Below are 257151 nucleotides of genomic sequence, written 5' to 3'. Positions count from 1 at the left end.
AGACACACACACACAGAGAAAGAGACACACACACAGAGAAACAGACACACACAGAGAGAGGAGAGAGAGACAGAGATTGAAAGACACAGAGAGAGAGATACACAGAGAAAGAGACAAACACACACAGAGACAAGGAGAGAGACAGACACACACAGAGAGAGAGAGAGACAGACACACACAGAGAGAGAGAGAGAGACAGACACACAGAGAGAGACACGCAGGAGAAAGCGCGCGAGAGAGAGACACACAGAGAGAGAGAGAGACACACAGAGAGAGAGCGAGAGAGAGACACACACACAAACAGGCAGAGAGAGAGAGACAAACACAGAGAGAAAGACACACGCACACACAGAGAAAGAGACACACGCACACACACACACAGAGAAAGAGACACACACACTCATACACACAGAGAAAGAGACACACACACACAGAGAAAGAGACACACACACAGAGAAAGAGACACACACACACACACACAGAGAGAAAGAGACACACACACAGAGAAAGAGACACACACACACAGAGAAAGAGACACACACACCCACACACAGAGAAAGAGACACACACAGAGAAAGAGACACACACACAGAGAAAGAGACACACACACACACACACAGAGAAAGAGACACACATACACACACACAGAGAAAGAGGCACACACACACACACACACACACACAGAGAGAGAAAGAGACACACACACACACACACACACACACACAGAGAAAGAGACACACACACACACAGAGAGAAAGAGACACACACACACAGAGAAAGAGACACACACACACACACAGAGAAAGAGACACACACACACACACACACAGAGAAAGAGACACACACACACACAGAAAGAGACACACACACACAGAGAAAGAGACACACACACACACACACAGAGAAAGACACACACACACACACACACAGAGAAAGAGACACACACACACACACACACAGAGAAAGAGACACACACACACAGAGAGAAGAGACACACACACACACACACACACAGAGAAAGAGACACACACACACACACACAGAGAAAGAGACACACACACACACACAGAGAAAGAGACACACACACACACACACACACACAGAGAAAGAGACACACACACACAGAGAAAGACACACACACACACACACACACACACACACAGAAAGAGACACACACACACACACACAGAGAAAGAGACACACACACACACAGAGAAAGAGACACACACACACACACACAGAGAAAGAGACACACACACACACAGAGAAAGAGACACACACACAGAGAGAAAGAGGCACACACACACACAGAGAAAGAGACACACACACACAGAGAAAGAGACACACACACAAAGAGAAAGAGAGACACACACACAGAGAGAAAGAGACACACACACACAGAGAGAAAGAGACACACACACACAGAGAAAGAGACACACACACACACAGAGAAAGAGACACACACACACACACAGAGAAAGAGACACACACACACACACAGAGAAAGAGACACACACACACACACACACAGAGAAAGACACACACACACACACACAGAGAAAGAGACACACACACACACACACACAGAGAAAGAGACACACACACACACACACAGAGAAAGAGACACACACACACACACACAGAGAAAGAGACACACACACACACACACAGAGAAAGAGACACACACACACACACACAGAGAAAGAGACACACACACACACACACACACACAGAGAAAGAGACACACACACACACACACACACAGAGAAAGAGACACACACACACACACACACACAGAGAAAGAGACACACACACACACACACACAGAGAAAGAGACACACACACACACACACACACAGAGAAAGAGACACACACACACAGAGAAAGAGACACACACACACAGAGAAAGAGACACACACACACAGAGAAAGAGACACACACACACACACACAGAAAGAGACACACACACACACACAAAGAGACACACACAGAGAAAGAGACACACACACACACACACACAAAGAGACACACACAGAGAAAGAGACACACACACACACACACACACACACACACACACACACAGAGAGAAAGAGACACACACACACACAGAAAGAGACACACACACAGACAGAGAAAGAGACACGCACACACAGAGAAAGAGACACACACACACACACACACACACAGAGAAAGAGACACACACACAGAGAAAGAGACACACACACACACACAGAAAGAGACACACACACACACACACACACACACAGAAAGAGACACACACACACACACAGAAAGAGACACACACACACACACACACACACACACAGGGAAAGAGACACACACACACACACACACACAGGGAAAGAGGCACACACACACACAGAGAGAGAAAGAGGCACACACACACACACAGAGAGAAAGAGGCACACACACACACACAGAGAAAGAGACACACACACACACAGAGAAAGAGACACACACACACACACACACAGAGAAAGAGACACACACACACACACAGAGAAAGAGGCACACACACACACAGAGAAAGAGACACACACACACAGAGAGAAAGAGACACACACACACACACACAGAGAGAAAGAGACACACACACACACACAGAGAAAGAGACACACACACACACAGAGAAAGAGACACACACACACACAGAGAAAGAGACACACACACACAGAGAGAAAGAATAGCTAGGAATTCGGTATCATTGAACGCGAAGACCGACAACCGCCGAAAACATCTATTCTATAACGACATGAATGAATGTCACTCTGAACTATCCATTCTAACCACGACAGAGAGCGAGAGAGAGCAGACAAACTCTCCAACAGAAACAAACTTTTCAACAGAGATCCCGACGACACACTGAGCGAAAATATATATATATTGATTGCAATTATTCCCAAATGAGTGAGCGTTCATGTGCAAAGGATTAGCATTTCAATTGTGCTTCTACACCTGCATTGCTTGCTGTTTGGGGTTTTAGGCTGGGTTTCTGTACAGCACTTTGAGATATCAGCTGATGTAAGAAGGGCTTTATAAATACATTTGATTTGATTTGTTATAATTATCAACTCTGTAGTGCCTTCTCAGCTTACCCCCACTCCCCTTTTGTCTAACAAGCCGCCATGCTGGTTTAGCCCACTAGGGCACATTCTCAAATCATTTCCTTGTAACCATATCTACTGTTTGTTATGCATTTCTGTGAATTACCTAGTTAGTAAATAAATGATTTTAAGACAATTGATGTATGGATGACTCATAGTGAAGACTGGGTTCGTGCAGATAACCAACAATTTACGACGTTTGGAATGAGACTAACGTGAGGTAAATTATAATTCATTGAATTGAAGACTAATTGATCAGATATTAAAATATCTGAAAGTTATATTAGAAAAATTATAACTTTGTAATCTGAAAAAGTACAATCTTTATCCCCATGTGCAGTTGCAAACCATAGTCCGCATTTTTGGGGTGGTTTTGGAGCAGTGGCTTCTTCCTTGCTGAGCAGCCTTTCAGGTTATGTCGATATAGGACTCATTTTACTGTGGATATAGATCCTTTTGTACCTGTTTCCTCCAGCATCTTCACAAGATCATTTGCTGTTGATCTGGGACTGATTTGCACTTTTCACACCAAAGTACGTTCATCTCTAGGAGACAGAACGAGTCTCCTCCCTGAGCGATATGATGGCTGCGTGGTCCCATGGTGTTTATACTTGCGTACTATTGTTTGTACAGATGAACGTGGTACCTTCAGGCGTTGGCAAATTGCTCCCAAGGACGAACCAGACTTGTGGAGGTCTACAATTTTTCTTCTGAGGTCTTGGCTGATTTCTTTTGATTTTCCCATGATGTCAAGCAAAGAGGCATTGAGTTTGAAGGTAGGCCTTGAAGTACATCCACAGCTACATCTCCAATTGACTCAAATTATGTTAATTGGCCTATCAGAAGCTTCTAAAGGCATGTTATCATTTTCTAGGATTTGGAAAGATTACTCTCTCTCCTACACAAAGTAGATGTCCTAACCGACTTTGCAAAACTATAGTTTGTTAACAAGAAATTTGAGGAGTAGTTGAAAAACGAGTTTTAACGACTCCAACCTAAGTGTATGTAAACTTATATATCCACAGTAAACGAGTCCTATATCGACAAGGAAGAAGCCCCTGCTCAGCAAGGAAGAAGCCCCTGCTCCAAAACCGCCATAAAAAAGCCAGACTACGGTTTGCAACTGAACATGGGGACAAAGATTGTACTTTTTGGAGAAATGTCCTCTGGTCTGATGAAACGAAAATAGAATTGTTTGGCCATAATGTCCATCGTTATGTTTGGAGGAAAAAGGGGGAGGCTTGCAAGCCGAATAACACCATCCCAACCGTGAAGCACGGGGTGGCAGTATCATGTTGTGGGGATGCTTTGCTGCATGAGGGACTGGTGGACTTCACAAAATAGATGGCATCATGAGAAAGGAAAATTATGTGGATATATTGAAGCAACATCTCAAGACAGTCAGGAAGTTAAAGTTTGGTCGCAAATGGGTCTTCCAAATGGACAATGACCACAAGCATACTTTCAAAGTTGTGACAAAATGGCTTAAGGACAACAAAGTCAAGGTATTGGAGTGGCCATCACAAAGCCCTGACCTCAATCCTATAGAACATTTGTGGGCAAAACTGAAAAAGTGTGTGCGAGCAAGGAGTCCTACAAACCTGACTCAGTTACACCAGCTGTGTCAGGAGGAATGCGACAAAATTCACCCAACTTTTTGTGGGAAGCTTGTGGAAGGCTACCCAAAACGTTTGACCCAAGTTAAACAATTTAAAGGCAAATACTAATTGAGTGTATGTAAACTTCTGACCCACCGGGAATGTGATGAAAGAAATAAAAGCTGAAATAAATCATTCTCTCTACTATTATTCTGCACATTTCACATTCTTAAAATAATGTGGTGATCCTAACTGACCAAAGACAGGGAATTTTTACTAGGATTAAATGTCAGGAATTGAGAAAAACTGAGTTTAAATGTATTTGGCTAAGGTATATGTAAACGTCCGAATTCAACTGTACATCAAATCAAATTTTATTGGTCACATACACATGGTTAGCAGATGTTAACGCGAGTGTAGCGAAATGCTTGTGCTTCTAGTTCTGACCGTGCAGTTATATCTAACAAGTAATCTAACAATTTCACAACAACTACCTTATACACACAAGTGTAAAGGAACGTATGAGAATAATGTACATATAAATATATGAATGAGCGATGGCCGTGCGGTATAGGCAAGATGCAGTAGATGGTATAGAGTACAGTATATACATATGAGATGAGTAATGTAGGGTATGTAAACATTATATAAAATGGCATTGTTTAACTTCTCTAGGGTAGGGGCAGTATTTTGACGTCTGGATGAAAGGCGTGCCCATAGTAAACTGCCTGCTACTCAGGCTCAGAAGGTAGGATATGCATATTATTAGTACTATTTGGATAGAAAACACTCTGAAGTTTCTAAAACTGTTTGAATGATGTCTGTGTATAACAGAACTCATATGGCAGGCAAAAAGCTGAGAAAAATCCAACCAGGAAGTGCGGAAATCTGAGGTTGTTGTTTTTCAAGTGATTGCCTATACAGTATACAGTGACTTAGGGTTCATATTGCACTTCCTAAGGCTTCCACTAGATGTCCACAGTCTTTAGAACGTTGTTTCATGCTTCTACTGTGAATAGGGAGAAATTAAGAGCTCCTGGAAGTAGATGAGTGAGAAAATGACATGAGCTCAGTGGCGCACACTCACGTGAGACATGTTTCTACGAACTGTAATATAACTTTTTGGACTTTCGTCTGAACTTAATGCGTGAGCACAGCGCATTTGGAGTACTCGACCGAACGCGCAAACAAAATGGAGGTATTTGGACATATACACTACTCAAAAAAATAAAGGGAACACTTAAACAACACAATGTAACTCCAAGTCAATCACACTTCTGTGAAATCAAACTGTCCACTTAGGAAGCAATAAATTGGCAATAAATTTCACATGCTGATTGTGCAAATGGAATAGACAACAGGTGGAAATTATAGGCAATTAGCAAGACACCCCCAATAAAGGAGTGGTTCTGCAGGTGGGGACCACAGATCACTTCTCAGTTCCTACGCTTCCTGGCTGATGTTTTGGTCACTTTTGAATGCTGGCGGTGCTTTCACTCTAGTGGTAGCATAAGACGGAGTCTACAACCCACACAAGTGGCTCAGGTAGTGCAGCTCATCCAGGATGGCACATCAATGCGAGCTGTGGCAAGAAGGTTTGCGCTGTCTGTCAGCGTAGTGTCCAGAGCATGGAGGCGCTACCAGGAGACAGGCCAGTACATCAGGAGACGTGGAGGAGGCCGTAGGAGGGCAACAACCCAGCAGCAGGACCGCTACCTCCGCCTTTGTGCAAGGAGGAGCAGGAGAAGCACTGCCAGAGCCCTGCAAAATGACCTCCAGCAGGCCACAAATGTGCATGTGTCTGCTCAAACGGTCAGAAACAGACTCCATGAGGGTGGTATGAGGGCCCGACATCCACAGGTGGGGGTTGTGCTTACAGCCCAACACCGTGCAGGACGTTTGGCATTTGCCAGAGAACACCAAGATTGGAAAATTCGCCACTGGCGCCCTGTGCGATTCACAGATGAAAGCAGGTTCACACTGAGCACGTGACAGACGCGACAGAGTCTGGAGACGCCGTGGAGAACGTTCTGCTGCCTGCAACATCCTCCAGCATGACCGGTTTGGCGATGGGTCAGTCATGGTGTGGGGTGGCATTTCTTTGAGGGGCCGCACAGCCCTCCATGTGCTCGCCATAGGTAGCCTGACTGCCATTAGGTACCGAGATGAGATCCTCAGACCCCTTGTGAGACCATATGCTGGTGCGGTTGGCCCTGGGTTCCTCCTAATGCAAGACAATGCTAGACCTCATGTGGCTGGAGTGTCAGCAGTTCCTGCAAGAGGAAGGCATTGATGCTATGGACTGGCCCGCCCGTTCCCCAGACCTGAATCCAATTGAGCACATCTGGGACATCATGTCTCGCTCCATCCACCAACGCCACGTTGCACCACAGACTGTCCAGGAGTTGGCGGATGCTTTAGTCCAGGTCTAGGAGGAGATCCCTCAGGAGACCATCCGTCACCTCATCAGGAGCATGCCCAGGCGTTGTAGGGAGGTCATACAGGCACGTGGAGGCCACACACACTACTGAGCCTCATTTTGACTTGTTTTAAGGACATTACATCAAAGTTGGATCAGCCTGTAGTGTGGTTTTCCACTTTAATTTTGAGTGTGACTCCAAATCCAGACCTCCATGGGTTGATAAATTGGATTTCCATTGATTATTTTTGTGTGATTTTGTTGTCAGCACATTCAACTATGTAAAGAAAAAAGTATTTAATAAGATTATTTCTTTCATTCAGATCTAGGATGTGTTGTTTAAGTGTTCTCTTTATTTTTTTGAGCAGTATATATTGACTTTATCGAAACAAATGAAAATGTATTGGGGAACTGGGATTCCTGGAAGTGCATTCCGACGAAGATCAAAGGTAAGTGAATATTTAATTTAATATTTAATATTATTTCTGAGTTTTGTTGACTCCACAAAATGGCGGGTTTGGTTTCGTGTCTGAACGCTGTAATCAGATTATTGCAAAGTGTGCTTTCGCTGTAAAGTTTTTTTGAAATATGACACAGCGGTTGCATTAAGGAGAAGTGTATCTATAATTCTTTGAATAACAGTTTAATATTTTATCAACGTTTATGATGAGTATTTCTGTAAATTGATGTGCTCATTCACCGGAAGTTTTGGGAGGCAAAACATTTATGAACATTACACGCCAATGTAAAATGGGGTTTTTGGATATAAATATGAACTTTATTGAGCAAAACATACATGTATTGTGTAACATGAAGTCCTATGAGTGCCATCTGATGAAGATCATCAAAGGTTAGTGATTAATTTTAGCTGTCTTTCTGGTTTTTGTGACGCCTCTCCTTGCTTGGAAAATGGCTGTGTGGTTTTTCTTGTCTAGGTGCTGTCCTAACATAATCTAATGCTATGCTTTCGCCGTAAAGCCTTTTTGAAAATCGGACAATGTGGTTGGATTAACGAGAAGTTAATCTTTAAAATGGTGTAATATAGTTGTATGTTTGAGAAATTTGAATTATGAGATTTTTGTTGTTTTGAATTTGGCGCCCTGCTATTTCACTGGCTGTTGGCAGTGTGTCCCGCCGGTGGGACGCTAGCGTCCCACATACCCCTGACAGGTTAAGTGACTAGTGATACATTTATTACATCCAACATTTATTACATCCAACTTTTAATTATTAACCTCTATGGGCTAGGTGGCACGTCACCGTCCCACTCTATTCAACAGCCAGTGGAACAGCGTGGCGCGAAATACAAAACCTAAAAAATGCAAAAATGTCAATTTTTCAAACATACGACTATTTTACACCATTTTAAAGACAAGACTCTCGTTAATCTAACCACATTGTCCGATTTCAAAAAGGCTTTACAGCGAAAGCAAAACATTAGATTATGTTAGGAGAGTACATAGCCACAAATAATCACACAGCCATTTTCCAAGCAAGCATATATGTCACATAAACCCAAAACGCAGCTAAATGAAGCACTAACCTTTGATGATCTTCATCAGATGACACTCCTAGGATATTATGTTATACAATACATGCATGTTTTGTTCAATCAAGTTCATATTTATATCCAAAAACAGCTTTTTACATTGGCATGTGATGTTCAGAACATGCATTCCCACCCAAACCCTCCGGTGAATTTACTAAATTACTCACCATAAACATTGACAAAATACATAATTATTTTAAGAATTATAGATACAGAACTCCTTTATGCAACCGCTATGTCAGATTTTAAAATAGCTTTTTGGCGAAAGCACATTTTGCAATATTCTGAGTACATACACTTAGAAGCATGTCAAACGCTGTTTAAAATCTATTTTTATGGTATTTTTCTCATAAAATAGCGATAATATTCCAACCGGACAATAGTGTATTCATTCAAAGAGGAAAAGAAAAAACAGCATGGTCGCTGGACCGCGCATCTCCAATCTCTTTGTCACTAGGCAGACCACTGACAAACTGTGCTAGTATACTCTGCCCAGAGACAGGAGACGCCTCAATCCGCTTTCTGAAGGCTTTAGACAGCCAATGGAAGCCTTAGAAAGTGCAACGTAACCCCAGAGATACTGTAGTTTCGAAAGGGACTAGAAAGAAGAACTACAATTGCTCAGACAGGCCACTTCCTGCTTGGAATTTTCTCTGGTTTTTGCCTGCCATATGAGTTCTGTTATACTCACAGACACCATTCAAACAGTTTTAGAAACTTCAGAGTGTTTTCTATCCAAATCTACTAATAATATGCATATTCTCATTTCTGGGAAAGAGTAGTAACCAGTTTAAATCGGGTACGTTTTTTATCCGGCCGTGAAAATACTGCCCCCTAGCCCAGACAGGTTAAAGTGGCTAGAGATTTGAGTCAGTATGTTGGCAGCAGCCACTCAATGTTAGTGATGGCTGTTTAACAGTCTGATGGTAATGAGATAGAAGCTGTTTTTCCTGGAGGGCAGGTAGTTTGCCCTCGGTGTAGAGTTGTGCATACCTCACTACCCTCTGGAGAGCCATATTGTTGTGGGCGGAGTAGTTGCCTACCTACCAGGCAGTGATAGAGTTCAACAGGATGCTCTCGATTGTGCATCTGTAAAGGTTTGTGAGTGTTTTCGGTGACAGGACAAATTTCTTCAGCCTCCTGAGGTTTGAGAGGCGCTGTTGCGCCTTCTTCACCATGCTGTCTGTCTGGGTGGACCATTTCAGTTTGTCCGTGATGTGTACGCCGAGAAACTTAAAACTTTCCACCTTCTCCATTACTGTCCCGTCGATGTGGAGAGGGGGGTGCTCCCTCTGCTGTTTCTTGAAGTCCACGATCATCTCCTTTGTTTTGTTGACATTGAGTGTGAGGTTATTGTCCTGGCACCACACTCCGAGGGCCCTCACCTCCTCCCTGTAGGCCGTCTCGTCATTGTTGGTAATCAAGCCTACCACTGTAGTGTTGTCTGCAAACTTGATGATTGATTTGGAGGCGTGCATGGCCACGTAGTCATGGGCAAACAGGGAGTACAGGAGAGAGCTGAGAACGCACCCTTGTGGGACCCCAGTGTTGAGGATCAGTGGGGTGGAGATGTTTCCTACCCTCACCACCTGGGGGCGGCCCATCAGAAAGTCCATGAGCACAGGGCGAGGTCGAGACCCAGGGTCGAGCTTAATGACGAGTTTGGAGGGTACTATGGTGTTAAATGCTGAGCTGTAATCGATGAACAGCATTCTTACATAGGTATTCCTCTTGTCCAGATGGGTTAGGGCAGTGTGATTGCGTCATCTGTGCACCTATTTGGGCGGTAAGCAAATTGGAGTGGGTCTGGGATGTCAGGTAGGGTGGAGGTGATATGATCCTTGACTAGTCTCTCAAAGCACTTCATGATGACGGAAGTGAGTGCTACGGGGCGATAGTCGTTTAGCTCAGTTACCTTAGCTTTCTTGGGAACAGGAACAATGGTGGCCCTCTTGAAACATGTGGGAACAGCAGACAGATAGGGATTGATTGAATATGTCTGTAAACACACCAGCCTGCTCTGAGGACACGGCTAGGGATACCGTCTGGGCCGGCAGCCTTGCGAGGGTTAACACGTTTAAAATGTCTTACTCACATTGGCCGTGGTGAAGGAGAGCCCGCAGGTTTTGGTAGGGCGTTTGCTGTTTTAGTTTCTGTCTATTGGCTGGGGGCAACAAAATGGAGTCGTTGTCAGATTTGCCGAAAGGAGGGCGAGGGAGGGCTTTGTATGCATCGCAGAAGTTAGAATAACAATGATCCAGAACGTTGTCAGCCCGGGTCACGCATTCGATATGCTGATAAAATATTGGGAGCCTTGTTTTCAGATTATCTTTGTTAAAATCCCCACCTACAGTAAATGCAGCCTCAGGATATATGGTTTCCAGTTTACATAGAGTTCAATGAAGTTCTTTCAGGGCGGTCGATGTGTCTGCTTGGGGGGGATATACACAGCTGTGATTATAATCGAAGAGAATTCTCTTGGTAGATAAGGCGGTCGGCATTTGATTGTAAGGAATTCTAGGTCAGATGAAGAAAAGGACTAGAGTTCCTGTATGTTGTTATGATCACACCACGACTCGTTAATCATAAGGCATACCCCCCCGCCCTTCTTCTTACCAGAGAGATGTTTGTTTCTGTCAGCGCACTTTGTCTGTATCTCTGTCTCTCTATCATCTCTGTCTCTATCACACTCTCTCCGTTATGAAAAAAGTGATCATGTTGAGTCATTCAGACAGTCTTTCTGCAGGGGAGAAATATTGTCTATTTTTTCACTTTGTCATTACTTCCTGGCCAAACGTCTCTAAACATTTAGAGTGGGATAGTGGATGTTTTAAACAAGGGGGTTCCACTTAGCCCGGCTTGTTTAGAGGAAAAGATAAAGATTTACAGGGATCAAAAAGGGGAGAGTTCCATAATAACAATCTCAGAAGACTTATTTATATATATATATATATATTTTAAATACCATAAAGGATTATGTACAGGGTGTGATTTAAGGACCAAGAGCCATTTGAAAGCATTGTAAAATGATTTGTTATGGCTACATGACAGCGTATTTGGTGAATTGCTCCTTCACTAACTACGGCCTCCATACGGTTTCCATATGGTACACTGTGCCAACTGGAAAAGTATTCACACTAGGCTTGGGCAGCATGCCATATATACTGTATACCGGGGTATTTGGAAATAGCCACGGGATAGTTTTTCAATACCGTCGAAACAATTTTGACGTTTTTCAATAAATTGTAATATTTGTAGCTACTTTTTAAGTAAATACCTGCAGTCAACTTGTGCAGTACGTTAGGAGATAAACAACGTGATCTGCTTATTTCCCATCACATCCTTTTACATTATGAAGCTTACCGTAGTTCCCCAGATCAGTTGAGCCAGTCATGTGTTTGTTTGTAAATAGCACAATGGGAGAAAGCGGGAGAGGGTCCAGCTGTTTATTGAATGTCAAGTGTTTTTTTGCTTCAATAGACTGATCAGGGACATGCAACGATTGTTTTCCTTCACAGAAAATACATTAGTGCAACACATTCGGTTCATTTTCATTAGATGACAAGAGAAGTGCAACGGTTACACTGAGAAAAGTACCAGAGAAAAAGTAACCATCTGCTGATAGAATGCCTATTTGTGAACAGCAACTTAAACACAAAAGTGCAACTGAAGCACAAACTTAGTCTGATGCCGAGCAGAAATTACAAAAAGCATCTTAGATCTGCGTTTACAAAATGCAGCAGGAGATTTCTTACGCATTTTATATATTTTTCCTGTGTGAAAAATCTAGAATTCTGTGTTAACGCGACAGCTAAGTTTAACTTGCTAGTTATCTACGTAAGTAATAAGTTGGCGGGGCTTCATATTGTGTAAGCTTTCTACCATGTTTGAAAAGTCAAAGCACTTTGGATGAGTTCTGTACAGCTGTCACTGCTATCTTTTGATTTCCTTGCGTTTTTTTATTTTGTTTATTTTATTTCACCTTTATTTAACCAGGTAGGCTAGTTGAGAACAAGTTCTCATTTACAACTGCAACCTGGCCAAGATAAAGCAAAGCAGTGCGACAAAAAACAACAGAGTTACACATGGAATAAACAAACATACAGTCAGTAATACAATAGAGAAAGTCTATATACATTGTGTGCAAATGAGGTAGGATAAGGGAGGTAAGGCAATAAATAGGCCATAGTGGCGAAATTATTACAGTATGGCAAATTAAACACTGGGTGATAGATGTGCAGAAGATGAATGTGCAAGTAGAGATACTGTGTGCAAAGGAGCAAAATAAAAATAAATAAAAAATAAATAAAAAATAAAAATAAAAATAAATAAATAACAATATGGTGATGAGGTAGTTGGATGGGCTATTTACAGATTGGCTATGTACAGGTACAGTGATCTGTGAGCTGCTCTGACAGCTGGTGCTTAAAGTTAGTGAGGGAGATATGAGTCACCAGCTTCAGTGATTTTTGCAGTTCGTTCCAGTCATTGGCAGCAGAGAACTGGAAGGAAAGGCGGCCAAAGGAGGAGTTGGCTTTGGGGATGACCAGTGAAATAAACCTGCTGGAGCGCGTGCTACGGGTGGGTGTTGCAATGGTGACCAGTGAGATGAGATAAGGTGGGGCTTTACCTAGTAACGACTTATAGATAACCTGGAGCCAGTGGGTTTCGCGACAGATATGAAGCGAGGGCCAGCCAACGAGAGCATACAGGTCTCTGGGGTGGGTAGTATATGGGGCTTTGGTGACAAAACGGATGGCACTGTGATAGACTGCATCCAATTTGTTGAGTAGAGTGTTGGAGGCTATATTGTAAATGACATCGTCGAAGTCAAGGATCGGTAGGATAGTCAGTTTTACAAGGGTATGTTTGGCAGCATGAGTGAAGGATGCTTTGTTGCGAAATAGGAAGCCAATTATAGATTTAGTTTTGGATTAGAGATGCTTAATGTGAGTCTGGAAGGAGAGTTTAGAGTCTAACCAGACACCCAGGTATTTGTAGTTGTCCACGTATTCTAAGTCAGAACAGTCCAGAGTAGTGATGCTGGACAGGTGGGTAGGTGTGGGCAGTGATCGGTTGAAGAGAATGCATTTAGTTTTACTTGCATTTAAGAGCAATTGGAGGCCACGGAAGGAGAGTGGTATGGCATTGAAGCTCGTCTGGAGGTTAGTTAGCAGAGTGTCCTAAGAAGGGCCAGAAGTATACAGAATGGTGTCGTCTGCGTAGAGGTGGATCAGAGAATCACCAGCAGCAAGAGCACATCATTGATGTATACAGAGAAAAGAGTCGGCCCGAGGATTGAACCCTGTGGCACCCTCATAGAGACTGCCAGAGGTCCGGACAACAGGCCCTCCGATTTGACACACTGAACTCTGTCAGAGAAGCAGTTGGTGAACCAGGCTAGGCAGTCATTTGAGAAACCAAGGCTGTTGAGTCTGCCAATAAGGATGTGGTGATTGACAGAGTCGAAAGCCTTGGCCAGGTCGATGAATACGGCTGCACAGTATTGTCTCTTATCGATGGAGGTTATGATATTGTTTAGGACCTTGAGCGTGGCTGAGGTGCACCCATGACCAGTTCGGAAACCAGATTGCATAGCGGAGAAAGTACAGTGGGATTCGAAATGGTCGGAGATCTGTTTGTTAACTTGGCTTTCGAAGAACTTAGAAAGGCAGGGTAGGATAGATATAAGTCCGTAGCAGTTTGGGTCTAGAGTGTCTCCCCCTTTGAAGAGGGGAATGACAGCTTTCCAATCTTTGGAGATCTCAGAAGATACGAAAGAGAGGATGAACAATCTAGTAATAGGGGTTGCAACAATTTCACCTGATCATTTTAGGAAGAGAGGGTCCAGATTGTCTAGCCCTGCTGATTTGTAGGGGTCCACATTTTGCAGCTCTTTCAGCCAGTCTGCTCCTCCTCCATCTTCTCTGAGCAGAGCAGGCAGGCCGGTTGCTCTAACGACTCCAGACAGACACATGTACACATGCTTCTTCAAAGGAGACATGCATGCGTCAAAACTTTTGACGGCATTTGGTGGACTTCTAGTCAGACTCAGGAGGCGTACACACCATCCACCGCTTCTGAGTATATTTTTGCTAATGTTCAGTCCCCGGACAATAAAGTAGACGTGCTCAGGGCGAAGATCTCCTTCCAGAGAGACATCAGGGATTGTAACATTCTCTGTTTCACGGGATCAGGGTTCTCTCCAGATATACTGTCCCTGTCCATACAGCCAGCTGGGTTCTCAGTACATCGTGCAGACAGGAATAAAGACCTCTTCGGGAAGAAGAAAGGTGAAGGTGTGTACACTACCGGTCAAAAGTTTTAGAACACCTACTCATTCAAGGATTTTTCTTTATTTGTACTATTTTCTACATTGTAGAAAAATACTGAAGGACATCAAAACTATGAAATAACACATGGAATCATGGAGTACCCCAAAAAAGTGTTAAATAAAATGTGTATATTTCAGATTTTTCTAAGTAGCCACCCTTTGCCTTGATGACAGCTTTGCACACTCTTGGCATTCTCTCAACCAGCTTCATGAGGTAGTCACCTGCCTTTCAATTAACAGGTGTGCCTTGTTAAAAGTTAATTTGTGGAATTTCTTTGCTTCTTCATGCGTTCGCCGCTCTGGCACCCCAATGGTGGAACAATCTCCCTCACGATGCCAGGACAGCGGAGTCAATCACCACCTTCCGGAGACACCTGAAACCCCACCTCTTTAAGGAATACCTGGGATAGGATAAAGTAATCCTTCTAACCCCCCCCCCTTTAAAGGATTTAGATGCACTATTGTAAAGTGTTTGTTCTACTGGATATTATAGGTGAATGCACCAATTTGTAAGTCGCTCTGGATAAGAGCGTCTGCTAAATGACTTAAATGTAAATGTTTGAGCCAATCTGTTGTGTTGTGACAAGGTAGGGGTGGTATACAGAAGATAGCCCTATTTGGTAAAATACCAAGTCCATATTATGGCAAGAACAGCTCAAATAAGCCAAGAGAAACAACAGTCCATTACTTTAAGACATGAAGGCCAGTCAATACAGAAAATGTCAAGATCTTTGGAAGTTTCTTCTAGTGCAAAAACCATCAAGTGCTATCATGAAACTGTCTCTCATGAGAAACGCCACAGGAAAGAAAGACCTAGAGTTACATCTACTGCAAAGGATAAGTTCATTAGATTTAACCGCACCTCAGATTTCTGCCCAAATAAATGCTTCACAGAGTTCAAGTAATAGGCACATCGCAACATCAACTATTCAGAGGAGACTGCGTGAATCAGGCCTTCATGGTCGAATTGCTGCAAAGAAACCACTACTAAATGGACACCATTAAGAAGAAGAGACTTGCTTGGGCCAAGAAACATGAGCAATGGACATTAGACCTGTGGAAGTCTGCCCTTTGGTCTGATGAGTCCAAATTTGAGATTTTTGGTTCCAACCAAAAATGTCTTTGTGAGACGCAGAGTGGGTGCTCGGATGATCTCTGCATGTGTAGATCCCATCATGAAGCATGGAGGAGGAGGTGTGATGGTGCTTTGCTGGTGACACTGTCAGTGATTTATTTAGAATTCAAGCCACAGCATTCTGCAGTGACACGCCATCCCATCTGGTTTGAGCTTAGAGGGACAATCATTTGTTATCAACATGATAATAACCCAACACACCTCCAGGCTGTGTAAGGGCTATTTGACCAATAAGGAGAGTGATGGAGTGGTGCATCAGATGACCTGGCCTCCACAATCACCTGACCTCAACCCAATTGAGATGGTTTGGGATGAGTTGGAACGCAGCGTGAAGGTAAAGCAGCCAACAAGAGCTAAGCATATGTGGGAACTCCTTCATGACTCTTAGAAAAGCATTCCAGGTGAAGCTGGTTGAGAAAATGCCAAGAGTGTGCAAAGCTGTCATCTCGGCAAAGGGAGGCTACTTTGAAGAATATATAATATATTTTGATTTGTTGAACACTTTTTCGGTTACTACATGATTCGATATGTGTTATTTCATAGTTTTGATGTCTTCACTATTATTCTACAATGTAGAAATTAGTAAAAATAAAGAAAACCCCTTGAATGAGTAGGTGTGTCCAAACTTTTGACTGGTACTGTATATTCCCCCTCAAGCCAATACCACGACGGCCCTCAAGGAACTATACTGGACTTTGCGCAAACTGGAAACCACATATCCCGAGGACGCATTTATTGTAGCTGGGGACCGTAAAGAAAATTGAGAAGAAAAAAACGCTACCGAAGTTTTATCAACACATTGCCTGTAGTACACACACTTCAAAAACTCTCGAGCACTGCTACTTTCCCTTCCGGGATTGTTACAAGGCCCTCCCCCACCCTCCCTTCAGCAAATCAGATCACGATTCCATTCTGCTCCTCCCTTCCTATAGGCAGAAACTCAAGCAGGAAGTACCCATGCTAAGGTCTATTCAATGCTGGTCTGACCAATCGGAATCCATGTTTCAAGATTGTTTCGATCACGCGGACTGGGATATGTTCCGGGTTGCCTCTGAGAGTAACATTGACATATACACGGACACGGTGACTGAGTTCATCAGGAAGTGTATAAGGGATGTTGTTCCCACTGTGACTATTAAAAATTATCCAAACCAAAAAACGTGGATAGATCACAGCATTCGCGCAAAACTGAAAGTGTGAACCACTGCATTTAACCACGGCAAGGTGACTGGGAATATGGTTGAATACAAACAGTGCAGTTATGCCATCCGTAAGGCAATCAAACAGGAAAAACATCAGTACCAAGACAAAGTGGGGTCACAATTCAATGGCTTAGACACAAGACATGGGGCAGTGGCTCCAGATAATCATGGATTACAAAGGGAAAACCCGCTACGTGCGGACACCGACGTCTTGCTCCCGGACTAGCTAAACACCTTCTTCTCCTGCTTTGAGGCTAACACAGTGCCACCAACGCGGCCCGTTCCTGACGACTGTGGATTCTGGTTCTCCATGGCCGATGTGAGTAAGACATTTAAGCATGTTAACCGTTGCCGGCCCAGACGGCTTTCTCAGAGCATGCGCAGACCAGCTGGCTGGTGTGTTTACTGACATATTCAATCTCTCCATATCCCAGTCTGCTATCCCCACTTGCTTAAACATGTCCACCATTGTTCCTGTAACCAAGAAAGCAAAAGGTAACTGAACTAAATGACTATCGCCCCATAGCACTCACTTCTGTCATCATGAAGTGCTTAGAGAGGCTAGTTAAAGATTATATCACCTCCACCTTACCTGATATCCTAGACCCACTTTAATTTGTATACCGCCCGAATAGATCCACAGACGATGCAATCGCCATTGCACTGCACACTGCCCCTTCTCATCTGGACAAATGGAACATCAACAGTATGTAAGAATGCTGGTCGTTGACTACAGCTCAGCCTTCATCACCATAGTACCCTCCAAACTCATCATTAAGCTCGGGGCCCTAGGTCTTTGCAACTGGGTCCTGGACGTTCTGACGGCTGCTCCTAGGTGGTGAAGGTAGGAAACGACACATCCACTATGCTGATTCTCAACATAGGGCCCCCACAAGGGTGCATGCTCAGCCCCCTCCACTACTCCCTGTTCACACATGAATGCGTGGCCACGCACGCATCCAACTCAATCATCAAGTTTGCAGATGACAAAATAGTAGTAGGCCTGATTACCAACAATGACCAGACAGCCTACAGGGAAGAGGTGAGCTTCAAAGGACATTAACAACCCGAGCCACGGCCTGTTCACCCTGCTATCATCCAGAAGGCGAGGTCAGTACAGGTGCATCAAAGCAGGGACCGAGAGACTGAAATACAGCTTCTATCTCAAGGCCATCAGACTGTTAAATAGCCATCACTAGCCGGCCTCCACGCAGGACCCTGTCCTGAACTTAGTCACTGTCACTACCACCCAGTTACTCAACCCTACACCTTAGAGGCTGCTGCCCTATGTACATAGACATGGAATCACTGGTCACTTGAATAATGTTTGCATACTGTTTTACTGATTTCCAGAGGGTGGTGCTGTCTGCCCAATGCATCACCGGGGGCACAGTGCATGCCCTCCAGGACACCTACATCACCTGATGTCACAGGAAGGCCAAAAAGATCATTAAGGACATTAACCACTCGAGATTGTCAGTGATGTGTATGCTGAGGAACTTGAAGCTCTGAAGCTCACCTCCTCCCTGTAGGGAGCTCCCGAGTGGCGCAGCACTCTAAGGCACTGCATCTCAGTGCTAGAGGAGAGACTACAGACCCTGGTTCAATTCCATAGGGCAGTGCACAATAGGTCCAGGTTTGGGCGTTATTGTAAATACAAATTTGTTCTTAACTGACTTGCCTAGTTAAATATAAATCAAATATCATATGTAAAGTTGAAGTTGGAAGTTTACAAACACTTAGGTTGGAGTCTTAAAACTCGTTCCACAAATTTCTTGTTAAACTATAGTTTTGGCAAGTTGGTTAGTATCAAGGCACAAGGAGAGACCCAGGAGGCAGATGGTTGGAGTCTTACAACGTTTATTAATCCAAAGGGTTATTAGGTCAAAACCAGATCAGAGTCCAATAGGCACAGAAGGGCAGGCAGAATTAAGGTCAGGGAAAGTAGTCCAGAGCCAAGCAGGGGTCATAACCGCGAGGACTATAAAAAGAGAATAGAAAAGGAGTATGGGAAAAACACACTGGTTGACTTGACTAAACATACAAGATGAACTGGCACAGAGAGACAGGAAACACAGGGATAAATAGACTGGGGAAAATAAGCGACACCTGGAGGGGGTGTAGACAATCACAGGAAAAGGTGAAACAAATCAGGGCGTGACAGTTAGGACATCTACTTTGTGCATGACACAAGTAATTTTTCCAACAATTGTTTACAGACAGATTATTTCACTTATAATTCACTGTATCACAATTCCAGTGGGTTAGAAGTTTACATACACTAAGTTAACTATTCCTTTAAACAGCTTGGAAAATTCCAGAAAATTATGTCATGGCTTTAGAAGCTTCTGATAGGCTAATTGACATCATATGAGTCAAATTGGAGGTGTACCTGTGGATGTACTTCAAGGCCTACCTTCAAACTCAGTGCCTCTTTGCTTGACCTCAGGAAAAGACCTCAGGAAAAGAAATTGTAGACCTCCACAAGTCTGGTTCAAACTTGGGAGCAATTTCCAAATGCCTGAAGGTACCACGTTCATCTGTACAAACAATAGTACGCAAGTATAAACACTATGGGACAACGCAGCCGTCATACCGCTCAGGAAGGAGACGCGTTCTGTGTCCTAGAGATGAACGTACTTTGGTGCAAAAAGTGCAAATCAGTCCCAGAACAGCAGCAAAGGACCTTGTGAAGATGCTGGAGGAAACAGGTACAAAAGTATCTATATCCACAGTAAAATGAGTCCTATATCGACATAACCTGAAAGGCCGCTCAGCAAGGAAGAAACCACTGCTTCAAAACCACCATAAAAAAAGGCCAGACTACGGTTTGCAACTGCACAAGGGAACAAAGATTGTCCTCTTTGGAGAAATGTCCTCTGGTCTGATGAAACAAAAATAGAACTGTTTGGCCATGAAGACCATCATTATGTTTGGAGGAAAAAGGGGGAGGCTTGCAAGCCGAATAACACCATCCCAAACATGAAGCACGGGGGTGGCAGCATCATGTTGTGGGGGTGCTTTACTGCAGGAGGGACTGGTGCATTTCACAAAATAGATGGCATCACGAGGCAGGAAAATTATGTGGATATATTGAAGCAACATCTCAAGACATCAGTCAGGAAGTTAAAGCTTGGTTGCAAATGGGTCTTCCAAATGGACAGTGACCCCAAGCATACTTCCAAAGTTGTGGCAAAATGGCTTAAGGACAACAAAGTCAAGGTATTGGAGTGGCCATCACAAAGCCCTGACCTCAATCCTATAGAAAATCTGTGGGCAGAACTGAAAAAGTTTGTGCGAGCAAGGAGGCCTACAAACCTGACTCAGTTACACCAGGTCTGTCAGGAGGAATGGGCCAAAATTCACCCAACTTATTGTGGGAAGCTTGTGGAATTCTACCCAAAACATTTGACCCAAGTTAAACAATTTAAAGGCAATGCTACTAATTGAGTGTATGTAAACTTCTGACCCACTGGGAATGTGACGAAAGAAAAAAAAAGCTGAAATAAATCACTCTACTATTATTCTGCACATTTCACATTCTTAAAATAAAGTGGTGATCCTAACTGACCTAAGGCAGGGAATTTTTACTAGGATTAAATGTCATTACTTTGTGAAAAACTGAGTTTAAATGTATTTGGCTAATGCGTATGTAAACTTCCGACTTCAACTGCATATACTGTATTTTAGTCAATGCCACTCCGACCTTGCTCGTCCTAATATTTATATAATTTTCTTAATTCCATTCTTTTAATTTGAGACGTGTGTATTGTTGTGAATTGTTAGATACTACTGCACTGTTGGAGCTAGGAACACAAGAACATCTGATAAATGTGTGTGACCAAGACATTTTTATTTAATTAAATCATAATTGTTTTGGAAAAGGTTGGGATCATGCTTGTTAGGGGGCACAGAGGGCAGTTACACAATCATCCTAATTGTTTACACGGTCCCATTCATTGACGTCATTATCGCAATACGAGGAGAGCATTGAACATGATTGTCTCAGTAGTCTAGCTCAGGAGATCCAATCTGTGTGTGTGTGTGCGCGCCCAGAAATGCAGGACAGGGCAAGATGCCAGAGCTTACATTCCATCCTGAAGAGTCAATCGGAACCATCTCTCTCCTAGAGGATCGCACTACTATACAGAAGCCCCTGTGATTATTCACAAAGCAACAAGGCTTAGATAGCTGTGTGCTTAGCTTTCAACACCTAAGTAAGTTAGTGAGGATGGAAGAAAAAACATAATTGACATTTCATGAAATTACAAATAATTGCCTCTATAAAAAGCAGTGGACAAGACACTGTGTCCCAATTCTAACGGAACATGACAGAGATAAAAAGTTGATCAGGCTTTCCTACTCCACAGAAGAGATGCTTTCGGCAACTGTGGCAAATCGTTTTAACTAGATTTCCACATGCATAAAGGATTCGTTCTGATGATGGAGGCTGGTTGGGCTGTTTTGACATGGGCTCGTCTAGACATGGACCTAATCTAAAATCGGCCACATGGAGCCTGATCAACATTCTCCAAAAAAGGGGACAACAGAAATAGAGGAGCAACTAAACCACATCTCAGCTGGATGGGTGCACTCTTTGCCAATGTTGTATCTAGATTTTCCCGAATATGTGAGCGGGAGGGTGGGTGGGTCTGTGAGCAGTAGTATAGGGACTCCTGTCTGCTGCCTGCTTTCATGTTATTTCTAATGAGCTGATTGAATTTTGTTAGATGAAGGAGAAAGGAGGCCATAAAATACTCTCATGTCTTTACTGCTAGAGAAGCACCTGATCATAGGATAAATAGAGACAGCTAAAACAATGATGCAGGGATGATCATAGAAATGCTCTCAAAGAAATAACAGCTATAGAAGATTTGAAAAATGCTCTCACTAAGAGCAATTAATGATTCGTTCTCTCCGTTGTGTTACTGTAAGGCGCAGTGACAATTTAAAGACAGAGTAAAACACTTCAGTTTGTGCGTGTACATATGACTACAGCACTCCCATTAAGTTCCCGGCCTCACACTGAACATGCGGACACCAGAGGATGCACAGCCGGACAGCCTCATCCGAGTAGAGTGACTGATCTACATCAGAGAAACCCCTTTTCTTCTTGTGCCCTGACAGTAGACACATGGACCGACCAACAGACAAGAGAGGATTAGGGCTGTGACGGTCATGGAATTTTGAATGACGGTTATTGGTCAGTCAAATGTTATAGTCGTTTGAATAGCAACAATAACACCACCACCTGGCTTGTTTTAGCAAGGACTAAGTTTCATCAAGTTGAAAATAGTCCATGTTAACACAGAAACAGACTCAACCACACAAATACCTGGCCGCCCCCTCTTCAGTAAGCTGTTCGTTCCACAAACAAATATAAAGAAGGGTTATGACGGTTATTTTATCTTCATGAAGTTCTTCACCCATAAATCAAATTTTATTGGTGACACACAAATTTAGCAGATGTTATTGCGGGTGTAGCGAAATGCTTGTGTTTCTAGCTCCAACAGTGCAGTAGTATCTAACAATTCACAACAATACACACAAATCTTGAAGTAAAAGAATGGAATAAAGAAATATATAAAATATTAGATTGAGCAAAACAGAGATGCTTGTTCTAGGTCCCAAGAAACAAAGAAATCTTCTGTTGAATCTGACAATTAATCTTGATGGTTGTACAGTCGTTACTCTGGACCCTGATCTCTCTTTTGAAGAACATATCAAGACTGTTTCAAGGACAGCTTTTTTCCATCTACGTAACATTGCAAAAATCAGAGACTTTCTGTCCAAAAATGATGCAGAAAAATTAATCCATGCTTTTGTTACTTCTAGGTTGGACTAGTGCAATGCTTTACTTTCCAGCTACCCAAATAAAGCACTAAATTAACTTCAGTTAGTGCTTAATACGGCTGCTAGAATTCTGACTAGAACCAAAAAACAATTGATCCTATTACTCCAGTGCTAGCCTCCCTACACTGGCTTCCTGTTAAGGCAAGGGCTGATTTCAAGGTTTTACTGCTAACGTACAAAGCATTACATGGGCTTGCCCCTACCTATCTTCCCGATTTGGTCCTGCCGTACATACCTACACGTAGGCTACGGTCACAAGACGCAGGCCTCCTAATTGTCCCTAGAATTTCTAAGCAAACAGCTGGAGGCAGGGCTTTCTCCTATAGAGCTCCATTTTTATGGAATGGTCTGCCTACCCATGTGAGAGACGCAGACTCGGTCTCAACCTTTAAGTCTTTACTGAAGACTCATCTCTTCTGTAGGTCCTATGATTGAGTGTAGTCTGGCCCAGGAGTGTGAAGGTGAACGGAAAGGCTCTGGAGCAACGAACCGCCCTTGCTGTCTCTGCCTGGCCGGTTCCCCTCTCTCCACTGGGATTCTCTGCCTTTAACCCTATTACAGGGGCTGAGTCACTGGCTTACTGGTGCTCTTCCATGCCGTCCCTAGGAGGGATGCGTCACTTGAGTGGGTTGAGTCACTGACGTGGTCTTACTGTCTGGGTTGGCATCCCCCCTTGGGTTGTGCCGTGGCGGAGATCTCTGTGGGCTATACTCGGCCTTGTCTCAGGATGGTAAGTTGGTGGTTGAAGATATCCCTCTAGTGGTGTGGGGGCTGTGCCTCGGCAAATTGGGTGGGGTTATATCCTGCCTGTTTGGCCCTGTCCGGGGGTATCATTGGATGGGGCCACAGTGTCTCCTGACCCCTTTTGTCTCAGCCTCCAGTATTTATGCTGCAGTAGTTTATGTGTCAGGGGGCTAGGGTCAGTCTGTTATATCTGGAGTATTTCTCCTGTCTTATCCGGTGTCCTGTGTGAATTTAAGTATGCTCTCTCTAATTCTCTCTCTCTCGGAGGACCTGAGCCCTAGGACCATGCCTCAGGACTACCTGGCATGATGACTCCTTGCTGTCCCCAGTCCACCTGCCCGTGCTGCTGCTCCAGTTTCAACTGTTCTGCCTGCGGCTATGGAACCCTGACCTGTTCACCGGACGTGCTACCTGTCCCAGACCTGCTGTTTTCAACACTCTAGAGACAGCAGGAGCGGTAGAGATACTCTCAATGATCGGCTATGAAAAGCCAACTGACATTTACTCTTGAGGTGCTGACTTGTTGCACCCTCGACAACTACTGTGATTAATATTATTTGACCCTGCTGGTCATTTATGAACATTTGAACATCTTGGCTGTGTTCTGTTATAATCTCTACCCGGCACAGCCAGCAGAGGACTGGCCACCCCTCATAGCCTGGTTCCTCTCTATGTTTCTTCCTAGGTTCCGTGTGGCTCAGTTGGTAGAGCATGGTGTTTGCAACGCCAGTGTTGTGGGTTCGATTCCCACGGGGGACCAGTACGGGGGGGGAAAAAAAAAATGTACGAAATGTATGCATTCACTACTGTAAGTCGCCCTGGATAAGAGCGTCTGCTAAATGACTAAAATGTAAAAAGTAGGGAGTTTTTCCTAGCCACCGTGCTTCTACACCTGCGCTGTTTGATTTTGATTTGAAAGTCGGAGTGGCATTGGCTTAAATACAGTAGCATAGAATACAATATATACATATGAGTAAAGCAGTATGTAAACATTATTAAAGTGACTAGTGTTCCATTAAGTGGCCAGTGATTCCAAGTCTATGTATATAGGGAAGCAGCCTCTAAGGTGCAGGGTTGTGTAACCGGGTGGAAGCCAGTTAGTGATGGCTATTTAACAGTCTGATGGCCTTGAGATAGAAGTTGTTTTTCAGTCTCTCGGTCCCAGCTTTGATGCACCTGTACTGACCTCGCCTTCTGAATGATAGCGGGGTGAACAGGCCGTGTCTCGGGTGGCTAATGTCCTTGATGATCTTTTTGGCTTTCCTGTGACATCGGGTGCTGTAGGTGTCCTGGAGGGTGGGTAGTTTGCCCCCGGTGATGCATTGGGCAGACCGCACCACTCTCTGGAGAGCCCTGCGGTTGCGGGCGGTGCAGTTGCCGTACATACCAGACAGTGATACAGCCCAACAGGATGCTCTCAATGGTGCATCTCTAAAAGTTTGTGAGGGTCTCCTAGGTTGAGCACACACCCTTGTGGGGGCCCTGTGTTGAGGATCAGCGACGTGGATGTGTTGTTTCCTACCTTCACCACCTGGGGGCGGTCCGTCAGGAAGTCCAGGACCCAGACGGACCGCGCCCAGGTTGCACGATTATACAGTAACTGTGCCAACCCTAGATATCACATCTTTACAACATGCTGCTTGCTCATCCAAGCTCTGGGCCATCCTCCACTCTCTGCCCTCCTCTGTAACCATATTTCTCTGTATTGAGTGATCCTTTCCAGTCTTCATGCAATATCCTTCTTTATGAGCTACTATCAATCTTTTATGTTTTTTTTACAAGTCATAAAGCTCAAGGATTCTTCTATTGGAACATCGCTGCAGAAAAAGTCCTCCCACATGTTTCATTGTCAAAGGGTTATCACATAAAGATGACAGTATTATAAACCACTAGCCTGAAGGAGCTCAGCTCAGGGTATCACATTGGCACAGAGCTCTATAGAAGATGACAGTACTATAAACTAGTAGCCTGAAGGTGCTCAAAAGTAGAGGTCCCGTGTGGCTCAGCACGGCCCTTGCAACGCCAAGGTTGTGGGTTCGATTCCCACAGGGGACCAGTGAGAAAGAGTAAGAAAATGTGCACACTAACTTCTGTAAGTCACTCTGGATCAGAGTGTCTGCTAAATGACAAAAAAAAGTAAAATGTAGTAGGGACCACAAAACCACTCAGCAGGGGTTAGACTACATACTAATTGCTTTTCACCTGCATTAATATACTCTGTCCCTTGACCATCCATCAAGGTTAGAGTGAGTGCAATTACCAACTCATTAACAATCACCCAGTATTTCCATGGTGGCCCGGGGGACCAACGTCTGTAGCTATTTTGAGTGATACGCTAATTGAAAATGTAGGGGCTCAGGGATGGGGGAAGACTTAGAGACAAGCAGGGGAGGGATATGGATAACTCTTTAGAAAGGCATTGCCCTTGACTGGTCCTGATCCACTTCACAAGGTGCAGACAACCAGCTTTTTGTCTCTGATAGTCTTTTATTTTCAGGTTTGACTTATCAGTAACCTGAGATGTCATTCGCCAAAGCTTTTTGAGGTTCCACTGATGGCCTACTTTTGAGTGGCATCGTTCATCACCAATAGATTTCTGTCACCGAGGATGAAAGTTCAGTTTCAACAGGCATGACATGTCTATAAGTAACCTCCTTAGATATGGGGCTACAACAGATTGAGTTGTACCCGGACTAGGCTCTGGACCCCTGATGGAAGCATTAGCACTGTTCACCACCAGCTGTGGCCAGCTTCCACCCTCCACTAAAAAGACTCCCAGTCAATCAGCAGAAATGGGTATCATGGTGGCATATAGAGCCGGATATTTTACTCATTTTGTTCTAGTAAAGTAGTGGTTCTATGAATATGGTGCCAACATTGAAATGCCAGCAGGCTAATCAGGCACAATCAGAGGTCTCTGATCTCCTCCATGGGTGGTGGTGTGTAAATAATGATCATGGTTCTGAGCACACCTGGCTTTCACCAGACCCACATGAACTAACTTGATTCGCTGCGGTTCGCAAACATTTTGAGCGGCTACTTTTAATTGGGAGTCCAAAGACAAAGATCTGGTATAATAAAAGTGATTTTGTTAAACATTTTTTATTTTATTTTTTTTGGTTAGTGTGGGTAAGTGTTATAATGGGGTTTCAATTCTTGCTTTTCAATATCACATCAGGGACTCCCTCAAACCCTGGTTGCCGCTGGTATAATACCAAACCTCTGTGTCTTGGTATGTGTCTCTGTGCCGTGGGTCTTCTTCTAAACAATGCAAGGAACCAGTTTGACTAAAAGCTATATACCTTGGGGTAAACAGCTGCTGACTTCAAGGACTTGACAATAAAAGGTCATACTGACAAACAAGTCCTAAAACACGCACCTTAGGTTAAACTACAGGAGAAGAGCCGCTCTAGGATCAGGTTTCCTTCTCCAAATCTTCAACTCAAAGTGTTTACAAAGAAATACTGTCAAACATTTGACCAACGTGGCTGGAGTGAAATATTCCCCTGTACAGCCTTTGGCTCAGCACTGCCAAAATATTCTTAAGTTGGTCAAAGTCCCAGTTATTTGCATTACTCCACAGGCATGTCATACTACCCACCTTTTTAAATTGTTCACATTATGACTTCTGTCATAACTGCATACTGCCCAGTCTGCATTCTACACCAGGTTAAACGTTGTTGCAAAACAATTTGTCACCATCCTGTTAAAATCTTATTCCTGTAAGCACTTACATTTCATTTATACCTTACTGGTATTTTATGTTAATTAAAAGAGCATGGGTCTTTTGGGGAGTGTTATGTGCAGTCATATTAGTCCCAACACATCTACTTATTCCATTATGCGTGTCACATTGAGAATTAGAACTAAAAGTAAGATACAAAATAAGGGGCGGGGGGATCACCCCCTAGCACTTTAACCAACAGTGTTGCTCACACAAGCTTGCTGGCCTTTATCTTAGTCCCTTTGGGATTTGTATTCAGCATCAAAAGACAAGAGCCATCGATATACAAGACAGTTAAGAGACCACACACTAACAGGCAGCTGAAGAGAAGAAGGGGGGGAGAAATCAATGGATCTCTATGAGATTCTTCCTGTTCTCCCCAATGATCCCGGTGTGAGCAGCCCCCTTTCAGTTGCAAGACGGGCCACCCGGATCTGCCCTGTCCTCCATTAAGCGGCCAGTGGTAGGCACCAAGGAACCGGCTGGCAGAACACCAGTGGGAAAACAGCAGAGCTTGACTGTCACGCCAGACAAGATGGTTGGCCAAACCAAAGAGTCCACAGGGACAGAGAGACAAATGAGGAGAAGAATAAATTGAGGGAAGAGATGGTGGGAGAGAGACAAGAGGACGAAAGGAGGGAGAGATTGGGGGAGTGAGAGGAGAATGAGACAGGGAGGTTAAAATGATGAAGAGAAATGAGAAGAGAAAGATGAGAGATGGAGGATGATGAGGGAGGGAGAGAAAAAGTTGAACATAGATGGGACAAAAAGGAGACGAGAATAATGCATGTGAAAGTGTGAGATAAAGAGAGAGCATGAAAAGGGGGGAAAGTCTGGAACAAGACTAATGAAAGTACAAGTGCTGTTGAAACCTCAACTGCATCGCACTCCTAGCTTGGGGGGGCAACACTGAGGTGTCAAGGAGGGGGGCTTGGGAGCCAGAGCATCGGAGTGTTGCCGTGACGCTCCTGTGACGGTTGTAACATGCTGCACTCCAGTCTCGCAACATGAGAGCCTCCTGCGCCAACGCCGCCACTGCCTCTGGGACAAATCGGCGATCCATCGAGCGTCACAGTTACAATGGTCTCCCTCGCTGTGCGCCCCTGAACACCGTCCCCCTCTGCCAGCTTCTCACCCACCCATACAAAACCAACCACTCTTCTGACAGCATAATTCGGGGAGGCCTTGGGAAGATTGGGGATATGGAGGAGAGTCCTGGGCACCACTAGGGAGGCTTGGCTGGGCTGTACCCCCACATAACCCCAGTCCTATTCAGTCATGGCCGGGGAGAGAGAGAGGGGTGACTCTGAGGATTCAGTGTGGCCCCTGTGCATTCTTGAGCGAATGTTGTTGAGCCTAACACCGACTAATCTGGTCATCAAATAGCACTGCTGCTGCCGATTGGAAATCTGCCTGGCTTTTTACCAACAACCAGGAGATGGCTAAGAGGACCAGTGTGCCAAACTGCTCTGGGAACGGTATCCCGCAGCTCCCTCGGAGAAAGAGGGAGAGAAGGAGAAATATAAAAGAATGGGAGGAGAAGGTAGGAAAATGAGAAGAAAGAGTAGAGAGGGCAGAAAGATAGAGGGCAATGTGCCATGGAGAAAAAGCTATTCATCTGTGTCAAAGGAGGAGAGAAGCAGCGTTGCAATTTCTGTTGGTAATAAGTAATGATTGGAGCTGTTAACAACAGTCGTAATCAGACTGTAGCAGACAATGTTTGACCCATATACAATAATTGTTTTCCAGATTATGCAAATACACTCTATGCAAATAAACTCTTGAGTTGTGTACTCTGCAAGTGTAGTTTATTGTGCTCCTCAGTGTGATAACAACTACATGGGCAACCTGAAGGTATGAACTGGCAGTGGCACACTTCCCTCATGTACCAGTAAGCTACATCTGAAACTGGGTTAAGCATTGGACCACCAGCCTGACACACGGCTCTCAGGTGGTCATCCAAGAGGCACGAGGAAGGGGTGTGGCCTCTGGATCCCCACCAAACGACCAACCATCCGCCTGAATGACAGACTGACTAACTATGACTGCCATCTGTCACGAGTCAGGACCACCCTGCTCCAAAACAACAGGCATAGAGACTTCCTCATCCGAGAGAGAGAGAGGGGCACTGTGGGTGATGCCCAGTGTAAATGTCCTATCTATAGCCCACCACGTTGGGAATACAGATGGCACAGGGTCTGCATTGCATTCAGTTCACTTGTGTGTCTTTTTTCTTCCATCAATTCCTCTGCTGCCTTCCCAACAGCCACTTTTTTTGTGCCCCATGTTTTATCAAAGAGTCATTTAAACCACTCAACTGAAAGAGGCAAAAAAAGGAGGGGAGTGGTGGCAGAGGGGTGCATGTGGTAAAGCATTCAGCAGGTACCAAAACATTTGCTATCCCAGTTCACAAGGCCAGTCATAAAAGGCTCCAAAAATGAAATCTTAAGCAAACTGGCTTTAGCCAGCTTTTTTCAAATATTTGTTTAATGACTCAACCAAAGGATTAAACCAAGCATATCAGTCTCCTCCTTGGCACTGTACGTGTGTGCCATATTGAAACGGAACAGCTGAGACCAATTCGGCGAATTAAGAAAACACTCCTTCCACTCAGTTCTGAGGAGACACGTAAACAATCTGTTTATTGAAATATTTACTAATAATATTGGTAACACCAAATATTTATAAGCACACGACTGTCCTATAATAAAGCTAACAATACATTATGTATTTATTCAGGATCATTATGAGATATAAGATACAGCGGCATAGCGCAGTTTTGCGGGCCCCCGCAAGGTCTGAGCAGGGACCTTGGCATTTTACACATTTTGCCATGAAGCGGAGAGAAAATGTTGCTGTTTTAGAACTCAGGGATTCTTGAAAGACAGGACAATCACAACTTTTTCCCCACAAATATTTGTCTTAATATTAACAACATTTTAAATATATATATATATTTTATAGACTAAAGTATCAACTATCATGCCATGTAAAGGAACAAACTAATTTCAAAAAATATATAATAAATAATAAAAAGCACCTAACTCTTTTTCTGTCAGACATTTCATTTTTACAATTGTTGGAGAATAATTTTTACAATTATTGTCCAACAAGTGTTTAAAAGCCTTGATTGTTTAATTCTAACATTATTATTATATATTTTAGATTTAGAACATAAAAACAACATTTATAATGCAACCATTATCCCTTACAGGGCCTTCAGAAAGTATTCACATCCCTTGACTTTTCCCACATTTTGTTGTGCTACAGCCTGAATTGAAAATTGATTAAACTTATATTTTTTGTCACTGGCCTACACACAATATACCCCATAATGTCAAAGTGGAATTATATTTTTCAAAATTTTTACAAATTAATTAAACATGAAAAGCTGAAATCACTTCAGTCAATAAGTATTCAACTCCTTTGCTATGACACGCCTAATTAAGTTCAGGAGTAAAAATGTGCTTAACAAGTCACATAATAAGTTGCTTGGATTCACTCTGTGTGCAATAATAGTGTTCACAATGATTTTTGAATGACTACCTCATCGCTGTACCCCACACACATAATTATCTGTAAGGTCTCTCAGTCGAGCATGTTAAATTCCAACACAGATTCAATCACAAAGACCATGGAGGTTTTCCAATGCCTCAAAAAGAAGGGCACCTATTGGTAGATTGGTAAAAAAAAAAAAAGCTGACATTGAATATCCCTTTGAGCATGGTGAAGTTATTAATTACACTTCGGATGGTGCATCAATACACCCAGTCACATGGGTAATCAAATGGCTACCTGGACTATTTGCATTGTGTGCCCCCCCCCCCCCAACCCTCTTTTTACGCTGCTGCTACTCTCTGTTTATCATATATGCATGATGATACATGCATGTACATACTACCTCAATTGGGCCGACCAGCCAGTGCTCCCGCACATTGGCTAACCGGGCTATCTGCATTGTGTCCCACCACCCGCCAACCCCTCTTTTTACACTACTGCTACTCTCTGTTCATCATATATGCATAGTCACTTTAACCATATCTACATGTACATACTACCTCAATCAGCCTGACTAACCGGTGTCTGTATGTAGCCTCGCTACTGTTTTTCACTGTCTTTTTACTGTTGTTTATTTCTTTACTTACCCCATTGTTCACCTAACACCTTTTTTGCACTATTGGTTAGAGCCTGTAAGTAAGCATTTCACTGTTGTATTCGGCGCACGTGACAAATAAAATTTGATTTGATACAGGCGTCCTTCCTAACTCAGTTACTGGAGAGGAAGGAAATCGCTCAGGGATTTCACCATGAGGCCAAATGATAGAGTGAAAAGAAGGAAGCCTGTACAGAATAAAAATATTCCAAAACATGCATCCTGTTTGCAACAAGGCACTAAAGTAATACTGCAAAAAATGAGGCAAAGCAATTCCCCTTTTGTCCTGAATACAAAGTGTTATTGGATTTGACCCAAACATACAACACATTACTGAGTACCACTCCCCATATTTTCAAGCATAGTGGTGGCTGCATATGTTATGGGTATGCTTGTAATTGTTAAGGACTGGGGAGTTTTTCAGGATAAAATTTTTTTACTAAATGGAGCTAAGCACAGGTAAAATCCTAAAGGAAAACCTGGTTCAGTCTAACTCTAACCCACCAGACACTGGGAGACGAATTCACCATTCAGCAGGACAATAACCTAAAACATAAGGTGAAATCTACACTGGCGTTGCTTACCAAGAAGACAGTGAATGTTCCTGAGTGGCAGAGTTACAGCTTTGTCTTAAATCTGGTCCCGTGTGGCTCAGTTGGTAGAGCATGGTGTTTGCAACACCAGGGTTGTGGGTTCGATTCCCACGGGGGACCAGTAGCGGATAAAAAAAAATACTAAAAAAATGTATGCATTCACAACTGTAAGTCGCTCTGGATAAGAGCGTCTGCTAAATGACTAAAATTTATTTTTATTTTTATTTATTTTTATTTTAAAATCTCCCTAAAAATCGATGGCAAGACCTGAAAATGGTTGTCTAGCAATGAACAACAACAAATTTGACAGAGCTTGAACAATTTTGAAAATAATAAATGGGCAAATGTTGCACAATCCTGGTGGAGAAAGCTTAGAGAAGGACTCAGCTGTAACTGCTGCCAAAGGTGCTTTTACAAAGCATAACCATTCTATCATCTCTTTCAGCTCTCTTTTCCCTTGTAAAATTCCGCTAAATGTAAATTAAGATCAAATATGCTGCAGAACAAGGACCCCCGGGTGTGTACTGCGCCAGTGATGAGATAATAATAAGACATTACAATGGGGGCATGTTACCACTTATTTTCTGGACAACAACCTGATTCTACTGTAGGCTACCCCAAAGACGCACAACGCTTGTGCATCATCATTGTCGAGTGTATTTAATACAGGCTGAAAAACAATGATTACGTTTAGGTTTAAAATCAAATCAGTAAAAATAATCCATGATGCATACAATGGAGGTTGTAAAAGGTAGGCTTGTAAAAAGAACCGAAGTTGATTTGAACCTGAACTTCACGCGCACTGCATTCTTGTGGAGAGAAAAACACATAGCCAACAGAATCAACAATCATCAAGTAAAAAAACAAAAAGCTTTTTAAATGTACTAATAATGAGAAAACACAAGATTAAATATCAAGTTCTTACCTAATTGACAGACGAGCAAGAGCTGAGTGAGCAATGGGAAGCATCTTGAAGCAGCCGTTTCCATATTTCAACCTCACCAACCTCGGTGGAGACAATAAAAAGGTAATGTATGGTTCTGGGAAAGAAACTCCCGGCAAGCGTGACGGTTTCACTATTGTTTCATGGTGGGAGTTGTGTGGTCCCCGTTTCTCTTCTTTTCGGTATCTCCGGGGCGACTGTTCTACACGGAGATGTACGGTGAGTGAAAGGGGGGATGTGTGTGAGAGCGTGCGCCTCCCACAGACCATAACAACGCACGAGCTCTATCTTGTTCAAGGGAGTTGAAGATAGTTTTTTTTAAGCCTCCATTCATTTATTTATTGATTCAATTAATTCATTATGAATTGTGATGATTCCATGGAGCTCAGTTGCAACAGTTGTTGTGGTTACTTTTTATATGTATGCAACATATTTTCAACCACAAACTGTAGGCTAAGGATAGGATGGTTGACCAAATTCCACGTCTATACATGAAATGGCAACGTTTATTGAAAACTTTTTGTTCACACATTTAATTTCACATGGATAGATTTTTTTCAGAGGACCTCTCTAGACATCTGTGTTGCCTTCAACACTCTGCGGTCCCGTTCTGTGAGCTTGTGTGGCCTACCACTTTGCGACTGAGCCATTGTTGCTCCTAGAAGTTTATACTTCACAATAAGAGCTCTTACAGTTGACCATGGCAGCTATAGCAAGAAAGAACTTTAATGAACTGACTTATTGGAAAGGTGGCATTCTATGATGGTGCCAAGTTGAAAGTCACTGAGCTCTTCAGTAAGGCCATTCTACTGCCAATGTTTGTCTATGGAGATTGCGTTACACCTGTCAGCAAAGGGAGTGGCTGAAATAGCCGAATCCACTAATTTGAAGGGGTGTCCATGTAACAGTGTAGGTTCCGTCCCTCTCTTCGCCCCAACCCGGGCTCGAACCAGGGACCCTTGCACACATCAACAACTGACACCCACGAAGCATCGTTACCCATCGCGCCACAGCCCTTGCAACGCAAGGGGAACAACCATTTCAGGTCTCAGAGCAAGTGACGTCACCGATTGAAACGCTATTAGCGCGCACCACCGTTAACTAACTAGCCATTTCACATCGGTTACACTCACCCCCCTTTTGACCTCCTCCTTTTCCGCAGCAACCAATGATCCGGGTCAACAGCATCAATGTAACAGTGTAGGTTCCGTCCCTCTCTTCACCCCAACCCGGGCTCGAACCAGGGACCCTTGCACACATCAACAACTGACATCCACGAAGCATCGTTACCCATCACGCCACAAAAGCCGCAGCCCTTGCAACGCAAGGGGAACAACTACTTAAGGTCGCAGAGCGAGTGACGTCACCGATTGAACCGCTATTAGTGCGCACCACCGCTAACTAACTAGCCATTTCACATCGGTTACACTCACCCCCTTTTGACCTCCTTTTTTGCAGCAACCCCGGTTCGAATCCGGGTCACGGCACCAATGTAACAGTGTAGGTTCCGTCCCTCTCTTCGCCCCAACCTGGGCTCGAACCAAGGACCCACTGCATCCATCACTGGGCAAAAGTTACTTTCTCAGTGCCAATGTATTACCACATGAGAAGCTTGTGTTATGTGCAAACATTTTCAACAGTCGTCATTGACTTTTTAAAATGATCTATAACTTCTCCTCCAATGTCATTTTAGAACCTTGTCAAACCAGAAGATAATGCATTCCTAAAAAAATCATACTGTCCAGAAAGGTAAGGACACTATTTCCCCAAATGTTCCCCTTTAAAATTGGAATTGTAGCAGTAAAAACTGCCATGTTACTTCAAACAACGAACACAGTTTTTTTTCCTTCTGACATCATTGCACATTATTCCACGCTCGATAGAACAGCAGAGTATGTACTACTTTTTGTTTAGGTCCATGCTGGAGCTCCTCTTTGCCGTTTAATAAACAAAACAAAAACAATAACAAATGCGCCTTGGGCAGCCAGTGGCGCTGTTTTGCCTAATGCGGATCTCAAATTCAAAACAACTGGGCATGATTGATATTGGGCCTAGCAGGTCAGCGGAGAGGAACCACCATTGAGTGACCATCTCTACTGATCAATGCAGGAAGTGGAGTGGATGACGCAAACTCATTAGGGCTTATGGAAATATCCATGTGTACAGCAATATTGGAGAGGATGGTTCATAGATGAATCGTAGGCCTATTGTTAGGACAGCACTAAGCAAACCATAACATGTAGAAATAGAGAAATTATTTAAAAAATATGCAGTACCAATCAAAAGTTTGGACACATCTACTCATTCAAGGGTTTATTTTTATTTTTACTATTTTCTACATTGTAGAATAATAATGAAGACAACAAAATTATGAAATAACACATATGGAATCATGTAGTACCCAAAAAAGTGAGATTCTTCAAAGTAGCCACTCTTTGCCTTGATGATAGCTTTGCACACTCTTGGCATTCTCTCAACCAGCTTCATGCGGTAGTCATCTGGAATGCATTTCAATTAACAGGTGTGCTTTGTTAAAAGTTCATTTTTGGAATTTCTTACCTTCCTAATGCGTTTGAGTTAATCAGTTGTGTTGTGACACGGTAGGAGTAGTATACAGAAGATGGTCTTTTACCAAATAGGGCTAAGTCCATATCATGGCAAGAACAGCTCAAATAAGCAAAGAGAAACAACAGTCCATCATTACTTTAAGACAATAAGGTCAGTCAATACGAAAAATGTCAAGAACTTTTAAAGTTTCTTCAAGTGCAGTCGCAAAAACCATCAAGCACTATCATGAAACTGGCTCTCATGAGGACCGCCACAGGAAAGGAAGACCTAGAGTTACATCTGCTGCAGAGGATAAGTTCATTAGAGTTAACTGCACTTCAGATTGCAACCCAAATAAATGCTTCAGAGTTCAAGTAACAGACACATCTCAACATCAACTGTTCAGAGGAGACTGCATGAATCAGGCCTTCATGGTCGAATTGCTGCAAAGAAACCACTACTAAAGGACACCAATAAGAAGAAGAGACTTGTTTGGGCCAAGAAACACGAGCAATGGACATTAGACCTTTGGAAATCTGTCCTTTGGTCTGATGAGTCCAAATCTGAGATTTTTGGTTCTAACCACCTTGTCTTTGTGAGACGCAGATTAGGTGGACGGATAAACTCTGCATGTGTAGTTCCCACCATGAAGCATGGAGGAGGTGTGATGGTGCTTTTGCTGGTGACACTGTCAGTGATTTATTTAGAATTCAAGGCACACTTAACCAGCATGGCTACCACAGCATTCTGCAGCGATACGCCATCCCATCTGGTTTGCGCTTAGTGGGACTATCATTTGCTTTTCAACATGACAATGACCCAACACACCTCCAACAAACCTGTAAGGGATTTTTTACCAATAAGGAGAGTGATGGAGTGGTGCATCAGATGACCTGGACTCCACAATCACCGGACCTCAACCCAATTGAGATGGTTTGGGATGAGTTGGAACGCAGAACAAAGGAAAATCAGCCAACAAGTGCTCAGCATATGTGGGAACTCCTTCAAGACTCTTGGAAAAGCATTCCTCATGAATCTGGTTGAGAGAATGCCAAGAGTGTGCAAAGCTGTCATCAAGGCAAAGGGTAGCTACTTTGAAGAATATAAAATATAAAATATATTTTGATTTGTTTAACACTTTTTGTTTTTTGGTTACATGATTCCATATGTGTTATTTCATTGTGTTGATGTCTTCATTATTATTCTACAATGTAGAAAAGTGAAAATAAAGAAAAACCCTTGAATGAGTAGTTGTGTCCAAACTTTTGACTGGTACTGTGTATATTGTTCAGTTTACAGGTCAATACTGCTACCAAACATCCTGTTCAGATGCCTAAGTTCCACCCATGGATAATGTTACATGGGAAAATGCAACAGGCATAGAAACATATCAACAGCAACAATTCCCCAAGGTGTTTGACTGAGAGTTTTTCAGGACATCAGATAAGCCTCCATTATTGGCAAAATATAATTGTCTAACGCTCATGCTGTATCATTGAATTTTCACGCGATGGAGAGCTGGCCGTCCATATAACATTGCTAAAAAACACTGACAGAAATCAATGATTATTTTACTCCAATGAGTACTTTGAGTTTCTGTTTGTAAAAATGTTGTTCAGTCCAGCTAAAGTAGTCATCCTTAGGATGAGGAAATACATGTCTACCTTCAAAGGGAGGAGGAGAAGAGAGGGGTGGACGAGGGTTGATATTGGGGATGGACCAGTTCCTGAGTCCTCCTGTCCCAGATTCAACTGTCCCACAAACTAAGGGAAATTGGACAAGCTCTGAGGCTGCCAGGAAAGGCCGGTCAACAGAAGATGAACTATCTGAGTCCAATCTGCTCGCAGGGAGCTTCAACAGCAGTCAATCAACTGACTTTTGGCCAAAAGGGAATTTGAAGCCCCGGAATGACTACTTTGAGATGATTCTTCAAAAGAGGTCAGACCAGAGGTGGAAAATTGATTATCTCTAGTCATTCTTCCATTCTTTTCCCTTAGCACTGAACATAATTATAAGAAATATAGAAGTGGTGCCTAATTTCAAATCCCATTTGACAGCAAGAGAACTAAGGACATGGAATAGAAGGTTGTGGCATATCTGCCAAGTAACCCTATTAGTGCCGTTATTTAATTTTATCCTCGTGTTTTGACAAGGCCTACCTTTGTGTGTGTGGCAGATTGGAAGTCATAGTTGTTATTTCTACTCTATAAATACTTTGAACTGTAGGTGAGTTTAAAGAATAGCATAAACCCTATTCCTTTTTCTCACTACATGACAGTTCTACACATTTTTCAATTCTCCTCTGGTGTTGCTTTAACACCGTACTCCCCATAGGGATTAAAGTAATGAGGTCACATTACAAATCACAGAAAGGGTTTAAAGATACCATCCTCCCTCGTTTATTTGGTTCACTGCCTTGGCACGTGGTTTCCATGACACTAGAGGTTTGTGGCATGACACCAGCTATGTTATCGTCAACCAACTGCCAATAATGTGGGCAGGCAAACTGCACTGATACATTGAGGATCGATGACTGTCACTGTTGATCATGGTAGGAGATGTCAGTGCAGCACTAGTCTTGGTCCTACCCCATTACCATTCTTCATCACCATTCAATTCTATGGTTAGGGTTCCAGTGATGTAACCGTTAAGCATTAAGTTGTTCATGTGAGCACCCCAATAAAACATATTTTTTACATTTATTATCAAGTTGTGATTTTAGTTGTTCACTATTTTCCCTCATACATCATGGCCTCAGAAATTACTTAAAAAATATTTTTGCGTGCCTCACAAGTGGTGCAGTGGTCTAAGACACTGCGTCGCAGTGTTTGAGGTGTCTGTCTACATTCAAGATGGCATAGCAGTCAGACGTCTTCGTCTTGTCGTGTCCCGTGTATATATCTTTTTTCTTAGCATATTTTAAAAATATTTTCTTAACCTCAACATACTCTCCTGCAACATGCCCCACCCAATGTGGTATGGATGTGCTATTTTCTTTACTTCAGAACCGGAACCCCCAACAGAAGCCAGCCAGCTAACTAGCTACTAGCAAGTAGTCAGCTAGCCACTGCTAACGGCCATCAGCTAACCTTTAGCCCGGGCAACTCTTGCCAGTCTGCTCAGCGCGATTCAAACCAGAGCATATCGGACTTATTTTTCTCCATATCTCCGGATTCCTATCGCAAGCTCTGAACCTTTTCACCTGGATCATCGCAGCTAGCTAGTTGCTATCCGAGTGGCCATTCCTGGCTAACGTCTCTGTCCCAAAGCAAGCACCAATTAGCCTATGCTAGGCCCATCTCCCGGCTAGCTGAAGAGGTCCATCAGCCACTCCTCGGGCTACAAAACCTATTTTGCCAATTGGCCTGGACCCCTTTTACTGCCGATATGGAGCCCCGCCGATCCATCACGACTGGACTACCGACGTAATCTGCCCGAGGGGGGTTTTCAACAGGCTCCTCTGTCACGACGTCCCCTGAATGCCCATCTGCTAGCCTGTTAGCAGCAGCCCGCTAGCTATCTAGAGCATATCGGACTGTTAGCTGAAGAGGCCCATCGGCCAATTTCTTGGGCCACTATACCTATTTTGCCAATTGGCCTGGACCCTTTTACTACACAGAGCCCTGCTCATCCATCACGACTGGTCTGCCGACGTAACTGCACCAGGGGGCTACGACAGACTTCCCTCTAAGGCCCCTCTGCTAGCTTGCTAGCCCCGGCCCGCTAGCTGTCTGAATCGCCGTGTCTCCAGCCCGCCTAGCTACTCACTGGACCCCTATGATCACTCGGCTACGCATGCCTCTCCCTAATGTCAATATGCCTTGTCCTTTGCTGTTTTGGTTAGTGATTATTGTCTTATTTCACTGTAGAGCCTCTAGCCCTGCTCAATATGCCTTAGCTAACCCTTTAGTTCAACCTCCCACACATGCAGTGACCTCACCTCGTTTAAATGATGTTTCTAGAGACAATATCGCTCTCATCGTCACTCAATGCCTAGGTTTACCTCCACTGTACTCACATCCTACCATACCTTTGTCTGTATATTATGCCTTGAATCTATTCTACCGTGCCCAGAAACCTGCTCCTTTTACTCACTGTTCTGAACGTACTAGACGACCAGTTCTTATAGCCTCTAGCCGTACCCTTATCCTACTCCTCCTCTGTTCCTCTGGGGATGTAGAGGTTAACCCAGGCCCTGCAGTGCCTAGCTCCACTCCCATTCCCCAGGCGCTCTCATTTGTTGACTTCTGTAACTGTAAAAGCCTTGGTTTCATGCATGTTAACATCAGAAGCCTCCTCCCTAAGTTTGTTTTATTCACTGCTTTAGCACACTCTGCCAACCCGGATGCCCTAGCCGTGTCTGAATCCTGGCTTAGGAAGACCACCAAAACCCTGAAATTTCCATCCCTAACTATAACATTTTCCAACAAGATAGAACTGCCAAAGGGGGCGGAGTTGCAATCTACTGCAGAGATAGCCTATAGAGTTCTGTCTTACTATCAAGGTCTGTGCCCAAACAATTTGAGCTTCTACTTTTAAAAATCCACCTTTCCAGAAACAGGTCTCTCACCATTGACGCTTGCTATAGACCACCTTCTGCCCCCAGCTGTGCCCTGGACACCATATGTGAATTGATTGCCCCCCATCTATCTTCAGAGCTCGTGCTGTTAGGTGACCTAAACTTGGACATGCTTAACACCCCGGCCATCCTACAATCTAAGCTTGATGCCCTCAATCTCACACAAATGATCAATGAACCTACCAGGTACAACCCCAAATCCATAAACGCAGGCACTCTCATAGATATCATCCTAACCAACCTGCCCTAAAAACCAGGATCTCAGCGATCACTGCTTCATTGCCTGCGTGCGTAATGAGTCTGCGGTCAAACGACCACCCCTCATCACTGTCAAACGTTCCCTAAAACACGTCAGCAAGCAGGCCTTTCTAATTGACCTGGCCCGGGTATCCTGGAAGGATATTGACCTCATCCCATCAGTAGAGGATGCCTGGTTATTCTTTAAAAGTGCTTTCCTCACCATTTTAAATAAGCATGTCCCATTCAAAAAATTTAGAACCAGGAACAGATATAGCCCTTGGTTCAATCCAGACCTGACTGCCCTTGACCAGCACTAAAACACCCTGTGGCGTACTGCATTAGCATCAAATAGCCCCCGTGATATGCAACTTTTCAGGGAAGTTAGGAACCAATATACACAGGCAGTTAGGAAAGCAAAGGCTAGCTTTTTCAAACAGAAAATTGTATCCTGTAGCACAAACTCCAAAAAGTTCTGGGACATTGTAAAGTCCATGGAGAATAAGAGCACCTTTCTCCCAGCTGCCCACTGCACTGAGACTAGGAAACACTGTCACCACTGATAAATCCACGATAATTGAGCATTTCAATAAGCATTTCTCTATAGCTGGCCATGCTATCCACCTGGCTACCCCTACCCCGGGCAACTGCCCTGCACCCCCCACAGCAACTTTCCCAAGCCTCCCCCATTACTCCTTCACCCAAATCCAGATAGCTGATGTTCTGAAAGAGCTGCAAAATCTGGACCCCTACAAATCAACCGGGCTAGACAATCTGGACCCTCTCTTTCTAAAATGATCTGCCCAAATTGTTGCAACCCCTATTACTAGCTTGTTCAACCTTTCTTTTGTATCATCTGAGATCCCCAAAGATTGGAAAGCTGCCGCAGTCATCCCCCACTTCAAAGTGGGAGACACTCTAGACCCAAACTGCTAAAAACCTATATCTTACCCTGCCTTTCTAAGGTCTTCGAAAGCCAAGTTAACAAACAGATCACCGACCATTTTGAATCCCACCGTACCTTCTCCGCTATGCAATCTGGTTTCCGAGCTGGTCATGGTTGCACCTCAGCCACGCTCAAGGTCCTAAACGATATCATAACCGCCATCGATAAGAGATAATACTGTGCAGCTGTATTCATCAACCTGGCCAAGGCTTTCGACTCTGTCAATCATCACATTCTTATCGGCAGACTCAACAGCCTTGGATTTTCAAATGACTGCCTCACCTGATTCACCAACAACTTCTCAGATAAATTTCAGTTTGTCAAATTGGAGGGCCTGTTGTCCGGAACTCTGGCAGTCTCTATGGGGGAGCCATAGGGTTCAATTCCCGGGCCGACTCTCTTCTCTGTATACATCAATGATGTCGCTCTTGCTGCTGGTGATTCTCTGATCCACCTCTATGCAGACGACACCATTCTGTATACTTCTGGCCCTTCTTTGGACACTGTGTTAACTAACCTCCAGACGAGCTTCAATGCCATACAACTCTCCTTCCGTGGCCTCCAACTGCTCTTAAATGCACGAAAAACTAAATGCATTCTCTTCAACCGATCGCTGCCCGCAACTTCCCGCCCGTCCAGCATCACTACTCTGGATTACATTTACATTTACGTCATTTAGCAGACGCTCTTATCCAGAGCGACTTACAAATTGGTGCATTCACCTTATGATATCCTGTGGAACAACCACTTTACAATAGTGCATCTAAATCTTTTAGGGGGGGGGGTTAGAAGGATTACTTTATCCTATCCCAGGTATTCCTTAAAGAGGTGGGGTTTCAGGTGTCTCCGGAAGGTGGTGATTGACTCCGCTGTCCTGGCGTCGTGAGGGAGCTTGTTCCACCATTGGGGTGCCAGAGCAGCGAACAGTTTTGACTGGGCTGAGCGGGAACTGTGCTTCCTCAGAGGTAGGGAGGCGAGCAGGCCAGAGGATGGTGCTGACTTAGAATATGTGGACAACTACAAATACCTAGGTGTCTGGTTAGACTGTAAACTCTCCTTCCAGACTCACATTAAGCATCTCCAATCCAAAATGAATCTAGAATTGGCTTCCTATTTCACAACAAAGCATCCTTCACTCATGCTGCCAAACATACCCTTGTAAAATTGACTATCCTACCGATCCTTGACTTCGGCGATGTCATTTACAAAATAGCCTCCAACACTCTACTAAGCAAATTGGATGCAGTCTATCACAGTGCATCCATTTTGTCATCAAAGCCACATATACTACCAACCACTGTGACCTGTACACTCTCATTGGCTGGCCCTCATTTCATATTCGTTGCCAAACCCACTGGCTCCAGGTCATCTATAAGTCTTTGCTAGGTAAAGCCCTGCCTTATCTCAACTCACTGGTCACCAAAGCAGCACCCACCCGTAGCACGCGCTCCAGCAGGTATTTTTCACTGGTCACCCACAAAGCCAATTTTTCCTTTGGCAGCCTTTCCTTCCAGTTCTCTGCTGCCAATGACTGGAACGAACTGCAAAAATCACTGAAGCTGGAGACTCATACCTCCTTCACTAACTTTAAGCACCAGCTGTCAGAGGAGCTCGCATATCACTGCACCTGTGCATAGCCCATCTGCAAATAGCCCATCCAACTACCTCATCTCCATACTGTTATTTATTATGCTCCTTTGCACCCCAGTATCTCTACTTGCACACTCATCTTCTGTACATCTATCACACCAGTGTTTAATTGCTATATTGTAATTATTTTGCAACTATGGCCTATTTATTGCCTTACCTCCCTTATCCTACCTCATTTGCACACACTGTATGTAGACTTTCTCTATTGTATTATTGACTGTATGTTTGTTTATTCCATGTATAACTCTGTGTTGTTGTTTCTGTCGCACTACTTTGCTTTATCTTGGCCAGGTCGCAGTTGTAAATGAGAACTTGTTCTCAACTAGCCTACCTGGTTAAATAAAGGTGAAATAAAAAATATTATAAAATATATACAGACCCTGGTTCGATCCCAGGCTGTGTCACAACTAACCATGACCAGGAGTCCCATAGGGAGGCGCACAATTGGCCCAGCGTTGTCTGGTTTAGGGGAGGGTTCATCGCACTCTAGCAACTCCTTGTGGCGGGCCAGATACCTGCAGGCTGACGTCAGTTGAGCGGTTTCCTCTGACACATTGGTGCCGCTGGCTTCCAGGTTAAGGTCATGGGCAGGTCATGTTTCAGAGGACGCATGACTTGACCTTCACCTCTCCCGAGCCCGTTGGGGAGTTGCAGTGATGAGACAAGATCATAATTAGATATCACAAAATTAAAATACAAAAACAAAAAAGCTTTTAGCAGTTCAATATGAACAAGCTGAATGTTAACTATGCACATCCCAACATTTTTGCAAATGTTTGTTATGGTAACCTATCCTATCATATTTCCTTTCCAACTTATGTTGACATATTTTATTTAGTTACAAAATTGTTAATGTGAACTTGGAATTAATGTTATTTCTTTCAAGAAACAAACTAATTGTAGGCCATGGTAACCATTCAGGTTTTTATGAAGATTAACTGTTATTATGGAGCTTTGTGTGATTGCGAGTGCCTCCTTTCTCCAGGTTAGGTTCAAGGCCTGGGAGCTGTGGCTACTGCAACGAGGAGCTTTCTGCATACCACAACAGAACAAAATGCTCCTTCAGTCACTCAAATGGAGAGCTTTAAATCAAAATGGGTTCAGGTCCACTCTCTCACGCACACACACACACACACACACACACACACACACACACACACACACACACACACACACACAACTGGGTTACCTGAATATTATCCCAAGAGAAAAGAGTAGGATGGTACTAAGAGTGCTCTCAACTGAACCTCCCAACCCTGTACTGGGAGAGATGAGGTGTGACACACACACACACACACACACACACACACACACACACACACACATACACACATACACACACACACGTATACAATGTGCAAACATACTTTTTTTAGGGCAGACAAGGTCAAGCCACAGATCATCTTAATAAAGAGGAATGTGCTGAGGCTCTCAAATGAGCTGGCATTCAAGTTATTTCTTGCTGTAATGTACACACACACACATACATACATACATACATACATACATACATACATACATACATACATACATACATACATACATACATACATACATACATACACACACACACACACACACACACACACACACACACACACACACACACACACACACACACACACACACACACACACACACACACACACACACACACACACACACACACATTGTTCTCTTTCACAAAGTCGCAGAACACTCACTTTTTCTGCTAATGAGCTGGCATTCAAGTACCCAATTGCAATACACAACGTGTTCAATTACACATCTATACAGCATGTCCATGGTCCACAGAACAGTCACATCAACAAAATATATCCTGAAATACAAACAATGTAAAATAGTGAAGAAGAGTATACAGGACTGTACTCTGTTTCACATAAAAAAATAGGGCACAGAAGTGTGTAAAAGATAATGGCGTTCCATTTTCCTGGTTATGAAACAGATTGAAGCTCTAATGATCTGTATGGATCCGCAGTAGGCAAAGTCTGTACACTCCAGCTAATTAGGGAATATTGATTGTTGATCTTTCTCTATACAGCTACACAGAGGCCGAGTTAATTACATTGGCATGTGGGCCCTATTCAAATATAAGTGTAACCTTAATTTCTGGATTGTCGATATTATATTCAATCTCCTCCGGAGGACTAGTGGGTCTTATAACTCACGGTTACAATTGGTAAAGTACTTTATCTTGTATTAGTTCTCTGATAACAAGAACACAGCCAAATAAAGTAGCAATTCTATCAACATCCAAAACGCTTCTTTCCCTCAACATGAGCATGTGATTCTGTGAATAATTAAGTGCTTCACAATAAAAGTCTTAAAGGGGTACTGTCAGTAATAATGACAATATAGTTTCAGAATAACAGTATGATACAAAAACCTAGGCTACATAAGATAAATATCTCATTCTTCCTCCTCATGGATACAAGGTTTATGAGGCAGAGGTTGCTCCTGCAAAATGAATTGTCAAATCAAATAAAACATTTATTTATGCGGCGAATGCAGGGCTTACTTATGAGCCCTTTCCCAACAATGCAGAGTTAAGATGTATGAAAAGATTAGGAAATAAGAAAATAAAGGAAATATCAAATAACAATAACGAGGCTATATACAAGGAGTACCGAGTCTATGTGCAGTGGTACAAGGTTGTTGAGGTAATATGTATGTGACATAGGCGTCGTAAGGGACAGACCAAGGCGCAGCGGGTATAGTGCTCATCTTCTTACTTTATTTAGAGAGAACACTCAAACAAAATAAACAAACGACTAAACAGTTCCGTAAGGCACACGGCTATACAGAAAACAGCCACCCACAAACCCAAAGGAAAAAAAGGCTGCCTAAGTATGGCTTCCAATAAGAGACAACGAAGCAAAGTATAGAGAAATCCTTGATGAAAACCTGCTCCAGAGCGAAGGTTCACCTTCCAACAGGACAATGACCCTAAGCACATAGCCAAGACAACGCAGGAGTGGCTTCGGGACAAGTGTCTGAATGTCCTTGAATGGTCCAGCCAGAGCTGTGCAGCAACATCCTCTCAAGCTGTGCAGAGCTTGAGAGGATCTGAAGAGAAAAATGTGAGAAACTCCAAGCGTCATAACCAAGAAGACTCAAGGCTGTAATCGCTGCCAAAGGTGCTTTAACAAAGTACTGAATAAAGGGTCTGAATACTTATGTAAATGTGATATTTTTTTGGTACTTTTACCCCTTTTTCTCCCAAATTGGAACTTACAGTCTTGTCCCATCACTGTAACTCCCCTACGGACTCAGGAGCGGCGAAGGTTGAGAGCCATGTGTCCTCCGAAATACAACCCTGCCAAGCCGCACTATTTCTTGACACACTGCTCGCTTAACCCAGAAGCCAGCCGCACCAATGTGTCGGAGGAACACCGTCCAGCTGGGAACCGAAGTCAGTTTGCACGCGCCTGGCCCGCCACAAGGAGTCCCTAGAGCGCGATGGGACAAGGAAATCCCGGCCTTCCAAACCCTCCCCTAACCCCGATGATGCTGGGCCAATTGTGCGCCGCCTCATGGGTCTCCCGGTCACGGCCGGCTGTGACACAGCCTGGGATCAAACCCTGGTCTGTAGTGACTCCTCAAGCACTTAGACCACTGCACCACGTGGGAGGCCTCAGTTTTTTATATTTAATACATTTGCTAAAATTTATAAAAACCTGTTTTTGCTTTCTAATTATGGGGTATTGTGTGTAGATTGATGAGGGGAAAAAAACATATTTGGGGGCGTGGTTAAATATATGTGTATTTGTGACAACCGTCAGTGGAAGTGTTGGAGCAGTTTAAGTGTTTGATAGTTATGCCAGTACAAGTTGAGCAATACATTTGACACTGTTCTGCAAAATTAGCAAGAGATTGCGGTAGTAATGAGCTGCACTGTAAAGTGGTTATTGTGCATTTCCCAGTAACATAATGGCAACTTGTTGCTGTGAATTTGTAATTAATAAACTGGAAAATACTTGTCAGGAAGTTATTATAAAAGTCACAATTTCGTACTGCCAATATGTTCCCAGTAACCTACTGTGCCTTCACTGATATTTGTGTTGACATGTACATCACTTGCTGATTGGCAGCACACTGTAGCAGCCTATCAGAATATTGCAGGAGAGGCTTATTCGAGGCATTGCTTTCAGCTAGTTCTTCTGGTCTCCCATGAGAGGTAACGTCATCCCAGTTAATGTGTTCTGTTATATTCTGTTCATAAATATTTAGCTTGTATACTGTCACATCTGCAGCCGTGTTATAGGCTGACATAAGTGCATGTGATACCAAACAGCCATATGATATTTTATTCTGTCACGTCCTGACCAGCAGAGGGAGTAGTTGTGTAGTATTTTGGTCAGGACGTGGCAGAAGAAGTCTGTGTATGTGTGTTCTGGGATGTCTGTTTCTATGTTGGTCTGTGTGGCTCCCGATCAGGGACAGCTGGTTATCGTTGTTCCTGATAGGGAGTCATATATTAGGAGTGTGTTTGTCACTGTCTGGGTTTGTGGGTTGTTTTCGTTAGCACTGCTATTGTTGTAAGTATAGCCTGTTAACCTGTCTTTAGTCGTGCTTGTTTATTGTTTTTCGTGTTTGCTTTATTCATTTTCATAAAAAGATGAGTATTCACATCCCGGCTGCGTTTTGGTCTATTCAACACGGCTACACTTGTGACACATTCGTAGCTAGTCAGTTGTGAAAGAAGTACCTAATTGTCATACTTGAGTAAAAGTGAAGATAACTTAATAGAATATTACTGAAGTAAAAGTTAAAAAGTCACCCAGTAAATACTACTTGAGTAAAAATCAAAAGTAAATGTAATTGCTAAAATATACTTAAGTATCGGAAGTAAAATTATAAATTATTTCAAATTCCTTATATAAAGAACCAGAAGCCACCATTTTCTTTTTTATTTATGGATAGCCAGGGGCACTTTTACAACACTCAGACAAACAAACAAACAAACAAACAAAGCATTTGTGTTTAGTGAGTCCGCCAGATCAGAGGCAGTAGGGATGACCAGGGATGTTCTCTTGATAAGTACATGAATTGGACCATTTTCCTGTCCTGCTAAGCATTTAAAAATGTACTTTTGGGTGTCAGGGAAAATGTATGGCGTAAAAAGTAAAATTTTTTCTTCAGGTATTGTCACGATTTCCGCCGAAGTCGGCTCCTCTCCTTGTTCAGGCGACGTTCGGCGGTCGACGTCACCGGTCTTCTAGCCATCGCCGCTCCACTTTTCATTGTTCCATTTGTTTTGTCTTGTTTCCCCGCACACCTGGTTTACATTCCCTAATCATACTACATATATATTCCCTCTGTTCCCCCCATGTCTTTGTGTGGAATTGTTTTGTTACATATTTTGTGTGACGAGCCAGGCTGTTTTTTTCCCCGGGTACCGTGTTTAACCCGAAGTATGTTTAATTGTTAAACATTTGCATTATGGTGACTGTTGTCACGCTTTTCACTTTTGCCATTGGCTGGAGGTTTTTGACGCAGTTTCGTCCGTCTGTTGTTGCTTCTGCCAAATAAAGTGTGCGCCTGATCACCTGACTTCTATACCAGTAGCGCACAACCTAACAGGTATTATATAAAAGTTGACAACAATATAAATAGTAAAGTACAGATACTGAAAAAATAAACTTAAGTAGTACTTTAAAGTATTTTTACTTAAGTACTATACAATACTGTAGCTAGTCCCCATGTTATTGTAACACTCACTTACCTACCAGGTACCAACTAGTTGATAGTAAGTTACTGAAAATGAAACATTGACTTCCTGTGAACTAGCTGCCATTAAGCTTTTGGAAGAAAGATGGTAACTTATTAACAGTGCAGTTCTTGATTGTCACAAGGTCTTACAAATAGTGCAGAACTGACAGTGTCAAAAGAGATGCTCGACCTTCAACATAATGATAAAACCACTTAAATTGGTACAAAACTTCTACTGAAGGTTGGCACAAATACAATATATTTCAGAACATGCCCCCAAATTTGCTAATGTGCCCCCGACAGCACATTGCCCCTACTTACATTTCAAAGTGCAGTAATGATTGTACCTAATCCTGCATTTGTGGGAAGTGGGAATTTACCACATACAACTGGGAAAAATACTCTTGAACGGCCCTCCAACTGGTAAATATTAGTGGGAAATGCATCTACCATCCCTGAGCACCGACTTCCCCCACATGCTGACATCAGCTGATAAATTACCTTGATAACAGCATTTTCGGCAGTTAAATGTAACAAAACATTATTTGTAAAAAGCAAACTATTAATATGGTTTTTAAACTCCATAATTTGTTTACAAGCATGATAGCTGTACTTTTAGTTTATGGTTGATGCACATGAATGTATCGAACTGGTATTTACGACTTCACTGGTAAATTCCCACCTCCCACATGGTTACGAATGTCAAGAGTCTCTGAACTACTTTTTTGTTGGTATTGTCAGATAATTGCAAGATTATTGACTTGATTCCAAGCAAATTTTAGAAAAGTGCAGAAATGTATTCTTGCCAATAAATCTGTGGCCAACCTCTGTTTGGAAATTCAGGTTCCTGGCATCCAAGGGGTTGTGAGTTCAAATCCTAGGTGTGGTTGCATCCCAAGTATGCTGACCAATGTTGAGGTCAATTCCATTTAAGTTCCAATCAATTCAGAAAGTGAACCAAATTCCAAATGCTCCGGTATTGAAAATGATTGGAATTAGAATGTATTTTTACCTTCTGAATACAGTTTGTTGTTGTACAGTATATTTAATGTAAAAATACAGTTCAGCTGCAGAAATACATTAAAAGTTGTTTCCACTATTTTCACCGTGACTCAGTAGCCGATAAAATTTCAGGATAAAAAAAAACACCGTTTTTGCCATAAGCACATGTGAACAAGTATTCTGGAAGTTTAAAGGAAAAATCCACCCAAAACCACTCATTCAAGTTGTAATGTCACATGTACAAGTACAGTGAAATGCCTTTATTGCAAGCTCTAATCCCAACAATGCAGTAATCAATAACAATGTAATACTAAAAATAACAAGGTAAATCAAAAACACACAATATATAAAAATAAGAAAAACACTATAAAGTAAGCAAGCATAATATATACAGGGTTAGTTCCAGTACCATATTTACAATGTGAAGGGATACTGGATAGATAGAGGTAGATACAGTGCCTTCAGAAAGTATTCATACCCCTTGACTTATTCCACATTTTGTTGTGTTACTGCCTGAATTCAAAATGGATTAAATAAATAAAAATTCTCACCCATCTACCTCATAATTTATTTAACCAGGTAAGTTGACAGAGCACATTCTCATTTACAGCAACAACCTGGGGAATAGTTACAGGTGAGAGTAGGGGGATGAATGAGCCAATTGTAAGCTGGGGATGATTAGGGGGCCATGATATTACAAAGGATGGATGGGGAATTTAGCCAGCACACTGGGGTTAACATCCCTACTCTTACAATAAGTGCCATGGGCTCTTTAGTGACCACAGAGTGTAAAGACACCCATTTAACGTCCCATCCAAAAAACAGCACCCTACACAGGGCAATGTCCCCAATCACTGCCCTGGGATATTTTTTGGACCAGAGGAAAGCATGCCTCCTACTGGCCCTCCAACACCACTTCCAGCAGAACCTGGTCTCCCATCCAGAGACTGACCAGGACCAACACTGCTTAGCTTCAGAAGCAAGCCAGCAGTGGTATGCAGGGTGGTATGCTGCTGGCTAATGACAAAGTGAAAACATATTCTTAGTTTGAAAATATCTAATTTACATAAGTATTCACACCCTTGAGTCAATACATGTTAGAATCACCTTTGGCAATGATAACAGCTGGGTAAGTCTCTTAGAGCTTTGCACACCAGGATTGTAAAATATTTGCCCAATATTCTTTTGAAAATTGTTCAAGCTCTGTAAAATTGGTTGTTTATCATTGCTAGAGAACCTTTTTCAAGTCTTGCCATAGATTTTCATGTAGATTTAAGTCAAAACTGTATCTCGGCCACTCAGGAACATTCACTGTCTTCTTGGTAAGAAACTCCAGAATAGATTTGGCCTTGTGTTTTAGGTTATGGTCCTGCTGAAAGGTGAATTCATGTCCCAGTGTCTGGTGGAAAGCAGACTGAACCAGGTTTTCCTCTACGATTTTGACTGTGGGTAGCTTCATTCCGTTTATTTTTTATCCTTAAAAACTCCCCAGTCCTTAACGATTACAAGCATACCCATAACATGATGCAGCCACCACGATGCTTGAAAATATGGAGAGTGGTACTCAGTAATGTGTTGTATTGGATTTGCCCCAAACATAACATTTTGTACTCAGGACAAAAAGTTAATTGCATTGCCACACTTTTTTTTGTACTCTGTCAATTAGGTTAGTATTGTGGAGTAACTACAATGCTGTTGATCCATCCTCAGTTTTCTCCTATCACAGCCATTAAACTCTGTAACTGTTTTAAAGTCACCATTGGCCTCATGGAAAATCCCAGAGCGGTTTCCTTCCTCTCCGGCAACTGAGTTAGGAAGGATATTCAATGTCTGTTTTTTTTCGTTTTTTTGCCATCTACCAGTAAGTGCCCTTCTTTGTAAGGCATTGGAAAACGGCGCTGGTCTTTGTAGTTGAATCTGTGTTTGAAATTCACTGCTCGACTGAGGGACCTTACAGATAATTCTATGTGTAGGGTACAGAGATGAGGTAGTCATTCAAAAATCATGTTAAACCCTATTATTGCACACAGAGTGAGTCCATGCAACTTAAGGTGTACTCCTGAACTTGTTTAGGCTTACCATAGGTTGAATACTTATTGACTCAAGACCTTTCAGCTGCGACCGGGAGACCCATGGAGCGGCGCACAATTGGCCCAGCGTCGTCCGGGTTAGGGGAGGGTTTGGCTGGCAGGGATGTCCTTGTCCCATCGCGCACTAGCGACTCCTGTGGCGGGCCAGGTGCAGTGCACGCTGACGGTCGCCAGGTGTACAGTTTTTCTTCTGACACATTGGTGAGGCTGCCTTCCGGGTTTTGTGGGAATTGTGTCAAGAAGCAGTGCGGTTTGGTTGTGTTTCGGAGGACACACGGTTCTTGACCTTTGCCTCTCCCAAGTCCGTACGGGAGTGGTAGCGATGAGACAAGACTAACTACCAATTGGATACCACAAAATTGGGGAGAAAAAAGGGGTTTTAAAAAATTAATAAAAAAAGAATAACAATGGTGTAGGACTTGATTTCCCCTAGTGGTGAGGGAGACGTGATGATGGAAGTTGGGCATCACGTGTCTTAATGACGCGGAATTAAAATCACCAGCAACTAGAAAAGCAGCCTCTGGATGTACGTTTTCCTGCTTGGTTAAGCCTCGTAGTTTGTTAAGTGCCACCTTGATATTTTTCTTGTCCTGAGGAATGTAATGTATACATCTGTCATGACAACTGCTGAAAACTCCCTCGGGAAGTAAAAGGGTCAACATTTGACCATCAGGTATTCCAAGATGGGTGAACAATGGGTCGACACTTCCACCAGCCGAGTCAGTACACCAGTTGTTGTTGATGAAGAGGCAAACCCCTCCCCCCTCGATTTCCCATCCAGTACGGCGCCATCTTAACTATAATTTACAGTGTTACATAACACTAGTATTTGAGAAGAATATTTTTTGTCATTATAATAAGGTTGGTAACAATGTGAAAATATTTGTGAAAATCTGTTGCAGCTTAAGTCGACTACAAAACCCACAATGTTACGCTCTCTCTATGGGTTGGCTGGCTACCTAGCTAGCTAACAAACATAGCTACACACACTAATACCAAAGCCATTATCAGCATTTGAAGTAGCTAGTTAGCTGTAAAATCACCTAAACAAATACATTTAGGAGTCTACAGTCTCACCATGTTCAACCTGCAGATCGATGTGCCTCACAGAGTGGAGTCTGACATTCGCAAAGTCACGATGCAGTGCACCCTGGACTGAAGAGGCAGACAAATAGGAGAAATGTGTTAGACCCTCTCTTAAATTACACATTTCTCGAGCTAGGAATATCGCAAAAATATAATCAATGGTTCATTCGTGAGAAGACAACCTCCCTCATCGTCCAGTATTGAAATCTTACATGTATGAAAGACGTTTTACCGATCTAGAAGTCATATTTCTATTACCTTACAGTGCAGTGAGAGCGGCTTTATCGCAATGCTATGTCATACCGGCTGAATTTACTACCTGCTTGAACAGCAATAGCTCAGATACACATGAAAATATTAAATGACCAAGGGAATCGATAGAACGTCGCTCAGATATGCACAAAAACAACATAACATTTAAAATGTGAATCTTTACTTTAAACGTAATTGCAATTGAGGAGTGCCAAGTTAATTTGCAGGACGGGCCAAAAAGTACCCAAGTGCATTGCTATTCACAGTAAATATATAGCAAAACACTATTACTGTAGAAATGTACTGTAAAATGACAAAAATGTACCTAAAAATGTACAGCAATGACTAACAGTGTAGTTTCATGTTATCACATGTTGAACCACATGATTTTACATGTGGAAAATCACATGATTTCACACCACATATGAAAACTGTTTTTTTGTAACACGTCACGTGAAATCATGTGAAAACACCTCACAGTGATGAGGCCTACCACCCCTGCGTAGTCAGCAAACTTAATGATGGTGTTGGAGTCGTGCGTGGCCACACAGTTGTGGATGAACAGGAGTTACAGGAGGAGACTAAGCACGCACCCCTGAGGGGCCCCTGTGTTGAAGATTAGCTTGGTGGATGTGTTCTTGCCTGCCCTCACCACCTGGGGGCGGCCCGTCAAGAAGTCCAGGATATAGTTGCAGAGGGAGATGTTTAATGCCAGGGTCCTTAGTTTAGTGATGAGCTTGGACTATGGTGTTAAACGCTGAGCTGTAGTCAATGAGTGGCGCATGACATCAAGGAGCCAAACAATTTGCACTAAAAGGAATAATAAGTATTTCTTAATGAGATTAAATTCCCAATTCAATAAATGTGGATGTTGGCACTTCTGAAACATTCACAGTAGATGAAAGAGATGTTTGCTTGGTATTTAAGGCACAACAGAACCACAAGACAGTGCTGCCAACAAGCAGAAATTCCCTGACTCCAAACTGCTTACACAGTCTTCAGAAAGCTGGTTGGCTGATCATTTTGCTTTTATACATGCTGTCTCCAATTGAGGAAGCTGTGAACGTTAGCCAGGCTAGTCCAGAAAGAAAGCGCCAGTGCAACTTCAAACAGTGTCCCATGGTTTCCTAGCAACACTAAGTGAGAGAGACTCTGGGTTGAGATGAAAATGAACTAAGAAGTTCTGAGTTCAGTTAACTATGTTGATTGGGATTCAGAGAGAAGTTTCTTTAAGTGTAAAGTCATTATTGAACTTCTTTTGAAAAACATTTTGTTCCTCTTTGGGCTCTCTTGATGTGGTTTGGCATGCGTGTGATCAAGTGACACACATTTTTATACTCCATAAGGTGTAAAGTAATGCTGTGTTTTTGAGTGCTTGTTGTAAAATATGTATCCATTATGTTGTTTTTAACTCTCCCTCTCTGTAACCTGTTGAATCTAAAGATAACACAACTCACACATCTCTATTTCACCCTCTCTAAAAATGAAACTAAAGAACATATGCATAAATAACACAGTGTAGCTACATTTTTAATTGTTGTTAATCTTCAAAGTTGCCCAGTAGTATTGTCCCATGATTGGGCTGGCTGCTTCCGATGGCATTCCCTCATTCAGAGCGCTAGACCTGAGGAGAAGCACCGGCAGACAACAGCTCCAATACTCTTTCTCAAGTTGTCTGCACTCACAATGGACTTTCTCAGCTTTCAAACAAAAGAGCCCGGAGCATAAAAAACGTCCAATTTCATTGACATTCCTTCCCACAATGCATGGCTAGAATATGGGCTTTTCTCTGTTCTCTACCCCCCCTCAGTAATATATGCATTCTTTAAAGTAAGACAAATAGAAAGGTGAGATTGTGTGTGGATGTAACTAGAAATGTATGAAAACAACAACAACAACGATGCAGTAACATCAGTGTCATTCTCATTTCATGGAAGGAAGATTTTACAGTAGCAAACTAGGATGCTGTGATGAATCATCAAATCAATACCTACCCTGCTTACAAGCAGGGTTTTTGCTTACAAGCAAAAATTAAAGCAGGAAGCACCAGTGACTAGATCAATAAAAAAAAGTGGTCAGATGAAGCAGATGCTAAGCTACTGAACTGTTTCGCTAGCACAGACTGGAATATGTTCCGGGATTCCTCCAATGGCATTGGAGTACACCACATCTGTCATTGGCTTCATCAATAAGTGCATCGATGACGTCCCCCCCACAGAGACCGTACATACATACCCCAACCAGAAACAATGGATTACAGGCAGCATCCACACTGAGCTAAAGGCTAGAGCTGCCGCTTTCAAGGAGTGAGACTCTAACCCAGAAGATTATAAGAAATCCCGCTATGCCCTCCGACGAACCATCAAACAGGCAAAGCGTCATTACAGCACTAAGATCGAGTCGTAGTACACCGGCTCTGATGCTCGTTGGATTTAGCAGGGCCTGCAAACCATTACAGACTACAAAGGGAAGCACAGCTGAGAGCTGCCCAGTGACACGAGCCTACCAGACGAGCTAAAGTACTTCTATGCTCGCTTCGAGGCAAATGACACTGAAAGATGCATGAGAGCACCAGCTGTTTCCGGAAGACTGTGTGATCACGCTCTCCGCAGCCGATGTGAGTAAGACCTTTAGACAGGTCAACATTCACAAGGCCGCAGGGCCAGATGGATTACCAGGACGTGTATTGCGAGCATGCGCTGACCAACTAGCAGGTGTCTTCACTGACATTTTCAACCTCTCCCTGTCCGAGTCTGTAATACCAACATGTTTTAAGCAGACCACCATAGAGCCTGTGCCCAAGAACACGAAGGTAACCTGCCTAAATGACTACCGACCCGTAGCACTCACGTCTGTAGCCATGAAGTGCTTTGAAAGGCTGGTCATGGCTCACATCAACACCATCATCCCAGAAACCTTAGACCCACTCCAATTTGCATACCGCCCCAACAGATCCACAGATGATGCAGCCTCTATTGCACTCCACACTGCCCTTTCCCACCTGGACAAAAGGAACACCTATGTGAGAATGCTATTCATTGGCTACAGCTCAGCGTTCAACATTATCATGCCTTCAAAGCTTATCAATAAGCTAAGGACCCTGGGACTAAACACCTCCCTCTGCAACTGGATCCTGGACTTCCTGATGGACTGCCCCCAGGTGGTAAGGATAGGTAATTACACATCCGCCACGCTGATCCTCAACACAGGGGCCCCTCAGGGGTGCGTGCTCAGCCTCCTCCTGTACTCCGGGAACAACAAAACCTATTCCCCCCTCAGGACACTGAAAAGATTTGGCATGGGTCCTCAGATCCTCAAAAGGTTCTGCAGCTACACCATCGAGAGCATCCTGACTGGTTGCATTACTGCCTGGTATGGCAACTGCTCGGCCTCCAACTGCAAGGCACTACACAGGGTAGTGTGAACGGCCCAGTACATAACTGGGGCCAAGCTTCCTGCCATCCAGGACCTCTATACCAGGCGGTGTCAGAGGATGGCCCTAAAAATTGTCAAAGACTCGAGCCACCCTAGTCATAGACTGTTCTCTCTGCTACCACACGACAAGCGGGGCTGGAGCGCCAAGGCTAGGTCAAAAAGGCTTCTAAACAGCTTCTACCCCAAGCCATGAGACTCCTGAACATTGTCACTTTAACGTCAATTTAATTAACTCTACCTACATGTACATACTACCTCAACTAACCGGTGCCCCCGCACATTGACTCTGTACCAGCACCCCCCTGTATATATTGTTATTTTTTACTGCTCCTCTTTAATTACTTGTTACTTTTATCTCTTATTCTTATCCGTATTTTTTTAAACTGCACTGTCGGGTAGGGGCTCGTAAGTAAGCATTTCACTGTATTCGGCGCATGTGACTAATAACATTTTATTTGATTACCCCTTCCCCTCCACATACACACACACACACTCACCCATCCTACCCACCCCACCCTGTGCCTCGCATGGGGTGACATTAGCTCCCCTATCACATCCTCAGTCTAGGCTGGGGGGTGATCCATTGTCACACTGTACAACGGGCCCCACTGGCAAGCCAGCAGCTTACCACCCCAAGGCTGCCCGGCAACAATGGGGGGTTTGGAATGGGTAAAAAGGGGAGTCACATAGTCCTAGGGCCTAATCCCCGTGCATCTGCACAGGGCTGTTTTGCACCGGGAATCAAAAGGCACCCTTTTTAATCAGACCCCTTTTCTCTTTTACTTTTATTCCATCTCAGAGAACAGTACAGGCTGTAGTAGATAGGGGCCTTTAGTGTAACCAAGACACAAGTGGCAGTCTTTTGCCAAATGGATGGCTCTAGAAGGCTTGTTTTACTCATGTCGTGTTGGAAGTGGACTTATTTTGGGCTTGGTGGTTGTTTTGGAGAGCACGTGAAAAAACTTGAGACAAGACATGAATGCTGGCTCTTGAAATTCACACAATTAACTTTAATAGCAGCCTTCTCTGTGTGTTTGGGTGTGTCTTTGAGCGTGTTGTTTAAATAAATGTGTCTGTCTGCATTTCAGATGATAAAGGCATTATTAACATTCCTTGACAGGGGTAGTTGAAAGACATTAAAAACACTCACTTAAATAAGCACTTTGGCTTTGGGTGTTCTGTATGTTAGCAAGAGCATGATTCTTGCAAAGCCAAAGTCGTTGGTTCAAGACCTGTAAGGATCACGAGGTAGAATTAATTGGCTCTCATTGAAGTGTAACTTTTCAAGAAATGCTAATTATAATCAACACACAAACAGCAGTAGGTAGCACATGGTCTTCAATAATTAATGACTTCTTGGAACCAAACTCTTGCATAATTTATACTTTTGGCAAAGGGAAGTGGAAAATTTATAGTTGAGATGTTTCAGTCAATTTTGACCTAGATATTGTTTTTTAGACAATATTTTGAGAGAGAAAACTACAGAGGAGTGGCAAAAAACACTCCGACATTGAATAGACCCACAGGCCCAAAGGCTCAGCTGCCATAATATAGATTGTGATATGAAAAATATTCAAAATGGTTGTACAACTTTTTGCAAATCTGTTTCACTTTCCCCCAACTCACTCTCCTTGGGGTCCATGCATGGAATGATGAGAAGATGTTTTACAGTACAGTACATAAGTTTTAGGGCTGTACCTCTATGTATACAAGTAGTGCCATCTAGTGGTCACTTTACCAAAATACAATTTGAGGCCAATCAAGGCAAACATACTGTATTACTATGGCAATGTTCAAAACTACATTTAGGCCAAGAATAAATATGTATCTAGATATAACACTGGTACATAATCATACATCACAGTGGCATAAACATTATAATCAATGAGAACTCAATTAGGCTAACAATCTAGTTTTACAAAGATGATATCTTGTATAGCGAATGTATCTCCACTTAAAAATAATCGCTATGAGGTCTTCTGACAGTGACACAGAGTATAACTGAATCCATGGCAACAGAACTTCAGTCCCATTCACTGTCAACTGCCTACATTCAAACACACACAGCCACCACCGCTGGGCCCACGGCAACCTTTAAAACAGGTTCCGCCGAGTTAATCTGAGTTTGGGGAGTACTCCTGCTGTGCCCCATTCAGGCCTAGTCAGCATCCCCCTAGATAGACCCTTTTCTCTGGACACACAATCAGTGAGTTTAGGCAGAAACAGAGCAGCTTGCAGCAGCAGTGACCATTCAAACTGGTTAACACGGTCTGTGATGTCAGACGGACATGGGCCAATGCTGAGTAGCCCACGGTCTGGACACCTGGAGGAATTCAAAAGGCAGCTCTTTTTTGATCTGTTACTTTTGTGACATGGTTATTCAGCAGTCAATCACAATACCAGGCGTGTGGTTTTTACAAAGGTATCTTTTGGGCTAGTGCTTGAGAAGTCTATACAAATAAACACATATGGAGGACAAACATCACTCATTGGTAATCTCATATTCTCATTCATGCATTAATTGAACGCATTCAAACTCAGCAATAATGGACAAGAGAGTGCAATCAATTTGATTCCTTTCTAAATTCACACAAACTCAACAAAAAAACACCCCAGCATGCACATACAATATAGTAAGATGTGCGAACTCACCATTGCAGTTGCAATATTATCATAAGGAGACTATACTTGGAATACGGAGGAGGAATGGAGGGAAAAGGAGAAGCGGAGGAGGTCGAAGAGAGTAAGGGAGGAAGACGGTGAGCTTGAATCAGTTGAAGATGGCAGAAAGAAAATAGAGATGGTTTGTCAAAGAAGAATGATGGGAAGTGTAAGCAGAGTGAGCCGTACGCCAACCGAGGTCTGGAGACGAAATGGAAGTGAATGAGGGTGAATTATCGGAGCTGGCAGGTGTGGTGAAGTTCTGAGCCTAAGGCTTGCGCCGATGGTCAGGATAAAGGTGTGTTTGACGGTAGGAGTGAAATTTCTAGAGAAAGTGAACCCATGCCTTTTGGCTGATCCATACAGTGTGTGGTTTCAGTGTGGGTGAAAACAGAATTGGGTGCTGTGGAAACGGTGAAGGTAACCCGAAGTGGTCTTGTGATAATCGTTTGTGCTCCTCGCCATACGAATGGGGACAAGAGCTGTAACTTGTTTTGCTCTGAAGAAAAGGGTGCCATTGAAAGGAGTGATTACTCGGGTAGCGGTAAATGTGAAAGTGGACCAACAGAAGGGTTAGATTCCCGGTGTTTGTGATGCATGTCGTTTGGTGCGACTCAGAATTATATATGCTTCAGTAAGATTGCCGTTTTAGCGTTCATAGCAATGGTTATCAACTGTAATGCAGGGATGTAAGTCACAGAAAATAGAGGTTGTGGTAGGAGCTGCAGATACGTTTTTGGGTGTACGAGATTTGACGTCAGAAGAGTTACAGAGTGTGTTGAGTGGTGGTGTTCTGTCCTTCCAGGCCGTTGGCCTGAGGTAGGACTAGATAGGTTTAAATAGTGGAATAGGTTGGTAGGTTTTTAATGAGTGTAGGGTTAGATGGATGGGTATTTGTTTATTTTTTCCATGCAAAGTGTAAGGGATTTATAACCCAGTCTAGTTGGTGGCAGTAATGTAACATTTATTGGATGCCAACCACCGTTAAACCTCATCGAAGAAGACACCGTTGCATTTGACTTCAGGGTCTTCCTAGAACAGCTCTGCATTCACAACCAGTGTTGGGGAGTAGTGAACTACATGTAGTTCAACTAGTAATTCAACTACATTTTGCAGTAGCTTGGTGGTAGTTGAACTAGATTCAAATATTGGTAGTGTTTTCAGTAGTTCATTACTTTCTTGCAATGTAGCGGTGTAGCTAACTACTGAAACTACACACTACTGTTTTACCATGTAGCGGTGTAGCTAACTACTGAAACTACACACTACTGTTTTACCATGTAGCGGTGTAGCTAACTACTGAAACTACACACTACTGTTTTACCATGTAGCGGTGTAGCTAACTACTGAAACTACACACTACTGTTTTACCATGTAGCGGTGTAGCTAACTACTGAAACTACACACTACTGTTTTACCATGTAGCGGTGTAGCTAACTACTGAAACTACACACTACTGTTTTACCATGTAGCGGTGTAGCTAACTACTGAAACTACACACTACTGTTTTACCATGTAGCGGTGTAGCTAACTACTGGAACTACACACTACTGTTTTACTATGTAGCGGTGTCGCTAACTACTGGAACTACACACTACTGTTTTTCCATGTAGCGGTGTAGCTAACTAAACACTACTTCTTTGGCTAAAGTAAAGTTGGTAGGAATTTCCTTTTTCAGCATCAGACCTGCATAATACGCACTTCAAACAGTTGTGTTTAATAGGCTACATTACTAATTTTGTTAACATCTGACTCTGTTTTTGCAATTTGTACTGTATTCTGTGATATTTCAGATTTACATATGATAATTGTTCACAAAGTAGTTGAGGTAGTGAACTACTTTTTCAAAGTAACTTTAGCTACTTTAAGTTTATGTACTTTATGCGTAGCTTAACTTCTTTCAGTGTGAAGTAATTGGTAGCTTGATAAACAACATTTTCAGAGTAGCTTCCCCCAACACTGTTCACACATTCTACCACCAAAGCCAGGCTTACAGGAACACTGGCCACAGCCATGGACAAATCACAAGCATATTAGAAATGTGACAGTAATAGGTTAACACACAGTTACATTGAGAACCTTCATGATTGATTGAAAAACAATGACATCTCAAGGCCTTTTGTCTAAAATACTATCTAGGATAGACAATATTCTATGCCAGGTAGCTAATATGCCTATTGCATTAACACTCTGATGTGTAAGTTATATTCATGTTTAAGACCAGTGGTGGGAAAAGTACCAAATTGTCATACTTGAGTAAAAGTATAGATACCTTAATAGAAAGTTACTCAAGTAAAAGTGAAAGTCGCCCAGTAAAATACTACTGGAATAAAAGTATTATTTGCTTCTAAATATACTTAAGTACCAAAAGTAAAAGTATAAATAATTTCAAATTCCTTATATCAAGCAAAGCAGATGGCACAATTGTATTGATCTTAAAATGTATGGATAGCCAGGGGTACACTCCAACACTCAGACATAATTTACAAACAATGCATTTGTGTTAAGTGAGTCTGCCAGATCAGAGGCAGTAGAGATGACCAGTGTTCTCTTGATAAGTGAGTGAATTGGACCATTTTTCTGTCCTGTCCTGCTAAGCAACTCAACATGTAACGAGTACTTTTGGGTGTCAGGGAAAATGTAGAGTAAAAAGTACATTATTTTCATTAGTAATGTAGTTAAGTAAAAGTTGTCTAAAATGTCAAAAGTAAAGTACAGATACCCCCCAAAACTACTTAGGTAGTACTTTACAGCTGTTTAAGACACAAATCGGCAACTGTCCAAACACTTAAAAGACACACCCTATCCCCTCAGCCCTCAAATTAAGTAGACACTTCTGATGACGTGTCATGACGTCTGACGAGTATACACTTGCAGAGCAAGGGAGGAAGGAATGATTATTAAATGGACCGCACTTGCCTGGAAATTCAATACTCATTCATCCCGAGATGATTGTGTTTTCAGCTACCGGTAGCTTGTGGGTGCTTTATATGCACTCCAGTCAATTATGATTGCATGTCTACTTATATTGACTATATAATTATTAATATACGCCTACTGTATGATAGCTAACAAATGAATTAGCCTGCCTAGCTGGAACATCTGAAGAAGGAAAATGTTTTATTTCTACAATTTCCAAAAGCTCACCAAACAAAAACATTTACTTTTATGAGACGTGTTTGTGCCATCATGTGCATTAGTAGCACAATTTCTAACCTGTTTACATTAGTTTTTACTTACACTTGTATGTTGACTTTTCCATTGATGTTGTCTTTAAGTTTTGGCGGACTTTTCTAGCGGATATACAATCGTCGCATTTTTTTTCACCTTTATTTAACCAGGTAGGCTAGTTGAGAACAAGTTCTCATTTACAACTGTGACCTGGCCAAAGCAGTGCGACACAAACAACAACACAGAGTTACACATGGAATAAACAAACATACAGTCAATAATACAGTAGAAAAAAGTATATATACAGTGTGTGCAAATGAGGTAGGATAAGGGAGGTAAGGCAATAAATAGGCCATAGTTGCAAAATAATTAAAATATAGCAATTAAACACTGGAGTGATAGATGTGTGCAAGTAGAGATACTGGGGTGCAAAGGAGCAAAATAAATAACAGTATGGAGATGAGGTAGTTGGATGGGCTATTTACAGATGGGCTATGCACAGGTGAAGTGATCGGTAAAGCTGCTGACAGCTGGTGCTTAAAGTTAGTGAGGGAGATATGAGTCTCCAGCTTCAGTGCTTTTTGCAGTTCGTTCCAGTCATTGGCAGCAGAGAACTGGAAGGAAAGGCAGCCAAAGGAGGAATTGGCTTTTGGGGTGACCAGTGAATTACGGGGAGTTTCAGGCCCCGTAGTGAACATAATTGGAGACTCGCAAACTCGACTAAAACGATGGCTGAGGGGCTCACGTTGCAAACTTCTCTTGCTTGGCTAGTCATTTGGACCGGCCCCCAAGATGGTGACGGGGATCCCCCAAAGGCATAAGGTGGGGGTAAGTGAACGAGGGTGTGTCTTTCATTTGTTCTGTCTAATTTATTTTTCTTCTGTGATATGATGGCGGCCGCTAACCAACGTTACAGCTGCATCCCGCCACCTACTGTGCTGGAGTGTGTAGTCAATCACGGTTTACAACATTTCTAAATCCTCCTACCTAACTCGGTACTATTTTAGTTTTTAAGGGTGAAATATTTCTATAACGCTTGTTTGGACGACCGGCAGTTTTTGCGTTTCCTGGATTGTTACTGCGCAAGCGCAATTTCGCGAGTCCTTGGATGATCCGCCTGCTGTAGGTTACGCAGCCTGTAAAGGGACACCGACAAAATGCAGAGCTGGAATCAAGTATATCGCACTCTGGCAACGGTAAGGAAAAAAATAATGACATGCCAATTAGTAGTTCAAGTTGTCCGAAATAAATAGAACTAAAAGCGACAACTTGTAGAGTTACTTTGGTAGTTTTTCAACGTGATTTATGGAGTCCAGGCCTTGCTAACTAAACCCCTCCATTACTTCATTAGCTAGCTAGCCTATCTTTAGGAGTACTAGAACTCTAAATTGGCTAGAAGTGTTAGCTAGTTCGCTCTTTCTAGCCCGCCCAAGCGAGCCTTGGTGTGTTGCATGTGCTAACATTGTTGCTTATTAGGTTTAAATTGCTTTCATAAGCTAATGTCATTACGAAATCATACATTTCCAATCAAGCTAACGTTACTGTAACGTTAACTAGCTAGCTACCTAAGTACCATTAGCCAACAAGCATCCCATCGTGAATGTCGAAGTTGACATCTCATGCCCGACTGGCTGTCAAGCTCGCGGGCTTGTTTGTGGATGTAAAGAACACCATCTTGCCCTCTGCTTTGACTGCATCCAATGGTACATCAGTGACTCAGACTGCGCATTCAACCTGATTTGTAAAGTTATTTGATTCATTATGTAGCTATTCAAATTAGATTTGAGCACAGTTGTTAGCTAACTAACTCAGTACATTTAGCTACAGTTGAAGTCGGAAGTTTGCACGCACCTTAGCCAAATACATTTAACATCAGCCTAGTAAAAATCCCCTGTCTTATGTCAGTTAGGATCACCACTTTATTTTAAGAATGTGAAATGTCAGAATAATAGTAGTGATTTATTTCAGTTTGTATTTCTTTCATCACATTCCCAGTGGGTCAGAAGTTTACATACACTCAATTAGTATTTGGTAGCGTTGCCTTTAAATTGTTTAATTTGGGTCAAACGTTTCTGAATTTTGGCCCATTCCTCCTGACAGAGCTGGTGTAACTGAGTCAGGTTTGTAGGCCTCCTTGCTCGCACACACTACTTCAGTTCTGCCCACAAATGTTCTATAGGATTGAGGTCAGGGCTTTGTGATGGCCACTCCAATACCTTGACTTTGTTGTCCTTAAGCCATTTTGCCACAACTTTGGAAGTATGCTTGGGGTCATTGTCCATTTGGAAGACCCATTTGCGACTGTAACCGATGTGAAATGGCTAGTTAGTTAGCGGTGGTGCGCGCTAATAGCGTTTCAATCAGGACGTCACTCGCTCTGAGACTTGAAGTAGGGTTTCGGCTTTTGTGGCGCAATGGGTAACGATGCTTCGTGGGTGTCAGTTGTTGATGTGTGCAAGGGTCCCTGGTTCGAGCCCAGGTTGGGGCGAAGAGCGGGACGGAACCTACACTGGCACATTGATGCTGTTGACCCGGATCATTGGTTGCTGCGGAAAAGGAGGAGGTCTAAAGTGAGTGCTGTTCTAGGCTTGATTTGCACTTTTTGCACCAAAGTACGTTCATCTCTAGGAGACAGAACGCATCTCCTTCCTGAGCGGTATGATGGCTGCGTGGTCCCATGGTGTTTATACTTGTGTACTATTGTTTGTACAGATGAACGTGGTACTTTCAGACATTTGGAAATTGCTCACAAGGATGAACCAGACTTGTGGAGGTCTACAATTGTTTTTCTGAGGTGTTGTCTGATTTATTTTGATTTTCCCATGATGTCAAGTGAAGAGGCACTGAGTTTGAAGGTAGGCCTTGAAATACATCCACAGGTACACCTCCAATTTGACTCAAATGATGTCAATTAGCCTTTCAGAAGCTTCTAAAGCCATGACACAATTTTCTGGAATTTTCCAAGCTGTTTAAGGCACTGTCAACTTAGTGAATGTAAACTTCTGACCCACTGGAATTGTGATACAGTGAAATAATCTGTAAACAATTTTTGGAATAATTACTTGTCATGCACAAAGTAGATGTCCTAACCAACTTGCCAAAACTATAGTTTAACAAGAAATGTGTGGAGTGGTTGAAAAGCGAGTTTTAATGACTCCAACCTAAGTGTATGTAAACTTCAACTGTATATATTTGATCAATACTTGATTCTCACTACAGTAGCTTGTTTTCATCTTTAACACTTGCTATCTGTTGAAGTTAAGATTTTATTACCCATTTTCTTTACAGGAATTTCTCATTCTAGAGCACTGAGTTAGAAAAAGATAACCATAATTTTATACTGACTACACGACATGGATGACAACAGCAGGTCACACAGAAGAGCTTATATACCTACAGCACATGCTGACATTATAGTAAAATCTTTCTGATTGCTGATTGTGCCAATTTATCCTCTCTTATCACATACAGCGTAGCCACCAACTACCGAATAGGCTCCAGGGTGCAACTGTTCTCTCTGTCAGAACATACTCTGACAAAGCACAAAGTAAGTCAACATTTATCACTCCAATGTCTTGCCTGGAAACCTGATGTTGAATTGCACTGAATTTTACATCTGGCAGAAATGAGCATTTGAATCAGGAAAGTTTCCTCTCTCAACTTCTACAAGTTGGACTGTTGAATACAATTATATTTTAACGTACTTCACTGGTTGTCCATGTGGTTAGTCCTTTTGGCGGTAGGAATGTGAGACAATATATCCACAGGAAAGTATAATTACAACAATGTTTGAAAGCGTAGGTAGTACTTTATGATTTCTATCACCTGAAGCACTATCTGCGCTTTCAAACATTAATGTAATTATACTTTCCTGTAGATATATTGTCTCACATTCCTACCGCCAAAAGGACTATCCACATGGACAACCGGTAAAGTACGTTAAAATATCATTTTATTCAACATTCAGGCTTGTAGAGGTCAGGAGAGAACGTCACTGACTCAAACGCTAATTTCGCCCTGACCTAAAATTCTATGCAATTCACTGTTGGGTTTCCAGGCAATCCAATGTCCAACTAGATAATTAGCTGCACTGCACTTATCAAACTGTATGCAAACATATTCACAATGTGAATGCAATACCAGTATGTGCCTCTTTTTAACTTGTTGCCCCTCTGATAAACATGTTCTTTGCTCTCCTACAGTTGATGCTGATGTCACAGTGGTGGGCTCTGGTCCTGGTGGATATGTTGCCGCAATCAAAGCAGCCCAACTTGGTTTCAAGGTAAAGCTAACTCTTAACTATTTCTATCAGCATGTTAAATGTGCAACCAGAGGAAAAATAACTCTGGACCACTTATACTCCACACATAAAGATGCATACAAAGCTCTCCCTCGTCCTCCTTTTATCAAATCTGACCATAATTCTATCCTCCTGATTCCTGCTTACAAGCAAAAGTTAAAGCAGGAAGCACCAGTGATGAGATCAATAAAGAAGTGGTCAGATGAAGCAGATGCTAAGCTACTGGACTGTTTTGCTAGCATAGACTGGAATATGTTCCAGCATTCCTCCGATGGCATTGAAGGAGTACACCACATTAGTCATTGGCTTCATCAGTAAGTGCATCGACGATGTCGTCCCCACAGTGACCATACGTACATACCCCAACCAGAAGCCATGGATTACAGGGAACATCCGCACTGAGCTAAAGGCTAGAGCTGCCGCTTTCAAGGAGCGGGACTCTATCCCGGAAGCTTTTAAGAAATCCCTCTATTCCCTCCGACGAACCATCAATCAGGCAAATCGTCAATACAGGACTAAGATTGTATCATACTACGCCGGCTCTGACGCTCGTCGTCTGTGGCAGGGCTTGCAAACCATTAGACTAGAAAGGGAAGCACAGCCGAAAGATGCCCAGTGGTACGAACATACCAGACGAGCTAAACTACTTCTGTGCTCGCTCCGAGGCAAATAACACTGAAACATGCATGAGAGCACCAGCTGTTCCGGATGATGGGGCTCACGCTCTCCGCAGCTGACGTGAGTAAGACCTTTAAACAGGTCAACATTCACAAGGACGCAGGGCCAGATGGATTACCAGGACGTGTACTGAGAGCATGCGCTGGCCAACTAGCAAGTGTCTTCACTGACATTTTCAACCTCTACCTGTGAGTCTGTAATACCAACATCTTTTAAGCAGTCCACCATAGTGCCTGTGCCCAAGAACACAAAGGTAATCTGCCTAAATGACTAGCGACCCCGTAGCACTCACGTCTGTAGCCATGAAGTGCTTTGAAAGGCTGGCCATGGCTCACATCACCACCATCATCCCAGAAACCCTAGACCCACTCCAATTTGCATACCGCCCCAACAGATCCACAGATGATGCAGCCTCTATTGCACTCCACACTGCCCTTTCCCACCTGGACAAAAGGAACACCTATGTGAGAATGCTATTCATTGACTACAGCTCAGCGTTAAACACCATAGTGCCTTCAAAGCTCATCAATAAGCTTAGGACCCTTGGACTAAATACCTCCCTCTGCAACTGGATCCTGGACTTCCTGACGGGCCACCCCCAGGTGGTAAGGGTAGGTAACAACACATCCGCCACGCTGATCCTCAACACAGGGGCCCCTCGGGTGCGTGCTCAGTCCCCTCCTGTACTCCCTGTTCACTCATGATTGCACGGCCAGGCACGACTTCAACACCATCATTACATTTGCCAATGACACAACAGTGGTAGGCCTGATCAACAACGAGACAGCCTATAGGTAGGAGGTCAGAAACCTGGCCGTGTGGTGCCACAACAAACTCTCCCTCAACATGATCAAGCACACCAAGACCATCGTGAAGAGGGCACCACAAAGCCTATTCCCCTTCAGAAGACTGAAAAGATTTTGGCATGGGTCCTCAGATCCTCAGAAGGTTATACAGCTGCACCATCGAGAGCATCCTGACTGGTTGCATCACTGCCTGGTATGGCAACTGCTCGGCTTCCGACCGCAAGGCACTACAGAGGGTAGTGCGAACGGCCCAGTACATCACTAGGGCCAAGCTTTCTCCCATCCAGGACCTCTATACCAGGCGGTGTCAGAGGAAGGCCTTAAAAATTGTCAAAGACACCAGCCACCCTAGTCATAGACTGTTCTCTCTGCTACCACACGGCAAGCGGTGCTGGAGCGCCAAGTCTAGTTCCAAAAGGCTTCTAAACAGCTCTAAGACTCCTGAACATCTAGTCAAAAGACTACTCAGACTATTTGCATTGCCCCCCCCCCCTCTTTACACCACTGCTACTCTCTGTTGTCATCTATGCATAGTCACTTTAATAACGCTACTTACATGTTCATACTACCTAAAATAATCGGTGCCCCGTACATTGACTCTGTACCGGTACCCCCCTGTGTATAGTCTTGCTATTGTTATTTTACTGCTGCTCTTTAATTACTTGTTACTTTTATTTTATTCTTATCCATATTCTTTTTGACACTGCGTTGTTGGCTAGGGGCTCGTAAGTAAGCATTTCACTAAGGTCTACACCTGTTGTATTCGGCGCATGTGACAAATACAATTTGGTTTTAACTAGGCTAACCATTAATTCTGATCACTATGGAGTGAACGAAGCGCAAGGAGTAAATTTGGGCTCATGCCTATTTAATAGTGATGCCCATCTTGTGAGAATTGTTAAACTACGTTTTCTACTTTACAGACTGTGTGTGTGGAAAAGAATCCCACCCTAGGCGGGACCTGTTTGAATGTCGGCTGTATCCCTTCAAAGGTAAACGTTGTCAATCAGGAGTTTATATAGCTTTCACTGGGTGTTAATGTGCAACACTGCACAACTTCATCTGTGAGTTGAGGATGAATGTAGAACGTCTGTTTTCTCCTGTCACGTTCTAGGCCCTGCTGAACAACTCCTACCTGTACCACCAGGCCAATGGCAAGGATTTTGAAAGCAGGGGCATTGAAAGTAAGAGTTAACATCAGCTAGACTCAAGCAGTGGTCACCACCAGCCCTGGGCCTAGAGAGCTGAATGGTGTGCAGGCTTTTGTTGAGTTTTTAGGGATGCCAGTTATGAACTTTACTTGACCCTCTGTCTCTCTCTGTCTGTGCCAGTCTCGGGGATCACATTGAACCTGGAGAAGATGATGTCACAGAAGAGCGGGGCAGTCAAAGCACTGACAGGAGGCATTGCACATTTATTCAAACAGAACAAGGTGAGGCCTTACCTACAGTCAGTCTCTCCCTACTTACATTGTTAATGATAGACCTAGTTCACAAATTAGACAAATTTAGCTCACTTTTTGGATAATTGGCAACTAATATAGGGATCCTGCCAGTCAGCATCAGATTAGTTAGTCAGTATGGTATTAGTATGGGTCAGACAGTGTTGCATTAGCTCATGCAAAACAATGGGAGTGGTAGAACCTGTTAGCGTGCTCCAAATAGCATGCTGAAATCAACTCCATTTCAAGTTCAACCCACGTTCTATCCTTTTATAACCACCAAAACCCCTGACAGCAAGAGTATGACTAAGCTCCTTCAGCTTTGCGTCAAGAGATTTCGCCTCAGCGGGATAAGCTTGAAACAGAGGACAGTCAAAACTGCTATCTTCTTTGAATGGACACTACCTTCTATGGGTATTACATTGTCAATGGACTTGTCCTTTGTCTTAAACCCACTTGTAATTTGAATCCATCAGTTTGATACCAAAGCAGGCTGTTTTGATGCTTCCCTCTGTATTTTTTTGTGTTACAGGTTCAGTAGTGAACTTGACCCCGTCTTTAATTGATGATGTAACTGATGATGTAATGTGGCGGTTTCTCCTCAGGTGACACACGTGAACGGCAATGGGAAGATCACGGGCAAGAACCAGGTGACGGCCACGGCCGAGGACGGCAGCATGCAGGTCATCAACAGCAAGAACATCCTTATTGCCACTGGCTCCGAGGTCACGCCCTTTCCGGGGATCGAGGTACGTTACTGTACTCTTTAGTAGTAGTTTGTAGCAGGCGACCAGATGTTAGGACACGGCTTTGCCAAGGACAACTAACTCTCCTAACCCCCTGTGCTGCTGTCAGGTTGATGAGGACACGGTGGTGTCCTCCACTGGAGCACTGGACCTGAAGAAGGTGCCTGAGCATCTCATAGTCATCGGAGCCGGAGTCATCGGGGTGGAGCTGGTGAGGGACCACACACACACACACACACACACACACACACACACACACACACAGGATTACAGCATGGTCTGTAAAGAGTAAGTGTCCATATAATAATTGCTTTATTTGTCCATTTGCACTGATGTACTTAAGTGTTTTGCTGTCTCAGTACCCAACACTGACACTCATCACAGGCTGCGGCAGAGCAACACCCCTGGAGCACTTAGACGTAGTGTCTTACTCCAGGGCACAACGGTGGTAGGTAGTATACAGGGATATTGAAGCCAGTAACCCTCCAGCTGCCAGATCACTCTGTGCAGATTTCCCCACAGGCATCTCTTAGGGAATATCCAGGGTCCAGTCTAACATCCTGTTTGGCCTCCTGTTCACCAGGGGTCAGTGTGGCAGCGTCTGGGCTCCAAGGTGACAGCGGTGGAGTTCCTGGGCCATGTGGGCGGCTTGGGCATTGACATGGAGATCTCCAAGAACTTCCAACGCATCCTTCAGAAGCAAGGCATAAAGTTCAAGCTGGGCACCAAAGTCATGGGCGCCACCAAGAGGCCCGACGGCCAGATCGACGTGGCGTGAGTTCCATCCCCCAGTGGAGTGTGTGTGTGTGGATTTGAATGAACTAAGTCACTGAAATGAATGTGCTTGCAAGTTTCTGGTTAAACATTAGGTCATACTAAAGGGCTGACCCCATTTAGTCGACAGTTCCATTGTTTGGTCAATAGGCTGTTGGCCGACCAAGATTATTCTTTTTTTGTTGAGCAGTGGCAAATATATTTTAAACAATTATGGCACACGAGACACCTGTCTGAGTGGACTAATCCACTATGGAGGCCGCAGGGATGGCACAACAGTATCACCAGTAGTAGATTTACCATAATTTCTAATCTACAATGCTTGTTTGGTTACAGTACATTTTGTTAATGCATTCAATATATTATTAATAAAGCCTTACCATTGTCATTGTAAGAGTGAACATGTTGTTTGCAGAGCTCATAACCTAGGCTAAAAGTTTTTGTTTATTTAATACCATTTACGAGTTGTCAATTTATTCATTGACAGGAGCGCACCAAACAAAAGACAATCTTGAGTAAGGACACGCAGTGATTACGCATATAGAAGTAGGACTAGTCTACCTGGCCTGCGCACAAATGTAGTCCTATAAATGTGCCCATTTGGGGATCTGATACTATTTCTGACTGTCTCAACTCAACATCACTGTGGAGCTTCTCAAAGAAAGTTTTTCTTCGCCTCAAACAGCAAGTAAAGTCTTTTTACGTCCATTGAGAATGACAATAGTTCCTCAATGAAGCCTATTTGAATAATCTTTCTAGCTTGCTCTCCCTTTTCGATTACCACTCAGCCTGAAGAGGGAAACAAATGACAAATGTTGTGCTCTGATCTGTTGGAAACGTCATAAAATAGGCCTATCTGATTACTTCTTATCCCTTGCACAAAATAGCCTACAGCTGTGTCTGTCAATGTGATTTGTAGGATATTTTTATCAGAATATTTTCTGGCTGCAATGTTTTTATTTGTTGGCTTTGTAGGCTATTGTTACATATTGGCAATAGAAGCTACTTAAACATTTGTTTCATTTAGAATTTTGATTAACCACATGACATAGATTTTGAGATATGAAGACTTTATAAATGAAATTGTTCCACGAAGATGTGCATATGAATATCATAACTGGTATGCAGATCATTAGAAATGGTAGGATAACTTGGCATTCCAAATGGAAAAGGTTGCCAACCACTGGTGTAGCCTATTACCGGCAACTTCAGGCGCTTAGCTGCGGAATCTGCTAAGGCAGGCAGGTTGGGAACAGGTTTTTTTCTTCTGGTTAGGTTGTTGATCTCTGGCTTTAGTAATTTGTGTCTTCATTTTTAATCGCAGTGCTTAAAGCATCAGACAAGCTCAGTAGCCTACATATAGTTGATTGTATTCAAACATAGGGTGTGTGTGTATATATACATACACACAGTTGACGTTTGCATACACCTTAGCCAAATACATTTAAACTCCCTGTCTTAGGTCAGTTAGGATCACCACTTTATTTAAAGAATGTGAAATGTCAGAATAATAGTAGTGATTTATTTCTTAAATCACATTCCCAGTGGGTCAGAAGTTTACATACACTCAATTAGTATTTGGTAGCATTGCCTTTCAATTGTTTAACTTAGGTCAAATGTTTCGGGAAGCCTTCCACAATAAGTTGGGTGAATTTTGGCCCATTCCACCTGACAGAGCTGGTGTAACTGAGTCGGGTTTGTAGGCCTCCTTGCTCTCACATGCTTTTTCAGTTCTGCCCACAAATTTTCTATAGGATTGAGGTCAGGGCTTTGTGATGGCCACTCCAATACCTTGACTTTGTTGTCCTTCAGCCATTTAGCCACAACTTTGGAAGAATGCTTGGGGTCACTGTCCATTTGGAAGACCCATTTGCAACCAAGCTTTAACTTCCTGACTGATGTCTTGAGATATTGCTTCAATACAGTGAGTGGGGGAAAAGTATTTGATCCCCTGCTGATTTTGTACGTTTGCCCACTGACAAAGAAATGATGAGTCTATAATTTTAATGGTAGGTTTATTTGAACAGTGAGAGACAGAATAACAAGAAAAAAATCCAGAAAAACATGTCAAAAATGTTATAAAATGATTTGCATTTTAATTTTTGTTGTTATTCTGTCTCTCACTGTTCAAATAAACCTACCATTGAAATTATAGACTGATCCTTTCTTTGTCAGTGGGCAAATGTACAAAATCAGCAGGGGATCAAATACTTTTTTCCCCCCACTGTACATTCATCTCTAGGAGACAGAACGCGTCTCCTTCCTGAGCGGTATGACGGCTGCGTGGTCCCATGGTGTTTATACTTGCGTACTATTGTTTGTACAGATGAACGTGGTACCTTCAGGCGTTTGGAAATTTTTCCCAAGGATGAACCAGACTTGTGGAGGTCAAAAAAATAATATCTGCGGTCTTGTCTGATTTCTTTTGATTTTCCCATGATGTCAAGCCAAAGAGGCACTGAGTTTGAGGGTAGACCTTGAAATACATCCACAGGTACACCTCCAATTGACTCAAATTATGTCAATTAGCCTATCAGAAGCCTCTAATTTTCCAAGCTGTTTAAAGGCGCAGTCAACTTAGTATATGTAACTTTCTGACCCACTGGAATTGTGATACAGTGAAATAATCTGTCTGTAAACAATTGTTGGAAAAATGACTTGTGTCATGCACAAAGTAGATGTCCTAACCAACTTGCCAAAACTATAGTTTAACAAGAAATTTGTGGAGTGGTTGAAATACAATTTTTAATGACTCCAACCTAATGTAAACTTCCGACTTCAGGTGTGTATGTATATATACATACACACATTTCAACCAATCGATTGGTTGAAAGAACAAACGACTCCTGTCAACCAAGATTTTTTTTTTTTTTCCAGGGACATCCCTAATGACCAAGCACTAACCAAACCGTGTGTGTTGTCTCCAGTGTGGAGGCGGCAGCCGGCGGGAAGAACGAGACTCTGACGTGTGACGTGCTGCTGGTGTGCATCGGCAGACGGCCCTTCACCAGGAACCTGGGCCTGGATACCGTGGGCCTGGAGCTGGACAACAGGGGACGCATACCAGTCAACAACCGCTTCCAGACCAAAGTACCCAGGTAGACCTAAATTAGCACTACACACCTCAGTAATATACAGCATCCTCCAAGATGGAGGGGTGTGGTGGGAGTTTGTCTATGTAATATACACTGAGTGTACAAAACATTAGGATCACTTTCCTAATATTGAGTTGCACCCCCTTTTGCCCTCAGAACAGCTTTCAATTAGTCGGGGCATAGGCTCTACAAGGTGTCAACCGTTCCACAGTGATGCTGCCCCATGTTGACTCCAATACTTCCCACAGTTGTGTCAAGTTAGGGCTCCCGAGTGGCCTAAGGCACTGCATCTCAGTGCAAGAGGCGTCACTGCAGTCCCTGGTTCGAATCCAGGCTGCATCACATCCGGCTGTGATTGGGAGTCCTATAGGGCGGCGTGCACAATTGGCCCGGTGTCGTCCGGGTTTGGCCGGGGTAGGCCGTCATTGTAAATAAGAATTGGTTCTTAACTGACTTGCCTAGTTAGAGGTTTAAAAAAAAAAAAGTCTGGATACACACTGGAAACTGTTGCATGTGAAAACCTAGCAGCGTTGCAGTTCTTGACATAAACCGGTGCGCCTGGCACCTACTACCATAACCCAGTCAAAGGCACTTAAATATTTTGGCTTGCCCATTCACCCTCTGAATGGCACACAATCCATGTCTCAAGGCTTAAAAATTCTTCTTTAACTTGTCTCCTCCCCTTCATCTACACTGATTTGAAGTGGATTTAACAAGTGACATCAATAAGGGATCATAGCTTTCACCTGGTCAGTCTGTCACGGAAAGAGACATTCCTAATGTTTTGTACACTGTTCAATGCCTACTTTTTCAATATACACCTACTACTCCAACCGCCTCTCACCAAGATCTCTTTCAAAAAGGACTAAACGTTATCTTTCCCTTCTAAGTATCTATGCCATTGGTGACGTGATCGCCGGGCCCATGCTGGCACACAAGGCGGAGGACGAGGGCATCATCTGCGTGGAAGGCATGGCCGGGGGCGCCGTGCACATCGACTACAACTGTGTCCCCTCTGTAGTCTACACACACCCCGAGGTGGCATGGGTGGGGAAGACAGAGGAGCAGCTCAAAGAGGAGGTGATGCACACAACACCAACCCCACCACATAAAGACTAATAATTTTGACCAAATTAAGTAATGGACATGGCTTTTTATATATAATGATAAATTACTTGTTTGGATTTCAGCTGCTAAAATGTTACTACATTGAAATCCCTGCAGGTGTAAGAGTTAGCCACAGGGTGGCGATATACCTTCCCCAAATTTGTTGACCTCCTAAAGGAGACAAAGTATTGCACATGTCGTATCAACACTGAAACGTGACAGTAAAACTCTATTTCCCAGGGCATCCCATACAAGGTGGGTAAGTTCCCGTTTGCCGCCAACAGCCGAGCCAAAACCAACGCAGACACCGATGGCCTGGTGAAGATCCTCGGCCACAAGGAGACCGACCGGATATTGGGCGCTCACATCCTGGGCTCTGTGAGTCACGCCACATCAGGCTCCTTAGCAGAGAGAATTTGGGCTATAACGTATAGAGTTGTACGCTAACTATGGTGACCCTTGTGTTTAGGGGGCAGGAGAGATAATCAACGAGGCGGCGCTCGCCATGGAGTACGGCGCGTCCTGCGAGGACGTTGCCAGAGTTTGCCACGCACATCCCGTGAGTTACACACTGTCATATCGTAGCAGTTCAACCATGTCATTCAAAGGCACACGCATCCACATTTTGTGGAACCATACCACCCAACTGTCAGAAGATAACAGTCAATCTAACCTTTTCTCCCATCTACCCCTCTCTTCTCCCATCTACCCCTCTCTTCTCCCATCTACCCCTCTCTTCTCCCATCTACCCCTCTCTTCTCCCATCTACCCCTCTCTTCTCCCATCTACCCCTCTCTTCTCCCATCTACCCCTCTCTTCTCCCATCTACCCCTCTCTTCTCCCATCTACCCCTCTCTTCTCCCATCTACCCCTCTCTTCCAGACTGTGTCCGAGGCCTTCAGAGAAGCTAACCTTGCAGCCTCCTTCGGGAAAGCTATCAACTTTTAACTGTCTTTGCCCGCACAGCTATGTACATAACCGTTTTGTCCACAACGTCCCCAACCCAGAATTGTCTGTCTACAATCAACGCACACATAATGTACCGTGACACCCTCAGGGGGATACTCTATATACATAAAGACAAATTGTGTACTACATTTTAATATGGTATATAAATGTTCTCAATAAAGGGGATTTGGGTGGTAAAAACAGACGGGAGAATAGTCTTGACTTTCTACTTGGAATGGTTCGCTGCTATATAAATTACTCTATCTAGCATTTTCCCAACACCACTTTCTTAGTGCAGTGCTCAGATGTATATTATTCATAGTTTCAGAGAATGGTCATGGGTTGGCTGGACTACTGCTGTATTTACCAATAAGAGATAAGCCTTGACTCAAGTTTCTTTTCTTTTTTTTAAAGACTGAAGCATAACGAAACAGCTTTTCAAAAGAAGGCAGTTGGAAAGGCCCAAGCAGCAACTGGCTTGTATGAATTGCAATACTTGAATTTAAATATGGCTGTGCACTGTCATTGTGTGTACAATTTTGCTCAATTCTGACCTCTGTAAAAAAAATAAATGCAGTAATGATTCAGAACTCTAGAGATGTGTGACGCATTGGTGCAGTGTTTTCCTGTGTTCAGTGCAACAAAAGAGGGATCTTAAATCAGAGTGAAAGGGTTTAATCTGTCATGAGGAATTTTTTTGTATGGAGAGTCAATGAGTGTCGAATTTGGTCGCTACGTGAGGCTTATTAGATTGAATATAAGTTTCAGGTTGTTACGAATGCATTGGAATAAGTGGACACGTGGAATTTCTGAAACTTGGGAAAAACTATTTTATTGGAGTTGTGCCTGTTCACACGCGTATCTGCCTTCTCATTGGCTAGAATGGTCAAACCTGAGGGGTATCCTAAAAAGCAAGCTACACTGAACAAAAATATAAATGCAGCAATTTAGTTACCCAGGAAATTTGAAAAAACTGTCAGTATCTGGTGTGACCACCATTTCAATCATGCAGCACAATCATCTCCTTTGCATAGAGTTGATCAGGCTGTTGATTGTGGAATGTTGTCCCACTCCTCTTCAATGGCTGTGCGAAGTTGCTTGATATTGCCGGGAACTGGAAAACGCCCGTTGATCCAGAGCATCCCAAACTTGCTCAATGGGTGACATCTGTGTATGCAGGCCATGGAAGAACTGGAACATTTTCAGCTTCCAGGAATTGTGTACAGATCCTTGTGATATGGGGCTGTGCATTATCATGCTGAAACATGATGATGGTGGCGGATGAATGGCACGACAATGGGCCTCTGGATCTCGTCACGGTATCTCTGTGCATTCAAATTGCCATCAATAAAGTGTAATTGTGGCCGTAGCTTATGCCTGCCCATACCATAACCCTGCCATGGGGCACTCTGTTCACAACGTTGACATCAGCAATCCGCCCGGTACAGTTGAAACAGATTCATCTGTGAAGAGCACACTTTTCCAGTGTGCCAGTGGCCATCAAAGGTGAGCATTTGCCCACTAAAGTCAGTTACGACGCCAAACGGCAGTCAGGACGACGAGCATACAGATGAGCTTCCCTGAGACGGTTTCTGATAGTTTGTGCAGAAATTCTTTGGTTGTACAAACCCAGTTTTATCAGCTTGTCCGGGTGGCTGGTCTCAGATGATCCCGCAGGTAAAGAAGCTGGATGTGGAGGTCCTAGGCTGGCATGGTTACAAGTGGTCTGCAGTTGAGGCCGGTTGGACGCACTGGCAAATTCTCTAAAACGACGGCTTATGGTAGAGAAAAGAACATTCAATGCTCTGGTGGACATTCTGGCATTTAGCATGCCAATTGCATGTTCCCTCAACTTGTGGCGTTGTGCGAGAACTGCGCATTTTAGTGGCCCCAGTGTAATGATCATGCTGTTTAATCAGCTTCTTGATATACCGCACCTGTCAGGTGGATGGATTATCTTGGCAAAGGAGAAATGCTCACTAAAAGAGAAATAAGCTTTTTGTGCATATGAAACTAACACTTTACAAGTGTTTCGCTACATATGCGACCAATAAAACTAGATTTGATGTGTTACGTTTTCAAATTTTTGTTCAGTATAGATCTACTCAGGGTTTCTAAAGCGAACCAGCTTCAGTTTGCTTCACATTCCAGCTCATCTGCCTGCTGCTAACTCTAGCAGGCTTTTAACTGCACGTGCGTGTCGCACATGGTTAGTCGGAAGTAGGCGCTCGACTGATTTTATGATTTATCAACGCCGATACCGACTTTATTGGAGGACCAAAAAAAAGCCAATACTGATCAATCAGCCATTTTTTATGACTATTACAACAATACTGAATGAACCCTTTTTTATTTGAACTTAATACGATCAATTTAGTCTCAAATAATGAAACATGTTCAATTTGGTTTAAATATGGCAAAAACACCGTTGGAGAAGAAAGGGAGTGCAATGTGCCATGTAAATAGCTAACGTTTAAGTATTTTGCTCAGAACACTAGTTCTTCAATATTCCCAGTTAAGAAGTTTTAGGTTGTAGTTATTATATGAATTATGACGAGTCGACTTTCTCTCTATACCATTTTGTATTTCATATACCTTTTGACTATTGGATGTTTTTAGGCTTTTCAGGGAAGTTAGGAAAGCTATAAGGCTAGCTTTTTTAAACAGAAATTTGCATCCTGTAGCACAAACTCAAAGTTCTGGGACTCTAAAGTCCATGGAGAATAAGAGCACCTCCTCCAAGCTGCCCACTGCACTAAGGCTAGGAAACACTGTCACCACTGATAAATCCACTATAATTGAGAATTTCAATAAGCATTTTTCTACGGCTGGCCATGCTTTCCACCTGGCTACCCCTGCACCCCCCACAGCAACTTGCGCAAGCCTCCCCCATTTCTCCTTCACCCACATCCAGATAGCTGATGTTCTGAAAGAGCTGCAAAATCTGGACCCCGACAGATCAGCCGGGCTAGACAATCTGGACCCTCTTTCTAAAATTATCCGCCGAAATTGTTGCAACCCCTATTACTAGCCTGTTCAACCTCTTTCGTATCGTCGGAGATCCCCAAAGATTGGAAAGCTGCCGCGGTTATCTCCCTCTTCAAAGGGGGAGACACTCTAGACCCAAACTGCCACAGACCTATATCTATCCTACCCTGCCTTTCTAAGGTCTTCGAAAGCCAAGTTAAACAGATTACCGACCATTTCGAATCCCACCGTACCTTCTCCGCTATGCAATCTGGTTTCCGAGCTGGTCATGGGTGCACCTCAGCCACGCTCAAGGTCCTAAACGATATCATAACCGCCATCGATAAAGAGACAATACTGTGCAGCTGTATCCATCAACCTGGCCAAGGCTTTCGACTGTCAATCATCACATTCTTATCGGCAGACTCAACAGCCTTGGTTTCTCAAATGACTGCCTCGCCTGGTTCACCAACTACTTCTCTGATAGAGTTCAGTGTGTCAAATCGGAGGGCCTGTTGTCCGGACCTCTGGCAGTCTCTATGGGGGTGCCACAGGGTTCTATTCTCGGACCGACTCTTTTCTCTGTATACATCAATGATGTGCTCTTGCTGCTGGTGATTCTCTGATCCACCGCTATGCAGACGACACCATTCTGTATACTTCTGGCCCTTCTTTGGACACTCTGCTAACTAACCTCCAGACGAGCTTCAATGACATACAACTCTCCTTCCGTGGCCTCCAATTGCTCTTAAATGCAAGTAAAACTAAATGCATGCTCTTCAACCGATCCCTGCCCGTCTGTCCAGCATCACTACTCTGGACGGTTCTGACTTAGAATATGTGGACAACTACAAATACCTAGGTGTCTGGTTAGACTGTAAACTCTCCTTCCAGACTCACATTAAGCATCTCCAATCTAAATCTAGAATCGGCTTCCTATTTTGCAACAAAGCATACTTCACTCATGCTGCCAAACACACCCTCGTAAAACTGACTATCCTACTGATCCTCGACTTCGGCAATGTCCTTTACAAAATAGCCTCCAACACTCTACTTAACAAATTGGATGCAGTTTATCACAGTGCCACCTGTTTTGTCACTAAAGCCCCATATACTACCCACTGACCTGTACACTCGTTAACTGGACCTCGCTTCATACTCGCCGACAAACCCACTGGCTCCAGGTCATCTACAAGTCTTTGCTAGGTAAAGCCCCGCCTTACCTCAATTCACTGGTCACCATAGCAGCACCCACCCGCAGCACGCATATTTCACTGGTCACCCCCAAAGCCAATTCATCCTTTGGCCGCCTTTCCTTCCAGTTCTCTGCTGGAACAAACTGAAAAAAATCACTGAAGCTGGAGACCCGTATCTCCCTCACTAACTTCAAGCATTAGTTGTCAGAGCAGCTCACAGATCATTGCACCTGTACATAGCCCATCCAACTACCTCATCCCCATACTGTATTTATTTATTTTGCTCCTTTGTACCCCAGTATCTCTACTTGCACATTCATCACTCCAGTGATTAATTGCTATGTCGTAATTACCTCGCCAGTATGGCCTGTTTATTGCCTTACCTTCCTTATCTTACCGCATTTGCCGTCACTGTATGTAGACTTTTTCTACTGTATTATTGACTGTTTATTCCGTGTGTAACTCTGTATGTGTCGAACTGCTTTGCTTTATCTTTGCCAGGTCGCAGTTGTAAATGAGAACTTGTTCTCAACTAGCCTACCTGGTTAAATAAAGGTGAATTAAAACAATAGACACTTTAGTATTGCCAGCCTAATCTCGGGAGTTGATAGGCTTGAAGTCAAACAGTGCTGTGGTTCAAGCATTGCTAAGAGCTGCTCGCAAACGCAGTAAAGTGCTGTTTGAATGAATGCTTATGAGCCTGCTGCTGCCTACCACTGCTCAGTTAGACTGCTCTATCAAATAATAGACTTAATGAAAAACACACAGAAATATGAGCCTTTGGATATTAATATGGTCAAATCCGGAAACTATCATTTAGAAAACAAAATGTTTATTCTTTCAGTGAAATACGGAACCATTACGTATTTTGTCGAACCGGTGGCAACCCTAAGTCTAAATATTGCTGTTACATTGCACAACCGTCATAATTATGTAAAGTTCTGGCAAATTAATTACGGTCTTTGTTAGGGAGAAACACAGTTCTATGAGCCAGGCGGCTCAAACTGCTGCATATACCCTGACTCTGCTTGCACTGAACGCAAGAGAAGTGACACAATTTCCCTAGTTAATATTGTCTGCTAACATGCATTTATTTAAAATAAATATATAATAAAATATACTTGTGTATTGATTTTAAGAAAGGCATTTATGTTTATGGTTAGGTACATTTTGTGCAACGAATGTGGTTTTTTTCCGCAAATGCGCTTTTGTTAAATCATCACCCGTTTGGCGAAGTTGAATTAGGCTGTAATTCGATGATAATATTGCGATCCCTGTTAATTTATATGCAACGCAGGACAAGCTAGTTAACCTAATGATTGTGAAGATTGATAGTTTTTTATAAGTTTAATGCTAACTAGCAACTTACCTTGGCTCATTGCAGCCACAAGGTTCTTTTGACACTGCACTCGCGTAACAGGTGGTCAGCCTGCCACGCAGTTTTCTCATGGATTGCAAAGTAATCGGCGTCCAAAAAGGCGGATTACTACGAGAGCTTGAAATAGGCGCCAATTTAATCGGTCGACCACTAGTCGAAAGGCAAACTCTTCATGAAACATCAATCCAGGGGCTAGTCAATTCCACATTTTCTTTTGCGCCGAAATCGAAAAAAGTTATTTTGCAAATGCAGCAGGTTATGGTGTGAAATAGGTTTTTTGAAGTGCCGTCTAAGTAATGTTAATGACGACTTGTGTTTATCAATGCACAACCACAACCTTTTTTTCCCACTCCTATCCATAAAATTATTAAGTAATGCAAAAGCGCTACTGTGTGTGAAGTTTAAATTGCATTCTGTTATTAAAAGTGTAATGTAATATTAATCAAATATTTCATCAGTACTCTTCATCAAATGAAGGGCATGGTGACGTGATCTTTGCAAGAGGGAAGGAATCTGATTGCATTGAACCACAACTGGTGGCGCAGTCATTTCATTCAAGGGTAATTGGAACTAGTCATGAGTTAGCCTGCTCCAGAGCAGGTTAGTTCTGAAGGATCTGTTACCATAGAAATTTTGCTGGCTAAAAGGTGAGCTACTTTCTTATGACCGGTTATCCTGAATTGTACTCAGAGTTGACTTAAGTTACCTCGCTAACTCCTCAAACCTGCTTCCTAGGACACCCCTCTGACCTCCCGCCTGCCTTCCATCTTTGAGGACATGATTTTCCATTAGAGCGGTCACTCGACTATCTTGTCAATATAATAGAACATATTTGGCTCATTCAGTAAGAAGATGCGATTTAGAGACTTCCTCTCCATATTCACTCATTTGGAAGCCTGCAGAAGGGTTTGCCAGAAAAGGAGACAAGCCACTTTAGACTAAAATTCCCCAGACACAGATCAAGGCACTGTGCTTAAAGGGATACTTTGGGATTTTGGCAATATCATTTATGTCTGTGTTTAGCGTGAAGGAAGTTGGAGGTAGTTTCGCGAGCCAACTAGCTTTAGCGCAATGACTGGAAGTCTGAGTATCTACTAGCATGCCTGTGGCCTCTTTAGTTTAGTGGAATGCCATATGCCATTATGCTGCTTTGACTGTGGCCTCTTTAGTTTAGTGGAATGCCATATGCCATTATGCTGCTTTGACTGTAACACCAGTGTTATACCAAAGTATACACCCTTGTGTTATGCTAGGGAAATTGTTTCCATAGCTAGGGCTGACAGTGAGGACTTGTGAAGAGCACAATCAACATCCTCTGCATAATCAAAACAGTTGCTTTGGGAAGGTTGTTAGCCATAGTTATGCAGAGGATGTTGATTTCAGTCCTCAAATGTTTGCCCGCAATTAAAAAAACATGTTTATCACCACCCTTTAGTGCTGTAAGATTCATATGAATACACTGCAGATCTTTATGTCCAGGATTCAATCCGACAACGCACCTTTGAAAGACAATGTTCAGGGATATTGCATTCACGGTAGGCTGAACGCTGCATACGTCAATTCAATCTGAAATTTACTTTAGATCGGATCAATGCGAGATCGGATTGAATCCGGACATAACTTTATGCTTACTAGACAAAGCTCAACAACAACACACTTAAGTTAATTACAGATGCAGTTCAAATGTCCTTTGTGTCAAACAAATGAGCAAGGACTCCTCTCGAGAAGCCAGCGCGCTTACGCCTGATTTCATTTAAATGAATAGACGTGTATCACGCTGTGCAAATGTTATGTGTCCGGTGTAGCAGGCAGTTAGCCTGGCAATGTTCTCATAGTTCAAGCGTTAATTCAGTCATATCTTATCCACCCAAGAAAACAACTGAATGTGCCTCTCAATCTTCTGTCGAATCACCTTCCCCTACACAGGGCACAGTCATGTTTTTGTGCATTCTTTCTCTGTGTTCTCTCAGGCGTTGCTTTGATCTGAAGCATTTAAGACAATCATAGCAATATGGCTTCTTCTCAGTGTGTATTTTCTGATGACTATTTAATGCCCCTCTATCGCTGAAGCATTTTGGACATGTAGGACACACATGCGGTTTTTCACCTGTGTGAATTCTCAAATGCACATTCAACTGAAAACCTGTGGAGAAAGATTTGCCACAAACGTGACAGTGGTGTGGTTTCTCCCCTCTGTGTCTCTTCATGTGCCGATTCAAGTTGGAACTCTGACTGAAACATAAGTCACACTCCTGGCAGTGAAACGGTTTGTCATTGGTGTGAACTCTCATATGCACTGTTAGAGTATGGCTATAAGTGAAACATTTGTTACAAAGTTGACACTGATGTGATTTCTCCCCTGTGTGAATTCTCATGTGCAATTTTAGATTACCATTCTGAGGGAAGCATTTTCCACATTCAGGACAGCTATAAGGCTTCTCCCCTGTGTGAATCCTGCTATGATTTTTCAGATGCTCCATCCTAGCAAATGAACTGCCACAATCCTGGCAGCTATATGGTTTCTCCCTTGTATGAGTCCTTATATGCATTTTAAGGGAAGTGCCAAGGCGGAATGTTTTGCCACAGTCATTACAGTGATATGGTTTTTCTCCAGTGTGGATCCTCATATGCGCATTCAGATTTCCACTCTGAGCATAACGTTTGCCACATTCATGGCAGCAATGTGATTTCTCCCCTGTGTGGACTGTCTTCATATGCAGATTCAGATTTGTAATACTGGCAAAATATTTATCACAGTCATTACAGGGATATGGTTTCTCCCCTGTGTGGGTTCTCATATGCTTTTCCAGATCCTTAGTAGCATCAAAACTTTTACCACAAACATCACAAAACCTAGTTCTGTGAGTTTGTAATATGTGATCCATCACACATTTTAGGGATTGACAGCTTTTTCCACAAACACCACACATTTGTTCATTATCTTTTCTGTGACTTTTCAAATGTATCAATAAAGCTCCAAAGGACTGACAAGGCCTTCCACACACCTTGCAACAAGGACCAGCAGGGCTTTGTCCTTTTTCTGTCTGCCGCCTCTTTGATATGTGCGTCTTTAAAGCAGACAATGGTCTTGCACTCTCCTTCCTATGAACACTTTCATTGTCATCACCCTGAGCTGCAGAACAGCCTGGATTTACTACAGAGAGGGCCTGAGAGTCACTGGTTGGTTCTGAAGAGTTCTCTTCTTGAGATTCTGTTTTTATCTGTTCAGTGGACGAGTCTCCATTTTTGCATTCCTTACTTTGGGTTTTAAGATGTGAGGACCGAGTTGGGTACTGATCATAGTCACTTTTCACACAGGGAGGAGTGAACACAGAGTCTTTAGTATTATACTCCAGCTCTTGACATTCCTCCTGTTCCTCTTTCCCCTGGCTGGTCCAGAGTTCCTCCTGTTCCTCTTTAATCGGTGTGGGCTCCAAGTCCTCCTGCCCCAGACTGGGGCTCCACTCCTGCTCACAGTGCTGCTGCTCTTCAGAGACGTTGAGCTGTTGGTCTGAAGGGAAGGAGAAAGGATGAATTAGCTAGAACTCCAACATTGACATGAGATTGGCAGGGGTCTCAGTAAACCTGGGAATAGTCCTAGTTCCATAAGTGTTGTGAACAACAATGTTATCATTAGAATGCACATGTAGAGCTTTATGTGGACATTTTTACATATGACATGTTTTCTTTAATATATGATTCTGTGTGCTCATAGAACTAAAAATGGAATTGAACTAGCTATTCCAAGAAGATTAACAGAAAAGGTATGAAAACAATAAGAGCACCTCGGTAAGAGTGTCTGCTAAATAAAAAAATGTAAATGTGAAAAAAAGTGTGTGAATGCCAGTATAATATGCCAAACGATGACCTCATACAGATAATAGTATTATTAAAAAAGCAAACATGATTTAACTGTAAAGAAGTTGTGGGGCGTTCACATGCTATTGGAAGTTTGGAGTTCCAATTGGGAAATTTCACTTCAACGACCGTTCAAGTTGTAATTACAAGTGGGAAACAAATGTTCTTACCAGCGTCGTGATCTCTGGCCTTACACCTTTTCAACCAAAAGATGACTTAGCCCCCACCTACATATACAGATTACCTCAACTAGCCTGTACCGGTGCCCCCTGTATATAGCCTCGTTATTCTTATTGTGTTACTTTTAATGTTTAATTTTTTTGTCTACTTGGTAAATATTTTCTTCTTCTTGAACTGCACTGTTGGTTAAGGGCTTGTAAGTAAGCATTTCACGGTAAATTCTACACTTGTTGTATTCGGCGCATGTGACAAAGTTTGATTTGATACAGCTGCCCAGTGGGAAGCACCTCAGGTTGGCAGCCACCTCGATTCAACACAGGTGTGCACAGGCTCGTCGTCATTCCCGAAGGCAGTAACGTTAGCTGATTGCCACTGTGACATCCAAATGGTGACCAATATTACAGGTTATTTCTTGCTCGCACATCAAAACATAACTTTTTAACTAGCGCCCGGCCTTTAATGTCTGTTTTTGTGTGAAGCCGAAGCTAAACTTTCCACATAGCGTGGATAATTGTCACCAACAGTACTTACAAGCAGCTTCATGTAATGACACAATGCTAATGGCTGTTTCTTGTGGGGTGTTCATTGTAGTAACTGCAGTCTGCAGATGGATATTGGGTGGATTGGATTATGCTGAGCCGCGGGGCACCGGTCTATGGCCTGTGATGTGAACACGCAAAAGCGGAGACGAAGGAGTGACCTCAAATGGAACAGTAACCTGTGCTGCTCGGTTATGTTGTCAACAGGGCAGCATGGTGCAACATATATATACAACAGTAATTTTTATTCAAAGTAATCAGTTTCGCATGTGATAACACAGAATCCTAATCATTACTCTGAACTGCATAACATTTGTTTTGAGCCGACTTCGCCGTGGCCTTAACCACTGAGGTATGAGAACAGGCACTGTATATACTGCGGTATAATGAGAACAGGCACTGTATATACTGCGGTATAATGAGAACAGGTACTGTGTATATACTGCGGTATAATGAGAACAGGTACTGTATATACTGCGGTATAATGAGAACAGGTACTGTATATACTGCAGTATAATGAGAACAAGATGTCTGACCATCGTTTAAGGGGGAGGGGCTATACTTCACCTAAGATTTCTCATTACATTCATGGTCCTTCAATTCTCTACAACCCTAACCCTATTTTTCAAGGACTGACTGAACTGAATCCATTCGTCTGCAATCGACTCAACACACCTCTTCAATTTGGGCACCTGGCGGGTCCGTATAGCTTCTCCCTATTCAAGGTAATCCACTCACGTTCGCATAGCCGATTCATGGCCTTCTATATGGCGCTACCCATGCGTTCGGTTTATACCATAGAGATGGAGGACTTATCTTTGTACCTGTGCCATTATAGCGTCTGTGACAGCATGGGTAGTGCCATTGAGACTATTTTCTTCTTCATAATTGGCTGATCCCTCCAACAGGGTCACAAGGAGGGATCAGCCAATGAAGTTGGAAGTCCTACCCAGTTGATGACATTAAAATGGTGGAAGCCTACAATGGCGCTGCCCATACTAATATAGCCGTTTGGCCAGAAGAGTCCTCTCATTCTCTATGGTTTATATGGACCAACATTATGTGAACTGAGCGTCATCCAAAAATATGGTAGACTGGATGAATATAAAATGTTGATGTCTGAGTGGAAAAAAAAATAAAAACAGCTTGAGCGACAATTATTAGAATAATTCAATGGATGATTAGTGTACAATGATGACTGTCTTATTAGTAATTTTCAATTTTGACCTCTATATGGCCGTCTATGGAAATTGTCTTTCTAGGACGGGGTCAGTTAAACTGCAGTACCGAAGTAAATCTGTATGAGCAGTTGAAACTGTGATTCTAGACCAAGACCCTGGCCCTTTGCTTTGAACAGGGCACCTGCCTCATGCCCTGACCTACGTGAAGATAGCCACAATAAGGATAAGCCAAAATAGTGGAATTTGCAGTTCGCCTTCAAAATAAAAAGTTACTAATTGAAAGTGATACATTTATACAAATATTGGAATCATGTCATATTGACTAAATAATACTACACATGTTTGGAATATTGTGGATCAATTAATCTATACGTAAGGCTGTGCAATGTGAATGTCTAATACTCATAGTAGGTTGACAGGTAAGCTTAAATGTGGCTAATTCCAGTGGTTTCAAAGTCCTACAATATGAGCTACGATGCCAATAAACTCAGCAAAAAAAAAAAGTCACATTTTCAGGACCCTGTCTCAAAGATAATTCGTAAAAATCCAAGTAACTTCACAGATTTTCATTGTAAAGGGTTTAAATACTGTTTCCCATGCTTGTTCAATGAACCATAAACAATTAATGAACATGCACCTGTGGAACGGTCATTAAGACACTAACAGCTTACAGACGGTAGGCAATTAAGGTCACAGTTATGAAAACTTAGGTCTCTAAAGAGGCCTTTCTACTGACTCTGAAAAACACCAAAAGAAAGATGCCCAGGGTCCCTGCTCCTCTGCGTGAACGTGCCTTAGGCATGCTGCAAGGAGGCATGAGGACTGCAGATGTGGCCAGGGCAATAAATTGCAATGTCCGTACTGTGAGACGCCTAAGAGAGCGCTACAGGGAGACAGGACGGACAGCTGATCGTCCTCGCAGTGGCAGACCCCGTGTAAGAACACCTGCACAGGATCGGTACATCCGACCATCACACCTGCGGGACAGGTATGGGATGGCAACAACAACTGCCCGAGTTACACCAGGAATGCACAATCCCTCCATCAGTGCTCAGAATGTCCGCAATAGGCTGAGAAAGGCTGGACTGAGGGTTGTAGGCCTGTTGTAAGGCAGGTCCTCACCAGACATCACCGGCAACAACGTTGCCTATGGGCACAAACCCACCGTCGCTTGACCAGACAGGACTGGCAAAAAGTGCTCTTCACTGACGAGTCACGGTTTTGTCTCACCAGGGGTGATGGTCGGATTTGTGTTTATTGTAGAAGGAATGAGCGTAACATCGAGGCCTGTACTCAGGAGAAGGATCGATTTGGAGGTGGAGGGTCCGTCATGGTCTGGGACGGTGTGTCACAGCATCATCGGACTGAGCTTGTTGTCATAGCAGGCAATCTCAACGCTGTGCGTTACAGGGAAGACATCCTCCTCCCTCATGTGGTACCCTTCCTGCAGGCTCATCCTGACATGACCCTCCAGCATGACAATGGCACCAGCCATACTGCTCGTTCTGTGCGTGATTTCCTGCAAGAAAGGAATGTCAGTGTTCTGCCATGGCCAGCGAAGAGCCCGGATCTCAATCCCATTGAGCACGTCTGGGACCTGTTGGATCGGAGGGTGAGGGCCATTCCCCCCCAGAAACGTCTGGGAACTTGCAGGTGCCTTGGTGGAAGAGTGGGGTAACATCTCACAGCAAGAACTGGCAAATCTGGTGAAGTCCATGAGGAGGAGATGCACTGCAGTACTTAATGCAGCTGGTGGCCACACCAGGTACTGACTTTGACCCCCGTTCAAGGACACATTATTCCATTTCTGTTAGTCACGTGTCTGTCACGTGTCTGTGGAACTTGTTCAGTTTGTCTCAGTTGTTGAATCTCATGTTCATACAAATATTTACATGTTAAGTTTGCTGAAAATAAAACGCAGATCACAGTGAGGACGTTTTTCTGTTTATTTGTTTAAACACTAAACAGTTATGTTCTTTAGGTGTCGCTGAGTAGTATACCTATGGATTGTGGATCCATAAAATGGGTCAGGCTGTATAGTGAAATATACGTATGCTCCCAATAAAATTCTAAAGTCTAATACATCCACAGTGCAATTAACTGATTTATTTATTTTCTATTAACTACTTATTGTATTTTGTTGAATTCGTCCAACATTCCAACCTTTGTTTAGACTTTATAGTCCACGATTTGACTTGCCTAGTTAAATTTTAAAAAGTACTTTCAATGAGGGACGTTTATTTTGAAAGCTGCTCGCTTCATATAGGTCATGCCCGGGAGGCAGCCCGGTTCCAAAACAAATGCAATCAACTTTCACCAGCTTGACCACACCAACAACATTGCCAAATTAAATGTTTAGAAAAAAACGTTGATGCAACGCGTAACAAACCTGTTCTATGTAACTTTATCTCCGGTTTCAGGAGGATATCAAGCAGCTTCTGTACACGGGCGTTCTCCTCTTTCGATAGGGAATATTTTCCCTGGTACTTTGTTATCGTTTTTTCAACGGCTCTAAACAACTCAGGAGCCGCTCTAAATCCCTTGTTGAAAATCAATCCCAACAACTCTATTTTAGACATTTCTCCGAGAATCCTAGCAAAATTATGGAATGCTTGGTAAACTAGCTAGAAGTTTATTTATTTCAGGCCACGCGGGAAGCGCACGACGAATCACATCAGAGAGGACGTGTCCACAACCCAACAACGCGGGCCCCGATTGCTTTCCCTGGACACAAACGATGACCAATCCGAGAGCATGAAATGAAACGCCTTCTTGTGCATATTATACACGTCATTGGGCAGCACCATCTGTATGTTGGCCTGGTGTTGGAACAGATGGGTGTAGTGTTACAAAGTATAATGCATTTATACTCCAGTGTGGTTGAGGCGGTAATGCAACAAATATTGGATGTCAATCGCCATCAATATACCTCGTCGAAGAAGACGCCCACATTCAGTTGCATGTTATGAATGTCTAAAATGAAAATAATCTTGATTTTGGCTTTAGTGGTGATAGCTTTATACAATGTAGGTTGGTAATATATCTAAAATATGTGTAAATATCATTTTGTAGTAGTCTATAGTAGGGCTAGCCTTTAGTAGCCCTTGATCATGACACTCAAAACAGATACATTAAGTTAATATATTGTTTTATCTTTCTCGTTGCTGAGCGATAAAGGCCATGTGTTACGAAAGCCCTATCGCAAGCGATGATTATTGATGTCGGGATTGTATTTCACATGAGCCAGTCGTGGGCGCCTTGAGTTTTCTAGTACTAAGTTCTTATGTAATGTACCAACACATGATGGAAGATTCAGTAGAGGGGCTGTAGCCGGAACTGGTTGCCGGTTAGTACCTCCAAATATTTGTATAACTTAGCCAATACAGACCACAGCCTGTCGTTTCCAATGGGAACAAATTACTCATAGTGGGCAGAGCCATGCACGAGCTAGCGAGATCCTATTAGCCCGTTCTAGCATACATCTGCATATTTCTGCCTGCTCTGTGAAGTTCACGTGTGCAATAACGCAATTCGCCTTTGCACCCCTTCTAAACAACACCATTCGTTTTACAACTGTGGCAAAGGTTAAAGTCTACAAAAAGTCGTTTACTCTGTTCATAACCGATTGTAGTTTTGGGAACAGAAAACTGTACTGAGATCAAATGAGAAGTTCAGCCAAAATCCATCTCCTTCCGTCTTTTCCCACTGCCGGCCACTGGGCTTCCTCTCACTACTATATTTGGTAGTGAGGGGAACACCAAGCGGATATTCATACATCTGGTGAAATATCTGTTTCATTGTTCTGTGGTACCTCAGGTGAAAAAAGGGAAGGCAGTAGCCTAGTTGTTAGAGGTGAGCCAGCAGCACATGGTTAGCAGATGTTAATGCAAGTGTAGCAAAATGCTTCTAGTTCTGATAGGGCAGTAATATCTAACAATTCCGGGTCTGGTGGGAAAAATCTGGTGGAGAGCTGGCAAACGGAGGGTTGCTCGTATCAAATCATAGTAGATGCCATTGCTTGCCATTGTGCCCTTGAGCAAGGAACGACAACTGTTCCACAGGGCGCCCAGTGTGGCAGCCCCCTGCTCCAACCTCTCCAATTTGTATATGTACAGTCGTGGCCAAAAGGTCTGAGAATGACACATTCATTTCCACAAAGTTTGCTGCTTCAGTGTCTTTAGGTATTTTTGTCAGATGTTACAATGGAATACTGAAGTATAATTACAAGCATTTCATGTGTTTCAAGTGTCAAAGGCTTTTATTGACAATTACATGAAGTTGACGGTGTTGCAGTGTTGACCCTTCTTCAAGACCTCTGCAATCTGCCCTGGCATGCTGTCAATTAACTTCTGGGCCACATCCTGACTGATGGCAGCCCATTCTTGCAAAATCAATGCTTGGAGTTTGTCAGAATTTGTGGGTTTTTGTTTGTCCACCTGCCTCTTGAGGATTGACCCCAAGTTCTCAATGGGATTAAGGTCTGGGGAGTTTCCTGTCCACGGACCCAAAATATCAATGTTTTGTTCCCCTTAGATAGCACTTTTGCCTTACGGCAAGGTGCTCCATCATGCTGGAAAAGGCATTGTTCGTCACCAAACTGTTCCTGGATGGCCGACATATGGCTCTGGTCAAAAGTAGTACACTATATAGTGAATAGGGACAGACCTGACACACCCCTCTGACATACGTAATACAGTTGCTAGATTGTGGGGTGTAATGTGGGATATAGGCCTATTTATATAGAATCATAAGGACTAAAACAGTCAGTTGTAGAATAGTAAAACTCCAAAACTATTTATCTGGGAAAAACACTGAGTGTACAAAACATTAGAAACCCCTTCCTAATGTTGAGTTGTACCCCCTTCTGCCCTCAGAACAGCCTCAATACATTGGGGCATGGACTCTCAAGGTGTTGAAAGCATTCAACAGGGATGCTGGCCCATGTTGATTCCAATGCTTCCCAGGGTGTTTTCTGTGGAGCCAGATAGCTACCAAAGGTTTGAACATGCGTATTGCTAGGTTCGTAAGAAAATCCATACATAAATTGCTAGGATCGTAAGAAAACCCATGCGTGAAACGTAAACGGGAAATGTCATCTGTGAACATACAAACACCATGTTACGATTATGGTCTAACATTTTAGGCTTGAACAAATCTTGTGTTGCAATTCTGACGTACAATAATAACCTTCAGAGTTTTGGCAGTTTCATCTCACCAACAAAAAATGTACACCAAACGGCCTGTGAGCAGTGCAATGCGAACAATCAGAACACAATATAAAAAAAGTCAGGGAATCCAGAAAGAGGTATCCTGCATGTTTTCAAGTTAAAAGTCTCCATTCTCTATTACTCCTCAGTTGAGTTCACTTCACATTTAGGTAGCTAATGTATGGATTTCTTTGCCAGCGCAAGTCTAGACAGCACTAGCTGTGTTATGCCTACAACAGTAAAGTTTCAGTCCGCTAGGTGTATCTCTACAGCATGGGCATATCTCTGGGAGACGTGGATATCCCAATGCACGCACCTTATCAAAATGTTACTAATTTAATATTGAACCATCCCATTCACTGGGCTCTGTCTGTAATCATAACCAGTAGTAAATACCAAGAATAATGAAACATAGAAGAATAATAGATGTTTTGTGAATCTTTTAATTATGTATGACCACTGGAGTCTTTGCCATCCAAAATATTTTTGTTATAGAATATTTTGAAATGTATTTCATCACTCAAAATCTTGCCTAAGCATATTCTCGACCTAAACTGGGACATGCTTAACACATGCTTAACACTCTGGCCATCCTACAATCTAAGCTTGATGTCCTCAATCTCACACAAATTATCAATGAACCCAGCAGGTACAACCCCAAATCCATAAACATGGGCACCCTCATAGATGTCATCCTAACCAACTTGCCCTCCAAATACACTTCTGCTGTTTTCAACCAAGATCTCAGCGATCACTGCCTCATTGCCTGCATCCATAATGTGTCTGCGGTCAAACGACGACCCCTCATCACTGTCAAACGCTCCCTAAAACACTTCAGCGAGCAGGCCTTTCTAATCGACCCGGGTATCCTGGAAGGATATTGACCTCATCCGGTCAGTAGAGAATGCCTGGTTATTCTTTAAAAGTGCCTTCCTCACCATCTTAAATAAGCATGCTCCATTCAAAAAATGTAGAACCAGGAACAGATATAGCCCTTGGTTCACTCCAGACCTGACTGCCCTTGACCAGCACAAAAACATCCTGTGGTGTTCTGCATTAGCATCGAATAGCCCCGTGATATACAACTTTTCAGGGAAGTTAGGAACAAATATACACAGCTAAGGCTAGCTTTTTCAAGCAGAAATTTGCATCCTGTTGCACAAACTCAAAAAAGTTCTGGGACTCTAAAGTCCATGGAGAACAAGAGCACCTCCTCCCAGCTGCCTACTGCACTGAGGCTAGGAAACACTGTCACCACCGATAAATACACCACCGATAAAAGCATTTTTCTACAGCTGGCCATGCTTTCCACCTGGCTACCCCTACCCCAATCAACAGCCCTCCACCCCCCACAGCAATTCGCCCAAGCCTCCCCCATTTCTCCTTCACCCAAATCCAGATAGCTGATGTTCTGAAAGAGCTGCAAAATCTGGACCCCTACAAATCAGCCGGGCTAGACAATCTGGACCCTCTCTTTCTAAAATTATCTGCCAAAATTGTTGCAACCCCTATTAGTAGCCTGTTCAAACTCTCTTTTGTATCGTCTGAGATTCCCATAGATTGGAAAGCTGCTGCGGTCATCCCCCTCTTCAAAGGGGGAGACACTCTAGACCCAAACTGCTACAGACCTATATCTATCCTACCCTGCCTTTCTAAGGTCTTCGGAAGCCAAGTTAACAGATTACCGACCATTTTCGAATCCCACCGTACCTTCTCCGCTATGCAATCTGGTTTCCGAGCTGGTCATGGGTGCACCTCAGCCACGCTCAAGGTCCTAAACGATATCATAACCACCATCGATAAGAGATAATACTGTGCAGCCATATTCATCGACCTGGCCAAGGCTTTTGACTCTGTCAATCACCGTATTCTTATCGGCAGACTCAACAGCCTTGGTTTCTCAAATGATTGCCTCACCTGGTTCACCAACTACTTCTCTGATAGTTCAGTGTGTCAAATCGGTGGGCCTGTTGTCCAGACCTCTGGCAGTCTCTATGGGGGTGCCACAGGGTTCAATTCTCGGGCCGATTCTCTTCTCTGTATACATCAATGATGTTGCTCTTGCTGCTGGTGATTCTCCGATCCACCTCTACGCAGACGACACCATTCTGTATACCTTTGGATACTTTGTTAACTAACCTGGTTTTAATAAGCCTACATACAGAGTGGAATTCACTAATACAACAGTCAAAATGCCTAATATAAGGCCTACAGTCTGTGCTCCCAAATACTGGAAAAAGTGTGATTCATTAGTTTACATGATCACTACAGCAGCCCCACACGGCTATACAAATGTATTATGCAATAATATGGCCATTAAATAACACACAACAGCATGGCATATTCAGATAGTGGAATAAGCCTAAATCACATTAACTTTCTATTTTGCAGCTCAGGCGGTTTTTCTAGACAAGGCTCTTCCGTGTCTTTATAGTATCATTCTCACACAGGTCATTTTCTGAAGCCCAAGCCTATATTATGCCATCTACTGATATAACGTCATTATCGAATTGCGTTCTAAAACAAGCTCTAGACTTTTATTTTGGAAATTAAACCGGGAGCTGCAAAGCATCTCTGACGTCTGGGCTGGAGTTGCTTGATTGACGAGTTAGCTTCGACTAGCTACGTTTGGTTCATGTCCTTTGCAGATGCCACATTCCTGACAAAGGTTTGTACAGATAAAAAATATCTGTAACTGAGTAAAGGGAGATGTAATGTAAGAATTGATAGAATTCATTGTCGTAACATAGGGTTTGTACATTTACAGATCTAATTTAACAGTTACATTCCATGTTTAACACATAGCTTTTCTTACAATCCTAACAATTTATCTATGTATTTTCTTACGATCCTAACGATAGCTACCAAAAAGTTGAACGTATCTATCTGGCTCCATAGTTTTCACACTTGGTCCCTTTCAGCCAAATCTTTTAAATTCAGTGCGGTTCTCTTCTCGAGAGGTGGTCAGAGTTCGGTTTGCTGGAATTCTGTGGTCCGGTTCCCTTTTTAAGGGCAATGCGAACACAAAGCTCCCCAGGTTCGCTTGTTATTTTCCCCTCACCACACACTAGACTACTGCAACGCTGTTTCCCATGCCCTAAATCCCCTTCATATTGGAGAGAAGATGATGATGCGCAGGTTCGCAGAAAAAACGTCTGCTGTTTTTGGATGTACAGGCATTCCAAAATATGTGTGAAGTTTTATACTGACTTGATGTTCAGATTATTTATTTGCAATATGTTGATCTATATGCCGAGAGCTTCATAAACTGTTTATTCGATTGTGTGGGTGAATAGTGTGAGAAAACAACATATTTGATGAAAATCACAACATAGGGTATAAAATCCATTCTAGCTCTTAAAGGGGCAGTAGCCTACATTGGGTGTAACATTTTCAATTAGGCCTACAGCATTATTTAATCAGCATTTATTCTACTGGTATTTAATCTGTTACCAATAATATTTACATGTTAATAATTGTAATCAGAAGATAGTATTATGTCTAATCTTTTACCTAAATGCAATCTATTAGCTTCCAAATGTACATAGATATATCTAACCGTCCGGTAACACAATCTGATGGAAGGGCTTGTCCTGTACTTTTACCCAGAGTGCATTGAGTGAAGGGTTTGGAGGAGGACTGAGATGAATTATTTTAAAGAGGACTATATGTGAAAACATCCCCACAGTTGTGTTAAGTTGGCTGGATGTCCTTTGGGTGGTGGACCATTCTTGATAAACAACGGAAACTGTTAAGAGTGGAAAAACCCAGCAGCGTTGCAGTTCTTGACACACTCAAACCGATGTGCCTGGCACCTACTACCATGCCCTGTTCAAAGGCACTTAAATATTTTGTCTGGCCCATTCACCCTCTGAGGCTTAAACACTTTTCTTTAACCTGTCTACTCCCCTTCATCTACACTGATTGAAGTGGATTTAACAAGTGAAGTCAATAAGGGATCATAGACTGACCAGATGAATCCAGGTGAAAGCTATGTCATGGAAAGAGCATGTTTTGTACAGTCAGTGTATGTTACTGTTTGACAAAATATTGATCATGTGAATGCTATCAGAAACCACAAAGGGGTGAACAGTGTGAAAATAGATTTTTTTTGTTGCTGTCAATTTATTAATATTGTTAAAGGGAAGGACAGACATTTCAATAGAAATAAGAACCAGGCACATGAGTCTATATCTTATCCGACCACAGCCAAGACAGACATATTAACACACCAGAAAAACAAATATACACAGCATTGTCTTGAGATTCAAACTGTCTAAAGCTGATGGGAGTAAGGAGTGGACTATGGTTTTAAGACTCTGTTTTCCCTATCAACCATTCATCAACATTGACACATGATAGCGTTGTAATCTTACTGTGAGGTATACACCCCTTTCATAACTTCTCAAATGTTTAAACATGCCAATCTGTATATTTACCAAGAGTAAACGTCACACAGGGGAGTTGGGGGCCTATACAGGTCAAAGGTTATAGTTGTCATTTTTCACACACGTACAAGTGTGTAACCTGTACAAGTGTGTGTGGTGTGAAATGAAATGTGATTTTTGCATATCCCACTCCCCCGGAGACACCCTTGGAGAGTGGGGCCACGGCCAGGAATCAGCCGTTATTGACGGTGACCCTGGAGCAATTAGGGTTTGCTTGCCTTGCTCAATGGCAGATTGACAGATTTTAGTAGGCCCAATACAGTATTTAAAGAAGGTACTAGAGTACAGGAAAGATGTGTCATTACAAAGCCTTAAAAAGCCTGGATGAGCGTAAATCACTACTGGGATATTAGAGACTTAAACTTCTGCTTAAATACAACGCCACTCACTACCCACTGGGCACAGATGTCAATTCAAAGTATATTCCACAGTGGTCCAACGTAATTTCATTGAAATCATGTGGAAACAACGTTGATTCAACCAGTTTGTGCCCATGTAACAGTGTAGGTTCCGTCCCTCTCTTCGCCCCAACCTGGGCTCGAACCAGGGACCCTTGCACACATCAACAACTGACACCCACGAAGCATCGTTACCCATCGCTCCACAAAAGCCACGGCCCTTGCAACGCAAGGGGAACAACCACTTCAGGTCTCAGAGCGAGTGACGTCCTGATTGAAACGCTATTAGCGCGCACCACCGCTAACTAACTAGCCATTTCACATCGGTTACACCCAGTAGGTAGTCCTTGACAGCCTCCACTGGTGCAGAATTATCATTATTTGGCTAAGGGGCTGCTGTCCCATTTCACATGCACCGGCTTAAAATAGTTTAGTGGACCAGCCCATGTGACCCTGGTGGGACAGTGTGTCAGAAATACCTGGGACGATTTATGGTCCCAGTCTGCCCCTGCTTCATCACAACAGTTCTGCGTACAGTATGAGTCACATTGTGGGAAATGTTCAGATGTGTTCTAAATGCCTCAAGTGTACTGTACGTATGCATGGTGGTCAATTATAGTCTGTTAGGTTTTATTTTTGCTTTATTTGTTGAAAGGTTGTAGGAAATGACAGTTTGACTATAGTATATTATCAGAAAAAGAGATTCATAGACCATTTTTGTTAACCATATTTAACATACTGTACATGGCTATTATAAATCTGGAGGCATTGGTACAAAATACATCTAAAATCAGCTTCATTTACACCAAATAAAATAATGCAATAAAAGTTGTTAACAGTAATCACACCAAGCAATGGTCCGCAGCCTTGTAACTGGGTATTCTGTATTTTATTAGGATACCCCGTTACTCTTCCTGGGGTCCACGTAAAACATGAAACATGACATAATACAGAACATTAATAAACAAGAACAGTTCTTTGAACACAGGGCCTCGGACTAATTTGGGCTCAAACTGCGTACTGTAAAAGATGCAACCGTAGTATGGCCCATATGTAGAAACGTCACAAAACATTATATTGGATAAATTATATTGTATATTGTGTGCTCTATTGAAGGATCTGCCTTAAACTAACTGACCCTCATAAGCTAGTTATAAAACATACTCACCTGTTAATATAACTTTAATAAGAATGTAAAAAAATATACATTTTATTTTGATCAAATCTGGATAGAACGAGGAATATACTGAATTCAAAGTCTGTTTTTTGTGTCAACATTTATATTCTACTTTTTACCCACAAATCATTCTACCAAAAATGTGTAATTTGTGTCATCTACATGTAGTCTTAGATGAGGCATAATGACAAATAATGAAACTTAATTGTCGAGCACGTTAGACACTGAAATATATTTTCACATGGAACGTAACTGTTAAATTAGATCTGTAAATGCACAAACCCTATGTTACGACAATTAATTCTATCAATTCTTACATTACATCTCCCTTTACTCAGTTACAGATATTTTTTATCTGTACAAACCTTTGTCAGGAATGTGGCATCTGCAAAGGACATGAACCAAACGTAGCTAGTCGAAGCTAACTAGTCAATCAAGCAACTCCAGCCCAGACGTCAGAGATGCTTTGCAGCTCCCGGTTTAATTTCCAAAATAAAAGTCTAGAGCTTGTTTTAGAACGCAATTCGATAATGACGTTATATCAGTAGATGGCATAATATAGGCTTGGGCTTCAGAAAATTACTTGTGTGAGAATGATACTATAAAAGACACAGAAGAGTCTTGTCTAGAAAAACCGCCTGAGCTGCAAAATAGAAAGTTAATGTGATTTAGGCTTATTCCACTATCTGAATATGCCATGCTGTTGTGTGTTATTTAATGGCCATATTATTGCATAATACATTTGTATAGCCGCGTGGGGCTACTGTAGTGATCATGTAAACTAATGAATCACACTTTTTCCAGTATTTGGGAGCACAGACTGTAGGCCTTATATTAGGCATTTTGACTGTTGTATTAGTGAATTCCACTCTGTATGTAGGCTTATTAAAACCATTTACGTTGCACAATCCCATCACGCAGAGGCTAAAGCCATATAAATAAATGAGACAAAACAAAATATTAAGTCTTGGCTATAACATGTCCTGAGCGAAATTGCCAAGGGGTCCCAAATGGTCAAGACTATCTATAGCCTATTACTGCCAGATCTGTTTTCTTTATCAGCCACTGCATGTGCTTCTTAAACTATTTTGTTTAACATTTATTTAGAGGCTATATTTAGAGATGAGGCATAATGACAAATAATGAAACTTAATTGTTGTGCACTTTGTAGACACTGAAATATATTTTCACAGGTCTCAACCTATTGTATTATTTATTTTAATTGGCTGTTTCTCCCCCTGACAAACCAGCCACACTAAAACAGACCAGAAAGTCCTAATGGTATGCAGCAAAAAAGAACACTACAAACAGGATGGTGTATAACAGTGTTTTTGAGGGATTATGCCAAGAAAATGATTCTCTCCACCACATTATATTGCTCCTGGTGCTATCCTGCCCTCCCTCCACTAGGGGCAGTGTACTTGTAGGCTGATGCTCCACTGTCTCTGTGTCTGGCTGATCTTCCTGGTTGCTCAGGTGCTCCTCATCCACAGACTCACTGATGGACGTCATGGACGGTTTGCTGCCTCTTCTGCTTATGTAGGGCCGTTTCCCAAGACTCAAGGCTAAGTCCTTGTTTCGTAGCTTCTGCATTGCCCTTAGACTGTGCATGTACAGCTCCATCTCATCCTCTGACAGAGACACTGTGGAAGCATGGTCCTCCTCGCCCTCCCCTTCACCCTCTTTCCCACTGGCAGATTTATCCGATTGAATGTAGGACTCCCCTTCTCCATTGATAGATTCCATTTCTTCACCTCCAGGATGCTTGGTGTCCAGCCTTACGTCATTGATAGCTTCTTTGTGGCAAGGATTTGACACTTCGTTCGTCATTAATGTATTATCTTCTGGGCTTGATTTTTCTGTGACCTTCACATTTGTGCTCTTACCACCCTCACCCTCATTCATATTGTCCATGTTCATGCTAAACTCGTCTACCAACTCATTTTGATCATCTACTACAATTTCCTTTACTTCTACATCTGCAGTTTCTTCCTCTACAATCTCCTCCTCCTCTTCCTCTACAATCTCCTCCTCCTCTTCCTCTACAATCTCCTCTTCCTCCCACTCTATCCACTTAACATCCTCCTCCTCTAAATCCTCCATCTCTTCTTCAACTACCACCTCCTCTCCTTCCTTCACCATTCCTTCTATCTTTTCCTGTATCATAATTTCTTGTTTCTCCTTCTCCACGTCCTCCTCTGTTTCCTCCACCTCTCCTATCTCCTCCAACTCCTTTGTCCCAACCACCATCTCCTCTTCCACAACTATCTCCTCTTCTTCTATTTCCCATTCGTCCTCCTCCACATATTCCCCCATCATGTCCTCCTCTTCCTCTTCCACAATCCCCTCCCAGTCTTTTACTATTCGATTTTTCTTTAGAAATGGTTGTCCATCACTTGCGTCTATCTCCTTCTTTGTAAGAACTAAATACTTCTTATTGTTCATCATTACCAGTTCAACTTCCTTATGAATATCTTCTTCTTTGAACTTTGAGCCGTTGTCAGTGTCTTTATCATAATCATACCTCACATAGTTTGACATCTCTCCATCTACATCATCATAATCCTCATTGTCAATAGAATGCCGTTTGTCTTCATTGCATAAAGTGTTTGACACTTCAAATGATAGTTCATCCTTCACTTTATCTGTTTGTTTTCTCATCATTAATTTCTCCAATGATGTCCATTCCTTAATGACAATGGAATCATCTTTCAACGCTGTCCCACTGGTTTCTTCCTCCAGTGTGTCCGTACAGGGCACAGCAAAGTTTTGGTGCTCAGTGGTGATCTTTTCCTCTGTCTCTGTCATTGAAGTGAAACCTTTTGGGTCAGCATCCACAGGCTCTAGCATGGCTATAGGTGTGTCTACTATTTCTGTGAATGGGCTTGTTGACCATTCATCTGTGTTGGCTGAGAGAGGGTTCTCCATTTCATGTGACTCATCAGGTCTCTCATATCCACAACTGGCCCCCTGCAGAGTCATCTCAGCAGAGACATGCTTTGACCCCATTTCAGTTTGTGACTGTTGGAAACTGCCTTGTGTTGCATCTATCAGAGTTTGTGTTTGTGAAAGTGCTGTGTCTACTGGAGTTTGTGAAGGTGTTGTGTTTGGTAATGGGGTTTGTGTTTGTGAAAGCTTGCTGTCCTGCTGCATCTGGGTCTGAGGAGGCAGAATGTTCTCCTCAGACCCCTGGACGCCTGAGCTCACATTGAGGATTTGTGCCCTGAGAGCAGCAGCAGTGTTCAGGGCAGTGTGAGTCCTGAGAAGACCTCCTGCCTCTTCTGACAGAAGTTTAGGTTCAGACTCTTTTTCTGTACTTAATCCAGAGCTGAAGTGTTCTGGGTTTGATTTAAGAGACCCCTGTTGATCTACAGGCTTGTCTTCAGGTGTTCCACGAGTATCAGCTGAAACACAGGAGTGAGTTTCTACTTCCTCTGTGGATGGGTAACTCTGGGCTGTGCAGGCTGTTGAATCCCCTTCATGCAATTGATCACTTGTTCGATTCCCTCTATGGGTGAAGCTCGGACTCCCACTCTCCACTCTACCAAACCCCTGACAGTATGGTGGGGCCACAACATTACCAAACGTAAAGCTATTGGTCTGGCTGCCTGGGACTGGGCCTGCTGTGCTGTTCTTCAACCTGACAATGTTATCTGAATGTGTTATGTCTGTGCTGATGGCAGATCCACCCTTCTCCATTTCCATCTGCATCAGAGCACTTCCCTCCACACTGGAAACAGACGTATCACCATTTTGGCTCACAGCAGCAGGTTGATCAGTTGAATCTGACTCGCTGCTGGGGATCAGTGAGGCCTGTTTCCCTCTCAGCTCTGCTGGGGCTGATCGGAATGTTGGGTCTATTTTCTCAGGTTTCACTGACTCCTGCCAAGACGTGCTGTCTGGGATACCAGGAGACATTTTGCACGTAGACAGAGAATCTGTTGCCTGCAGCCCAAACCCTTTCCTGCCCTGTGGTGGCAGTGGTTGTACCTCAGGCCTTTTTGAAAGCTTTTCCTGTGGGAATGTGCTTTCCTGTGGGATCTGTGATGGTTCCACTGCTCCCTTCTCTTTCTCTTGGGTCTCATCCTCTCTCTGGGTGAAGTAGTCCCGCACCTTCGCCAATCGTGCTGCCTTTCGTTGGTTTCTTCTGCTGGAGTTCCGGCTGCTCTCAATCTGTCAAACAACAAGAAGGATAGATTCAGTTCATCTTTCCCACACAATGCCTCCTCAATGGTTAGGCTTGTTTGGTGAGGATGATATCTAGAGAGGCACGTTCAGATTAAGCCAAAACATATTTATATACATTTAATCTTGGCCCCCGAACAAAATCTCACATGAGCACTGGCCTCTGGCCAGTAACATTATGTGTTTGTTTGTATATTTATTATATATATATACACTGCTCAAAAAAATAAAGGGAACACTTAAACAACACAATGTAACTCCAAGTCAATCACACTTCTGTGAAATCAAACACTCCACTTAGGAAGCAACACTGATTGACAATAAATTTCACATGCTGTTGTGCAAATGGAATAGACAACAGGTGGAAATTATAGGCAATTAGCAAGACACCCCCAATAAAGGAGTGGTTCTGCAGGTGGGGACCACAGACCACTTCTCAGTTCCTATGCTTCCTGGCTGATGTTTTGGTCACTTTTGAATGCTGGTAGCATGAGACGGAGTCTACAACCCACACAAGTGGCTCAGGTAGTGCAGCTCATCCAGGATGGCACATCAATGCGAGCTGTGGCAAGAAGGTTTGCTGTGTCTGTCAGCGTAGTGTCCAGAGCATGGAGGCGCTACCAGGAGACAGGCCAGTAGGAGACGTGGAGGAGGCCGTAGGAGGGCAACAACCCAGCAGCAGGACCGCTACCTCCGCCTTTGTGCAAGGAGGAGCAGGAGGAGCACTGCCAGAGCCCTGCAAAATGACCTCCAGCAGGCCACAAATGTGCATGTGTCTGCTCAAACGGTCAGAAACAGACTCCATGAGGGTGGTATGAGGGCCCGACGTCCACAGGTGGGGGTTGTGCTTACAGCCCAACACCGTGCAGGACGTTTGGCATTTTCCAGAGAACACCAAGATTGGCAAATTCGCCACTGGCGCCCTGTGCTCTTCACAGATGAAAGCAGGTTCACACTGAGCACATGTGACAGACGTGACAGTCTGGAGACGCCATGGTGAACGTTCTGCTGCCTGCAACATCCTCCAGCATGACCGGTTTGGCGGTGGGTCAGTCATGGTGTGGGGTGGCATTTCTTTGGGGGGCCGCACAGCCCTCCATGTGCTCGCCAGAGGTAGCCTGACTGCCATTAGGTACCGAGATGAGATCCTCAGACCCCTTGTGAGACCATATGCTGGTGCGGTTGGCCCTGGGTTCCTCCTAATGCAAGACAATGCTAGACCTCATGTGGCTGGAGTGTGTCAGCAGTTCCTGCAAGAGGAAGGCATTGATGCTATGGACTGGCCCGCCCGTTCCCCAGACCTGAATCCAATTGAGCACATCTGGGACATCATGTATCGCTCCATCCACCAACGCCACGTTGCACCACAGACTGTCCAGGAGTTGGCGGATGCTTTAGTCCAGGTCTGGGAGGAGATCCCTCAGGAGACCATCCGCCACCTCATCAGGAGCATGCCCAGGCGTTGTAGGGAGGGCATACAGGCACGTGGAGGCCACACACACTACTGAGCCTCATTTTGACTTGTTTTAAGGACATTACATCAAAGTTGGATCAGCCTGTAGTGTGGTTTTCCACTTTAATTTTGCGTGTGACTCCAAATCCAGAGCCCTCCATGGGTTGATAAATTGGATTTCCATTGATTTATTTTTGTGTGATTTTGTTGTCAGCACATTCAACTATGTAAAGAAAAAAGTATTTAATAAGATTATTTCATTCATTCAGATCTAGGATGTGTTATTTTAGTGTTCCCTTTATTTTTTTGAGCAGTGTATATATATATATATATATATATATATATATATATATATATATATATATATATATATTGTGTGTGTTTTAATCAGACCTTTATTTTAATAAGGAGTCTCATCGAGACCCAGTCTCATTTTCAAACCCTGCAAAGGCCCATTTGAAAAAGTTAAGTAAAAGTTCTGTAGATCTATGTAAAAACACATCATTAGATGTTCAGAAATCCAAATGCCACAGGTATTACTCACCATTAAGTTCTGACGATCATCTTGGAGTGCTCCTGACTGAGACTCAGAAATGTTCACACTAGCCATCTTTCCTCCACAGTTTTGTACGTCTAGAGAGGAATAATTGACATTAGTTAAGGATATATTCTAATTGGTTTTAGTTAATGACTTCATCTAATTGATTTTATCCGCTGTACGTCTGAGTCATTTTACTTTTTAATGATTTAGTACAGTGAATGATTACCTGAAGATTCAGCATTGGTTGACGACCAGTTTTCATCACAGGGAAACTCATGACTGTAAATAAATTAAATGAAAGCTCGGGCAAAAAGACCCCAACAACAATTGTCCAACATTTACTGTAATATCATCATTTTATAATAAACTGTCAGTTGGTTTATCTTTAGGAAGTAAAAATATATAGGTTTTTGGGATGAAAAAAGGGTGTATGTTAAGGTGAGGGAATATCAATATGAAAGCATGGTGTAGCTGTCACGTTACTGGACCACTAGACTGGACCACACATAACCCCTCTATTCATTTGATAAGAAAGTACTAGCATTCAATCATTCCATCAATCAACACTCAAAACAAACCTGTTTTGATTAATCTGACCATCCTCACCTGATGGCTTTCAGGATGCTTTTCCTGCGCCCGCTTTTGTCTGTTTGTGGTTTCTCTTTCGGCTCCTTGATTTTCTGGTGACAAAATATCACATAGTTCTGGTCACTATTGTTGGCCCAGAAAGTCCCAACAGGGGTCTCGTACCGGAGACAGAAATCCACTCTGGCCCCCTTTTCCCCAAAGGGGGGCCCCAGGGTGAGCTTGAATGAGAAGCAGTCAGTGTCTCCATCGCTGGACCCTGGTATGTACTCTGCCAGCAGGTCAAAGTGCGTGGCCCAGGCATCCAGAGAGGTGCGGATGTACACCATCTTATCAAAGGAGACATTGAGAACGCGTACCACCCCCCTTAGTATTGTAGTCTGGTGGAGTAACTCAATACTCTCCAGCTCTAGCTTCTGCTCCTGAACTCTCAGGGCCATGGCTTCTTGGGATGGTGAAGGAGTGTATAACAAGGACAAGTAGTATTCCTCTACCTCTTTCTCTCCCTCCATGGCATTGAAGTTCAGCGGGATTGTTATGTCCCACGAGTCAAACTCTTTCACTTTCACCAGGTTTAGGCCGAGGGCGTCCGCAAAGGACACTCTCCGAGAGCTGGATGGGGTGAGCTCGAGCTCACAGTCCTTTAAGTCATTGGCGCTCCTTCTCCGTGGGAGAGGAGAGGACTTGGGCCTGATGCCACCGATCACCTCCGCGTCGTTCGCCTCATCCCCATCCCAGGTGATGAGCCCTGGGACACCCAGGAGGCTGCTGACCGCGGTGGGTATTGGTTCGACTGCAGCAGGCTCCATTGGGCTGTCTAGTGACAGAGTGAAGGGGAATCGCAGAGCTGAGTTCTCTGCTTTTCTCTGGCAACTGACATTCAACATGCTGTGACTAAACAGATGGATTCGAGTTACAGATGACATTGTAGCAAGGGCCAGCACTATAAATAGGTCAGAAGGGACTTCAACTATGCAGTGTGGGCTCAGGAGAATACTGAGAACATATCATCTCAATGTCTCTTCTTTGAGACACTACTTTGCAACAATGATATACATAGTAATCCATTGGAATTATAGGTTGATTTCAACCATTTCATTCCAACTAATCTCGGGACCGAGAACCAGATCTCATCTGCGTGCTGTCACAAAAGACTATATTCGAACCAAAACAACGTTTTCTATGATAGAAAACAACAAACTATGTGGAAAGTAATCTTCTTCAACTTCTCCTAATAAGGGTTGAAGGGTTAATTGTGTAATAAATACTATATAAAACATGTTTGATTTAAAGATGATACTCCTTATAGACACTTCAGGTTAACTGCCAACACGCCCCAAAATGTTTCAAATATTAAAAGCCTTTTTTTTCTATCATAATGTCCAAAACTCTGCACTCTGCAGAACATAACATACTTTGCCTTATCAGAAATAACATTCTTTAAGGGTTAACCCCATTGTGCAACTCAAAATGGCAAACAATGACCACATAGCATCTTATCAGAATTCACTATGTACAGTTTCCTTTTTGATGATGAGTGTTTCATCAGAGTGTACCTTTTATCTGTGAGAATGTGGCATGCCCAACCCGAATCATGCAGGGACTGAATGTGGTTAAGAAGAAAGTAGCTATAAAAGACTCAAACCGATCAAACCATCCCAAGAAACACAGGTAGCCAAAAGCAGAAATGCCTTTCTACTAATACCAGACAGCATGTAGGAATGCTCTCTGAAGACACTCTTGTACTGCAAAGCTGACAACTGAAATTCACGACAAACAAACAGATATGGACACAGAGAAAGAGAAGTTAGAAGTACAGCCAGTAGAAGGGATGTTAAGAGAGGTAAAGGTAGGTGGAGTAATTTCTAAGGAGACAGAGATGAAAGAGCTGTGGTCAGGGTCAGTCAGAGTCCCTGACACTGTTCCAGTAAAGAGTGAGGTCCTCAAGACAGACCTCAGCACTGTTTGCGAGGACATCCCCACAGAAACAGCCAGTCTGCCGGGTGACATTCAGTCTGAGCTCTCAGACAGCAACAAAACTCGTGAGGGAGAGGACACAATACATGGAGATCCAGATCCCTCTACAAAGCCCAGGCTCTCCTACGTCGCCCTGATCGCCAAAGTCATCCTCTCCTCCTCCTCTCTGAAGCTCAACCTAGCCTCTATCTACAGGGCCATGGAGGAGCGGTTCCCCTATTTCAGGGCCCGGGGGTTGGGGGGTCAGGGCCAGGGCTGGAGGAACAGCGTGAGGCACAACCTGTCCTTGAACGAGTGCTTTGTGAAGGTAAAGTATACTGAACAAAAATATAAATGCAACATGCAACAATTCCAGTTCATATAAGGAAATCTGTCAATTGAAATACATTCATTAGGTCCTAATCTATGGTGTTCATGACTGGGTGGGGGCGCAGCCATAGGTGGGCATGGGAGGGCATAGGCCAACCCACTTGGGAGCCAGGCCCACCCATTGGGGAGCCAGGCTCAGCCAATCAGAATGAGTTTTTCCCAACAAACGGGCATTATTACAGATAGAAATACTCCTGTTTCATCAGCTGTCCGGGTGGCTGGTCTCAGACAATCCCGTAGGTGAAGAAGGCACATGTCTAGGTCCTGGGCTGGCCTGGTTACACATGTTCTGTGGTTCTGAGGCCGGTTGGACATACTGCAAATTTCTCTAAAATGACGGAGGTGACTTATGGTAGAGAAATTAACATTCAATTCTCTGGAAACAGCTCTGGTGGACGTTCCTGCATTCAGCATGCCAATTGCAGTCTCCCACAAAACTTGAGACATCTGTGGCATTGTGTTGTGTGACAAAACAGTACATTTTAGAGTGGGCTTTTATTGTCCCCAGCACAAGGGGACCTGTGTAATGATCATGCTGTTTAATCAGCATCTTGATATGCCACACCTGTCAGGTGGATGGATTATCATGGCAAAGAAAAAATGCGGATGTAAGCAAATTTGTGCACAAAATTTGACATAAATAATATGTTTGTGCATACAGAACATTTCTGGGATCTTTTATTTCAGTTCATGAAACATGGGACCAAAACTTTACATGTTGCATTTGTATTTTTGTTCTGTATAAAAGGACCATAATTGGAAATAAGTAATTGTTTTATCCTTGATAGTTTTTTTAATAAACTAGGTATTGGCTGTATAGCCTATGTATTTTTTTTTAAATATAGTCAAAATTGTATTAAACTATAAATCAAGGTGGGCCGCTGTGAGGACGGGAAGGGCCACCATTGGGGCATCCACCCAGCCCACCTGGGAAACTTCCTGCTGGGGGACTTCAGGCAGCACAGGAAGGCCAGGAGGAGCAGGCACCAGAGGGAGCTGGAGGACAGGTACAGTATGGCTGGCTCTCTGGGCTGGTCCTGGACAGAGCTAGGCTGTAGCCATCGGGAGAGGCACTGTGGGGGTAGAAGTAGGCTGCATGGATCCTGGAGCTGGATGAAGCCACAGTACCCTCCACAGGAACCTAGAGGTTATTATGACACTACTGGCTCTGTGGACTGGACTTTGCCTTTCTATTACTCACAGAGGCTCCATGGAGGTGGAGTGGGATCTCTGGGACCTTATTACCCAATCGAGAGGTTCCTGGACTCTTATGACAGACCTATACGACCAGACAGATGGTGCTATGATTGGCCCATGAAACCCACATGGAGACTACATAGCTGGGACATACATGGCCCAAATCATGTGTGCATGACCGGGGAAAAGGAGTCATGTAACAGTGTGTTAGTGAGACTGCACCCGCTCTACTCTCTGCCGGGCTGCCAATGGAGGTCCCCAGTCTTCAAGAACATTATATTCCCTTAGCCAGTATTTTAAAATAAATGTATTTTACCAACCTGTTGTAAAGGATATTACAATCAGAAAACCAGATATGGGGGAAAATACAGATACATGTCTGACTACATTGTATCATGACTGACTACATTGAACTTCTTGTTTATTTTGCTATCCCATACACTACATGTTTTACACATGCACATTCACTGACGTTTCTACAAACTCTGCATTTATCTAAAGCTTTGTTTGTATTTTATATAAAATGTTATGCACCTCTAGACTATTGATTGAATAAAATGTCATCATGCTTGAATTCCTTTATGCTGTTCTATTGGTGATCCAAACATAGTTGGCCTTGTTAAGTTAAACACAGTATGAACAAATAGGTTCAGGTAAAAAGAAGAACTGGAGCCTTATGTATTTATTGCATATTAGAAGTGATTGAACACAATGGGGAAAAAAAACACTGATAGAATTTTAAAAGAGAAACAATTAAATTAAACCACAACAAACTTATCTTATTTCCTATTCACCAGTTTGCACCAATCCCTTCATTCTCGGTGTACCTGAGACTGCACCATTGTCTCCAGATTTAAAATGATAGCTTTTGCAAGCGATGACAGTTGATTCAAAATGAGAACTTTCACTTAAATGGTACAGGACATCAGAAATTATTTGTTTAAGCAATCAACTAATGTAACATTGAACTATGATCATAGTCAATGCAAAAACACCACCAATACACAAAATGGCCATCAAGAAGAAAATAAACAGCATTTCTGTTCCAAAAGTGTAATATACTCCTAAATGATTACTCCAGAATAACTAGATTTCACAAGACCACATTTAACCCTCTTCTTTATTACATCATATTCAATTTAGAACCTGTCCTCTTCATCCCCACTGCTGTCCCCTCTTTGTCCGACAGTCATTTTAGAGTCATTCCCAAACATGACATAGCGAGCATTCTGGATGTGGATGTTTCCTGCTGGGTGACTCCACTCATGTTGCGGTGGTGGCACTGGCATATTGGACACATTTATAGGTGTACTTCCTAAAAATGGAGCAGTAAAGTGAGGCATTGCGGAGGTCGAGGGTTGATTGGAAAATTGTTGTTGCAACAAATATCTCTGCATTCTTTCTGTCTCCTGACCACGAATTAAATCCATTTGAAACCTTTCCTCTTGTCGTAGTCTCTCCTGTCTCCTAACCTGCGCCCTCACTGCCTGCTCGCTCAACCACAACCTCCTCTGTTTAGCAATATTTGCTGGAGCCATGGCCCTTTTTGCCTTTTTCTCAAAGGCATTACCTTCCTCTAACGGAATAAAGATCCTCAGAACTTTGGGCATGTTCTCTCGGGGCATACGGTTCTCCTGTGGCAGAAAAGGGATGACAGTGTTGTACTTGTGCAGGTTCTCAATGGCATTCATGAGCACAGAACTGGTTTCTACCTCCAGCAGACGGGTGTTGAAGTTGCGAGTAAGCATCAGGATAGTGAAGGCGGAATTGTTGATGGCATCCTCCACACACATGAGGGTGTTCCTGCCTGGGATGGCAAAGTTCTGAGAGAAGGTTGCTCCTTCACCACCAACTATAGACTCTAGTTCCTCTTTTAACTTCTCAGCCATATCCACATCCTCTGCTGCGTGCAGGATGACAAAGGAGAAAAACACTTCCTCCTCCTCCATCTTCTGATTTGGGGTTTTCAATGGAAAACTTGCTGACACTGGTTCAGTGGTAGTTGGATGAAAAGTTTGCCTATTGGTGTTTGAGGGAGGCACAAGGTTATTTTTTGGACATGGTTTGGAATGTGCGTTTGGACTCTCAGGGTTATTGAACTTAGTGTGAGCTGGAGTGAAATTGACAGGAGAAAGGGGTGAAACTCTCACCTCTGACCCCGTTCTGTGTCCACAAGACACTGCAACACTTGTAACTCTGTCCATTTCTCCTTTAACAGGCTTAGGCACATTTTGTGTGGGTGGTATATCCCGAGACGTAACCCTGGAAAAGTATTTAAATGCACCTTCCTCTCCTGTATTTGTACCATAATGTGGAACAGGTGATTGTACAGGCTCCAAATTCATTGGAGGAGGCTGCGATGGGATGTTGCTTGTTTTAAAGCCAACTGTTTCGGATACACTGATCTCCAAGTGAGAAGGGTAGGAACATATGGAGGTGTCGTCCCGTAGGGAGGACGGCGGACTGTGACCACTTCCTGTCTGATTGGGAAAGCCTGATTTTCGTAAAGCTGTGCTCCCTTGGTCCAGTGGTGGGATGGAGCAAAGACCTGATGAGGAGTCCTTAGGGAAACACATCCCCCCAACTGTGTCCTCAATCTGAGGCCCACAGACCTTGTTGGCTTCTTCTCTCAGCTGCATGTGTATGTATTCTGATTCGGAACTCTCTTCACCACTGTTCTTGTATGTGGCTAGAGCTGTCTGGTAAGCCAAATCCCTCAGAGATGAGTCACACAACCTCTCCTCAGCCAACACCTTGAAAATCCTCGCTAGGTCTGCTAAGGTGCCCACAGTACACTCTTGGAAAGGACCAATGCTCACTGTTAAGGCCTCCAACTTGACTCCACACATTCTCATCTTTTCAGCCAGATGGTTAGCAATGATATTGTTGTCCCCCAAAGCCTGGAGCTTGTTCAGTGCCTCTGACCTCTTCCCCAGGCAGATGAGAGACATGGCATGTACCAGCTCCTCGGCCAGGCTATCACCCAACTTGAAAGTCAGGCTTAGCTGTCTCTCGTATGGGACCTTAGAGAGGATCTTAAAGGCATCCACTAACCCAGTCCCTCGTCTGGGCTCATCTTTTGCATGAGCTTCCCTGTCCATCTCTAACATCTCTTTCTGATGATATGATATCCTTAACTAATGTATTTCAAATCAGATCAACATTGTTTTGCCAGTTACTTCATCCCTTATGGTGTGTAGAAGGCATCCTATCTTTGATTCATCAACTTTATTCCACATAAGCACTGACAGGTAAACTGAAATGTAGAGAGACAATCATTGTGAGTAAACTGGAAACATTTCAAAATACTACTGTTAAATGATTTCAAAATACATCATACAAATACTGATAAATCAAATGACAAAAACATTGTGCATTGTAACTAGATACTTCTGCAATGCTTTTTATTTATGCAATAGGTTTATTTAGAATAGGTTTATTTAGAATGTATATATTATGAAAGTCCCCAAGAGCATCAATATTCATTCTACTCACACTAAATAAGACAAAGCAGCAACACTGCTTATTATTTGAATTTTGCCTAATCCTAGGTGGTGCTGTAAAGGTAGGCCTACTACTACTACTACTAGGCCGCATACCTGGGTACATCAATTTAGTCCTGTAAGAAATTGCAATGTCAGCGATCGAAAAATCACGAAAGTGGCCTATAGGCCTACACCACCATCATATAATCCATGCTGAAGTAGTAGTAAACCCTGCGACTAGTCATTCATTAAAACGGGTAAAACTGACGGTAAAGTGTGTAAACATCACTTACCGATAAGGAAAAGAGTAACAACAAATCCACCAGGTCACAGATTATGACATATAAATCGCGTTTACATTCCCGGAATTGTATTACGTTATGTGGTTTTGTCTAGAAAATATACAGCTTTTGTCAAAATTGACTTATCAAATTAGGTTATGGTTAGGGTGAACTAAAATGCAAAACAAAAAATTACTTTAGACGTCAATTTGACAAAATGTGCATCCCATCTTTGCACGACAGCATTCAGAATTTAGCCTCGTTCGATGTATCGAGATCACACGCCGCGAACCAAAGAAACGATTTTTATTTCTGGTGTGTAGCTAGCTATTCGTTATGTTGATTCCTTTGCAAAACGTTTCGTCTGTTGCAATTTTTGCTACAGAAACGGTTTATTCCAAACGGAAAACGCAAACGGACAATTTATATTGGACAAATGCAGGTAGGTCCCTCCCCGTTTTGTTCAGATGTCTTTGTTTGCTTCCGTTTGGTTCTTGAACGGTAAACGGTTTCCGTAATGAATACACCCCTGGTCTCAACCAACCTACAGCAGGAAGAGGAAAAGAGAGGCACAACTCTGCGGAAAATCTGGCTCCCTCCAGCAAATTGCGTTTTTTCGCCCACCAAGCAAGGAGTTTTTATAATTTTATTTGAGCCTTTATTTAACTAGGCAAGTCAGTTAAGAACAAATTATTAATTACAATGACGGCCTACACCGGCCGTGAGATGCAGTGCCTTAGACCACTGCGCCATTCGGGAGCCCATGGAGGACAATGAGATTATCACATTTGGTCAACAAAATAATGAATGGTTTATTTGATCAAATATATGTTTCGTAATGCTTAAGTTGTTACGAGTGTACTGATATAATGTTGATATTTTGGGGCTCAGCGGTCTTAGGCACTGCATCTCCGTGCTAGAGGCGTCTCTACAGACCCTGGTTCGATTCCAGGCTGTATCACAACCGGCCGTGATTGGGAGTCCCATAGGGCAGCGCACAATTGGCCCAGTGTCATTAGGGTTTGGCCAGGATAGGCTGTCATTGTAAATAATAATTTGTTCCTAACTGACTTGCCTAGTTAAATAAAAATATAGGACACGTGACATCCCAGCAACTTCGAGAAAAAACACTTAATATCGGAGTTGTCTCGAGATGGCTATGCATATTCATGCCATGAGCCTAGTAGCATAGCATCGCGCTTCATTGAATGCATGCGGTTGACGTCCAAAACCCTAATCAAATATTTAAAAATAGATTACAAGAATGAAATGTATCCACCAATCCAAAGAAAGGCGGGAACTAGATAGCTGGGCTACCTTGTGGACAAAGATTTCCATTGCTAGAGCGAAAAGACATGTACCTTGTCAGTACATCCATAATCTTTCCCCCACAGTCATTGCATCCTAACAGCGCAGTGGTTTCAACCGGCTTCCGTAAATTTGCTGGTACGTCAACAGCCAAGATGGCGGACTGGAATCGAGGTAATTTGATAAGTGACACGTCTTCATAATGAACATTGTTGACCTATGTTCTTAATCTAAAATTTTTACGGAGTAATCGTTTTGAAAGAATTGTATGTAGATTGCTTTTTATGTGTCTAACCCAGTGTGAAGTGTAGATTGTCGAGCTAACGTTAGCTGTCACAGGTCGTAGTTATCTATTAAGTTTGTAAGCAGTACGTTATTTTTTTAACGTGATATCTTGCACATATCATATTATTCACTCTCTGTGCTTGTCATGATAGGACAAGGTGCTGTTGACGATATGTTGGACGCGGAAAACAAGCTTCTGGCTGACAATTTGGCGTCCAAAGTTTCCAGATTGAAATCGGTATGTATGACCACAAGTTACATCTAATTTACCGGCGGTATGCCACCAACAGCTTGCAAATAAAGTAGCAGGCATAGCTAGTATTATTGTAAAAGTTAACTGCTAATATTAACTTAATTAAAAAAGTAAATAAAACAATTTCTTGTTATTTTTAAAGCTTGCCTACGATATTGACAAAGAAGCTGAAGACCAAAATTCCTATTTGGATGGCATGGTAAGTCTTGAGTGGGGCAGGGTAATATGAATGTAGCTGTTTGTAGCAAGTGGCTGTCTAGTTCTGCATCAAATTTAGTTTCCTGATGTATGTAGCAAATTCATCAATCCACTCTCTTCCTTTTCTGTTTTTAGGATTCCAATTTTCTGAGTGCTACAGGACTGTTGACTGGCAGTGTGAAGAGGTTCTCTGGCATGGTGCGATCTGGAAGAGACAATCGCAAAATCCTCTGCTATGTCTCAGTAGGACTGGTCTTTGTCTTCTTCCTGCTCTACTATCTCATCTACAGGGTCCAGAACTGAAGAGCTTTAACAAGAATGGAACTTTATAGTGTGGCTGGCTACTTTCCTCTCAGTTATACCAAGAAAGACAAAATATAAACTTTTATTGTGAAGGTTTTGGATAGAAAATCACTCACCCATCTCCTCCTCTCCAATTCTCTATATAATAATGTCTTCTGCTTGAAATACAGTATGTGCAGATGTGTATATAATTTGTCTCAGTTATATGAGAACTGTCATTGTATATACATTATTTAAGACCCCAGTCATGTAAAACTGAATGTTAATCCCCCCCCCCCAAAAAAAAACCCAACTCATCCTTACCAGGATGCAGTTGAAAGCAGGATAGTCCTTTATTTACATTGATAAATAGCCCTAGAGATTATTGGCAGTATGTCAAAGAATGCCCCAGTGCCCTTTTCACATTACTGAGCCAAGACAGGCAGTACTGACCATGGGTACAATAAGAGATTGTCCTCGGTTTTGGCTTATTCTTGTGTTTTGTAATAGTAGTTTGAAGACATGTTCCGGTACTTTGGCGAATTAGTAAGTATTTTTTAAGACCTCCCGCTTTGGGCTGGATGTGTCAATGTGTAGTTCACACATGCATAATCTATGAGCAGAATTTCTGTCTTACCTCAATTAGCCATGAAATCCCTAGTTTGAAAGCAACTTTTTTCTGGAAACTGTGACGTAGTACGCAATTTTCCGTGAGCGCTACTTTCAGAACTACGGGCTAAAAAGTATACAAAAGTACTGTAGAATCTCTAAGACATTGCCTAAACTTGAACAATCTCTTATTCTGTGATATTCAGTTGTCAATACCCAATGACTTTCAATTATGCTTCAGAAAAACAAGAACAGACTTATCTAATTTACAAACCAAGTAACTGTGTTCTGGGTTTCAGATTTAGTGCTTTAGCATTGGACTAATTTCTACAACCGTGTGAGTAATAATATACATATTTTCAGCACCTGGCATGTAATTAACCGTTCTTGCATTTCTAAAACAACTACATAACATGATCCTTTTTTCCAGTGAGTTGTATAAATCCTTGTAATGTATTTGTAATAAACATTTTGATACCACAGTCGACTCCGGATAAGTGAAAACTCCACAGGTCCCAATTAAATTTTTCTTGCTCTGAATATCTGCTCCATTGGTTTGTGTAGTTAATGCAGTCCTGAACCAATGGAACCATTTCACTTATCAGGAGTCAACTAGTTTACAGATGGTAGATGGTTGATTTTACAGAGATGGCAAGAAATTTTAATTTAGATTTTAAGGATATTAAATGAGATTTTGTGAAAATCTGTAAGTAATAATTTGCTCAATCTAGCACTATCCAGATCTGAGTGATCCAATTAGTCCATGAGCCAGACCACCAAATTTGGGCCGTCGACGTCTTTAGTGATTTATGTCCCTAGAGGTGGGAAATGTGTGATACCAGTGCAGCAATGGTAGGTTTCTGTGTATCACTCTCATCCCTCCGTCCCATTCATTTTACCCTACAATAAACAATGTCAGTATATGTAACAGTTTTGCTTCCGTCCCTCTCCTCGCCCTCAACCTGTGCTTGAACCAGGGACCCTCAAATCATCGTTACCTATCGCTCCACAAAAGCCACAACCGTTGCAGAGCAAGGGAAATAACTAGGTTTCAGAGCGAGTAACGTCACCGATTGAAACGCTACTAGCACACATTGCTAACTAGCTTGCCATTTCACACTGGTTAAATATACAGAGTTATTGGTTTTAATTATGTATCATTGGAACGCTTAGATTCACAACTATCCATCAGACACATTTTTGGAAATGATCCGGACAGACAAACTTTGTCCTCCAGGATACATATCAGAATTACCTGTGTTAATGGCTTTAAAAAGGAACACTGATACATTTTAACATTTGTTTGACAAGTGGTTCAGAAAAGTCATAAAAGTACCTTTCAAATGATCTATAACTAACTTTGAAAGCACCAGCTCCAACTATTGTTTAAAAATCGCCCATGTTGGAAGCTTTGCCATAGAAGACCATGTAATAGGGCAGCTATATTTATAGATTCTAACTTTGATAGGCACCAAATTGCACACACAGCTAGAACATAGTTTTAAAAAGATTTGTAGATACAGGGCCAGCACATAATTTACACATTAACCCCACAGAAGCCTTTTTCCAAAATGACCACCATACAACTGAATTGGGTCTTATTGGACCATACCTGTTTGAAATACAGTATTATTGTAGTATGCTGACAAATTCATTATATTGATATAATTACATTAAAATGTTCATAGTGATGTAGAATACAAAACCACATGAGCCAGGTGTGCCAGATATAAAGATGTTAAATTATTCACAGAATTGTGTGAAGAATGTGCCCAAAAAGCTGTCTGAATTGCTGTTTTCAGAAGAAATTATGGTCACTAGTTGCAACATTTCATCTTCAAACATGTAAAATGGATATGTACATGTGAATAGTCATGTATATGAGCTGATTAAAATGATATTACAATGTTATCCTTTTATGTTTTCATAAAGCAGAGGACTAGACATTTTTTTTGCTCTCACCTTTAGGTTAAAACGTATGGGTATTCCATAGGAATAGGAATGCCCATACGTTTTAACCTAAAGGTGAGAGCAAAAAATCATTACACTTAGTTAATCTAAATGAAGATGCATTGGTCTGTTATTAGAATATGAATGTAATTGGCCTGAACAGGCCCAACATCGGATTTTACTACATTAACCACGTTTCCATCCAACCATTTCATGCGAATGAATTACTTGATGATTGAAAAAAGTCACGAAAGGGCTGATATTAATTGAATTTCCGGTACAATTCTATAAATGCCGACAATTTGTTGGTGGGATCTGATTTTGTCGGTGAAATTAATTATGCGAAAAATGGCGGAGGAAACGCCTTTATGCGCAAATATTGATATAACCATCATATCGAAGTAAATTTGGGAGTCACATGACGATATGTTGTGTGGTCCTCCGGCTACGAATAGGGAAAGCATGCAGTTTTTTAGGCTACAGGTGAAGTAATGATGAACGTCAAAGGGTGGTGAATGTTGTGCAAGGTGATGAGCTTGATGCTCCTTTCCAATAAATATCGAGGGTCTTATTCTGGTGACATGGTGATAGATGCTTGGCTGCCGTTTGACAAATGATTTTACTCTTATCTATAATAGTCTCATAATGTAGTTAGCCTACCCCTAATCTGGGAGCTGTTGGCTAGAGCGCATGTGCCAAGACCAGAGTGGGCACATTCGGTATATAATGCAACAGTTTTTGTGACAAAACCATCAGTAGAGTTGAAAATGAGATGGAACCCCATTTAACTTGTATTTTCATTCGGTACATGGGAATTTCACGGTGACATTTATTTTTATGTTCACCTTTTTTCCCCAAAAAAGTCAGTTTGATAGAAACATTTCTTTTTATTTAACTAGGCAAGTCAGTTAACGGCCTACCCCGGCCAACGCTGGGCCAATTCTGCGCCGCCCTATGGGACTCCCAATCACTGATGTTATTCAGCCTTGATTCGATCTAGGGACTGTAGTGACGCCTCTTGCACTGAGATGTAGTGCCTTCGACCGCTGCGCCAAACATCTCTGGTGGTAAAATTAGAATATTGTTTTATGCAGATTTTTTAATATTTGCATGAAAATCTGTTGCAAATTGGATGGAAACCTACTGTAATGGAATGTACGGAACAGCCTAAAGTCCTCATAATGAAAACAGCTACTAGGATAACGTCGTATTTCATTTTAATCAGCTCACATCCAGACTATTCACATGTACTGTACATATCCATTTAACACGATTGAATATTAAAAATACTGCAATTATTGATCACAACGTCTTCAGAAATCAGCGTTTTGGGAAGATTTTTACCACATTTCTTTCAATAATTTTACATACTATACAGTACCAGTCAAAAGTTTGGACACACCTACTCATTCAAGGGTTTTTATTTATTTTTACTATAAGTCATCAAAACTATGAAATAACACATGGAATCATGTAGTAACCCAAAAAGTGTTAAACAAATCAAAATATATTTTATATTCTTCAAAGTAGCCACCCTTTGACAGCTTTGCACACTCTTGGCATTCTCTCAACCAGCTTCACGTGGCATGCTTTTCTAACAGTCTTGAAGGAGTTCCTACATATGCTGAGCACTTGTTGGCTGCTTTTTCTTCACGCTGCGGTCCAACTCATCCCAAACCATCTCAATTGGGTTGAGGTTGGGTCATTGTGGAGGCCATGTCATTTGCTACAGCACTCTCCTTGGTCAAATAGCTCTTACATAGCCTGGAGGTGTGTTAGGTCATTGTCCTGTTGAAAAACAAATTATAGTCCCACTAAGCGCAAACCAGATTGGATGGCGTATCGCTGCAGAATGCTGTAGTAGTCATGCTGGTTAAGTGTGCCTTGAATTCTAAATAAATCACTGACAGTGTCACCAGCAAAGCCCTTAGCCGTGGTATATTGGCCATATACTACAAACCCCTGAGATGCCTTATTACTATTATAAACAGGTTATCAACGGGATTAGAGCAGTACAAATAAATGTTTGGTCATACCCATTGTATACGATCTGATATACCATTTCTGTCAGCCAATCAGCATTGAGGGCTCGAACCAACCAGTTTATGAAAATAAATAATCTGGCACTCCTGGCTCATGTGGTTTTATATTCTACATCACTATGAACATTTGAAAGATATTTTCGGGCATACTACAATTATATTTTATACAGGTATGGCCATGCGGAATTGTCCAATAAGAGCCCATTGAGTTGTTTGGCGGCAAAATATTGGAAAAAGCCTTTGTGGGGTTAATGCGGGGATTCTCTGATGGCCCTGTATCTGCAAATCTTTTTTAATACTCATGCTTAGCTGTGTGTGTGCAATTTGTTGCCACTTATTAAAGTTAGAATTTCAAAACATAGCTGTCCCATTACATGGAATTCTATGGCTAAGCTTCCAACATTCATTGGCACTTATGGGCTATTTTTAAACCATTTGAAAAGTAATTACATTGCCTTTCAGAACCACTTGTCTAACAAAGTTTAAAATGTGCCATGATTTCCTTTTTAAAGCCATTTATAGGCCTACAGGTAATTCTGATATGTAACAGAGGTTCTGCTGATCTGAAAATTCCAAAATGTGTCTGATGGATAATTCAAATCAAAGTTTATTTGTCATGTGCTCCGAATACAACCGTTGTAGACCTTACAGTGAAATGCTTACAGGCTTTAACCAATAGTGCAAAAAAGGTATTAGGTGAACAATAGGTAAGTAAAGAAATAAAACAACAGTAAAAAGACAGGCTATATACAGTAGCGAGGCTATAAAAGTAGCGAGGCTACATACAGACACCGGTTAGTCAGGCTGATTGAGGTAGTATGTACAAGTAGATATGGTTAAAGTGACTATGCATATATGATAAACAGAGAGTAGCAGTAGCGTAAAAGAGGGGTTGGCGGGTGGTGGGTGGCGGGTGGCGGGACACAATGTAGATAGCCCGGTTAGCCAATTTTCGGGAGCACTGGCTGGTCGGCCCAATTGAGGTAGTATGTACATGAATGAATAGTTAAAGTGACTATGCATATATTATAAACAGAGAGTAGCAGCAGCGTAAAAAGAGGGGTTGGGGGGGCACAATGCAAATAGTCCGGGTAGCCATTTGATTACCTGTTCAAGAGTCTTATGGCTTGGGGGTAAAAACTGTTGAGAAGCCTTTTTGTCCTAGACTTGGCACTCCGGTACTCTTGCCATGCGGTAGTAGAGAGAACAGTCTATGACTGGGGTGGCTGGGGTCTGACAATTTTTAGGGCCTTCCTCTGACACCACCTGGTGTAGAGGTCCTGGATGGCAGGCAGCTTAACCCCAGTGATGTACTGGGCTGTACGCACTACCCTAGGTAGTGCCTTGCGGTCAGAGGCCGAGCAATTGCCGTACCAGGCAGTGATGCAACCAGTCAGGATACTCTCGATGTTGCAGCTGTAGAACCTTTTGAGGATCTCAGGACCCATGCCAAATCTTTTTAGTTTCCTGAGGGGGAATAGGCTTTGTCGTGCCCTCTTCACGACTGTCTTGGTGTGTTTGGACCATTCTAGTTTATTGTTGATGTGGACACCAAGGAACTTGAAGCTCTCAACCTGCTCCACTACAGCCCCGTCGATGTGAATGGGGGCGTGCTCGGTCCTCCTTTTCCTGTAGTCCACAATCATCTCCTTAGTCTTGGTTACTTTGAGGGATAGGTTGTTATTCTGGCACCACTCGGCCAGATCTCTGACCTCCTCCCTATAGGCTGTCTCGTCGTTGTCGGTGATCAGGCCTACCACTGTTGTGTCGTCTGCAAACTTAATGATGGTGTTGGAGTCGTGCCTGGCCATGCAGTCGTGGGTGAACAGGGAGTACAGGAGGGGACTGAGCACGCACCCCTGGGGAGCTCCAGTGTTGAGGATCCGCATGGTAGATGTGTTGCTACCTACCGTCACCACCTTGTGAATCTAAGCTTTCAAATATGATTAAAGGGTGTAAGTGTACAATGTTGGGTCCATTTTTTCATGAGCTGAAATAAAAATTCACAGAAATGTTCCATATGCACAGAAAGCTTATTTATCTCAAAATTGGTGCACAAATTTGTTTACATCCCTGTTAGTGAGCATTTATCCTTTGCCAAGATAATCCATCCACCTGACAGGTGTGGCATATTAAGAAGTTGATTAAACAGCATAATCATTACACAGGTGCACCTTGCGCTGGGGACAATAAAAAGCCACTCTAAAATGTGCAGTTTTGTCACACAACACAATGCCACAGATGTCTCACGTTTTTAGGGAGCGTGCAATTGTAATGCTGACTGCGGAGCTCTCCACCAGATCTGTTGCCAGAATTTGGCACTATGTCCAACCGGCCTCGCAACCGCAGACTACGTGTGTGGCATCATGTGGGCGAGCGGTTTGCTGATGTTGACATTGTAAACAGAGTGCCTCATGGTGGCGGTGGGGTTATGATACGGGCAGGCATAAGCTATGGACAATGAACACAATTGCACTTTATTGATGGCAATTTGAATGCACAGAGATACCATGACGAGATCCCGATGCTCTTTGTTGTGCCATTCATCATGTCACAAGGATCTGTACACAATTCCTGGAAGCTGAAAATGTCCCAGTTCTTCCATGGCCTGCAAACTCACCAGATATGTCACCCTTTGAGCACGTTTGGGATGCTCTGGATTGACCTGTACGACAGCGTGTTCCAGTTCCGCCAATATCCAGAAACTTCACACAACAATTGAAGAGGAGTGGGACAACATTCCAGAGGTCACAATCAACAGCATGATCAACTCTATGCGAAGGAGATGTTGCGCTGCATGAGGCAAATGGTGGTCACACCAGATACTGACTGCTTTTCTGATCCACGCCTATACCTTTTTAAGGTATCTGTGACCAACAGAGGCATATCTGTATTCCCTGTCATGTGAAATCCATAGATTAGAGCTTAATTTATTTAATCCAATTGACTGATTTCCTTATATGAACTGTAACTTTGAAATTGTGGCACATTGGTCTAAGGCACTGCATCGCAATGCTAGCTGTGCCACTAGAGAACCTGGTTCGATTCCAGGCTCTGTTGCGGATGGGAGACCCATGGGGCGGCACACAATTGTCCACACATCGTCCATGTTAGGGGAGGTTTGGCCGGCAGGGATGTTCCTGTCCCATCGCACACTAGCGACTCCTATGGCTGGGCCTGGGTGCAGTGCATGCTGACACAGTCGCCAGGTGTATGGTGCTTCCTCTGACACATTGGTGGGGCTGGCTTCCGGGTTAAGCGGGCATTGTCAAGAAGCAGTGCGGCTTGGCTGTGTTGTGTTTCGGAGGACTCACGGCTCTCGACCTTCACCTCTCCCGAGTCCGTACTGGAGTTGCAGTAATGGGATAGGACTGTAACTACCAATTGGATACCACAAAAAAAGGTAAAAAAAAAGAATAAAAAAATGTTGAAATTGTTGCGTTTATATTTTTGTTCAGTATAAATGAATGGGATGGAGGGATGAAAGAGTGAGTGATAAAACACAGAAAGCTAGTATTGATGCACTGCTATCACACATTTTCCAACTCTAAGGACGTCATAGACCTTGAAAAAAGTCACTATGAGACATCGTTGGCCCAAGTGAAGCTGACCGACCACCCCCCTGGCTCGGGGTTTCCCAAACTCGGTCCTGGGGCCCCACCCTGAGTGCATGTTTTGGTTTTTGCCCTAGCACTAAACAGTTGATTCAAATATTCAAAGCTTGATGATGAGTTGGTTATTTGAATCAGCTGTGTAGCGCTAGGGCAAAAAACAAAACATGCACTCAGGGTGGGCACCAGGACTTAGTTTGGGACCCTACGCCTGGCTCATGGACTTAATCTACTGTTGGTCTAATGATGAACAATTGTTCATTATTAGACATAACATAGGGCGGCGCACAATAAAAATTTTGTATTTTTTATTTATTTCACCTTTTTTTAACCAGGTAGGCTAGTTGAGAACAAGTTCTCATTTGCAACGGCGACCTGGCCAAGATAAAGCATAGCAGTTCGACATATACAACAACACAGAGTTACACATGGAATAAATAAACATACAGTCAAAAATGCAGTAGAAAAAAGGAAAACAAAAGGTCTATATACAGTGAGTGCAAATTAGGTAAGATAAGGGAGTTAAGGCAATAAATAGGCCATGGTGGCGAAGTAATTACAATATAGCAATTACACACTGGAATGGTAGATGTGCAGAAGATGAATGTGCAAGTAGAGATACTGGGGTGCAAAGGAGCAAGATAAATAAATACAGTATGGGGATGAGGTAGTTGGATGGGCTGTTTTCAGATTGGCTATGTACAGGTGCAGTGATCTGTGAGCTGCTCTGACAGCTGGTGCTTAAAGCTAGTGAGGGAGATATGAGTCTCCAGCTTCAGTGATTTTTGCAGTTTGTTCCAGTCATTGGCAGCAGAGAACTGGAAGGAAAGGCAGCCAAAGGATGAATTGGCTTTGGGGGTGACCAGTAAGGTATACCTGCTGGAGTGCGTGCTACGAGTGGGTGCTGCTATGGTTACCAGTGAGCTGAGATAAGGCAGGGCTTTACCTAGCAGAGACTTGTAGATGACCTGGAGCCAGTGGGTTTGGCGACGAGAGTGAAGCGAGGGCCAGCCAATGAAAGCGTACAGGTCGCAGTGGTGGGTAGTATATGGGGCTTTGGTGACAAAACGGATGGCACTGTGATAGACTGCATCCAATTTGTTGATTGGCACAGCATCGTCCGGGTTAGGGGAGGGTTTGGCCAGGGTAGGCCGTCATTGTAGAATCAAAATTTGTTCTTAACTGGCTTGCCTAATTAAATAAAGGTTAAATAAACGTTTTTTATTTTTTATTCTCATGTGTATATTGCCACCTAGTGGTGCAAAAATGAAACGAGGCTTGAGCGTCGATTCGTGAGACGTCGTTTTGTTTCGGTAATTTCCGCTGCATCTCCTTCCTGTGAGACTTCATCGAAAAGCGTAAAGAGAACGAACGTAAGACGCCATTTCTCACGGTTTTAATACATTCGGTTTGAAATAATAATTTAATCGACGCCACAAATTATTTTTTATTCCAGTGCATGAGCGGTTTATGCACAGCACAATATAATCGGGTCGGTGCCATATTCTCCGATTATTTCTCGGTCAAATTCGGCGTAAATCGTTAGACATAGGAAAATGGACGAGACGGACTCGGCAACGAAGGGACTAGCGTTGGACGAGGAGTCCATAGACGCTGCCGGAGAGCCGGTGGAGGAGGGGGTGGATTCGGATACTGAGTCGGAGGCCGAAGTCACCACGATGACAGTAATGGGAGAACCGGGGAACATCGAGATTGGAACCGAGTCTTTGCCGAACTCTGACGATGCCGAGACAGCTTTTGCAGGCAAGTTTGAGGATGCAGCCAGCTAACGTTACTGATACTCGTCAAGCTAGCTAAATGCCAACTACACCTGTTTTAGCTCGTTAGCTAGGAAACATAATATGTGGTACTTGCTAACTTCCTTTCATCTGTGCTAGTACTGCTAGTTACAATACTAGACGCATAGGCAAACACAAACAGGTTAGCTAGCTAAATCAACCAGCCTAACCTAATTCATCTGCATTAGCTATAGTACTGTTACCCATTTTGAAATGCATGAACTAGCTAACTTATACATTTGATTATCATCATAGCCCCTTACATGTACCTCCAAACATGTTTTTTTCCGGAGATATTTGTATTTAACGTTAGGTAAAATACAGGTAATATTGCAAGACGCCCATGTTGCCAGTTTTATACATAATATTTGGTATTCAAATATTTGGGCACAGTCCTTGTTTTTGTTTCCCTATCAAATCAACAATCAGCATACCACCCTGCATCCCACTGCTGGCTTACCTCTGAAGCTAAGTAGGGATGGTCAAGGTAGCCCTGGATGGGAGACCAGATACTGCTGGAAGTGGTGTTGGAGGGCCAGTAGGAGACACTTTCCGTTGGTCCCTAAAAAGAAATATCCCCAATGCTGCAGGGCAGTGATTGCCCTTTATAGGGTGCAGTCTTTCGGGTGGGATGTTAAATGGGTGTCCTGACTCTGTGGTCACTAAAGATCCGATGGCACTTATTGTGAGAATAGGGGTGTTAACCCTGGGGTCCTGGCTAAATTCTCAATCTGGCCCTCATACCATCATGGCCACCTTAAATAAATACATCAAAACTAATTTGATTCACATAGTGAGATCTACTACAAAGAGAGACAAGCCAGTCATGTAGGTAGAGTGCACTTGACTATTTCAACCTGTGATCTCTCACAACAGAAGTCACAACAGTCACTGTGGGGGATGTCCAAGCAGCCGAGGACAACGTGTTCACTGCCACCTCAGCCTCCATACCAGAGCATGTTCTTGTAAGTTCTCACATGGTGGTCATTTTGGATCTGAATATCTTGTGGTCTAGGCCTACTAGTGGATTTGTATTGTTTCTGCGTAGCTCAGTTGGTAGAGCATGACACTTGCAACGCAAAGGTTTTGGGTTCGATGCCCACGGGGGACCAGTACAAAAATGTGTGCATTCACTACTGTAAGTCACTCTGGATAAGAGCGTTTTCTAAATGACTAAAATGTTGATGTTGACAGCTGCCACACTAGAGCCCAACATGAGTATTTAACAGTTCCATTCCTTTAATTCGTCCTCACCACTCACTAGGCGTACATAGTCTAGACTATAGGACCACTCACTAGGAGTATATAGTCTAGACTCTAGGACCACTCACTAGGCGTATATAGTCTAGACTCTAGGACCACTCACTAGGCGTATATCGTCTAGACTCTAGGACCACTCACTAGGCGTATATCGTCTAGACTATAGGACCACTCACTAGGCGTATATCGTCTAGACTCCAGGACCACTCACTAGGCGTACATCATCTAGACTATAGGACCACTCACTAGGCATATATCGTCTAGACTCTAGGACCACTCACTAGGCGTATATAGTCTAGACTCTAGGACCACTCACTAGGCGTATATCGTCTAGACTCTAGGACCACTCACTAGGCGTATATCGTCTAGACTATAGGACCACTCACTAGGCGTATATCGTCTAGACTCCAGGACCACTCACTAGGCGTACATCATCTAGACTATAGGACCACTCACTAGGCATATATCGTCTAGACTCCAGGACCACTCACTAGGCGTATATCGTCTAGACTATAGGACCACTCACTAGGCGTACATAGTCTAGACTCTAGGACCACTCACTAGGCGTATATCGTCTAGACTATAGGACCACTCACTAGGAGTATATCGTCTAGACTCTAGGACCACTCACTAGGCGTATATCGTCTAGACTCTAGGACCACTCACTAGGCGTATATCGTCTAGACTCTAGGACCACTCACTAGGCGTACATAGTCTAGACTCTAGGACCACTCACTAGGCGTATATCGTCTAGACTCTAGGACCACTCACTAGGCGTATATCGTCTAGACTCTAGGACCACTCACTAGGCGTATATCGTCTAGACTCTAGGACCACTCACTAGGCGTACATAGTCTAGACTCTAGGACCACTCACTAGGCGTATATCGTCTAGACTCCAGGACCACTCACTAGGCGTATATCGTCTAGACTCTAGGACCACTCACTAGGCGTATATCATCTAGACTCTAGGACCACTCACTAGGCGTATATCGTCTAGACTCTAGGACCACTCACTAGGCGTATATAGTCTAGACTCCTGGACCACTCACTAGGCGTATATCGTCTAGACTCTAGGACCACTCACTAGGCGTACATAGTCTAGACTATAGGACCACTCACTAGGCGTATATCGTCTAGACTATAGGACCACTCACTAGGCGTACATAGTCTAGACTATAGGACCACTCACTAGGCGTACATAGTCTAGACTATAGGACCACTCACTAGGCGTATATAGTCTAGACTCTAGGACCACTCACTAGGCGTACATAGTCTAGACTCTAGGACCACTCACTAGGCGTACATCGTCTAGACTATAGGACCACTCACTAGGCGTACATAGTCTAGACTCCAGGACCACTCACTAGGCGTATATCGTCTAGACTATAGGACCACTCACTAGGCGTACATAGTCTAGACTATAGGACCACTCACTAGGCGTACATAGTCTAGACTCCAGGACCACTCACTAGGCGTATATCGTCTAGACTATAGGACCACTCACTAGGCGTACATAGTCTAGACTCCTGGACCACTCACTAGGCGTACATCGTCTAGACTCTAGGACCACTCACTAGGCGTACATAGTCTAGACTCTAGGACCACTCACTAGGCGTATATCGTCTAGACTCTAGGACCACTCACTAGGCGTACATAGTCTAGACTCTAGGACTACTCACTAGGCGTACATAGTCTAGACTATAGGACCACTCACTAGGCGTACATAGTCTAGACTCTAGGACCACTCACTAGGCGTATATCGTCTAGACTCCAGGACCACTCACTAGGCGTATATCGTCTAGACTCTAGGACCACTCACTAGGCGTATATCGTCTAGACTCTAGGACCACTCACTAGGCGTATATCGTCTAGACTCTAGGACCACTCACTAGGCGTACATCGTCTAGACTCTAGGACCACTCACTAGGCGTACATCGTCTAGACTCTAGGACCACTCACTAGGCGTATATCGTCTAGACTCTAGGACCACTCACTAGGCGTACATAGTCTAGACTCTAGGACTACTCACTAGGCGTACATAGTCTAGACTATAGGACCACTCACTAGGCGTACATAGTCTAGACTCTAGGACTACTCACTAGGCGTACATAGTCTAGACTATAGGACCAATCACTAGGCGTATATCATCTAGACTCCAGGACCACTCACTTGGCGTATATCGTCTAGACTCCAGGACCACTCACTTGGCGTATATCGTCTAGACTCCAGGACCACTCACTTGGCGTATATCGTCTAGACTCCAGGACCACTCACTAGGCGTATATCGTCTAGACACTAGGACCACTCACTAGGCGTATATCGTCTAGACTATAGGACCACTCACTTGGCGTATATCGTCTAGACTCTAGGACCACTCACTAGGCGTATATCGTCTAGACTCTAGGACCACTCACTAGGCGTATATCGTCTAGACTCTAGGACCACTCACTTGGCGTATATCGTCTAGACTATAGGACCACATTTGTATTCAATTTTCCAACAACTAATCCGAAAAGAAACAGACCATGGAAAACTAGACCCATATGGCACATCACAGACTGTGCAATGTAATGTTTCTCTCTGATCCTCCATCACATGACAGACTGGCAGGACCACTCTACAGATTGGCGACGGTCTCAATCCCCAGAAGGCCACTCTGATAGTGGTTCACACTGAAGGAATAGTGGACGCAACAGGACTGAAGAACGCTGCAGCCGCCATGTCCTCTGGTATGCACCAGGGAATCTCAATGCGCTCTTGACCTGTATTTTGTACGATACTTTTCATAGAAAGTATTGTATAAAATTCCTACCATCATCAATCATTACTGTGCTGGGAAAGTTGTTGTAATGGACTTGTAGCCAATAGATAGCAGCATCTGCTTTGACCTGTGTGCTTTTATTCCAGAGATGTCAAGACAGGATAAATTAAATGATGTCTAAATCTGTATATGGCCTCTGAAATATTGCCTGGCCACGCAGACTCCTTGTCCTGGCCAAATGCTACGCCACGCTCAAGGACGTTACTTTCTTCTCCCCAATGAGTCTATCTGAGTACCTTCCCAACCCTTCACTGAATGCGAACACATTCAGGGCCGTCTGATTGGTCCAGAAACTAATGGGTTGGGCCAGAGTCATAAAACACGTTGGTGAAATGGCGGTTTGAAAATGTGTCATTGGCTTTAATACTCTGATTGGTTAGAGACGATCCGATTGCTGTTGACTTTGTTTTGTACAACGCCCCTCATGCCCCCGTCACTACAAACGACTTCAATGATGGCAGTCTCAGACTAAAGTATGTAGTGAACGACAGAGCAGCGGAAGAATTTAGTGAGTCGTCAGGCTATCTGAAATACATTTCGGGTGTCTCTGTAACTTCAGTGTTGTGTGTTGTCCCCAGCCCCCCAGACTCCCTCCACCCCAATGAATCCAGGGCAGGAGAAGGATGGCTCCAAGTACAACTGGGATCCGTCTGTGTACAACAACGAGCTGCCAGTGCGCTGCAGGAACACCAGCGGCATGTTGTACAAGAACAGACTGGGCTCAGGTAGGGCTAGTTGGGCCACAAGGTGGAGCTCTTGGTTTGAAGATGAGGACAGCTTTCCTCAGCCACCCTGATTTACATTTACATTTAAGTCATTTAGCAGACGCTCTTATCCAGAGCGACTTACAAATTGGTTTGACCTGTAATGGAAGTATCAAGACTGGAGAAATAAATGTGTGAAGGTGTTGATAAAGTTGAGGAGTGGTATAGGGAACAGGGGTGGTTCTCTGGAGTTGATTGTTTTAACAAATCCAGCTGCTAAAAGTTGTCTGAAAGAAGTCATATTTTTACAGATGACAGATTTTCTTCCCTCAATTTGAGAATACATGGGTTATGGTGAATGAAGGGGCTAGGATAGTCTTAATAATTAACTATACATGTCCATCTCCATGTAAATAATTGCGGCCATGTTGTCTTGTCTCTGCTGCCTGTCCAATCGACTGACAACCAGGCGGAAAGGGACGCTGCATCAAGCACAGCAACCACTGGTACACGCCCACTGAGTTTGAGGGCATGTCTGGCCGGGCGAGCAGCAAGGACTGGAAGAGAAGCATCCGCTATGCAGGCCGTCCCCTGCAGTGCCTAATCCAGGTGAGCGAGCCAGTCCACTCAGCCCACAGTCTGTCAGCCGTGACAGGCTCTGATGGAACTGTGCCACCTGCGGTCGGAAGACAATTAAGGGTGTATATATACAATTAAGGATATATCTATATAGATATAGATAGGAAGGAATTTTATACAATATATATAATTGTTTAGTAACCAGCCATATGAATGGTTTCTCAGGAGCGCATCCTCAACCCCCATGCCGCGTCCTGTACTTGTGCGGCCTGCTGTGACGACCTCTCGTTGGTGAGTTAATTGACTTTACAGAGACAAAGATGTCGGTGAATGAATGTCTTTTGAACATGCCGGTAGCTCAAGGGATAGGACGCCACAAGGGTATAGGTGTAACAAACAGAACTGCGCAGTACAGGCTCTCTGCGGTTTGCATGACATGTAGATATTGGTCATCACTTCTAAAGGCCTGGTTGTTAAATTCTCATTTTACGTTTTGTCCAATCACATTCTCTTTGTCTTATATTTTCCCCTAGTGTACCAAGGATAGTCCATCTTACGCAGGGGAGAACATTAATATGGTATGTACCATTTATTTATGACATGCATTTCCAGCCATAATGTAAACAACAATGAGCCAATCTTGTGTCTCTGCTAAGCGTTTGATAGTTCTTCCTCTGATCCTGACTATAGCGGGTCCCTGGGCTGGCAGACATAAAGGATAGACTCCGGGGGACTGCTTTATTGTTTGCAAGATAAGGGGAGAAATTGTTTCCTACAGCACAACATATATTTTGTTTCACAGCTGCTTTTGCCATCTGCATCAAAGGCAATCTTTCATAACTTTGTTGATCACATGAAACAGAACATTCAGCTGCCTGTAAGCGTTACTGTTATAGAACTGTTAACTGTTTTTTAGTTATTTTTACTGAAACTAATCAAGCTGACCAACAGTTCACGAAGGTGTGGGAAAAACTGATCACATATTATTTCCACCACGACTATTGCTGACCAATCACTATACCAAAGATACTGGCAACTAACCCAAGATTTGTCATTGGTGTCTTTTCCAATGGGAGCAAATTAAGCAGTGGGCAGAACAAGCAAGGAGGTGGGCAGAGCCAAGCACGAGCTAGCAAGATTCTATTGGTGTGTTTTAGCATGTATTTGCATATTTCTGTTAGGGAACGCCCACTCTGAAGTGCTCGTGTGCAATAGAGCCCTACAGTGGAAGTATCATAATACCCATAAAACCTAGCAGTGAAACGGGGAAATGGTTCCAATCGTTTGTCCACCATTCATTTTTCCCATAGGGAATTTTAGAAACACTGAAAATATGGGCTGTGTTTTGTGTAGGCTTACCCTGGCATGACGTTTTGATAACCATTTTTAAATCTCTCTCGGACAAGTTGACTTTTATCAATATATTAATCTCTTTTGACGCTCAGATCCGAAAATGCTAATTAGCGTCAAAGTAGACATCATGTAAGACTACAAATCCCTGCAAGTTCCTGCACATCATCTCTAGCTGATACCTTTGCTAACAGGTATTGTGTCAATTTAAAAGTTGCACAAGACAGTTCACAGAATTGTACATTTATTTAAATGTATTTATTACTACATTTAGCTAACATTAGATGGTTAATCCAGAGATTCTTACCTTTGCCTCAATTCAGCAGTCTCATCCAGCTCATGGCATTTGTAGTTCTTTATGATAGCCACATTAGCAGCTAATTAGCGTTTCATTTTGGGGGGGTAAATACAGGTGAATATATTGATTTAAGTCACCTTGTTCAGAGAGATGTACACGATTATCAAAATGAAACTCCAGGGTAAGCCTACATGAAACACAGACCTTATTTTAAGTGTATCTAAAATCCCCTATGGGATAAATGTAATTGTTGAAAAACGATTGGAACCATTTCCTTGTTTGACCGCTAGGTTTTATGGATATTATGACACATACTGTGGTACTCTATAACTCAATTCGCCCTTGCACTCCTAAACGACGCAATTTCTTGAAACTATTGGCAAAGGGTGAAGTCTATAAAAGTTAGCTCACTCTGTTTGTAACAGATTCTAATTTTGGTAACAGAAAACTGTATTGGGATTGAATGTTTAATCGATGAGAAAATTAGCAGAATGTCGGCAAGGTTTCATCTGGCTCCATCTTCTCCTACTTTCCGCCACTAGACTTCTTCTCATCGCCATACTTGGTGGTGAGTGGAAGTTCTAGACGGATGCTTCAGACTTTGGTTTCCCCTGTTGTCTGTGATTTATACTTTCCCCTTTCCTTCTGGTCCAGACTGGCCCGGTCAGACTGTTTGTTCCTTACAAGAGACGCAAGAAGGAGAACGAGCAGCCGACCACTCCAGAGAAGAAGGACCTCCCCCTCCCACCGCCCAAGAACATCACACTGGCACCGGGGGCGACATGTGAGTTACACACACACACACTCACACACACAAATACTCAGCTAAATGAGTCTACTAGGACAGAGGGAGAAAGATGAGGGGAAATACTGCACAATTTAAAAAGTTACCCACCCGCCCTTCCCCAAAACACGTGTAAATATTGTGTATTATACTTATGTTAAAATGTCAATTATATTCCACTGAGCCATTTACTTTGTTTGTTTTCTTGCATTTTATTATTTCTTATTGTTGCATTGTCGAGAAGGAATAAGTAAGCATTTCATTGGTGTATACCATGTTTAACCTGTACATATGACTAATACAACTTTAAACGCACATACTCTTCAGATACCACAGACAGACGTTCCGACGTCCTCCCCTTAACCTCTTGAATGACATACATGGGTCCCGTCATTCAGAGGGAAGTCTTTAAATATGTGTTACAGACAAGTCAAAGCACAGGACAGAAGACAAAGTAAATCTTGCTCAGTCATCATCTGTGATTACGTTGTCAAAATGGGACCACAGGGTAGCTGTTGGCACCGTTTTGTAAACTCCCCCATAGAGGTTCTCTGCTAGTAGCTAGCAAAGTAGTATTCAAAGTCGGGGTGGTGGGGGAAGTGAGAGTGCAGATTATTTTATAAGACAATATACAAACATTTTTGAGAAAGATCATTTGGAAAATAGATTTCTATTGAGTATATGCATTTATTGGTTGAAATGCAATGAATGGAATTTTATTTGTTGACGTAAAAATCAAAATCTATAGACTTTAAGGCTGGCATTAGATTTGGGGTGGGGTTTCCAGAATTTCTGGCCAAAAACTAGGTCTTGTGAAAAAATGGGGTCCCCGCTGAACAAGTTGGACTACTCATATATATATATATATATACACAAAGTATCTTATAAAAAGTTGTTTCCAAGTCCCACTGACCCTGTAGTTGGGGACCATATAAAGCACTCAAATGTTTTTATTCTGAAATCAATCAGTGTGTTGTCTTTGTCTTTCTGTAATCCAGTCACAGTGTCTCCGTCAGGCCAGATCACCACGTCAGGGACCCTGACCTTCGACCGGACGTCTCCCGGGGACGCCACAGCCCTTCTCTCCGAGGGCACGGCACATGGCGAGGTCTTCACCAGCACAGAAGGTACCTACAGTAGGTTACCACACCACCATCACACAGAAGGTACCTACAGTAGGTTACCACACCACCATCACACAGAAGGTACCTACAGTAGGTTACCACACCACCATCACACAGAAGGTACCTACAGTAGGTTACCACACCACCATCACACAGAAGGTACCTACAGTAGGTTACCACACCACCATCACACAGAAGGTACCTACAGTAGGTTACCACACCACCATCACACAGAAGGTACCTACAGTAGGTTACCACACCACCATCACACAGAAGGTACCTACAGTAGGTTAGCCCTCAACCATAGTCAGGCATCCATTTCTTGAAGGTCTTCAGTTGAGAGGATATATCACAGAGTCACTCGGATTAAACAAAGTGGTTTTGAATTAACAGCTGGATCCAAAATGCATAGCTAGCTATTTCCACAAGCAAAGTGGACTCTACAGATGTATTTACCTGGTTTCCAGCGTGCACATTTAACATATTGCCCTAAGAAAGCTGGACAATTGTCCTTGAGTCCTCTGCTCTGTGTGTCTGACAGAGTGAGGGGGGACAGGGTCATGTGACCTGTGGTTGGTAGTGAGTGGTGGAATCCTTACTAGACAGGGCTCTGGCTGCACCAATTACCTGCTGCCTGTCTGTGCCCGGCAGACAGCAGTCTGGATGCACCCCCTATTAATCATCCTATCAGAACCCAGGGATGCCAGGGATGCCCGGGCCGTGTCTGTGTCCTGATTGGTTTGAGTGTGTGTGACGTGCGCTCCGTTCCTCTGTCTAGCTAACGAGGTCCCGGGGGACGCCTCCTTATTAACTAAGCATCTCTTGTCAGGGATACCGGTCCGACCGACACGCTCTGCTCCCCGTGTGAAAAATGGCCACAATTACCATTTTAACGTTTAACTATTTCGCTCCCCCCTTATTTCCTCTCCCCCATTGATATTCTCCTATTTATTTGCATCCCTTTGTTTCTTTCTAGCTTGCATTTTTCTTTCCTCTCTTAAAGAATTGCAGTTTGCTCTCCATGGTCTATACTGGATTTTAACCAATGTTGTCCAGAATGACTGACGTTTGCTGCTCAGTCACTCTACATTAAGAAGAGGGACTGACCCACCCACTCATCCACCCTCCCTGTGAGCCAGACGGGTATCAGTAAGAAGAGGGACTGACCCACCCACTCATCCACCCTCCCTGTGAGCCAGACGGGTATCAGTAAGAAGAGGGACTGACCCACCCACTCATCCACCCTCCCTGTGAGCCAGACAGGTATCAGTAAGAAGAGGGACTGACCCACCCACTCATCCACCCTCCCTGTGAGCCAGACGGGTATCAGTAAGAAGAGGGACTGACCCACCCACTCATCCACCCTCCCTGTGAGCCAGACGGGTATCAGTAAGAAGAGGGACTGACCCACCCACTCATCCACCCTCCCTGTGAGCCAGACGGGTATCAGTAAGAAGAGGGACTGACCCACCCACTCATCCACCCTTCCTGTGAGCCAGACAGGTATCAGTAAGAAGAGGGACTGACCCACACACTCATCCACCCTCCCTGTGAGCCAGACAGGTATCAGTAAGAAGAGGGACTGACCCACCCACTCATCCACCCTCCCTGTGAGCCAGACAGGTATCCAGCAGAATACCCCTGCTCAGCCAGCTGTAATGGTGTGAGCCGCATTCTCTGTGTGACTGCTGCTAATGTTAAGGTTAATGCCGATCTCTGGGCTTAATTAGCCATCTGGTTGGCGGGCAGAGCAAAGCACGGACCTGACTAGCGTGGGTTGGTTGGCTAGCCAGTAATTCACTTTCCTGGCCAGTAATGAACTTCTCTAGTTATTTAGTAATGAACTCTGTGTCGGTGGTGGTTCTTCAGGATGGCAGAGGGAGAGTAGGCCCTCTTGTAAAGCGACTAGTGCGAAGCCTTGAATGGTGATGCTGTTATGTGCTTGATAGCTGCCTGGCAGCCACTAAACTACATGCTGCTCTATGAGGATGGTGGAAGATGTGGATGATGTTTCTTTTTGATATTATTGTACAGATTTTTGATGGTGATCCTGCTGTGCTGTGTTGAGTCCATGTCCCAAGTCTCTCAAACATCCCTCCTGTCCTTTGTTCCTTCTTTGGTAGGGTACTTATACAGTAGGGAAATGTCCTAAATAGGTCATATCGCTACCCCCTATGCTGTACTTTCAGAATGAGATCATTGGCCAGAAGGGGAGGAGACCTGTATGGAAAGATATTTAAAAGTACTTTGGTGTAGCCTTTAGTTGTAGTCCCAGTTTCTTAACACTCTTCTCCCTCTCCGACCTGCTCACACGTCCTTCAGAAACATTTCTTCCTCCCTGCATCGTGCAGATCCTGGTCGCCCGAGGATGACGGTTGTCAGCAGAAGCTGCCTCTGACCGACGCCCCATCCTAATTTAGAGTGTTGCTCTGACGTACTGTCATGATCCCCTTTCTCTCTACATAGACTCATGCATACACACACACACACACACACACACACACACACACACACACACACACACACCTCATCGCTCTCTCTCTGTTCCCATCGCTCGCTCGCTCTCTGTTCCCGTCGCTCGCTCGCTCTCTGTTCCCGTCGCTCGCTCGCTCTCTGTTCCCGTCGCTCGCTCGCTCTCTGTTCCCGTCGCTCGCTCGCTCTCTGTTCCCGTCGCTCGCTCGCTCTCTGTTCCCGTCGCTCGCTCTCTCTCTGTTCCCGTCGCTCGCTCTCTGTTCCCATCGCTCGCTCGCTCGCTCTCTGTTCCCATCGCTCGCTCGCTCTCTGTTCCCATCGCTCGCTCTCTCTCTGTTCCCGTCGCTCGCTCTCTGTTCCCATCGCTCGCTCGCTCGCTCTCTGTTCCCATCGCTCGCTCGCTCTCTGTTCCCATCGCTCGCTCGCTCTCTGTTCCCATCGCTCGCTCGCTCTCTGTTCCCGTCGCTCGCTCTCTGTTCCCATCGCTCGCTCGCTCTCTGTTCCCATCGCTCGCTCGCTCTCTGTTCCCATCGCTCGCTCGCTCTCTGTTCCCATCGCTCGCTCGCTCTCTGTTCCCATCGCTCGCTCGCTCTCTGTTCCCATCGCTCGCTCTCTCTCTGTTCCCATCGCTCGCTCGCTCGCTCTCTGTTCCCGTCGCTCGCTCTCTCTCTGTTCCCGTCGCTCGCTCGCTCGCTCTCTGTTCCCGTCGCTCGCTCGCTCTCTGTTCCCGTCGCTCGCTCGCTCTCTGTTCCCGTCGCTCGCTCGCTGTCTCTCTGTTCCCATCGCTCGCTCTCACTCTGTTCCCGTCGCTCGCTCTCACTCTGTTCCCGTCGCTCGCTCTCTCTCTGTTCCCGTCGCTCGCTCGCTCTCTGTTCCCGTCGCTCGCTCGCTCTCTGTTCCCATCGCTCGCTCGCTCGCTCTCTCTCTGTTCCCGTCGCTCGCTCGCTCTCTGTTCCCGTCGCTCGCTCGCTCTCTGTTCCCGTCGCTCGCTCGCTCTCTGTTCCCGTCGCTCGCTCTCACTCTGTTCCCATCGCTCGCTCGCTCGCTCTCTCTCTGTTCCCATCGCTCGCTCGCTCGCTCTCTGTTCCCGTCGCTCGCTCTCACTCTGTTCCCGTCGCTCGCTCTCACTCTGTTCCCATCGCTCGCTCTCTCTCTGTTCCCATCGCTCGCTCGCTCGCTCTCTCTCTGTTCCCATCGCTCGCTCGCTCGCTCTCTCTCTGTTCCCATCGCTCGCTCGCTCTCTCTCTGTTCCCATCGCTCGCTCGCTCTCTCTCTGTTCCAATCGCTCGCTCGCTCTCTCTCTGTTCCCATCGCTCGCTCGCTCTCTCTCTGTTCCCATCGCTCGCTCGCTCTCTCTCTGTTCCCATCGCTCGCTCGCTCTCTCTCTGTTCCCATCGCTCGCTCGCTCTCTCTCTGTTCCCATCGCTCGCTCGCTCTCTCTCTGTTCCCATCGCTCGCTCGCTCTCTCTCTGTTCCCATCGCTCGCTCGCTCTCTCTCTGTTCCCATCGCTCGCTCGCTCTCTCTCTGTTCCCATCGCTCGCTCGCTCTCTCTCTGTTCCCATCGCTCGCTCGCTCTCTCTCTGTTCCCATCGCTCGCTCGCTCTCTGTTCCCATCGCTCGCTCGCTCTCTCGCTCGCTCTCTCTCTGTTCCCTCGCTCGCTCGCTCGCTCTCTCTCTCTCTGTTCCCATCCCTCGCTCGCTCTCTCTCTCTCTGTTCCCATCGCTCGCTCGCTCGCTCGCTCTCTCTCTGTTCCCATCGCTCGCTCGCTCGCTCGCTCTCTCTCTGTTCCCATCGCTCTCTCTCTCTCTGTTCCCATCGCTCGCTCGCTCTCTCTCTCTCTGTTCCCATCGCTCGCTCGCTCGCTCTCTCTCTGTTCCCATCGCTCGCTCGCTCGCTCTCTGTTCCCATCGCTCGCTCTCTGTTCCCACCGCTCGCTCGCTCGCTCTCTGTTCCCATCGCTCGCTCGCTCGCTCTCTTCCCACCGCTCGCTCGCTCTCTTCCACCGCTCGCTCGCTCGCTCTCTTCCCACCGCTCGCTCGCTCGCTCTCTTCCCACCGCTCGCTCGCTCGCTCTCTTCCCACCGCTCGCTCGCTCTGTTCCCACCGCTCGCTCGCTCTGTTCCCACCGCTCGCTCGCTCGCTCTGTTCCCACCGCTGGCTCGCTCGCTCTGTTCCCACCGCTGGCTCGCTCGCTCTCTGTTCCCATCGCTCGCTCTCTGTTCCCACCGCTCGCTCGCTCGCTCTCTGTTCCCATCGCTCGCTCGCTCGCTCTCTTCCCACCGCTCGCTCGCTCTCTTCCCACCGCTCGCTCGCTCGCTCTCTTCCCACCGCTCGCTCGCTCGCTCGCTCTCTTCCCACCGCTCGCTCGCTCGCTCGCTCTCTTCCCACCGCTCGCTCGCTCTGTTCCCACCGCTCGCTCGCTCTCTTCCCACCGCTCGCTCGCTCGCTCTCTTCCCACCGCTGGCTCGCTCGCTCTGTTCCCACCGCTGGCTCGCTCGCTCTGTTCCCACCGCTGGCTCGCTCGCTCTGTTCCCACCGCTGGCTCGCTCGCTCTGTTCCCACCGCTCGCTCGCTCGCTCTCTGTTCCCACCGCTCGCTCGCTCGCTCTCTGTTCCCACCGCTCGCTCGCTCTCTGTTCCCACCGCTCGCTCGCTCTCTGTTCCCACCGCTCGCTCGCTCTCTGTTCCCACCGCTCGCTCGCTCGCTCTCTGTTCCCACCGCTCGCTCGCTCGCTCTCTGTTCCCACCGCTCGCTCGCTCGCTCTCTGTTCCCACCGCTCGCTCGCTCGCTCTCTGTTCCCACCGCTCGCTCGCTCGCTCGCTCTCTGTCCCCACCGCTCGCTCGCTCGCTCGCTCTCTGTTCCCACCGCTCGCTCGCTCGCTCGCTCTCTGTTCCCACCGCTCGCTCGCTCGCTCGCTCGCTCTCTGTTCCCACCGCTCGCTCGCTCTCTGTTCCCACCGCTCGCTCGCTCGCTCGCTCTCTGTTCCCACCGCTCGCTCGCTCGCTCGCTCTCTGTTCCCACCGCTCGCTCGCTCGCTCGCTCTCTGTTCCCACCGCTCGCTCGCTCGCTCGCTCGCTCGCTCGCTCTCTGTTCCCATCGCTCGCTCGCTCTCTGTTCCCATCGCTCGCTCGCTCTCTGTTCCCCTCGCTCGCTCTCTGTTCCCATCGCTCGCTCTCTGTTCCCATCGCTCGCTCGCTCGCTCTCTGTTCCCATCGCTCGCTCGCTCGCTCTCTGTTCCCATCGCTCGCTCGCTCGCTCTCTGTTCCCATCGCTCGCTCTCTGTTCCCATCGCTCGCTCTCTGTTCCCATCGCTCGCTCTCTGTTCCCATCGCTCGCTCTCTGTTCCCATCGCTCGCTCCATCGCTCGCTCTCTGTTCCCATCGCTCGCTCTCTGTTCCCATCGCTCGCTCTCTGTTCCCATCGCTCGCTCTCTGTTCCCATCGCTCGCTCTCTGTTCCCATCGCTCGCTCTCTGTTCCCATCGCTCGCTCTCTGTTCCCATCGCTCGCTCTCTGTTCCCATCGCTCGCTCGCTCGCTCTCTGTTCCCATTGCTCGCTCGCTCGCTCTCTGTTCCCATCGCTCGCTCGCTCGCTCTCTGTTCCCATCGCTCGCTCGCTCTCTCTGTTCCCATCGCTCGCTCGCTCTCTCTCTGTTCCCATCGCTCGCTCTCTCTCTGTTCCCATCGCTCGCTCGCTCGCTCTCTCTGTTCCCATCGCTCGCTCGCTCGCTCGCGCCCTCTCTGTTCCCACCGCTCGCTCGCGCCCTCTCTGTTCCCACCGCTCGCTCGCGCTCTCTCTGTTCCCACCGCTCGCTCGCTCGCGCTCTCTGTTCCCACCGCTCGCTCGCTCGCGCTCTCTCTGTTCCCACCGCTCGCTCGCTCGCGCTCTCTCTGTTCCCACCGCTCGCTCGCTCGCGCTCTCTCTGTTCCCACCGCTCGCTCTCCCTCGCTCACCTGGAAACCTTCACACAATTAAGCTCCCGGCAAAGATGGATGCCAGGTTATTTTAGGAGCCGCCTAGTGAAGAGAAAGGTAGCCCCTCACCATGGTTGGTGGAGTGGCGTGGAGGCTGAGAGTGATAGTCCACCTCATGCACCAGGCTGTTTCTGGGATTTTGTGTTTGTGTTTCCCCCCCGGTTATTAAACAACTACTCATCATGGACTGGCAGCATCCTTTTTTTCCTTTAACGAGTCTGACGAGCCCGCGCGAATGATTTTCTGCTTTCTCGGGAACAGGCCCAGATCCCTGGGATTTGCGTGAAGAGGCAGAGCAAAAGGGGCCAGAGGGCGGGCTGCCTTCTGAGAATTCGTAGGTGATCGAATAAACCTCCACTTCCTTCCGTTCTGCTAGCAAACGTGCAATCTTTGGAGAATAAAATACCTACGCGGAAAATTAAACTACCAACGGGACATTCAAAACTGTAATATCTTATGCTTCAAAGGAGTCGTGGCTAAACGACGACACTATCAACATACCGCTGGCTGGTTATACGCTGTACCGGCAGGATAGATACAAAGCTCTCCCTCGTCCTCCATTTGGCACATCTGACCATAATTCTATCCTCCTGATTCCTGCTTACAAGCAAAAATTAAAACCGGAAGCACCAGTGACGATCAATAAAAAGTGGTCAGATGCTAAGCTACAGGACTGTTTTGCAAGCACCGACTGGGATATGTTCCGGGATTCCTCCAATAGCACTGAGGAGTACACCATATCAGTCATTGGCTTCATCAAAAAGTGCATCAATGACGTCGTCCCCACAGTGACCGTACAACCAGAAGCCATGGATTGCAGGCAACATCTACACTGAGCTAAAGGCTAGAGCTGCCGCTTTCAAGGAGCGCGACTCTAACCCGGAAGCTTATAAGAAATCCTGCTATGCCCTCCGGCGAACCATCAAACAGGCAAACCGTCAATACAGGTCTAAGATCGAATCGTACTACACCGGCTCTGACGCTCGTCGGATGTGGCAGGGCTTGAAAACCATTACAGACTAGAAAGGGAAGCACAGCCGAGAGCTGCCTAGTGACATGAGCCTACCAGACGAGCTAAACTACTTCTATGCTCGCTTCGAGGCAAATAACACTGAAACATGCATGAGAGCACAAGCTGTTCCGGAAGACTGTGTGATCACGCTCTCCACAGTCAATGTAAGACCTTAAAAACAGGTCAACATTCACAAGGCCGCAGGGCCAGACGGATTACCAGGACATGTACTGCGAGCATGCGCTGACCAACTGGCAAGTGTCTTCACTGACAGTTTCAACCTTTCCCTGTCTGAGTCTGTAATACCAACTATGTTTCAAAAAGACCACCATAGTGCCTGTGCCCAACACTAAGGTAACTGGCCTAAATGACTACCGACCCGTAGAACTCACGTCTGTAGCCATGAAGTGCTTTAAAAGGCTGGTCATGGCTCAAATCAACACCATCATCAGGTTGAGAGCTTCAAGTTCCTTGGTGTCCACATCACCAATAAACTAACATGGTCCAAGCACACCAAGACAGTCGTGAAGAGGGTACGACAAAACCTATTCCCCCTCAGGGGACTGAAAAGATTTGGCATGGGTCCTCAGAAGGTTCTACAGCTGCACCATCGAGAGCATCCTGACTGGTTGCATCACTGCCTGGTATGGCAACTGCTCGGCCTCCGACCGCAAGGCACTACAGAGGGTAGTGCGAACGGCCCAGTACATCACTGGGGCCAAGCTTCCTGCCATCCAGGACCTCTATACCAGGCGGTGTCAGAGGAAGGCCCTAAAAATTGTCAAAGACTCCAGCCACCCTTGTCAGGTTGTTCCCTCTGCTACCGCACGGCAAGCGGTACCAGAGCGCCAAGTCTAGGTCAAAGAGGCTTCTAAACAGCTTTTACCCCCAAGCCATAAGATTCCTGAACATCTCGTCAAATGGCTACCTGGACTATTTTCATTGCCCCCCCCCCCCCCTTTACACCACTGCTACTCTCTGTTGCCATCTGTGCATAGTCACTTTAGTAACTCTACCTACATGTACATACTACCTCAACTATTCGGTGCCCCCACACATTGACTCTGTACCGGTACCCCCCCTGTATATAGTCTCGCTATTGTTATTTTACTGCTACTCTTTAATTACTTGTTTTATCTCTTATTCTTATCCATATTTTTGGGGGAAACTGCATTGTTGGTTAGGGGCTCGTAAGTAAGCATTTATTTCACTGTAAGGTCTACACCTGTTGTATTCGTCACGTGACTAATAAGGTTTGATTTGAACTAATTGCCTGTCGCTTCAATTACTTGAATTCCTTTTTACTTTTTTTGTTTTTTGAGCCCAACGCACTGTTTCTCTAGAAAGAATTTTAAATAATTCAAGACAGAAATCAAGTCAGGAACTATGTGGGACACTGGGCTGAAGGGAGTTGTAGTTTCCATTAAGCAAATATTCAACCTAGTTCAGCACAGAAACATGATATTTAACTGCAATGACCATAATCCACTGCATCTGTTATTTTATACACTTACACAGATCGCATGAGAGAGGAATGTACACAACCCGTCAGGCAGCTCTGCAGCAGGCTAGCCTCGCTGAATAGGATGACTAAAGACCGATAACGTTAGATGGTCTGGCTGGCTGACTGTTACTGCCTGGATGAGAAGATGACTTTAAGGAATGAAAAATAATAAAGTCCTCAAATAAAATACAAGTACAGGACGGAAATATTATTATTTCATCGTAATTTACTATTTTTCCTTTGTCTACCCAATGTGGACCTGACGAGATGATGGAATATTTTGTTTTGGCAATTTCAATTAAAAAGCTCTAAAATAATTGTAATTTCATTATGCATTTAATGTAAAAAAGAAAATATCGAAATTGAAAACGTATTATTTTTTAATAAGCGAAACCGATCCGATCTCAAAAAGCTCAGCAATAGTACACCTTCGTTCAGTACTGTGAGAAGCCAAAAGTGTATAGACCGAAGCACTCTGTCTGCCTGCCTGCTGTCTTTGTTTAGTGGATATACCAGGGCTCTCCAACTCTGTTCCTGAAGAGATACCCTCCAGTAGGTTTTCAAGCATACCCCAGCTGTAACTAACCTGATTCAGTTTATCAACCAGCTAATTATTAGAATCAGGTGCACTAGATTAGGGTTGGAATGAAAACCTACATGTAGCTCTCCAGGAACAGGGTTGGAGAACCCTGGTATAGACTGACGTGCTCTCTGTCTGCCTGGCATGCTGTCTTTTTGTTTTCTTTGTTGTTCTCTCTGGCCACCTAGCTAGGATGGCACTGTACTCTCTGTTCTAGAGTCCTCTTCTCAACCCCTGATGCAGCTCACTGTCTTTTCAAGTGAACGATGAGGAACTAAGTTTGTTGAGGGAGTTATTTCTCTCCTCTCCTTGGAGTGTTTTGGACTTTTATTCCCTCGGCAGTGGAGGCTATGCGGCGTTGTTCACCTCCAGGACATTGATCCTCTAATCAAGGCTTTACAGGTGGAGATCACAGGTGTCACTCTTCTCAGGAGTCTCTCTCTAGCAGTCCCTCTTTAGCTCTTTAATTCTCGCACACTCACTCTCACACTTTCTCTCTCCTTCTCTTCCTCTCACTCTCTCGGTCTGTCTCGCTTTCTCTTTGCTCTCATTCTGTATCTTTTTCTCTGACTTCCACATATTTCTCTCTCTGTTTCCTTCACTTTCTTTCTCTTCCATATATTTATTTCTCTCATCTCATCCCCATCTTTTTATAACTCAATTTCCTATATTTATCTCACTTGCTCTCAAGCTCTCGCTCTCTTGTTTGCGCTCTCTCTCGCTCTTTCTCTCAGCATCCTTATATAATTCTGTATTACGATGCCACAACACAAACAGGCCGTCCATCAACACAGCCGGAGTCATTGTCTCAGTGCTCTGGAAACTGCATACAATCAGTCTGTTTGCAAATATAGCCTTTTTTCTGTAGTCGTGCTGTGTGCGAGTGCATTTATGTACTCCCTGCAGATCTCTTTTACTCAAGCGTAACACACACACACACACACACACACACACACACGCATGCACGTCCACACACAACAGTGGCGGTCGGTGCCTTTTAAGATGAGGTCGATTTATTTATTTTTATATAAATAAAAAAAAATGTAATATGAGCATGGTCTTATTTCTATTACAATATATTGGATTACTGTCATTCATTTTCCATTCACCCAGTTCAATGTAACAGTGACAGGTTACGGCTACTTGAATTTTCCCTATACTCATCATGAGGTTGCTACAACCTAGCCTATAAATGAAAACAGTAGGTGCACACAGGTCAAGATAAAAATTTGAGGTGACAGTGACACATTCAATACCACCTTGCACACTCTTGCCTACATCTAGCTGATCTAGGGTGTAATCATTAGTCCAACAGTTGCAAGAGTTTCTATTGAACAAATTCAGGTATGTTTTATACCCGTTTTGTTCCGTTCGCTTCCCCTTAAGAAACGTTTTTCAACAGAGTCGGTGGAATGAAAACACCCCTAATCATACGCAAGCAGTTCACTTTCATAGAAACATAAACAGCTCGTTGTATTCCTTCTCGCATCTACGCTCTCTCCTCCTCTCACCTTTTCCTGCACAACACATCAGCTTTTTGTGACCAGGCCAAAAAATCTTTCCAATCCATACCTTCATATCATAACTGCTACACACTGCCTACATCGTTGTCACCATATGAGCTAAAGTAACGTCATAGTCAACATAGATAATAGAACTAACACGTTAGTAAACCTGCTACAATCATGCAGTGCAGTACAGTCAGTAAGCAGTTTAACAGTTACACCTGCGGCCCCGGTGGCAATAATTTAGTAAAACCAAAAGCTTACCTTGACTTGAATACGTTCCAGTGTTTTGATATTCATAGCCAGCTAGCTAACATAACATCCCTCTGTTTGAGCCGGGTGTTTGAGTAGCTAAACTAACTAGCTGCATTTGCTAGCTTAGTGAGAAGAGAAAAAATTACAAAATATCTCGCTCTCTTGCTCCACCTTCATTTTTGAAGAAATTAATTTGTTAGCTGTAGCATATGCTTTCAGTACTAGGTACATGTCAGTTCATGCTGCATGAGCTCTGATAGATTGGAGGATGTCCTCTGGAAGTAGTCATAATTACTGTGTAAGTCTATGGAAAGGCGTGAAAACTGAGCCTCCTAGGTTTTGTATTGAAGTCAATGTAGTCAGAGGAGAATGGAAGCTAGCTGTCCTCCAGCAACAACATGGTGCTACTCTACAGAGTGCTGCTGAGTCAACTGTAGACCTTCATGGCCAAACAATTTGTTTTAATTATTTGTTGATGTGAATATATTTAGAGTTTTATCTAAAAACGATAACTTTTTAAATGTTTCGATTTGAAAAATAAATGAAATTCACTGAGGAGGATGGTCCTCCCCTTCCTCCTCTGAGGAGCCTCCACTGACAAACACACACACACACACACACACACACACACACACACACACACACACACACACACCTTGTTTGATAGGTGGAAGATGTTAGCTGTCTGAAGGGGGGAAAACCTTGTTTTGAATGAACAATCACAAGCTTGCATCACACCTGAGTGATGTGACATGATGGGACTGGTCATTGTTGATTATATTTCCTTGCTCAAATGAATGTCCTCTTTTCCACCCCATGCATTGTATATAGAGTGCATTTGGCAAGTATTCAGACCCTTTGACTTTTTCCACATTTTGTTACATTAAAGCCTTATTCTAAAATGGTTTAAATGAAATGTTTTCCTCATCAATCAACACAATACCTCATGACAAAGCGAAAACTGTTTTTTTGAAATGTTTGCACGTTTATAAAAAGAAAACGAATACCTTATTTACAGAAGTATTCAGACCCTTTGCAATGAGACTCGAAATTGAGCTCCGGTGCATCCTGTTTCCATTGATCATCCTTGAGATGTTTCTACAACTTGGAGTCCACCTGTGATAAATTCAATTGATTGGACATAATTTGGAAAGGCACACACCTGTCTATATAAGGTCCAACAGTTGACAGTGCATGTCAGAGCAAAAACCAAGCCATGAGGTTGAAGGAATTGTCCGTAGATCTCAGAGACAGGATTGTGTTGAGGCACAGATCTGGGGAAGGGTACCAAAAAATGTCAGCAGCATTGACGATCTCCAAGAACAGTTGTTCTTAAATGGATGAAGTTTGGAACCACCAAGACTCTTCCTTGAGCTGGCCGCCCGGCCAAACTGAGCAATCAGAGGAGAAGGGCCTTGGTCAGGGAGGTGACAGAACCTGACGGTCACTCTGACAGAGCTCCAGAGTTCCTCTGTGGAGATGGTTGACCTTCTGGAAGGTTCTCCCATCTGCAGCACTCCACCAATCAGGCCTTTAATGTAGAGTGGCCAAATGGAAGCCACTCCTCAGTAAAAGGCACATGACTGCCCGCTTGGAGTTTGGAAAAAGGCACCTAAAAGACTCTCAGACCATGAGAAACAAGATTATTGAGTCTGATGAAACCAAGATTGAACTCTTTGGCCTGAATGCCAAGCATCACGTCTGGCGGAAACCTGGCACCATTCCTACGGTGAAGCATGGTAGTGGCAGCATCATGCTGTGGGGATGTTTTTCAGCGGCAGGGCCTGGGAGACTACACTGCATAGTGACACATAAAGTACATTCGGAAAGAATTCAGACCCCTTGACTTTTTCCACATTTTTCCACAGCCTTATTGTAAAATGGATTAAATAGTTGTTTCCCCCCATCAATCTACACACAATACTCCAAAATGACAAAGCAACAACAGGGTTTTAGAAATTTTGCAAATGTGTGTGTGTGTGTGTATATATAAAAAAACTGATATCACATTTACATAAGTATTCAGACCCTTTACTCAGTACTTTGTTGAAGCACCTTTGACAGGGATTACAGCCTTAAGTCTTCTTGGGTATGACACTACAAGCTTGGCACACCTGTATTTAGGGAGTTTCTCTCATTCCTCTCTGCAGATTCTCTCAAGTTCTTTCAGGTTGGATGGGGAGCGTATAACTGCATGCAGGGTGTGCGTTTGTGTGTGTCTTGAGCCTCATGCTGTGTGTGTGTGTGTGTGTGTGTGTGTGTGTGTGTTAGGGCTCCTGTGATGTATGTTGTGACGCTTGTCGCTCTCTCTCCTTCCATCTCCCTCTGGAGTAGATGGGGCTTCTTTCTTTAGACTGTTGTTGCTCTTTGTCTGTTCTGCTGTGCTCTCTGGTACAGTTGAAGGAAGATGAAAGCCCACTAGTGATTTATTTCTCCGACGGTGTGCTGCTTGGTGGAGCCCTATGATTATTAAACCTTTCCCTGAGCCACAGCCACAGATTAGTGGAGGTTCCTCAGAGGAGGAAGGGGAGGACTATCCTCCTCAGTGAATTTCATAAAAATAGTAAAACAAAGTTATCCTTTTTAGATTAAACTAAATATAATCACGTGTCACCAAATACTTGATTAATACATGTTATTTTGCAAAGAAGGTCTACAGTAGCCTCAACAGCACTCTGTAGTGTAGCACCATGTTGTAGCTGGAGGACATCTAGCTTCCATTCTCCTCTGGGTACATTGACTTCAATTCAAAACCTAGGAGGCTCATGGTTCTCACCACCTTCCATAGACTTACACAGAAATTATGACAACTTCTGGAGGACGACCTCCAACCTATCAGAGCTCTTGCATCATGAACTGACATGTTGTTCACCCAATCAAAGGATCAGATAATGAATCTAGTACTAAAAGCATAAGCTACAGCAAGATAGCACTGCAGTGCATAAAATGTGGTCAGTAGTTGACTCAGAGAGACAATAGTTTAAGTTTTTAACAGATACATTAATTCCAAAATGAAAGAGACGCAAAAGAGTGTCTTTTTTTTCAGGGCCACTTACTTAGCTAGTAAATGCAGCTAGCTAGTTTAGCCTACTGAAACACCCTGCTCAAAGAGAGGGATGCTATGTTAGCTAGCTGGCTATATTTTTCCAACACAACACTGGAACAGTCAAGGTAAGCTTTTGGTTTTACAAATGTATTGCCGCCGGTGTAACTCTTACTGACTGTACACTGTAATGTTACTGCTTGATTCTATTGGGTTTACTAGCACGTTTTTTTTATTGAACCTTTTATTTAATTAGGTAAGTCAGTTAAGAACAAATTCTTATTTACATTGACGGCCTACACCGGCCAAACCCGGATGATGCAGGGCAAATTGTGCGCCGCCCTATGGGACTCCCAATCACGTCCGGATGTGATACAGCCTGGATTCAAACCAGGGTGTCTGTAGTGATGCCTCAAGCACTTGGTAGCCCCGAGTTGCGCAGCGTTAGTTCTATTAGCTATGCTAACTATGATGTTACTTTAGCTAATATGGTGAGAACGATGTAGGTTGTTGTTAGCGGTTTTCTTGGAAAGGTTTTTTTGCCTGGTCACATACAGCTGATGTGTTGTGTACTTAAGTCCAAAAGCGAAGGGAAGAGGTGAGAGGAGGAAAGCGCATAGACGTGAATAGGAATACAACGTGGCTATGAAAGTGAACTGTGTTTTAGTGTGAACAGGGGCGTATTCATTCTGCCAATTCTGTTGAAAAACGTATCTTAAACGGAAGCAAAGGGAACAAAACGGGGATAAACATACCTGAATTTATCCAATAGAACCTTGTCTCTCGAGTAGCAACCTCATGATGAGTATAGGGAAAATGTGAGTATCATGAAGTAGTCTAAACCTGTCGCTGTTACATTGAACTGGGTGAATGAAATATGAATGACAGTTATCCAATATGCTGTAATAGAAATAAGGACATGCTCATGAATATTTTTTTTGGCCTCATCTTAAAAGACACTGGCCGCAACTGCCACAGACGTATGTCTTCTCCTCCATGATGCTTGGACAATGGGTGGAGCAGGCAGGCTTATCTTGCCTAATTTTCTCCCTCGTTCCACCCACGTTTCCCCCCCCTTTCCAGTCTTATTTTGGAAGCATAAAATAAGGAGTCATGTCAGAAGTTACTAGGTGTGGGCGATCAAGGTTTGAGGAAGGGCAGCTATTGTTGGGGTTGACATGATTTCAGAAAGTAGTTTTTGCCCTGATTTATATCTGGCTTACATATTAATTGGACGGGCCTAACATTCTTATCAATCGCTATTATCAATAAATACACATAGTGGGGGGAAAAAGTATTTGATCCCCTGCTGATTTTGTACGTTTGGCCACTTACAAAGAAATGATCAGTCTATAATTTTTATGGTAGGTTTATATGAACAGTGAGAGACAGAATAACAAAAAAATCCAGAAAAACCCACGTCAAAAATGTTATAAAATTATTTGCATTTTAATGAGGGAAATAAATATTTGACCCCTCTGCAAAACATGACTTAGTACTTGGTGGCAAAACCCTTGTTGGCAATCACAGAGGTCAGATGTTTCTTGTAGTTGGCCACCAGGTTTGCACACATCTCAGGAGGGATTTTGTCCCACTCCTCTTTGCAGATCTTGTCCAAGTCATTAAGTTTTCGAGGTTGACGTTTGGCAACTCGAACCTTCAGCTCCCTCCACAGATTTTCTATGGGATTAAGGTCTGGAGACTGGCTAGGCCACTCCAGGACCTTAATGTGCTTCTTCTTGAGCCACTCCTTTGTTGCCTTGGCCATGTGTTTTGGGTCATTGTCATGCTGGAATACCCATCCACGACCCATTTTCAATGCCCTCGCTGAGGGAAGGAGGTTTTCACCCAAGATTTGACAGTACATGGCCCCGTCAAATGATGCGGTGAAGTTGTCCTGTCCCCTTAGCAGAAAAACACCCCCAAAGCATAATGTTTCCACCTCCATGTTTGACGGTGGGGATGGTGTTCTTGGGGTCATAGGCAGCATTCCTCCTCTTCCAAACACGGCGAGTTGAGTTGATGCCAAAGAGCTCCATTTTGGTCTCATCTGACCACAACACTTTCACCAGTTGTCCTCTGAATCATTCAGATTGCCAATGAACAAACTTCAGACGGGCATGTATATGTATTCTTGAGCAGGGGGACCTTGCGGGCACTGCAGGATTTCAGTCCTTCACGGCGTAGTGTGTTACCAATTGTTTTCTTGGTGACTATGGTCCCAGCTGCCTTGAGATCATTGACAAGATCCTCCCGTGTAGTTCTGGGCTGATTCCTCACCGTTATCATGATCATTGCAACTCCACGAGGTGAGATCTTGCATGGAGCCCCAGGCCGAGGGAGATTGACAGTTCTTTTGTGTTTCTTGCATTTGCTAATAATCGCACAAAATGTTGTCACCTTCTCACTAAGCTGCTTGGCGATGGTCTTGTAGCCCATTCCAGCCTTGTGTAGGTCTACAATCTTGTCCCTGACATCCTTGGAGGGCTCTTTGGTCTTGGCCATGGTGGAGAGTTAGGAATCTGATTGATTGATTGCTTCTGTGGACAGGTGTCTTTTATACAGGTAACAAGCTGCGGTAGGGAGCACTCCCTTTAAGAGTGTGCTCCTAATCTCAGCTTGTTACCTGTATAAAAGACACCTGGGAGCCAGAAATCTTTCTGATTGAGAGGGGGTCAAATACTTATTTCTCTCATTAAAATGCAAATCAATTTATAAAATTTGATGTGTTTTTCTGGATTTTTTTGTTGTTATTCTGTCTCTCACTGTTCAAATAAACCTAACATTAAAATTATAGACTGATAATTTCTTTGTCAGTGGGCAAACATACAAAATCAGCAGGGGATCAAATACTTTTTTCCCCCACTGTATTTAAATGCATATATTTGTTTTCTGTCAAACAATGTATTGATTGTTTTTCCATCAAACATTGTATGCATACCAATGCCCTTATTGAAAGTATATTGGTTCATAATCCATATTTTACATTCCTTGCCTCAAATAATTAAGAAATGATTAATGAATACTCTCATTAAACCTTTCCATTCCAAACGTACACTCTAACCCCTCCCTCCCTACAGTGTTGACAGCGCTCCCGGCACTGGCCATGGCCCCCCAGGCCAAGGTGGAGTCTCCATCCTCATCCCCCTCCCCGGGGCTGGTGAACGGGGGGCTGGAGGTGTCTGGGGTCAGGGAGGGCCAGAGGACATGGCTTTACCTGGAGGAGACGGCCAACAGCCTGCTGAGCACGGTGCAGCAGCTCAAGGCACTGATCGACCAGGCCAAGCAGGCCTGCCACTGCCAGGCAGGCCAGGATGCCTTCAGCCAGGACAAGATCCACGGCAGCAGGAAGGAGGTGAGGGGACTGGAGGAGACCCTAGTAGTTAGTCCAGGGTCATGGTCATTAGGGCACAATGTAGTGAAAAGTTTTCGCACTGTAGCATTTTCTTCTGTTTTGTGCCTATTGAACATGACCAAGAGGAAATGCTGGGTGTCTTGAGATGTTGTTTTTTTAATGAATTTTAGTTTGACTTCTATTTGCGGTCTTCCCTCCTGCAGTGTACTCTCACCCAGCCCTTCCAGAGTCAGATATCATTCCAGCACCCAGACGACCCAGAGGGGAAGAGAGGCTCAGAAATCACTGAGATCATCATCAAGGTACATGGAGAGACCTCTCGCTCTCTTTCTCATTTTCCCTCTCTCTTTTTCTCTCTCTCCCTCTATCTCTCTTTTTCTCTTGGCTGTGTTCCATTCAGTCCACTAAAGAGAAAAAGCCTCTTTTATCCGGGTCTCCCCCTGGAGGATAAAACTGTCAGAGCTGGATGAAATATCACGCCTGCTACTTCACACACACAAACAATATAGATACGAGAGAAACAAACAACCTTGAAGCCACATGACTTCTCCCACATGAGAGCGTTTGTTAGATAGAATGGGGGAAATGGAACCCTGGTATCATATCAACAAAAAAGCCAGTGGTGACATTTTGTGCCTCTTGGTTCCCCTGGAGAAGCAATTTGTGGGTTGTTGTGGTATTTGTCGGGGTTTGGTTGTAAGGAATCACAAGTGGGCTATGCAGGTTATATGTCAGAGGGAATGTCTCTGGGGAACTTGTGTTTGTGCGTGGTGTGGTAACGCACTATGTGGCTGAGTAACAACAAATCAAACCTCTTCTATCATGCTAAGTATGACCTGCGTTATCTGATTTCCAGTTCATTTTCAAATCAATTCTATCCCTTTTTTAGATTGTAATTCCATTCTGTGACTTTCTCTCCCACAGCAAATGTGCGTGAACTGTGGACGGGAGGCCATGAGCCAATGCACGGGATGCCACAAGGTTAACTACTGTTCCACCTTCTGTCAGAGAAAGGTAAGACTTAACCCTCTACAGACCGTGTCACTGAACTAAGTTGTCAGGGGTCGTGCCAGCTCGGCTTCATTTCACTAAGCGTTCTGCAGGGCATAAAAGGTCTCTTAGGACCTATGAACATGTCATAAAGTCCGTTGATTGGACCACAGCCCACCACCCTCCCCACTACTGATCCCTTGTCAGTGGTGGGGGTGTGATTCAATCAAACAGCCTACTCTTAGGAACCAAAGACAGGCACAATGAGGGCAAAACATTACTTCCTGAAATTGTGTCGAGATTGAATCGCCCCCTCAACTCACCCACCACTGACCACTTGTCTCACTCCTTTAGTCTGCCTTATTCTTATTGCAGGACTGGAAGGAGCACCAGCACAACTGCTGCCAGACCAGTGGGGCTGTGGCTATCCAGGAGGAGGTGCCCATGTCAACCATAGACATGGACAAAGTCAAGGTCTAGCAGGTATAAACACTGAAAACAGATTCTGTAAAAACAGCAAAGTCCTCCTTTCAATACCTTGGAGACTTGAGCATGGCCTCTCATTCAGAACTCAGCCAGCTGGAACTTAAGTGCTGGTGCTGCTCTTTTGAATACATCAAAGATAGTTGCTAGACTTTGTCATGTCCCTAGAGCATGCATTTGATGATAGCTGGGATTTATTTTACACCAGAGGTTTTGCAGTATGCTATTACATTGTCTCCTGTCTGAAGAAATAAATGTGAAGATTTTGACTCCTGGAAACACTACATTACACCCCAGGAACTCTGTCATTGTGTTTCCTCTAACAAATGCAGCTCAGAGGCCTGTGTGCTTCAGATGATCAAGTATTTGAAGAGTAGTGTTTGCTTCTCTCACTAGACACTGGTGTCTAGTTAGATTTGTAGATGTATCCTGGAAACCAGACGATTATTGAATGACTGTACGTTTCAAATGTATTCCACTACCAGGGTTTAAAACCACAGAATGCCTGTTGCCGAAAAAAGACTTGCTCTAACAATACATTTATTTTATTTAAGATGTTTTATGTATTACATTGGCTCTGTCCTACGTTGAATGGAGCAGGACAGGCTGGTAAACAACAGTAGGTTTTATATAAAACACACAATGACAAATCAATGACCTTGTCGATTGTCCTCTTGCTTGTTCCCAGTGACTGCCTGCTGGGAGAGGTTACGGGATGTAATGACCTAAATAATTCTGCAAAGTCACATTGATATGTAATGACTCTACTGAGAATTTCACACGGCTTGTCATTTTAACAGATTTTCTATGTAACTTGCAACAAACCTGCAAACTGAAAACGCATTTCAAACCAGCTTGCTTTGGGTTTGACTGGGTGAAAATATGTTTTGATTACATTGCAACACAGCAATACAGTCAATGCATTTTCAACACATTTTTCATTTTTACATTTCCACAAGGATATTGGCTTGAGATAGTGAATGAACTTTGCCCTGAGTCAGGAGGTCATGCAGGGCAAGAGTTGTCTGACACATAGGCAACTGGCATCCACCGACCCACTGTCTCTGTGGACATCATCTTTAAGTGTGTTACTGCCATGGTTATTATTTAGTGGATGGTGGACATTAGTGAGATTATCTGAGCTTTTCTCAGTGATAGCTGTCAACTGCCACACAGCTGCACTGATGTGGATTAATCCAATGGATTAAAGCTGTCAGGTGACGAGGAGGGGAGGATGTGCGTGCTGTGCTGCATACAGTACGACCCGCTATCTTTCTGTGAAGACCAACAACATCACTACTCACCGGAGAACTGGTATGAAAAATGAGGGTCAATTTGAGCAACAGCTACCCGTCCAAAAGAGGGTCCATTACATTGATGAATTGAGGCTGCTGTTCGGGGATTGGAAGACTTTTGAGACCCACAAATGGCCGACCCAACTTTCTGGAGTCCTCCTGACTTCCTGTGGCCTCCGGAGGGAGTAATCACAGTAAGCCCAACAACCAGGTTTTTGGGAATGAAAGGTTAATGTTATCCAGTATATTACTTTGACAGGTACATCTGTTTCAGATACAGAGATCAGTCATGTTCTCTTGTGAGGTCACCTCGACACATGCTGTTGTCACCAATGAGTTCTCTCACTCTCCCCTTCTGTTCCTCGTTTAGTTAGATTAGAGAACTAACCAAATAGAATGACTAATGGAAGAAAAATGTTCCTTATGCAGTGGAGCACTGCACAATGACCTCAGCCTCAGCTCTCCAACACTGAGCAGACAGCCTTGTCTTGTCTGGTATTGTAATCCCCTGCATCTGTCAAACTCACGCGTCACTCTCCGTATCAGGCATGAAATTACTGCTGCTGTACTGTACCGCACCGTGGCTGCCCAACCACCGCAGGGCTGAGCCTGAGTCCAAGGCACAGGGAGGGAGAGTGGAAGGAAATTAACAGTGGTTCTAATCTGATGCCTTGGACTGAGAGCCACTCTGTTGCGTTTGTCCCATTTGGTAAGGACTTCCGCTGCAAGGAAGGGGAGAGGGTGAAGGGAGAGGTGGAGGAGAAAGGGGGAGGAAATTGCAGATGGGCCCATATGGATGTGGGGAGACAAATACCCTCTACTCCACCTCTATCCCTCTCCACGTTCATGGAGGATGTATAAGCCCTCTACAATGTTTTCCCTTCTGTCCCTCCCCTCTAACCCCTAATGCTTTTCTCAAGGTAGATTTTTTTTTAAATCGTGGAGTGTTGCACACCTCAAGCACCCAAGCTAGGACTATAAATCAAAATGGCTTATGAGAAGCCTGACCAGAGGAAATAACCCTGAAAGACACTACTACTATTGGGTCGTTTGGCATTGTTATTTGGAGCCTTGTATTAGTCTTTCAAGATGAGGCTCTGGTTGGGGGTTATTTGTCAATTTTGTAGGTCTGGGAGCTCCTATGAATTCCCTCTGTCATGTAATGATTCTCTTGTATGCCTCTGATCAACACCTATCCTTAAAAGAAAAAAAATATTTGGGTTGGGTGGGTGGGTGGGGGTTACAGGTAAAATATTCATGTCAATTTACACACTTACTTTGTGTGATGTAGTGTATAAACTATGTGGACAACTGCTCGTCGAACATCTCATTCCAAAATCATTAATATGGAGTTGGTCCCCCTTTGCTGCTATAACAGCCTCCACTCTTCTGGGAAGGCTGTCCTCTAGATGTTGGGACATTGCTGCGGGGACATGCATCCATTCAGCCACAAGAGCATTAGTGAGGTCGGACACTGATGTTGTACGTTTAGGGTTGGAACGCAGTCAGCGTTCCAATTCATCCCAAAGGTGTTCAATGGAGTAGAGGTCAGGGCTCTGTACAGGCCTGTCGAGTTCTTCCACACCGATCTTGACAAATCATTTCTGTATGGACCTCGCTTTGTGCACGGGAACATTGTCATGCCGAAACAGGAAAGGGCCTTCCCCAAACTGTTGCCACAAAGTTAGAAGCACAGAATCGTCTAGAATGTCATTGTATGCTGTAGTGATAAGATTTCCCTTCACTAGAATTAAGGGGCCTAGCCCAAACCATGGAAAAAGGCCAATATTTGTCTATTGGACTGGCTGATGGTGAAGCGTGATTAATCACTCCAGAGAACAAGTTTCCACTGCTCCAGAGGCCAATGGCAGCAAGCATTACACCACTCCTGTCGATGCTTGTCATTGCGCATGGTGATCTTAGGCTTGTATGTGGCTGTTCGGCTATGGAAACCCATTTCATGAAGCTCCCAACAAACAGTTCTTGTGCTAATGTTGGAACGTCCACGCTCAACGATTTTTACAGATGCGCGCAACTCTTGGCGGCAGTAAGAAAGTCATCGCCATCTGCTCCCATTCAACAGCCTAGATTAAAATTTTTATTACTTCTAAACAAAATCACTTTTTTGGGGGTTCTCATACACTTACAATGATATTCTGATTCTTGCTTGAACAGTTGCTAAGATTTATATTTGGTTGTGATCTTTGCAAAATAACTATTTTGGATGCAGTAGTTGTTAACTAGAATGCTAAACGCTCATTGATATAGGCTGTAGCAAAAGCTAGCCAAAGAGACATTTTACTAGTGTTTTTCTTTAGTATGATGCAGTTGATTTGTGATGACAAATATTTATATTAAACAGGACATTCATATGAGCCTTAATCCAATTATAATCCAAAAGTAGTGTGAAATGCACTCATAAGCAATATGTAAATATAGGCTGGCGCAATAAGAACTCCCCCTTGTTCTGCCACCAACTTGCGCGCATCACCCTCGTGCGGCAATGTTTGCAAACACCGAAAGGGGTCTATTACGGGATGCCAAGGTCATATTTTTCCATATTCTGTTCCAGTTAAAGGGTTGTTCAGATCTGTGGACCATACTTTTTTTTATGGCTAGCTCAGAATATGAGCTTTCCAAAAGTTGTTTACATGTTATAGAGATCAGTCCTGGTGGGAGCCCAGATCATTGAGTTATAAATCCCATCATTGGATGGTTCAGTAGTTGGGTTTCCCTAAGCCAGTATAGCTGACCTAAGTAAATATTTTTAAAAAGGAGTTGCCTGGTTATGTGTTTGTCAGATCTTGGAATGTTCTCAAACAATGACTGTCCATGACATCGGCAAGGGTATGGATTCCACATTTGAGCCATGGGGGGATACAAAAGTCCACTCTGCATATGTATCGCAAGGCATTATTGTGAAATATTGGAGTATGGGCATGCCGTTTTGATTCCCAGAAATACAATATAAAGTTTGGTGCTCCTACCTATCTTTCCCTCTTTGCAAGTTTGTTCGTTTTATCTGGACTCGCTTACCTTGCCATATACACTGAGTGTACGAAACAGTAGGAATACCTGCTCTTTCCATAAGACTGACCGGGTGAAAGCCATGATCCCTTATTGATGTCACCTGTTTAAATAAACTGCAATCAGTGTAGATGAAGAGGAGGAGACAAAATATTTAAGTGCCTTTGGTAGTAGGTGGCAGGCGCACCGGTTTGAATGTGTCAAGAACTGCAATGTTGCTGTGTTTTTCACACTCAACAGTTTCTGTGTGTATCAAGAATGGTCCACCACCCAAAGGACATCCAGCCAACTTGACACAACTGTGGAAAGCATTTCGACACCCTGTAGAGTCCATGCCCTGACAAATTGAGACTGTTCTGAGGGCAAAAGGGGGTGCAACTCAATATTAGGAAGGTGTTCCTAATGTTTTGAACACTTGGTGTACATTTTGAAACCACGCTATGGATTTTATCCCAATAGCCAGAAGGGGGAGACAAGGGAAGCGTTGAACTACAGAAATTCAGCCGTGGCAGTATATTCATTTTGACAATAGATATTCTTCCGGCTCCGCTGAGGTCGGATGGAATTGAGTTGAGCGTTCTGTTAAAGTTTTTGGCAATGGTTTTATCTAAAGAAGGAAATATATCTATTCCCGAATATTTCAAATGGGAAACGATTGGGATTCCATAAGAAGAGAGAACCTCCATCGGGGGCCTGAGAGGCAGTAGGGCATCTTTGGTTAGATCTATTTCAGAACTTGAGATGGCGCTGAATTTGTCTATGATCTTCAAAGCTTTTGGGAGGAATTGAGATACTTTATCTAGACAATGTAAGATATCGTCAGTGTATAGTAAAATGATGTAATCTGTAGAAATTACACCAATATCTCTCAATTCTATCGAATTGCCTGGGCCAGGAGCGCCATAGACAATAAAAATAGGAGGGAGAAAACATGGGATCACTTAGCCTGCTACTTGGAGTTATTCTGAACGGAACAGAGCAGGTAGTGCCTTTTATTACTATGGCTGAGGGATTTTTTATGTAGTATGTTAATCATTAATGAAATTGGAGCCAAGCTCCCATATGATGTACACCTATCCTGTACCCCAGGTTATAAGCAACAACATTGCAGTGAGTCACTCACGTATTCTCCCAATGTGTTCATCTTTACTGCTGCAATTTGAGCTTTTCTATTTGGGTTGCCAGTAGGGGAGCTGGGGAAGTGTCAGTGGGGAGTAGGCACCTTGCTACCTCAGTGGATGACAAGGCCTGCATTCCAAATGGTACCCTATTCCCCAAAAGCACTGCTTTTGACTGATAGAACCTGTTGAGACATGACATTTCATATTACTATGTGTATGCTATGAATCCCTGTGGTACTGACTGCTTTCAAATCAGTGTGCACCCTGTAGGCTAGCTAGCACCTGTTGTGAGATTTGTGGTCTATTTGTGGTCCAGGCCAGGGGCACCTGAGGAAAGATTTAAGCCCAGGAGAACAGGGACACTTCTACCAGGGTGAGGCGGTCCAAAATGTGCTGCTGCTGATGCTACAGTTTCCTTTGTCATTCTGTGACCGAGTTCCATGAAGAGGTTTCAGTGGAGGAAGTCGGTGTGTAGGAGGACGCACTATTCATTTATCTCATTATAGTTAGGTGGCTTACTTCTAACTCCTTTGTCTAGACTTGTTTGTTTGGGTTTGGACCCTGTGTGAATTTGTAACCCTTTCAGGAAAAGTGCTTCTGGATTTTTTTTAAAGAATTTGTCACCATATAGAGTGACTTTGAGCATTTATCCCAGTTATTAGTGCCTGTCGTCTGGATAAACCCAGCTGGAAAGGCCAATATGAAGAAAAAAACATCTGAGACACCTCCGTCTCTCATACAAGCCACACAATGGCATCGAAAAATGAACAAAGAGAGACAGAAACTTCCCTCTGAAGTTTGGTCTTTGAGAGCCCAGCGTTGTGAAGATGCGCTTTGGACCTGGACATCAACTTGTCTGTGCTTGCTAAGCAGGGTTGAGTATCCCAGCTGTCATTTGATGTTATCCTTTATTTCAAGAGTAGCTTCGCCTCCACATTTCTCGTTATTGCTGACATAAACACTCACCCCACTCCAGTAGTTACTTTGGATCATGGGGAGGTCGGGAGGGAGTTAGAGTCGTTGTCCTGGGCCATCTGTTGGCAGACAGTCCGATGCTTTGTGATTGTAATGAGAGATGACACACTCAGGTCTACTTAAAAGCTTGGGAGTGAGACACCCACTTCCTTCTCTGTCCACCCACCTCCACAATTTCACCTCCATAATCACATTTTACAGCAGTCCTATCCAAAGATTTTTCTTCTCTGCTTTCTCTCCATTCTCCTAGTTGAGATAGACTTGAATATCTTTGAATAAAATACGCATCAGCTGTCTTGGAGGAGAGTGAAGAAGAATGTCATAGTGTAATCGAGACCTTTTCATGAAGAGGCGTGTGAAAAACATTAAACCTTTCAACTCACACAGCCGTTATGTGTTCATAGATATACAGGGTGATTACCATTTCTGGTCACTCTTCTGAATGCCCTCAATTGGAGTTGACTTTTATGTTAGCACATAAACGCTAGTTTACCCTACCCTGATTTTGAAATGGGACTAATGTTTTTGGCCTCTGTCTTCACCTGATGTTGTTGCTTGGCTAACCTCTGTCATCCACCTGTGGCTAATGGACCAATCATCCTGGGGGGGAGAAGCGTGTGGATTTAAATTACTCTCTCAATACCTGTCACACTGCAAGCAGATGGTGTCTGAAATTGCTCCATCATATTTAATCCTCCCTCCCAAAGCTTTCTCCTTGGGTTTGAACCATGACACTCTATTTAGTTATTTTTCGTGTCTTGGATACATGATTTGAGCTGCTAGGCAACACAGAGGAAACTTTCTTTGTTCTTTTTCCCTTTCAGTTGACCACTTCTCAGTTTGTCAAAGCCTCAATTTCCGTACAGGCGTAAGGGATATTTTTTAAAGAGGTTTCCTTTTGTTGTGACGATCTTTATCAGACTAAGTCAGGAGTCATCTCAGGATTTGCAGTATAGTCGTGGTTGTGTGGAGGATTATATTTTTTTGTCGATGAGAGGTAGGTGTGGTGGCGTGTGGTATGTTTTTAACCCTGGTCCTCAATGTTCAGAAGTCCTCATTTTAAGTGAAAAAACATTTAATCTTAAAGATTCATTTGGTACACATTCAGTTACCTCTAACAACCTCAGAAATGGCTTCTATTTCTGAATATCTTTTTCAGTTGAAGGGATTCAATGCTATTCCTCACCACAAAGATTTCCACAATAAACATTGAAACGGCATATGGCCAGCTCACAAACAAACATTGCTGTCACAATAAGATCAATCACAAGCGTAAATCAACAGAAACAATTATGTACAAAAATAAAATCCCAATTGGAAGAAAAATATGCAATGACAAGATATACTGTACAGCAAAGCTCAGATTTGATACCGTCACATCTATACAATGGTATTGTTTGTGCTTTCTTGTCCATTTATTGGTGGCGGTGGCTTACCCTGGCCCCAGATATGTTTGTGCTGTGTTGCCAACTCACGTTGCCATAGGAGTTGACCATAAGAGTTTGTGAGACAGCACAAACAGATCTGGAACCAGGCTAGCTGTGCCGTTTTATCTACCGGTATGTACAGCAGCTGTGGATGAATTTCTTGAAGTAGTTCCTGAACTCTGTGTTGAAGACTGTGTAGATGATGGGGTTGAGGGCGCTGTTGACGTAGCCCAGCCAGGTGACAATGCTCATCAGGGCGGGGGGGATGAAGCAGGTGGCACACAGGGCCCGCATGGTGTGGACCACGAAGAACGGGGTCCAGCAGAACAGGAAGACACCTGGGATGGAATAGACACACACACACACACACACACAGAGGCAGTCAGGCACATACACAAGCGCACAAATGCAGGAAGGCACATGGGAACAAGTGTAGGAAAACATGCACACAGGTACGCACAGGCAGAACGGCACGAATGGGCGCACACACAAAGAGGGAGGTTTAGATTTCGTAAACCACAGGGATCGCAGTAAAATTACACCTCTAAGACTTCTCTCATTTATGAAAGGATTGTATGTCAGTTTAACACAGGCTTGAAACTTTATTGCTACGCTTACGTTCCAAATGGCACCCTTTCTCCTTTATAGTGCTCTACTTTTTGATCAGGGCCCAAAGAGCTTTGGTGAAAAGTAGTGCACTTTATAGGGAACAGGGTGCCATTTGGAACGCAACCTACATTTAATAAAACTGGAATTGCTCAATAGATCATGAGTCTTACTTTGAGGACATGAATGAGCGGCCAATGGAAAAAGATATAACTAGCAATAACGATCAAGTCGAACACAATCAAAATCAAAGACTGAGCCCAGAACTACTGTAAGCCGCCCCCCTCTTAAAGCCCCATCCAGATGAATGTATTTCAGATTGAGGTAGCCTGAAGAGGCACTGCTGAATAGATTCTACACATCACTGAGAGCTCAATTACATATACATCATGAAGTGTGATCATATCCCCATGGTGTCATATAGATGTGATTAAAAAAAAAAAGTGCTAAAAAAAATGTTAACGTGTCATTTCCTATCAGCGTGACGCGACTGGTAATAAAACGGAACCGATCTGTATTGTAAGTAGGAAAATTACATTTTCAATCAAAGACATACCCATACATAAACCAATTGCTCATACAGGAGCAAAGTGTATTGGGTGAATACTTCAGATATAAGCAGAACCTTGCCAGATCAAATGATGTTTGTACGTAAAGAAGTATACCTGCAGAAAAATGAGAAGGGTGTATACAGGTGTAGGGTGTATATATATATTATATATATATATATGATATATATATGATAAACTGCGCTACAAATGCTCCTCCACCACCGTTCGAACTACACCAGTCAGCCAGCTTCCCTGCCTAGCCCCCGCTCGGCTGAATAATTCAGAAATGCTGATGAGATTTCTATTAATAATCTAGAATGGAGGTTAGGATGAGTGATGGATCAGAAACAAACTGTTCCATCCTGCATGGGGAGGTCTGGGTTCCATCCAAAATGGCACCCTATTCCCTATATAGTGCACTACTTCTGATCATAGCCATATGGGCCCTGTTCAAATGTAGTGCACTTTATAGGGAATAGGGTGTCATTTGGGACATATCCCTGCTCTGAGCACCAACTCTCTCTGGAAGCTGGGCTTTCCTTTCTCCGACTCATTCACTTACTGTGGAGGGAGGGCTTTGGTTGAACAACTGAATGTGAGGCAGAAATAGCATTTGATTTTTTTCCATCGGTTCAGCATTCCTCAGAGAAGCTCAAGCTGCGAATAAAGTCTCCTAGTCATCTAATGTAGGTCCCTCAGGAGCGTGAATAAGATAGTCTTATCCAATGTAATGTAGAGTTCCTTCCCACCAGACATCTACCTTGGTTTGTGTTTGAACCATTGAATAATATTAGAGATATCCATCACTCCTGCCATTCCCCTCTGGCTGGGCCAAGGAGAGACCCTTGGGGTTTTTTCACACACAATACCCCATAATGACAAAGTGAAAACGTTTTTAGACATTTTTGCAAATGTAATGAACATACAAAAGTTTACATACACTTAGGTTGGAGTCATTAAAAACTGTTTTTCAACCACTCCACAAATTTCTTGTTAACAAACTATAGTTTTGGCAAATTGGTTAGGACATCTACTTTGTGCATGACACAAGTAATTTTTCCAACAATTGTTTAGAGGCAGATTATTTCACTCTATCACAATTCCAGTGGGTCAGAAGTTTACATACAGTAAGTTGACTGTGACTTTAAACAGCTTGGAATATGCCAGAAATTGATGTCATGGCTTTAGAAGCTTCTGATAGGCTAATTGACATCATTTGGAGGTGTACCTGTGGATGTATTTCAAGGCCTACCTTCAAACTCAGTGCCTCTGCTTGACATCATGGGAACATCAAAAGAAATCAAGACCTCAGAACAAGAATTGTAGACCTCCACAAGTCTGGTTCATCCTTGGGAGCAATTTCCAAACGCTTGAAGGTACCACGTTCATCTGTACAAACAATAGTACGCAAGTATAAACACCATGGAACCATGCAGCCGTCATACCGCTCAGGAAGGAGATGCGTTCTGTCTCCTAGAAATGAATGTACTTTGGTGCGAAAAGTGAAAATCAATCCCAGAACAACAGCAAAGGACCTTGTGAAGATGCTGGAGGAAACAGGTACAAAAGTATCTATATCCACAGTAAAATGAGTCCTATATCGACATAACCTGAAAGTTAAAGCTTGGTCGCAAATGGGTCTTCCAAATGGACAATGACCCCAAGCATACTTCCAAAGTTGTGGCAAAATGGCTTAAGGACAACAAAGTCAAGGTATTGGAGTGGACATCACAAAGCCGTGACCTCAATCCTATAGAAAATGTGTGGGCAGAACTGAAAAGGCGCGTGCGAGCAAGGAGGCCTACAAACCTGACTCAGTTACACCACCTCTGTCAGGAGGAATGGGTAAGAATTCATCCAACTTATTGTGGGAAGCTTGTGGAACGCTACACAAAATGTTTGACCCAAGTTAAACAATTTAAAGGCAATGCTACCAAATACTAATTGAGTGTATGTAAACTTCTGACCCACTTCGAACGTGATGAAATAAATAAAAGCTGAAATAAATCATTCTCGCTACTATTATTCTGACATTTCACATTCTTAAAATAAAGTGGTGATCCTAACTGACCCAAGACAGGGACTTTTTACGAAGATTAAATGTCAGGAATTGTGAAAAACTCAGTTTAAATGTATTTGGCTTCGGTGTATGTAAACTTCCGACTTCAACTGTATATACAGTACCAGTTAAATGTTTGGACACACCTACTCATTCAAGAGGTTTTCTTTATTTTTACTAGGTGAAGCTGTTTGAGAGAATGCCAAGTGTGCAAAGCTGTCATCTCGGCGAAGGGTGGCTACTTTGAAGAATCTCAAATATAAAATATATTTTGATTTAACACTTTTTGGGTTACTACATGATTCCATATGTGTTATGTTGATGTCTTCACTATTATTCTACAATGTAGAAAATAGTAAAAATAAAGAATAACCTTTTGAATGAGTAGGTGTATCTAAACTTTTGACGTGTGTGTGTGGTGTGTGTGTGTATATTGTAATTTATTTATTTTTTGCTCAGAAAACTTGGGGGGCCAAATAAAACCACCTGCGAAATCCGTCCCGTGGGCTACCAGTTGGGAAACCTGTCATAGGTCGTCTTAATATAAACCCCCAGGGCCAGGATTAGGAAGCCTTATCTAATGGAATAATGTGTTTCTGGGTTTCTGAGTCAGTTCTGACCAGACAGCTCCATCACTCCTGCTATTTGGAGTTGTTGTAGATCCATTCTCACCTCCTACTATTAAATAAAGAAAAGGATGTAAGGCTTGAGTGAGGCTGGTTGAAATGGTGTCTTTTCTCCAAGAGTCCCCTATTTTCAGACACCACCTGACTTTGAGGCATGTATTAGTCTTTTCCCCACATAACTATTTATTTACAATGCAGGCTACTACTGTAGTGTAAGTTACTATTTCTGTTCGTATCCTGATTCAGATAAGATCAACTGTTATTTCAAATATATTTCATTGACTTCAAATGAAATTTTATTAGTCACATGCGCTGAATACAACAGGTGTAGACCTTACAGTGAAATGCTTACTTACAAGCCCTTAACCAACAATGCAGTTAAAATAAGGATGAGAATAAGAGATAAAAGTAACAAATAATAAAAGAGCAGCAGTAAAATAACAATAGCAAGACTATATACAGGGGGGTACCGGTACAGAGTCAATGTGTGGGGGCACCGGTTAGTCGAGGTAGTATATACATGTAGGTAGAGTTATTAAAGTGACTATGCACAGATGGCAACAGAGAGTAGCAGTGGGGTGGGGGGGCACTGCAAATAGTCTGGGTAGCCATTTGACTAGATGTTCAGGAGTCTTATGGCTTGGGTGTAGAAGCTGTTTAGAAGCCTCTTGGACCTAGACTTGGCGCTCCGGTACCGCTTGCCGTGCAGTAGCAAAGAGAACAGTCTATGACTAGGGTGGCTGGAGTCTTTGACAAATTTTACATTTACATTTTAGTCATTTAGCAGACGCTCTTATCCAGAGCAACTTACAGTAGTGAATACATACATTTCATTTCTCTTTTTTTTCTTTTTTTGTACTGGCCCCCCGTGGGAATCAAACCCACAACCCTGGCGTTGCACACACCATGCTGGCGTTGCAAACACCATGCTCTACCAACTGAGCCACAGGGAAGACATATGGCCGTCTTATTATAAACCCCCAGGGCCAGGATACTATTTTTAAGGCCTTCCTCTGACACCGCCAGGTATAGAGGTCCTGGATGGCGGGAAGCTTGGCCCCAGTGATGTACTGGGCCGTTCCCACTACTCCCGGTAGTGCCTTGCGGTCGGAGACCGAGCAGTTGCCATACCAGGCAGTGATGCAACCAGTCAGGATGCTCTCGATGATGCAGCTGTAGAACCTTTTGAGGATCTGAGGACCCATGCCAAATCTTTTCAGTCTCCCGAGGGGGAATAGGTTTTGTTGTGCCCTCTTCACATTGACTTTCGTTGACCCTTGAACACAGGGTTTGAAATACTCCCTGATAGCTCCCTCAAATTCCATACTATAGGCCACGCTTCAGTTCTGACATGCCTTTTCAGTGAATTCACCAACTCCATTAATCTACATCATCCCCGGATAGATGGACTTTCTCTCTTTCTCCCCGCTCCTTCCCCTCTCCCCTTATATTTCTCTCCCTTTTTCTCTCTCTGTCCTAGTAGACTCATTTAGCTCTGTATTTGTGTTTATTTTTTATTTATTTCACCTTTATTTAACCAGGTAGGCTAGTTGAGAACAAGTTCTCATTTGCAACTGCGACCTGGCCAAGATAAAGCATAGCAATTCGACACATACAACAACACAGAGTTTTACATGGAATAAACAAAACATAGTCAATAATACAGTAGGAGAAAAGAAAAGAAAAAGTCTATATACAGAGAGTGCAAATGAGGTAAGATAAGGGATTTAAGGCAATAAATAGGCCATGGTGGCGAAGTAATTACAATACAGCAATTAAACACTGGAATGGTAGATGTGCAGAAGATGAATGTGCAAGTAGAGATACTGGGGTGCAAAGGAGCAAAATAAATAAATAAATACAGGATGGGGATGAGGTAGGTAGATGGAGGGGCTGTTTACAGATGGGCTATGTACAGGTGCAGTGATCTGTGAGCTGCTCTGACAGCTGGTGCTTAAAGCTAGTGAGGGAGATATGAGTCTCCAGCTTCAGAGATTTTTGCAATTCGTTCCAGTCATTGGCAGCAGAGAACTGGAAGGAAAGACGACCAAAGAATGAATTGGCTTTGGGGGTGACCAGTGAGATATATTTGCTGGTGTGCGTGCTACGAGTGGGTGCTGCTATGGTGACCAGTGAGCTGAGATAAGGCGGGGCTTTACCTAGCAGAGACTTGCAGATAACCTGTAGCCAGTGGGTTTGGCGACGAGTATGAAGCGAGGGCCAACCAACGAGAGCGTACAGGTCGCAATGGTGGGTAATGTATGGGGCTTTGGTGACAGAACGGATGGCACTGTGATAGACTGCATCCAATTTGTTGAGTAGAGTGTTTGAGGCTATTTTATAGATGACATCACCGAAGTCGAGGATCGGTAGGATGGTCAGCCGTAGAGAAATGCTTATTGAAATTCTCAATTATAGTGGATTTATCGGTGGTAAGTGTTTCCTAGCCTCAGAGCAGTGGGCAGCTGGGAGGAGGTGCTCTTATTCTCCATGGACTTTACAGTGTCCCAGAACTTTTTTGAGTTAGTACTACATAATGCAAATTTCTGTTTGAAAAAGCTAGCCTTAGCTTTCCTAACTGCCTGTGTATATTTGTTCCTTACTTCCCTGAAAAGTTGCATATCACGGGGGCTATTCGATGCTAATGCAGAATGCCACAGGATGTTTTGTGCTGGTCAAGGGCAGACAGGTCTGGATTGAACCATGGACTTTATCTATTCCTAGTTCTACATTTTTTGAATGGGGCATGCTTATTTAAGATGGTGAGGAAGGCACTTTTAAAGAATAGCCAGGCATCCTCTACTGATGGGATGAGGTCAATGTCATTCCAGGATACCCCGGCCAGGTTGATTAGAAAGGCCTGCTCGCAGAAGTGTTTTAGGGAGCGTTTGACAGTGATGAGGGGTGGTCGTTTGGTCGCAGACCCATTACGGATGCAGGCAATGAGGCAGTGATCGCTGAGATCTTGATTGAAAACAGCAGAGGTGTATTTGGAGGGCGAGTTATTTAGGATGACATCTATGAGGGTGCCCGTGTTTACGGATTTGGGGTTGTACCTGGTAGGTTCATTGATAATTTGTGTGAGATTGAGGGCATCAAGTTTAGATTGTAGGATGGCCGGGGTGTTAAGCATGTCATAGTTTAGGTCACCTAGCAGCACGAGCTCTGAAGATAGATGGGGGGCAATCAATTCGCATATGGTATCGAGGGCACAGGTGGGGGCAGAGGGAGGTCTATAGCAAGCGGCAACAGTGAGAGACTTGTTTCTGGAAAGGTGAATTTTTAGAAGTAGAAGCTCGAATTGTTTGGGTACAGACTTGGATAGTAATACAGAACTCTGCAGGCTATCTTTGCAGTAGATTGCAACACCGCCCCCTTTGGCAGTTCTATCTTGGCGGAAAACGTTATAGTTAGTGATGGAGATTTCAGGGTTTTTGGTGGTCTTCCTAAGCCAGGATTCAGACACGGCTAAGACATCCGGGTTGGCAGAGTGTGCTAAAGCAGTGAGTAAAACAAACTTAGGGAGTAGGCTTCTAATGTTAACATGCATGAAACCAAGGCTTTAACGGTTACAGAAGTCAACAAATGAGAGCAGCTGGGGAGTGGGAGTGGAGCTAGGCACTGCAGGACCTGGATTAACCTCTACATCACTAGAGGAACAGAGGAGAAGTTGGATAAGGGTACGGCTAAAGGCTATACGAACTGGCCGCCTAGCACGTTCGGAACAGAGAGTAAAAGGAGCAGGTTTCTGGGCATGATAGCATAGACTCAAGGCATAGTGTACAGACAAAGGTAAGGTAGGATGTGAGTACATTGGAGGTAAACCTAGGCATTGAGTAATGATGAGAGAGATATAGTCTCTAGAGACGTTTAAACCAGGTGATGTCATCGCATATGTAGGAGGTGGAACAACATGGTTGGTTAAGGCATATTGAGCAGGGCTAGAGGCTCTACAGTGAAATATGACAGTAATCCCTAACTAGGACAGTAATGGACGAGGCATATTGATATTAGAGAGAGGCATGCGTAGCCAAGTGAACATATGGGTCCAAGCTAGCAGTTAGCAGACTGGGGCTGGCAAGCTAGCAGTTAGCAGACCGGGTTAGCAAGCAAGCAGTTAGCAGACCGGGGCAAGCAAGCGGGGCAAGCAGACCGGGGCAAGCAAGCGTCCCCCAAAGGCAGTTAGCCTTTGGGGGACTACAGGATTGTCTCTCCGGCTTAAAGCAGGCAGACAACTTTTCAAGGGGGAAACTGCATTAAAGAATGTGTGATATGCTAGAAGCGCCCTTGCTCCGGATAATTGTAATTTACATTTGGTAATACATTACCCTGTCTTTTTGTAGCGCAGAATCTTATTTGTTTTCTGAGCTTTAGCATTGAATGTTGACACATCCATTAACTGAAATTTATTGAAAAGGAAATACAGAAATATCATAAATATTCACACCCCTGAGTAAATACTTTGTAGAAGCACCTTTGGCAGCAATTACATCTGTAAGTCTTTCTGAGTCAGTCTCTAAGAACTTTCCTCACCTGGATGGTGCAACATTTGCCCATTTATTGTTTTCTAAATTCTTCAAGAACTGTCAAATTGGTTGTTGTTCATTGCTAGACAACCATTTTCAGGTCTTGCCATAGATTTTCAAGTCGATTTAAGTCAAAACGGTAACTCGGCCACTCAGGAACATTCACGGTCTTCTTGGTAAGAAACTCCAGTGTAGATTTGGCCTTGTGTTTAAGGTTATTGTCCTGCTGAAAGGTGAATTCATCTCCTAGTCTGGTGGAAAACAGATTGAACCAGGTTTTCCTATAGGATTTTGCCTGTGCTTAACTCCATTCTGTTTATTTTTTATCCTGAAAAACTCCCCTGTCCTTAACGATTACAAGCATACCTATAACATGATGCAGCCACCACTATGGGTGTGAATACTTTCTGAAGGCACTATGTATTTTAGTGAGCATATTTAGCAGTTTTGACCGCTACAGCGTGAATGATTGTTCTAGATCTCACAGGAGGTTGGTGGCATCTTAATGGGGGGGGGGGGGGACTGGCTCGTGGTAATGGCTAGAGAGGGATAAGTATCAAACACATGGTTTCTATGTACACTCTGGCCCATCTACTGTTGCTAGCCCCAATTCTGACTGCTCTGATATCTGTTTCACTGATTTCTGCTCTCGTAAAAGCTTGAGTTTTCTGCACGTTAACACTAGAAGCTTATTACCTAAAATGGATCAATTGAAAGTGTGGGTTCACAGCTCCAATCCAGATGTGTTGGTCATTACTGAGACATGATTAAGAAAGACTGCTGTTAACCTTTCTTGTTATAACCTTTTTTGGCAAGACAGATCTTTCGAAGGTGGGGGAGTGGCAATCTTTACCAAGGATCACCTTCAGTGCTCGGTTGTCTCCACCAAGTCTGTCCCCAAACAATTTGATTTGCAGGTTTTAAGCAATAAACTTTCAAATAGCTCTTTGTTGACTGTTGCTGGGTGTTATCGTCCACCATCAGCACCGGCCTGTACCCTAACTGCCCTATGCTCTCTCCTGGCCCCTTACACTAAGTCTGAATTTGTCCTGTTAGGTGACCTAAACTGGGACATAAACCACCGTTCTGCCAGTCACATTCTGTTAAAGGTCCCCAAAGCACACACATCCCTGGGTCGCTCGTCTTTTCAGTTCGCTGCAGCTAGCGACTGGAACAAGCTGCAACAAACACTTAAACTGGACAGTTTTATCTCAGTCTCTTCATTCAAAGCCTCAATCATGCACACTCTTACTGACAGTTGTGGCTGCTTTGCGTGATGTATTGTATTGCCCTTTGTGCTGTTGTCTGTGCCTAATAATGTTTGTACCCAGTTTTGTGCTGCTACCATGTTGTGTTGCTACCACGTTGTTGTCATGTTGCTACCATGCTGTGTTGTCATGTGTTGATGCCATGCAATGTTGTTGTCTTAGGTCTCTTATGTAGTGTTGTCTCTCTTGTTGTGATGTGTGTTTTGTCCTTTATTTTTATTTAATACATTTTTATTTTTAATCCCAGCCCCCGTCCCCGCAGGAGGCCTTTTGCCTTTTGGTAGGCCGTCATTGTAAATAACTGACTTGCCTAGTTAAAAAAGAAAAGAAAAATCCATTCGCTCTGATTCAGGCATTATTACGAGCCATCCTCCCCTCAGCAGCATCCACTTGATAGTTGTAGAATACATGAACATTCCAACACATGGCCTACAGTTAGCTTGGATTCTCGTTGGCAGCTTTTACACAGGAAGCCCAATTCTGATATTTTTTTCACCACTAATTGGTATTTTGACCAATTAGATCAGCTCTAAAAAAGATCTGATGTGAAAAGATCTGAGGTGATTGGGACAAAAGACCAATTAGTGGAAAAAAGATCAGAGTTGGGCTGCCTGTGTAAACGCTGCCTTTTAGTCCACAATGGGGCAAATCTTCCAAGATCATTCATCTGTGTTTACTCAGCTGTGTTTCCAGGACCATGCCGCCAGTCAGAAGGCTGACCCCTCTACACAACAATATGCTGATGCTGTGGGGATAACTCCCTCTCTAGGTCTTAAGGCCTCAGGCAAACCTTACATAATGATTGGATTGAGGGTTAAGGTAATTAGCCAATGTTGGCTAGGGTATCATAATGACTCATTAGGCCCAATAAGGACCCTGTTTATCCTTTTTCCTTAACGAGGTGTTTACACGTAAGAAAGACGTAACTGTTTAGAGATTAAAAACATCCAAAGGACCACACAAGACTTTAGGCCAGAGGTGAGGTTTTAGAAAGCTTTGTATAGCTAGAGTGGTATATTAGTTCTCGTGTTGATGACTCAGACCGCTCAGTGCACAGAAGATGGACCATCATAAATATATTACGACGAATCTCTTGCGGTTGTTGTGTGGCTGGGTTGTTGAGAGAAATACCATGTGGAACTCCAGTTCAATGCTGTAAGATCTGTCACTATGTTGTTGATGAAACCTGTTTTGCTATTTCATGCTTGAAGCCAGCGTTCAACTTGTGTTTGTATTCTTTGTATGACACATCGTTTCCTATACGGAAATAATTACATTTAAAACATATATTTAGATACATTTTTTTGGATAAATGTGAAATATTTAAAATTGGCAAAATAATGTATTTAAAAAAAACTATTTTTTAAATACATTCAAACATATTACGGAATGTATTAAATGTATATGCATTGAGTTTACCAAACATTAGGAACACCTTCCTAATATTGAGCCTCAATTCATCGGGGCATGGATTCTACACAGTGTCGAAAGCGTTCCCCAGAGAGGCTGGCTCATGTTGACTCCAATGCTTCCAGTAGTTTTTCAAGTTGGCTGGAATGACCTTTTGGTGGTGGACCATTGTTGATACACTGTTGAGCATGACAAACCCAGCAGTGCTACAGTTCTTGAAACAAACCTGGCACGTACTACCATACCCTGTTCAATGGCACTTAATTACTTTTTCTTGCCTATTCACCCTCTGATTGGCACACATACACACAGTCCATGTCTTAAGGCTTAAAAATCATTCTTTACACATGAAATTAATAATGGATCAGAAAAGAAAGTGCACATGTTCTTAATGTGTTGTACACTCAGTGTATGTTGAATGCATCGGGAAATCCATTTAATGTGTTTTAAAATAGATTTTCACATGAAGAAGCTTAACCTTTAATCTCAGAGCACAACATAACACATTAACTGGCATGACAATCCGGTTCATGGGAGGCCAAAAAGCTCTACAAGAAAGCCACACCCCTAACAAGCAACGCCTCCAAGTCTTCTAATAGGCTGCCAGCGCTACAATATATTTTATCAAGATTTATTTTTATTTTACTTGACACATACCAGAGGATTCCAAAAACACTAACATGCATCTAAATTACTAAAACAATTGTAGTGACTCCATGTCTTTCATGTGCATATGACAAACAAACAAATCAATTTGATGAGAGCACTGCAACCAACGTACAACAAGCAGAACTTATTGTGCACTGGGTCGTTCCACAAAAATGAGTGCATTTTGCGACCCTCTAATACTGTATGTTAAGTAGTACTGTAATTCTGCACCAATATTGAATTGTAAAAGCCTGTTAATATGAACTGAAGTGCCCTTTTAATACAGACCCCATTGAGAATTCAATAAATCAGAATTTTCTATATGAATAAAGACTTGCTAAAGTGCCTAATTTCTGCATTTTGACATGTCCCTCCGTGCAGTCTCTGTGACTTCTAGGAAGATTTTAACCCACTAACCCCAAAAAAGAATCAGTCATTCAGTACATTTTCATGCACACTAATAAATCGATATTAAACGGATTATGGCAGTGGGCAGATTATGCAATAGTCATGTTAACACCTTACTCTGTTTATCTTAATCAGCGTAAGGTCAAAATCGAAGTAAGCATACACCGATTAAAACACTTGATTTTCTGAGCAATCTTTCAAATGATTACGATATGTAAACACCTTAAATCGGCGTTCTAGCAGTGTATTTGATCTGCATGTGCTATCACCAGCCGAGAGCCTCCTGCTTTAGCGCGAGTGAAGTGAGTTCGGAACAACAATGTATGCATCGTAGAAGTAGTTTTCACATACAAACTTTATATGTCCAAACTCAGAATCAAATATGCTTCCCAAAAATAACATGTTCGCTGTGGTAGAACGTTTATTTTCATTGGCGATTTTCTGCATTTATCAGAGTGCCATCAGGTAGCCTGATTTCAGATGTGTCCATGTAAAAAGGATTATTATGGAATTCATTCTTATTGCAAAGCATATAAACGTTTTAATCAAATTATTATATTAATCAAACTATCCAATCTGACTGTGCAGAACCATACTCATTGTAAAGCCCTAGTTATTAAAGTCTTAAAGTCAACTGTTACGTGAACTGAACTCTCGTTTTAATATGGTGAATACTAGGCGAAAAGGGTCAATATCAAGGGATATCTTTATCTACTGTATATATACTGCTCAAAAAAATAAAGGGAACACTTAAACAACACAATGTAACTCCAAGTCAATCACACTTCTGTGAAATCAAACTGTCCACTTAGGAAGCAACACTGATTGACAATACATTTCACATGCTGTTGTGCAAATGGAATAGACAACAGGTGGAAATTATAGGCAATAAGCAAGACACCCCCAATAAAGGAGTGGTTCGGCAGGTGGAGATCACAGACCACTTCTCAGTTCCTATGCTTCCTGGCTGATGTTTTGGTCACTTTTGAATGCTGGCGGTGCTTTCACTCTAGTGGTAGCATGAGACGGAGTCTACAACCCACACAAGTGGCTCAGGTAGTGCAGCTCATCCAGGATGGCACATCAATGCGAGCTGTGGCAAGAAGGTTTGCTGTGTCTGTCAGCGTAGTGTCCAGAGCATGGAGGCGCTACCAGGAGACAGGCCAATACATCAGGAGACGTGGAGGAGGCCGTAGGAGGGCAACAACCCAGCAGCAGGACCGCTACCTCCGCCTTTGTGCAAGGAGGAGCAGGAGGAGCACTGCCAGAGCCCTGCAAAATGACCTCCAGCAGGCCACAAATGTGCATGTGTCTGCTCAAACGATCAGAAACAGACTCCATGAGGGTGGTATGAGGGCCCGACGTCCACAGGTGGGGGTTGTGCTTACAGCCCAACACCGTGCAGGACGTTTGGCATTTGCCAAAGAACACCAAGATTGGCAAATTCACCACTGGCGCCCTGTGCTCTTCACAGATGAAAGCAGGTTCACACTGAGCATGTGACAGACTTGACAGAGTCTGGAGACGCCGTGGAGAACGTTCTGCTGCCTGCAACATCCTCCAGCATGACCGGTTTGGCGGTGGGTCAGTCATGGTGTGGGGTGGCATTTCTTTGGGGGGCCGCACAGCCCTCCATGTGCTCGCCAGAGGTAGCCTGACTGCCATTAGGTACCGAGATGAGATCCTCAGACCCCTTGTGAGACCATATGCTGGTGCGGTTGGCCCTGGGTTCCTCCTAATGCAAGACAATGCTAGACCTCATGTGGCTGGAGTGTGTCAGCAGTTCCTGCAAGAGGAAGGCATTGATGCTATGGACTGGCCCAGACCTGAATCCCCAGACCTGAATCCAATTGAGCACATCTGGAACATCATGTCTCGCTCCATCTACCAACGCCACGTTGCACCACAGACTGTCCAGGAGTTGGCGGATGCTTTAGTCCAGGTCTGGGAGGAGATCCCTCAGGAAACCATCCACCACCTCATCAGGAGCATGCCCAGGCGTTGTAGGGAGGTCATACAGGCACGTGGAGGCCACACACACTACTGAGCCTCATTCTGACTTGTTTTAAGGGCATTACATCAAAGTTGGATCAGCCTGTAGTGTGGTTTTCCACTTTAATTTTGAGTGTGACTCCAAATCCAGACCTCCATGGGTTGATAAATTGGATTTCCATTGATTATTTTTGTGTGATTTGTTGTCAGCACATTCAACTATGTAAAGAAAAAAGTATTTAATTAGATTATTTCATTCATTCAGATCTAGGATGTGTTGTTTAAGTGTTCCCTTTATTTTTTTGAGCAGTGTATTTCCGGATATCTGACATTTGATTAGAAATAAGTAGTAGACATAATCTAGAAACGCATGTCATTAATTTCAAATACGGAACTAGGATATTCTCCATAAATGGACAGTTTCTACATGCATCCAATCCGGACCTCAGAAATCTCCCTGCTGTCGTATGAGTCCAGGGAGATATCTGGGGTGTGAGCGTGCACCAGTTTACATATTTGTAGAAGAGTGGCCACAAACCTTTTCTGAGTCAAGATCAGTAGCGGTGCGTGGGTAAAATCACCGGGGAAGCCAATACAGGAAACAAAAAGCCATATTACAACCTATGTGTTGTGATAATTTGTTTGCTCTATAATTAGTTAATATGCTTTGACACGTGATGTATAGTGAACTAAACTTCCACGGAGTTGCATTATTTTCCAGAGAACGCATAGAGCCACAAGTTGATTATCCCTTTTATACCATGGCTATAATTTAACACATTTGCTGCTAGAAATGTGTTCAACATCCACTGAAGCAGCAAGCAAGTTTACTAGATTGCAACAGTAGTTGCCTTGGTAACCAAAAAACTGACTTGCTAGTTTAGCAAACCAAACCTAGCTTGCTATTATGAATATCGAATTCAACCATGCCAATAATGTTTTCAATTCGACTTTTGCTTTCAAAAGCAGCTCAAACATAAAACATGTAAGAATTAACCATAGCTATTGAATTATACTGTGAAAATATACCATGCATTAAATTGAAATAATGCACACTCTAGAATGCTGTTCAGGCCAATCAGAAAATAGTATTCAACAATGCCATATTATTACCATGCACATTGGCTATGCTTGAATTGCCCTGCCAATGTTGTTCTTCTGAAATCATTTTGAAATGATATTTAAAGAATGTAGGTATATTATCACACTGGTAATATATCATTTGTTATTACTTGTGAGGGACAGCTCAGTGAGCATAATAATGTGTTTTTATTTTTATTTTATTGGACTGATGGCCTGCATCAGTCTGAGGGGAGGGAGCAGCTGTGAGGCTGCCTCTCACCTGACTCACCATCCCTCCGCTCTCCCTCCACTGAGAAAAGGGGCCAGAAACTCAAGACGCACTGCATTATGTATGCCTCAAGCACCAATTCATGTTGCTACTCCTATGACCAAAGAAAGTGAAATATTCAATAACGCAAGCTTATCGGACAACTTTGCTATACTCATTCATTACAGCTGCAGTGCTGGTTGTAGTGTGAGTGTTGAACAAAGTGTTGACTAACAACTTAAACATGAACTTACTCATAAAACAGTAGCTCTTTGCTGTATTCATTGAGTCTCTCTAGGCATGGTTTTAAATGTTTTTAAATCTCACAGTATCAACTTTACTGTGTATTCAAGGTTTCTTTTTAGAGTCTATGGCTCGAGGAAACTGCACAGTGATCTGAGCTATCTGATTGGCCAGTGGTAGGCCTATAGGTGCACTTGATTTGCACTTTGGGCCTGCCGGGTAGGTGGAGTTCTACCTTCAGACACATGAAGGGGTTAAAAATGGTAACACTTTGCCTTCCCGGCTGCTGAATGAAATGCACCTGACGCTGCAACAACAAAAAAAAGGACCGCAAGGCTTTATCGTTGTTTTTTTACAGAAATGTTTGGTGATTGACTAGGAATGCCTTGAAGATCGACCAGTCGATCAGGATCAACTGGTTGGTAACCACTGTTGTAGAATATTCTAACTCCTGAAAGGGTATGTATCAACTTGCTGACATACAGTACGTTCGGAAAGTATTCTGACCCCTTGACTTTTTCCACATTTTGTTACGTTACAGCCTTATTCTAAAATGGATTAAATAAAAATGATTCCTCATACATTTTTCACATAATACCCCATAATGACAATTCGAAAATAGTGATTTAGACATTTTTGGAAATGTATAATATTTTAAAATCAGAAATACCTTATTTACATAAGTATTCAGACCCTTTGCTATGAGACTCAAAATAGAGCTCAGGTGCATCTTGTTTCCATTGGTCATCCTTGAGATGTTTCTACAACTTGATTTCGAGTCCACCTGTGGTAAATGCAATTGATTGGACATGATTTGGAAAGGTACACACCTGCACACACCTTTAAACCAAAGCATGAGGTTGAAGTAATTGTCTTTAGAGCTCCGAGACAGGATTGTGTCAAGGCACACATCTGGGGAAGGGTACCAAAGAAATGTATGCAACATTGAAGGTCCCCAAGAACACAGTTGTCTCCATCATTCTTAAATGGAAGAAGTTTGGAACCCCCAACTCTCTTCCAAGAGCTGGCCAAACTGAGCAATTGGGGTAGGAGGTGATGAAGAACCCGATGGTCACTCTGACAGAGCTTCAGAGTTCCTCTGTGGAGATGGGAGAACCTTCCTGAACGACCATCTCTGCAGCACTCCACCAATCAGGTCTTTATGGTAAAGTGGCCAGATGGAAGCCACTCGTCAGTAAAAGGCACATGACCGCCCACTTGGAGTTTGCCAAAAGGCACCTAAAGGACTTTCAGACCATTAGAAACAAGATTCTCTAGTCTGATGAAACCAAGATTGAACTCTGGCCTGAATGCCAAGCGTCACGTCTGGCAGAAACCTGGCACCATTCCTACGGTGAAGCATGGTGGTGGCAGCATCATGCGGTGGGGAGGTTTTTCAGCGGCAGGGTCTGGGTAACTAGTCAGGATCGAGGGAACGATGAACGAAGCAAAGTACAGTGAGATTCTTGACAAAAACCTGCTCCAGACACGACAACAACCCTAAGCACACACCCAAGACAATGCAGGAGTGGCTTCGAGACAAGTCTCTGAATGTCCCTGAGTGACCCAGCCAGAGGCCGGACTTGAACCCGATCGAACATCTCTGGAGAGACCTGAAAACCTGACAAAGGATCTTCAGAGAAGAATGGGAGAAACTCCCCAAATACAGGTGTGCCAAGCTTGTAGCGTCATACCCAAGAAGACTCAAGGCTGTAATCGCTGACCTAAGTTGCTTCAACAAAGTACTGAGTAAAGGGTCTGAATACTTATGTAAATGTGATATTTCAGTTTTTTGATTTGTAATAAATTTGGAAAAAATTCGAAAAAACAGTTTTTGCTTTGTTATAATGGGGTAATGTGTTGACGAGGAAAAAATCAATTTAATAAGGCTGTAACGTAACAATGTGGAAAAAGTCAAGGAGTCTGAATAGTTTCCGAATGCACTGTATCGAATGCACTGCACTGTATCTAAGCCTTTATAGTTAGGCATGAACGAATCCACATATTTAAAAAAAATGTATCATATCTGTTGTCATTACCTGATAATTAATGTATCCGTATTTAAAAAAGAAAAAACAATTTCAGTAGATATCGTTACATGATATGTAATATTCATCCTCTTATGTTTGATCAAAAATGGGCTAAATCCGACTCATGGAAGGTCCAGTGGCCAAATTATTTTACCTGTTCAGGCACTGAAAATCATCATGCTTCTTCACTTGAAGGTGACATATCTGAGCATACATTTGCACCATATTCAGTAGTAAGCTATACAAGGCACGGAAAGGAAACATTATCATATATAAGTTGCTATTTCCAAAGAATATCTCTGCTATTTCTGTTTAAAAAAAATGCAGCATAGCAAATCTAGAGCTCCAATCACAACAGCAATTACAAGAGGTTTTCTGTGAAAATGCAAACGTAAGCCAATCTTTGCTAAACATTTATTTTATTTAATAGAAAATAAAAGTTGCACACCCTCAATACTCCTGCCTGCCCTGTTTGTTATGGACGATGGATGTGATGGGTGTAAACTGGGTCATCAGTGGCGGTCCCTTGCAGTCCAGACCCAACATGGTGGTATTACTGGTCTATGACCCACTCCAAACTGTAAATGCATAAATCATGAATCAAAATTTAGTCAATATTGCAAAAAATAATAATTTCACATAACCATACCACAAGGTATACCTCCTTCATTCATGATGACAAAACTAACTGGAACAAGCTAGCTATCTTATATTAACCGGTAATGCAAAATATGCCTAAATGTTTTAAAACATTAGCTTTCACCTTGAAGCTTGATAGCGGGTGAAAAGATTTTTGTTATTTGTTAGCTAACTAGGCTACCAGTTAGCTAGTCCCCCCATATCAAGCCAAATTCTAGTTTGGTATTTGGTGTTTTATTAGGATCCCAATTAGCTGTTGCAAAATCAGCAACTACTCTTCCTGGGGTCCACACAGAACATGAAACATGACATAATACAGAACATTAATAGACAAGAACAGCTCAAGGACAGAACTACTGTTGCTTGCATAAATAAAACATCTCAAATTAGATACTCACTTTAGCGTTAACTTCTTGGAGGTATTTTCTGAACAACTTCTCACTTCTTTGTTTCTCCAGTTGTCAGTTCGACCACACACCATTTACACGCTCATTTGTGCCGCCCAAATAAAAAAATTATACTTGGAACTCCACAGCAGAAAATACATGATTCTTGTTGCTAGGCTACCAGTTACAGTGCTTTAGCTTGCGGTTTGCTTGTGCCTTTATCTAGAGGGAATAGAAAAAGTATAGTGTCTGAAAGAATGATATGGATTTCATATTTGTCAAATTATTGAGCATGTCCTCAACTCAAATAAGCATCAGAAATTGTCCTTATTTAGCATATCAACATCCTCATATGGACCTCAGTCAAGAGCATATGGCTTGTACAGTATGTGCTGAGAAAATATACTATGTAGGCCTACTGTCAGTATTTGTCATCAGGCCTATATGGACATTTTATTTTCTATCTCAGGATATCTAATGAGTCAATATCCGGAGGAAATCCAAAATTCAGAAATGCATCAAATCGTCCTTATTTTCAGCATATCAAAAAGCATATCAAGATCAGGATATGGACCTCAGCCAAGAGAAACATATCTGTAAACAATATAGCTTAATATCTTGAATGTGCTGAGAAAACACAGATATGCGATGTATACAGTCAGTATTTGTCAACATGAAGAGAGAAAATAGGATGTCACATATGTCAGAATATAGTCCATATCTTGCCATAGGAATTGTCCATGTGTGATATTCGGGGTAATAGACCCTTTTCTTTCAAAAGAAACATTGGACATATAATAGTCAAATCATAGTGTAAAAGCTGGTGAGCTGGTTCTACTCTTTTGGACATTTTCTTGTGTTTTGTGGTGAAAAACTGAGTGGGTCGAGCATAACATGTCAACCCTGTTACCCATAGATAGACACGCTACAAATGTTTTAACAGTAAACCATTTTTGTGAAACTTGCATTCAATTGGCCCTCCCTGTTGCACACAAACTTCCATTCCCTCTGTCATAAGGGGATTCATGGCTGATTTAACTACACTGAGCAAAAATGTAAACGCAACATGCCACAATTTCAACGATTTTACTGACTTACAGTTCATAAAAGGAAATCAGTCAATTGAAATAAATAAATTAAGCCCTAATCTATGGATTTCACATGACTGGGAAGGAGTGCAGGCCCACCCACTGGGGATCCAAGCCCAGCCAATCAGAATGAGTTTTCCCCACAAAAGGGCTTTATTACAGACAGAAATCTTCCTCAGTTTCATCAGCTGTCCGGGTGGCTGGTCTCAGAAGATCTCTCAGGTGAAGAAGCCAGATGTGGAGGTCCTGGGCTGGTGTGGTTACACGTGGTTGTAAGGCTGGTTGGACGTACTGCCAAATTCTCTAAAACAACGTTGGAGGCGGCTTATGGTAGAGAAATGAACATTAAATTCTCTGCTAACAGCTCTGGTGGACATTCCTGAAGCCAGCTTGCCAATTGCACACTCCCTCAAAACTGTGTCCAGGCACTCAGCATCTCGCGGAGTGCCTGGACACTCCCCCAAGGTGCCTTATTGCTATTATAAACTGGTTACCAACGTAATTAGAGCAGCAAAAATAAATATTTTGTCATACCCGTGACATATGGTCTGATATACCACGGCTGTCAGCCAATCAGCATTCAGGGCTCGAACCACCCAGTTTATAATTAAAATTATATCACTGCCAATGTTTTGGCTTTGTGGCCCAAAAAATGATCTCCATTGATCACTACGTAAAGAGTAATTTAATAAGCCGAATTAGGAACAACTTTGGCTACCCTGTAGACTATATGTCATAGCCATGCATTTCTGGACTACTGTCAGGCTTTACATGCATTTGAGCAACGCAGTTGATGATGGCATGGATTTTGAGAGTGGAAGCGCAGCCTATCCATCCATGATGCACAGTGCCCATGGAAGGAGAGATGTGCCTTTTGTACCGGTGAATCTCGTAAAACAGTGATTTGTTTTTCGTTTAAGTTGATTAACAGCCAAAATGATTATGTAGAAAGATTCCCCGGCCATGGGTTTAAGGTAAGAACGTACTTTGCTCAAATGCAATGCAATTCCGTCCGCTATTTCTGGAGAAGTGCAAATATGATTTGTAAGATGGTACCATGATGTTTATAAAACATTACATTTGCGAGCAGTATAATGGTGAGTAGAAATTCTCCCGTTCTCTTTATATTGGATCTTTATCCAGCTGCTATGAAAAATGTGTACAGTGAATGTGTGGAAAACTCCATAGTCTTAAGTTGCCTTATCTGTATTATACGCCCACTGTGAGCAATTATTGTGGCTGGAACTGTATTTAGACATAGACTTTTTATAACAAGTTGTTGTTTCGTTTTTAGTAGAATTTGATTAGAATTATACACTGTTTTTTAAGGCCTTATCAATAGCCTAGTGAATTGAATCTTCCTTATTGACTATGTTTGGCATTTTCATGTCCAGACTGCTATAGCCTATGTTTAACAATGTAGTTCCATATTGAAGCAATGCAATTTGAACAATGTGGACCGAAAACATGTTCAACATATTTAGCAAATATGGGACAGGCTATTTAATGAATTAGGCTATAACGGACTAACATTCAAATTGGAGTTGATGACAATGCAATACATAAAAGACCTGAAATACACAACTTGAAGCAACCACATCTAGCCATGGAGTACGTTCTGATTGGCCAGTGAGGGGCCAAGTCACGACACATCCACTTGTTTATTCATCAAAACCCAGCCCTTTCACACCACCACCAGCTACTGCGACCATAATTACAGTTGTGAAAATAGCTAAATATTTCTGACACACCCCTGAACCTATAACGCTACCGTCAGTGCCAAGATTTTACATTGCATTAGGTTTATTAAAATAGAGCCCTACATTTTGCATTTAAATCAGGAATGTCTATTTAGCTTTTTTAATATGCAGCGTTAATGGAAATTCAAGAGAACTGCCTGACTCTGAACTTGGGTTTGGGTCGAGGGAGTGTTTTCTGTAAGTGCTGGCTTTTTAACAAAGACAGGCACCTTCTTTCTGTAGCATTGACACTGCAACAGTTACACAGTTACATGAACAGTTGCATCAGTGCATCAATACTGTTACCATAATAGAGGCTCCGCAAAGTGCAACCAAACAGATAAGAGAACAAAAAGAATCCCACTCACCCACAACGACAGGAAGCACTTTCATGGCCTTCCTCTCTCGGCAATTAATCTTGGCCCTCTTCTTCTTGTGAGAGTCGGGTGTTGGGTGGAGGTTATGCTTAATGTTACAGTAGGCCACCACAGTGGGCACAGGACCGTCCTTGTACTCTGGAGTTGTTGAGGAGTCATAGGGAAAGTCTGGAGTGTCTGGTGAAGAGTTGTTATAGGGGCCGTCTGGAGACTCTAGGGGGTAAGGGTCCAGCTCTTCCAGGTTAATGTCCTTTAGCTCCCGCTTCATGTCTGTCAGCTCATTCCGCTTGATAACGGGGGGCAGAGGAGGAGGCAGGGAGGCCAGCGGGGGCAAGGAGGCAGCGGCCTCCTGGAACTTCCTACAGGCCTGGATGCTGCTCCTCAGCTTGGCCTTGCGCGCCTCCTCCCACCTCCTCAAGCCCCGGAACATCCCGCAGTAGAGGAGGAGCATGATGGGACAGGGGATGAAGAAGGAGCAGACAGAGGAATACACCACGTAGTTGTCATCTTCTAGCTTACACTCTGTTGTGTCCCGCTGGGGGACGTTTTGGATGCCGAACATGACGGGCGAGGCCACCGCCAAGGCCAGGATCCACGTGGCGGAGAGCAGGAAGATTTGTCTCTGGTCCACGTGCTTACGGTTGTAGTTGAGTGGGATGGAGACAGCGATGAACCTGAATGAATCATATCAACCAGAGAAGAGATTGAGAGGAGCTGTATCTATACTCTGTGTAGAAGAGAAATATTTACGAATGAAATAAATGTATAATTTACTTAGATATGTCATTCTAGTACATCACATTTGACAGAAATGCAGTAAATGTATGTTGGTGTATGCGTTGGATTCTAATGTATTTCAGATTTCCATTATTTCCATTTGTCGGAAAGCTAATGATGTTTGCTTGGCTATAGGCAACATGGAGGCAACAAATACTTCAACAGGCCCTATACATCTTCATGTCAGTGAGAGACTTTGCAACAGTGAGCAAAGATAAGGATAATCATATCAGGTCAACTAGCTAATGATTCCATACCAATTCTGGCAGTTGATCAACATGGAAACATATTTTATCCTGAGGTTTCTGTTTTCATAGTTTTTTCTTCTGTCTGCCTCATTTGTGCTTTCTGTTAAGAGTAAGTGCTTTTAGGGAGAAGGGGGAAGAGAGATGACAGGTCATTGCTGGAGGCATGGTAATGTTTCCTAATCAGATGAATTGACTCATGCTTGTAATGCATGCTATTTCTGTCATAAAGTGATACTTGACGTCAGAGCTTCGACCACCACCTGAGAAATCGGACAGAATGTTAACAGAGAGTTAAAGGCTGATCACCTGTCGATGCTGATGGCACAGAGGTTGAATATGGAGGCTGTACACAACATCACGTCCATGGTCATCAGGCCATCGCAGATGTGCATGTTCAGTGACCACAGACCATCCTGGAACTGAAACAGATCAGAGCAACAAAACCCACATGGTCAGACAGCAGCATCAAAGACATCCGTTTCTTTCTCCATTCATCTTTCCCCGATTCCCCACATCCTCTGTCCTTGCCTCCATCTCAAAACGCATTGAAAAAGGTCAGAGGGGAGGGACCCTGTACCGTCTCCTTCAATACAGCTGATAATTAAATGAATTTAGAGAGCCACGGTCTTCTGACAACTCCTTGCCCCTCCCTGGCCTCTAATCACTTCCACAAGGTATTCCGCCTGGCTAGTGTTCTGCACCCACCAGATTGGCTGTGTGAAAAATCTTAATTTCCTCATTAGCATTGCTGCAGCTCTGTCATACAGCCGAGCAGAGTAAAACACACCACTCTCCAGCCCGGCCCCTCTGGCTGATTGGGAAATGCAGGTGTGGTACATTGCCGGGTTATGGCACGTTTTGTCCTCATCAAAATTGAAAGGATTTTAATGGCCTTCTATCACCTGAGCAATAAATGGACAAACCTTTTAATTGGCTTTTTCTTAATGTCGTCTCTCTCTCTCTGATCAAAATGACCCATATATGGCTGCCAGGTTGGCAGCATGTGTTCACTGCCACAGTCTGCCATTTGATGTGATACACGAGTCTCGGTTTCAACACTATAGGCTAAACACTTTCCTTCTTCCTTCCTTCTCCCCAGCCTTGAAGTAGCCTAATCACTGTTCCAACTTGGTTGGATTGCACCACTTCCACTGAGTCATGTCAGATCAGCGATCACCCCAAGGACAGGAGGGAGATGGGCCGATAAATCATTTCATCAGACTTGCCAGTCGGATTCTATATCAAGCTGTCTTGTCTCCTCTGAAGGCGCCATAACGGTGTCCAGTGTGGTGCTTGGGACAGTGGCCCTGGGAATGGAATGTTCTGTCAGTGACAAACCATTGTTCCTCTGCTGGGTCTCTGGGCTACTAGTGGCTGTCTGGCTTAGGGGAGGAGGAGAGGGGCAAAGGGGAGGTGCTAGTCAGCTTCAGTTCCCCGGCCCAGTGATGACTGCCGCTGGGAAAATGTGTGTGTAGTGCTGCGAGTGAGGCATGTGCTGTGGCAAAAGGAATGGGGATGCATCTGTGCAGTGACTCGTTTCAGGGGGTTCTGGTCCTATCAGTGGTGAGGCAACCCACGCGTCTGCCCGAGGGGTCAAATAGAGTTTATGCCTACAGCGTAGCTATAGCTACGTGGTTGAAGTTGGATTCCAATCCTCATACAGTGTATGATTTGACAGTGGATGTGGATGTCAGTGTTATCTGATGTGTTATCTGTGGATGTCAGTTTTATCTGATTATTATCTGATTATTTCTGAAATACTTACACCGAACAAAAATATAAACGTAACAGTTACAGTTCATATAAGGAAATCAGTCAATTGAAATAAATTCATTAGGCCCTAATCTATGGATTTCACATGACTGGGAATACAGATGTGCATCAGTTGGTCACAGATACCTTTTAAAAAAAGTAGGGGCGTGGATCAGAAAACCAGTCACTATCTGGTGCGACCACCATTTCCCTCATGCAGCACGACACATCTCCTTCGCATAGAGTTGATCAGGCGGTTAATTGTGGCCTGTGGAATGTTGTCCCACTCCTCTTCAATGGCTGTGCGAAGTTGCAGGATATTGGCGGGAACTGGTACACGCTGTCGTACACGTTGATTCAGAGTATCCCAAACATGCTCAATAGGTGACATGTCTGGTGAGTATGCATGCCAGGAATTGTGTACAGATCCTTGCAACATGGGGCCATGCATTATCATGCTGAAACAGGAGGTGATGGTAGCAGATGAATGGCACGACAATGGGCCTCAGGAACTCGTCACGGTATCACTGTGCATTCAAATTGCCATTGATAAAATGCAAGTGTGTTCGTTGTCCGTAGCTTATGCCTGCCCATACCATAACCCCACCGCCAATATGGGGCACACTGTTTACAACATTGACATCAGCAAACTGCTCGCCCACACAACGCCATATACGCTACGTTGTCTGCAATCTGCCCTGTACAGTTGAAACCGGGATTCATCTGTGAAGAACACACTTCTCCAGCGTGCCAGTGGCCTTCAAAGGTGAGCATTTGCCCATTGAAGTTGGTAACGATGCCGAATTGCAGTCAGGTCAAGACCCTGGTGAGGACAACGAGCACACAGATGAGCTTCCCTGAGATGGTTTCTGACAGTTTGTGCAGAAATTCTTTGGTTGTGCAAACCCACTTTTTCATCAGCTGTCCAGGTGGCTGGTCTCAGATGATCCCGCAGATGAAGAAGCCAGATGTGGAGGTCCTGGGCTGGCGTGGTTACACGTGGTCTGCGGTTGTGAGGCTGGTTGAAGTAGAGGCAGTTTATGGTAGAGAAATGATCATTCAAATCTCTGGCAAAAGCTCTGGTGGACATTCCTGTTGCACACTCAAAACATGAGACATCTGTGGCATTGTGTTGTTTTGACCAAACTTCATATTTTAGTGGCCTTTTATTGTCCCCAACACAAAGTGCACCTGTGTAATGATCATGCTGTTTAATCAGCTTCTTGCTATGTCACACCTGTCATTTGGATGAATTATCTTGGCAAATGAGAAATGGTCACTAACAGTGATGTAAAAAAAATGTGTGACAACATTTTGAGAGAAATAAACTTTGTGTGCATATGGAACATTTCTGGTATATTTCACCTTTTTCAGTTCATGAAACATGGAACCAACGCTTTACATGTTGCGTTTATATATTTTTTCAGTGTAGTATTCTTTTATCATTATTGGTAAAGTTGAACATTCAGTATTACAAACCATGCAGCAGGAATAGATCTGGTGAAGCCATGTTGTGTAATGATAATTTAACTGGCTCAAATACTTAATGTAGTCGACGAACCATATAGAGAAGGTTGGACAACAGCAATCTAGGTTCACATGCCTTTGCAAACCATTGTATTAATGAGTTAACTGTGTTAATCCAGTATGCACAACATCTATTCTGTGCAGTGTGCATCCTTGCATCAGCTACAACACATGTAATAAACCTTTCCCCACTAGACAATAGGTTGTTAGACAATAACCAATTGTGTAAATATTTCATACTATTAACTATGCATAATATCAATGTGAAATGACAATTTATATTATTGATTAAACATGTGGTCTGTTCTGTCATAGTCTATGGTTTGGAGTGACAAATGGCATGTTACAATATTACAATGTTACATTATGTGCTCTTATTCGAAATGGCTTCTAAGCATAATTAATTGACCCTTATGAATATAATATTTTGGTAATTATTTTTTAATTCATATAATCATGTGTAATTATTATAATGATTAATACTATCACTATTAATAATTAGCATGATCATCAAGGTATCATAAAGATAGTAAAATAAAGTTAAATATATTTTACTCACCTCCACATATATAAACAGTGGCAAAACCAAAACTGCCAACATCAAGTCAGCCACAGCCAAACTGACTATGAAGTAGTTGGTTGTAGTTTTCAAAGCTTTTTCCCTGTACACGCTAAGGCACACAAGCAAATTTCCACAAATGATGACCACAATTAGAAATATTCCGAGTATCAGAGCAGGGAAGTTATAGTCAGTGTCCCAGGTTTGTGCGGTGTTAATCTCAGCACCCAGAACTAGCACGGTGTTGTTTGAGACAGTGAGGTTGCCTGGCATTTCTGCGGACAGCCGCTTTCGCACGGAAAAGGATCCTCTCTCCCGCTCTTCCAATAGAAAAAGAAGAAGAAGCCGCTCTGTGACGGCCGGTCCGAGCAAAAGCGGCAGTCGTGAAAGGGATTTTCATGTAGGCATCGTTTCAAACTGGTATGCTGGATGGGTTTATTTTGCCATGTTGAAGTTTTCATTCCCGAAAACTGTTGAGACGCCTTGTTGTCCTGAATCATGCGCGTCTGTCTTTTCGGTCCTGTGCGCGCTGGACAGAGCCACAGAGCGGCATTAGTCTATGCTTTCCAACTAGAAGCTTTCGCGCGCTCTCTTTATGCGGGGTTCCCGTTGACAATAACCAGTAGATATCACCGAAATTAATCAAACTGCCAGTCCACCCTGGAGTGTTAGATCTAATCCCGTTGTGTATTATTTAAAATCGAGTCACTTTGGCACCGCACTATCGAAAGGCTATGCATTCTGCTGTGTCTCTCCGCAGCCTAGCTATTTTCTGTTAAACTGATGAGGCTTATCAAGTCCGTCATTCCAAATCCAGGTGCTTATACCTGTTCTGGCTGTTTTCATGCTCTGTCCTTGAACCCAAGTCCAAGACACAATTTAAGAGCTCTGTGCATGCATTTGTTAGGTTACTTGTCAGTCACAGTGAGTGTTTTTTTGCAGAGGCATCATGCCCATCTGAACATCTATGTTTGGGCCACATGAGGTTGTGGCACCTTAATTGGTAATGGCTGGAGCGGAATAAATGGAATGGTATCAAATACATTCCATTCGCTCCATTCCAGCCATTACTAGCTCAATGTATGGTAGTTGCAGTATGGTAGCTCAATGTATGGCACTTGCGTGGTAAGAAACCTATAGCAGAGGGCTTTCGACACACCCACTCCTTTCCACACGCCCACTACTTTACTTTCTACACAACCCCTTGCCCATACTGCCATCGCCATATTGGGATGCAGCTACCCCTTCTCTATATGTGGTTATGAAGAGTTTACTTTTAATTAAAACACATTCACTTCGGCAATCACTTTTTTAAAGAAAAAAAGGGCAATTTAAGTCATACAATCAAAATGTTGACACACAGGTCCATACAACTATGATTGCGTTTGGAAAAGTCAGAAATACAGTCTTGCAGCAAAGAAACAACCCAGCCCTTCATAAAGGCACAGCTCTGATTCAAATCATATTCTGATTAATGAAGCCATGATTGGATTTTTTTAATGATCATAACCTATTGTCAATTATGATAATGTGTTTGAATGGTCATGATTTTAATTGATGAGTTAATTCAAATAGATTGCCAATACAGGTAATTACTGGGCTAGTTTCATCTCATATTCCATAAGATATATATCCTATATTGGATACTCAATGAAAGTTTAACATACTGTTTCAAATATGTGCCATTTTCAAAATACACATACAGTGAGTGAAAAAAGTATTTGATCCCCTGCTGATTTTGTATGTTTGCCGACTGACAAAGAAATGATCAGTCTATAATTTTAATGGTAGGTTTATTTGAACAGTGAGAGACAGAATAACAACAACAAAAAATCCAGAAAAACACATGTCAGAAATGTTATAAATTGATTTGCATTTTAATGAGGGAAATAAGTATTTGACCCCCTCTCAATCAGAAAGATTTCTGGCTCCCAGGTGTCTTTTATACAGGTAACGAGCTGAGATTAGGAGCACACTCTTAAAGGGAGTGCTCCTAATCTCAGTTTGTTACCTGTATAAAAGACACCTGTACACAGAAGCAATCAATCAATCAGATTCCAAACTCTCCACCATGGTCAAGACCAAAGAGCTCTCCAAGGATGTCAGGGACGAGATTGTAGACCTACACAAGGCTGGAATGGGCTACAAGACCATCGCCAAGCAGCTTGGCGAGAAGGTGACAACAGTTGGTGCGATTATTCGAAAATGGAAGAAACACAAAAGAACTGTCAATTTCCCTCGGCCTGGGGCTCCATGCAAGATCTCACCTCGTGGAGTTGCAATGATCATGAGAATGGTGAGGAATCAGCCCAGAACTACACGGGAGGATCTTGTCAATGATCTCAAGGCAGCTGGGACCATAGTCACCAAGAAAACAATTGGTAACACACTACGCCGTGAAGGACTGAAATCCTGCAGTGCCCGCAAGGTCCCGCTGCTCAAGAAAGCACATATACATGCCCGTCTGAAGTTTGCCAATGAACAGCTGAATGATTCAGAGGACAACTGGGTGAAAGTGTTGTGGTCAGATGAGACCAAAATGGAGCTCTTTGGCATCAACTCAACTCGCCGTGTTTGGAGGAGGTGGAATGCTGCCTATGACCCCAAGAACACCATCCCCACCGGAAAACAGACAGACATCTTAGCTACTGTTGTATCAATATGTTTTGACCATGACAGCTTACAATCCAGGGTTACTCCAAGCAGTTTAGTAACCTCAACTTGCTCAATTTCCACATTATTTATTACAAGGTTTAGTTGAGGTTTAGGTTTTAGTGAATAATTTGTCCCTAATACAATGCTATTTAGTTTCTGAAATATTTGCGACTAACTTATTCCTTGCCACCCGTTCTGCAACGAACTGCAGCTCTTTGTTAAATGTTGCAGTAATTTCAGTTGCTGTAGTTGCTGACGTGTATAGTGTTGAGTCATCCGCATACGTAGACACACTGGCTTTACTCAAAGATTGAAAAAGTAAGGGGCCTCGACAGCTGCCCAGGAGAATTCCTGATTCTACCTGGATTATGTTGGAGAGGCTTCCATTAAAGCAATTACACATAAGTTTTTCCAGCAGCAGACTATGATCGATAACTTCAAAAGCTGGCTTGAAGTCTAACAAAAAAGCCCCCACAATCTTGTTTCCATCAATTTATCTCAGCCAATCGTGTAAGTGCTTTGCCTGTTGAATGTCCATCCCTATAATCGTGATGAAAGTCTCTTGTCAATTTGCTTACTGTAAAATAGCATTGTATCTGGTCAAACACCATTTTTTCCAAAACTTTACTAAGGCTTGGTAACAGGTTGATTGGTTGGCTATGTGAGCCAGTAAAGGGGGCTTTACTATTCTTCGGTATTGGAATTACTTTTGCTTCCCTCCAGGCCTGAGGGCACACACTTTCTTGTAGGCTTAAATTGAAGATATCGCAAATAAGAGTGGCAATATCGTCCGCTATTATCCTCAGTCATTTTCCATCCAAGTTGTCAGACCCCAGTGGCTTGTCATTGTTGATAGACAACAATCATTTTTTCACCTCTTCCACACTCACTTTACGGAATTCAAAATTACAATTATTGTCTTTCATAATTTGGTCAGATATAATTGGGAAAGGGTGAAATGTGTCTTCTGCATTTAACAAAACCCCTCTGAACTTGGATGTTACTATCATTCTTTATGTAATTTATCTTTGTTTCATAGTGTGGTGCATCCAGACTTATTTGCCATTCCTTTTGCCTCATCCCTCTCAGCCATGCAATTTTTAATTTCCTCATCAATTCACAGGGATTTAACAGTTTTTACAGTCATTTTCTTAATGGGTGCATGAGAGAGAGAGAGTGAGAGAGAGAGAGTGCGCAGATGGGCTCCCGCATTTTTTAGCATGTTTTTACATAAACATAGTTTTAGAGTTCAGACATACAGGATACTACCCTCCACAACATAACCTTCGCTCAAAATCAAAACTCCATACCTACAACAGGATTTTGACAAAATTACCTGGAAGGATTTCGACTACCAAAGATTCTTATTTCCAAGGTCTATACAGCAAATGCTCTGGCAAACCAACGACCAGCAAAAGAAGCACAAGAATCCTGAAAACACCATCCAACCTGGAACTGAGTGAGTAATGTATAGTATGAAGCTACTTTTAAAGCCAAGAAGAAAGATAAATTACATTGATATATTTTACTTTCTAAGGACTGAATGCTAACTTAAGGCTACCAAGTTGCTAGGACAGAACAGATCAGCTCAATTAGAACTGAGGTGTGAAGTGAGAGGTGTCAGAGCCCTTGAGCCCAATAATGGCAGGAGAGTTTCACCTCTCATATTTGTATTCATGTTACCTGATGAAATTGCTGAACAATATGATATTATTGCCATCTAATGTACATTCAAATGTCATAAATCAACACCGCAGAGCTCTCCCTGTCCTCTGCTGTGCCCTGATTATATTACTGCTGATGATATCTGGAAATATGCATGTACACTATGGTGGAGAAATTACAAGATTATGTTATAATACTGTTATTGCACCAAATGGTTGTTTTATGCAATAGAATAGGGTTCTATTAGTACTCGCTTATCTGTGTCTGTGTGAACTGAGAGTGGGCCTCTGGGGCTTAATGCTGACAGTGGATTTACGATGCCTTGGTGATAAAACCTAAAGACTGCATTCCATAGCATGAGTTGGTGTTTGTGTATTATGAGGTACCAGGGAGGGGAACCTTGTTTTGGGGGCCAGACCCTTGTCGTGTCTTTGGCATCATTAAAACTGAAGACATGTTTATCAAATAACTCTCTGTAATTATTATTACGCGATTAAACTCATTAATCATGTAACTGTAATTAACTAGAAGGTCGGGGCACCAAGGAAAATATTCAGATTACAAAGTTATAATTTCCCTAATATAACTTCCAGATATTATAATATCTGACCGATTTGTCTCCTCATTAATGATGTGTTAGTTTACCTCGCGTCAGTCTCATTCCAAACGTCGTAAATTGTTGTTGTCTGCACGAACCCAGTCTTCACTAAGTCATCCATACATCAATTGTCTTAAAATAATTTATTTACTAAACTAAGTAATTCACAGAAAGCATACAAAACAGTAGGTATCGTTACAAAGCAATGGTAGAGAAATGTGCCCTAGTGGGCTAAACCAGCATGGCGGCTTGTTAAACAAACAAGGGGGGTGGGGGCAGTGGAGAAGACACTACAGAGTTGATAAATATTAACAATTGATATGCTAATCCTTTGCACATGAACGCTCACTCATTTGGAAACAATTGCAATCAATATATATATTTACGCTCAGTGTGTTGTCGTGATCTTTGTTGGAGAGTTTCGTCCTCTCTCTCTCTCTCTCTCTCTCTCTCTCTCGGTTAGAATGGATCTTTCAAAGCGACATTCATTAATGTCGTTATAGAATGGATGTTTCGTCGGTCTTCGCGTTCAATGATACCGAATTTCTAGCTGCAGACTAGTAATTAATATCAAAGACTTGTTATTATTCTGTCTGTATTGATAGTCTAAAAGTTTAACCACGTGGTATGGTTAAAGTTCAGTAGAGGAATGCATGGTCAAACCTTGGCCCTCTCTTCTCGAGGTAAGCTGGTCTAAAGAAAGACACCCTGGGTGGGGGTTCATATACTGAACGTAGAAAAGGCTGTCACATGACGCCTTGTCCTGTCTGTGTCCCTGGGGGCGTGCCGGTGACTTGGTAAAACTTTAAGTAGAAAATACAATTCTCTCACATTAACATCTTACAAGCATCCCAACATATTCCAAATAGGTTTATCCTTATTCATTAATTGTATACAACCATTTAGATGTAAGTCTCATAGCTGAGGCTATTATATAAACATTATTATGGTAATATGGCAATATTGTCTCTCATGAGTTTCATAAAATTGTACCAAACGGACCAGTTCGTAGCTGGATTCTTCACCGATCTTTTATACCTCCTCCAGAACATAAATGTCGTTCGGTTCCCCAATTCTGTGAGGTGGAAGAATCCTTTGTTCTCTCCATGAAAACACTCTGTCTCTTTATACTGTGGCCATGAGGCAGGACATTCTCCTTCGGAATTTTACGACCCCTCTCACAGGGCCTGGGTAGGGGGAGGTAGGAAGGGGGATGGTGCATAGAAAACCCAGAGGGCAACGTCATGACACCCTGGTTTCTATATAATGAGGACAGTCCTCACAGCAGATCCTAACCTTTTGACACATTCCACACATCTGCTGTTTGTCATGTATTCAGAAGGATGTGTCTTTGCTATAAAAGCTGTAACTCAGTTCTGCTCTTCTGAGTTCTCAGTGATCACCTCCAGGGTGGTTACTGCCCAACTCTATTACGGCAGTAATTTATAAAGTTAAATTGTTTTCAAGAAATCTAAAAGTCTCTCCTTTGATTAGAATAATTCCACGACAACACCCTTGCCCATCTACTGTTTATAGCCCCAATTCTGACTTGTGCTCTGATATCTGTTTCACTGATTTCTGCTCTCGTAAAAGCCTGGGTTTTCTGCACGTTAACACTAGAAGCTTATTACCTAAAATGGATCAATTGAAAGTGTGGGTTCACAGCTCCAATCCAGATGTGTTGGTCATGACTGAGACATGGTTAAGAAATAGTGTTTTGAACACTGTTGTTAACCTTTCTGGTTGTAACCTTTTTTGGCAAGACAGATCTTCCAAAGGTGGTGGACTGGCAATCTTTACCAAGGAACACCTTCAGTGCTCAGTTGTCTCCACCAAGTCTGTCCCCAAACAGTTTGATTTGCAGGTTTTAAACATTAAACTTTCAAAAAGCTCTTTGTTGACTGTTGCTGGGTGTTATCGTCCACCATCAGCACAGGCCTGTACCCTAACTGCCCTAAGCTCTCTCCTGGCCCCTTACACTAAGTCTGAATTTGTCCTGCTTGGTGACCTGAACTGGGACATGCTTAAACTACCTGACCAAGTCCTAAAGCAATGGGACTCCCTAAATCTTTGTCAGATTATTACCAATCCCAGGTATGACTCCAAACACCCAGAAAATGCTACTTTCCTTGATGTTATCCTCACAAATAATCCTGATAGGTATCAGTCTGGTGTTTTCTGTAATGACCTTAGTGATCACTGTTTTACAGCCTGTGTTTGTAATGGCTGATCAATGAAACGACCTGTCCTGATTTGTCATAGACGCTTGCTAAAAAACTTTAATGAGCAAGCCTTCCTTCATGACCTGGCCTCTGTAAATTGGTATAAGAATCAGCTTGATACCCTCTGTTGAACAAGCTTGGACCTTCTTTTTTGATATTTTCAGTGATATTGTTAACAAACACGCTCCCATAAAGAAAATGGAATAAAAAAAAACGGTTCAGCCCCTGTGTCACAAGCGTAGAGGAGTAGGCAGGAGGCAGCCGCAGGTTCAGGGTCCGGGGTTGATGAGTGAAGGGCGTTTGCCAGCAGCAGGTTCGGCAGCAGCTAGAAGGTCGGCAACGCCAAACACCTGAGCTGAACAAGAGGCTTGATGAAAGCCAGTCAATATTTAAATCACCCAGAAAATATACCTCTCTGTTGATATCACATACATTATCAAGTATTTCACACATGTTATCCAGATACTGACTGTTAGCACTTAGTGGTCTATAGCAGCTTCCCACAAGAATGGGCTTTAGGTGAGGCAGATTAAACTGTAGCCATATTTCTTCAACAGTATTTAACTTGAGATCCTCTCTAATCTTTACAGGAATGTGGTTTTGAATATAAACAGCAAAACCTCCACCACTGGCATTTCAGTCTTTTCTGTAAATGTTATAACCTTGTATTGCTACCACTGTATCATCAAAGGTATTGTCCAAGTGAGTTTGAGATAGTCATAATATGAATGTCATCTGTTACTTGCAAGTTACTAATTTGATGAACCTTGTTCATAATTTGATGAACCTTGTTCCTTTGTAGCTTAAACCTTGTTTAAGCTACAAATGTTAACGTGGGCTATTTTGAGCACTTTTCTAGGATGCTTGCTTGTTTTCATTGCTTTACTGGGAAGCTTAGCAGAAGTAAATATTATCATGTTATTTATGTTAGTGCAGGATGAGCTGCACACAGTGGACTTCCTTCTAGGGCACACCGCCTCAGTACTAACAGCATACATCTGGTTCATAGGCACATGATTGCTGTATACAATAGCTGTAGGATCAGGGCAGTTAGAGGGACATAAATTAGATTACTTACATTGTGTCTACCAATGCTCTTGGTATAATGTACATTTTCTAAAGCATTATGATGACTCAGCGACACAATGGTAGGGATTAACTGTGCTGGTCTTGGGTCATTGATAAGTCATTGTCTCAACACAGCCTTATAATGCTGTAAAATGATCCAGGAACCCAAATGATTTGGGTGGATCACATCCTCCTTGTAAAATGTGTTTAATTTCCGAAATTGTCAACAAAAGTTACACCCATTGAGCTGCAATAATCACGTAGCCAGTTGTGTAGAGAAAGAATCCTGCTAAAGCGTTACATGTTATGATTCAGAGAGGGCACAGGGCCAGATATGCTGAGTATTTATTAGTGTCTAGCAGAGAGTCAATCAGCTCTTTGAAATCCAGTTTGAACTGTTCAGAGCTGCCCTTCATAATGTAATTAAAACCTGCATGGACTACGATAGAACTGATGTCCATGTCCTGGCGTAGTACATTCGGGAGCAGCTTACTAATGTAATTTACTCGAGCTCTGGGATAGGATATTGTTTTTGCACCGGGAACAGTCACATTTCTTACCATGGTGCTGCCCAAAATCACGGCTGGCGAGAAGGACGAGGAAATCCGCCCACTCCCACGCTTCACAGGATGGTGCAGGCCTCTAACAGATGGAGAAGCCTCGCTCAATCCAGAGCAGGGACGGACGGTTGCCGACATCGACTTCAAAATTGTAGGGGAAGGAGTAGGAGTAGGCACAGTGGCTGCAGACACAGGTACCCACAGCGACAAAGGTGCAGGAAGATCAGGCTCCAGGGCGGTGAAACTATTCACTGTTTGTATCCGCTCCAGGCCTCTTGTTGGGAGTGTAGACTGCTTTGTGGAGGCCGCTGTCTTCGGCTTCCACGGCTCATGACATGTGACCTTCGTTGATTGCCATGCTCCTCAAGCTATGCTCCTTCGACTCTGCTATCAGATGGGGAGGAGAGGCAGGAGATGGCTCCCCTGGCGAACGAACTGCAACACCGGCCAGTCAGATAAAGACAAACGCCAAGATTGAGATGCATCCAAAATGCGTGAACGCCGTCCAGCCACCAGTGTAGAAAAGATAAACATTCCACTCTGCGTTTTCCCCAGTTTCTTACGTAGGCTGGCGACCTGTGTGATCAAGGAAGCCACCTCAAGCCTATAATCCTCGCCAAGCAAACAATTGCCGCATTAGAACTCTGAGTGATCCAGTTTGTCCCGAAACAAAGCATAGTAGATACAGCTCCTACAGCGCTGGAACCGTTCATTTACTTCTCCACAAAGAGGGCTCCATTGGAAAACTAATCTGGGACTGACTTTGTTAGCTTGATGGCTAATGTTAGCTGTTTATCTAGGTTAGCGGCTCTTTCAAGCAGACTTTAATCTGTCAATTAAGTGGGATTCCGGGACAAGAAATAGCAGTCCTAGCTGTTAAAAGCTAACTGTGTCGCAGAATCCATGCAAAAACAAGTTTGGTATTTATGTTTAACAAAGATTGGTTATGTTTTAGTTAAAATAACAAACCAAGTGTTTCCAGCATACAGTGTTCAGCTGCACACTCTGATGACGTACCTGTCAAGTGGATGGATTATCTTGACAAAGGATAAAATGCTCACTAACAGGGATGTAAATGGATTTGGGCACAACATTTGAGGGATATAAGATTTTTGTCCATATGGAACATTTCTGGGATCTTTTATTTCAGCCCATGAAACATGGAATCAGCACTTTACATGTTGCGTTTATGTTTTTGTTCAGTGTAATAGAACACAGAGGGTTTTCGTTAATTGAAGCCTCTCTCATTCAAATTCAGTTGAGTGTGGTGTACCGCAGGGCAGCCTGACTAGGGACATTTTGGTTTTCTGTTTTTACAAATGACTTTCCACTGACCATGAATAAAGCCTCTGTGTCTATGTACACTGACGACTCAAGAGTATACACTTTGGATGCAACAGTAAAATAAATAACTGAAGCACTTAACATAGATCTCCAGTCAGTTTTAGAATGGGTAACTATAGCAATAGTCTGGTGCTAAATATCTCAAACTAAAAGCATAATTTTTGGGACAAATCACTCGCTCAACGCAAAACCAAATTATATCTATTAATTAACAATTTGGCTATTGAGAATGTTGAGGAGATTAAACTGCTGCGTGTAACCCTAGATAGCAAGCTGTCATAGTCAAAACATATCGACTCAATGGTTGCTAAAATGGGAAGAGGTCTGTCCATGATAGGCCGTTGCTCTGCCTTTTTGACATCTCAGTTGACCAGACAGGTCCTACAGGCCCTAGTTTTGTCATACGTGGACTACTGCCCAGCTGTGTAGTCGTGTGCGGCAAAGAAGGACATTGGTAAATTGCAGTTGGTCCAGAACAAAGCAGCACGTATCACACTTATATGTGCACAGAGGAAAAGTGTCAGTAACATGCATGTCAGTCTCTCCTGGCTCAAAGTTGAGGAGATATTGTCTGCATCACTAGTGGTCTTTGTGCGAGGCATTGATGTGTTGAAGGTACTTCTGTTCAAGCAGTTGGCGCACAGTTAGGACACTCATCGGTACAACACAAGACATGCAACCAGAGGTCTCTTCACAGTGTCCAGGTCCAGAACAAATTCTGATCTCAAATTTGCTGTGTGAGTGAGAAATGTAATGCGCTGGCTGCAGTGCATTCGTGCAATTAAAACTATCTATGACACACTTCAATGATATTATACATAATCAATAAACTATGATCAAGAAGTTGCTTATTAAGATACAAAGACCTGACTGGAATCATTTACCTATAGAAATCAGGGCATTAAAATCACACAGTGAATTTAAGAAAGCAAATGTTAAGAACAAACTGTTTGAGTTTTTAGAAACATCACCATGTGAAGATATTTGTAAATACTACATGTAAGTATGTATATATTATACAGTGAGGGAAAAAAGTATTTGATCCCTGCTGATTTTGTACGTTTGCCCACTGACAAAGAAATGATCAGTCTATAATTTTAATGGTAGGTTTATTTGAACAGTGAGAGACAGAATAATAACAAAAAAATACAGAAAAACGCATGTTATAAATTGATTTGCATTTTAATGAGGGAAATAAGTATTTGACCCCTCTGCAAAACATGACTTAGTACTTGGTGGCAAAACCCTTGTTGGCAATCACAGAGGTCAGATGTTTCTTGTAGTTGGCCACCAGGTTTGCACACAGCTCAGGAGGGATTTTGTCCCACTCCTCTTTGCAGATCTTCTCCAAGTCATTAAGGTTTTGAGGCTGACGTTTGGCAACTCGAACCTTCAGCTCCCTCCACAGATTTTCTATGGGATTAAGGTCTGAAGACTGGCTAGGCCACTCCAGGACCTTAATGTGCTTCTTCTTGAGCCACTCATTTGATGCCTTGGCCGTGTGTTTTGTAGGTACTTCGATTTATTAGTCGTTTTAGTAGTTGTAGTAGTAGTTTTTATTAATTGTACAAAACTTTTCATGCTGTACGTTTTTTATTTGTATTGTTATTATTATTTCGTTGTTGTTATTATTGTTATTAGGCAGTAGTTGCCATAATATGATTGTTATTAAGTATTGTTTGTTTGTTTCGTTTGTCTCACTCTTGAAAACGAGATTGTGCATCTCAAGAGAATTCATCCTGCAAAATGTCAAATATAGAAATCTGTCTGGATAATAGCCGACCAATGTGCATGATGACCCAGTCCCTGCTGCATGCTTTCACTTGGTTAGTTAGTATAACCACAGAGACCGTCTGGTCCATGAGCCCAATGGCCTGCTGGTCATATTGACCAAGAGCATGACACGCATTGCATTGGCATCTTAGACTTTACAGTAGTGTACCACTTACCTATTACAAGTCCGGTGCCAAGCTCCTGGATTATGAGGGATTGAAGTGACAAAAATGATCTAATAAAAATATGAATACGGGATTAGATGTATTATAGCAACTGACTGTGATGTTGCTGACATGATTCAGTACAGTACCCTAATCACACCCTGCTCTCCTGGTGAATTAGCATGAACAGAATACTGTTGTCATGACGTTGGCCTGTGGGTAAGGTTTATGACCCCCCCCCCCATAAATACCTTTCTCCCTTCCCCTCTCTGACCCTACTGAAGGACTTGAATAGCCTGTGTTAAATATAGAGTCTGGGAACATCAAACAAATGGGGAAAAGGAACCATATTTTGGTAATAAAACCAGTTGGAAATATGCTTGGGAACGTAATGAGTATGTATGTCAGTTCTGTTGTCATCTGAGACATTATGACTGATGACAGGACGACATAAACTGTACCTGAGAAAGTATACACCCTCTAGTTATCAGAGTCACATGGAATTGTTATGCAATTGAAATGTTTGATATTGAAATTGTTTGTTAGGAGATTACATGTAATTTTAGCTTCCAAATGAGAGAATTGGGTTTTCATAAGGAATGTGCCCTGCTTGATCAGTGGCCCACCCCTGTGAAGAGGAGGGGTTATAAACGATGAAACACATCCTTCCCCCCTCTCCACTATATAAGCCTTTGATGAAAAGATAACCAGGTTGTTCCAGTACGTAAGGTCTGCAGCCTCTACGTTAGAAGGACACACATGTCAAGAACAGAACTAAGCCAACCTCGGCGTGAGCTTTGGTTGTGAATGGTATGAACTTTGAGCTTATTCACTACAGAAGTGATACTTCCTAGCCGTTGAGTTAGCAGCGGCCGCTGTAGACGTGGGCTAGGAAAGGACGGACGACGGATCCAGTCTAACAAACAGACGAAGATACCACCACGTATCCAATTTACCACCAGAGACATTCTCCCAAGGACAGGAAGATCTGTTGGCCAACCCGGCCAGCATCTACGACCAATCTAACGAAGCGCAGCTCAGAGTAAATATTTATTGCATTTTCCTTTTCCAAATGGGCGGTAATTTAGAATGCATAAGATAATGTATTTACGATAGCATAGCTGCTGTTTCTTCGTTCCTAAGTCTTCACGCTCTTTCATTCAAGCCCAACCCCCTTTCCTTTGTATAACCAGCCATGATACAGGTTCCGTCCACCAGGACGTTTTCTGTATGACATCATTGGTATTCTGTGTATATGTAATTCTGTGTGATTAGTTTAGGTATTTAGTAAATAAATAATTAAACCCAATTTTGTATTGCTGATTCAACTTGTTAGCCAGGGTTCGTGAAGATAACCAAGAATTTACAACTTTCATTATGAGACTGAAAATAAGATAAGGGTTAATATTGACTGCAATCGATGTAAAATATTACTAAGTATTTTAAGAGTTTATTCGGAAGATAACGGCTCTATAAACGTTCTTCCGTGGTGCCCCGACTTTCTAGTTAATTACATTTACATGATTAGCTTAATCAGGTAATATTAATTAGAGAAAGAATTTTATAGGTTAGCATGTCATATCACTTAATCCGGCATAGCCAAAGACACGACACTGTCAAGGAATTCAAAGTTTGACCGAACCTAAAACATAGATCTGAAAGGGATCATGCAACCATCACATTAATGTGAATACCTTATGACCTCAAATTACCTTTTTCAAGATCCTTGATTAATTAAATCAACTAGACCATAGCCTAATATTCAACATTATTGATTAAAATCAATAGCAAGTGCACTATGATATTCATGATCTATAGTCTACTGATCAAATAGGTTTCAATTTCAATTTCCAAAAGAGAGTTGTTTTGACATTAGGAATGACATCAATACTAGTTTCAATCTCATTAAATTCCCTTTAAATGGTATCAATTTCATTATCCCTCACCCAGAGGAAATATTTGACATTGTTTTGCTCTCTTAAATCAAAACCAATTTTCTCCATGCTGGTGTGAAAATAATATTATGATATTTTCCATAAATGGTGTGAGTGCTATTAACCTTCCTTTTTTCTTTGGTTTCACACCCAAAACATACTCCTCTAACAATGAATGCTCAGTCATGCGCCTTGTTTTATTATTTTCACTTTGCTGTCATCCAGTCATCCTCAATTTCAAGCTTAATCTAGATGGGCGAATGTCTTTAAAAGTATAAAAACATATGGGTGCATCGGATACGGGCCCATATGACTGAATGAGCATCAGGTGCACTTTGAATGCACCTGATGCTCATTCACATGTGAGACCTGATGATTTGATGATTATGTTGATAGACTCCTCAGGGGTTCTACCCTCTGCCCTCATAGCCTGTGGAAACTTGTAGGTGTACCTTACTAATGACCTCAATAATGCAGAATGTTTTTAACATTATCCAATCAGCATTCTGTGGTGCCCATTGGGATGCATCTCACAATGTGCAATAACCTAACATACAGGACAGTAACAGAGGCTATATTACATGTGTGTTCCCTTAGAGTTCAGTTCATACACTGTATCATTGTGATATCATAATATGATATTCACACAGACATTATGGATAGATTCTTTGATAAGCAACAATATTGTAGTTCATTTATTTTTATGAAATTATATACTATACTATATATTCATAAATATTCCAGGTACGGCAGGACCAAATCGGAAAGATAGGTCGGAGGAAGCCCATGTAATGCATTGTAGCTTGGCAGTAAAACTTTGAAATCAGCCCTTGCCTCAACAGGAAGCCAGTGTAGAGAGGCTAGCACTGGAGTAATATGATCAAATGTTTTGGTTCTAGTCAAGATTCTAGAAGCCGTGTTTAGCACTAACTGAAGTTTATTTAGTGCTTTATCCAGGTAGCCGGAAAGTAGAGCATTGCAGTAGTCTAACCTAGAAGTGACAAAAGCATGGATGCATTTTTCTGCATCATTTTTGGACAGAAAGTTTCAGATTTGTGCAATGTTACGTAGATGTAAAAAAGCTGTCCTTGAGACAGTCTTGATATGTTCGTCAAAAGAGTAACGCCGAGGTCCTTCACAGTTTTATTTGAGACGACTGTACAACCATCAAGATTAATTGTCAGATTCAACAGAAGATCTCTTTGTTTCTTGGGACCTAGAACTAGCATCTCTGTTTTGTCCGAGTTTAAAAGTAGAACATTTGCCTCAATCCACTTAATTATGTCCTTATGTCAGTCAGCTCAGCTGTCCTACAACACAATATTCTGTCACGCCCTGATCTGTTACACATGTCTTTGTGCTTGTCTCCACCCTCCTCCAGGTGTCGCCCATCTTCCACATTATCCCCTGTGTACTTATACCTGTGTTTTTTGTTTGTCCGTTGCCAGTTCGTCTTGTTTGTCAAGCTAACCAGCATTTATCCTGTCAGCTCCTGTCTTTTCCCTGCCTCTCTTTTTCTCATCCTCCTGGTTTTTGACCCTTGCCTGTCCTGACCCTGTACCCGCCCGCTTGACCACTCTGCCTGACCCTGAGCCGTCCTGCACCTTTGCTCCACCTCTGGCTTAATGAACTCTGCCTGTCCCTGACCCTGAGACTGCCTGCCGTCCTGCACCTTTGCTCCACCTTGGGCTTATTGAACTCTGCCTGTCCCTGACCCTGAGACTGCCTGCCGTCCTGCACCTTTGCTCCACCTCTGGCTTACTGAACTCTGCCTGTCCCTGAGCCTGCCTGCCTTGACCTGTCGTTTGCCTGCCCCTGGTGTTACAATAAATATTGTTACTTCACACAGTTTGCTATTGGGTCTTACCTTGAAATCCTGATACAATTGAAGTCGGAAGTTTACATACACTTGGGTTGGAGTCATTAAAACTTGTTTTTCAACCACTCCACAAATTTCTTGTCAACAAACTATAGTTTTGGCAAGTCGGTTAGGACATCTACTTTGTGCATGACACAAGTATTTTTTCCAACAATTGTTTACAGACAGATTATTTTACTTATAATTCATTGTATCACAATTCCAGTGGGTCAGAAGTTTACATACTCTAAGTTGACTGTGCCTTTAACCTGTTATGGATAGGGGGCAGTATTTTCACGTCCGGATAAAAAACGTACCCGATTTAATCTGATTATTACTTCTGCCCAGAAACTAGAATATGCATATAATTATTAGCTTTGTTATTGAAGTAGAAGTCCTGGGAGTGCATTCTGACGAAGAACAGCAAAGGTAATAACATTTTTCTTATAGTAAATTTGACTTTGGTGAGTGCTAAACTTGGTGGGTGTCTAAATGGCTAGCCCTGTGATGCCGGGCTATCTACTTAGAATATTGCAAAATGTGCTTTCACCGAAAAGCTATTTTAAAATCGGACATAGCGAGTGCATAGAGGAGCTCTGTATCTATAATTCTTAAAATAATTGTTCTGTTTTTTGTGAACATTTATCGTGAGTAATTTAGTAAATTCACCGGAAGTTTGCGGGGGGTATGCTAGTTCTGAACGTCACATGCTAATGTAAAAAGCTGGTTTTTGATATAAATATGAACTTGATTGAACAAAACATGCATGTATTGTATAACATAATGTCCTAGGCGTGTTATCTGATGAAGATCATCAAAGGTTAGTGCTGCATTTAGCTGTGGTTTTGTTTTTTTGTGACATTATATGCTAGCTTGAAAAATGGGTGTCTGATTATTTCTGGCTGGGTACTCTCCTGACATAATCTAATGTTTTGCTTTCGCTGTAAAGCCTTTTTGAAATCGGACAGTGTGGTTAGATAAAGGAGAGTCTTGTCTTTAAAATGCTGTAAAATAGTCATATGTTTGAAAAATGTACGTTTTTGTATTTTTGAGGAATTTGTAATTTGCGCCACGCCTATCATTGGATATTGGAGCAGGTGTTCCGCTAGCGGATCGTCTAGATGTAAGAGGTTAAACAGCTTGGAAAATTCCAGAAAATTATGTCATGGCTTTAGAAGCTTCTGATAGGCTAATTGGCATCATTTGAGTCAATTGGAGGTGTACCTGTGGATGTATTTCAAGGCCTACCTTCAAACTCAGTGCCTCTTTGCTTGACATCATGGGAAAATCAAAATAAATCAGCCAAGACCTCAGATTGTAGACCTCCACAAGTCTGGTTCATACTTGGGAGCAATTTCCAAACGCCTGAAGGTACCACGTTCATCTGTACAAACAATAGTACGCAAGTATAAACACCATGGGACCACGCAGCCGTCATACCGCTCAGGAAGGAGACGCTTTCTGTCTCCTAGAGATGAACGTACTTTGGTGCGAAAAGTACAAATCAATCCCAGAACAACAGCAAAGGACCTTGTGAAGATTATGGATAAATCAGGTACAAAAGTATCTATATCCACAGTAAAACGAGTCCTATATCGACATAACCTGAAAGGCCGCACAGCAAGGAAGAAGCCACTTCTCCAAAACCGCCATGAAAAGCCTGACTACGGTTTGCAACTGCACATGGGAACAAAGATCGTACTTTTTGGAGAAATGTCCTCTGGTCTGATAAAACAAAAATAGAACTGTTTGGCCATAATGACCATCGTTATGTTTGGAGGAAAAAGGGGGAGGCTTGCGAGCCGAAGAACACCATCCCAACCGTGAAGCACAGGGGTGGCAGCATCATGTTGTGGGGGTGCTTTGCTGCAGGAGGGACTGGTGCACTTCACAAAATAGATTGCATCATGAGGTAGGAAAATGATGTGGATATATTGAAGCAACATCTCAAGACATCAGTCAGGAAGTTAAAGCTTGGTCGCAAATGGACAATGACCCCAAGCATACTTCCAAAGTTGTGGCAAAATGGCTTAAGGACAACAAAGTCAAGGTATTGGAGTGGCCATTACAAAGCCCTGACTTTAATCCCATAGAAAACTTGTGGGCAGAACTGAAAAAGCATGGGCGAGCAAGGAGGCCTATAAACCTGACTCAGTTACACCAGCTCTGTCAGGAGGAATGGGCCAAAATTCACCCAACTTATTGTGGGAAGCTTGTGGAAGGCTACCCGAAATGTTTGACCCAAGGTAAACAATTGAAAGGCAATGCTACCAAATACTAATTGAGTGTATGTAAACTTCTGACCCACTGGGAATGTGACGAAAGAAATAAAATATGAAATAAATAATTATCTCTATTATTCTGATGTTTCACATTATTAAAATAAAGTGGTGATCCTAACTGATCTAAGACAGGGAATTTTTACAAGGATTAACCTCTCTAGTACATGTGGGACGAACTCGTCCCACCTACGTAACAGCCACTGAAATCCAGTGGCGCGATTTTTGAATCGTTAGAAATGCTATAACTTCAATTTCTCAAACATATGACTATTTCACAGCTATTTAAAGACAAGAATCTCGTTAATCTAACCCCACTGTCCGATTTCAAAAAGGCTTTACAACAAAAGCAAAACATTAGATTATGTCAGCAGAGTACCCAGCCAGAAATAATCACACAGCCATTTTTCAAGCTAGCATATCATGTCACATAAACCCAAACCACAGCTAAATGCAGCACTAACCTTTTATAATCTTCATCAGATGACACACCTAGGACATTGTGTTATACAATACATGCATGTCTGTTCAATCAAGTTCATATTTATATCAAAAACCAGCTTTTTACATTAGCATGTGACGTTCAGAAAAAGCATAACCACCGCAAACTTCCGGTGAATTTACTAACAGTTTGCTAAATTACTCACGATAAACGTTCACAAAAAGCATAACAATTATTTTAAGAATTATAGATACATTACCCCTCTATGCACTCGATATGTCCGATTTTAAAATAGCTTTTCGGATGAAGCACATTTTGCAATAATCTAAGTACATAGCCCGGCATTACAGGGCTAGCTATTTAGACACCCACCCAGGTCAGCCTCCACCAAAATCACATTTCCTATAAGAAAGATGTTCTTACCTTGCTTGTTCTTCATCAGAATACACTGCCAGGACTTCTACTTCAATAACAAATGTTGGTTTGGTCCCAAATAATCCATCGTTATGTTCCAACAGCGACGTTTTGTTCGTGAGTTCTAGAATGCTTTTTCGCGGTGTCGCGCATGGCGCATTGGCGTGTCAAAAATGTCTAAATATTCCATTACCGTACTTCGAAGCATGTCAACCGCTGTTTAAAACCAATTTTTATGCCATTTATGTCATAGAGAAGTGTTAATATTCCGACCGGGAGTATGCATTGAGCCTAAACAGCCGAATAAAATTTCTCCTCAGAAGCGACTCATGCACGCGCATCATTGAAAGGTCCTCCGAGCATCCACTTACAAAAGGCGATAATATATTTCAACCTGAGGTTCCCTCGTAAACCTTCAGTTATTTCGCGGGCTCTGAGAGCCTATTGGAGCCCTGGGAATTGTCACGTTACAGCTAAGATCCTTACTTTTCAATAAAAAGAGGTAAGACGCACGACTCCTTGTCAGACAGGGTACTTCCTGCTTGAAACCTTGTCAGGTTTTTGCCTGCCATAGGAGTTCTGTTATACTCACAGACACCATTCAAACAGTTTTAGAAAATTCAGAGTGTTTTCTATCCAAACCTGAACAATAATATGCATATTCTAGCTTCTGAGTTGGTGTAGGAGGCCGTTAAAAATGGGAACATATTTTTTCCAAAATTCTCAATACTGCCCCCTATACCAAACAGGTTAAATGTCAGGAATTGTGAAAAACTGAGTTTAAATGTACAGTCGTGGCCAAAAGTTTTGAGAATGACACAAATATTAATTTTCATAAAGTCTGCTGCCTCAGTGTCTTCATATATTTTTGTCAGATGTTACTATGGAATACTAAAGTATAATTACAAGCATTTCATAAGTGTCAAAGTCTTTTATTGACAATTACATGAAGTTGATGCAAAGAGTCAATATTTGCAGTGTTCACCCTTCTTTTTCAAGACCTCTGCAATCTGCCCTGGCATGCTGTCAATTAACTTCTGGGCCACATCCTGACTGATGGCAGCCCATTCTTGCATAATCAATGCTTGGAGTTTGTCAGAATATGTGGGTTTTTGTTTGTCCACCCGCCTCTTGAGGATTGACCACAAGTTCTCAATGGGATTAAGGTCTGGGGAGTTCCTGGCCATGGACCCAAAATATTGATGTTTTGTTCCCCAAGCCACTTAGTTATCACTTTTGCCTTATGGCAAGGTGCTCCATCATGCTGGAAAAGGCATTGTTCATCACCAAACTGTTCCTGGATGGTTGGGAGAAGTTGCTCTCGGAGGATGTGTTGGTACCATTCTTTATTCATTGCTGTGTTCTTAGGCAAAATTGTGAGTGAGCCCACTCCCTTGGCTGAGAAGCAACCCCATACATGAATGGTCTCAGGATGTGTTACTGTTGGCATGACACAGGACTGATGGTAGCGCTCACCATGTCTTCTCCGGACAAGCTTTTTTCCGGATGCCCCAAACAATCGGAAAGGGGATTCATCAGAGACAATTACTTTACCCCAGTCCTCAGCAGTCCAATCCCTGTACCTTTTGCAGAATATCAGTCTGTCCCTGATGTTTTTTCTGGAGAGAAGTGGCTTCTTTGCTGCCCTTCTTGACACCAGGCCATGCTCCAAAAGTATTCGCCTCTCTGTGCATGCAGATGCACTCACACCTGCCTGCTGCCATTCCTGAGCAAGCTCTGTACTGGTGGTGCCCCGATCCCGCAGCTGAATCAACTTTAGGAGACGGTCCTGCCGCTTGCTGGACTTTCTTGGGCGCCCTGAAGCCTTCTTCACAAGAATTGAACCGCTCTCCTTGAAGTTCTTGACGATCCGATAAATGGTTGATTTAGGTGCAATCTTACTGGTAGCAATATCCTTGCCTGTGAAGCCCTTTTTGTGCAAAGCAATGATGACGGCGCTTGTTTCCTTGCAGGTCACCATGGTTGATAGAGGAAGAACAATGATTCCAAGCACTACCCTCCTTTTGAAGCTTCCAGTCTGTTATTCTATCTCAATCAGCATGACAGAGTGATCTCCAGCCTTGTCCTCGTCAACACTCACACCTGTGTTAACGAGAGAATCACTGACATGATGTCAGCTGGTCCTTTTGTGGCAGGACTGAAATGCAGTGTAAGCTACATGTGGACATAGCACAAACATCGCCCAGCTTGAGTGTATGTAGATACATCAACTAAAAGTTGATGGATGTTTTCGTGTTACAAAGAGAAAACATTTCTGCTGTAAATATCATATTGATATGCTAATGAAGACTTATAAAGTCTGCCTACACTTTACCTAATAAATCAACATCAGTTGTGTGTAGAGTACAACTTCAGTTGTTTAACCAGAACTAGAATGGCATTTGGATATCTATGTCTATTTTCCCAAATCTAATGATGTCTAACATACTGACATGTACAGCTATCTGGGTGTGGTTCTGTCTTCAAGTCTCCAGTGGGTGATGAAGTCCCTTCCATCTATGTAATGTTTTACAGGTTATTGACATGTGCAGTCATATGGCAGGAGGGGTGGAGTGCATGACACTCCATCCTGGATATGACAAAGTTTGCCTCATGGATCCAGCAGGCAGAGTTCAATAACTACAGGCAAATGTGAGATGCAGAAGGATGGAACTCTTCTCACAGTTGCTGAACTTATGTAGATATTGTAAACAAAGTGTTTTGATAACTTTCATGTGCAATAGTTCCATTTGGAATAAGTCATCCTTCACATAATATTGTGGATGATGTGTTCCACAATTCCCCCCCGATTCAATAATAATAAAAGACCATAACAAGTAATATATGTGTCTTATATAATTGTATTGCTAAGTGCAAGGTCTCTCTCCATTCAGAGACATCTGCATCAAGCCTGTCTGCCAGTCTGGAATCCACCACATCATCTTGCAAGTCTCCCTGGTGCTGGCTCCATACAGGCACATCTGTCTGTCAACACATATACACATAGTCACTGTTCTATTACAAATGGCAGTTAGAATAGGTCATATCTGACACACAAACAGATACCATGTTGAAATTTCAACCGGTCAGACTAAACCTACCTTATTGTGTTCTCCCCATTGACAACCGTTGGTGAGCAGGCAAGAGGTGAGGCTCCAGACTAACATTTTCCCAATGTGGCACTGGTGCCACTAACTTTTTCAGGTGGTCGCACCAGCCCATGATTTGGTCGCACCAATTTATTTCTGCGGTGTCATAAGTTGTTTCATCTAACATATCAAACAGAAATGCATGATTCAAGATATTTTGATGTGCAACCTAGTTGGGGTTTGACAATAGGTTATTGTTGTTATATTATACTGTTAAAATAGGGCTCCAGAATTTTCTGAATTTTGTTGTTCAATATAAATGAATTTATCAAAAATTGTATGTGCGCTGATATTATAGGCTAATTTATTTTGGGGCTAATTCACTACAATGAGGAATTTAAAACTCAAAAATACATTAGCTAGATTGTTAAGACTAAATATAATAACCACTGCTAGTAATCATGTATTAATCTAACAGCGAATTTAATGTCCTTTGCAGTTGTATTCTGCTACCCCTATGCACTCACAATTGCTGATGCGCAATTGGTCGTATCAAATATATTGGTTGTAAAATAGTTGCTATTGAGCTCAATATTAAGAGATGACAAGAAAACTGAGAACAACAGTAGTTGCTGATAAACTATGTATTTCCCGCAATTTGATTTTCTAATTTGATACAATCAGAAGCATTTTTTCTCTCTCCCAGAGCGCACATCAAGTGGCTCACTCATCACAGCAGCAGGTCCCAGAGAAACAGGTCCAAGAAAAACAGGCCTGGGTGCTGAACAGACCCTTTCAATACAGGAATCAGGAGGATAATGCACTTTACTGTTTGACCAACTCATGGTTTTAGCTGCTAAAAAAGAGGATGTTTGGACCATAACGAATGTTGACATATTGTAGCTATATTGTAATCAAAGTTCTGTCATCAGTAGTGGTCTGATAGGTTGCAGCAAACTAAGTAACATTGTCAATCTGTTATTACCTGAGAGTATAGACTGAGTATACCAAACATTAGGAACACCTTCCTAATATTGAGTTGCACCCTCCCCCTTTTGCCCTCAGAACAGCCTCAATTCGTCGGGGCATTGACTCTACAAGGTGTCGACTCCAATGCTTCCCACAGTTGTGTCAAGTTGGCTGGATGTCCTTTGGGTAGTGGACCAATCTTGATTCACATGGAAAACTGTTGAGTGTGAAAAATCCAGCAGTCTTGCAGTTCTTAACACAAACCAGTGCATCTGGCACCTACTACCATACCCTGTTTAAAGGCACTTCAATCGTTTGTCTTGCCCATTCACCCTCTCAATGGCACACACACAATCCATGTCTCAAGGCTTAAAAATCCTTCTTTAACCTGTCTCCTCCTCTTCATCAACACTGACTGAAGTAGATTTCACAAGTGACATCAATAAGGGATCATAGCCTTCACCTGGTTTCACCTGGTCAGTGTATGTCATGGAAAGATCAGGTGTTCTTAATGTTTAGTATACTTATTGAGATTATATTGGGATGGTGCGTTACAGGTAGTATTTTCCTCTGTCAATTTGTGGGGCAAACGGTCTCTTTTCCTTTGGAAACGTTGCATTTGGGTCTTGTTTGAATTAACATGATAAGTGTCTCCAAACATCACGTGTGCCTTATTTTCATCAATGATTTGTTGCCGACAGATTGGAGAACAACCGGCAGAGACGTGATTCGTGAATGACCCGGGCATTGTATTTATTTTCCAATAACAGCATTGAAACATTGCAGTGAGAAAGCCTTACAATTTTGCTAATTTCATGCGTGCTTTTGATTGGACCAAATTAATAACACTGAAAAGCTCGTAATTTCTCCAAAAACTCTTGTACAGTCCGCAGAATAGTCAGATTTTGGTTACAGAGATAATTTAGTCTCTTCTCGTTTTTTTCAACCGAAATTAAAAATAATTTTTGTTTAGTTATAGTTTTTTGTGTGTCTATCTAGTATGTTATCGTCTCGTCAATTGCCACTGAAAAATTGGTGTTTAACAAATTTGTTTGCCACTATTTTTGTTGATGAAATTAACACTGTGTTGATGGAGCTGTCTGTGTCATCAGGGCAGTAACTCAGGTCACTATGAGGCCTCATGATGGTGTGTCCTTTTCATAGGAGTCGAGGGAGACTCTTGTACTCGCATGACACACTTTTATTCTGAGGTATTGCCTGACAAGCTGTAAAATAGCAAGTGTACAGTGAAATAAATTATTTTTGGAGGTCACTAAACCATTGCAATCACATTGCTGGACATGTTATGATACCCACCTTTGCTCCTTCTGGTAGGTCCCGGCATCCGTTCACGACCGGGGATCAGTATTATGTTTCCAAGCCAAATCTGAGTTGTATTGAGGTAGGCTAACGTTAGCCAGGTAGCTAGCTAGTTAGCTAGCTAGCTAGCTATCTAACGTCAGCTATGCTAGCGATGATAGTGATAATGATTATCAAAATATACTGTACATAACCAGATACAAAGCCAGCAGTCTAGCTACCAGTATACTCACCACCATTGGGAACCAACTCCAACCACCTATTCCGCATGGCAAACCATAGCTGGCTGTTCATCTTACTGGAAGCATGCATTGTTGAACCGGAGCCAGAGGCATTGTCAATCTGTATAGGCCTTTTCAGTCTCAAACGGTCTGATCCTTTGAACGCGATAAAACAATGGAGCCCCATTCAATAAAGAGAAGCAAAGTGGGTGGAGGGGCGATTTGCACGTGGAGCTTGACAAAAGGGGGCATGAATTGTAGACATAATTGTTATCCAGACCTAACCTTAATTTACTCGTTGGAACCTGACGAACTCAGGTTCCAAACTCCGTTTAAGACGAGACTGACGTTATGAACAAAATGATCCTATTAAGAATAAATGTTTCTGACTCATATCGAAGCCACATAGGCTGTTTTCAAAGAGATTATTTGTTTTTTCGGGGCAGTCGTTCATTAACAATGGATTCATCTGAAATGGCGCCCTATTCACTATATAGTGCACTACTGTTGTCCAGGGTCCATAGGGAGAATAGGTTGCCATTTTGGCCGCAGACAATATGTGACCACTCCATTGCCCAGGACCAGGATGTGAACAATGGAGTGTAGTGGTCTTCTGGCAGCATTAGAGCATCAGACTTGTGGCTAGTGAAACGCTTAGTCAAAACAAATCATGGCTCCACTCACTCTGCTGGTCAAAGCCAGTAGAGCGCAAGCCACAAGCATTCCATCAGCAGTGGGTCATCAGAGAAAGATGATCCCGTTTACAAGAGTCCTCAGCAGTTCTAGTGCCCTCTCCATCAACCGGCCTGGTACTGCACATTCAATGATAATCTTAATCTGCCTAGATAATTACCTCTACAGCATACAGTAAATTCTATCATTTACCTGACTGATTGTCATTAGAAGGGCTATTTTGGGGGCTGGGTCGACTGGAATATCTGTCATATAGGGTAGCTGATACGGGGATAGACATTTATATTACTGTGGCTGTTGTTTTGCAATTTTGTCTGTTCCGCTGTCCCCCCCGCCCCAACCCCATGCCATCCCAACACCCGGCCCCCTCTGCCTGTGGCTTGGAACAGAAGTGTGAGGCAGAAAAATAACATAATTGGTGCTAATTTAATTGTAATCATATGCATGCTCTTGTTACATTCACATACTCTACAGTATGTTCCTGGTGACAGCTCGGCTAAATTCAGCGTTCTGATCAGATTTACTTTGTGTCTCTGTCAACTCAGCTCTCGCCATGCATGCTGTGGGTCAGAATAACTTCTGCTGCTCTGCTGTAAATCTGTCAGACAGACTCTCATGTCTACAGAGGCGTAGGAGCGACTGACATTGTCACATTGGGGTGGGGACACGTTAGGGTGAGTATTTTCTGGGGGCAAAACAGGTTTTAAATGCTAATTTCCAGTGACTTTTGGTCACTAGGAATACAGACAAATCTTAACTTACAAATTGGCAAAACAAGGCTAATGGGGGGACTTGTAGAGGGGCACTTACACTGGTGCAGTGTAATCAGTCTTAGGGCCATGGCCATTCATACCGTACTGAATACCAGTCTAACTGTTAATGTGAATATGTTCAAATAAACAACCATTTTGTATTCTTTCTCTGCTACTGTATGATACATTTCCTAGTATTTTTCTCACTTCCCCTGTCAGGTTGTTACTACTGCTGCTCTATATACTGTATGGTTTGAAACTTAACTTAATATTTTCAACTTATAATACAGTTTTTATACTGTAATAACCAGCAACATACACAGTTAAAAACTGTTTAAATATTTTTTTTAAAAGAAAGGTATGAAAGGTCAAACTGTAATGATTCAATATCCACTCTACACAATTATACACACACATCAAATATAATCATGACTGCCTCTCTCCTGCCAACATAACATCATAGGAAAATGTCATCCTGGCACGTTTTTGCAAAAAGTTTAAAGCTTTTCTTTATAGATTATAGTCAATAGGAAAAGATGAGTGTCACAGGCTTGACTTTTTTCCCCTCAGTACATTGAAGTGAAAGGGAAAAGATGAGTTTCACAGGGTTGATGTTTTTCTCAATACATTGCAGTCAATGGGAAGTTAACACATGTAATACACCCTCTAGACTCAAGATGCTATCATTTCATCAGAGATCATATATGATCATTCAGATTGATCACACAATGACAGATAATCAGTCTATGAACTCTGTGGGCTTACCTGTTGGTTTGTAGCCACTCTCTCTCTGCCTGTCTGTCTGTTCATGGCTTTCACTATCTTTCCATGATCATGATAGCACCAAACAAAGTCTTAATTAACACATGGAACACACCATCATGACCCATAATCACTGCGATGAAGTTAAAGACATCTAAACTGAAAGCACTCACATTTGCCAGCTAGTTTGCCAGGGGTGGTGTGCAGGCAGTTGCCAATAACATTACTTACATTCCATTGAAAAAAACTTTTGTCCTCTTTTTTTTCTCTTTTTAAGTGGTGACGCATCCATTGCTAACTTGCTGACCCTATGATGAAGACTAAGACAGTGATTGTGCAAGTAATTCTGTAGCTAGTAAGTATTCGTGACTTCAAAGAAACATTCCCTATCAGTTTTTCACACAGCCAGAACTTTTCAGTGTTAGCTAGTTAGATAAAACCTGACACAGCTCAAAATGAAACAGTAACGCTAACTAGCCAGGAGAAAGCTTATAGTTGCTCACGTTAGTTTTAACATATCAAAGTTTATTCATATTGATACACTTTTTACTTAAACTTACTTTGTTGTTGCTAACAACAATGACTTCATTACACATCGATGCGGTGAGTAATGATGGTGGTGCTGCACAGTGCTTTTTCTCTCACTCACACACTGCCACACTGCTTGTTACAACCTAGAGTGAGAACAGTCAGTGGGGGCAGGGGGAAGTGACTCATGTTCCAGCAGCAGAGGCCTTCAAATAAAAGTCCCTCAACGAATCTGCAATTTTTAAAAATATGTATATTTTTATAATATAAAAAAATGTCTAATGGACCATTTTACCTACTTCTAACAGTGGTGGTGGGGTGGGGGGGTTCTATGGTGGTTCTGTGGAACCATGATCAGAGCTAATTCATGAGTGGTGGGCTGAATGCATAAAACTGCCAGAAGAACTCATAGGCACCAAACGTTAAGTTTGACGTTGCATTAGCGAACATGATGCATTATTTCCACTCTCTCAGCAAGAGATGCACATGGGAAAGATCATTTTGGGCACCTCTGTTGCTCTAGAGCTGCCCCTGAAGACTGTCATATTAATAATGTACCACGTCACTCAGTTTGTTCACGGTCTCTGATTGTGGTAGGGACATGAGGGTCTGCTGTGAAGTGTTACAGCAGTGTGCCTCTTTCTTGTATCAGGGTTGCAGGAGAGTTAACAAGGTCATCAGGCTCAGCCATTTCAGATATTAACTTTTACTGATTAGAAATATTTACATAGAATTTCACTTGAAGGCACAAAGGACATTTGAATCTCATTTCAATAATAGTAGGGGTTGACATTATGTCACGTCTTGACCATAGTAAGTTGTTATTTTCTATGTTAGAGTAGGGGGTGACAGGGGGTGTTTGTCCGTTTTTGTATTTCTATGTTTAGTTTCTAGTTTTGTATTTCTAGGTTGGTTTTTGTTTGGCATGACCTCCAATTAGAGGCATCCGGTTGTTGTTGTCTCTAATTGGAGGTCATATTTAAGTTGCTTTTGTTCCACTTCTGTTTTGTGGGTGATTATATTTTCTGAGTGTGTTTGTTCCTCCTGCATCACGGTTTGTTGTTTTGTTTCTTCAGGTTATTTTTGTATCGCATTAAGTTTCACTGTCCAATAAATATGTGGAACGAAACCGACGCTGCATTTTGGTCCGATCATTCGAACAGCCGTAACACATTATCAAAGAGGAAGAGGCGAAGCAAGAGTCATGTTAAGCAGATTTGCCTAATTTAGTCAAGATAAAAATGTATTTTGATTTTGATACGTGAGGCTTATTTGATCTAATACGTTTTGTAATGCTTAGGTTGTTACGAGTGTACTGATATGTGTGATGAACGTAATATCCTGGCAACTTTAAGAAAAAACACTTCATATCGGCGGTGTCCCTGTTGAAATTTGAGACAATCTATGCATATACTGTACATGAGGCTTGTAGCATAGCATCTCGCTCCATTGAATACAGGCGGTTGACCTCAACATCTCTCATCGAATATTCAAAAAAGTATTAAAATAACTAGATGTATCCACCGATCCAAAGAGAGGAATAAGCCGGGAGCTTGACAGTCCGCCATTCCGCTCTGTGGACAACAAATCCCATTGTTAGGGCGGAGACACAAGCATCTCGTCATTATATCCACTATCTCTGACGTTTTTCACAGACTTAATGGCGAGTGTACTGCTAAGCAGTACTTTAATTCCTTTAAGTGTGACTTTTTTGAGGAAGATCGTCCGCGGAAGAACGATCTCCTCAGAACTTTCAGGAAACATTTAAATAATTGTTGTAATTATATATAAAGTAAAAGTGAGTAAAAGTAGTAAAATACTACTTGAGTAAGTCTGAAAGTAATTGTTTTAAAATATACTTAAGTATCAAAAGTAAATGTAATTGCTAAAATATACTTAGTGAATCAAAAGTATAAACTATTGAAAATTCCTTATATTAAGAAACCCAGACGGCACGATTTTATTGGTTTTTAAATTTACGTATAGCCACTTCAACAGTCAGACATAATTTACAAACGAAGCATTTGTGTTTAGTGAGTCTGCCAGATCAGAGGCAGTAAGGATGACCATGGATGTTCTTTTGATAAGTGCGTGAATTAGACAATATTCCTGTCCTGCTAAGCATTCAAAATGTAACGAGTATTTTTGGGTGTCAGGGAAAATGTAAGGAGTAAAAATTACATGATTTTCTTTAGGAATGTAGTGGAGTAAAAGTAAAAGTTGTCAAAAATATAAATAGTAAAGTACAGGTACCAAAATAATCTACTTAAGTAGTACTTTAAAGTATTTTTACGTTTTTTGGCCACCCGTTAGAGTAAAGGTTGAACACTGACAGTTTTGTAGCTTCAATGAGGCTAACAGAAGTGTATGAGTTCCTCAAGGGCCAACATGAACCCCTCCCATCACATAAAGGTTCCTCAAAGACCCTTTTCAGAGTGGTTCCTCTAGGAACCTTTTTCAACTGGAAAGGTTCCTCCGGTGTGGCAACACAAAAAGCTCTTCCAGTGTGTACTGCATCTATAACTTTGACCATTACTCCAACAGCCTGTTGGTAAAACAATTTCTTGGTCACCACAATCCTAGAATAACCACGATATCTGCTACCGAATGTGATCATATAACTTCATCTTACTATATTAGAATCTTAAACTAAAGTGCTCCCTGTCTTCAAGGTGACTCTACAGATGACAGTAATGAAAGCAGTATATTTCAATAATATCAAATCTAGCATGAGCTATAATATGCAATATGATTCTTTCTGATTCTCTATAAGGTGTTCTTAGTGCATTTATAGTCTAATGTTTCAAAACAGTGGTTAAGTTAATTATTCCCTGGGGGTGAATAAAGGTGTGTGGTTGTCTTTTAGAATCCAGCCCAGTAACAGCTGCTGAAGAATCTCCTAGCAGAGCCCATTACAATGAAGCGGAATCTTATGCCTGCGTCCCAAATGGCACCCTTTTCCCTATATAGTGCACTACTTTTGGTAAGTGCACTACTGTATGTATGGAATAGGCTGCCATTTGGGACACAACCTGTGTATGGCAATTCTATTCCTAAGGGGGATTCACCAGCCTTCTATGTACTCCTTCTCACTACTGTCTTCAAGGAGTGTTTTAAAAATATATAGACCCTGGCCCCGCTCCTCCTCATAGCTAGACTACATTACGTTTACCCTTGTGGGAGGTTATGTGTCTTATTTACTGAGACAAAGACCCAGCTACTGCATACGTGCACTATGATAACCATTTGTTAAGTTGATGTGTTGGCTCAGGGATTTAATATCGGCAATGATGTTACAATGTGTTATTTATAGTCCACCGGCTGTGCTGGATGTCAGAGCAGATGAATTTGTAGGAACTTAGTCTCCTGTTCAAACTGTTAATGCGGACGAGACTCATTATATTAGCAAGTCTGTGGTGTCTCAGGGACAATTTTTCTCTTAAGAAAGCTAATGTTAGATTGTTTGACAGTGACCTCAGTCATGTGTGTTGTCCTACGGGTATTACATGTGTATGTTTTTCCAGTGGTTGCTGGGATTGTTGATCCTGACCTGGCCTCAATTTGGTAATACCAGAAGATGTAATGCTGTCTATAACAGATTATCTTTGCTATGGCCGAGGATTCAGGCTGACTGGCTGAGGCGCTGAAGGTCTACAGGCCTTCAGCGACTTTCCTACCAACGGGAAATTAAAAACTGTAATATCTTATATTTCACCAAAATGCTCATCCAGAGGAGGTGTTCTAGTGGCCGGAGACTTTAATGCAGGGAAATTTAAATCTGTTTTACCTCATTTCTGCCAGCTTGTTACATGTGCAAACAGAGGAAAAATTCTCTAGACCACCTTTACTCCACACACAGAGATGCATACAAAGCTCCCCCTCATCCTCCATTTGGCAAATCTGACCATAATTCTATCCTACTGATTTCTGCTTACAAGCAAAAACTAAAGCAGGAAGCACCAGTGACTCACTCAATACGGAAGTGGTCAGATGACGCAGATGTTATGCTACAGGGCTGTTTGCTAGCACAGACTGGAATATGTTCATATGGCATTGAGGAGTATACCACATCAGTCACCGGCTTCATCAATAAGTGCATCGATGACGTCGTCCCCACAGTGACTGTACGTACATACCCCAACCAGAAGACATGAATTACAGGCAACATCCGCACTGAGCTAAAGGGTAGAGCTGCCCCTTTCAAGGAGTGGGACTCTAAGCCAGACGCTTAGAAGAAATCCCGCTATGCCCTCCAACGAACAATCAAACAGGCAAAGTGTCAATACGCTCAGGAAGGAGACGCGTTCTGTCTCCTAGAGATGAACATACTTTGGTGCGAAAAGTGCAACTCAATCCCAGAACAACAGCAAAGGACCTAGTGAAGATGCTGGAGGAAACTGGTGGAAAACCTCCCTGGTCTTTGAGTTTGAATCTGTGTTTGAAATTCACTGCTCGACTGAGGGACCTTACAGATGTGTGGGGTACAGAAATTAGGTCGTCATTAAAAAATAATGTTTAACACTATTATTGCATACAGAGTCAATGCAACTTATTTTGTGACTTGTAAGCAGATTTTTACTCCTGAACTTATTTAGGCTTGCCATAACAAAGGGGTTGGATACTTATTGACTCAAGACATTTCAGATTTTCATTTTGAATTCATTTGTAAAAATGATGGGCTATATGGGCTATTGTGTGTAGGCCAGTGACACAAATAGCAATTTAAAATAGCAATTTAATCCATGTTAGATTCAGGCTGTAACACAACAAAATGTAGAAAAAGTCAGGGGGTGTGAATACTTTCTGAAGGCAATGTATATGTAAATACATTTTCATTATTTCTGTCAATGGTGAAATTGGTTCATTTGTCATGGCACTGTATATTCTATTTTTATCTCTTATGTAAATATCTTGGGACAAAGTCAAATATGACTGGATTGCTGTGTGAATAGAGAAACAATGAGGCCAGACCATATCCAATCTTCTCCCTAGTATGAATACATTTGTTTATTGTAATAATAGTAGCTACTCTAGTCATGCCAAGCTCGCTGGCAACCGATTATTAGGACGCTGGCTCAATGTTATTACCAGTATAATAATTGTTTTGTCTTTTACATTATACATTGTTTTCTTTGTCAATGAAAAGGAGCAATGTGAGCAATGCAAGGATATATTTTTAATTAGTTCACTAGACATGACATTACATTTTGTAAATAGATCTTGCATAACGCATAATGCAAAACACAAAGATAAATGGTACGGATGTATAATTACTTAGCGGAACAAATAAATAAATATATTTTTAAATAAGACAAAGGAGACAATTATGTTGTAAACTCTTGACAGGTTTCCACTTTTCTTGGAACAGTTGACAAGTACAGTTAACCAGTGTATTTGTTATGTCATTATCCAGGACCTGCAAAGCTTCCTTTGGCACTAATAACCCTGGTTGCACATTAAATTGCACCTTATTCCCTGTAGTGCACTAATTTTGACCAGGACCCATCCCAGCAAACAGGTGATGTCATGAGGATGTTTGGGTATGTTCCCATTAGGTCCCTTAAGGGTTTTGGCGCGATGTTATTCCACTGACATTCTGAGAACGTTTGAAGAACGTCCCCGGGACAAACCGGGAACTAAAAAATGGTCCCCAAGGGAACATTTTCTTTGGGACCTCTGTTCCTTGTAAGTTACCAGGATGTCACTGAGGACCATGTCTGGACCTTTTTAGGACATTCTCAGGTCTTATTTTACTAGTCCTTAGGACATCGCGTGATGGTCCCAAGGGAATGTTCTCTGGGAGACCTTTGTGTAGTTCCCTGTAAGTTCTCAGTACTTCACTGAGGACCATGTTTGGACCATGTCAGGTCCTTTTTAGGACATTCTCAGGACTTTCATTTTAATTGTCCTTAGGACATTGCGTGATAGTCCCAAGGGAACGTTCTCTCGGGGACCATTTTATAGTTCCCGGTTTGTCCCGGGGAAGTTTTTAGTACATTGTTTCATGGTCCCCTGAAGGTCCCCTGAACGTTCTTAGGATGCTGTGTCATGGTCCCCTGAAGGTTTTTAGGACGTTGTGTCATGGTCCCCTGAACATTCTTTAGACGTTCTGTAATGGTACCCTGGAGGTTTTTGTCATGTGATTACCCAAGGTGTCCCAAACAATTATAAGTAAAGTAATTACATTGTATGGGGGTTTTAAGGTAAGTGGAACACTGTTCAGCTAAAATTGTGTAAAAATCTTTAATCAATGACCTTACATAACTTAGTAGTGACTTTTCACTATGACCCCACCTGGGATTTGAACTCACAACCTCTGGATTTTGGGTATGCTGATATTTGTGCTCCGCCACAAACTCTGTAGTATTTCATAAGTCCCCTACACATTCATTACCTAAAATACATCTCTGCACTTAGCAAAATAGTGCCTGCGTTCCTAATTATCAGTTAATCTGACTATTCTCTCATTGATTTCATTTACTTATTTCATCAATTTGAGTTTGGGTTTTCAATATAGTTGTCTAATGTTGGTGGGGCATATTATTCTGTTTTAATGTGACTGAATCACTATGAAAAATATAATTGTTTTTTATTCAGTATATTTTTAACAGAGCTGAGATTTACTATGAAGTGAAAAATGTAGGAATAGGCCTATAGGTGAAATCAGTCATTAATACAGACATGGTGGCGTAGCAGGAAGTGCAGAATGCTGTGAACCAGGAGGTTGTGAGTTTCAATCCCAGGATATTATCATTACTGTATGAATACACATATATAATGTAATTATCTATGTCAAATATGTAAATTGAAAAACACTATGTTAAAAGCACTGTTTGTGTTATTGTCCCTAACGTTGCCAAAAGAGCTGCGACTTGATCAGTTCACCAATCAGGGCCTTGATGGGCTTGGCAACAGAAATACGGGGTGAATTGTAATGAAACTAGGGTGGTGTGCCCTTGGTAGAAGATTTTTTAGGGGAAGAACATTTTCTTTGCAACCATAAGGTGAACTAGACAAAACCTCCAGGGGACCATGACACAACGCCCTGACGACTTTAGGCGACAATTTCGTAACGTCCCATGGATGTCCTAACAACGACACATTATTGTTTGCAGGGATAGAGCTCTGGTCAAAAGGAGTGTACAATAAAGGGAATAGGGTGCCATTTGGGACGTAGGCCCTGTCTGATTAATTTGGTCAGTCAGTCATAGTTCATCCCCAGTGGAACTAACAGTTCTTCCCCAGTGGAACTAACAGTTTTTTAATTGACCAGTCCACAACAGAGGAGGACAGGAGGAAGCCTGTCACAAGCAGTTCAGGGCCATTAAGGAGATGCCTCCGTTGTGTCTGTACTCCGCACAGTAAGCTTTACTGTTCTCCTTATATGGTCATCACGCATCACTTCAACGCAGACACTTTCGTATCTGGTATAGTTAATCAAAAAGTGTGTTGCCAAGGGGTAGTGGGGACCGGGGAGGGGGAATGGGGGAATGGGGGTTCCAGGCACTTTTGGCGGTTGAACTCTTTTTCAGTGCTGGGAGGGCAGACCTCTTCTAATGTGTGCGACTGACCATTTTCCTACATGGCTCCAGTCAGTCCTCCATGGGCTAGATTGCTCCAGTGTTAAATACGGTAGAGAGTGAAACAGTAGATATGCCTCTCTGGTTCTGGTCATGCAGAAAGAATAGCGTGTGTGTGTGTGTATATCTCTGTCTTGTTTGCAATTGTTTCAATACAGCAGGACATCCCCGGCTTTACAGTAATGCTATTGTTATTCTAGCTGCATGGAAAGTATGATAATGGTGCCTTTTATTCCAAAACATTCATCATGCTTTATTTTCTGTGATATTCTTTGTGTTATTGTCTTTGTTGACACTGGTCCTTTTGTTAATGTGTGATGTGGGGTTTGGTTAATGTCTGTTGATGATGACAATGAGTCTGTTTTGAAATACTGGCAGTTGAGTGTTGTAGTGTGTTTGGTATGAATTCATTTCGAAAGAATAGAAGGTATTTATGGGTAGCAGCCAGGGTTGGGGAGTAACAGATTACATGTAATAGATTACAAAAAACTATTACTGTAATTTGTTAAATTATTAGCAAAAATATTGTAATGAGATTACAGATATTTTGGGAAAAATAGATGATTACCTCTATGATTACTTTTAAATTCAGAAAGGATGTTTGAGCAAAAATTATTTGACACTTTTCTGATTTCAATGACATTCAAATCAGCAAGTTTAAGTTTGTTCTGTCTGAGCGAGTCTGACCACAAATCAGAAGCAACTATGATGACACACCAAATGTGTTTGATGGATCGCAGGAAAAGAGCAGGAATAGGCTTTTGTAGGCTACAGTCCAAGCTATGTCTTCCAATGGAGTGACTGCTGTCGGCATCCACATATTATTCAATTTAAATAAATGCTTGGAGGTAAGGACAACAGCAGTGGTACATAGCCTTAGAGATGAGCGATACTGATATCACTTATTATTGATATCTTGGCTACATAGCGCACTGATGTGAATCACACTGCTGCCCTCTCATTTATTTTCCCCCTACGGATTGTGGTTGTTGTGGATGGCTGTTCACAAATGTATACATATATTTTAACCCAATAATGTCTGAATTGAAATAGTTTAAGCAACCTATCAATAATTGTTTTTACGACCAGTGGTGTATTCATTACGGAAACCATTTACCGTTTAAAAACCAAATGGAAGCAAACAGAGCAAAACAAGAGTTTTTGTTGGACAAATTCAAATCCCTCCCAGTTTCGTTCCATTTGCTTCCGTTTAAGAAACAAACGTTTTGCAACAGAATCGGAGCCAGTGGACAGCCAGTGAAAAATGTTCTCTTGCAGCAGCTTGCATAGGCCTAGTGCAGATCTCAGCCTATAGAATAAAAGTTTTAGTTCCTCCCTTCTAAACTTCCCTGTGGTATTGTGCTCCATACTGTCAAAATAAGATTTCATTTAAGAAGACCTTGAGAGGGGCTTTAATTTTCTTAATTGAAAATTACCATCTAGTTGTCACGTCCTGACCAGTTAAGGGGTTATTTATTATTGTAGTTTGGTCAGGACGTGGCAGGGGGGTGTTTGTTTTATGTGGTTCGGGGTTTGTTGGGATATTTTTTTATGTAGAGGGGTGTTTGTTTAGAGTATTCTGGGGTTTTTGGTTATGTTCTAGTTTTTCTATTTCTATGATCTGTCTATGTTGTGTATTTCTTTGTGTTGGCCTGGTATGGCGCTCAATCAGGAACAGCTGTACATCGTTGTTGCTGATTGGGAGTCATACTTAGGTAGCCCTGTTTTCACCAGTCATTTGTGGGAAGTTGTTTTTGCACTGCTGTGTTTAGCATGTAAGACTGTGCGGTCATTTGTTTTCTTGGTTTGTTTCTTTAAAGTGTTCTAATAAAAGTTAATATGAGCACTCAACCTTCTGCGCCTTGGTCCACTATATACGACGACTGTTACACTAGTTTTTAACATGCAAATAGCAATTTTTTGGTACTGCTCAAATCATGCCATTCCGAAAGCAGCATTTATTTTTCAACTGAAGCAAAGAGCCCAATCAGTCCTCCATGACAACAAAATAATCAAAAACAACAGATTAGGCTAATTAGTCCTTAGTTTTTGGCTTATGCTCAGGCAGGCCTAAAACACTTAGGCTAATCTATATTTCCTTATTTCCATGTAAGAAATTAATTTGAAGGACTGGAAATCTGACAGGCTGTTTTTTAAGTAAAGATATAGTCTAATCGTATTATTATCTGTAGTAGAAAGCAAGGGGTCGTTAGAAGAAGCCTACACAACCAATCCATAAAGTAAAATGCAACGTCCATTTATGGCCAGCTATGTAAACTCTAACATTGATTTATCCTGCAATAGATGTAGTTCAGTTGGTAATATACATTTTTGTCTTCTTCTAATGCCTCTTAAGCAGGTTGGCATTTATTTGGATGAGTCTTGTCCTTGAGGCAGAGCTGAGAGATTTCCTCTAGATGGGTTATCTGCAAAGTCATAATTGGCTATTGTAAAAATTGAGGAAAACATAAATGTGCTTTTTGGTCTTAATTTAAGGTTAGGGTTAGGAATTAGGATTAACAGTGTGTTAACTCAGTGTCAGCGCTAAGGTTGGAAGGTTGTGATATGGATTTCACATGATTGGGAATACAGATATGCATCTGTTGGTCACAGATAACTTAAATACCATGGATCAGAAAACCAGTCAGTATCTGGTGACCACCATTTGCCTCATGAATCGCGACATCTCCTTCACCTAGAGTTTATCAGGCTTTTGATTGTGGCCTGCTGGACATTGGAGGGAACTGGAACATCTGTCAATCCAGAGCATCCCAAACATGCTCAATGGGTGACATGTCTGGTGAGTATGCAGGCAATGGAAGAACTGAGCCATTTTCAACTTCCAGGAATTGTGTAGAGATCCTTGCGACATCGGGCCGTGCATTATCATGCTGAAACATGAGGTGATGGCAGCGGATGAATGGTACGACAATGGTCCTCAGGATCTCGTCATGGTATCACTGTGCATTCAAATTGCCATCGATAAAATGCAATTGTGTTCGTTGATTATGCCTGCCCATACCATTACCCCACTACCATCATGGGGCACTCTGTTCACAATGCTGACATCAGCAAACCTCTCACCCACACAACTCCATACACGCTACGCTGTCTGTCATCTGCCCGGTACAGTTGAAACCAGGATTCATCCGTGAAGAGCACACTTCTCCAGCATGCCAGTGGCCATCGAAGGTGAGCATTTGCCTACTGAAGTCAGTTAGAACTGCAGTCAGGTCAAGACCCTGGGTAGGATGACGAGCATGCAGATGAGCTTCCTTGAGACAGTTTCTGACAGTTTGTGGAGAAATTCTTCGGTTGTGCAAACCCACAGTTTCATCAGCTGTCCGGATGGCTGGTGTCAGACGGCTGGAAGTACTGCCAAATTCTCTAAAACGACATTGGAGGTGGCTTATGGCAGAGAAATTAACATTAAATTGTCTGGAGACAGCTCTGGGGGACATTCCCACAGTCAGCATGTCAATTTTATCCTACCTCAAAAGTTGAGACATCTGTGACATTGTGTTATGTGACAAAACTGCACATTTTAGAGTGGCCTTTTATTGTCCCCAGCACAAGGTGCACCTATGTAATGATCATGCTGTTTAATCAGCTTCTTGATATGCCACACCGGTCAGGTGGATGAATTATCTTGGTAAAGGAGAAATGCTCACTAACAGATAACGTGTGACCATGGTGCATGAGCTGATGATTTGGGGTTGTTCAACAGTTGTTTGACAGCATCGTGGGAGTCAATCCCAACCATCCCCCCTTCTCTCCAGCTCATCAGATGTTGGAGTTATCCATCATCTCTGTCTCTCCAGAGTAGGGTGTCCGCAGACATGGCTCATTGCTACCCGCTCGTTGATATAATTTGGGGTTGCGGAGACAGATGGCTGCAGTTAGGAAGGCGGTAGAGCGAGACCGTGATTCGAAAACAGGCCAGATTTGGGAGTCACCTCACGGTACAGAATCAAGGGGACTGGCTCACCTTGGCCTCCTGCTCTTCCTCCTCCTGCTCCTCCTCCTCCTCCCCGTCCTCCTCCTCCCCTTCCTCCCCCTGCTTCTCCTCCTCCCCTTCCTCCTCCTGCTCCTCCTCCTTCCCTTTCCTCCTCCACCTGCTCCTGCTCCTGCTCCTTCTCCTCCTCCACCTCCATTGGCCTGGGCTGCAATGCTTTCTATTTACTGAGATTGGTTCTGCCTGCTGAGGTCATAACAATGTAGCCTGGTCCCAGATCTATTTGTACCCTTGCCAACTCCAAGAGAGCAGAAACAGACTGGCATCCAGACTGACATCCGTGTAGCCATCACCTCCTTCCAATGTAATTTAGTTTCTGCATATGGGTGCCAGTAGGATTTGGGAAGCGCCACAGCCTGCTGTGATGGGTCAACTTGTCACATCGATGGCACTGGTCTGGTGCCACCCTGCTAGGTAGGAACTCAAATCAAATCAAATTGTATTTGTCACATACTTCGTAAACAACAGGTGTAGACTAACAGTGAGATGCTTACTCACTGGCCCTTCCCAACAATGCAGAGAGAAAAAAATAGAAAAATAATAGAAAAAATACCAACAAGGGATAAATACACAATGAGTAATGAGAACTTGGCTTTATACAAGGGGTCAGAACCAAGTCGATGTGCGGGGGTATGAGGTAATTGAAATAAATATGTACATATAGGTAGGGGTAAATTGACTAGGCAACAGGATAGATAATAAACAGTAGCAGCAGCATATGTGATGAGGCAAAAAGGGTCAATGCAGATCGTCTGTGTAGCTGCTATTTGGCTAACTATTTAGCAATCTTGTAGGGGTAGAAGCTGAGTCCTGTTGGTTCCAGACTTGGTGCATCGGTACCGCTTGCCATGCAGTAGCAGAGAGAACAGTCTATGACTTGGGTGGTGGGAGTCTGACAATTTTTAGGGCCTTCCTCTGACACCGCCTGGTATTGAAGTCCTGGATGACAGGGAGCTCGGCCCCAGTGATGTACTGGGCCGTACGCACTACCCTCTGTAGAGCCTTGTGGTCGGATGCAGCCAATCAACATGCGCTCAATGGTGCAGCTGTAGAACCTTTTGTGGATCTGAGGGCCCATGCCAAATCTTTCAAGTCTCCTGAGGGGGAAGAGGCATTATCGTGCCTATTTCGTGACTGTAATGGTATGTGCGGACCATGTTAATTCCATAGGGATGTGGACAACAAGGAACTTAAAGCACTCGACTCGCTCCACTACAGCCCTGTTGATGTGAATAGGGGCGTGTTCGGCCCTCCGTTTCCGCCCCGGGGCCTTCTAAATGTTAACCTGTTTAAAGGCCTTACTCACATCGGCTATGAAGAGTGAGATCACATAATCGTCCAGGAACAGCTGGTGCTCGACTGCATGGTTCAGTGTTGCTTGCCTCAAAGCGAGCATAGAAGGCATTTAGGTCATCTGGTAGGCTTGCGTCACTGGGCAGCTCGCGGCTGGGTCTTTCTTTGAAATAAATGATAGTTTGCAAGCCCTGCCACATCCAATGAGCATCAGAGCTGGCATACTAGGATTCGATCTTAGTCCTGTATTGACACTTTGCCTGTTTGATGGCTCGTCGGAGGTCGGAGCGGAATTTCTTATAAACGACCGGATTAGTGTCTCGCTCCCTGAAAGCGGAAGTTCTAGCCTTTAGCTCAGTGTGGATGTTGCCTGTATCCATGTCTTCTGGTTGGGATATGCACTTACGGCTACTATTAGGACGACGTCGTCCGTGCACTTTTTAATGAAGCCGGTGACTGATGTGGTAAACTCCTCGATGAATCCCGGAACATATGCCAGTCTGTGCTAGCGAAACATTCTTGTAGTTTAGCATCCGCTTCATTGGACCACTTCCGTGTTACTGGTACTTCCTGTTTGAGCTTTTGCTTTTATAATGAATTTTAATGTTTGTGCTTTTCTTATAAGCCATTTCTGTGTTTTATTCATGTGCTGTTCTATAAAGCAATTTCTGTGTTCAAACAGGTGGCTGACTGAACAAATCCTTACTATCAGTAGCTGCAATTGGGCAGTACGCCCAGACCTTGTTTTGAGAAATGAAAGATCTCAGTTTCAAGGTCTCAGCTTAGAGAGAAGAAGCCGTGTGAGGTATTGGTCTGTCACGTTATGAACCAGTATTGGTCGGCCTCATGGATGAAACAAAACAGTAATGATGAATTAATTATGCTAAATCATGCGAATATTACTTGTCTCTGTATAGTCGTATATAAGACAACTGCTGGGACTACCCAGGAAGAGCTTCTGAGTGACGTGTACTATGGTGCATTGAGTTGGTTGGAACCTCTCCAGCGTGCTGACAAATAAACAATGCTTAATTTAAGTGTGGAAGGACCACCAGGGGGCAGGCTGATTCCACGGATAGTAGCCCAGCACTGCATGTGAGTAAAGGTGATCAGAGGCAGTTAAGCACAGCTGACGGTACTAATCACCTATTTTCTTCCCCCTACAAGAGAGAGGAGGGAACTGGCAGTAGGGGAGACTGGAGGAAAAAAAAGAGTGATTGATTCTCCAAAGGGGAGGATTTACCTGATGATTTGGAGAGGAAGAGGACAAACTACCTCTTGGGAATGGCAACCACGGATCCGCACCACCACCTGAAAGGAGCTCTCATCGAACTGATAGTTTAGGCGGTGACACACCCGAGATTTATGTTTATAGTTAAAAGTTACTCACCTTGTGTTACTTATTCCTGTAAAGAAGATGATTTGTGTTATCCTTGTGAGATCATCCTTGATTGTGTTTGAGAAAATACCTCAATAGAGAACTTTGTTCAATGTAAGAAAACCTGCTCTCGACTCATTTATTTATTCCACCTTTCCGTTTTGGAGCAACCTAAAAGTACTCGGTCCGCTCACATAAGATTGACTTTGAGTGTCCCTGTGTAAGAATTTCCACGACACTTATAAGCAGGAATCAGGAGGATAGAGTTATGGTCAGATTTGCCAAAGCGAGGGACAGCCTTAGTGCTGTTAACTGGTCTGGTTACACCCTACTAGCACTAGCGGTTCTGGGGGGGGGGCAGAGCCCCTGTGACAACAATTCTTTTTTTTACATCCGTTATTAGACAGTGGCAACGCGGAACACTAATTTAACCCACACATTTTTTAGAGGGACGGCTTTAGGCGGAACACAAAAGTATCGTACCACATGCAAACCGATATGACAATAACGTCTAATGTAACTGGCCCCTCTAACAGTACAACTGGCCCCAGCTTGGCCCCCCCAGTTGAAATGATCTAGAAACGCCACTGCCTACTAGTTAGGAACTGTTAGTGCTGTCTAGTGCCAACCTGCTAGCTAGGAACTGTCAGTGCTGTTAGAGGTGGGGCCGTTGGAGTGTTAAATACAGTGGGTCATACATCCTCTTTGGGTTATGCTGCCATCCTCTCTTCCATGTTTAGAAGATGTATCTCATTGTGAAAACACCATCAGTCGTATTTCATAGTTTACAGATTGTTTTTGAGTGGATTTTTCCTTTTATATAGAGCAACCACTATAAACAATCTTCTGATACTTTTTCAGGAGTCCAAAGTGTCACTTGCCACATCATTATGATGCATTTTGCTTCAACATCATCAGGATGATGCATTATGCTTCATATGATGCATTTTGCTTCAACATCAGGATGATGCATTATGCTTCATATGATGAATTTTGCTTCATCATGATGATGTGGCAAGTGACACTTTGCTTCTTGAAAGTCCAATATCTTGAAAACTTGACTGCTGTCATGCAAACATTGTGGGACTATATTAACATTAATGAAAAAAATATATATATAGTTTGAGGAGTTTTCCTTTAGTATTTTTCAGTTTAGTTCAGTTCATTTTATTCCTTATTCAGGAATTTTGAGCTCTTGAGTCAAAAGACAATCTAGAGTACCTTCTGAAAGTACACAATACCCCATAATGACAAAGTGAAAACATGTTTTTAGATTTTTTTGCAAATGTATTGGAAATGAAATACAGAAATATCTAATTTACATAAGTATTTACACCCCTGAGTCAATACATTGTAGAAGCACCTTTGGCAGTGATTACAGCTGTGAGTCTTTCTGGGTAAGTCTCTCAGAACTTTCCTCACCTGGATGGTACGACATTTGCCGATCATTCTTTTCAAAATTCTTCAAGCTCTGTCAAATTGTTTGTCGATCATCCCTAGATAACCATTTTCAGGTCTTACCATAGATTTCCAAGCAGATTTAAGCCAAAACTCAGCCACTCAGGAACATTCACTGTCTTCTTGTCAAGCAACTCAAGTTTAGATTTGGCTTTGTGTTTTAAGCTATTGTCCTTCTGAAAGGAGAATTCATCTCCCAGTGTCTGGTGGAAATCAGACTGAACCAGGTTTTTCTCTAGGATTTTGCCTGTGCTTACCTCCATTCTGTTTCTTTTTTATCCTGAAAAACTCCCCAGTCTGTAAGCATACCCCTAACATGATGCAGCCACCTCTATGATGGAAAATATGGAAAGTGGTACTCAGTAATGTTTTGTATTGGATTTGCCCCAAACGTAACACTTTGTATTCAGGGCAAAAAGCAAACTGCTTTGTCACATTTTTTGCAGTATCACTTTAGTGCCTTGTTGCAAACAGGATGCATATTTTGGAATATTTTTTATGTGTACAGCCTTCCTTCTTTTCACTCTGTCAGTTAGGTTAGTATTGTGAAGTAACTTCAATGTTGTTGATTTCCTCAATTTTCTCATATCATAGCCATTAAACTCTGTAACTGTTTTAAAGTCACAATTGGCCTCATGCTGAAATTCCTGAATTGTTTCCTTCCTCTCTGGCAACTGAGTTAGGAAGGATACCTATATCTTTGTAGTGACTGGGTGTATTGATACACCATCCAAAGTGTAATTAATAACTTCACCATGCTCAAAGAAATATTCAATGTTTAGGTTTTAGATTTTTACCCATCTACCAATAGGTGCCCTTTGCGAGTCTTTGGAAAACCTCCCTGGTCTTTGTGGTTGAATCTGTTTGAAATTCACTGCTCAACTGAGGGACCTTACAGATACACTAATTATAGTCATTCAAAACGATGAGGTAGTTATTCAAAAATCATGTTAGAAACTATTATTGCACAGAGAGTGAGTCCATCCAATTTATTATGTAACTTGTTAAAACCTGTTTGGGATAGGGGTTCCGCTAGCGGAACGTTTCGACAACATCCGGTGAAACTGCAGAGCGCGAAATTCAAAATAAATTATTAAAAATATTTAACTTTCATACATTCACAAGTGCAATACACCAAAATAAAGCTGAACTTCTTGTTAATCTAGCCACCGTGTCAGATTTCAAAAAGGCTTTATGGTGAAAGCAAACCATGCGATTTATCTGAGGACAGTACCCCATCAAACAAACACATGACAATCACATTTCAACCCGCCAGGCATGACACATGGAGTTTACCAAAAGGCACCTAAAGACTCTCAGACCATGAGAAACAATATTCTCTGGTTAGTATATAATGGCGCCGGAGGGGATGACTGCCGTTTTAAGGGCACCTAACCAACTGCTATTTTGTTAGGTTTTTTTGCATTGTTTGTAACTCATTTTGTAAATAATGTTGCTGCTACCGTCTCTTATTACCGAAAATACCTTCTGGACATCAGAACAGCAATTATTCACCTGAAACTGGATGAAGATTTTTTCTTTAATGATTCCGACGCGAAGTATATACTGCTTTGTTGAGACGAGGCCCAAATCCCTGTCATCCGCATGAAGAAAAGATGGAGAAAAAGGGGGAGGAGGGCTGGGTGCCTTGTAAGAATTTGCTGATGAGTAGGTAAACCACCACTACCCTCAGTATTATTGGCCAACGTGCAATCATTGGAAAACAAACTGGACCATCTACTGTACGATTAAGACTATCCTACCAGCGGGACATTAACCTCTCTAGGGTAGGTGGGACGAAATCGTCCCACCTACGCAACAGCCAGTGTAATCCCGTGGCGCGATATTCAAATACCTTATAAATGCTATTACTTCAATTTCTCAAACATATGACTATTTTACACCATTTTAAAGACAAGACTCTCGTTAATCTAACCACACTGTCCGATTTCAAAAAGGCTTTACAACGAAAGCAAAACATTAGATTATGTCAGCAGAGTACGCAGCCAGAAATAATCAGACACCCATTTTTCAAGCTAGCATATAATGTCACATAAACCCAAACCACAGCTAAATGCAGCACTAACCTTTGATGATCTTCATCAGATGACAATCCTAGGACATTATGTTATACAATACATGCATGTTTTGTTCAATCAAGTTCATATTTATAACAAAAAACAGCTTTTTACATTAGCATGTGACGTTCAGAACTAGCATACCCACCGCAAACTTCCGGTGAATTTACTAAATTACTCACGATAAACGTTCACAAAAAACATAACAATTATTTTAAGAATTATAGATACAGAACTCCTTTATGCACTCGCTATGTCCGATTTTAAAATAGCTTTTCGGTGAAAGCACATTTTGCAATATTCTGAGTAGATAGCCCAGCCATCACGGGCAGGCTATTTAGACACCCAGCAAGTTTAGCCCTCACCAAAGTCAGATTTACTATAAGAAAAATGTTATTACCTTTGCTGTTCTTCATCAGAATGCACTCCCAGGACTTCTACTTCAATAACAAATGTTGGTTTGGTTCAAAATAATCCATAGTTATGTTCAAATATCCTCTGTTTTGTTCGTGCGTTCAAGACACTATCCGAAGGGTAAATAAGGGTGATGCGCCCGACGCGTTTCGTGACAAAACATTTCTAAATATTCCATTACCGTACTTCGAAGCATGTCAACCGCTGTTTAAAATCAAGTTTTTAGGCCATTTTTCTCGTAAAAAAGCGATAATATTCCGACCGGGAGTTGTTGTTTTAGTTCAAAGACAGAGAAAATAAAAACATGGGGTCGCCTCGTGCACGCGCCTCAGTCTCATTGTCCTCTGATAGACCACTTACCAAAGGCGCTAATGTTTTTCAGCCAGGGGCTGCAAAGACATCATTCAGCTTTTTCCCGGGTTCTGAGAGCCTATGGGAGCCGTAGGAAGTGTCACGTTACAGCAAAGATCCTCAGTTTTCAATAAAGAGAGTCAAGAAGACCAAGAAATTGTCAGACAGGCCACTTCCTGTAAGGAATCTTCTCAGGTTTTTGCCTGCCATATGAGTTCTGTTATACTCACAGACACCATTCAAACAGTTTTAGAAACTTTAGGGTGTTTTCTATCCAAATCAAACAATTATATGCATATTCTAGTTTCTGGGCAGTAGTAATAACCAGATTAAATCGGGTACGTTTTTTATCCGGCCGTGCAAATACTGCCCCCTACCCCCAACAGGTTAAAAACGGTAATATCTTATGTTTCACCGAGATGTGGCTTAACTATGACCTGGATAATATAGAGTTGTCTGGCTTCTCTGTGTATCGACAGGACAGAGCAGCTATGTCTGGTAAGACGAGGGGCAGGGGTGTGTGTCTATTTGTCAATAACTGCTGGTACGCGATGTCTAATATTAAAGAAGTCTAGAGGCATTGCTCGCCTGAGGTAGAATACCTCACGATAAGCTGTAGACTACACTATATACCATCTATATTATTCCTAGCCGTCTATGTATCACAACAAACCGATGCTGGCACTAAGACCGCAGTCAACAAGCGGTATAAGGCCATAAGTAAACAAGAAAATGCTCATCCAGAAGTGACGCTCTTTGTGGCCGTGGATTTAATGCAGGCAAACTTAAATTTGTTTTTCCTCATTTCTACCAGCATGTCACATGTGCAACCACAGGAAAAAACTAAAGACCACCTTTACTCCACACACAGAGATGCATACAAAGCTCTCCCTTGCCCTCTATTTGGCAAATCTGACCATAATTCTATCCTCCTGATTCCTATTTACAAGCAAAAACTAAAGCAGGATGTACCAGGGACTCACTCAATACGGAAGTTGTCAGATGACGCGGATTCTAAGCTACAGGACTGTTTTGCTAGCCTAGACTGGATTTTTTTATTTTAAGTATTTTATTTCACCTTTATTTAACCAGGTAGGCTAGTTGAGAACAAGTTCTCATTTACAACTGCGATTTAAGATTTGAGTCTCCAGCTTCAGTGATTTTTGCAGTTCGTTCCAGTCATTGGCAGCAGAGACCTGGAAGGAAAGGCGACCGAAGGAAGAATTGGCTTTGGGGGTGACCAGTGAAATATACCTGCTGGAGCGCGTGCTACGGGTGGGTGCTGCTATGGTGACCAGTGAGCTGAGATAAGGCGGGGCTTTACCTAGCAAAGACTTATAGATGACCAGGAGCCAGTGGGTTTGGCGATGAATATGAAGCGAGGGCCAGCCAACGAGAGCATACAGGTCGCAGTGGTGGGTAGTATATGGGGCTTTGTTGACAAAATGGATGGCACAGTGATAGACTGCATCTAATTTGCTGAGTAGAGTTTTGGAGGCTATTTCCCAACCAGAAGCCATGGATTACAGGCAACATCCGCACCGATCTCAAGGCTAGAGTTGATGCTTTTTATGGAGTGGGACACTAATCCGGATGCTTATAAGAAATCCCGCTATGCCCTCAGACAAACCATCAAACAAGTAAAGCATCAATACAGGACTAAGATTGAATCCTACTTCACCAGCTCTGACACTCGGCAGGGCAGAGCTTGAAAACTATTACAGACTGCAAAGGGAAACCCAGCCATGAACTGCCCAGTGACCCGAGCCTACCAGACGAGCTAAATGCCTTTTATGCTCGCTTCGAAGGCAAGCAACACTGAAGCATGCATAAGAGCACCAGCTGTTCTGGACAACTGTGTGATCACGCTCTCTGTAGCCAATGTGAGCAAGACCTTTAAACAGGACAACATTCACAAAGCCGCGGGGTCAGACGGATTACAAGGACGTGTACTCAAGGCATGCGCGGACCAACTGGCAAGTGTCTTCATTGACATTTTCAACCTCTCCTTTACCGAGTCCGTAATACCTACATGTTTCAAACGGATGACCATAGTCTTTGTGCCCAAGAAAGTGAAGGTAACCTGCCTAAATGATTACCGCCCCGTAGCACTCAAACCCTAGACCCACTCCAATTCGCATACGCCCCAACAGATGAAGCAATCTCAATCGCACTCACACTGCCCTTTCTCACCTGGACAAAAGGAACACCTATGGGAGAATTCTGTTTGTAGACTACAGCTCAGCATTCAACACCATAGTGCCCACGAAGCTCATCAGTAAGCTAAGGACCCTGGGACTAAACACCTCCCTCTGCAACTGGATCCGGGACTTCCTGATGGGCCACCCCGAGGTGGTAAGGGTAGGCAACAACACATCTGCCCCATTGATTCTCAACACGGGGGCCCCTCATGGGTGCGTGCTTTGTCCCCTCCTGGACTCCCTGTTCACCCATGACTGCGTGGACAAGCACAACTCCAACACCATTAAGTTTGCTGACGACACAACAGTGGTAGATCTGATCACCGACAATGATGAGACATCCTATAGGGAGGAGGTCAGAGACCTGGCAGAGTGGTGCCAAGACAACAACCTCTCCCTCAATGTGAGCAAGACATAGGAGCTGATCGTGGACTATAGGAAAAGGACGGCCGAATGGGCCCCTATTAATATTGATGGGGCTGAAGAGGAGTGGGTTGAGAGTTTCAAGTTCCTTGGTGTCCGCATCACCAATGAACTATCATGGTCCAAACACACCAAGATAGTTGTTAATAGGGCACGACAACACCTTTTCCCCCTCAGGAGACTGAAAAGATTTGGCATGGGTCCCCAGATCCTCAAAAAGTTCTACAGCGGCACCATCGAGAGCATCTGATCGTAAGGCGCTACAGAGGGTAGTGCGTACGGCCCAGTACATCACTGGGGCCAAGCTTCCTGACATCCAGGACGGTGTACGAGGAGGACCCAAAAATTGTCAAATATTACAGTCACGCAAGTTGTAGACTGTTCTCTCTGCTACCTCACAGCAAGCTGTACCAGAGCGCCGAGTCTAGGACCAAAAGGCTCCTTAACAACTTCTACCCCCAAGCCATAAGACTGCTGAACAGTTAATCAAATGGCCACCCAGACTATTTACATTGTCTCACCCCCCCCCCCCCCCTTTGTTTTTACACTGTTGCTCCTCGCTGTTCATTATCTATGCATAGTCACTTTACAAATTACCTCGACTAACCTGTCCCTCCGCACATTGACTCTGTACCGGTACCCCCGTTATGTAAATATCTTGTGTTACTTTTTAATTTGATTAGATTTTTTTACTTTAGTTAATTTAGTAAATATTTAGTCAACTCTATTTCTTGAACTGCATTGTTGTTTAAGTGCTTTTAAGTAAGCATTGTATGGCAAGGTCTACACCTGTTGTATTCGGCGCATGTGACAAATAAAAATGAATTTGATGAAAACAAAATTGAACTCTTTGGCCTGAATGCCAAGCGTCACATCTGGAGGAAACCTGGCACCATCCCTACGGTGGCAGCATTATGCCGAGGGGATGTTTTTCAGCTGCAGAGACTGGAAGACTTGTCAGGATTGAGGCTAAGATGAATGGATCAGATTACAGCGAGATCCTTGATATAAACCTACTCCAGAGCGCTCAGGATCTCAGACTGGAGCGAAGGTTCACCTTCCAACAGGACAACGACCTTAAGCACACATCCAATACAACATATGAGTGGCTTTGTGACAAGTCTCTGAATGTCCTTGAGAGGCCCAGCCAAAGCCCGGACTTGAACCCGATCGAACATCTCTGGAGAGACCTGAAAATAGCTGTGCAGCGAAGCTCCCCATCCAACCTGACAGAGCTTGAGAGGATCTGCAGAGAAGAAAGGGAGTAACACCCCAAATACAGGTGTGCCAAGCTTCTAGCGTAATACCCAAGAAGGCTTGAGGTTTTAATCGCTGCCAAGGTGCTTCAACAAAGTACTGAGTAAAGGGTCTGAATACTTATGTAAATGCGATATTTCATTTTAAAATTTTTAATACATTTGTTAAAATGTCTAAAACCGGTTTTGCATTGTCATTGTGGGGTATTGTGTGTAGTTTGATGAGGGGAAAAAAACTATGTCATCAATTTTAGAATAAGGCTGTAGCATTACAAGATGTGGTAAAAGTCAAGGGGTCTGAATACTTTCAAAGTGCACTGTAGTAGAAATGGCCAACGCATTTACAGGTCACCTATGCTGGGTACAGGTATGCTCTGGATGGAAGTGAAGCCTCTGAGCTGATGAGGGAGTGCAGCATCGATGACCTGGAGGGGATCCTTTCATGGACGCCCTGCTCTCCTGTGTTGACATTCATATAGCTCATATGTTAGAAAAAATAATACTGCAGTTTAGACAGCAGGGAGGAACCTGCAGGTGATGCAAACATAATCCAGGCCATATCACGTTCCATTCATTATTAGGGTAAAACGTTTGTTTATCCCTACTCTACCCTGCACCTTAGAAACTGCTTCCCAATGTACATAGTCATTTAACACTGGACACTTTAATAATGTTTACGTACTGTTTTAGCCACTTCGTATTTATATCATGTTTTCTAGTAAGGCTCATCTTATATAACTACTGCTGTATACACCGTTTCTATTCATATACTGTCCACACTGTCTATACACACCATCATATACATATAGATTTATATTCTGGACTCTGACATTTCTTTCTTAGAATTTTTGTGATTTGTGTGTATTGTTTTGTATTGTTAGGTATTTCTGCACTATTGGAGCTAGGAACCTAAGCATTTCGCTGCACCTGCGATAACATAAAATGTGATTTGATTTATGTATCTATCTTTTTCACACTTTTACACTGATACTTAAATCAGTGATGATAAAGAAATTCTACGTATGTAGTTTCTGCAGTTTTTGGTGGTTAGTCCATCTAGCCAGACTTTATGAGTTGTACTTTACTAAGCCCCGAACACACACACACACACAGCTCCATCTCCGACTGCCGGCCCTAGTAATACTTGCGCATATGGATGTGAAAGTCTAGGTCAATTTGTCTCCTAGCTCATAACTGTGTGGAGTATATACTGTAATAAACTCCAACACGACAGAGGTTTTTATTCTCTCATTACTTTGTCGTCAGATGAAGATGTAGCTTATTGAACCATCAAATTAGAAATGAGGAGATAATCCCCTATTCTCCTTATTCATAGCCACACTATCAGGTACTATTAGTCTGGCTGATACCAAGTCCTCCTGACTTCCGCTGTGTACCACGTGAGTTGTGTCAGCCAGGCTATGTGCTTATAGGCAGAGAGGGCAAATTGCAACTGCAGTGATGATCTACATTCATCAATCTGACTCCAACAACCATGTGAATGAAATTCTATAGGCCTGAAGTTAAACGTATCCGACTAGTTCTAGCAAGATAGTAAGTCTTTGCATCACAGTCTCGGAATACTATAAGTTACATGTCTAAGAAAACCATTACTCAAGTAAGAATATGCTTATATTTGAGCTACAGTAATCCTTGCAATCAGAGTTCCAGTATTGTTTAATTTAGTTAGTCTTATCGCAGGGATGCACAGTAAGAACCCAACACATATGCGATATATAGCGTAATAACATTTACCACTACACTATTACTTCGAAGAATAATTCAATGAATATTTCTCTGTAATATGAGGACTCCCATACGTAACCATTTAAAAGTAATCAGGTTTATTACAGTTATGCAATAAGAATACAATTATCAAGAAGTACATACCAGAAGTCTTTAACGTAAAAAGATACAAAATGATCTAAGTCTATGACATACAACATGTACATTAGGAGATTGGTTAGCAATTGCTCAACGGACCAGAGAATACTCAGTCCCTTTATATCAAATTAAATGTTATTGGTCACACAAATATTTAGCAGATGTAATTTCAGGTGTAGCAAAATGCTTGTGTTTCTAGCTCCAACAATGCTGTAGTATCTAACAATTCACAACAACACACACAAATCTAAAAGTAAAAGAATGGAATTAAGAGATATATAAATATTAGGACGAGCAATGTCAGAGTGGCATTGACTAGAATACAGTAGAATACAGTATATACATATGAAATGAATAAAACAGTATGTACACATTAAAGTGACTAGACACTGCTGCTACTCACTGTTTGTTATCTATGCATAATCACTTTACCCCTACCTACAGTTTCAAGAAAAACTATGTGAACCTTTTGGAATTACCTGGATTTCCACATAAAATGGTCAGAAAATGTGATCTGATCTTCCTCTAAGTCACAACAATAGACAAACACAGTGTGCTTAACCTAATAACACACTAATTATTGAATTTTTATTGTCTATATTGAATAAACATTCACAGTGTAGGCTGGAAAAAGTATGTGAACCCCTAGGCTAATGACTTCTCCAAAAGCTAATTGGAGTCAGGACTAATCTGGCGTCCAATCAATGAGACGAGATTGGAGATGTTGGTTAAAGCTGCCATGCAATATAAAAAACACTCACAGAATGTGAGTTTGCTGTTCACATGAAGCATTTGTTGATGTGAACCATGCCTCGAACTAAAGAAATCTCAGAAGACCTAAGATTAAGAATTGTTGACTTGCATAAAGCCGGAAAGGGTTACAAATGTATCTCTAAAAGCCTTGATGTTCATCAGTCCACGGTAAGACAAATTGTCTATAAATGGAGAAAGTTCAGTACTATTGTTACTCTCCCTAGGAGTGGCCATCCTGCAAATAACTGCAAGAGCACAACACAGAATGCTCAATGAGGTTAAGAAGAATCCTAGAGTGTCAGCTAAAGACTTACAGAAATCTCTGGAAGATGCTAACATCTCTGTTGACAAGTCTACGATTCGTAAAACACTAAACGAGAATGGTGTTCATGGGAGGACACCACAGAAGAAGCCACTGCTGTCCAAAAAAACATTGCTGGACATCTGAAGTTCGCAAAAGAGCACCTGGATGTTCCACAATAGTACTGGCAAAATATTCTGTGGACAGATTAAACTAAAGTTGAGTTGTTTGGAAGGAACACAACACTACGTTTGGAGAAAAAAAGGCACTGCAAACCAACATCAAAACCTCACCCCAACTGTAAAATATGGTGGAGGGAGCATCATGGTTTGGACCTGGACAGCTTGCTATCATTGACTGAAAAATATATTCCCATGTTTATCAAGACATTTTGCAGGAGAATGTAAGGCTATCTGTCCGCCAATTGAAGCTCAACAGAAGTTGGGTGATGCAACAGGACAACGACCCAAAACACAGAAGTAAATCAACAACAGAATGGCTTCAACAGAAGAAAATACGCCTTCTGGAGTGGCCCAGTCAGAGTCCTTACCTCAACCTGATTGAGATGCTGTGGCATGACCTCGAGAGCTGTTCACACCAGACATCGCAAGAATACTGCTGAACTGAAACAGTTTTGTAAAGAGGAATGGTTCAAAATTCCTCCGGCCCGTTGTGCAAGTCTGATCCGCAACTACAGAAAACGTTTGGTTGAGGTTATTGCTGCCAAAGGAGGGTCAACCAGTTATTAAATCCAAGGGTTCACATACTTTTCCCACCCTGCACTGTGAATGTTTACACGGTGTGTTCAATAAAGACATGTAAATGTGTAATTGTTTGTGTGTTATTAGTTTAAGCAGACTGTGTTTGTCTATTGTTGTGACTTAGATCAGATCGAATTTTATGACCAATTTATGCAGAAATCCAGGTAATTCCAATTCCACATATTTTTTCTTGCCACTGTACATGTACAAATTCCCTTAACTAACTTGTACCCCTGCACATTGACTCGGTACCGGTACCCCGGTATATAGCCTTGGTATTGTTATTTTATTGTGTTACTTTAGTTTATATAGTAAAAATTTTCTCAACTCTATTTCTTGAACTGCATTGTTGGGTAAGGGCTTGTAAGTAAGCATTTCATGTTAAGGTCTACACCTGTTGTATTTGGCGCATGTTACAAATAACATTTGATTTGATTTTGATTTGATTTGATTCGTGTTCCATTGAGAGGTTATCGATTATTTAAACTCTCAGGATGCAGGGCGCAAAAACCCCATCCTGAATTAACTTTACTTTGCACTTTCCTGATAGAAACAAAAGGAAGGACATCACACGTGGATACTAATCTAATTATCACGTTCCTAGGACTTTTCCCATCTGATAAGCGAACAGCCCAACCCTCTCTGTCTGAAAATACATCAACCGGAATACACACACTACATGGCCAAAAGTATGTGGACATACCTTTAAATGACTTGATTTGGCTATTTCAGCCACAACTGTTAATGACAGGTGTATAAAATCGAGCACACAGCCATGCAATCTCCATAGACAAACATTGGCAGTAGAATTGCTCGTACTGAAGAGCTCACCTTTCCAACAAGTCAGTTTGTAAAGTTTCTGCCCTGCTATAGCTGCCCCCGCCAACTGTAAGTGCTGTTATTGTGATGTGGAAACGTCTAGGAGCAACAACGGCTCAGCCAAGAAATGCTAGCACACAAGCTTACAGAACGGGATTGCCGAGTGCTGAAGCGCATAATATTTCTCTGGAAGCAACATAAGCACAAGAACTGTTTGTCGGGAGCTTCATGAAATGGGTTTCCATGGCCGAGCAGCCACACACAAACCTAAGATCACCATGCTCAATGCCAAGCGTCGGCTGGAGTGGTGTAAAGTTTGCAGCCATTGGACTCTGGAGCAGTGGAAATGTGTTCTCTGGAATCACGCTTCACCATCTGGTAGTCTGACGGAAGCCAGGAGAACGCTACCTGTCCCAATGCATAGTACCAACTGTAATGTTTGGTGAAGGAGGAATAATGGTCTTGGGCTGTTAGTTCCAGTGAACGGAAATCTTAACGCTAAAGCATACAATGACATTCTAGACGATTCTGTGCTTCCAACTTTGTTGCAACAGTTTGGGGAAGGCCCTTTTCTGTTTCCGCATGACAATGGCCCTGTAAACACAAAGCAAGGTCCATACAGAAATGGTTTGTTGAGATCGGTGTGGAAGGACTTGACTGGCCTGCACAGAGCCCTGACTTCAACCCCATCGAACAGCTTTGGGATGAATTGGAACGTCGACTGCGAGCCAGGCCTAATCGCCCAACATCAGTGCCTGACATCACTAATGTTCTTGTGGGGGAATGGAAGCAAGTAACCACAGCAATGTTCAAACATCTAGTGGAAAGCCTTCTGAGAAGAGTGGAGGTAAAGCTGCAAAGGGGGGACCAACTCCATATTAATGCCCATGATTTTGGAATGAGATGTTTGACGAGCAGGTGTTCCCATACTTTTGCCCATGTAGTTTACAATTCAGTAAAACATGTCAGAATATTCACCTCTTTATAATCCAAACATGATAATAAGTCATTCAATTACAATCAGGACATCAGGTCCAGTTTTAATCACTTTCAGCCTTGTGGGCAGTGGGAACCAAATGGAGTCACCAGTACGTTGTAGGAATGTCCCGCCCGTAGCTAGAGTTGTGAGCAAGGATGTGCTTTGCTCTTTCAATTGGTAAAACATGGTTATTTTGCTAGATAATGCCTTACTGTACAACTGGACCCTGGATGGGCTGACCCCAAGTAGTGAACGTAGCAACAACACCTCCACCACGCTGATCCTCAACAGTGGTAGGCCTGATTACCAACAACGACGAGACAGCCAACAGGGAGGAGGTGAGAACACTGGCGTAGTGGTATCAGGAAAATAATCTCTCCCTCAACGTCAACATAACGAATTAGCTGATTGTGGAGTATAGGTCTCACGGCCGTAAAATGAATTGGACCAAGGCGCAGCGGGTATGTGAATGCTCATTTTTATTCACCAAAACACGAAAACGATAAACGGACGACCAACAGTCTTGCAGGCAACACACAGCTATGCTAAGAACAATCTCCCACAATCCCCAAAACAAACAAACTCCTAATTATAGGACCTTCAATCAGAGGCAACGATAACCAGCTGCCTCCAACTGAAGGCCCCAATCCCAAATACTAAACATAGAAATAAACACCCTAGAAACAGACCTAGAACTGTACAACATAGAACTAAACCAAAAATCCCGGAAACATAAATAAAACGCCCCTCTACATAAACACACACTCAAAACCATATAAAACAAATACCCCCTGCCACGTCCTGACCAAACTATAATAACAAATAACCCCTTTACTGGTCAGGACGTGACAATAGGAGACAGCAGTGAGAGCACGGCCCCATCTACATTAACGGGGGTTGCAGTGGAGAGGGTCAAAAGCTTCAAGTTCCTCGGCGTGTATATCACTGACGACCTGAAACGGACCATTCACACAGACAGTGTGGTGAAGAAGGAGCAACAGCGCCTCTTCAACCTCAGGAGGCTGAAGAAATGTGTCTTGCCCCCTAAGACCCTCACAAACTTCTACAGATGCATTATTGAGAGCTTTCTTTTGTGCTGTATCACCCCCTGGTATGGCAATTGCAGCAACCACAGGGCTCTCCAGAGGGTGGTGCCGTCAACACAACACATCAACGGGGGAAAACTGCCTGCCCTTCAGGGCATCAACTGCACTCAGTGCTGAAGTATTACATTTACATAAGTATTCAGACCATTTACTCAGTACTTTGTTGAAGCACCTTTGTCAGTGATTACAGCCTCGAGTCTTCTTGGGTATGACGCTACAAGCTTGGCACACCTGTATTTGGGGGGTTTCTCCCATTCTTCTCTGCAGATAGTCTCAAGCACTGTCAGGTTGGATGGGGAGCATTGCTAAACAGCTATTTTCAGGTCTTCTCCAGTGATAATTGATCAGGTTCAAGTCCTGGCTTTGGCTGAGGACAAGTCCTGGCTTTTTTCAAGGACATTCAGAGACTTGTCCCGAAGTCACTCCTATGCTGTCTTCGCTGTGTTTTTAGTGTCATTGGCCTGTTGGAAGGTGAACCTTTGCCCCAGTTTGAGGTCCTGACCGCTCTGGAACAGGTTTTCATCAAAGGACCTCTATGTGATTTGTTCTGTTCATCTTTCCCTCGATCCTGTCTAGTCTGCCTGTCCCTGCCGCTGTAAAACATCTCCACAGCATGATGCTTCCACCACCATGCTTAACTTTAGGGATTGTGCCAGGTTTCCTCCAGACGTGATGCTTGGCATTCAGGCCATAGAGTTCAATCTTGCTTTCATCGGACCAGAGAATCTTGTTTCTCATGGTCTGAGTCATTTTGTTGTCCTTCTGGAAGGTTCTCCCATCTCCACAGAAGAACTCTGGAGCGCTGTCAGAGTTACCATCGTGTTCTTGATCACCTCCCTGACCAAGGCCCTTCTCCAACGATTGCTCAGTTTGACCGGGCGGCCAGCTTTAGGAAGAGTTTTGGTGGTTACAAATTTCTTCCATTTAAGAATGATGGAGGCCACTGTGTTCTTGGGGACCTACAATGCTGCAGAAATGTTTTGGTAAACTTCCCGAGATCTGATCCTCGACACAATCCTGTCTCGGTGCTCGACGGACAATTCATTTGCCCTCATGGCTTGGTTTTTGCTCTGACATGCACCGTCAACTGTGGGACCTTATAGAGACAGGTGTGTGCCTTTCCACATCATGTCCAATCATTGATTCAATCATCATGAATTTACCACAGGTGGACTCCAATCAAGTTGTAGATACATCTCAAGGATGATCAATGGAAACAGAATGCATCTGAGCTTAATTTCGAGTCTGAAGGGTCTGAATACTTATGTAAATAAGGTATTTCTGTTTTTTATTTGTAATACATTTTCACAAATGTTTTGTCTTTATGGCATATTCTGTGTAGATTGATGAGAAAAAAAATCAATTTAATCGATTTTAGAATAAGTCAATTTATAAGAATAATGTAACAAAATGTGGAAAAGTAATGGGGTCTGAATACTTTCCGAAGGCACTGTGTATATATATATATATATTTATCCTGATACAGTTGAAGTCGGAAGTTTACATAAACTTAGGTTGGAGTCAATAAAACTCGTTTTTCAACCTCTCCACAAATTTCTTCGGTTAGGACATCTACTTTGTGCATGACACAAGTAATTTTTCCAACAATTGTTTACGGACAGATTATTTCACTTATAATTCACTGTATCACAATTCCAGTGGGCCAGAAGTTCACATACACTAAAGTGACAGTGCTTTTAAACAGCTTAGAAAATTCCAGAAAATGATGTCTTGGCTTTAGAAGCTTCTGATAGGCTAATTGACATCATTTGAGTCAATTAGAGGTGTACCTGTGGATGCATTTAAAGGTCTACCTTCAAACTCAGTGCGTCTAATTGACATCATTTGAGTCAATTGGAGGTGTACCTGTGGATGCATTTCAAGGCCTACCTTCAAACTCAGTGCATCTTTGCTTGACATCATGGGAAAATAAAAATAAATCAGCCAAGACTTCAAGTCTGGTTCATCCTTGGGAGCAATTTCCAAACGCCTGAAGGTACCACGTTCATCTGTACAAACAATAGTACGCAAGTTTAAACACCATTGGACCACGCAGCTGTCATACCGCTCAAGAAGGAGACGCGTTCTGTCTCCTAGAGATGAACATACTTTGGTGCGAAAAGTGCAAATCAATCCCAGATTGTGAAGATGCTGGAGGAAACAGGAACAAAAGTATCTATATCAACAGTAATACAAGTCCTATATCGACATAACCTGAAAGGCCACTCAGCAAGGAAGAAGCCACTGCTCCAAAACCTCCATAAAAAAGCCAGACTACAGTTTACAACTGCACATGGGGACAAAGATCGTAGTTTTTGGAGAAATATCCCCTGGTCTGATAAAACAAAAACATAACTGTTTGGCCATAATGACCATCGAGGAAAAAGGAGGAAAAAGGGGGAGGCTTGCAAGCCGAAGAATACCATCCCAACCGTGAAGCACGGTGGTGGCAGCATCATGTTGTGGGGGTGCTTTGCTGCAGGGGGGACTGGTGCACTTCACAGAATAGATGGCATCATGAGGTAAGAAAATGATGTGGATATATTGAAGCAACATCTCAAGACATCAGTCAGGAAGTTAAAGCTTGGTCGCAAATGGGTCTTCCAAGTGGACAAGCATACTTCCAAAGTTGTGACAAAATGGCTTAAGCAGAACAAAGTCAAGGTATTGGAGTGGCCATCACAAAGCCCTGACCTCAATCCTATTGAAAATTTGTTGGCAGAACTGAAAAAGCGTGTGAGAGCAAGGAGGCCTATAAACCTGACTCAGGTACACCAGCTCTGTCAGGAGGAATGGGCCAAAATTCACCCAACTTATTGTGGGAAGCTTGTGGAAGGCTACCCGAAACATTTGACCCAAGTTAAACTATTTAAAGGCAAATACTAATTGAGTGTATGTAAACTTCTGACCCACCGGGAATGTGATGAAAGAAATAAAAGCTGAAATAAATAATTCTCTACTATTATTCTGACATTTCACATTCTTAAAATAAAGATTTTATCCTAACTGACCTAAAACAGTGAAAATTTACTAGGATTAAATGTCAGCAATTGTGAAAAACTGAATCTAAATGTATTTGGCTAAGGTGTATGTAAACTTCCGACTTCAACTGTATATGCATACATGTAACGGCTGTCTGTGGAAGTAGACCAAGGTGCAGCGGAGTTAGTGTTCATCTTTGAATTTTAATTAACGAACGAACACGCTACAACACAAAACAAGAAAACCGACAGCCAAACAGTCCTCTCAGGTGCAAACCACTAAACAGAAACAATCCCCCACAAAACCCAAAGGAAAAACAGGCTCCTTACGTGTGACTCCCAATCAGCAACAACGAACTACAGCTGTGCCTGATTGGGAGCCACACACGGCCCAAAACAAAGAAATACAAAAACATAGAAAAATTAACATAGAACGCCCACCCAATATAACACCCTTGCCTAACCAAAATAAAGAACAAACCCCCTCTCTATGGCCAGGGCGTTACAATACACTACTGTTCAAATGTTTGAGATCACTTAGTAATATCCTTGTTTTTGAAAGAAAAGCAAATTTTTTGTCCATTAAAATAACATCAAATTGATCAGAAATACAGTGTAGACATTGTTATTGTTGTAAATGACTATTGTAGCTGGAAATGGCTGATTTCTTTATGGAATATCTACGTAGGCGTACATAGGCCCATTATCAGCAACCATCACTCCTGTGTTCCAATGGCACGTTGTGTTATCTAATCCAAGTTTATAATTTTAAAAGGCGAATTGATCATTAGAAAACCCTTTTGCAATTATGTTAGCATAGCAGAAAACTGTTGTTCTAGTTAAAGAAGCAATAAAACTGGCCTTCTTTAGACTAGTTGAGTATCTGGAGCATCAGCATTTGTGGTTTCGATTACAGGCTAAAAATGGCCAGAAACAAAGAACTTTCTTCTGAAACTCATCAGTCTATTCTTGTTCTGAGAAATAAAGGCTATTCCATGCGAGAAATTGCCAAGAAACTGAAGATCTCGTACAACGCTGTGTGCTACTCCCTTCACAGAACAGCGCAAACTAGCTCTAACCTGAATAGAAAGAGGAGTGGGAGGCCCCTGTGTACAACTGAGCAAGAGGAAAAGTACATTAGAGTGTCTAGTTTGAGAAACAGCCACCTCACAAGTCCTCCACTGGCAGCTTCATTAAATAGTACCTGCAAAACACCAGTCTCAACATCAACAGTGAAGAGGCAACTCCAGGATGCTGGCCTTCTTGGCAGAGTTGCAAAGAAAAAGCCATATCTCAGACTGGCCAATAAAAATAAAAGATTAATATGGGCAAAAGAACACAGACACTGGACAGAGGAAGATGGGAAAAAAGTCTTATGGACAGACGAATCTAAGTTTGAGGTGTTCGGATCACAAAGAAGAACATTCGTAAGACGCAAAAAAATGTAAAGATGCTGGAGGAGTGCTTGAAGCCATCTGTCAAGCATGGTAGAGGCAATGTGATGGTCTGGGGGGGGGCTTTGGTGGTGGTAAAGTGGGAGATTTGTACAGGGTAAAAGGGATCCTGAAGAAGGAAGGCTATCACTCCATTTTGCAATGCCATGCCATACCCTGTGGACGGCGCTTAATTGGAGCCAATTTCCTCCTACAACAGGACAATGACCCAAAGCACAGCTCCAAACTATGCAAGAACTATTTAGGGAAGAAGCAGTCAGCTGGTATTCTGTCTATAATGGAGTGGCCAGCACAGTCACCGGATCTCAACCCTATTGAGCTGTTGTGGGAGCAGCTTGACCGTACGGTACGTAAGAAGTGCCCATCAAGTCAATCCAATTTGTGGGAGGTGCTTCAGGAAGCATGATGTGAAATCTCTTCAGATTACCTCAATAAATTGACAACTGGAATGCCAAATGTCTGCAAGGCTGTAATTGCGGCAAATGGAGGATTCTTTGACGAAAGCGAAGTTTAAAGGACACAATTATTATTTCAATTAAAAATCATTATTTATAACCTTGTCAAATGTCTTGCCTATATTTCCTATTCATTTTGTAAATCATTTCATGTATGCTTTCATGGAAAACAAGGACATTTCTAAATGACACCAAACTTTTGAACGGTAGTGTACATATACAGAGAGACAGCGAGAGAGAGAGATAGATGTTACTGGAAGCAGCTCTAAATACCTTATAATTACTCTGTCTGTCTTGAATGGTTACAGAGGCAATAACGTCTAGATCGGCCATATATTGAGAGTTTAAAGTTCCTTGGTGTCCACATCACCAACAAACTAACATGGTCCAAGCACACCAAGACATTTGTGAAGAGGGCAAGACAAAATCTATTCCCTCTCAGGACACTGAAATGATTTGGCATGGGTCCTCAGATCCTCAAAAGGTTCTACATCTGCACCATCGAGAGCATCCTGACTGGTTGCATCACTGCCTTGTATGGCAATTGCTAGGCCTCTGACAGCAAGGCACTACAAAGGGTAGTGCGTATAGCCCAGGACATCACTGTGGCCAAGCTTCCTGCCTTCCAGGACCTCTATACCAGGTGGTGTCAGAGGAAGTCCCTGAAATTTGTCAAAGACTCCAGCCACCCTAGTCATAGACTGTTCTCTCTGCTACCGCACGGCAAGCGGTACCAGAGTGCCAAGTCTATGTTTAAGAGGCTTCTAAACAGCTTCTACCCCCAAGCCAAAAGACTCCTGAACATCTAATCAAATGGCTTCCCAGACCATTTGCTTGGCTGGTGACACTGACTGTGATTTATTTAGAATTCAAGGCACACTTAACCAGCATGGCTACAACAGCATTCTGCAGCAATACGCCATCCCATCTGGTTTGCGCTTAGTGGGACTATCATTTGTTTTTCAACAGGACAATGAGCCAAAACACACCTCCAGGCTGTGTAAGAGCTATTTGACCAAGAAGGAGAGTGATGGAGTGCTGCATCAGATGCCCTGGCCTCCACAATCACCAGACCTCAACCCAATTGAGATGGTTTGGGATGAGTTGGACCGCAGAGTGAAGTAAAAGCAGCCAACAAGTGCTCAGCATATGTGGGAACTCCTTCAAGACTGTTGGAAAAGCATTCCAGGTGACTACCTCATGAAGCTGTTTGAGAGAATGCCAAGAGTGTGCAAAGCTGTCATCAAGGCAAAGGGTGGCTACTTTGTAGAATCTCAAATATAAAATCTATTTTGATTTGTTTCACACTTTTTTGGTTTCTGTATGATTCCGTATGTCTTATTTCATAGTTTAGATGTCTTAACTATTATTCTACAATGTAGAAATTAGTAAAAATAAAGTCAAACCCTTGATTGAGTTGGTTTGCCAAAATTTTGGACTGGTACTGTATATGCTCAGCCTGCATGGATGATTCTGGCTATGGTGGCTCCGTGCTGCCATCTACGGTTGCTTTTGTTCCCAACAGTATTACATTGTTGCCAGATACAATATAGAAATAATGCAACAGATCCAGCATGAACAGATTGTGGACTGATGGACCTCCAGATATATGTAGGCAATCACACACCATCACACTCATAGAGGCATTTGCTGTTGAATCTTAAATGATGGCTGTCAAAACTGACTTGACTGGTCAGAGACTCTTACACAGTACTTGTAATTGATACATCTGCCACATGGACGTGTCCGTTTTCATTGCCAATGAGGCAAACTAAATACGTGTTAATCTAGGATTCACTCCTAGGTGTCTAATGTATGTCAAGCAATCAGTTCTCTGACATTGATTTTTTTTCTCTGATTTCATCATGTGAAAACACTAATGTGACATGCCCAATAGTAGCAATCTGCAGCAGTTCAAACCAATTAAGGAAGTGAAGACCAGCAATGTGATTGATCTCTATTAAACAAAGTACACAAACCGGACCATCATGCCCTGATTAGAACACGAATAACAGAGATTTAATTACATCAGCAAATATGAATGACAATAAATAGTATGTGTCAGACGGGCAAAGGGGGTCAGTCTGAATGTGAAGTGGGCGGTTGACATCACTGGCGTCGGTTCTGTGAAGGGGGTCAATAATGTCCAGGGCTACATAAGGTGACCGCACAGAGGGACCCTACATTCTCTCTGAGGTGTCGGTCACTCTTCTGCTTCGTGCCACTCCAGACCAAGGTGAGTACTTTCCTTGTTCCTCTCTATTAGATCTGAGGAGCCACCACCATTTCAGTTAAATGGAGCAATTGAAGGAGCTTCTAAGGCTGCATTTAGACAGCCAGCCCAGTTCTGATATTATTTCCACTAATTGGTCTTTTGAAAAATCACATCAGACCTTTTCACATCAGATCTTTTTCAGAGCTGATGTGATTGGTCAAAAAAGACCAATTATTGGAAAACATATAATATTTGGGCTGCCTGTCTAAACACAACCTAAGTGGTTGAGTTGCTGCTACTGCTAGCATTGTTAGTGTATCACTGTTGTGTTTGTGCTCAGATCTGGGAAAATGTATCATGTACACCTGTTAGTTCCAAACTATTGAAGTATTTTTCCAGGTTAACATCATGGCCTTTCTCATCAGTATGGGACAGATGCTACTGCTCACAACCATATTCTTCCACCATACAGCATCCCTTCCTCTGTGGGAGAGGTAAGATTTTATTGTCCACTCATTTATAGCTCACCTTGCCTGATCTGGATTTCAATACCTTTGGGCCCCTGCAACTTAATATCATATCATGTCATGACCACAGTAACCAGGGGGATCTGGAGGGGATCATCAGGAGTGAGATCAGTCATTTAAAAACCCAGTCCCTGTTTGCCAGGAACTATGTGGATGCCCTAGTTGAAGCCAGACTGAGATAGGTTACACAGTGGCCCCGTCCATGCTCCTCTTATAAACCAATTTCTCTCACTATGAAGCCTTCATATGTGACATACACAGTGCCTTGCAAAAGTATACATCCCCTTTGCGTTTTTCCTATTGTTGTTGCAATACAACCTGTAATTTAAATGGATTTTTATTTGGATTTCATGTAATGGACATACATAAATAAGATCTGGTGCAACCAATTACCTTCAGAAGTCACATAATTAGTTAAATAATGTCCACCTGTGTGCAATCTAAGTGTCACATGATCTGTCACATGATCTCAGTATATATACACCTGTTCTGAAAGGCCCCAGAGTCTGCAACACCACTAAGCAAGGGGCAAACACCAAGCAAGCGGCACCATGAAGACCAAGGAGCTCTCCAAACAGGTCAGGGACAAAGTTGAGGAGAAGTACAGATCAGGGTTGGGTTATAAAAAAATATCCAAAACTTTGAACATCCCACGGAGCACCTTTAAATCCATTATTTAAAAATATGGCATCACAACAAACCTGCCAAGAGACAGCCACCCACCAAAACTCACGGACCAGGCAAGGAGGGCATTAAATAGAGAGGCAACAAAGAGACCAAAGATAACCCTGAAGGAGCTGCAAAGCTCCACAGTGGAGATTGGAGTATCTGTCCATAGGACCACTTTAAGCCGTATACTCCACAGAGCTGGGCTTTATGAAAGAGTGGCTAGAAAAAAGCCATTGCTTAAAGAAAACAATGTGCAAACACATTTGGTGTTCGCCAAAAGGCATGTGGGAGACTCCCCAAACATATGGAAGAAGGAACTCTGGTCAGATGAGACAAAAATGTTGCTTTTTGGCCATCAAGGAAAACGCTATGTCTGGCGCAAACCCAACACCTCACATCACCCCGAGAACACCATCCCCACAGTGAAGCATGGTGGTGGCAGCATCATGCTGTGGGGATGTTTTTCATCGGCAGGGACTGGGAAACTGGTCAGAATTGAAGGAATGATGGATGGTGCTAAATACAGGGAAATTCTTGAGGGAAACCTGTTTCAGTCTTCCAGAGATTTGAGATCACTTTCCAGCGGACAATGACCCTAAGCATACTGCTAAAGCAACACTCGAGGGGTTTAAGGGGAAACATTTAAATGTCTTGGAAGGGCCTAGTCAAAGCCCAGACCACAATCCAATTGAGAATCTGTGCTATGACTTAAAGATTGCTGTACACCAGCAGAACCCATCCAACTTGAAGGAGCTAGAGCAGTTTTGCCTTGAAGAATGGGCAAAAACCCCAGTTGCTAGATGTGCCAAGCTTATAGAGACATACCCCAAGAGACTTGCAGCTGTAATTGCTGCAAAAGGTGGCTCTACAAAGTATTGACTTAGGGGGTGAATAGTTGTTTTTTTGTCTTATTTCTTGTTTGTTTCACAATAAATCATATTTTGCATCTTCAAAGTGATAGGCATGTTGTGTAAATCAAATGATACAAACCCCCCCAAAAATCTATTTTAATTCCAGGTTGTAAGGCAACAAAATAGGAAAAATGCCAAGGGGGTGAATACTTTTGCAAGCCACTGTAACCACATTGGTTAAATATTCTAATGAGACCATATCGGCAAGATAAGCACTAGTACTAATGTTTCTACCACTTCATTGATCTGCCTACTATTCTAGTCAATCTAGAAGATCGGGCCCACAGACGAGACAGTTGGGGGACATCGAGTTCTCCAACCGATACGCTGAGTACCTGAGGTCCAAAGCAAAGCACAGCTCAATCTGCGCCTTCCTCCAACGCATGCAGAGTGTTAAGAAAAGGTAATGTCACTCATAGAAATCTAATTACTATCACGTAACCTTGACTTGAATGTGGATGTCTGTTTTATACAGATCTATTTTTTATGACATCACCAGGGTCATCATATTCTCTCTCTCTCTCTCTCTCTCTCTCTCTCTCTCTCTCTATCTCTCTTTCTCTCTCTCTCTCTCTCTCTCTATCTCTCTCTCTCTCTCTCTCTCTCTGTAACAGAACATTAACAGAGTAAACAAACATATTCATTACCATATGTGTTGGTGTTTCCTGCTGTACGTGTCAAAACTCATAATAATTTCATATATCAATGTATCACTGCACGCTTGTCCACAGTGGGTTAGGAGCAGATACAGAGGTCAACCTGCTGTTAAAGCAGTACATGTGTCCCAGTGTCTACCACTGGGCAGACTGAGTTATAACTGAGTTGTAACTGGAGGACAACAGGGATGGAAATGCGGGAAACGACTGACATCTCTCCGACTGGAGTACCATGGAAGACTGACTACCTAATGTTACAGTAGTAAACAATGGATTGTTTAGACATTTTAAGATTCTATTCTATTAGATGTGATGTTTAATCAGTCATGGAACTATATGCTATTTAGAGGTCTCAGGGTGTAATAAATATATTTTGTGAGTATGAATTAGGCTAATCTGTAGTTATTTATAAGTTGTCATAGTGATTTAGATATCTAGTTTCCCACCTGTATCACCAGTGTCTGTACCACTTTACAGTAACACAGTAACTTTCATGATTAAGCATTAACAAACTATTTATCAATATGTACATTTAAAAAAATTTATAAACATTACAAGTAATGAGCATTTATAAAATCTAAAGTAATGGCTAGTTTATTAACGTTATTATAAAGTGTTACCCAAGTATCTGCAGTGGTGTAAAGTACTTAAGTAAAAATACTTTAAAGTACTACTTAAGTAGTTTTTTTGGGTATCTGTACTTTATATTACTATTCATATTTTGAAAACTATTACTTTTACTTCACTACATTCCTAAAGAAAATGATGTACTTTTTACTGCATACATTTTCCCTGACACGCAGAAGTACTCGTTATTTTGAATGCTTAGCAGGACAGAAAAGGGTTCAATTCGCACACTTATCAAGAGAACATCCCTGGTCATCTCAACTGCCTCTGATCTGGTGGACCGCCTAAACACAAATGCACTGTTAGCTATCTGTCAATAAAACAAACAAGGAAATTGTGCTGTCTGGTTTGCTTAATGTAAGGAATACCTGATACTATATCCTGTCTGGGCTAGGGGGCAGTATTTTCACGACCGGATGAAAAACGTACCCAATTTAAACAGGTTACTACTCTGGCCCAGAAACTAGAATATGCATATTATTAGTAGATTTGGATAGAAAATACTCTGAAGTTTCTAAAACTGTTTGAATGGTGTCTGTGAGTATAACAGAACTCATATGGCAGGCAAAAACCTGAGAAAAAGTCAACCAGGAAGTGGAGGATCTGAGAATTGTAGTTCTTCTTTCTAGTCCCTTTCGAAACTACAGTATCCGTGGGGTTACGTTGCACTTCCTAAGGCTTCCATTGGCTGTCTAAAGCCTTCAGAAAGTGGTTTGAGCATTCTTCTGTCACTGGGCAGATAATAGGAGCTCAGTTTCTGAGTGGACTGCCTGGCAACAAAGGGATTGGATATGTGTGGTCACGCGAGCACGCTGTTCCTTATTTTTCTCCTTGAATGAATACGCTATTGTCCGGTTGGAATATTATTGCAATTTTACGTTAAAAATACCATAAAGATTGATTTTAAACAGCGTTTGACATGCTTCTAAGTATGGTAATGGAACATTTTGACTTTTCGTCTCTGGTTCCGTTATGCCTTTGTATAAGTGATCTGTACGCACAAACAAAACTGAGGTATTTGGACATAAATATGGATTATTTGGAACAAAAACAACATTTCTTGTGGAAGTAGCAGTCCTGGGAGTGCATTCTGATGAAGATCAACAAAGGTAAGAGAATATTTCTAATACTAATTCTGAGTTTAGGTTGCCCCGAACTTGACGGGTGTCTGTATAGCTCACCGTGATGGCTGAGCTATGTACTCAGAATACTGAAAAATGTGCTTTCTCCGTAAAGCTATTTTAAAATCTGACACAGCAGTTGCATCCAGGGGTAGTCTATCTATAATTCTTTAAATAATTGTTATATATTTTGTCAACGTTTATGATGAGTATTTTTGTAAATTGATGTGCACATTCACTGGACGTTTTGGTGGGAATACATTTTCTGAACATCACGTGCCAATGTAAAATGCTGTTTTTGGATATAAATATGAACTTTATCGAACAAAACATACATGTATTGTGTAACATAATGTCCTAGGAGTGTCATCTGATGAAGATCGTCAAAGGTTAGTGCTTCATTTAGCTGTGTTTTGGGTTTTATTGACACATGTCCTTGCTTGGAAAATGGCTGTGTGATTATTTTTGTCTATGTACTCTCCTAACATAATCTAATGTTTTGCTTTCGCTGTAAAGCCTTTTTGAAATCGGGCAATGTGGTTACATCAAGGAGAAGTGTATCTTTCAAATGGTGTAAAATAGTTGTATGTTTGAGAAAGTTGAATTATGACATTTTGTTGTTTTTGAATTTGCCGCCCTGATATTTCACTGGCTGTGTCCCGCAGGTGGGACCCGCTAGCGTCCCACGTAGCCCATAGAAGATATAAAGACTGTCATGGACTGATACCAGACACTACATAAAGACTGTCACGGACTGATACCTGATACTATATAAAGACTATCACGGGCTAACCCCTTTTCTTTGTACATTGATCTGATAACAAGTTCCCTGCTTTAAGTGTTGGTTTAAAGTGTCTCAATGGTGATTTTT

At 42.8% G+C, this 257151-nt stretch overlaps 8 protein-coding genes across 12 annotated transcripts in view; 3 read left to right on the top strand and 5 right to left on the bottom strand.

Annotated features, from left to right (window-relative positions):
* The window catches only part of LOC115192727 (receptor-type tyrosine-protein phosphatase zeta), a 102252-nt gene extending 68656 nt beyond the window's left edge, over nt 1-33596 (bottom strand). For all 3 annotated transcript variants that reach the window (XM_029751520.1, XM_029751522.1, XM_029751521.1), the window contains exon 1: nt 33355-33596. In XM_029751520.1, the coding sequence (XP_029607380.1) occupies nt 33355-33418 (64 nt within the window). In that variant the 5' untranslated portion in view covers nt 33419-33596. The remainder of the gene's footprint in view (nt 1-33354) is intronic.
* A 30231-nt stretch (nt 33597-63827) lies between these two features.
* On the top strand, nt 63828-77230 carry LOC115192726 (dihydrolipoyl dehydrogenase, mitochondrial-like). 2 transcript variants are annotated; one of them, XM_029751519.1, is made up of 15 exons: nt 63828-63936; nt 66212-66287; nt 66943-67022; nt 69448-69516; nt 69639-69708; nt 69856-69956; nt 70571-70714; nt 70821-70922; nt 71295-71485; nt 74413-74583; nt 75471-75660; nt 75928-76065; nt 76157-76246; nt 76570-76657; nt 77050-77230. In XM_029751519.1, the coding sequence occupies exons 1-14, from the start codon at nt 63898-63900 to the stop codon at nt 76633-76635; spliced, it is 1527 nt and encodes a 508-aa protein (XP_029607379.1). In that variant the 5' UTR covers nt 63828-63897; the 3' UTR covers nt 76636-76657; nt 77050-77230. The 2 variants fall into 2 exon arrangements, with proteins under 2 accessions (XP_029607379.1, XP_029607377.1); XM_029751517.1 differs by having other exon boundaries at nt 76570-77230.
* A 5064-nt stretch (nt 77231-82294) lies between these two features.
* LOC115192725 (gastrula zinc finger protein XlCGF57.1-like) lies at nt 82295-90753 on the bottom strand. The gene is made up of 2 exons (XM_029751516.1): nt 90324-90753; nt 82295-85687 (listed from the first exon to the last, which is right to left on the bottom strand). Exons 1-2 carry the CDS (start codon nt 90511-90513, stop codon nt 84069-84071), a joined length of 1809 nt encoding a protein of 602 aa, XP_029607376.1. The 5' UTR covers nt 90514-90753; the 3' UTR covers nt 82295-84068.
* A 7862-nt stretch (nt 90754-98615) lies between these two features.
* On the bottom strand, nt 98616-106753 carry LOC115192724 (uncharacterized). The gene is made up of 4 exons (XM_029751515.1): nt 105950-106753; nt 105570-105622; nt 105347-105435; nt 98616-103337 (listed from the first exon to the last, which is right to left on the bottom strand). The coding sequence occupies exons 1-4, from the start codon at nt 106735-106737 to the stop codon at nt 100440-100442; spliced, it is 3828 nt and encodes a 1275-aa protein (XP_029607375.1). The 5' UTR covers nt 106738-106753; the 3' UTR covers nt 98616-100439.
* Nucleotides 106754-110135: 3382 nt separating this feature from the next.
* ticam1 (TIR domain containing adaptor molecule 1) lies at nt 110136-113716 on the bottom strand. The gene is made up of 2 exons (XM_029751513.1): nt 113250-113716; nt 110136-112727 (listed from the first exon to the last, which is right to left on the bottom strand). Exon 2 carries the CDS (start codon nt 112579-112581, stop codon nt 110611-110613), a length of 1971 nt encoding a protein of 656 aa, XP_029607373.1. The 5' UTR covers nt 112582-112727; nt 113250-113716; the 3' UTR covers nt 110136-110610.
* A 596-nt stretch (nt 113717-114312) lies between these two features.
* bet1l (Bet1 golgi vesicular membrane trafficking protein-like) lies at nt 114313-117102 on the top strand. Its single transcript, XM_029751514.1, has 4 exons — nt 114313-114719; nt 114983-115068; nt 115226-115282; nt 115417-117102. The coding sequence occupies exons 1-4, from the start codon at nt 114593-114595 to the stop codon at nt 115582-115584; spliced, it is 438 nt and encodes a 145-aa protein (XP_029607374.1). The 5' UTR covers nt 114313-114592; the 3' UTR covers nt 115585-117102.
* A 7995-nt stretch (nt 117103-125097) lies between these two features.
* Nucleotides 125098-154324, top strand: deaf1 (DEAF1 transcription factor). 2 transcript variants are annotated; one of them, XM_029751511.1, is made up of 13 exons: nt 125098-125539; nt 126451-126539; nt 129439-129565; nt 130236-130382; nt 130831-130970; nt 131166-131231; nt 131474-131518; nt 133243-133372; nt 134371-134508; nt 151923-152197; nt 152401-152499; nt 153122-153211; nt 153563-154324. In XM_029751511.1, exons 1-13 carry the CDS (start codon nt 125332-125334, stop codon nt 153665-153667), a joined length of 1659 nt encoding a protein of 552 aa, XP_029607371.1. In that variant the 5' UTR covers nt 125098-125331; the 3' UTR covers nt 153668-154324. The 2 variants fall into 2 exon arrangements, with proteins under 2 accessions (XP_029607371.1, XP_029607372.1); XM_029751512.1 differs by having other exon boundaries at nt 125100-125539; nt 134371-134499.
* A 6565-nt stretch (nt 154325-160889) lies between these two features.
* On the bottom strand, nt 160890-189055 carry LOC115192719 (D(4) dopamine receptor-like). Its single transcript, XM_029751510.1, has 4 exons — nt 188305-189055; nt 184773-184885; nt 183433-184115; nt 160890-161853 (listed from the first exon to the last, which is right to left on the bottom strand). Exons 1-4 carry the CDS (start codon nt 188575-188577, stop codon nt 161642-161644), a joined length of 1281 nt encoding a protein of 426 aa, XP_029607370.1. The 5' UTR covers nt 188578-189055; the 3' UTR covers nt 160890-161641.
* Between the last annotated feature and the right edge of the window lie 68096 nt (nt 189056-257151).

The sequence above is a fragment of the Salmo trutta genome, chromosome 4 (genome assembly GCF_901001165.1).
Source record: "Salmo trutta chromosome 4, fSalTru1.1, whole genome shotgun sequence".
Classification (NCBI taxonomy): domain Eukaryota; kingdom Metazoa; phylum Chordata; class Actinopteri; order Salmoniformes; family Salmonidae; genus Salmo; species Salmo trutta.
The sequence above is the reverse complement of the archived record's forward strand: the minus strand, read 5'-3'. Positions and strand labels throughout refer to the sequence as shown.

What these genes read in the sequence shown, in the direction of transcription:
- LOC115192726 (XM_029751519.1), top strand. Translation starts at nt 63,898, where the DNA reads ATGCAGAGCTGGAATCAAGTATATCGCACTCTGGCAACG. An exon ending in TCGGCTGTATCCCTTCAAAG is followed by an intron (nt 69,517 to 69,638) that starts GTAAACGTTGTC and finishes GTCACGTTCTAG; the next exon opens with GCCCTGCTGAACAACTCCTA. An exon ending in CGCCCTTTCCGGGGATCGAG is followed by an intron (nt 70,715 to 70,820) that starts GTACGTTACTGT and finishes TGCTGCTGTCAG; the next exon opens with GTTGATGAGGACACGGTGGT.
- LOC115192725 (XM_029751516.1), bottom strand. Translation starts at nt 90,513, where the DNA reads ATGTCTAAAATAGAGTTGTTGGGATTGATTTTCAACAAGGGATTTAGA. An exon ending in GATAAAGTTACATAGAACAG is followed by an intron (nt 85,688 to 90,323) that starts GTTTGTTACGCG and finishes CCTTCCCTTCAG; the next exon opens with ACCAACAGCTCAACGTCTCT.
- LOC115192724 (XM_029751515.1), bottom strand. Translation starts at nt 106,737, where the DNA reads ATGGAGCCTGCTGCAGTCGAACCAATACCCACCGCGGTCAGCAGCCTC. An exon ending in AACCAATGCTGAATCTTCAG is followed by an intron (nt 105,436 to 105,569) that starts GTAATCATTCAC and finishes ATTCCTCTCTAG; the next exon opens with ACGTACAAAACTGTGGAGGA. An exon ending in ATGATCGTCAGAACTTAATG is followed by an intron (nt 103,338 to 105,346) that starts GTGAGTAATACC and finishes GTTGTTTGACAG; the next exon opens with ATTGAGAGCAGCCGGAACTC.
- ticam1 (XM_029751513.1), bottom strand. Translation starts at nt 112,581, where the DNA reads ATGTTAGAGATGGACAGGGAAGCTCATGCAAAAGATGAGCCCAGACGA.
- bet1l (XM_029751514.1), top strand. Translation starts at nt 114,593, where the DNA reads ATGTACCTTGTCAGTACATCCATAATCTTTCCCCCACAGTCATTGCAT. An exon ending in GATGGCGGACTGGAATCGAG is followed by an intron (nt 114,720 to 114,982) that starts GTAATTTGATAA and finishes TTGTCATGATAG; the next exon opens with GACAAGGTGCTGTTGACGAT. An exon ending in AAGTTTCCAGATTGAAATCG is followed by an intron (nt 115,069 to 115,225) that starts GTATGTATGACC and finishes TTATTTTTAAAG; the next exon opens with CTTGCCTACGATATTGACAA.
- deaf1 (XM_029751511.1), top strand. Translation starts at nt 125,332, where the DNA reads ATGGACGAGACGGACTCGGCAACGAAGGGACTAGCGTTGGACGAGGAG. An exon ending in TGCAGCCGCCATGTCCTCTG is followed by an intron (nt 129,566 to 130,235) that starts GTATGCACCAGG and finishes TGTTGTCCCCAG; the next exon opens with CCCCCCAGACTCCCTCCACC. An exon ending in CAAGAACAGACTGGGCTCAG is followed by an intron (nt 130,383 to 130,830) that starts GTAGGGCTAGTT and finishes ACTGACAACCAG; the next exon opens with GCGGAAAGGGACGCTGCATC.
- LOC115192719 (XM_029751510.1), bottom strand. Translation starts at nt 188,577, where the DNA reads ATGCCAGGCAACCTCACTGTCTCAAACAACACCGTGCTAGTTCTGGGT. An exon ending in TGTGCCATCAGCATCGACAG is followed by an intron (nt 184,116 to 184,772) that starts GTGATCAGCCTT and finishes TGATTCATTCAG; the next exon opens with GTTCATCGCTGTCTCCATCC. An exon ending in AGTGCTTCCTGTCGTTGTGG is followed by an intron (nt 161,854 to 183,432) that starts GTGAGTGGGATT and finishes ATTCCATCCCAG; the next exon opens with GTGTCTTCCTGTTCTGCTGG.